The sequence below is a fragment of the Dasypus novemcinctus genome, chromosome X, assembly GCF_030445035.2.
Source record: "Dasypus novemcinctus isolate mDasNov1 chromosome X, mDasNov1.1.hap2, whole genome shotgun sequence".
In the NCBI taxonomy this organism is placed as follows: Eukaryota; Metazoa; Chordata; class Mammalia; order Cingulata; family Dasypodidae; genus Dasypus; species Dasypus novemcinctus.
In genome coordinates, this window is record NC_080704.1 from 167,769,332 (window position 1) to 168,057,689 (window position 288,358).

General features: G+C 37.7%; 1 long non-coding RNA gene and 2 pseudogenes across 2 annotated transcripts; 1 reads left to right on the top strand and 2 right to left on the bottom strand.

The window, feature by feature from the left end:
* Nucleotides 1–6,344: 6,344 nt before the first annotated feature.
* LOC101418417 (high mobility group protein B1 pseudogene) lies at nt 6,345–6,965 on the top strand (annotated as a pseudogene).
* Nucleotides 6,966–88,473: 81,508 nt separating this feature from the next.
* LOC139438085 (uncharacterized) lies at nt 88,474–219,878 on the bottom strand. 2 transcript variants are annotated; one of them, XR_011647972.1, is made up of 3 exons: nt 219,738–219,878; nt 155,728–155,800; nt 88,474–88,709 (listed from the first exon to the last, which is right to left on the bottom strand). It is a non-coding gene; the product is annotated as an uncharacterized lncRNA (long non-coding RNA). The 2 variants fall into 2 exon arrangements; XR_011647973.1 differs by lacking the exon at nt 219,738–219,878 and adding an exon at nt 176,814–176,995.
* Nucleotides 149,661–150,703, bottom strand: LOC101420189 (magnesium transporter NIPA2 pseudogene; annotated as a pseudogene).
* Nucleotides 219,879–288,358: the final 68,480 nt, after the last annotated feature.

Consider the following 288,358-nt stretch of genomic DNA (forward strand, 5'->3'; position numbering starts at 1 on the left):
GTAAATAGACCTGTGGAAGTGTTCAAACTAAGAAGATCTTTGTATCACATGTCAGTGCTCACCTAAAAGCATCCATCATGAGTAAGACACTAAACAATCAAATAGACTGAATGATTTGACTAGTCGACATCAGCTTGTTTCTATCATTGGCCAAACTAGTGCTGGCAGAAAAGACACATGAATGGAGTAGACTGGTTGACAGATATGGACCCTATGCATGGGCCTATCAGCATGAACTCTTTCACCAAGCCTGATCTAGAAATTGTTATTTTCTAATATCCAAAGTATTAGCAAAGGAGAACAAAGTTGACTCTCCAATATGGCAACATCCATTAAGGAGAGCAATCAGTCACATGGTGGCATGATGAGTGATATCAACACATATTCTAGTTATGAATTTGCCTTTCCTGTCTACAGGTATCAGCCAGCAGAATTATCCTAAGAATTATAAAATGCTTTATCTGCAGATATGGGATTCCATACAACATCAACATGGATCAAGGGACCAACTTTATACCAAAAGAGGTACAGCTTTGGGCACATGACTGTAGGATTTATTCTATCTATCATATAATGCAACAACCAGAAGCCATGTAATTTCTTTAGATTCAGTGATTATAAGGGTCCTGTTTCCCAGAGGAGGAAATATTTTCATCAGGGCCACAGTAAGAATACTACTAATTTTAAACCGCATGGCTGCTGCGCTGTATATTTGGGCCCCTTGTGCCAAGGGAGAAATTGGCACAAAAGGACTCGGCATCAGGGCAAGGGTAACTGACCCTGATCATCGAGAGGAAGTAGGACTGCCATTATACAATGGGGGCAGAGAAGAATATGCCTGGAACCCAGGGAATACAATGGTATGTTTTTTGCTACATCTTTATCCAATTTTTGATAGTCAGTGGACAAGCAGACCAGCCAAGAGACTCAGGGATGAGGGTCTGTATCATACCTCCAGGAAAGCCACTTAGTCTAAAAGAGGAACTAGTCTAAAGTGAGGACAATCTAGAATGGGTAGTAGAGGGAAATGAGTAACATCAATTGTAATGCTGAGACCAGCTAGAGCAACAGGGTCTATGTATTTTACCACAACCCTCTCTTCCTAAGTTTCTCCAGGAAGAGACCAGCCTGAATCCTGGAGAAGTTTTTCAATATTTTGGGAACTTACTATATGAAATAAGTGGATCTGTGTGGGGAGAAGGAATGAACTATAGTATATGCAGTGATGTGCCATTCATAAACCCTCCTCAAGACCATAGCACTTATTTTCTTAGCTTCCAGGATTGCTGGCTGCTGAATGCTCAGCCAGATATACACTTTTGGAATAACCATTGGATAAAGGGAGCCTCCTTATACAGTTATGCCTACTTTCTGGGGGCAGAGTGGATGCAATGACTAGTCAATGTGGTAATAAAAAGGTTCAGCTTCCTTGCCTCAATTGCAGACAATTTTGAAGGGTCATACCAGCTCCATGACTCCCTGTGGGATTGGCTCTGTTGTCGCTGCATCACAGTTCACCTTCTTGTTCTGCCTAATTCTGCTTTCCTCAGTCTCCCACTTAGGTTGAACCTGGGAGCTCTCAATAAACCTGTACACAAATATTCATTCCTGAGTTTGGTTCCCTGGGGAATCCTACATAAGACAGATCTTGAGGAAAAAAATTGGATATATGTATTTATGTATGTGTGAAAACAAGTATATAAACAAATACTATTTGAACTTCTTAACTACTTGTGATGGATAAATACCTAGGTCTTAGCCAAGTTATAATACTGTAATATTAAGTCAGTCAATATCAATATTGCCTAAATATAAATATCCAATTATTTAGTACAATATAATTCTCTTTCCTCTCAAATATTGATCTCACCTAATCCAAAGTGACAACAATAATTAATAGTCCTCATAATAGTAACTACTATTATTTAGCACCTACTTCTTCCCAAGCCTTGTGATAGGTTGTTTTTATCAAATCTTAGTTTTATTCTGGAAAGTATCAAACGTGTAAAGAAATATGGAGAATATTATAATGAATCCTCATCACCAATATATTAGTTTTCTCGGGTTGCTGTAACAAAGTATGACAAACCAGGTTACCTAAAACAATAGAAATTTATTCATTCACAGTTCTGGAGGCTAGATATCTAAAATAAAGGTTTTTATTAGTGCCATGGCCCCTATGAAGCCTCTAAGGGCACATCCCTCCTTGCCTCTTCTAGCTTCTGGTGGCCTAGGTGTGCTTTAGCTTGTGGCAGCATTACTCTAACCACTGTCTCCATCTTTACATGGCCATCCTCCTCTGTTGTCTTTCTGTGCCCCAATTTCAGTAAGCTTGGATTTGGCACCTACCCATATCTAGTAAAATCTCATTTTAACTTGATTATGTCTGCAAAGACCCTATTTCCAAATAAGGTCACATTCACAAATACCAGGGCATTAGGACTTGAATACGTCTTTCTGTGGAACAAAATTCAACTCATAAAAACTCACCACCTAATTTCAAGAATTGTCAACTCAATTGTTTTATCTAATCTCCCACACACTTCCCCTATCCCAGATTATTTTAAGCAAATTTAAGGCATTATGTCATTTCCATTGTCATGAACTATTCCATTATGTTTCTCCAGAAGGTAAGGACTCTTTCATTAAAAATTACCATAGTACCATCCTCTCACCTAAAAAAAAAAAAAGCAGTAATACTTCCTCAACATCTTGAAATACCAGTTAGTGTTTGAACTCTCCAATTTTTTTTCTATTTATTTTGCAGTGTATCTGAATCAGGATCCAAATAAGTTACATATGCTGAGAACTATTCATATTTGTCTTAATCTCTTAAACTATGATACCCCCTTCTATCCTTTTCTGCCCTTTTTTTTCAATTATTTTCAAGGGAACTGAGTTGTTTTCTGCCATAGGTTGAAAAACGGTCCCTCAAAAGATGTCCAGGTGCTAATCTCATAAACCTGTGTATGCTATCTTATATGGCAAACAAAAGGGAGGGTTTCAGCAGCTGTGATTTGGGATTTTGAAAAGGGGTGATTATCCTGGTTTATTTGAGTGGTCCCTAGATGCAGTAACAAGTGTCCTTATAATTTGAAGGGAAAAGGAAATTTTATACACACAAAAGTGGAGAAGGCTTTGTAAACACAGGAATGATACAGCCACAAGCCAGCAAAAGCCGGCATCCACCAGAATGTGGAAGAGGTTAGGAAATGAATTCTTCCCTGGAGCCTCCAGGAGTAAGGCCCTGTTGACACCTGGTTTCAGCCCAGTGATACTGATTTTGCACTTTTGGCCTCCAGAATTGCGAGGTAAGAAAATTCTATTGTTTTATGCTACGAAGATTGTGGTAATTTGTTATCAGCAGCCTTAGGAAACTAATGTATTTTCCCTGTCGAATTACCTACAGCCTTGCTTTTGCTAATTGCATCCCTTTGATTTTCTTTAACATGTTCCCAATTCTCCTGTGTTTCCTGTTAATTGATAGCTCTTTTGCAAGACAACTTTATAGGTGGTGGTTGTATGTTTCTATCTGAGGATACATTCTTTTTAGTTGTTTCTCATTTGTACTTTTTTTAGCTGCTATTAATAATCATTGCCTAGAGACATTGACTCATAAGGGATTACAAAACTGTTATAATCTCTTCAATAGGCACTTTACATGTATTATCTTCATTATAACAAAGCACTGAATTTTAGGTCTTATATGATCAGATATCTAAGAAAAAATAGAATCTATTCTTGAAACCAGTCTTGAAACCCAAAGTCTAAGCTATTTCTATGAGGAATCATGAATGAAACAGAGCTGAGAATCAGACATGTTAGATGACAACACCTCCACCTCCTCAGAATCTATTATCCACTGATTTTGATGGAAACTAGAAGTCTCTGGAAGAAATATTTCTTTATAGATATTATAGATAAAATAAATGATTTGCATATCATTTGACTCTTCTAGATTTACATAAGAAAGAAAAAGTTAGGTCATCCTTAACTTGTTTTTCTTTTTTAATCACCCATAATTTTGCACAGAACGTTAAAAGTTTAAAAACATCTCACAGTCATTATTTTATTTAATTTGCTCTCTTCTCCCGAAACTCTGAGGTAGAAGGAGTAAGGATTCTTGTTTCTACTTTATAACTGAAGGAACTTAGACTTAGTTAAAGGACTTGCCCCACTTCAACTAGTTAGTAAGAACAGAACTTAGTGTTACATCAGGTATTGTGATACTTTTTTTTTTAACTTTCTTGGCATTCATTGCTTATCTATTTTTTAATTCTTTTTTATTATTATCTTTTTAAAAAGATACATAGATCATACAAAATGTTACATTAAAAAATATAAGCAGGGAAACGGACTTTGGCCCAGTGGTTAGGGCATCCGTCTACCACATGGGAGGTCCGCGGTTCAAGCCCTGGGCCTCCTTGACCCGTGTGGAGCTGGCCCATGCGCAGTGCTGATGCGCGAAAGGAGTGCCCTGCTACACAGGGGTGTCCCCCGCGTAGGGGACCCCACACGCAAGGAGTGCACCCATAAGGAGAGCCGCCCAGCGCGAAGGAGGGAGCAGCCTGCCGAGGAATGGCGCCGCCCACACTTCCCGTGCCGCTGACGACAACAGAAGCAGACAAAGAAACAAGACGCAGCAAAAAGACACAGAAAACAGACAACTGGGGGAGGGGAGGGGAATTAAATAAATAAAAAATAAAACTTTAAAAATATATATATATAAGCGGTTCCCATATACCCCACTCCCCACATCCCCCTCTCCTCCCACATCAACAACTTCTTTCATTAGTGTGGTACATTCATTATATTTGATGAATACATTTTGGAGCACTGCTACATAGCATGGGTTACAGTTTATGTTGTTGTTTGCACTCTCTCCAAGTCGATTCATTGGGTTATGGCAGGATGTATAGTGTCCTGCATCTGTCCTTGCAATATGATTGAGGACAACTCCAAATCCTGAAAATACCCCCATATCACACCTTTTTTTCCCTCTCCCTAACTTCAGCAACTCCTGTGGTCACTGTCTCCACATCGATTATATAATTTCTTCCATTGCTAGAGTCACAATAATTCTATAGTAGAATACCAGTTACTCTAATCCATATTTTCTTCCTCTGTGCTGAGGACCCTGGGATGTTGATGCCCTCTCCACCTCTATAATCGAGCGGGTGCTTAGATCCCACATGGCTGATGGAATTCTCCTGCTTACAGTTGTAGACTCTCTTGGTTTCCTGATATAGTGGTTGACCATCCTTAACTCATTGTTAGCTACCCGAGTAAGCTAACGAATTGGAGAGGAGGTGTTACTACTCTGCTGAGGCTCCAGGGCCCAGGTGGCACATGGACAGTCCAGAGATTCATGTCTCCTGGGCAGGAATTGTGATTGTAAGTCACTCTTCCTTCAAATTATTTCCAGTAGTCATCTACCCATCCATCCCTACACCATCATCCATCCATCCATCCAATATTTATTGTGTGCATATTATGAACCAGATGAATACTATGCTCTGGAAGATGCAGAGATGAAACAGGCACAATCTATGCCCTCAAAAGATGAAAGGAAACAGAAAAAAATGGCAATACATTGCAGTAAGTTTTATTTGAGAGAAAGCACTCATTTGGGCCTTTTCCTCAGGCTGAAGGGAAGCTTTCCATTACAGTTGAAGAGTGAACAACACATGATAGGTATGTAGAAGTCAGTCACATTGATAACACAGAGAAGGCACTTTGGGTAGAAAGCAACACTCGATTCATTTCCCCAAAACACTTCAAAAGAACTTGTAGGCACTAAGCTTTGAAGATAAAGACCATAGCTCTTTCCTTCAAATGATGTATTTGATTTCTGAAGGAGTTGAGGAGGTAAATATTAAACATATTACAATATAGTATAATTCCAATAAAAAGGGAATGTGTATGGTACAGTGGGGATACAAAACATTGGATGGCATACTCTTTCTGGGAGAAGAGAAAAGAATCACTTATCCCAGCATAAGTGATTCTGGAATGATAGTCTGAAGACTGCATAAGGACCCACTGGCCTGTCCATTAGAGTAAAGGCATGGCAGAGTGAAATAGGACATGGAAAATTAAAAGCAAGCATGCTATACTCAAGAAACCGCCAGCCATCCAAAACACCACCCCATCTGAATGCACACTATTAAAATAGCCAGGATGTATAACAAGTGCATCTAAGGCTTGCATAGTCTTTAATAATGTCTGTGCCTTGTGTCAGTGATCGCTTAGTAAAAACTTCTTTGAATAGAGACAGCATCAGGGCAAGTGCGAGCTGAGCGAGTTCTGGGCGACTCTGAGCCTCAAAGGCAAAAATAAGTGACATGGGCAAAGGAGACCCTAAGAAGCCAAGAGGCAAAATGTTATCATATGCATTCTTCATGCAAACTTGCCAGGAGGAGCACAAGAAGAAGCACCCTGATGCTTCAGTCAACTTTTCAGAGTTTTCCAAGTAGTGCTCAGAGAGATGGAAGACCATGTTTGCTAAAGAGAAAGGAATATTTGAAGACTTGGCTAAGGCAAACAAGGCCCGTTATGAAAGACAAATGAAAACCTACATCCCTCCTAAAGGGGAAACAAAAAAGAATTTCACGGATCCCAATGCATGCAAGAGACCTCCCTCAGTCTTTTTCTTGTTTTGTCCTGAGTACTGCCCCAAAATCAAAGGTGAGCATCCTGGCCTTTTCACTGATAATGTTGCAAAGAAGCTGGGAGTGATGTGGAATCATAACTGCCGCAGATGACAAGCAGCCTTATGAAAAGAAGGTTCTAAGCTGAAGGAAAAATACAGAAAGAATATTGCTGTACACCAGGCTAAAGGAAAGCCTGATGTGGCAAAAAAAAAGGGGGGGGGTGTTGTCAAGGTTGAAAAAAGCAAGAAAAAGAAGGAAGAGGAGGAAGAGGAGGAGGACGAGAAAGATGAAGATGATGATGATGACGAATGAGTTGGTGTGAGTGTATTTTTTCTTGTCGGTAAAGCATTTAACCAGTGAGTACACAATTCACTCCTAAAGAAAAAAATGGGAATGTAAGGCTGTGTAAGATTTGCTTTTAAACTGTACAGTGTCTTTTTTTGTATAGTTAACACACTACCAAATGTGTCTTCATATAACCCTGTTCTGGTGGTCTTTTCCATAGCCACTAACCTTGCCTGGTACAGTATGGGGGTTGTAAGTTGGCATGGAAATTTAAAGCAGTTTCTTGCTGGTGCACAGCCCAAATTAACTATATATGGGGATGGTAGCTTTTTCATCTTCAGTTGTCTCTGTTGCAGCTTATCTGAAATATTTGTTCTGTTAATTGTAGTTGTGAGGGAAAAAAGTTGCAGCTGTTTTGTTGACATTCTGAATGCTTCTAAGTAAATACAATTTTTAAACTAAAATTGTTGCCCTTTTCATACATCTGAAATTATTCTTGAGGAGAAGCTAACCTTTTGCTTTTGCCCATTTTGGATCACATGATTTATGACAGTGTTCATCTTTTCATATAGTTCGCTGATAAAAAGCTTTTCATCGCATACTCGTGATGGGAGTAATAAAATTGAATTGTGACAGTTTTCATCCACAAGTGACTCAAAAATCTACATCAGTGGATATCAAACTTTGCATAGCCAGTTACCACATTTACAAAGTGAAGAGTAATCAACGTCTTCACAGGATGGGATTATTGCAGCTAAACATTCTGTAAGTATGTCATTGAAGGACTAATAGGTATATTCTATTCTTTACATAAGGACCCACCAGTCTTTAACTCCCATTACCATGAAATGGCAGTTATATTTTGCAGTTCCCACATTAAAGAAGACCTGAGAATGTATTTCCAAGAGCATGAGCTTAAAATATAATACAAGACTACCATAATAAATTCTGTTGACATTAGTCCCACTAAGGGCTTTATGAAAGGGCTGGCCATAAATGTCTTTTCCAGTTTATATATGGACTGCTCAGGAACTTGAGATTTTCCATTATGATTAATTGTTTTAATTAATTGGGCCAGCTTTTGAAACAATGGAGCCACATTTAAAGTAGGGTATATTTCCATATTAATACATTGTGGTTTGCGCATTTATGGATGAAATAGACACAAGCAAAGACGACACATTAACTTTTCATCTCAGTACCAGCTATCCAATTTATTCAAATTCAGTTTTTCTTTACAAAACCGAAACCAATTCATTAGGGTCATTTTTACCTGCTTAGCAGTTTAGGGAACAATTTGGCAATTTTGTGGTCTTTGAGATTATTGTTCTCTTTAAAGTGCCAGTGTGCTAAAATAGCATTCTTGTAATTTTACATATTGTATTGTTTGCTTTTGTGTAATGTTTTGTCATATTATTTTGACTTTTAGACTCTTTCCATTTGCATTTGTTTATGTATGATTTCAGGAGGAATACTGAACATCTGAGTCCTGGATAATACTAATAAACAAATAATTGCAGAGATTTTTTTGTCTTTATTTTTTTAATGTTACATTAAAAAAATATGAGATCCCCGTATACCCCCCACCCCCCTCACCCCACTCCTCCCATAACAACAACCTCCTCCATCATCATGGGACATTCATTGCACTTGGTGAATACATCTCTGAGTGCTGCTGCACCACATGGTCAATGGTCCACATTATAGTTTACAGTAATTGCAGAGATTTTAAAAATGAAAATCTAGTTTGATTAGAAACATTGTATATGAGCTACCTGTCACATGGGATTCAACAGCAAGGCTGCTTACACTTTCCTTTTGGCAATGTGCAACACTACTCAGTTGTGCTGCTTAGGGTCATGAACACAAGGAAAGAACTGAGCATGTCATAGCACAACTTTAGAAAAAACAATGCAAAAGGTGTCTTAAACAGAAATAGATTAACAGTTATGGATGACAGGGGAAGGATAGAGGGGTAGGGTTTTTGTTGTTTTTTGTGGGTTTATCTTTTTTCTTTTTGGAGTAATAAAAACGCTCTAACACCGATTGAATTGATGAATAAAAAATTCTGTGCTTATACCAAATGCCAGTGATTGTATACTTTAGATGGGCTATATGGATTATGAATTAAATAAATTTGATTATAATAAAAATAATGCAGTATAACTGTGGAAACCTATATATGGGAATCTATCCTCAACAAATACTTCAAAACACATATAAAAATATATGCTCAAAGGTGTTCATTATGGCATTACTTATAACTTAACAAATTGGAAACAACTTCTAAGTTAATATTTCATTCATATGTTGGAATATTTTGAAGCCATTAAAATTATTTTAAAATAATGATATTACATGTTTATAATATAAAATAAAATGAATAAAATCAGTTTATAAAACCGTTTTCAATAAAGGTGTCTTGAAATCTTGAAATATTCACATTTCTGGATCACTACCCGATTGATTCTAATATTCAGGTAAAAAGTAGACAAACCCTCAGCTGAGTTCATGTCACAATAATATCTTTTCAGTGGTTCTGAGCTTGACTTACTCTTTGTCCCATTGGTGCACCCACCAGTAGGGTATGAATCCTGAAAGAAGTCAGATGGGTCTAAAGAAAGACCTGCCATTCCTCATAAAAGTAATTTGGGCAACTTACATACAATGACCATAACATCTCTACTAAGAAGTATGGAACAATTTTTTTACATTAAGAGCTGGTATCCTCAGCCACCAGAAAAATCCCTCCAGTTATGTAAATCAATGTAGACCTTCAAAAAAGGATAAGTCATAGAGGGAAAAGAAAAGTTGGATAGTGCGCAACACGTGCAGACTATAATGAATAAGTATGACTGAAAGTGGACTTTGATGTTTTTGCCCTCTAACTAGTTCAGCATCCTGATTTTTATAAAGCACACATATACATTCCTCTCACTCATTCTAGAGATTTTCAAAAGTTTCTATTTTCTTCCAAATATTAAAAGAGACTTTATACATCTAAGTTTTAATTTTAAGGTTTTATTTCTGCCGTTCTCCCCACTTGAAATTACCTCTATCATTCATATAGCTATCAAAATCTTAGCCTATTCACAAGGTCTTCCCATACTGAGCTGTCCCTTTGGAAAATTTCTAGAATATACATAATCAGTTCTAAAGAGTTGTGTCTATGATTATTTTACCTCAAATCCTTCAAGATGCAACTCATATTTCTGGTAAGCCTTTCCTTAGCCCCAGGGTTATTATTTAGTTGATCTCTTGTCTTTTCATAATACTCAATCTACAACATTATCCGAATGTTTATCATACTGTAATTATAGATTTGCAAACTTATATCCTGTAATTGGCTCAGAGATGCATTATGGCAGGGAACAGAAAAATTACACAAAAAAATGGAAATGGGAAAGATGACACTGCTTATAATGGATACAGAGGAGATTTTATTAATAATGAAGAAATCCTTGAGGAAACAAATGGTTTGGGGGAATATATAAACTACCAGAACTTTCAGAAGTAGAAAGACTAATAATCATGAAAGTAACAGGAAGCGCTATCAAAGGAAAACTTAAAAAGTCTTCAGGCAATTCATGACAGAGTTCTTTTACACACATGGTTCTTTATACCAGTGTGCGAATGGGAGTGGGAGTGGAAGTAGGAGTGTTTTGGCCCCCAGGGCACTACTGGCAATACACCTGGGGAGGGGGCTGCTACTGGCATCTAGTGCATAGAGGCCAGAAATGCTGCTAAACATCCCATAATGCACAGGATGGCCCTCTGAAACAGAATTTCCTAGCACAAAATGTCCATAGGGTTCAGGTAGAGAAGCATTGCTTTACACTTTTAAAGAACAAATAATCTCCATTCTATAGAAAACATTCCAACACACAAGAGAAGGAAAATACCTCAAATTGGTTTCCAAAGAAAATATCACTCTGATATCCTGATATGAGAAAGATAATACCAAAAGATACAAGCCACTATTCATTGACCTATACATACATATGCAAAAAACTAAAACAATAAAAAACTAGCAGTATACATAGTGTATTTAATAATGGCTTTTAAATAAATGAATACAAGGGTCATATAATAATTGAAATTTTATTAATGTAACTCATTACAGCACTAGGAAAATTTTTTAAAAAGGAGATGACCTTCTCACTAACTACAGAAAATATTTTTGGCAAAATTAAAACATCTATTCCTGACAAAATTTTTATCAAATTACAAATAATGGGTTATCTACTTAATATGATAAATCACAACCAGCATCATATATCTTTGTGAAACTTTATAGTAGAGATATTTTCCATTAAATTCAAGAAGCAAAGGATGCCCACTCCTTCTACTCCTTATATGACAGAGTTCAGTAATGGTGATAAAGTTTGGAAGCTTGAGTTTGTATACAGACTGTCTCTTCCTAGCTGTGTGACTGTGAGTTGATTACTTGATCTTTCTAAACCTTAGTTTCTTCACCTGTAATGAGCCACATGAAGAAAGAGAAAGACAGATTGTCAAGTGACAGAGGCAGAGGTATACTGTCCGCAAGCCATTACCAGAATGCTACAGACTTCAGTGAAGGCATGGATTATTGCTGCCTTGATTTTGGACTTCCAACCTATGAATCTATGAGGCAATAAATTTCTGTTTTTTAAGTAACCAGTATGTGCTATTTTTGAAAGTAACCCAGGCAAACTAAGACAAAAGGCTAAGGGCAGAGTTATAAATTGCATGCTCCAACACATGTGCATGCACACACACACACACACACAGCCTCTATCAAAGACTGGGAGACGTTTTGGTTCAACATATTTAAGGAAATATCTGTCCAATCATTAGTTGCCCACTAAGTTAACTGAGCAGAAAATTCAATGCTCACACCGGACAAAGAGTACACAATTTAGAGGGTTAGTTTAGAAAAGTCACGAAAGAAACTAACAACAGCTACTGTGAAAAGTAGCTACAACAACAAACCCTGGGGAGGGAAGAGAATCTGACTTCTAGATTTAAAACATTATAATATTTTAAATGTCCTGTTTTCAGCAATAAAAAAATTTAATATATGAAAAGAAACAAGAAAATACGGCTCATAAATAGGATGGTAGGATGGAAAGTAATCAATAGAAACTGTCCCTAAGGAGGTTCTTACTAGACAACAACTTTAAAACATTTATTTTAAATATGCTCAAAGAGTTAATGAAAACCATGCCTAAAGAACTACAGGCAACTATGACAATGTCTGTACAAGGAGAGATTATCAATAAAGAGGCAGAAATTATAATAAGTAATCAAATAAAAATTCAGGGTTGGAAACTAAAATAACTGAAATGAAAAGAGATGAAAAATAAAATAACTGAAATGAAAAATTCACTAGAGGGGCTCAGCAGCAGATTTCAGCAGGCAGGCAGAATAAAGAATCAGTGAACTTAAAGACACATCAATTTAGATTATCCAATCTGAGGATAAGAATGAAAAAGGCAAATGAAGAAAAATGAACTGAGCTTCAGAAACCTGTGGGACATCACCAAGCATTCCAACATACATATTGGGAGTCCTAGAAGGAGAAGAGAGGAAGGGGCAAAAAGAATATTTGAAGAAAATATGCCAAGGTTTTTTTAAACATGTATCTACACATTCAAGAAGCTCGATGAACTCCAAGTAGCATAAACTTAAAGAGGTCTACACCTAGTCACATCATAAATTCCTAAAAGACAAAGACAAGAGAGAATTTGAAAGCAGCAAGAGAGAAGCAACTAGATATGCATGGATCATCAATAGGAATAATAACTGGTTTATCATTAGAAACCATGGAGGCTGGAAGGCCTCTGCAGGATGATATATTCAAAGGACTGAAAGAAGAAGAAAAAAAACTACTATCGCCAAGAATTCTATACCTGGTAAAACAAAGGGAGTAATGGATAAATCACAGATAAACAAAAACTGAGAGATTTCTTTGGTACAGACCTGTGCTACAAGAAATACTAAAGGGAGTGCTTAACATGGAAATGAGAGTGGACAGTAATTTGAATCCACATGAAGAAATAAAGAACATCAGTAAAGATAACCACAAAGGTAGATATAAAAGTACGTATTCGTAACGCCATTTTTCTCCTCTCTGAATTACAATACAACAGCATAAAACAATAATTATAAACCTTTGTTAATGGGCACACAATGTATAAAGATATAATTTGTGACAATATTGGGATAAAAGAGGGGGTAGGGAATGGAGCTATAAAGGAGCATAATTATTATATATGTTGGAAATTAAGTTGAAATTAATCATATTAGATTATTATAAATTAAGATGCTAATAAAAATCACCAGGGCAACCACTAAGAAAATAACAAGAAGTAGTAAATAAATGATGAAGTAATCAAAAGAGTATATAAGAAAATAATATGTTTAACACAAAAGAAGACAGTAATGGAGGAATAGAGGAAAAAAATCCATAAGACATTTTGAAAAATGAAGAGCAAATTGGTAGACCTAAATCCTACATTAAATGAAAATGGATTAATGTTTCTAATGAAAAGGCAAAAATTGGAAGAATGGGGAAAAATGACCCACTATATGTTGTCTACAAGAAACTCACTTTAGATTCAAAGATAGAAATAGGTTGAAAATAAAGGATGAAAAAAGATAGATAGTGCAAACAGTAATCAAAAGAGAGCTGGAGTGGCTATCAAGCAAAATAGACATTAAGGAATATATTAATAAAGACAAATAAGCATATTTTATAAGTAATACAGATCAATTCATAAAGAAAACATGACAATTATAAACAAATATACACCTAGCAAGAGAGCCCCAAAATACATGAAACAAAAATCAACAAAATGGAAGGAGAAATAGACAATTCAATAAAAATAATAAAAATAGAGACTTCAATTTTCCAATTTCAATAATAGAAAGAACAATGAGACAGAAGATACATAAGGCAATAGAAGACTTGAACAACATTACATGCAAAATAGATCTAAAAGATATATATAAAACACTTTACCCAACAACAGCAGATTACACATTTCCATATGTACATGGAACTTTCTCCATAAACTATATGACTAACATAGACTATATGTTAGGCCATAAAATGAATCTCACTAAATCTAAAACAATTTAAATTATACAAACTATCTTGTTTAAACATAGTGGAATAAAATTAGAAATCAATAACAGAAGTAATTTTGAAAATTCACAAATAGTTGGAAAACAACGCATGCCTATATGATCAATGGGGTCAAAGAAGAGATCACAAGAGAATTTAGAACAAACTTTGAGACAAATGAAAATGAAAGGAAAATATATCCAAACTTATAGGAGAGGAGTTGCAGGAAGATGACATCAGAATAGGTCAGCTGGGCCCACCTTCCTTAGAAAACAGTGAAAGGAGGGCAGAAGTTGTCTGCAGGAACTGCTCTGGGGATTTGCAGATCAGGAGAATACCACATGCATTGTCCAGGTGAGAGTGCGGACAGAAAGATGAAGAGGTGGAAATGGAAATTGTGAGTCACTCACCCTCACAGCTGGGAAAGGTACCTATCCCTCACCCTGCAGGCAAACAGCCTTGGAAAACCCATGGCCAACAGAGAGAGGAGCAGGTGTTTTCTTCCTTGGGAAGAGGTAGGGTAGTGAGAACCCAGAGAGATTGAATAACAGGGCGCAGCTTTGAATCCCAGCACTAGCCAGCCTGGAAACACCACCCAGAGAAAGTCGGAAGCATCACCTCCAGGGAAAGTTTGGCCAAAGTTCGCCATCTGCTGGTAGGCTGAGAAAGTGAAGGTAAAAAGGCTTCATGGAGTCTTTCTTATGCCTATTCCCAGGTCCCCTTGGATCTTGTTTGGTTACTTTAGTGGGTACCTGGCCCTGCTTTTACAACGTAAATAGGGCATTCCACAAAAAATGAAACCCTAAATTTAATTCATTTTAAAACAATTTACCTTCTTGTTCATTCAAAATTGTTTATTCTCATTCAGTCCACATGTGTTCATTCTTTCTCAGCATCTAAAGGAGTTAACCTTTTTCAGTTAAGGAGAAAGAATTTTTTTCTTTCCTTCAGCAATATTTTTAATATATATTTTTTATTAGAGAAGTTGTGAAGATACAAAACGACCATGCACAATGTGCAGAATTCCCATATATCACCCCTCCACCAACACCTTACATCGTTGTGGAACACTTGTTACAGATTATGAAAAAACATCATTAGACTATTACCACTGAGTATAGTCAATAGCATACATTTGGTGTATTTTTTCCATACATCTCCTATTATTAACACCATGCATTAATAATATACTTTTATTATAATTCATAAGAGAACACTCTCATATTTGTACTGTTAACCACAGTCCAACTTCTACCACATGGTTCACTGTGTTATACAGTCCCATACCTTGTACAATCTATTCCAAATATACACTCAGTGACTCTCGCTTCCTCAGAGTTGTTCAGTCATTGCTCCAGTAAACCATTGAAAGTTTTCCTTAGTCTAAAAGAAAGCATCTCATACCCCCCTATTTTGACCCTTAGTGTTGATATAGTACCTTCTTTGACACTAATGCAAGAATATTACAATATTGTTTTTAACTATAGCCCATAAGTTACACTAATTGTACTTTCCCATGCATCACATATTCTTATTCTTATCACCTTGTAAGAATAGTGTACATTTGTTCTAGTTTATAAAAGAACATTCTTGTATTTGTATTATTAACCAAAAGCTTCATCTACCTCCAGTTTTCACTATTTCCACAAACTCCAGTTTATTCAGTCCCTAGATTATTCTCTAGCTTTCTTTCAATTGACATTTACATCCCTACACTACCCTTTTATCCATAATCAAATTTATAAACTAGTCATGTTATACTCATAATATGCTAACATCAACTCTATCCATTTAAACAATTTTACAGGCAAGCTAATTGAAAAAGCTACATATATTAATCATTACCTCTTCTCAGCATAAACAGGGGAACTTTAAGATTTATAATAAGTTGAACCAACAACCAAAGAAGAGCCATAAAACAAAGCCACTAGGCAAGAGAGAGAAACTGTTCACCAGAATAAACTTACCAACATAATCAGATGCCTGTCAGCAAAAAAATTACAAGCCATACTAAAAAACAAGAAGATATGGCCCACCCTCCAGAGGATTTCAAACAACTAATCAATGAAGTCCACACAAATGTCCTAAATCAATTCAAGGAGTTGAAGAAAAATACGGTTAAAGAGAGAGTGGATAATAAGAAGCCACTGGGTGAGCATAAAAAAAGAACTTGGAAGCTTGCAAAGAAAAATTACAGATCTTATGGGAATGAAAGACACAATGGGTGAGATTAAACACACAATAGAGGCATATAACAGTAGACTTGAAATAACACAAGAACAGATAAGCAAATTAGAGGACAGAGTATCTGAATTTCAAAATATAGAAGAACAGAGAAAAGAATGGAAAAAATTGAACATGGTCTCAGGAATGATAGTATGAAATTCACAAATATAAACATTATGGGTGTCCCAGAAGGGGAAGAGAAGGAAAAGAGGGCAGAAAGGATATCTGAGGAAATAATGGCCAAAAATATCCCAAACTTTAGGAAATATATAAATCAATATGCAAGAAAATCAATGTATGTGTCATGATGATGGGAACGAGTGTTGTTGGGGGGGCGGAGAGGGGGGGTGGGGGGGTGGGGTTGAATGGGACCTCACATATATATTTTTAATGTAATATTATTACAAAGTCAATAAAAACTAAAAAAATTAAAAAAATAAATAAAAATAAAAAATAAATAAAAAAAAAAGAAAATCAATGTATTCCAAACAAAATAAATCCAAATTGTAATACTCTGAGACCATGCTATTCAGAATGTCAAATGCCTTATATAAAGACAGAATTCTGAAAGCAGCAAAAGAAAAACAATTCATCAAATACAAGGGATGCTTAATATGACTAAGTACAGCTACCTCAATAGAAACAAAGAAGGTGAGAATGCTAAGGTATTATACATTTAAGAGACTGAAAGAAAAAAACTGCCTGACAAAAATTCTTTATCCTGCAAAATTGTCCTTCAAAATTAGGGTGAATTTAAAGTTTTCACAGATAAACAGAACTTGAGAGAGTTTATGACCATGAGACCAGCCTTACAGGAAGAGTGTAGAAGTGTGCAGAAATGGAGTGGAGAAGAGGGTAGAAATGAAGATTATTAGTAAGGGTAAATAAAACGGTAAAAAGACAGATGATAGTAAAATATGACAATGGAAAGCCAAAGGATAAAATGGATGAATTAATAATGCCATTACAGTAATAACACTGAATGCTAAAGGATAGAACTCCCCAATCAAAAGGCACAGGGTATTATGTATTAATAAAATGGGCATTTCATCAGGAAGAAATAAGTACAATAAATATTTACACACCTAATTAGCATGCCCCAAAATATGTGAGGAAAACAATAGCAAAACTGAAAGGAGAAATAGATGTCTTTACAATAAAAATTGGAGACTTTAATACAACACTCTCATCATTGGATAGAACACCTGGACAGAGGAGGAAAAAGAAAACAGAGAGCTTGAATATTATGATAAATGAACTAGACCTAACATATATATATAGAACATTGCACCCCCAAACAGCAGGATATACAGTCTTTTCAAATGCTCATGAATCTTTCTCCAGGAAAGACCATATGTTGTGTCTCAAAACAGGTCTCAATAAATTGTAAAAGACTGAAATTATACAAAGCACTTTCACTGATCATGAAGGAATGAAGCTGGTAATCAATATTAGATGGAGGAAAGGAAAATTCCCAAATGTATGGAGGTTAAGCAACACACTATTAAAGAGTATGGGGGTCAAGGAAGAAATTGTAAGAGAAATCACTATCTACCTCAAGATGAATGAAAATGAGAACACAACATAGTAAAATCAATGGGATGTGGTGAAGGAATTGCTGAGAGGGTAATTTATAACCCTAAATGTTTATATTTAAAAAGAAGAAAAAGCTAAAATCAAAGACTTAACTGCACACCTAGTAGAAGGAGAAAAAGAACAGCAAACTAATCCAAAAATAAGCAGAGAGAAAAAAATAATAAAGATGAGAGCAGAAATAAAAGAGAGAACAAAAAAAAACTATAGAGAAAAAATAAATAAATAAAAGTTAGTTCATCAAAAAGATCAACAAGAGGGAAGCAAATTTGGCCCAGTGGATAGGGCGCCCACCTACCACATGGGAGGTCTGTGGTTCAAACCCTGGGCCTGCTTGACCCGTGTGCAGCTAGCCCATGCGCAGTACTGATATGCACAAGGAGTGCCCTGCCATGCAGGGGTGGCCCCCACATAGGGGAGCCCCATGCTCAAGAAGTGCACTCCATAAGGAGAGCTGCCCAGCTCGAAAGAAAGGAGGGTGGAAGGGAGAAATAAATTTTTAATAAAAAGATCAACAAGACTGACAAATCCTTAGACAAGCAGGCAAAGAAATAAAGAGAGAAGATGCAAATAAATAAAATCAGAAATGAAAGGGGAGACACTGCTACTGACCCCATTTAAATAAAAAAAGATCATATGGGGATACTATGAACAACTGTGCAGCTACAAACTAGAAAATGTAGACGAAATGGGTAGATTCCTAGAAACATACAAACAAGCAACAATGAACCCAGAAAATATAGAACACCTCATAAAAAGGGGAATGGCAAAGACAATTGAGTTTATATGGCTAAGAGTCTTCAAAAAAGAGTCGGGTGGTCATCAGAGGGGTGACACTTGTGCACACCTCAGCAGGATCCCAGAGACAGCCAAAGTAAATACAACCCCAGGTATTGGTGTTCCTGAGTGCTATGGAGATACACAGGTTCTACAGTCATGGCAGTTGGCTCTGGAGTTCAGTACCTTGTCAGTGGGCCTCCCTTTGGAATTTGTGTTGCTCAGTGTGATGGAGTTGGACTCCGATGTGACCTTTCTACACATGTCTCTTCTGTCACTTTTACTAAAACTGTGGTTGACACTGGGGTTGGTGTATACTCAGAAGACTTGAATCTGAACTGACCATGTGCCAGCTGGGTCTTGAGCCTCAGCAGAGTTGAAACTCCTACCCTCCAGTTTGTTGGACTTACCCAGGTCATCTAGCAGGGAGGTGAAGATAATCAACCACTGTAACAGGGAACCGAAAGTGCCTACAACTCCTAGCAGGAGAATCGCATCCATCAACCATGTGGGATCTAAGCCCCCTCTTGATATAGAGGTGGAGTGGACATCACCATCCCAGGGTCCACAGGATGGAGGAATAAAATATCTATTAGAGTGGACTTACTGTGTTCTGCTATAGAACTAGTGCGACTAATAATGGAAGAATCTGTAGCACTGATGTGGAGAAAGTGGCCACAGTAGTTGCTGAAGGCAGGCAGAGGGAAGAAGTGATGTCATGTGGGGGCATTTTCGGGACTTGGAGTTGTCCTAAATGATATTGCAGGGACAGATGCTGGACATTATATATCCTGCCATAAAGCACTGAATGTTCTGGCAGAGAGTGTAAACTACAGTGTGAACTATAATCCATGTGTTGCAGCAGTGCTAAGATATATTCACCAAATGCACTGGATGTGCCGCAATGATGGAGGTTGTTGATGTGGGAGGAGTGTGTGGGGGTGTGGGGGGTGTGGGAACCTTTTATATTTTTTAATGTAACATTTTTGTGATTTATATATCTTCAAAAATTACAATAAAAATTAACGCTCAAAAAAATTAAAAAAATAGAACACGTCAAAAAAACAATCACAAGAGATTGAAATATTCATCAAGAACCTCCCCAAAATGAAAAGTCCATTATCAGATGGCTTCACAGGTGAATTCTACCAATCATTCAAAGAAATTTTAATACCAACCTTCTCAAACTTTTCCAAATAATTGAAGAGTCGGAAATGCTCCGAAACCAATTCTATGAAGACAACATTATGCTATTACCAAAGCCAGCTAAAAATACTATGACAAAATAAAATTACAGACCAAACTCTCAAAGGACTATAGATGAATAATCTTCACCAAAACACTTGCTAAATGAATACAACAGTACACTAAAAGAATTAAACATCATGAACAAGTTGCTTTTATTCTAGGTATGCAAGGGTGTTTTAACACAAGAAAATCTGTGTAGAATACCACTTTAATTAAGCAAAGATAAAAAAATCACATGATCATCTCGATTGACACAGAAAAGGCATTTGATAAAATACAGAATCCTTTCCTGATAAAAACACCTAGAATGCTAGGAATAGAAGGAAACTTCCTTAACATAATAAAGGTCATATATGAAAAACCCACAGCTAACATTGTACTCAATGGTGAATGATTAAAAGTTTTTCCATTGAGATTGGGAATAAGATAAGAATGCCCACTGTCATCACTGTTACTCAATTTGTGCTAGAAATACTAGCTAGACCAATTAGGCAAGAAAAAGAAATAAAAGGCACCCAAATAGGAAAAGAAAAGGTAAAACTTTCACTATTTGCTGATGATAGGATTTTATTCTAGAAAATCTAAAAAAATCCACAACAAAACTGCTAGAGCTAAGAAACGATTTCAGCAGAGTGGCAGGATACAAGATTAATATCATTATTGTTTCTATACACTGCTAATGAGCAATCTGAGGAGGAATTCAGGGAAAAAATTCCATTTACAATAGCAACTAAAAGAATAAAATATTTAGGAATATACTTTACCAAGGACACAAAGGACTGTATTCAAAAAACTACAAAACATTGCTAAAAGAATCGACAGAAGACCCAAATAAATGGAAGGGAATTTTGTGCTCATGAACCAGAAGACCAAATATCATTTTAAAATGTAAATTCTACCCAAATGGATCTACATATTCAACACAATCCCAACAAAAATCTCAGCAGCCTTTTTTTTCAGAAATGGAAAAGCCAATTATCAAATTTATTTAGAAGGGTAAAGGGCCCCAAATAGCCAAAAAAAAACTTCAAAAAATAAACAAAGGTGGAGGGCTCCCACTTTCTTACATTACAGCAGACGGCCTAGTTATGGTGGTAAAAAGAGCAATACTAGCATAAAGATAGACATATTGACCAATGGAATGAAATTTAGATCTAAGATATAGGTCAAGTGATTATTTTTTCTGAAAAGAACAACAGAAAAAGAAGGGTGATGTGAGAAGATGAAGAGAAGATTTTGTGTTCTGTCTTCTTACATTACCTTGTTTCTCATGAAGTGACTCTTATGTGGCTTTTCAATAAATATCTTCTCTGCTGTAGCTAGGCCCCCTGTGTCCTTCTCATTCGATTCTTCCAGGCAACTTGTAATTTTTGAATTCAAATTTTTTTATTTGTGAGTTAACAAAACAATCATGCATGCCAAACAGTATTCCCATACATCACCCCACCACCAACACCTTACATTGTTACACATTTGTTACAAATGATGAAAGAACATTGTAATAACATTACTGCTATCTATAGTCCATAGTTTTTATTTGGTGTATTTTTTCCCACAAACCCTTCTATTGCTAACACCATATATTAATATTGCTGATTTGTTATAGTTCATAAGAGAATCATATTTGAATTGTTAAGCACAGCCATCATTCACCACAGGGTTTGCTGTGTTATACAGTGCACTGTCTTGTACAATACATCCAAATTGTATACCCCATGACTCTCATTTTTAGCACACAGTTGTGCTATCATCAGCTCAGTCCATTTCAGAATGTTTTCAATAGTCCCAAAGGAAAAATCCCATAGCTCCTTATACCCCCCATTGTTGACCCTAAACATTGATATAGGACCATCTTCATCAAGTGATTTTTGACAAGCCTGCCAAACCCACCCAGCTGGAGAGAGTCTATTCAACAAATGGTGCTGGGAGAACTGGATATCCATAACCAAAAGAAAGAAAGAGGACCACTATTTCACACCTTATACAAACATTAACCCAACATGGATCAAAGACCTAAATATAAAAGTTAGAAGACAATGCAGGGAAACATCTTCAAGACCTGGTAGTAGGTGGTGGATTCTTAAACCCTACACTGAAGAAAATGTAGGGAAACATCTTCAAGACCTGGTTGTAGGTGGTGGATTCTTAAGCCCTACACGGAAAGTACAAGCAATAAGCAATGAAAGAAAACATGGGATAAATGGGACCTTCTCAAACTTAAACGCTTTGTGATTCAAAGGACTTCATCAAGAAGGTGAAAAGGCAGCCCCCCTCAATGGGAGAAAATATTTGGAAAACACATATCCGATAATGGTTTGATTACCATTCTACAAAGAGTTCATACAACTAAACAATAAAAGAGCAAGCAACCCAATTTAAAATTGACAAAAGTTTTAAATAAACATTTCTCCAAAGAGGAAATGCAAATTGCCAAAAAGAACATGAAAAAAATGTTTCATATCACTAGCTATTTGGGAAATGCAAATCAAAATGACAATGTGATATCATCTCACACTTCATAGAATGGCCTTTATTAAAAAAATGGAAAACAATAAGTACTGGAGAGCACGTGGAAAAATTGGAACACTCCTTCACTGTTGGTGGGAACATAGAATGGAACAGCATCTGCAGAGGACAGTTTTGACATTCCTCAGGAAGTTAAATATAGAATTGCCATATGATCCAGCAATCCTCCTACTAGAAAAACTGAATGGGATGCAAACTGACATTGCACACTGATGTTCATAGCAGCATTATTCACAATTGCTAAAAGATGGAAACAACCCAAGTATCCATCAAACAATGAATAGATAAAATGTGGTATATACATACATTGGAATATCATGCAGCTGTAAGAAGGAATGAGTTGGAATGCATATGACAACATGGATGAAGCTAGAGGATACAATGTTGAGTGAAATAAGTGACACAAAAAGACAAATAATTGTTATGGTCTCACTGATACGAACAATATATGATGAGTAAACTCATGAATTTAGCATCTCGAGTATAGGTTTTTAGGAGATAGAATGAAAATTAAGAGAGGGAAGTTGATGCTTAATATAGGTAGAATTTCTAATAAGGTTAAGTGTAAATGTGTGGAAATGGATAGAGTTGATGGTAATGCATTTTAGTGTGTTATAGTGAATATAACTAACACTGCTAATTTATAAATGTGATTGAGGCTGAAAGGGCTAGTCTATGGATACAAGTCAATAGAAAGAATGATAGAGGATAACCTAGGGACTGTATAAGATAGTTACCTCAGTGGTGGATGTGGGTTGTGGTTAACAGTAAAAATAGAAGAATTTTCTCTCACGAACCATAAAAAATGTAGAATACTAATTCATGATGTTAATAGTAAGATGGTTTATGGGAAAAATACACCAAAGATAAGCTAGGGACTATAGTTAGGAATACTATTTCGATGATGTTTATTCATCCTTTGTAACAAATGTTCCACAACAATGCAAGGTGGTGGTGGGACGATGTATGGGAATCCTGCATGCTATGTGTGATTGTTTTATAAACTCACAGCTCTAATATAAAATAAAATAAAACTGAATGCACTTAGGCAGATAGGTATGCCCCAATTATCTCTCTCTCTCTCTCAAAGCAAACCAAACAAAACATATAGGATGCAGCAAAAGCAGTGCATACAGCGAGATTTATAGCTCTAAATGCCTACATTGGAAAAGAAAAAAGATCTAAAATCAATAACCTAACTTTAAATCTCAAGTAATAGAAAAAGAAGATCAAGTTAAAACCAAAGCTAGCAAACATGAAGGAAATTATATAGATGAAAGCAGAGAATAGAAAATAATACAGAAAATCAATAAACTCAGGGACAATGGCTTTACTGGTAAATTCTACCAAAGATTTAAAGAAGAATCAAAGGAAATTATTCTCAAACTCTTCCAATAAAAAGAAGAGGAAGAAGCACATCTTATCTCATTCAATGATGCCAGTATTACCCTGATATGAAATCCAGTTATAGACATCATGAGAAAGGAAAACTACAGGCTAATATATTTTATAATCTAGATAAATACTAGCTCATCAAAATACTAGCAAACATGATTCAAAGCATATGAGCAGGATTATACATGATGACTAATTCGAATTTATTCCAGGAATCCAAGGGTGTTTCAACATAGGAAATCAACAAGTGTTAAGGCACCACATTAATACAACAAAGACAAAAAAATCCAGAAGATGATCTCATTTGTTGCAGAAAAAGCACTTGACAAAACCCAATGCCTTTCATAATAAAAAGAAAATCTTCAATAAACTAGGTATATAAAGGAATTTCCAAAACCTGACAAAGGATATCTACAAAAAACAGCTAACATCATACTTAACAGAGAAAGGTCGAAATTTCCTCCCCGAGGATCAGAAACAAGACAAAGATGGCTATTCTTATCCATTCTATTCAAGATTGTACTGGAGGCTTTAGCCAAAACAATTAGGCAAGAAATTTGTTTTAGTTTGCTAAAAGGCACGGAAAGCAATATACCAGAAATGGGTTGACTTTCACAGTGGGGGTTTATTAATGTAAAGACTTACAGTTCTGAGGCTGTGAAAATGTCCAAATCAAGGCTTCATCAGGCAATGCTCTTCTCACTTAAGACTGGCTGCTGGCAATCCTTGACTCCTCTCTCATAGGGCAAGGTACATGATGTCATTAACTCATTTCTCCCTTCTCTTCTGGGCTTCCTTGATTTCAGCTTCTGTCTTCCTCTGGCTTTCTTTCTGCTCCCATGGCTTTCTCTTTCTCAGCTTCTGGGGATTTTTCTGTTTCATGTATTCATCTCATTTATAAAGGATTTGAGTAAGAGGATTAAGACCCACCCTAGGCCATGCACTACTGAAGTAACCTCATCTAAAGAAGGTCCAATCTATAACAGGTTTATACCCACAGAAATGGATGAGTCCCAAGGACATGATTTTCTGGGGTTGATAAAAGTCTCAAACAACTACAAAATTGAAGGAAAGAGAGATGTAAATATATTCTTATATATTCACACCAAAACTTGCACATGAATGTTCACAGCAGCATTTTCTAATAGCCAAAAAGAGAAAATAATTGAAATGTCCATAAACCCATGAATGGATAAATAAAATCTGATAGAGCAATATGATGGAATATTATTTGGCAATAAAACGAAATAAAGCATTGATACATGTTATAGCAGGGATGAATCTTGGAAACATCATGCTAAGACAAAGAATACAGAAACAAAAAGACACATATTCCATGGCTCCATTTATATGAAATGTCCCAGAATAGGCAAATCCATGAAAACAGAAAGTAGATTCATAGTTGCCAGAGGCAGGAAGAGGGTAAATGGGGATTAATGCTAATTGGTATGGTGTCTGTTTTGGGGTGATGAAAATGTTCTAGAATTAGATAGTGGTGATGCTTGCACAACCTTGTGAATATAGTGAAACCACTGAAGTGCAAACTTTAAAATGGTACTTGATGGTATGTGAATTCTATCTCCAGTTTACAAAGGAAAGAGTAATTGAATGGGGTGGGGATGAGAAGGGCTATTCTAGAAAGGATTTTAAGGCAAGGACCTTCTATGGAGGTGATGGTTGAGCTGAAACCTGAAAGAAAAGCTAACGCAAGTCATCAAGATGTCTGGGAAAAGAAGCATTCCAAGAACATAGAGGACAGTTAATATAATGGGCACGAGATGCAAATGTACTTGGACTATTAAAAACAAAAACAAAAACAGAAGACCACTGTGGCTGGAGTGCAATGGGAAAGGGGGAAAGGAAGGAAAGGGCCACGTCAGGTAGATCCTTACAGGAGTTTGAAAAGACTTGAGTCCTTATTCTCAGTGTAACAGAAAACCATTGAGGGTTTTGAGAGGGAGTAATATGATCTGATCTACATCCAAAATATTCTGATTTTCCTCATTATTTAATGATGCCACCATCCTACCAATTAGCCATAAAAGGAATACCTATGGCATTTTCAGCAAACCATGCACATTCCATGCACAAATGATCAAAAAAGTTTACTTATTCTACCTTTCCAATAACTCTTTTAACTTACCCTTCCTCTTTAGCACATTGCTACTGCCAAAGTTCATGGTCCCATAATCTCTCATCTGGACCACTGCATTACCTTTTTAATGGGTCTTATGCTACCAATTCAGACATTATTACACTGAGAGTTATCAGCTTAAAAAATAAAACTTTCAATGACTAATGTTTCTGAATATATTCCAAATTCTTTACCCTGGCATCCAAAGCCCTTCTTGACCCTTGCTTAATTTAAAGTTTTTCTTCTTTAATAGTCAGGGTGTCAAATCTGCTACCAAACTAGCAAATTTTGTCAATCACTTCCTACTGTTCCCTGCCTTTGGACATTTCCTTATTTTGTACCTTAACATCTCTGGGCTGAGTTCTCAACTGAGTAACTATTTTAAATGTCTTTCCCTTTTTCTGAATATCAAAGAATATAGCATCTCTCAAAATGTGTACCTAGGAAGATCTGTTTCATAATATGTTACATGATAAACTCCTTCTAGTATTGACTATGTTTCAAAAACACTGTGATAAACAAAGGCAACAGCTTTCTTGCTGTAAACCTTCTCAGAGAATTGACTATGTATTGCTGTAGGGTAAATGAAGGCAGAAGGCCCTTTCCATGAACCTGAGGCCCTGAGAGGAGGATGGGTTTGTCTGGCCAACCACCTGAACCTCATAAATAAACAGGGAGTTGGATGTAAGCATTGAAGGAACACCTGTGATAATCAGGAAGTTTGATAATTATTATGTAATAACCCTTTTGTCCCGCTGCTTTGTAACCTCATTAAAGCCAACCGTGTTTGTTAGATGAGGCAGAGCACAGCGTGGAGCATGAAGCAGCACCTCCTGGCCAGCCACCACCGGTTCCTGTAAGTGGGTGGAGCTTCCCCGCCTGCTACCAAGGAGTTATGTTTGTAAGTAATAAAGGTATGACTGACATAGGGCTTTCCTATGGTTTCTCTGGAATATCAAATAATTTGGTTAACCTTCCTGGGCTTAACCTCCTGTGTTACAATTGTCAAGGTCAAGAAGAAAGCACTGAATAGGTCACGTCCCATTTATTTAAAACCATGGGACACTTTTTTTTTATTGACTTTGTAATAATATTACATTAAAAAAATATATATATGAGGTCCCATTCAACCCCACCACCCCCACCCCACCTCTCCCCCCCCCCCCAGCAACACTCATTCCCATCATCATGACACATCCATTGCATTTGGTAAGTACATCTTTGGGCACCTCTGCACCTCATGGTCAATGGTCCACATCATGGCCCATACTCTCCCCCATTCCATCCAGTGGGCCCTGTGAGGATTTACAATGTCCGGTGATTGCCCCTGAAGCACCATCCAGGGCAGCTCCATGGGACACTTTTTAATGCAATATTGTGTGGAAGCAAGGTTACAAGCAATATATTAGGGGAAATACTGAAGAAATGGTTTCTTTTCCTTTAAAACAAGTCAAATCTAAGCATTTAAATCTATTCTGTGAAATGGTGGACCTCAACAAAGCTATAACCATTTTTAAGTTCTAGTTCACTCACATTTCATTTGTGAGGTTTCCATTGCACAGACCTCAGTGAACTGAACAAAGAAGCAATACCAAGCAGTAGTTATATAATGAATTAATCCAAAATCTTAATAAAAGATACTTATAATAAAACATGCAATGTGTCTATGTTGCTACCAAGAGTGGACTCAGAAGTTTAAAACCACAGTGCCTGGTTTCCAGTCCATTTTACATCTAATATATAGAACAACCGGCTTCAGGATGGCTACCCGCTTTTCAGAGTGGATATCAGTTCCTCTAGACTTTATTCACCCAGGTGGGGTACTCAGAGCTATATAAAGTCTTCAAGCAGAGAGGAACAGAAAAATTATACAAGTCCAAATGCAGAACTGTTTGACACCAACTTATCCCTACATAGGTTAATAAGCGTCTCCAAAGAACAAGAACAACTCTTCTCTCCAAGCTGTGTGTGCTTATAAGTGTGTGTGTGTGTGTGTGTGTGTGAAAATACAAGTTGACAGCTTTCGAACACAACCAGTCTAACTGGTAACCATTAAAATAAAGCCTTCCAGCTGGTTGAACAATTTATTGCATCTCTTTGCATATGAGGACATGATGTTCAGCACTCTGTTCATAATACACTTACACTCTGGCCTCTAGTTAAGTTATGCTAACTCATACAAAACTCATTACCCAATATTGTAATAACTGGCTTCACTTTTTGCCAATGTCACCCTAGTTGTAATTCCTTGGCAAAATAATCCAATTCCTGAGATCAGTCTCTTCCCAGTCAGGTCAGGGAAAACATAAGGTTTACATATTGATCTTTTAAGTTCAACCTCAAGTCAGCCAGGCTGTGCAAGCTCCTCATTGCCCCACTCCCCTCACCAACAGAAGTCATGGGGTGAAAATGTGCAGGTACCAGGGGATGAACAATGACTTAAGACAATCATGGTAGCCCCATACCTTTTTGGTAGTGATTCATTTAGAGGTTGGCATGTGACTAAGTTCTGATCTGTGAAACATAAGGAGAAGTCTGCTGGGGTAGGGAGGATTGTAGTTCCTGAAAATATATTTTTTCCCTGATGAAAATAGAGCAACCTGTACAGTTTCTCCTCCATTCTTCCTTCTTTTGTATGCAGTTTGCGAAGGCATGATGCTTAGAGCTGTGGCAGGCATCTTATGATTGCAAGAGGAAATCAAAGAGAATCATAGAACAGCCAGTCCAGAGTCCTGAGATAAATTAACTGAATTAACCAGAAATTGCCCTATCTCCAGAATTCTAGTTATAGAATTTATTAATATGCCCTGATTCTTTAAGCTACTTTTCATCAGGTTTTCTATTATTTGCATTCAAATCATCTTAACTGATAACACCTGGTTTCACAAACAGGGCTCTTGCCTTGTTCTCATACAAAGGCCCCATCTCATACCCTTGACCAGGAACCACAAAACAATATTACTATGTGTCATACACCATCAACTATCCCAGGTCCTTGAGATGTCAGAGTCTCCTGTCATTCACTTACTCCGTATTTATTGTCTTCTCTGTTATATGCATTTTTCAAAGTCTTTTCATGCAAGAATTTTCAGAGACTGGAATAGGGATCTGAACTCTGTATGTAAACCTGGATCCTCAGAACTTTCTGCAAGTCTATGCTAATTCCAAGTGAAATCCTCATTATATTTCCTGCTCCATCAATCATGCCTGCCCATTTATAGGATAAACTTCAATCACTGCCTGGCAGGTGGAGATCCTATATCACTGGCTTTCAAACTACAGGAATGGTTTTCGACCTTGGATGTATATTAAAATCACTTTGGGAGTTTATAAAAACAAAAACCTAGTGCTCAGGTCACAACCCAGAACAATTAAATTATAAATTCTGGGGATGGGATCCACACATCAGTAGTTTTTAAAACTACTCAGGTGATTCCAATGTGCAACCAACCTTGAGAACCATTGATTTTGGAGGTGTACAAAGCATAAGAACCTGGAAAGCTTTTTAAGAACACATTTCATCTCCCCCCAACCACACTGAAAACCATGGGCTTTAGTGGTCTTGGTCCTGCTAACAATACCCACAAGCAACAGTTTGCTTTGTTACCTACTACTACAAGTCACACTGTTATAACTATCAAAAATTTTTGTCTGCTGCTTTGTCATCCATGTACTTCAGCTAAGCCACTTACCTCAACACTGCCCCTTCAGTAGCAGAAATCCAGCCCTGACACATAACTCCCCCAGAGCCCAAACCCACATCTTCAGCAAACACCCCCCTCACACACCTACACCCAAAACCCACAGCTTATCATTCCCCCCACCCTTGGACCCCCAGTCCCTTTTCCTTTTTGTGCACGTTTGTATTAAACTAGCCAATCTTTGACTTCTGCGGAAAATCTAACCTCCATCTCTGGTCCACAATAAGTCCCTCTTGTTCTGCCTGTGTGTTCCCAACCACTGTTTGAGACACCCAAGTTGATTGAGCTTCCTGTCAACCCTTCATAGCCACCCTCTCTCCCTGGGACCTCTAAGTAACACACTATTTTTTGCATGATGGCCTTGGTTTCCCCTTGTGTTGCACCTAAACTCTACCTAGACCAAAATTTAAAATCCAACTTAATTGGGAACAAGTGGCGCTTTGAGCAGAATGTGTTGGACACCACCATGGGAAATGAGTCATAATGCCATTTGACTCCTCTTGGCTCACTGCCTGGCTCTCTCAGATACCTAATACTACCTGGGAAAGTCCGTGACTTATTGACAGCTGCCCACACTGCTTTGTGCTACTGTGTGTCGTCTCTGCTGGATGTTGCGAATGTCCCATCCCAAATGCAGATCCTATAGATGTGCATCATCCCCAACAAATGGCTTACCCTAGTATGACAAGAGGGGTAACCTCTGTTTTGTAGCGCTACCCTGAATAGGAAAAAACGACATCATGTGACACTGACACCAAATAACACTGACTACATAGCAAAGGTCTTTTGGCAGTTCTCACATTGAAGCCTGCAAGGCAGGAGACAGGAATCCCCCGTTCCAAGCTGTGACTCTCCCATGAAGCAGCTAGGGCTAAACACATGTTGTCTGAGAATGGAGAAGACAGAGACATCTCAGTACCAGGATCATAGCTGGGACACTGCTGGGGGAGGCCCAACCACTCTGTCTGTGGACTGTGTGCCTGAATTTTAAACCCATCCCTAGCTTGAGGGTCACTTCCTCACCAGAAGCATAATTGCATTCTACAAGCAATGGTGCCACTAGGGTCTGTGATCTTTATGGTGCTGTTGTCACCACTGCTGTCATTCTTCATCCTGAACCCCATGGGATGTAAAAAATCTAACCTATAGCACAGGTGGCTAAGGAACTGTTGGGCCAAAAACAAAAATGTGGGGGAACTCAACAAATCAGCCCAAGACACCAAGGAAGTTTCTAAGTTACTTAAGAAATCTGTGTGTACTCCCATGGTCTGGGGACTATGCCTAATGATACCACCACTATCACACTAAGTGAAAAAACCCCAGCCCCCTGAGGTGGATTGGGACACACTAGAGAGAGAGACAGTTACCTATGAGTCCAGTTGGAGGGAACGACAAATTTTCCTTGGCAACAGTAGTAGGGTCAAGAATGGCCCCAAAAGGGAGCCCAAAATGGAAAGCAAATCTCAAAACTTTTCTCCTTAATAGATTAAAACCATAAAGATTATTTCAAGGGAACAAGGAGAAAGGAGCATACTTGCTGTAGAGAGCCTTTAATGTAGGGTCTGAGTTGTCACTCTCATGCCCCCAAAATGAGGCAATTGGCTAGTATCACTAAAGACTCCAAGCCCCTCCCCTACTGACAAAAACAGAAAAAGCAACTCATCCATAAAGGGTGTTATGGCCAAGGCAAGACAGATACCCACTGGCAAACAATAAATGAGGTCCAATTGGTATTTTTTTTCTTATTTTCTTTTACATTCAAAAAACATGAGGTTCCCATATACCCCCTACCCCACCCACCCCACCCCTTCCACATCAACAACCTCTTCCATCATTGCAGCACATCCACTGCACCTAGCGAATACATTCTGGAGCACTGCTGCACCACATGGACAGTGGTCCACATTGTAGTCCACGCTCTGCCGCAGTCCACCCAGTTGGCCATGGCAGGACACACAATGTCCAGCATCTGTCCCTTCAGCACCCCCCAGGACAACTCCAAACCCTGAAAATGCCCCCACACTGTCTCTCTTCTTCCATCTCTCTACCATCAGCAGCCACCGTGGCCACCCTCTCCACATCACTACTACAATTTCTTCCTTTCCTGATCACAATAGTTCCCCAGCAGAAAACCAGTAAGTACACTCTAATTCATACTCAATTGATACTTTTAAACATTGAAATGATGCAATGGGCTCATTTCTTTGAGCATTCACGCAAAAGAGAGCCAGAGTTTGTCTCCAGCCCTGGCCCCCTTTGACACATAATCACAGCAAATTTTCTTCTAGAGGGCCTCTCCCGCGCCAGATATTAGGCAGCATTGTTCAACCTTAGCAACAAAGTTCATATTATCAGCCAGACTATGGAAGGTTTGGGGCTACTGGCAGGATGTGAGGGGGAGCAATTGGAATTGGAAAAATTCTTATTAAACACCACCCCCTAGTGGTGGCAACTTTTGCTCTTATTTTCCCCTCTGTAGGTATGGATGCTTTAACATGTCTCCTGGAGTAAATCAAATCTTTGGCTCCCATGATGGGCCATGCCAATTGGGAACTGCCCCTGCCAAATAAAGGTGATAAATGCTACAAATATCACCTGAAACAAGGTACTGTGAGACTCCAGCCTAGAATCCAATATCTCCTCAAATAGGGAGTCATTATTTCTACCATATCCCCATACAATAGCCCTAATGGGCCAGTTCTTAAAGTCTCCAACAATGAACGTTGATTAGCCATCATTTTTACCAAACATAATATACAAGTCCTGCCCATCAAACCTCTTATTCCTAACATCATCTAATTAGTAAAACAATATACATAGGAGAATGGGCAATTGTGTTTCTGTGACTGACTTAGCCACCATGATTTACTCATTGTCGATATCTTTAAAAAAATAAAATATCCTAATTGCTACTGCTAAGACCATAAACAAATGGTCTTTCTAAAATATCTCACTTAATACTGGCACTATATAGCTGACATCTGGTTAAGGAGTGACTCTAAAGAAGGCCTATGAGAGGACCCAGCCATACTCACCTATCATTTACAGAAACAAAGCCAGGCAATAGCACCCCATAAAACACAAGGTCCATCAAACTTTGTCAAATTCCTGGGCATCATCTGGCACTCTGAGAGCAGTCAAAGTTCCACCACCGTCAAACACAAGTCCACCTCAGACAGTAAGACATGCACAACATTTATTAGGATTATTCATGTTCTGGAGATAGCACATCCCACATTTCTCACTCTCCTTAAGCCCATATACAAAATCATAACTACATGTGCTGCTTTCCACTGGGGAAAACCCCAACGATAAGTCTTAAATTTGGCACAATAGACCATTTAACAAACCATGCCCCTTATCCCACAAGGAAAGGATTTTAAACTAGAGGTCTTGACTACTTCTGAATGTGCTTCTTGGAGTCCTTGCACTAATGGAGATGCTTACAGGGCCACAACTAATCAGCCTGCACATGCAGATTTCCATAATGCCATGGGTGACAGATAATTCCCAGCAGGAGCTTGCATGGCCACTGAAGCCACGCTGATAAAATGGAAACGGTATATACATGAGAGGGCTAAACCTGAAACACAGGGTCTTTCCAAATTGCAGGAGGATGTGGATTCCCCCATGTTCAGCCCCTTGCCCACAGATCTTGAGATATTGTTGATGGCATCCCCAATGCCCCCTCTTCTATCCAAATGGGGAGCTCTTTGGGACCAACTGTCTGACATGGGAAGGAAGTCAGTATATCTCACCAAATGCAACACTATCATTGTCCACAACACAGCTCTCTGGAGGACAACTGCATGTCACCTTGCCTCAAACACCCATTTATCCAAGATGGACGGTTTGAAATATGTACAGTTGTAGAGCTGGAAGCAGTCCAGTTAGCCTTTTAGGATGCTCTGAGCTCACCAGTTGACCAACCTTCTAATCTTCACTGGTTTTGGGGCAGTGGCCAAAAGACTGGCAAGGGGTTTTGGCCAAGGGAAACATAATAATTTTCTCAAAGAAGAAAGGCCCTTGTGGGGAGCTCCACATTTGGAAACAGCTTGCAGCCTCACTCATTTCCACACATGTGTAACTTACCACACCAGAGTACACTGTTGATAAATTGCATGTCATAGTCAACTAGGCTGCTGAAAGCAATGTACCAGAAATGGGTTGGATTTTACAGTGGAGATTTATTTGCTTGCAAGCTTACAGTTCTGGGGCCATGAAAATGTCCAAATCAAGGCATCATCAGGTGATGCTTTCTCCCTGAAGATTGGCTACCCGTAATCCTGAACTCTGCTGTTACATGGCAAGGCATATGGGTGTGTCTGCTGGGCTCTCCCTTCTCCTTCAGGCTTCCTTGCCTTCAGCTTCCTGCTTCTGTGGCTCTTGCTGTTTTCGTTTGAATTTCATTCTCCATAAAGGACTCCATTAAAGTGATTAAGACTCACATTGGGCCATGCCTTACTGAAGTAACCTAATCAATATACCCTCAACTGAAGTAACTTGATAAAAAAGGTCTCACCAACGTTAGTTGTACACCCACAGGAATGGAGTAACACTAAGAACATAATTTTTGAGGGGCTATCCAGCTTCAAACTGTCATACTACCTAAAATTTATTCCTACATAGCATATGTGGTAGGTCCTTTGGAGACTACCCACTCAGGTTCCCCCCCCCCCCCAGCTTATCTACCAACTAGCGATCTGCACCTATAGCACCTCAGGCCTCAGAGGCTCCTCTGCTCTGGTAGAGAGGACACATAAAAAGGGATTGCTTCCAGATCCATCACTGGTCACAGCAGTTACTAAAGGCTGTGATTTGTGCTCCAAAACCAAACAGTGACATTCTATAGATTCCATAGGAATCCTTCTCTTGTTGCCATATTAATTAAATGGGAATACTTCCCATCACTGTCAGAGCCACCAGGAAGTAGAAACTATCACTCTCAAACCAAGCAATGGAATGGTCTGGGTCACCTTCAGAGTTTGAAAGAAAGTTACATCTGTGGATGCCAGTCACATCAAAAAATGACCTCCTTCTACCCTGCCACAAGGACCCATTACCCATACAAGGCACACCACTCTGGCTGGCAAACACAATACAGAACAAGCCCTGATAGAAAAGCATTATGCAATCACTCAACATGGGAGAAACAACGCCAAGTCTAACTGTCACGATACAAGTAGCAGCCCCAGAAGCTGGTCCTCATTGGCACAATGACAATGTTCATCCTGGCCTTGGGTTTTAGTATTTTTGCTAGCTGCGTGAGTCATAGGCTTTACTTATCAATGCTCAAACAATACTCACTTAATTCTAAAATCGTACTCAGGGATGGGGCAGAGGAGATTGCCGGCTGTTGCTCCACAACCACCTGCATCCAGCATCAGACCTAGCATGGATGATGACCCAAAGCTAGCCAACCTATATATCAAATGGGTCCACTGGCACGAATGCATAAAATGGGAAAATCTAAAGATTCTCATACAGCACCAATGGACTCATGAGTATAGTCAAATCGAAACTGCATGGCTAGTTGTCCTCTACCCAAGCCTGCTGGACATATTATTCTAAGACAGGAGCTTAGACTGCAAAGAGAGTCTACAAAAAACTAACATCCAACTGGCATATTAGTGTGGACAAAATATAATCCCCTCTGGAGAGAAGTGCAGGGGGCCACTCAGGAACACATAGCCAAAGCCTTTGCTACATGCATCCTAGATGACCCCCTAATCGTCATGGGGCTCTGTGACAACAACCATTTTACAGAAACATAGAAATAACATAACCAGAGCTGTCCAATGGTTTTCAAAAGCCCATGACAAAATTCCCATAAAATAAGGATTGCTGCTTGGGATACTCACATCGGAGTTGGCTCCTAGCAATCACCAATAAGCCTCAGATGACATCATCCCAGCCCATGAGTTCACTGATAGAGAAGATACCCCCCCAAGAAAATCAGTGAGAGTCACCCACCACTGCCAGTGTCACCTCAATGAACCAGAAAGCCACCCCTAGACTTCAGCCAGCTCTTAAACCCAGGTGCTATCTTGAGAAAAGGCGGGGTGGGGTGGGTAGCAGAGGGGAACAATCAGATTACTACCTGCCTAAAATGACAACCCTTCTAATCCTGGACTCCTCTTACTTATGCCATGAATGTCACTATGAGTCATAGCCCCCCATGATTATACAGCCACCTTACACCCTTCTGGCCTCATAGTGGCATGCCAAATGTTGTGTCTTTAATGTCATACAGCAAAGATAACCTTCCAACATCTAGAGGCCCACAGTTTGACCTCATTTCCTTTGCCTAAATTATCATCCCTCAATATACTAATAAGGGTTAACACAACAACAAACAGATTCTGTAGTCAAGATTGTCCTGGACAACAACCTCTCTAGACTACCTCTTGGCCAGAAGAGGGGGATGTCTGCACCATAAGAAACACTTCCTTCTACATGTATATTAATAATTTTTGGCAGGTCAAAATGAACTTACAAAAGATGACTCAAGATCAAGATGTTTCACAATATATATAACGAAGAATTTTTTCAACCAATAGCTCAGACCCTAAATATGCTTTCACATTTTCTCCTAGCTATACTCTGAAGGGAAAGGGGAAATAGCTACACAAGGGCTTCTAGCTCTTGGTTTTTCTATTAATTGCAATGCTTATAATAGCCAATATCCTCAGGTGCTTTATGCATTGGCCTGATAATGCTATGCACTGGCAATAATATATCAGTTGCCCAAAAGAGAGCTGGGGCATCTATATTAACATTGGACAAATTTGATTTTTTAATAAGTCAAAATATGTTAAAAGCGACAAAAGGGACACTTTATATTAATAAAATGGTCAATCCACTAAGAAGAAATAAATAATCATAAACATTTATGCAGTTAACACCTAACACAGTGCTCTAAATACATTAGACAAACACTGGGAAAATTGATGGGAGAAATAGACACCTCTACAATAATAGGAGCCTTTGATATACCACTTTTATTAATGGATACATCTAGATAGAAGATAAATAAGGAAACAGAGAATTTAGACAATATGATAAACAAACTATACCTAATAGACATCTATACAGCAATCACCTCCAAACTCCCGGATACACATTCTTCTCAACTACATATGGATCATTCCCCAGAATAAATCACACTCGGTCACAAAACAAGTCTCAATAAATTTGAAAAGATGGAATGAAGCTAGAAATCAATAACAGACAAAGAACTGTAAAATCCACAAATATAACACATAGAATTACATGGAAGTTAAACAACAACCCCAGAGAAGTTAGGCCCACGGAGCAGCTCAAAGCAGAAAAATGAGCCCTGTCATGTGCTTGATCTCCCACAGCTGAGCCCAGGGAGAAAGTGGCCTAGAAGAGAAGGTAGAGACCCAGACAGACAGTACCCATTTTGCCTTGTGATGTTCCAGGAGCCCAGAATCCAGTAGCCAACATTTGGTGAGTCAGGTGACCTTTGGTGAAAAAATCTCTCTGATGATGCCTTGAATTAGACATACTCACAGCTTTATAATTTTAAGCTTTTACCCTAATAAATTGCCTTTATAAAAGCTAACCCATTTCTGGTATTTTGCAAACTAAAATATGCGCAAACAACCTTCTCCAATGCTAGAAGAAAGAGAAGATCTCAAAACACTAATTCTAAGTAAGGAGATTGAATCAGTAATGAAAAAGCTCGCAACAAAGAAAAGCCTAGGACCAGACAAGCTTCATATGTAAATTCTATCAAACATTCCAAGAAGAAATAACACCAATCCTACTCAAATTCATCTAATAATTTGAAGAGGAAGGAACATTTCTTAGCTTATTCTATGAGGCCAACATCACCCTTACACCAAAGCCAGATAAAGATACTATAAGAAAACCACAGACCAATATCCCTTATAAATATATAAGCAAAAATCCTCAACAAAATATTAGCAGACAGAATCCAACAGCTCTTTCAAAGCATTATACACCATCATCAAGTGGAATTTATTCCAGGTATGTAAGGGTGATTCAACATAAGAAAATCAATTAATGTAATTAATTAACAGAACATCTCAATTGATGAATAAAAGGCGATTGACAAAATCCAGCACTCCTTTTGATATAAAGCCTTAGACAACTAGGAATAAAAGGAAGCTTTCTCAACATGATAAAGGGCATTTAAAAAATCCACAGGTTATATCATAATTAATCATGAAAGACAGAAAGCTTCACTGCTGGGTATATACACAGAAAAATTGAAAACAAGGACACAAACAGATATTGCCACACCAGTGTTCACAGCAGCATTATTTACTATTGCCAAAAGTTGGAATCAACCCAAATGCCCATCAACAGATGAATGGATAAACAAAATGTGGTATATACATAAAATGGAATACTACTCAGCTGTAAGAAGGAATATAGTACTAACACACTGGGTAACAGGGATGCATCTTGAGGACCTTATTTTGAGTGAAGCAAGCAAGGCATTGAAGGACAAATATTACATGACCACTCTGATATGAATTAAGCAAATCAAGCTGTTTCAGAGAGCTAGAGACTGGAAGATAGGCTTGGAGGAAATAGTGAGGGAGAGGAAGGTTGTGAGCTGATGTTCACATGGGCAAAATCTATGATAAAGCGGAGGTAAGTAGTTGTGCAGTGAAGGGATAAGACAGGGGTATAGGGATATTATTGGGTTGCGCTTCATAGGCTTGAGGGGACTAGGATTGGAAGGACGGGTCAGATGGCCCAAGGAATTGAGGGGAGGGTTGGGAGGGAGCAAGTGAACATGGAAGATTGTCGGGTATGTAGCTGAAACTGCAATGTTGCAAAAATTCTTTAGAAAATATAATAAGGTAGGGTTATTGGTGTAAGGTGTTTGATGGGGGACATCTGGCACAGGGTGCACCTGGGGCAGGCTTCCAGGGAGTGTGTGAGTGCTCATCTTATCATAGCATATTATATCAGTGGATGAAGATACATACAATAAGCAGGAAGTTATTGTTCCCCATCCTGGGGTGTCCTGATGTTCTCAGACAGAGGGGAGGGTGTTTCTCGAAAGCTTGGGTGACTCTCAAAGGGGGAGGATAGACTAGTGTGTCAAGTCTTCAGCATTGTTGCAAATATCTATGAAACTTGTCCTTCAAGTAGTGAACTTTGGTTGTCACTGTGGGTCATGAGGGAAGGGGGAGAGAGGAACAGAATAGATGGAAGAGGGGTTAACTGGGAGGCAATGGAAGTGTTCTGCATGATCCTGCAATGATGGATACAGGCCATAGAAAATATCACCAAAAATTTATTAAGGTGTACAGTCTAAATTGTAAATGATAATGTAACCAAACATTTATAAATGTGTACAGAGTAAAATGTAAATCATAATGGAACCATGGTTATTAACTATGTTTCAATACATGTACATCAGTTGCAGCAAATGTAACATCCACATGTTAAGAGATCATTGCTGGGGAAAGGTGAAAATGGTTTGATGTTGAATATATGGTGGCTCCCCATATTCCATATGTGATTTTACTGTGACCTAAAACATTTTTTGAAGACAAAATATAAAAAATGATGAAGACACTGAGGAAGAAGTGAAAGAGATTGCCTTGCCACTGTACATACAGGGCAACACCTATTACAGTGATGAAAGGCAAAACATCAAAAAAAAATTTTTGTTTTATTTTTTTAATACCCCAATTTATTTTTTACTTTATTTTAGTTTTTCTAAATTATTATATATTCTACTTCTAATCTTTTAACCTATCATTACCATTTCATTTTCCTATTAATTGAATTTGGCAATATATTAAACTTCATTTTTGAAGAAGTTTTGGATCACAGAGGGGTTCATCTATGGCAGGGGAAGAACACTGATGGGGGGTGTCATTCATGGGGGATGCATGGATGGGAGGGATTTATCCAGGACATGCATATAGGGTATATAGATATGTTTAGAACTTCCTTGGGTATTGACATAGGGGGTAGAATTTCACATGACAACAGAGGGAGTGCTGAGTTCCCATTCTGGGTAACTCTGTCACACTCCCCAATGGAGCATCAGCAATCCCACAAGTACAAGGGCAAAGACCAGTGCAGAAGGCCCAATGATGGGCCCTTGATACTGATGACTATGCTTATGAGCCTGTGTGCTTGAAAATTCAACTAGGCCTAGAGCTGCAGGGTGCCTAAGAGTTACCTCCTGAGAGCATTCAAGTAGCTCAAATGTTGTCACTGTCTAAGCCAAACTCAGCATGTAAATGCATTACCTTCCTCCCAGAGTGGGACATGACTCCTGGGGATGAGCCTCCCTGATGCCAAGGGAGTACTACCAAACACCAGCTTGTGATGTAACTAGAAAAAGACCTTGAAAAAAGGGGGGAAATGGTAAAGAAAAATGAGTTTAAATGGCTAAGAGACTTCAAATGAGTCAGGAGGTTATCAGAAGGGTCTCGCTAACACACATCTCAGCAAGATCTCAGAGACAGCCATAGTAGGTACAACCCCAGGTAGTGGTGCTCCTGAGGGCTATGGAGACACCCAGGCCCTACGATCATGACAGATGGCTTTGGAGTTCACTGCCTTGCCAATGGGCCCTACTCTGGAATTTTTACTCCTGAGTGTGATGGAGTGGGACTCAGATGTGACCTCTCTATGCATACTTCTTCTGTCATTTTTACTGAACCTGTGGAAGGGGCTGGGGTTGGTGTATGCTCAGGAGACTTGAATCTCTGGACTGTCTATGTGTCAGCTGGGCCCTGAGCCTCAGCAGAGTTGCAACACCTATACTCTGGTTCATTGGACTTACCCAGGTCAGCCAACAGTGAGGTGAGGATGTTCAACCAACACACCAGAGAACTGAGAGAGTCTACAGCTCCAAGCAGGAGAATTCCATCCATCAGCCATTTGGGATCTAAGCCCACTCTCGATTTAGAGGTGGAGTGGACATTTCCATCCCATGGTATTCAGGAAGGAGGAATAAAATATGGATAAGAATGGACTTACTGGTATTCTACTATAGAAATACTGTGACTCTAGAAATGGATGAAATTATATCATTGATGTACAGAGAGAGGCCACAGGAGATACTGAAGGCAGGTAGAGGGAAAATGAGGTGTGATATGGGGGCAGTTTTTGGGACTTGGAGTTGTCTACAGTGATACTTCGGACAGATGCAGGACACTATATATCCTGCCATAACCCACTGAATGGACTGGGAGAGAGTGTAAACTGCAACGTAAACTATAGTTCATGCTGTGTAGCAATGCTCCAAAATGTACTCATCAAATGCAATAAATGTACCACACTAATGAAAGAAGTTGTTAATGTGGGAGGAGGGGCCGTGTGTGGGGAGTGGGGTATTTGGGAACCTCCTATATTTTTTAATGTAACATTTTCTGTGATACATGTATCTTTTTAAGAAGGGTAATAATAAAATAATTTAAAAATCCACAGGTTAAAAAAAATCCACAGGTTACATCATAATTAATCATGAAAGAAAGAAAGCCTTCTCTAAAATCAGGGAAAAGGCAAGGATGCCCTTTGTCACCACTGTTATTCAACATTATACTGGAAGCTCTAGGCAGAGCAATTAAGCAAGAAAAAGAAATAGAAGGCATCCAAAATTGAAAGGAAGTGGTAAAACATGCCCCTTTTTAGATGATGTCACCACATATATGGCAAGTCCTGAAAAATTTACAACAAAGTCACTAAAGCTAATAAACAAATTTAGCAAATTGGCAGGGTACAAGATCATGCAAAAATCAGTAGTGTTTCTATACACCAGTAATTAACAATCTGAAGTGGAAATTAAGAAAAAAAGTTCCATTCAAAATAGCATGTAAAGTAATCAAATATCTAGGAATAAATTTAATCAAGGGTGTAAAAGACATACATGGACAATGACAAAACTTTGCTAAATCAATGAAAATGTAAATAAATTGAAGGATGTTCCGTGTTCAAGGATTAGAGCACTAAATATTGTCTAGATACCAATTTTATCAGAAGCCATTTATAGATTTACTGTAATCCCAATAAAAATATCACAACCTTCTTTGCAGAAATGAAAAAGGCCATCATCAAATTCATTTCTCAGTTTAAGGGTCTCCAAAAAGCCAAAATCATCTTAAGTAAAGAACGAATTTGGAGGACCCACATTTCCTAGTTTAAAACTTATTACAAAGCATGGTCAAAACAGCATGATTCTCGCCTAGGAACAATTATATAGACTAATGGAATCGACTTGAGAGTTCAGAAACAGATTGTCACATATATGGCCAATTGATTTTTTTTTAAATTTTGCCAGTCACAAGACCATTCTTGTTGAACATTTATTGAGCTCTAACAATGTGATGGGCAACACATACAACTTTAGTATCTGCCCAGTGAACTTACGATTTAATCTAAGTACATGAATTATTTTTTAATGTTGCCATGAGTTTGTTGCTTGTGAAAATGAGGTATTAAATGCACTGGTTGTTGCAAGAAGTGCCTACGGAATCATTGACATTTTATGCAGATTTTTCTATGCAAGGAGGCATGGTTGCTCATATCTATTTATTTATTCTTTGAAAAGATAGTCGATGTTTCCCTAAATTTTGTGATTTTTTAATGTGTACAAGTGCCTATAAAGATGGACTACCAAACCCACATTTCTGAAAACAAGGGTTCAAATATGACCTCGAGTCCAGAATTAAAAGTTTGGTTAAATATTTAGAAAACAGTATGATTCAAAACAGGACCTAGGGAAAAAACAGTGATGGAGACCAAGCTCCTATTTTGTGTTCTCACAAATTCTACCAAAGCAGCAACTCAGGGAAGCCCCTTAAGTGACTTTTCCTCTTATGATCTTTTGTTCTCCCAGACTAGAGATGCAAATGCTTAATAACACTTGCCAGTTCTGTTTGGGCATCTGCCTCAGGAGAGCTGTGTCTGCAGGCAAATCCCTCTCAGTGACTGATGGATCACAACTCAAGAGGGGCAACCAGACAATACATTGGTTCTTGACAATGTATCACATGGCCAATTGATTTTTGACAAGGATGCCAAGTCCAATCAATTGGGAAGAATAATATCTTCAACAAATGGGACTGGAAAAACTGGATATCCTCATGCAATAAAGTGAAGAGGGACCCGTATTTCACACTATATACACAAATTAACTTAAAATAGATCAAATACATAAATAAAAGAACCAGACCTCCCAGAAGGACATGTAGGGAATCATATTCAGGATCTTGTGTTAGGCAACAGGTTCTTAGATTTTACACCAAAGCACAAGCAACAAAAGAACAAATATATCTTATATAAGTTAAAACTTTTGTCATCAAAGAACTTTATCATGAAAGTAAAAAGACAACCTATGCAATGGGAGAAAATATTTAGAAATCATATATCTCAAAAGGGTTTCATATGCAGAAATTTAAAATGAAATCCTTTAACTCAACAACAAAACAACCCAATCAAAAAATGGGCAAGAGATTTGAATAGACGTTTATCCAAAAGATAAACAAATGGACAAATACCACATGAAAAGATGCTCAATACCATTAACCATTAAAGATGTGCGAATCAAAACCACACTGAGATACATTTCACACCCACTAGAATGGCAACTATTAAAAAATGAAAAATAACAAGTATTGGAGAGGATGTGGAGAAACAAGAATATTCATTCATTGTTAGTGGGAATGCAATGGTTCAAGTGCTGTGGAAAACTGTGATGGTTACTCGGAAAGTTAAAGATAGAATTACCATATGACCTGGCAATCCCATGTCTAAGTATATAGTCAAAAGAATTGAAAGTAGGGACTTGAACAGGTATTTGCTCACGAATGTTCATAGAAACATTATTCACAATTGACAAAAGATGGAAGCAACCAAACTGTCCATCAACAAATGAATGGATAAACAAAATGTGGTATATAAATTTAATGGAGTATTATGTAGCTGTGAAAATGAATGATGTTCTGATACATGTGACAACATAGATGAACCTTGAAGATACCATGTTGAATGAAGTAAGCCAGACACAATAGGACAAATATTGTATGATCACACTGATCTAAAATAATCAGAATAAGCAAATTGATAGATTCAGAAGCCAGACTAGAGTTTACCAGGGGCTGGGAAGGGGTAGGAAATGTGGAGTTAAATTTTAATTGCTATAGAAATTCTGTTGACTTTGGTGGAAAACTTTTGGTAATGGATGATAGTGGCACAACATGGAGAAAATAAATAAAATGCTGAATTATATAACTAAATGTGGTTAAAGAGGGAAATTTTACATTGTATATAGTTACTAAAATAAATATTTTAAATATCTTCCAAACCAGAACAAAAAGACATTATTGGGACAACTGAAAAAATAGAAATATGAACTGTATGCTTTATAAAAATGTTAAATTTCTTGAAATCAACAGCTGTAATTAAAATGGTTACATTTAATTGCTCTCAGGAAATCTACCTAATGTTAGAGGAACATGATGTATAGAACCTACTTTCAAACATTCAGACAGATAGAGAGGGAGAGATGAAATGGTATAAATGATGTAAAATGCCAAAAGTTGGTATATCTGTTTGTCTGGGTGAGGGAGTATATTGGAGTTCTATGCATTGTTTGTTTTGTATTACTTTTGCAACTTTCCTCTAAGTTTGAAGTTACTAAAATTTAAAAAAAGAACATGGCAGTGGGAATAGTCCACCAGTGTGTATATAATAAAGGTGCATTATAGAGAACATGCTATTAGCCCCTCATTCCAACATTCTAAACGATGTGATATATTATCACTCCTACCTGAAAACAAATATATTTTGGTGGTCTAAGTTCTAAATAATTGCAATTGCCATGGTTACTGTTGACTTTTAATACCGTGTGTCAATTAGCACTTTTGAAAAGTTAAAAATCCTTTAAGAAACATTGTAATTTATATGGAAGTTAATTTGGAGAACTGCCAAGTATATTGTCGGCCCTGATGCAATCAGACTCAACTATAAAAGTACCTTTTAAGAGTAAGTTTTTAACAGTTCAGAATTATGTAAGCAACTTGGAGTGCACTTCCTGTCTGCAATCCTGTGGTACTTCATATCCCTGTGTTTAAAAAGTGGATTCAAAATAAGCCATGATATGATAGCACAGGGATTGTAAAGACAAAGACACAGAATATTTTTCATTCTATGTGACCACTGGGTGTTTTTACCTGTTCATTGTTTTTTTTCTTTTTCCTCAGAAGTACATGAAAACCAGAATCAATTCCAAAGAAACTAAGACATGGATAATATTACAATTTCTGGAATTTATCACAAAATGGGATTTTATGAATCTCCACCAAACTTATTCTTATTTTTATGATGTTTCTGATTTATAAACCAGTTGCTTCATACATAAGAAACATTTAAAATTTGAAGCTAATAAAAAGTATCCTTTGATCAACTATGGACAAACATGAAGAAGAAATAATCATTTTTGATGAGTTATTGACAAATTCACAAAAATCCCACAATCAGAAGCTGTAATACTATTTTTTAAGGTATTTATTATTGGGGCAGACCAATAGGTAGACGTAATTTCTCCTTTTTTCTCAGAAGCTACTTTAACATAAATAAGTAGGAATTCATTCCTTTTTCTTTTTTGGCAGTAAAATACTTATTTTACTTGATAATTTTTAGTTTGCTTTTTTACTGGCTTGTTGTGAATATCAGCAAGAAAATTTTTAATTACTGCCCTTCTTTTTTAGTCATCATTTTTCATTTCATGCCATGATTATTATTGAAAATAATTTTGTCATACAATGGAGCAAAGTATTATATAATTATCCAGTCCAGGTTCAAATAAACTAGGTAAATCATTGCTGTGAGCAGAAATAAAGCTCTCTTTTGAGCTGAGGAAGTAAAAAGCCCTTGCTTAATTTTAACTCTCCGTGTGATCTTAGAAGACTTCTTTTGAGATGTCAGGACTACAAAATGGAAATAACCTGGATCTCTGAGGCATCCTTGGAAGGGAACTGGTGTGAACGACTGACAGACCAAGAATGACCTATATGGAAATGAGAATCCTTCTAAGTGGTAAACCACTGAGATTTCAGGATTTGTTTATCCCAGCAAAGCCTGGACAATACTGAGTGATAGTGGAAGCACAGTTATCCCTTCCTTATATAGGAAGATATTGTCAGGTATAATGTGCCAAAACAAGGAAAGCAATTCATCCTTTCATTGCTGAATGCTCAGAATTTTGAGCCAGTCTGGGAGAGAAAACACAATGCAAAAAAACATATTTACATTACCTGGGTATGTTTTGAGTTCAGGAACTGAAACCTTTGCTTAATTTTAACCCTCAGTGTTATGTTGGCCTAATACAGTGACGCCTCATTAATTCTCTATTGTTAGAGACGCAAGAGTTCCACAATGGTGGGGGTGGGGAGGTGGTATCTAACTATAGAGCCCATATTGGCAATCAAAAGACTGTCATCCTGAAGTTTTTACCATTCATTGACTTTGAGCAAATCACTTTCAGTCCCTAAGGCTTCACTAAAGCAGCTTTAGCTGTAAACAAAAGAAAGCAAATCATACTGATTTAAATAAACAGTGGTGAATTATTGAAGTATAACGGAATAACTCCCAGAATTAAAGGCAGAGCTAGATAATTAAGCTAGGAACCTGAGTAGCTCAGGTGATCTATAGCAAAAAGAACTTTTTTCTATCCCTCCAGGATACTGCTCTCAGATGACTGAGCTCCAACTCTCGTAGTCACATTGAGTTTCTATATATCTCAGTGCCTATGTCCATCCTTGACAGGCCTAAGTTTCATGCTTGTTGAAAGAAAGTGGTTGAACAATATAAGTGCTGGTATATATTTATATTGGAACTCAAATGAAAACTTTATAAGGAAGCTGCAGTCAGTGCCTTCCAAGGCACCTCTGTAAAAAAAGAGTTTGAACTGGACTAGATGTTGTCTACTATCCTTTTGAAAGACATGTTATTTTAGCCATTTTGATGTAAATCATGAAAAGTGCCTGCAGTTATTTAAAAAAAAAAAACTGTGCCCTAGTGCCTATATCATTACGTATTACCCATGTGACCTTGATTGAACAACTTCCCCTCCTGAACCTCAGTCTTGTGGTGTGGATTAGATCATCTCTGCCTAGCACAGAGTCTGGCACATGGTTGCTTTTCGATGCATGCTACTGACTTGAATCTCAGATCCTTCCAGGTCTATGAGTCCAAAATTTTTTATGCCAAAATGATTATTTTAGCTATTATGACGGCAAAATGTCTAAAACTGACCATTTGGATTGCTAAATTCTTTAATTTTTTACTGATGAAGGTAACACACATTTAATGATCACATAGAATATGCAATGTGTTTTTAAAATGCTATCTCATTTTACAAAGACAAATTACACCTTTCTTCTGGACTTGTACTGTATCTCATTTAAACTCAAGATGATTGGAGGAAAACAGTATTGTTCATATTAAAAGATAAAAAAGAGTGAGGCTCAGGGACCTGAAATGACTTTGATTTACTGACATTTTTCATGGTCAAAGACTAGTTAATTGAGGGAACAGCAATGTACCCCGTTTTTGTTTTACTTTTTTGTAGAAAGTTTGTGGAAATCAAAATAAACAATATATACAGAAGGGATTTCTAAAATAAAAACAAAATACAACTGGAGAGTAACATCATCATTATTATTCTTATTGTATGTGGGCACATAAATTAAGAAAGGAAAAGTTCATGAGGGATGGTCTGAGAAACTATACTACAGAAAAAAAGGCACAGGACTTAACATCCATCGGGGTTTCTCAGACTCCAATTTTGATTCCTTCTTCTATCTCAACCATGTCTTTGTCATCTAAATGGGTTGGCATGAATCTAGGGAAGCTAAGAAAATCCCAAAAGCTCTCTCTGAGTTTACTGGATACCAGGCACAAATATTGGTTAATGCATGCCCTGCAGCATCTAATCATGCAATCCTAATCCAGGAAATACCCCAGCAATAAGAAGAAAATGAAAAATAATGTGCAGTCCTCTGCCAAAAGCTTCTTACAGATACTGTGACACAGTGCTTAACTAATCAACTAATCAAATTAATTGGAACTCAGTTCATTTGATTTTGCAATCAAAGCACATCTGGCAAAAATTAATTTTGCAAAACTACTCCATCTTGAAATTACCTGCAAATGGGCCCTAATCTTAGCCAATTTGATCTACCCTGACTAGATCTTCCTAATGATTGAATCTTGGAGAGCAGGTACTGGAGTAAAAATCTTTCCTTGCCCTGTTGGTCTTAGGCTTTTGCTGCAAATCAATTCATTTCCCTACTAGTGACCTGTTTGGTATACCAATACTGTAGATAACTTTTACTAAATCATTTTACAAAGCCAAATTGCATCTTTCTTCTAGACCTGTACTGTACAATATGATAGCGACAATCACTTGGAATGTGGCTAATCCTAATTAAAATGTGCAGAACAGATTTCAAAGACTAAGTTTGAAAAGAGCAAGCAAACGATCTCACTATTATTAATATATCTTAATATTAATCAAGTATTGGATTGATAATGTTTTAGATATATTTTGTTAAATAGAATATTATCATTAAAATTAATTATGCACAATTGTTTTTAAATTTTTAACATGGCTATTAGAAAGTTTTAACTTGCATATATGGATCCCTATATATTTCTATTGCATATCTCTAAAATAGGTAGTGGGTACCTATTTGCCTTATTTCTATTTACTGCATCTGAAGGATAAAAATAGACTTACTTCTCCTGATAAGAACAAAGATCCATAGTCAAACACTCCACTTTCTAGGTGTGGATGAAACAGCTTTGCAATGGACCAAGCAAGTAAATAGTCTTGTGGTTAAGAAAACTTGTCATAAATGGCATTGTCCATGGAAAACTCAGCTTTAAATTGCCTTTTATTTTAAGATTCTGGAATCACTTTTACTTCATTTTACAAAATGAGCCAAGAACTTTGTTAGTATCAAATGGTTGATCCTCAGAAATCATCTGGTATAAACACATTCCTGTTTTTTTGTTTTTTTTTTAGTTAGGCCGTAGTTTTTTGAAAAATGGGAGAAGAGAACAGGATTATGCACCTGAACCTGCAGATGCTGGCTCCTCTAGGCAGAAAGAGCAAGCCACTCTTTTTTATATGATGATGAGTCTGAGACCTAGACAAGTAAGCAAATAGCTCATAGGTCACCTGTTTAATACAAAAGAGGGCACAATCAAAATTCAGTTCTGTACCCTGGTCCAAATTTCTTCTTATTAACATGCCACACTTAAAAACTATTTCCAAATAGTTCTTTTTGTTGTTGTTACCATAGAAACAAAAGCTTCAATGGGTTTAAAATGAGCATCAGACAATTGAAAATGAGACACTATTACCTCTTATATTTTTTAATGTAACATTTTTGTGATCTATATATCTTCAAAAAATACAATTAAAAATAAAATAAAATAAAATAAAAAAAGAAAATGACACACTATTTAACGTTCTCTTATAAAACTCAGTTCAAAAAAAATAACCTTACTGTCAAATATATGGATAGGATATAAAATGTAAGGAAACATCACACAATTAGACATAGACTTGGAAGTAGCCTAGATAGCACTCTTTCTTACTGATCCATAGCTTGCAATTCTAATGGGAACAGTGCAAATGTAGTAGTCTATTTTGCTAGCCTTTTTAAATTTAAATGTAGCTTTCTCTCCAAACTGCTGAGATTGTCAAGGTGTATGAGCCATTGTCTGCTTGACAGTCAAATAAATTTAAAACTCTTGCTCGCATAAAAGCATGCATTGCTTCAGGTTCCAAATCATTTGAGCATATTTGGGTTGTTTTAATTCATTAAGTTTAATATTTAATGCAATGCACTGTGATGTCTTTGGTGAATGAATTAATAAAGGCCCTATATTCAGAAATCATAACGTTTTCAAAGTTATTTTCTTCTTTTCCTAAATGTACTTTTCTTTTTCTCCTGAATAAATCAACCCTTTTATCTATTATGAACTATTTCAAACGTAAGTAAAAATAAAAATATTACAACTAAGTATCTACCACTTGAATATGATAAGGTAATATTTATTCACATTTGCCTTGTAAGTAAAAATAAAAATATTACAGCAAAGTAGCTATCATCTAAATATGTTATTTAGCCATATTTGTCTCAGATTTTTAAAGAAATGAAATGCTGAAAATCTAGTTGAAGCCCCCAAAATATTCGCCCCTAATCCCAAAATCTCATTCCTTAAACTCCTTCTCCAGAAGTGACCACTATTTTAAAGTTATTATACACCATTCTTTTCCATAAATGTATATTTTACTAAATGTGTTTTTATAACTAAAATAAAGTGTTCTTTTGTTTTTCAGAAGTTACTTTAGTGACTTAGTTTTCCCGGCTGCTATGACAAATACCACAACCTTGTCTTGGCTTAGACAACAGGAATTTATTGGCTCACGGTTTCAGAAGCCAGAAGCCTTGCTTTCTCCCAGGGTCAGTAGTGTTCTCACTGGGCAGTGATTCGTGGGTTCCTTGACTTTCCCATCACAAAAGCAGTGCTGAGGGAAGCAGATGTGGCTCAAGCAACTGGGCTCCTATCTACCATATGGGAGGTCCAGGGTTTGATTCCCAGGGCCTCCTAATGAAGGCAAGTTGGCCTACATGGTGAGCTGGCCCACGCAGAGTGCTGGGCTGCGCAGGAGTGCTGGCCCAAGTGGAGAGCTGGCACAGCAAGATGATGCAACAAAAAGAGACACAGAGGAGAGACAATAAAAGAGGCAGCATATCACGGAGCTGTGATGGCAGAAGAGATTGGGCACCTCTCTCCCACTCTGGAAGGTCCCAGGATCGGTTCCCAGCGCTGCCTAAAAAAAAGACAAGCAGACACAGAAGAATGCACAGAAAATAGACACAGAGAACAATGTGTGTGTGTGTGTAGAAATAAATAAATAAATAAACAAATCTTTTTTAAAAAAGCAGTGTTGAGAGGGAAATTTATAGCCATAAATGCCTATATTTTAAAAGAACACTAAAATCAAAGACCTAACTGCACACCTGGAGCAATTAGAAAAAGAACAACAAACTAATTTCAAAGCAAGCAGAAAGAAGGAAATAACAAAGATTAGAGCAGAGTTAAATGAAATAGAAAATAAGAAAATACTACAGAGGATGATTATCCACCACACAAGGGAACCGAGAGTCTACAACTGCAAGTAGGAAAATTCCATCCATCAGTCATGTGGGATCTAAGCCCCCTCTCAATTTAGAGATGGAGTGGACATCACCATCCCAGGAAGCTCAGGACGGAGGAATAAAATATGGATTACAGTGAGCTTACTGATATTATACTATAGAATTATTTTGACTCTAGCAATGGAAGAAATTGTATCATTGATATGGAGACAGTGGGCATGGGAGTTGCTGAAGGTAGAGAGAGAGAAGGAGAGGTGTGATATTGGAGGCATTTTTGAGACTTCGAGTTGTCCTGAATAATATTGCAGGGACAGATGCAGGGTATTATATATCCTGCTATAACCCACTGACTGGACTGGGAGGGAATGTAAACTACAATGTAAACTATAATCCATGCAGTGTAGCAGTACTCCAAAATGTATTCATCAAATGCAATGAATGTGCCACACTGATAAAAGAAGTTGTTGATGTGGGAGAATTGGGGGAGGGTGGGGATTGGGGTATATGGGAATCTCATATTTTTTAATGTACCATTTTGTGTGATCTATGTATCTTTTTAAAAAGACAATAAACACTAGAAAAAATTAACAAAATCAAAAGCTGGTTTTTGAGAAGCTAGACTGACATGCTTCTCCCCATTTATCCTTTAATCTGATAGTGTGTTGAGTCAGAATGATAGATTTTGGAGGCTGAACCATACATACCAAAGGTCTTGGACAGGTAGGAGGCTTCCTCACAGTATCCTCAGAATATTAGTATTCTAGTCCTATCTTGTCTGATGGGACAGTTCTGGAAGGCATTTTGCTTTATATAAGAATTTTAGTTTCTCATCCTCCTGGATCATATGCCTAGTTCCCGTCTATGTACAAACCTCTCTATTAGAGCATATGTAGGAATGAAAATTTTACGGGCTGAAACTTAATGCCAAAATTATAATTTTCCTCTTAATTTCCAGTACCTGGTGATGCCCTTTTCTGGCTTTTTTACTTACCTATATATTTTAATTTTTATTTTAATATATTTTATTGCACAGGAAGGGAGTTTACCAAATATTTAATCAGAAAGAAAACCAATAGATGTTTTAATAAAAAGAGTCCCTAGATGTAAGAGAAATAGGAATTTATCTAACATTTCTATATTTCAAGGGTTACAAGCTGGTAGCCAGTGAAATATATTTGAGCCCCACATGCTTTATTTAGTTTGCATAGTGTTTTTCTTAAAAACTGAATTCGAAAGCCTTTAGTTGGGGCATTCGTTTCCTGGACTCCCCAGTCCCCACTACTCCCTCCTATATTATACTCAGGCACTTCAAACACTTCCTTCATCTGCCTAGGCACTGAAAGCATGTCAGTTACTGACTCCTTTCGATACATTTAAAACTCAACTTTTCAAATATAACACATTATTTTAGTTTTCTAGGTTGCTCAAACAAATACCAGGAAAAGGGTTGGGTTAAATAATGGGAATTTATTTGCTCACAGCTTTGAGGCCAGGAAAATGTCCAAATCAAGGCATGACCAAAGTGATGCTTTCTCCCTGGAAACCAGCTGCTAGTGATCCTTGGCTGCTCTGACACATGGAAAGACACTTGGCAGTGTCTATTGGTCTCTCCCTTCTCTTCCAGGTCTCCCTGATTTCAGCTTCTTGCTTCCATGGCTTTCTCGTTCTGTGTCTGCATTTCATTCTCTTTAAAAAGACTACAATAAAAAAGACTACAATAATAGGATTAAGATCCACTCTGGGCAATGGCTTAACTGAAGTGACCTTAACAAGAGGCTCTACTTAAAATGGGTTTACACCCACAGGAATGGATTAACTTAATGTTTTTTCTGGGGGTACATATAGTTCCAAACCATTACACCAATCTTTCTAATATATTTTCTAGAAACTGAGTACCTCTTATATATTAATAAGTATATGTCAAATCTTTGTAAGCAGTATATCTTTTAATTTTAATCAAATCCTGTAAAGTAGATCTTGTTTTCCCATTTGATAGATAAGTAAAGTGAGTTTCATAGATGTTGACCCACCTGCACAACTTCACGGCAACAGTACATGATTGAGCTGCACCTAGTAGCTGTCCATAGTAACACATAACAATGTTTTAAAACCAGATCTGTTGGACTCCAGAATTCATATATTTTTTTAATATACAGTCCTGAAATTTGAAATTTTCCTTTTATATTTTTATTTTAAGTTTACACCACCAAAGAGCATGTTACTTTAAGTGGTGTAAGAAGGAAGATGTCATTATTTTTCCAGTATGTCTTTCCCCAAATTTCATGAAGTACTTTCATGATTGGAATTGATTAAATTCAGAAGCTATGCTGCTGTTGGTCTTTAGTGTCTAGAATTGCACCTCTCCTCCCATAAAGTAAGGGAATGGATGGGATACAAATCAGATTTCTGATCATCCATGATGTATAGTCAACAGTCAATGTTTTACTGGAGGATTTGCAGCATAATTCATTGCCTGCCCCAAATCACTATTAGATTCATTTTTGTTTGAGGTCTGCCAGAATAGCTCTCTGCTACTAAAGTATGAAGGCCCTGGGGAGTGGCTTTCAGAGAGGAGTTTTGCCCTTTCATCACTTGTAGCTATATTCTTTCTGAAAAATCAAACAGAAAGCGTGGAGGTAAAGAATACAGAGCAGCAACATGGATGAAAAGTGCCTTTCAGTTAAGGTTTTTTCTTTTGAGAAACTTCAAATGAAATAACTTTCCATGATTTTCAGTAAGACATGACACTTAAGATGTATTTTTAATTAAGGAACAGAATTATATAAAGAATGCCAAAATTATTTTAAGTTTTAGCAAGGGGAATGGAGGAAATTTATCAATTATAAACCAATGCAAAAAATGAAAGAGATGTTGACGTTTATAAGCATTATGGAAAATAAAATAAATTTAATCAATGATATGGCACATTGATTTGACGGCATAGTCAACAGGTTCACAATGACAAGTATAAATCTAAACGTCTCTTTTACATGTTAACCGTGACACTGAACTAACTTTAATAAACTGAACTTATTCAGCTATTGAATAATTTAGTGTAGCAGTTTGATATCATTGATGAATTCCAAAAAGAAATATTGGATCATGTTTGTAAACTGATCTTTTCCTCTGGGCATATTAGATTATATTGGATTCAAAGATTTGCTTAAGAAGAGATGAGATGTGGAGGCATTTTCAGGACTTGGAGTTGTCCTGGGTGGTGCTGCAGGGACAATTACCGGACATTGTAGATCCTCCCATGGCCCACTGGATGGAACGTGGGAGAGTATGGGCTATGATGTGGATCACTGACCATGAGGTGCAGCAATGCCCAGAGATGTACTCACCAAATGCAATGGATGTGTCATGATGATGGGGGAGAGTGAGGCTGTGGGGGGAGTGGTGGGGTGGGGGCGGTGGGGGTGAGTGGGGACCTCATATTTTTTGAATGTAATATTTTTTAAAAATGAATTAAAAAAAAAGATTTGCTTAATCAATCATGGAAACCTCTTGTGCCAGTAGAGCATTTAGTCCCCACCCACTGGGGACTTGCAGATAAAAGGCATGGCAAGGGACAGAGCTAGGGGCTTTTAATGTTGGAGTTTTGATGTTGGAGTTTGAGGCTGAAGCTGGAGCCCCAGGGAGAAAGACAGAGCTGTTCATCTGATAGTATACAGTTGACCTTGTGGAGAGAGGCAAAGTCTAGTGAGCCTCAGAGTCTACAGCTGACCTTGTGAAGAAAACAGAGGAGCTGAGTCCAGAGGAACCCAGGAAGCCTGAATCCTCACAGACGTCGGCAGCCATCTTGCTCCAACACATGGAAATAGACTTTGGTGAGGGAAGTAACTTATGTGTTATGGCCTGGTATCTGTAAGCTCCTAAGCCAAATAGATACTCTATAAAAACCAACTGATTTCTGGTATTTAGCATCAGCACCCCTTTGGCTGACTAATACAGGATCTCTCAAACAATTTCAGTAATATGGATTCTGATGGGGCTCTCATCTTGAAAGCTTTCTCACTCATATGTGTGGTGGTTAATATCGGCTGTTGGCTGGGACCACAGTGGGGACTGTCAGCCCAAATACCTATAGGTGTTTTCTGCATGTGACCTAGGTTTCTTTACAATCTGGCAGCTGGGTTCCACGGGTGAGTGTTCCTAAACAGAAAGAAAGAAAATGAGAGACAGAGAGAGGGAAAGAGACTGCAAGCACTAGGCAGAAGTTGTATCAACTTTTACTTCTTAGTCTCAGAAGTAACAAAGTATCTCTTCTGTAATACTTTATTAGACTTAGCAGTCATAAAGCCCACCCAGTGTCAAGAGGAACGAACATAGATCCCATCTGTTGATGGAGGAGTGACAGGGTTCTTGAAATGAGAGAGGAAATATTGTTATGTCCAGTTTGGAAAATGCTATCGGCCAGTCTCCATATACTGTTTCCTCAGCAGCATACCTAACCTAATTAGGAAAATGCAGTTTTTATTATTGCTCAAGCAAATATGTATACTATCACAACAAAATATATTTAAAAAGTGTTAACTGTCTATGTCTGACCAGTGCTTGGTCTCTTTGCAGTGCCATCTAGGTAACAGCAAGCTTTCAATCCCTCTTGCCACATAAATTTCAATGACTATGCTTCATTTCTCTTCACTGAAAATACTGCTCAAAAGCACTATTTATGCAGATTTCTCAGACAAAACAAAAGAGAACATGTTCATTTGTAACTGTCAAATTAATTGCAAATTATTTTTCATTCAATTGAGAACAAAAGAATCTCATTATGCCAGTGAAAATTTGCTACATAGCAAACTCATGGTAAAAGAAGGAAAGAATTGATTAATTGAGCCAGGTGTCATTTTCTGACACACTTAGAGAGGAAAATGGACAGGCTAGTTGGCTTAATATTCCTTCTTAGGGGAAAAACATTAAAATAAATCATCTAAAAATAAATCAGTAAGTCTGTAAAAAATCTTCTCAGAAATGATTAATGATACTTTATAAAGAACCAATCATTTATATGTCAACCTGACTTCCTTTTCTGTATGACGACTACAAGTCTCTTAAATCAGGAAGACACAACACAGAGAATATTTATCTTAAATTGAGTTCACATTTTCATGTAACAACCATATAACAATATATTGCATCGATAGGGTTCCTTAAGCTGATGTTTTCATGTTTTTAGTAACTATAAACCCATTAACCATATCACCTGATACTCTAGCAGGGCCAATCCTAGAAACAAAGTGTTTAATTGTTTTTCCAATGACTTGGTTGTTGGAAATCATACCAGTCAGGATATATACTAGGTTATATTGCAGTAAAAAAGTAACCCCCAAGTCTCAAATCTCAGTGTCCTAAAACTACAAATATTCATTTTAAGCTCATATGACATACCCAGTATGGGCGAGCTGTGCTCTCTCTGCATTTTAATCACTCAGATATTTAGGATAAAGGAGCAGCCATCATCTCAAACTTTGTCAGGTGATAAGCCAGATGGAAAGGTAAGTTTTGGAGGGTTTTGAATCTATGAAGAAAGATCACTCCTTCTCATGACTCATTGGCCAGATTAAGTCTCATAATCCTATCCAAACCCATGGGAATTGGGAAATGGCTCTATATGTGAAGAATAGGGGAGAACCAGAAATATTTGGTGAATGTAATGACTATCACAGAACTTAATGATTAAATAAGCTCAACGAAATAAAATCAAAGAGCAAGGAAAAGGAGAACACAGACAAATGACTAAAGCAGACAAGTAAAACAGAAGACCTAGGTCAATTCTTCAGATGGGTGCAGCATGAGTAGGGTATGTATTCTTTGCAGCATATGTGGGGTAGGTGAATTTGGAGATCCAGGAATGAAACAAGATAAGCACTGAAGGGCAGCTGACCCCGCTGTGAAACTTTTTTCCCTAGGCTCATATAGATACCCACAGCTGGCAAACAAATAACAAAGTGATACTCTAGTGAAGAAAAGATTCTTTTTAATTTTTATTGTAGAAGTAATTTTCAATGTTTTATATCTTAATATTAAATTAGTTTGTACAAAGTATTAAATGATATTTTTTTTGTTTTAGGTTTTGAAATTAAGTCAAGAGAGTTGAAGTATTCATGTTATTATTATTCTCAACTGGGGTTATTTGCCCTCCCAAGGAATATTTGACATCTGTAGACATTTTTTGTTGTCACAACTTGGGAGTTGTTTTTGTAAAATAGCTGGTAGAGACCGGGGTGCTGATCAACATCCTGCAAAGCGCAGGAAAGTCCCCCAAACTACAAATTATCCAGCCCAATGTGTCTATAGTGCTCCAACCTAAGGCTGAGATGACTGGGTTTAAATCTCAATTCCACTAGTTACTAGCTGTGTGACGTTGATAAGTGGCTCAACTTTCTTCACCTTATACAACTGGATTCATTACTGTTATGTTATGAGGAATACATGAATTAATTCTTATAAAATACTTTATATCTGGCATATTGATGGTGCTCAATGAGTACTAACTTCTGTTGTTATTATTATTAAAATTATTCAAGCATTTTAGAAAACTCTTCAAGGTTCTTGACTAAATATACGTTAATGAGATGCATAACATGTTAAGTACTGTGTGGGAATCATTAAAATTTTCCCTTTATTATCCTTATTTATACACGAATGACATTGGTATTATGCTGTCAGTCTTTCTAAAGACATTAATATTCTTGGTCTGAAATAGCCAGAAACAAACAACATATTAAACAAAATAAGAACAGAAAGAAACAAAGCAGAATTGCACTACGGACCTTTCTAGTAAAAGGATCAAATTTTTCCATTAGCTTTATCTGCAAACAGGATGGTTTTCTCGTTTCACATCCAACTTTTTACCATGCAAAGGAATTCTGGAAAATGAACCTAAAAGCACAATTTATTTTATTTGACCAGAAATATACTGTTGTTTCTTTGCAGAATAATTTTATTCATAATCATCATTTAGCCGCATCTGTTGTGTTGCCTTACATTTTATCACAATACCATAGAACAATATGGCAGACAATACCTACTCAAAAGTATTTATTCTAGAGCTTTTCCCCTAGACTCAAGACCATTCAATCTTCTTTACTTCAATATGTGGCTCTAATTTTATTTTTTAAAGTTGGTGCTATATTTCATTTATAATTTGGATGCTCATATTATTCACAAAGGTGCTTCAGAAGTGCAAATGATCAGGTACTCATTTCTCAAAGAGTACAAATGTCTTAAACTGAAAAAGAGTTTTTCAAGGAATATGAAGAGATCAGAGCCTTTCATTCATACTTATTAATTCTTTCAATTCCTATATAGTGAGGCCTGACAATGAACAAGAGATGCTAAGCCAAAAGTAACAGCCCTAGTTAAAGAAACTCACTAAAAAAGGTGGCAGGGAGAAGCGGACTTGGCCCAGTGGTTAGGACGCCCGTCCACCACATGGGAGGTCTGTGGTTCAAACCCTGGGCCTCCTTGACCCGTGTGGAGCTGGCTCATGTGCAGTGCTGATGCATGCAAGGAGTGCCGTGCCATGCAGGGGTGTCCCCCGCGTATGGGAGTCCCATGTGCAAGGAGTGCACCCAGTAAGGAGAGCTGCCCAGCATGAAAGAAAGTGCAGCCTACCCAAGAATGGTGCTGTCCACACGGAGAGCTGACACAACAAGATGACACAACAGGAAAAGAAACACAAGTTCCCGTGCTGCTGACAACAACAGAAGCGGACAAAGAAGAAGACACAGCAAATAGACACAAAGAACAGACAACCGGCGGGGGGAGGGGAGAGAAATAAATAAATAAATAAATCTTTAAAAAAAAAAAGAAAGGTGGCAGAAAGACAGGTAAACAATTGCAACATAGTGAGTTTAATACAAATACAGTACAACACGAATGGTAAGAATTAGGTGATGGGAAGTCATGGGATATCTAGATTTGAGAACTCAGGTAAAGATTCCTGGGGCACACTGAGCAATCGTCATTTTCAAATGTGTAGCTCCCCTCTCTCACCATGCATTTCTAAAACTGCTGTTACTAAATTTGCCAGTGAACTCTACATTGCTAAGTGCAATGAATAATTTTCTGTCCTCATCTTCCTTAACCCCTTAGTAGCATTTGCCATGGTTGATCACTTTCTGCTCCTTGAGTATTTTCTTCAATTGACTTTGAGAACATCAAACTCTAATGTTGTTTTCTTCCCATTTCATTTCACTGCTCATTTTCAGGATCTTTTGCTGGTTCTTCCTCATCTCCCCAACTCAGTGTTTAGTTAGAATGCTTGAGAATTGAGTCCTTAGACTTCTCTATCTCATACCATCTGTTATCTCATTCAGTATTATGGCTTTAACTACCACCTACATGCTGATGATTCTCAAAATTATTGATCTAATTTGCATCTCTCTCCTGAACTCAAGATTCATTTAACTAGATACTCACCATCTCCACCTGGATGACTAATAGGCATCCCAAATTTATCATGTCCCAAACTGATATGTCCCACTCCCAAAACTGCTCCTCTTAAAGTTTTCTCCATCTCAGTAAATGGCAACTTCATTATTCAATTGCTCATGACAAAAACATAGGAGTCATTCTTGAGTCCTCTTTTTCACTTCATATGATTTGTTAGCAAATTCTTTCTGCTCTATCTTCAAAATAGATTAAACTTCAAAACATATCAGAATATCACCACCTCCACTGACCACTGTGGCCCAGACACCATCACCTTTGGCATGGATAACTGCAGTATCTCTTGACTGGTCAGCCTGATGCCATCCTTGTCTCCCTACAGATGAATCCTCACATTGTGATAGTAAGAATTCTAAGAGAGCCCATAAGATTCTTGCTTTTTGGTTGACATAACTTATATAATCTTCTTCTTTTCAGTGAGTACAACCTAGGAATATACTGGGATATTCATTATTTTGATTACCTTATGTTATGTAAGACTCCATTGGAGCATACTGGAGAGGAAGTTGGAAGTCAGAGAGAAGCACTCCTCCTGGCCTGGAAGAACTGTTGTGAACTCAGTATAGGGACAAGTAATGTAACAAGGAATTGTGGACAGCTTCAAGGAGCTGAGAGTATTTCCTGGCTCATAGCCAGCAAGCAAATGAGACCATAGTTCTAAAACTGTAAGGATCTGAATTATGCCAACCATCTGAATGAGCTTGGAATGAACTTGGAAATCCCAGATAAGAAAAGCAGGATCGGGCTGACACGTTGATGGCATCTTTGTGAGACCTGAACAGAGGAACCCAGTTAAGTTGTGCTGGGAGTCCTGACTCAATGAAACTGAGATAATAAATGGGCATTGTTTCAAGCTCCTTACTCTGAGGTAATTTGAGGTGTAGGAGCAGAAAATAAATACAAACAGTCTCTAAAGTGATCTTGATAGAATATATGTAAGGTCATGTCATTTCTCTGAACAAAACTATCCAATTGCTCCTGTGACACTTAGGGTAAAAGCCAAAGTCCTCACAGTGGCCTGGAAGGTAATAGAATCTGGCCCACATTATTTCTCTGACTTCATTGCCTACTATCACCACCCCCTAGTTCAATTCACCCTAGCTATGCTTGCTTCTTCACAGTTCCATGAACACATCCCCAAACACTTGCTATTCCTTCTGCCTGAAATCCTTTTCCCTCAGATATCTGTAGGCCTCTCTCCCTTCCTTCATGTCTCTATTCAAATGTCATTTTACTTATAGAACAACCTATATGTATAAGTTTCCTGCTGCTGCTGTAACAAATTACCACAAGCACAGTGGCTAAAAAAAAAAAACCAAATATATTATCTTGAGGTCAGAAATTCAAAATCAGCTTCACTGGGCAAAAGTCTAGGCATCAGCAGGGTTGATTTCTTCTGTAGGTTCTGAGGGAGAGAATCTGTTTCTTTGTATGTTTTTTTTCATTTTTCAAGAAGCTTGCATTCCTTGCCTCATTTCCCCTTCCTCCCAACTGACCTTTCACTTCCATCTCACCTCTCCTGCTACTGAGTCTGGGCTGTTTGTCTCCCTCTTTCATTTAAAAGGACTCTAGTGAATACACTGAGCCACTCAGATAATCCAGGATAATCATCCCATTTCAAGATGTTTAACTTAATTATACCTCCAAAGTCCCTTTTAACATGCCAGTAACATATTCACAGATTCTGAGGATTAGGATATGGATGTCTTTGGGGAAGGCATTGTTCAGTCTACCAAAATCTATAGAAATCAGCCACATAAGTTTTCCCAACTACTTTCCCTACTTTATTCTTCTTTTCAGACCACTATCTGATATACTCTTCTACTAATTTATCTTGTTCATAGTCTGCTTCTGCCACTTGAATATAAACACCATGAGGGCAAGAATATTTTCTGTTCTGTATAGACTGAGTCTAGAATAGTATCTGGTACATGGGAGGCATTCATAAATAAAGTATTGAGTAATTTAATGAATGACAACCTCCCCAAAAACTCCTTTCTCCCCCAAACTTTCTAGATCCATTGAGATCAATCATATACATATGTTGGAGGCTATCATTACCTATGAATAAAGATCAAATTCCTTACCATGATACCCACAGCCCATGATAATATGATATTTTCTTCTGCAGCTTCTTTCTGACCACTTCCACGTGAAGCAGTTTCTAGCCCTGACAATGTATTCACCATTCCCTGAATACATGTTTATCATTAACCTTCCCATGACTTTCTTAATATTCTTTCCCCTATGTTTAGTGTCCTTATTCCCTGTCATAATCTTCCTTTTAAAAAGATCCAGCTTAAATCTTACAACTTTTGCCACATATGAACTAATAGCTTTCAGTGGCAATTCAGATTTTCTCTCTTTGACTAATATTCCTAACACAATCACAGCATTTCCTTTACTCTTATTAGATTAGAATCGTCTAAGTAAATATCTCTCTCATTTCACCATGACTTTTTCAAGGAAACATTTTACATTATTCAACTTTTTGCTAAAAGTTCATAGCATATTGCATGGCACAGGGAAATGGCTCAAAATATGAATTGAATTAAAATGAAAGATGAAAAATAACTGATCATATTTTTGAAATATTGGAAATAAAAAGAAAATTTGAAAATAGTAGCTGCCAGCTGATATTTATAAACACAAATGCATATTGCTCAACACAAACCTAAGATAATTCCCTAAATGAGGTTACCTAAATGTGAGGACTACAAATGATGTTACACAACTTATTCACTTTTTATGCCTTTTCTTTCAAGAAGAATAACTTTGTTGTTTATATAAAAAATGGTAAACACATGGTATAATTAATTTGAACAATAGAGAAAATTACAAAGGGAAAAGTAAAATATCACCTCATACAATAAAAGGAAATAAGTATAGTTATTGTTTTTATAATTAAAACCTATATAATTATACATAATATAGAATATATAAATAATTTATAAGTAAGCTATATATGATAAGGTACAAATAAACATAAGGTAAAGGGAACATCAATGCACACATCTCTTTTGAATAAATTTAGAAAAGGGAGTAGAGAGAAATATTTCTACAAGAATGAGTCTTTCAACACATTCATTTTTAAGTGTTAATTCGTTACCATTTCCTGTGTAAGATGGTGAATTGGATGGACTGCTGGATGCCTCCCTCAAATCAACCCTGGAGAAGTTAGAAAAGTTAGAGAGATGCATCATTCAGAGGAAGTAACAACAATGAAAATGAAAACAAGATGTGAAATAGTCTTGGCAAAACCGAAGTCTGACTTGAGCTAGTGTGATTTTGTGTTTAAGAGTCTGTGTGGTAGGGAATAACTGCAGCTCAAGACATAGTGCCATGGAGGGCAGGGGGATATTGAGAGAATTGGCTGGAAGACAATTTTAAAGTTTTCGTCTTGTCTTTTCTCTCTAGCTACCTTTACCTGCCTAATTGTCATAGAGGTCAGGAACAAAAGTCCCGGCTGCAGGTGTCATAGGTGTATGAGGACAGTGCAAAAGAAATGCTGGAATGAGAAATTGATAAAACAGGTGGGGGTTACCAACTGCCTGCTAATATTAACTCTTTCCCCAGTCACAGCATACCATGCCCCTGCATCCATTCTACTCCACACTAAAATCCCAGGAATAGAGGAAAAAGCGTCTTCCCAATACTGTTTTTTTGTTCATTTTTAATATATATTTTTATTAGAGAAGTTGTGAGCTTACAAAATAATCATGTAGAATTCCCATACATCACACATTCACCAACACCTTAAATTGTTGTAGTCTATTTTTTACAAATTATGAAAGAACATCCTCAGACTATCACTAACTATGGCCCATGGTAGGTGTATATTTGGTATATTTTTTCCATACATTCCCTGTTGTTAACATAATGTATTAGTATTGTATTTTATTAAACTCCATGAGAGAACACGCTCACATATGCACCATTAACTACAGTACTTCTTATAGCACATGGTTCACTGTGTTATACAATACCATGCCTTGTACAATCCATCCAAATTGTACTCTCACTGGATCTCACTTTCATCACAGAGATGTGCAGTTATTGCCCTATTAAACCTTTGATTGTTTTCCTAAGTCCAAAAGAAAAATATCCCAAACCTCCTGTTATTGATCCTTAGTCTTGATAGAGTACCTTCTTTGAGGTTGATGCTATAATATAACAATATTGATGTAAGTACAGTCCATAAGTTACATTAATTGTATTTTCCCATGCATCATAATATTCTTACTATCTTGTAATAGTGGTGTACATCTGTTCTAGTTAATAGAAGAACATTCTTGTATTTGTACTATTAACCATAATTCTTATCCACCTCTGGGTTCACCCTGTTATTCAGTCCCTGGATTATCCTCCAACTTCCTTTCAGTTGATAGTTACACCCACAGACAACCCCTTACAGTCATAAACCCATTTATAAATGAGCCAAGTTAGTGCTATTCCCTACAATATGTTACCATCAACTCTATCCATTTCCATACTTTTATAGTGAAGCTAATTAAAAATTCTACATACATTAAACATCACTACCCCTTCTCAGCCCTTACCCTAAGTCCTAGTAACCTATATTCTAGGTTTTAACTCTATATTTATTCTTTGTACTTAGTTCATATTAGTGAGACCATACAGTACTTGTCCTTTTGTGTCTGGATTATTTCACTCAGCATAATGCCCTAAAGGTTCATCCATGTTGTCATATGTCTCCCAATTTCATTTTTCTTACAGCAGCCAATACTGTTCTTGTGGCTAGGTTAAAAGGGAACAGAGAACCTGGGTGGCAGCAAAGGAAAATAGACAACAGCATTTTTGGGTTGTTTTGGGTTTTACTGGGGCATATCACCACCCCTATCTATAAACTCATCATATATGAACTGAGTGGTATATACCAACTAAAACAGAATAATTCTAACAGAATGACCAATAATTTGATATGTATTTATACACACCTACACAAATTAAATATTCTTAAGGAGATAAGGAAAGGTATTAGTGATATAAAACAGGGGGAAAAACACATTTATATATAATTAAAAAGAACTAAATGGAAGTGTAAGGAGTGAAACATACAATATTTGAAATCAGGAGGATAACAGATGGAATAAAATACAGGATAAATACAGCTGAAGAATAAATCAATGATCTGGAAAATCAAATTGAGGAATTCTCCCAGAAAGCAGCAAGAAAATATAAAGAGATTAAAAATATATAAGAAGTAACAAGAAACATGGAAGATATAGGTAGACCTGGCAAATATAGAAAGTAGGTGACCCAACATAAAAGAAGAAAAATAGGACAATTGGAAATTGCATTACGCAAGGGAAATAATGCTATCTGCTCCAGCAAATCACCCCAAACCTCGGTAGCCTAATAGAATAAAGGATTATTTCTCACAAAACAATAGTTCAGAGTGTGTGTGGGGGCTTCTGCTCTCTGAAGTCATTCAGAGACCCATATAGTGGCTCCTTCACTTTCTAGACCCTCAGTTCTCCACAGAATCCTTTGATTCCCTCCCAGATAGTGGGTAAAGAAAGCATGAGAAAACTTACATGATATATTTTAGAGGTCAGGCATGAAGGTATCTATCACTTATGCCCATCTCCCCTTGGCCAGAACTCATCGAAGCACAAGAGTATTGAAATGGTGGTCTAATAGTCTGCATGGGAAAAAGAAGAGCAATTGGCATAGTGTTTGAAATATATAAAGAAATTATGGAGATAAAAGTTCTCAGAAATAAACTTGAAAGACCATGTATGCAAAGTGTTGAATAGTACAAAACACTAGAAATAAGGGGAAATCCTCATATGTATTCATTAAAATAAAACTTAAAATCATGGAAAACAAAAAAGAAAATTCTAAAAATTTCCAAGAAGGAAGAGCAGATCAAATCCAAAAGAAATGAAAATTGGATTGACATTAGACTTCTCACCAGCAACACTGGAATCAATAGACTGGAATATTTTTAAGTAAGAAAGAAAAGAATATTAGATATAGTAATATATATTCTGCCTATTTATCTTATCAGTGTGAGCATGTAATGGTTAAGAGTTTTCCCAGACACACAGGGCCTCAGAAGGTTTACTGCACAATGACCCACTTTGAAAACATTAAAGAAGGTAAAAACAGCTGCTTTCAAGAAGTTTTCATTCTAAAAGGGAAGGAGAATAAATAAAAATGGATTAATCCTTTCAATTAAATTCTCAGACTGAATTTTTAAAAAAGGTTATTCTCCAGAAATATAAAAAATCTATTAAAATTACAATATATAGGTTTTTAAATAATGGTTAAAAATAAGTGCCAGACAAGTATGAATCAAAATAAAGCTAAGATAGTAATCTTAATAGATGTCAAAATAAAATTCAAGCCAAAAGTCTGATAACATTGATAAATGGGAAAATTGAGGAAGAAAATCATTATGAACATACATGGATTTGATAATACTATCTCAAAATATGGTCCTTGCCTTTTTATGAAGAACAACTGACAGGAAGAAAGAAATGAGGGAAAATCTGAACATCATTCTCAGACACTGAGAGATGATGCAGAATAAAAATCAAATGCAGCAACACTGAAGTTATAAAAATTACAATTGTATTTGTTAGGAAAGGCAGCATCAGAGGCAATTTTAGCAGCATTAGGAGTGCAGACTCCTGAATTCCTGCCAGTCAGTTGTGGCATGGTAGTGACAAAGACAACACCTCCTCATTAGTGAGGAATATAGGTTGTAGGTTCCACTCCAAGTACAGTAGCGTCTTGCAGAATTGTGGGAAATTCTCTCATCTCCTTTGCTCTTCCAGTCATGCCAACATTTTTTAAACTAATTCTTTGCTTTTAATCTCTGACTGAAATATCTAGAATGGTTTCTTGACTATATTCCCTGACTAATACAGATCATTTATGTCCACACACCATTGACCAAACTCAGGTCCATCACATCTGATGAGAAGAGTAGAAATTTCAGCATTTCTATGTTTCCAGGAGGGAGAAATGGTAGCATGGGCACATAGAATTGACTATGCAACATACTGCTCTTTTGGTTATGAAACTTTAATTTTTCTTCCTACGTATAGAAAATATTCATTCCTTTCCCAAGGGAGACAATCTACTGTCCAATCTATCAATGAATCTGGCCCAAGATCTAGGAAGTGGTTTCTCTTTTTCCAGGGACCTCATACTAAAAAAGACAAATTATCCCCCTCATGAACCCAATTTCCAGCAGGGGAGGAGAAATAGGATAACTGTGATAAACAATCCCATTCAAAAAGGGGGAAATGAGAGACACACAGAAGTTAATGGCTGTGAGCAGAAATCTCGAATGTCTGCTGAAAAATATGATGAAAGCCTCCTACCTTAGGAGATGAGGAGATTGTTTGCTTAAACCCTGATTCTGTTTTTTGGAAGGATTTCCTTTTCCACTGCTTTTAGTAGTCCCTGGCTCCACCTTCTTGGAGGTTCTTTATTTCCTTTTTTGCCTGGCCACATCTGAAGCAGGTGTTAAGGAACATGTGCAAACTTGGCACTGTACAATCTTCTTAGCAGATTTGTCACTTCTGGAATGTTGGAGTTTGAAGAATTCTCCTGTCTTGAATGAACAAAGACTGTGCAGGATTATGCTGCCTTTGGCAATGAAACATTTTCAGAAACTTACTAAGCTTCCGATCTATTTGCTTTAAGTCCATTCTGTGTGGCAGTAAACCACACCTTATGTTTTATTTCTAGATATATTTCATGAATTTGCTTTATTTCCCTGCTGTCTCATCCCTATACCCACACTACCTTCAATTTAATGGCATCTACACTTCAAGCCATCAGGCCTAAGTAGGAAAGTAGTATACTTACTCTATTTAATTTTTTGCTGCAAAGCAAGTTTACTTTGGGCCTTTGTTGTTCAGAGCACTTAAAGATATCATGCCTCATTAGTTGGGATCTAGAAACTCTTCCAACCTTGCAAGACCCTGAACTTCTAGATTTCATTCCTGCTTTCAAGCCAGTCCTTTTTTGCTGAGCATAACTCTTTTTTAAAATACTTTGCCAAAGTTAGCCAGTACTAACCAAAATATAGAGCAAATATTCTGTTTTCTAAGCATTGTTTGCTGTTTTTTTCTTATGAAAGTATCTCACATTATGGTACTAATTCCTGTTTAGTCAGGCTAGGCTAGGCATTAATGTAGTAAACAATACATTTGATTAGTCAGTAGATTAATACAATAAAGATTTATTTATTATTGTATAAAGCCTACTAGAGGTCAAGCATGGATTCATCTATCTTTTATTATTTTTTTTTTTAATTTTTTTCTTTTTTATTGACTTTGTAATAATATTACATTAAAAATATATATGTGAGGTCCCATTCAACCCCACCCCCCCACCCCCCCTCTCCCCTCCCCCAACAACACTCGTTCCCATCATCATGACACATCCATTGGATTTGGTAAGTACATCTTTGGGCACCTCTGCACCTCATATACATTGGTTCACATCATGGCCCATACTCTCCTCTATTCCATCATGTAGGCCCTGTGAGGATTTACAATGTCTGGTGATTACCTCTGAAGCACCATCCAGGGCAGCTCCATGTCCCGAAGACGCCTCCACCTCTCATCTCTTCCTGCCTTTCCCCATACCCTTTGTCCATTCTGTCCACTTTTCCCACTCCAATGCCACCTCTTCTATGTGGACACTGGATTGGTTGTGTCCATTGCACCTTTATGTCAAGAGGAGGCTCAGATTCCACCTGGATGCTGGATGCAATCCTCCCATTTTCAGTTGTAATCACTCTAGGCTCCATGGTGTGGTGGTTGTCCTTCTTCACCTCCATCTTAGCTGAGTGTGGTAAGTCCAATAAATCAGATTGTAGGTGCTGGAGTCTGTTGAGGCTCAGGATCTGGCTTCATCTATCTTTTAGCTGTATCACATGGACGGGGTTGCCTGATTTAGTAAATAAAAATATGGGACCCTAACAAAATTTGAATTACACATAAACAATAATTATTTTTAACCTAAGTATATCCCATGCAATATATGGGCTGTACTTGTACTAAAAATATATGCTATTTATTTAAAATTCAAATTTTTCTTTCTTTAAGAAATCTATTTATTTTTTAAAAAGATGTATTTATTTATTTATTTCCTCCCCTTCCCCCTCTTCAAGCCCTGCTGTTTTTGCTGTCTGGGTTGTCTTCTCATTTTCTGTCTTCTAGGGTTCACTGGGATTCCATCATGGAGACCTCTGATGGGGAGAGATGTTCCCTGTCAATTGCGGCACCTCAGTTCCTAGTTTCTGCTTTGCTTCACTTTGACTCTCCCCGTCTCTCTTTTGATGCATCATCTTGTTGCGTTACTTGTGTAGGGCACTGGCTCACCACACAGGCACTCGTGCATGTACTGGCTTGCTGCACAGGCACACTTTCTCTTCTCTTTCATGAGGAGGCCCCAGTGATTGAACACGGGTCCTCCTATACAGTAGGCAGAAGCTCTATCACTTGAGCCACATCTGCTTCCCAAAATCTATTTATTTTTAATGCTATATACATGTTTAGCTTTTGAAACAATCTCAAATTTATAGAAAAGTAGAAAGTATAGCACAAAGAAGTTTTTTCCACGAGAGGAACTTGTTGAACCCATCTCATGTGAACATTTAGTGGGCATGTCCAACAAACAAAGACAATCTCCTATGTAGCTAAAATACAACCATCTCCATCAGGGAATTAACACTGGGTTGGAATTATGCATTGCATTAAGTTGTCATGTTTCTTTGGTCTCCTTCAGTCTGGAACAATTTCTCATTTTCCCTTAATTTCATGGTGTTGATACTTTTGAAAATTACAAGGCAGTTATTTTGTAGAATGTCTCTCAACTGCTTTTTCTTTAATGTTTCCTCATGGTTAGATTCAGGTTAAGTATCTTCAGCAGGAAAACCACAGAAGTGATGCTATTTCTTCTCTATGTATGTTTAAAGGTAAGTAAACCAAATGGATGGGAAAAGCGGAAAAGAAAAGTCTCAAAAATGGTCTCTGAGTAGAAAATACTGAACTAAATACTTAAACTATCAAAGATTTTCTGTGCAGGATTGTGCTATCTTGGGCATATTCTCCTTTAAATCTATTCTGCAGCAAAAATGTCTTCAGTCAATAGATATTTATTGAAACCGATCTTGACTAGAACCTTCCCCACCATCAGGTAAGAGGCTGGAAGGGGGTAGGGGCTATTTCAGAACTGGTGGTTTCAGGACTTCCCTTCTTTTCTTTCCCCAAGGGACAGAGGGAGGTGGGCTCCTCCTTTCCTCTAGGTGGCACACAACTATGTGAGGAAAGAAGGCAATCTGGGTGAATTAATATTGAGGGAAGGAGGGACTGGCATTCTGTATTTTATCTGGCAGCCCTACAGATTGAGCACATGACCTCAGCGGTGTTCACTCCAGTGAAGAGAGTGAGCAAGAAATATGGTTTAGGAAGATTCATTGGCAGACTTAAAAAATAGCTTACATCGCTTCTATTTAGAATCCATTGTACAGAAGTTATTCACATGTAGCCAAGCCAACCTCACATAGAGAGGTGATAAAACGTATTCTTATGGCTCCCCAAAGTGGAAATAGTATGGTGGAACAGCATTGTTTCTTATGCAAATATTATTGAGTCTTAGCTATTAGATTGTCAAAACTCTATAGCCAGTAAATTGGAGTTATGCATTATTTTTAAGCACATATGAATCATTAGTAATATATACCTTGCATTAAGCCATAAAGACAGCCTACATTTCAAAGAATTAATATTTCACAGACTATATTTCCCAAGCCTGAGACAATCAAACTTGATATTTAATGACAAAGCAAGTCTTTAAAAGAATCCTGCATATGAAAAGAGGAAAAGTTAAAAACAAAATCATTGAGAGGAAAAGGCAAACTATAATTGGGAGAAGACATTTTCCAACCACATAAACAATAAAATTGTAAAGAGCTTATATATACACTCCTAAAAATCTCTAAGAAAAAAGAAACCCAACTAAAAACATAGGCAAAAGACAATCACTTCAAAAACGTGGACATCCAAAACTAAAAGTGCTGTGCAACATTGATGATTAGGGAAATTCAAATTAAATTCACAACGAGATATCATTTCATGCACACCTGAATGCTTATTTTTAAAAACACCTCAAATATCAAGTGTTTTCAAAGAGTAATTGGAACTCAGACATTCCTGAAGGAAATGTAAATTTTTATGATATTTTAGAAAATAATTTTGTTGGTATCTACTAAAGCTGAACATACACTCATCCTATAAAACAGCACTTCAACTCCTAGGTATAGATATAACAAACTTGCCTGTCTACAGATGCCAAGATTGCTCACTGTAGCAGTATTCATAGAAACCAAAAGCTGGAAACAAACCAAATGTACTTTAACAGTAGAATGATTAAACTGATTGTGGTAAATTTATATAATGAAATACTACAGAAAAATGAACTATTACCACTGCAATGGCATGGATGAGTCACATGAACAATGCTGGGCTAAAGAAGACAAACACAAAAGAGTACATAGTGTATGATTTCATTTATAGAAAGTCCAAAAAAGGTGACAAAGTTTATCTATGGTGCTACAAATCAGGAAGAGGTTTATGTTTAAGAAGATAGGACTGGGAAGGAGGACAAGGTGGGGATGTGCTTCTGGGTGCTAATAATTTTGAATTTCTTGACTTCGACTCTGTTTACATGGTGCATACAATATGAAAGTCCAGTAATACCTATTTTTATTATTTGTGTACTTTCTTGTTTATTTGTTATACTTCAAAGAAATTTTATTTTAAAATGTATACATGATTCTGGCAAATACTACCAGTGAATGTTAAAATTATAGGGTGAAAAACTTTGAAGGACAAAAATGTATTGGTATGATCTCAGAGTATTACCCCACAGAATATAGATTAATTACAGATGGAAAATGTTACCTTTACAAATGAAGAAATATGACAAATGCCACCTAATCCAAGTGATAAAACACTGTCCGAGGTATTGACAAACTGGTGTCAGGTATTTCCTGATGCGATGCGATGCGATGCGATGTGATGCGATGAAATACAGTGGGAAGTACACAATATTACCTATGTAGTGTTCTTGCCAGCAATGTTTAACCTGTAAGTCATCATGAGGAAATAATCAGACAAATCCATTTTATGGACTGTCATCAATGCAACTGTACTGGACTCATGAAAATGTTACTTATATGAAAGACACAAAAGATGGGGTGTGTCTTATAATTTTTAAAAAATGACCAAAGAGATGTGACAACCCTATGCATTATCTTTGTAGTCAGGAGCAACATACAAATAGCTGTAAAGGAAATTTGGGGGACAACTGGGGAAATTTAAACAAGGCCTATGTACTTGTTAATATTACATTAGCATAAAGTTCCTTAGAAGTGATAATGTTTTGTGGTTGTTTAGGAGATACTGATCTCAGGAGATATAAATTGAAATATTTGGTGGAACAATTTCTAATGGTTCAGCAAAGAAAATTTCTCTCTCTCAAATGTTCCAAAATGTATGTTAATAGTTGTTAAAGGTGAATAAAAGTTAAATATGGTGTTCACGGTATTATTTAAAGTTTCACTAGGTTTTAAAACTTTCAAAATATATAGTTGGGAGACAATATTTCCTTGATTGTGGAAAAGGTGTACAGAGTATTCACAAGTCTACCCATCTATTTCTCTATCTCTCTTTTTATCTCACCACCAATCTATCTCTTTATCTACATATATAACATGTATGTGATGGATATATGTAAAATTTTTCACAATATAGCAATGATTACCTCTGTGATGTAAGCTTATGGGTCATTTAAATTTTAATCTTATATTTTATTCCTGTCTATTTTTCTATACTTTCTATATATGTATTATTTTAAACATACTACAAAACAAGGAACTTTTTTTAAAATATGAGATAAGCATTCAATTTAGGTAATTGGAAAAAAGAGCAACAGAGCAAATCCAGATAGGGAAAAATACAGGAAATAATAAAGATAAGGACAGGAATTAATCATAAAGATAAATTTAAAATGATAGAGAGTATTAACAAAAGAGAAAGTAAGTTCTCTGAAAAGATTAATTAAATGAACGGATTTCTAGCAATTCTGACTCCTACAAAAAACATGATAAAATATAGATAAAGAAAAAAGTAAAAGAGAAAACAATTACAAATACAAGCCCTTAAAAATAATGATAAAAATTAAACACCTAGAATAAATGTATAAATTATTATAAAATATAAAATATAAATATGGATTTAAAAAGGAAGAAAAAATTTAATAGGATCAGTATCCACTAATGAATTAAAATGGTAGCCAAAGAACTCCCCTAAAATCTAATCCCCACTAACTGCCATAGTAAACAAAGCCTCATACAGGAGTGCTACAAAGTACTCTAGAGACATGTGGACACTATAGCAAGGCACACAACCCTGTGGAAATCAGCATGCTTTCAGTGGGGCTTACCATGTAATATATGAAAACTTATTTTCCCAATGTAACAGAGTTAGACTCATAATTTCCCCACACATGATTCTTCTACCCATTTTATTTGAAACTATACTTATCACTACACCCATTAAATATATGTCCCAGAGACTTAAATATTCAGTCTGTTCATGTTCTGGTTGAACCCTGAATCTCAGCAGAGTTGGAGTCAACACCTACTCTCCACTTCATTGGACTTGCCCAAGAAAATTAACAAAATGATGATGATAGACAACCCCCATCCCAAAAAGCAAAAAGTAACTTCAACTGCAAGCAAAAGAGTTCCTTTCATCTGCCTCATAAGATATAAGCTCCCTCTCAATCCAATGCAGAGTGGGCATCATCAACCCAAAATTCTCAAGATTAAGGAATGAACAAATATAAGGGGAGGGGAGGAGTTGCAACCGTGGACCAAAGTGGACCTATTATTATTGTAGTAAGGGAAGAACTTATAACACTAATATAAAGATAGTAGATACTAGAGGTTCTGAGGGGAGGGAGAGGGAAGATTAGGCGGAATATAGGGCATTTTTAGGGCATTTGAATTGTACTGAATGATACTGCAGTGACGGATATAGGCCTTTCCACGTTTTGTCAAATCCTGTAAAACTGTACGATGCAAAGTGTAAACCATAATGTAAACTATAGACCATGGTTAGTAGTAATGCTTCAATACGTGTTCATCAACTGTAACAAATGTACCACCCTAATGTAAGATGTTTTTAATATGAGAAAATGTGAGGGGGAGGGTTGGGGCATACAGTAATCCCCTATATTTTCTATGTGATTTTTCTGTAATCTAAAACTTCTTTACAAATAAAGTAAAAAAAAAATTATGTAATGCCCAGGCTAAGAATATGGTCATTTTACAGGTGAGTGATAACAAAGTTTCAAAGAATAGTTATTTCTACTTATATACAAATTTTCCTCAGGAAGTAGAAATAAACTGCCAAATGAATATTAATAGGCAGCTCTAATTTTGATTCTAAAACAATATGATCATAAAATGGTGGAAATTATCAGTCCCTTTCATTTATGAATGCAGATGCAAAGATTTTAAATAAAATATGAGAAACCAAATTCCACAGTGTAAGATGAATACAATTCCTGATGACTGAATAGGATTTACCCAGGAGTAAAATAATGATCTCAAATATAGAAAATAACTAATTAAAAACATTAATAGACTGAAAGGAAAAAAAAAACATGCATTGCTCTCAGTGTAGCAAAGAAATTGATAAAGTTCAAACCCATTCATAAAAAAGCAAAATTCTTAGCAATCTATTAAATCATTGAAACTTCCCTAATTTGGTAGAAATAATGTACCAAAAACCTACAGCAAACATTATATTTAATAAAGAAACATTATATATAACCAATTTAAGAAAAGGACTATAACACATTTTCATTATCAGTGCTACTGTGTAATGTATAACTTGACATATTGGCCAGTTCTGTAAGGAAAGGAAATAAATAATTGTAGAAATTGAAGGGAAGAAATAAAAAACAAAAATCTGAAGATGAAATGATCATCTAATTAGAAATGAAAAGACAACAGATACAAGATATACTACATGAAAGATCATAGTAAAGAAATCAAAATCTCTACAACTCAACAGAATTCACTCTTTCTAATGAAGAAACACAATACATGTAATAATCCCTGTGGTGATAAATCCTAAAATAAAATGAAGCAGAATAAGGGGGTATAGAATAATGAGCAGTGGGTTCTATTTATATAGGGGCTTTAGTATTGTGAGGTTGCAATCACAAACACATCTTGATGGGTTGGTTTAAAGGGAAATTGTTTTGGAGACTTTACGGTATGCTTCTTCCCTGGGTCACTAGCCTTCTCGCTAGCTGGCAATCTGGGTTTTCAGTCACAGGGAGAATACCCAGTATGGTCCCCTCCTTCCTCTTCCTGTTCCTTGACTTCTGGCTTCCAGGTTTTCCTCCTGGCTTTTCTATTGTCTGAATTTCTTCTGTTTTTAAGGCCCTGTCTTATATCATGTTGGGCCACACCTTAACTACAAATAACATCTTCAAGGGGTCCTATTTACAATGGGTTCACATCCACAGGAAATGCTGATTAGAAATATGCATTTCTGGTGGTTCATAATTCAACCTACCACTACAGGGTAGCCAGAGAATGTGCTATTTGAAGAGTCTTGAAGGAATATTGTGTGCAAGAGCATTTCAGGAAGAACAAAGAGCCAATGCAAAGGCCCTAAGATGGAAACTTGCTTGAAGTGTTTCAGAAACAGCAAGCTGGTCAATGTGTCTGGACTAAAATGATTGAAAGTAAATATGATAGGAGATAAAGCTACAGGTTTCAGATATACTTTTAAGTGAGAGTCTATGGATTTAATGATAGATTGGGTGTGGCGTATAAGAAAATTATAAAGGATAATTCCAAGTTTTATGATCCAGGTAAATGGATGAATGTGGGATTCCACTAAGAAAGATGGGGAACTGTGAGGAAAGAGTAGGTTTAGAGACCAAACAGTTCTGTTTTCCTGTTTTGAATGTGTTAAATTTGAGATATGTATTATAGTTCCAAGAAAAAAAGTCAGATAGGCAGATATAGCAGACTAGAGAAAGCCCTGTTTTGGTGGAGTGGTGGACTCAAAAGTCTGACAAGAGTGTGTTCAGGAAGGGATGGGAGAAGAGTTCAACAAATATGAGAAATTGTGGGGTCAAAGGAGGACATTTAATTTAGCTGTTTGTTTTGTTCATGTTATTTTGGAATGTCTTAGATTGGGTATTGCCCAATAGAAGGGGAAAACTGATGATGATTGAGATGATAAACGTTTCCTCTGCTTATTGTGTGACTACATCAACTTTTGTTCTGTGACAGTACTTTATTTTCAGCCATGGTTATTCTGTCCTTTGATGTTTATATAATTATTTTATATCTATTTTCCTCAATTTATTTTTGTCCATAACTCTCTAGCTTCCCTGTTCAACTCATTCTGATGTTTTATCATCTTGCTTTGAGAATTTGCTTTGCTGGATTCATGTTTCTATTTAACTTTAGAGTGAAATTTGCTTGCCAGTAATGTTCTATTGGAGACTAGTGTTTTTCATACTCAGGTGATTTATGTTTGTATAGTTTCCATGAATATACATTCATCTTGCTCACATGTAGTTAGCTTTATCCACACTTTCTATTCTTTCAAATAAATATCTTTATCCCTTTTGATTCAAATATTTAATTGTGCCTATTATCTGACTGGCTCCTGAAGGTATTTGAGTTTGCCAGCACTGGCATAAGATAGTTATTTCTAATAGAGAGAGGGTTATGCCAAAATAATTTGTTGAATAATCCAACGATATAAAATGCCACCTTCATCTAGATGAAACCATCATAAATACTTGGCCCTTTCTCTATTTTTACTCTTTTAAGGTGATTTCTCTGCCTGTTTCTACCCAAGCACCAAACCTTCAGGATGATTTTATTATTGTTATTTTTAAATATCTGTTAACAGAAGTCATCATTTATTTTAAAGTTTTACCGGCTAATTTCAAATGACTGCTTTACTAGCGGACTTTAAAATCATTTTGCCAAGTTCCATAAAATACTATTGGAGTTGTAATTGGAATTATATAAAATTTGTAGTTAATTTTTAGAGATCTGACATCTTATTAATTCGTATTCCTGAAATTGTTTTCACTCTGTTTCTGGATTGGTGTTACTAGAGCTTTTATAGTCAATCATGTCAAAATAAACCCAGCTCTTGAATTCATTTAATCAGGCTACTGAATATTTTTGTTATATGATTAAATTACCCAGCATTTAATATATTTTCCTGCTTGTTGCTATATTTTAGTTTCTTTAGTTAAATGATAAACTAAGTTATTACTGTTTTTTTCTGTCTGATAATAAAGCATCTAAGGGTATAAGATTCCTTTTGACTACACCTTTTTTTTCCCTCAAACCATCACTAGGGGACCTAGAAAACTAATTTTGGAGATCACGAGCACCTATTTTGCTAGCAAAGATGTATTTCTAGGAAAAAAAGGTAACATGAGAGACTTAAAACAAGATATCAAGAAATCTAGCTTATATTCAGTTCAAAATGTTATCTGGATAACGAATCAAGAGGCAGCCTCTCCCAGTCAGCCTGAAGAGTAAGTAACATGGAGGAAGCAGGAGAAAGTAACAATTAACAGCACTATACACTAGACACTAGGACTGACAAACCATTACCAGTATCTATAAGGAATTTCCAACTGAGTTGGATTGCGGATAGGGGAAAAACTAACATGTGCCCTTTCCATGATGTATCTTGGGAAACAGGGTAGAACATCAGCTCACAAAAAAAGGATAATAGGAATTTCATCTCTCCATCATGATATGTATTCTGAATCCCAAACCTAGGATTCATGCCTACCAGAAAACTCAGCAGCTGATCTTGATTTTATAATAAGATAATTTCAAAATAAAATTGAAATATTGTTCCAAAGGCTCAGAAAGTTCTTAAATTGATCACAACGTATACCAGGAAAGTTTATTTTTTATATCAAGTTAGAACTCACCTTGAGCCCCCATCGTGTAAGCCTGCTTGGAAATTAAATATCCTTCTTTACTGAGACCTCTACATTCTAAGGGCTGAACCAGAATATAGGAGTCTTCTGTGATGCCTCCAAAATAGGCATAAGACCTTTATCTCCATTCCATGTCACTGGCTTTGATGATGTCACCATTTTTATGTCCACAGTGATCTCTTCATGTGCATACATGTTCTCATTCCATGCTAAGATAAAAAGCATGCCCCCAGCCTCCCTAGTTGCTCCAAACAACCATTCCTTCTGGGAACTTGGCATATTCTTAGGGCTCTGAAATTAAGTTGCATGTGGCTCCCAGGACTCTCTGGGGGAGTGAACTAGGAGGCCACTCTCCCTCTTTCTTCCCCAATTTGAAGGAATCTTCCCTTTTTAAACACTGCCAATCCCCCTGCTGCCTCCTTTCTTTGTCACTCTGAATGGGCACAGCCTTTTAAGAAAGACAAAAGTAGCTAATAACTATGGAGTGCTTCTGTATTTAGTCCTATACAAAAGACTAACCTTAAGAAATACTAAAGGCACAACTCATCCTGCAGTATGCCTGTGGTCTGTGCCTCAGCATGGGACATGTACTTTTCTCATTTTCTTCTTAATAAACTTTTTACTCCCTTAAAAAAAAAGGAATACTAAGGGTGGGATCCTGGATTCCTGCATGAAGCAGGGGAAAAAGGGAAAATATGAAAAGAATACATGCAAAATAATATCCCATGTGTAACATACACATGAGTAACTATTGCTAATTCACATAATGGAATACCATAGAGCAATGAGAACAGATGAACTGCAACTACATGCCTCAGGATGGGCAAAACTCACAAATGTAATGTTGAGTGAAATAAGCCAGAAACAAAAGAGTAAAAGCCCTCTAATTAACAGTTATATAAAAAAAAAAAAAGACAGGTAAAACTAACCTATGTTGTTAGAAGTCAGTATAGTGGGTGCCCTAAAGACTGAAGGGGAGCACAAGTGGGGCTCGCAGAGTACTGATACTGTCCTGTTTCTTTATCTGGGAGCGTGTTACATAGGTGTGTTCAATTTGCAAAAATTATGTCATCTGTCCATTTTTCTGCACGTATATCATACCTTAATTTAAAAAGTTGAAAAAACAAAATGTTCATTAGAAATTTAGAGAATATAGAATACATAAAGGAGAAATAAAAAAGCCATAATTCTACTCCCTAGAAGTAACTATGGGATATTTTTATGTGATACTTTCCAGTCTCCTTTTTGTGCTCACGCATATACACATGCACAAACTCACATGCACTATATATGCATATATGTATGCATGTGCATGTTTTATGCAGACATAGAAATTCATTCATTCAAAAAATATGTATTGAGTGCCAATCTGGTAGCATTCAAGGCCAAGAGTCAGCAAACTATGACCTGCTTGCCAAATCCAACCTACTGCCTGATTTTGTTAATCAAGTTTTTTGGGGTACACAGCCTTTTCATTTTCACGTTCATTCTTTTATGTATTATCTATGGCTATTTTCATGCTATCATCACAGAGTTAAGTATTTTCAGTAAAGACTGTATGGCTTCAAACCCTGAAGTATTTACTATCTGGCTCTTTACAGAAAAGTTTGCCAAGCCCTGATTTAGACTCTGAGAATACATTAGTGAACGAAGAAAAGTCTTGGTTTCCTAGGACATATAGTTTGTTGAGGAATAAAGAAAATAAGCAAGTAGGTTTATATGTTAATGTCCAATAGCGATACATGCTATGAAGAAAGATAAAGCTGAATAAGAATGCAGAGAACAGTGAAGGTCACAATTATAGACATGGTGGTCAGAGATGGCTTCTCTGTTACAGTAAGAGTGGAACAGATCCCTGAAGGAAGTGAATGAGTGAGTCGGGCAAGTAAAGCAAAAGTAATTGAGGCACAGGGAAAAGCACAAGCATTGGCCCTAAGGTGGATATATACCAGGTGTGGTCAAGGTAGAGCAAGGAGTCACCTTCATCTGGTGTGCAGAAAAGGAAAGAAGCAGGCTGAAGTGAGGACATGGAGAGCCCTGCAGGCTTCCATGCAGAAATTTGGATTTCATTCTATGTATGGTCAGAAGCCAGTGGATGATTTGGGTTAGGGGAGCACTATGATCAGAACTTATAAATATCTGCATACATGTTAAAACCTGTGCAATAGTATTACATAACAGAGAAAAGCATGAGGCCTTGAAATATAATACACCTGATTAAAATTCTGACTCTGCCACATACTGTATGAATAATGAGGGGCATGTTACATAAACACCCTAGGCCTCATTTTCCTCAATTTCACAATGAAGGTAACAATAGCTTCCTCATAGGATGCTTAGCCCAGTGTTTGACATATAATATTAGTTCGTTAAATGGTAGCAATGTATATAACTTGACTGTATCAATGAGATATATATGGAAACAGATACATATACACATACATACACAAATTCACACACACACACAAATCCACAAACATCCATGAAGCAGTGTAGCACAGAAATTAAAAGGGTAAACATTCCACCAGAGTCTGGCTTTGACTCCATCCTTAATTAGTTGTTAGATCTTTTTCAAGTTACCTTTTCTGGGCTTCAGTTTCATCATCTGTAAAACACAGAAAATAATGGTACTTGCCTCAAAGAGTTTGCTATGACAATTGAAAGAAGGAACACATTAGGAAATTACCCAGGATATGGGAGATCCTATATACAAGGCAACCACTAGCAACTAGAGCATCCTGGTACAAAGTAGAAAAAGTGCTCCTTTTTCAAGGCACTTTTCTTTCACCTGTTCGAAAATTATTTTAATATGCTGACTTTGGTAGAACAAGATACTTTATTGGTGATATTATAAAATCATTATTTGAAATAAAGGGGAATACGGTATTTTAATTTGTATTTATTTGACTACTAAGGAAAGTATATTTCCTTACACCTTGGCTGCTTATAATTAATGTGTTGTCTCATCTGTTAATTTATCTTTTCATGCTTTTTGTCCATTTTTCTATGGTTTCTTCTGTGTTCCCTTCTAATTTGTGGAAACTATTTTAAGGTATTAACTCATTGTCATGTTCCTGACAAATATTTTCCCCATATTTCTTGTCAATTAATCTGATAATCTCTCTCTAACCATTACAATATCAATTATTCAAAGCAGAGGAGATAAAAATAAGTAGTTTGGTAGAATGAGAGCAAAGAGTTCTGTAAAGGGGATGAGTGGTAAAATGGGTAGAGAATATTATGCAAAACACTATCATATTGAGCCTTGTATGCTTAGTTGAAGGATTTGGATTTTATACTAGAGAGAAAGGGAGAGCAAGGAAGAATGTTAAACCATGAAGTGACATGCTTAGCTTAGGATGATCCTGGCAGCAGTGTGGAAAATGGATTGATAGGGGGGCTAAAATATTCACAGTTAATCTGTACATTAATCTCTCTCTCTATGAGACAGCTCTTCACAGTGGCAAAAACAACAGAGTATCCCCCAGGCTGCAGTTAATGAGTGGAGCAGGGCAGCAGGAGAGCTCTGCTTCCTGTCAGCCACCGCATTGAGCAGTGCTAGTAATACATACAGCATCAACTGGAGTAGCATCAGTGGCATCTGTCCCAATAGCAGCAACTGCAACAACAACCAGGTAGGCGAGAAGTGGCAAGGGTCAACTCTGTACCTTTGCCAGTGCTTAAGCAGGGCATGTCAAATGAACAAGAAAATTCTCATTAATTTCTTGAAATATGATAGTAGAAACTTTGATGTAAATGGCTTTGGCGAACTCTCCTAATACAGTCTGTGGTATAGCTTTGGCCTCATCCCATAAATTATCATATGTACTGATCTCAACACTATTATTTTTAAAATGTTCTGTATTATAGATTTTGTTTTATTATCTCAAATGATTTTTAGAAATGCATTTAAGTTTTTGCCATTAATTATCGCATTTTATTGTTGACAGAGAGTATAATCTGTACTATTTCTATTTGTAACTTAATATTTTTGTGTGGCTTAATAAATGATCAACTTTTGCCAAGATTGCATGGCTGTTGGAGAATGAAGCATGTTTTCCACTGGTCAGATGAGTCTGTTATACCCTATATCAATACAGTGAATTTGAGTGATTCTTTTATTTTGGGCGACTTTTATCAATTTTGTCCAACTTTTACTTTTATTTTTTAAATTTTTTTATTTTAAAGATTTATTTACTTCTTTCCCCTTCCCTTCCCCCCCCCCCCCCCCGCCCGGTTGTCTGTTCTCTGTGTCTATTTGCTGCGTCTTCTTCTTTGTCTGCTTCTGTTGTTGTTAGTGGCACAGGAATCTGTGTTTCTTTTTGTTGCGTCATCTTGTGTGTCAGCTCTCCATGTGTGTGCGCTGCCATTCCTGAGCAGGCTGCATTTTCTTTCGTGCTGGGCGGCTCTCCTTATGGGGCGCACTCCTTGCGCACGGGGCTCCCATACGCGGGGACACCCCTGTGTGGCAGGGCATACCTTGCACACATCAACACTGCACATGGGCCAGCTACTCATGGGTCAAGGAGGCCTGGGGTTTGAACTGCAGACCTTCCATGTGGTAGACGGATGCCCTAACCACTGGGCCAAGTCCACCACCCCAACTTTTACTTTTAATCTTCATTAGTAACTTTGCTTGGTGTGTGTCAGCATGTAGCTGAATTTCATATTCTGATGCCGTCTGATAAATTGTTATTTTAATTAGTGACTTTATGAATCTCTTTAATATATATTTATTATCAAGTGTTTCCTGTTTTTTAATGCTTCATTATTCATCCCTTTGTTGTTGATTTTCTTGTTTATGGTATGTTTTCTCTTATAGCCCTCCCCACCATTCAATTAACTTACAAGGTAAACAGAATGCTTCTAGTTTAGTTGTTATTTTGGTTTTAAAATATACATACTTAAACCTCCATTTCTCTATTTAAGAACACTACATTTAAAAAAAACCAGTTCTAATGATTTCCCCTAGGTAAGCTGAGGAAATGAGCACAATCATATTTTCACCAACCACCCTACCCACCCAAGATCTCATACCTCCCAGTTTTTGTTGCCGTGATGTGAAAAATTTGTTTGTTTCATATTACTGATATGCAATTTTTCCATTATCTACTTCTCTTTAAAGAACTATAATGTTGTAGACTTTGAGAGAAGTTCAATTATTTGAGTATAGAGAGGCCAGGACTCAGGAATGATTTTGAGAAGGAAAAATGGTTTATTGACAGCCTGCCGGACTCGGGAGCTTTCTGTTTGAATCCCGAGCCCTGAACAAGATTTTCAAACGTCTTTTATACAGAGAGGAAAGGCCAAATGGTCCCTTTGTTTCAGTTCTCAATAGGCTTCAATTAGCATATATATCTTCCACATCTTAGGTAAGCTTTTAGCATGGACTCCAGATATTCTAGATAAGCTTTTAGCATATTTGGTTTTTGCATTTCCCCTAAATACTTAAAGTTTATAGCCCTTGCATTGTTAAACTGTTTCCTGGGACTGGAGCCTGTTGCCATAGTCCCTAAGGGCAGGACTGCAGCCTTACTTACCATTCCACACCCACAAGTCAAACAGCTTAAGTTATCTCTGAAAAGACAAAGAGCCTTCCACCCATAGCCCACATCAATAATATTTGCATTGTTCATATCTGCATATTATTTTGGAGCTAATCCCATATTTTCAACCATTTCTCAGTTGGCTGGATTATTTCTTCAAGTACGTTTTTCAAGAGGCACCGATAAGGCCATCTTAACTTTTTTCCAACTGTAAATAACCTGATTTTCTTCTTAGATGCTCATAGGATTATTTCTTAATCAACAAAATCAGAATTTTCACCAAAAAATATTGTAGGTATGGGTTGTATTTCATTAATTATACCTCATGCATGGTGAGCGCTTTTGATCTGCAGATGCAACTCTTTCTTCAATTCAGTAAAAATGTCTTCAATTATATTCTTAAAATGTAACCCAAATGTCCCTAAATTTTACTCAGTTGTTGTGGGTATAAATAAGGTCACATTGTTATTAATGTTGAACTCTTTTTTTTTTATTTTTATTTTATTTTATTTTATTTTATTTACTTTGTAATAATATTACATTAAAAATATATATATATATGAGGTCCCATTGAACCCTACCTCCCCCACCCCACCTCTCCCCCCCCTCAGCAACACTCCCTCCCATCATCATGACACAGCCATTGCATTTGGCAAGTATATCTTTGGGCACCCCCGCACCCCATGGTCAACGGTTCACACCATGGCCCACACTCTCCCCCATTCCATCCAGTGGGCCCTGTGAGGATTTACAATGTCCGGTGATTGCCCCTGAAGCACCATCCAGGGCAGCTCCATGTCCCAAAGACGCCTCCACCTCTCATCTCTTCCTGTCTTTCTCCATACCCATCAGCCATCATGTCCACTTTTCTCAATCCAATGCCACCTTTTCTATGTGGACATTGGATTGGTTGTGTCCATTGCACCTCTATGTCAAGAGGAGGCTCAGATTCCACATGGATGCTGAATGCAATCCTCCCACTTTCAGTTGTAATCACTCTAGGCTCCATGGTGTGGTGGTTGTCCTTCTTCAACTCCATCTTAGCTGAGTGTGGTGAGCCCAGTAAGTCAGATTGTAGGTGCTGGAGTCTGTTGAGGCTCAGGACCTGGCTATCACATTGTCAGTCCAGAGATTCAAATCCCCTAAATATATGTTAAACCCCGACACTAACTGCACCTCCAGCACATTAGTATGAAAGTCTTATGAAGACAGATCCCATCTGAGTCCAGATTCGTCACTAATGTTGAACTCTTGCTGCCTCCAAGTCCCCACCACCACACAAAGAGGATCATGCTCCTTCCCTGAGTTGTGATCAGTTTGCGGGGAGGGTCCGAGAACAGGGTTCTTTCAACCCTGAAGTGTTAATGTTTACTGAAGCAGAGCTGCCAATTTACACACAGCCCTTTATTCTTTTTTGCAAGGAAAAACATGACCTCAGAGGTACTCACAGGCCACCAGAGTAGGCAGGTATTTGAGCCAGAAGTGTATAATACCCTTTGCTGTTAGTTCAGAGATCAAGTCCTAGTCCTGCTTCTTACTTCTGTGTGAATTCAAGCAAAGAATAGCCATTTGCTTGGGAGGTCAAGAACACACCTAGTAGCCATTTCCCAGCCCTTACCTCCCCCCTCCTTTTCTATTGTATACAGATGTTTCAATATATGTTTCCATTCCACAGTCTACGGGAAATGCTAGGTCTAATGGCCTGGGCTGACTCTGCTTTATCAGGGTAGGAACTCTCAGTGGCAGGGCTCACTTCCCCTGATTTGGATAAATATCTTGCCCTTGGGCAACACAGATTTGTCTTCCCTCTCCAATGTGAAGGGCATGCAGCCACTCACCAACCGTACCCTGAGTAGTTGACCTCCCCAGTAGACCGGCCACGATGGGATCTCTTCCCCTGCTCTTCTAGACTCTTTGTGCTATGCAAGTAATAAATTGGTCATTTATGAAAATTTCTGTTGTGCATGAGCATGTGTTCTCATGATACACCATATAACAACTTGCTTCCCACCAACTCTGAGTCTCAGTGTCTTCAAATATAAGCATTGGATAAAAATGAAACCTTAACTATAGGGTCAAGGTCAATATAAAGGCATAAGGGGTTACTTTATACATAGCACTGTGACTAGTATGTTGTAAGCACTCCATAATAGTGCAGTGTTTCTAGTTACTCCATGCTGCTCTAACTAAACCATTTCTTCCCTTTCTTCAATCTTTTTTTTAAATTGACTTTGTAATAACATTACATTAAAAATATATATATATGAGGTCCCATTCAACCCTACCACCCCCACCCCACCTCTCCCCCCCCAGCAACACTCATTCCCATCATCATGACACATCCATTGCATTTGGTAAGTACATCTCTGGGCACCTCTGCACCTCATGGTCAATGGTCCACATCATGGCCCATACTCTCCCCCATTCCATCCAGTGGGCCGTGTGAGGATTTACAATGTCCGGTGATTGCCCCTGAAGCACCATCCAGGGCAGCTCCATGTCCCAAAGACGCCTCCACTTCTCATCTCTTCCTGCCTTTCCCCATACCCATCAGCCACCATGTCCACTTTTCCCAATCCAATGCCACTTTTTCTATGTGGACATTGGATTGGTTGTGTCCATTGCACCTCTATGTCAAGAGGAGGCTCAGATTCCACATGGATGCTGGATGCAATCCTCCCACTTTCAGTTGTAATCACTCTAGGCTCCATGGTGTGGTGGTTGTCCTTCTTAAACTCCATCTTAGCTGAGTGTGGTGAGTCCAATAAATCAGATTGTAGGTGCTGGAGTCTGTTGAGGCTCAGGACCTGGCTATCACATTATCAGTCCAGAGATTCAAATCACCTAAATATATCTTAAACCCCAACACTAACTGCAACTCCAGCACATTAGCATGAAAGTTTTATGAAGAGAGATCCCATCTGAGTCCAGATTCATCACACATAAACACCAGTTCCAAAGAGGGGCCATCTGACCTGGTAGTTAACCCCATCTGCCATGACCATAACTCCCATGGGTCTCTTTAGCCCACAAAGGAACCAATACCTGGGGGTTGTATCTGTTTTATCTGACTCATAGAATATGTAAGTATGAACACAAAGAAGAGATAAAATGGGGGCAAGGGGTTGCCTTTGGTTGGGGCTTTGCGGGTTTGAGGGTTGCTGGGGATGGGCGGATGGGTAATATTGCCCAAAAGTGGGGGGAGGGAGGGGTAGCATACGAACATAGGAGAGTGTCAGGTGTTGGTGGAGAGTAAAATGTCGAGAAAATCAGATCAAAATATAATTAAGAGGGTTACCTGTTTAGAATGCTCGGAGGGGATGGTCTGATGCGGGACGGGCTCCTGGGGAATGTCTAAATGCTCATTCTGCCAGAGTGGGTGACACCATGGGGTAGAAATCCAAGTAGTGAGAGTGGGGGTGGACCCACATCCTGGGGAGGACTAATGCCATCAAATAGAGGAAACTGTATCCCTGGAGAGAAAGGGTGGCTCCCAGGGCATTGGGGCAGTTGAGCAAGTTAGGCCCTGAACACTACTCCATCTTTCTCTGGACGTGGCTCCTCGGGAAACGGAGGTTGGCTGTCACTGTGGGCACCAAGGTGGAAGGGAAAATGGACGTTAAATGTGTGGAACCAAGGTAAATGGGGGGTAAGAGAGGAGTTTCGTGAGAGTACACAAGGATGGATATAAAACATGTAATATTACACCATAACATATAGGAGATGACAGACTGATAATGTAAACCATAATGTAAAACATAGGATAACTAAGAATTTAGAAAACTGTGTATCCTAAAGTATGCACCACAATGTAAGCACAGATGTCACCTTGTTTGAAAGCTATTGTCTCAGACTCTGTATATCACGTTAAGTAAATATGATGTGAATAGGGTGTAAGAGTATCGCTGTGGAAGGGAAAAGGTTTTGTGGTGGATGTATGGGAGTGCTGTATATTATATATATGCATTGCTGTGGTCTAGGGCTCCTGTGAAGAGAAGTTCAATAATTAGGGGAAAAAAAAAAAAGGAAAAGATAGGATGTAGAATTTTCTCCAAGTCAACACGTATTCTTTATCTAACCTTTAAACCCATCGCTATATGCCATTTCCTAGTAAGGGACCCTGACATTATATTGGGCTTCAAATTTCAGGGACTTCTGGATCACAGAGTAGTTCAACAATGGCAACGGAGGAATACTGGTATGGGATACCATTGACAGGAGATATATGGCTGACAGGGAGCTGTACAGAACATATGTCCAGGGTGCATGGTAATGTTTGGATATACTCATAGTGGCAACAATTAAAAACCACAGCAGGGGGGGTACAGGGTTCCTGGCCAGTGGTGCTCTGTCGTGGTCCCTAGGGGAGCAGCAACAGTCTCCCAGGTGCAGCGGCGGGGACCGGGAGGGAGTGAGGGTTCAACAGTGAGCCCCTGATGCTAATGACTATACTTGTGAGCTGATAAGCCTAAAATAAGAACAAGGCCTAAAGCAGCATTGTGCCTGGGAATTCCCTCCTGTCAGCCTTCATGTTACTCAAATGTGGCCAGTCTCAAAGCCAAACTCAGCATGTAAATGCAATGCCTTCCCCCCAGCGTGGGACATGACACCCGGGGATGAGCCTCCCTGGCACCGAGGGATCACTATCAACTACCAACTGATGATGCAACTGGAAAATGACCTTGTACAGAAGGTTCAATGCGGATCAGCAGAATATCCCTGTCTACATAAAATAACATGACTTTAAAATGCTGTTTGACCTAATGTAAGGGGGAAATGGAAAGGAGAAATGAGTTTATATGGCTACAAGTCTCTAAAAAAGAGTCTGGAGGCTGTCAGAAGGATTGCCCTTATGCACAACTGAGCCGAGCCTTTCTTCAATCTTGTGTTACCAGGCCAAACTTAATCTTCCTTTATGGTAAATTCCTTCAAAGTTGCTTAGCTTCTGTTTAGCTGTCTTCCCCCAAAACCCACCACCTGGAGTCTGAGTCCTTTATGTATGTGAGTATCTAAACCCATCCTTTTCCATGTGCCCAATACTCTAAATACATATCTCTAGCCTAGACCTCTACACTAAACTTCAAGTGTCTATTTCTTTCTAGCTACATGATATCTACATCTGATATCTTTTAATATACATCTATATAGATATTCCTAATCTATAACATAATATCTCAAGCTCTTAACTTCACCAAAACCAAACTCTTGATTTCTACCTACCCAGGAATCTGCTCCTACACCATACTCCCCATCCATGTTCCCCATATTGCTAAACACCACAAACTAAACTTTCACTGGTTTTATTAATTGTATCATCTTCCAAACTGTAGATTTTCTCTTAACTTTGTCTATGGTGCCCTTTTTCCAGATAATTTTGTAGTTTTAAGTTGTATTTTTACTTCTCTTCATTCTAGGTGGTTTGTCAGATCTATCCTCCAGTTCACTAACTCTTGACATCTATTTAGCTTGCTATATATTTTGTTCATTGAGGTTTCTGATTTCATTAGCAATACTTTTTCCCTTAAGACGTGTAGTTTGTTCCGTGATTTCTTAATCAGTAAGGGCTATTTATTCAAGGGAAGTCCCCTTTTCCCTGGGTTGTGAAAGAGCTTCTATAGAGTGGTTTTCGACTTGATTTTGTGAGGACCCCTGGGGGTCATTAATCCTGACCGGTTTTGTCAGTAATGCCTTGGCATATGGCTCCAACACAGCACAGTGACTCCACTTTGGTTCCCATATTTACAGGGCACACATCTGGGAGGGTGCACAGAAACTGATGTACCTAGAAAGAAAAAGAGGTAAGTGAATCTCCTACCATGGTTAGGGGAAAAGAAGCCTTTGCTGCAAAGCATGCCCATCATTTTCAGCATCATGGAATCCTGAAGTTAGAAGAGATTAGTCAATTTTGCAGCAGAAGAAACTTAGGCTAAAAAGAGTGAAGGGACAATTTTCAAGTTAGCATGCATGAGATTGATGTCAAGGAAATAAGAGGGATATCAAATATTCTTTAAGAAATCAGATCTTATGAGTCTGAGTTTAACGATTTTTCCATTACATAACTATCCTAAAAGAATGCTGTTCTCAAGAAAAAACTTTATAACCAGGAAAAAACTTTCTACCTTCTCTGCAAGTATTCCCTATTAAAAGATGCACCTTGTTCTTTGCTAACCATATTGGCTTTTAGAGAAACAGCAAGTTGACCTTCATGCCTGAAAATAACTTGGAGAGAAAGCAATCAAGTAGAAGGCCCAAGAAAGAGATAAATAGAGAGTACAGATGCATAGAGTAGTAGTCTAGATAATGGCTTCAAAATATATGGGGTCCTGGGAAGTAGATTTGGGTCAACTGATAGAGCATCTGCCTACCACATGGGAGGTCCAGGGTTCAAACCCAGGGCCTCCTGACCCGTGGGGTGAGCTGTCCCACATGCAGTGCTGATGTGCACAAGGAGTGCCATGTAATGCGGGGGTGTCCCCTGTGTAGGGGAGCCCCCCACACAAGGAGTGCAACCCGTATAGAGAGCCACCCCGTGCAAAAAAAAGTGCAGCCTGCCCAGGAGTGGCACTGCACACAAGGAGAGCTGACACAGCCAGATGATGCAACAAAAAGAGACACAGATTCCTAGTGCTGCTGACCAGAATGCAAGCGGACACGGAAGAACACACAGCAAATGGACACAGAGAGCAGACAACTGGGGGGGAGGAGAGAGAAATAGATTTTAAAATACATATGTGTGAATGTGTGTGTGTGTGTGTGTGTGTGAGTGTGGTCTTAATCTCTGGAACCTGGACATGTTACTTTATTTGGAAAATAGGTCTTTGCAGATATGAATAAGATACTATTATACACGTGTGCCTTAAATGCACTCATTATGCATCCTTATAACAGGCAGAAGTAGGTCTAACAAATAGAAGATGAAGAGGCAATATGATCACAGGGAGATATTGCAGTGATGCAGCCACAAGTTAAGGAATGCCAGCAGCTATCAGCAGCTGGAAGAAATAATAAATGGATCATCCCCTAGAACCTCTGGTGAGAGTGTAGCCATGCCAGCATCTTTAATTTATGCCCAGTGAAACTGATTTCAGACTTCTGGTCTTGGTAACTGTGAGTCAAAGAAACTTGTTTTAAGCTACCAAATTTGTGGCAATTTGTTATAACAGTCCTAGGAAACACCTACACATACTTGTTAATGTAAAGCAATAAACTCTGTGGCCTGTTTTTATTGCCACACTTCAGGATATACAAGGAAGTGCTTTTTAAAATTCCATCTTGAACATATTTTGTCATGTTTATTGCTGAAACTTGCATCTTTTTTCTAAAGATTCTGTACAAAATATCCCATTCTAGAAGACAACTGGATAAGGTTTGATCACAATTGTACTGCTTTCACTTATTCACCAATGCATGTGGTGCCTGGTCACTGTGGAAATGGAAAAGGCCCACTTTATGGGTATCTTCCAAATTGCCAGCATTAGTCCTCTCAAAATTATTCTTTGCTTTTCTTTCAGTCTGTCAGTTTATCCCAGTGTATCAGTCAGTATGATTTCACTTGCAAGTAAGAAAAAAATTGACTTAATTTGGCTTAAACATTAAAGAAAGTTATCTCTTATAACAAGTCACTTATTTTTTTAAAAAGATTTATTTATTTATTTATTTCTCTCCCCTTCCCGCCCCCACCCCCGTTTTCTGTTCTCTGTGTCTATTTTGCTGTGTCTTCTTTGTCTGCTTCTGTTGTTGTCAGTGGCACGGGACTCTGTGTTTCTTTTTGTTGCGTTATCTTATTGTGTCAGCTCTCCGTGTGTGCGGCACCATTCCTGGGCAGGCTGCACTTTCTTTCACGCTGGGCGGCTCTACTTATGGGGCACAATCCTTGTCCGTGGGTCTCCCCTACGCGGGGACACCCCTGCGTGGCAGGGCACTCCTTGCTTGCATCAGCACTGCGCATGGGCCAGCTCCACACAGGTCAAGGAGGCCGGGGTTTAAACTGAGGACCTCCCATGTGGTAGATGGATGCCCTAACCACTGGGCCAAGTCCACCATCCCAAAAAGTCACTTATATAGGAATACAGTTCTCTTCATTTGTTGGGTTTGCCATACTCAACCTATGGAGATTGTTTTCAGGTTAGCTTCCCATACTGCCATTAGATGGCTGCTGTATCTTCAAGCATCACGTGTAAATTCAATTAACTGCAGGATAATTGCCTTCCCTTCATGTGTTTGTTTTTGGAATGAGAAAGCTTGCCCCAGAAGGCTTCTAGCTGGGTCCCACTCATGTCTCATTATCAATAAATGGGTTAAATGCCCACCAATTAACCAGTAACAGATTTGTTTTTCACTTACCAAGATTTATCCCCAAGAGAGGGATAAGATCCCATTCTTTGAGAGAGGATAAATGAAAGAAAATGGAATTCTGCTAACACAGCAAAAGGTGATATGACTCCTGGGTTAATGATAGACAAAATTTCATATGAAGTCCAGATTTTTAAAAAACACAGCCTTACTTTTCCACCAAATATGATAACTCAACTTAGTCTTAAGCATGAAATTAGCATGATGTTACTTAATGGCAGCCCATGTGAAAAATACATTTTTAGCTGATTTTTTTAAAACCCAAACATTAGGAATTTACACCATGACATAATACCCTCAAGATAAATACACTCTAAGTAGTGATCCCATGGCACTACCAATCTTTAAGCATAAGCTAGTTGTTTATTTTATTTTATTTTTAAATATTTATTTATTATTATTTTTTTAAATTACATTAAAAAAAATATATGAGGTCCCATTCAACCCCACCGCCCCCGCCCCCCACTCCCCCCACAGCAACACTCTCTCCCATCATCGTGATACATCCATTGCACCTGGTAAGTTCATCTCTGAGCATCACTGCACCCCATAGTCAATGGTCCACATCATAGCCCAGACTCTCTCACGTTCCATCCAGTGGGCCCTGGGGGGATCTACAGTGTCCCGTAATTGTCCGTGAAGCACTATCCAGGACAACTCCACGTCCCGAAAACGCCTCCACATCTCATCTCTTCCTCCCGTTCCCCACACCCAGCAGCCCCCATGGCTACCGTTCACACACCCATTCCACATTTTCTCTGTGGACATTGGATTGGTTGTGTCCATTGCACACCTATGTCAAGTGAGGGCTTAGATTGCACATGGGTACTGGATGCACTCTTCCCGCTTCTAGTTGTAGACACTCTAGGCTCCATGTTGTGGTGGTTGACCTTCTTCAACTCCATGTTAGCTGAGTGGAGTAAGTCCAATAAGTCAAAGTGTAGGAGCTGAAATCTGTTGAGGCTCTGGGCCTGGGTGTCATATTATCAGTCCAGAGATTCAAATCCCCTACATATATCGAATGTCTGGGATATCCTGTGTTCCCCAGAGACTTCTAGTCACCATGGATTAGCATATCCCTCATTCCCCTCATACTGTGCAGTAGCTCTTAACAAACTAAATTGTGTAGTGTGCCTGGAATACACTGGACTGTAAAATCTTGAAAGCAGGACATGTGCCTTACACATCTAATCAATCATCATTAATAATTAATCATCAAGTACCTACTATGCCAAGCTCTGTGGTGGATACTGGGGATAAAGAAAGGAAAAGCCACATTTCTTATTCTCTGTCAAGTAGGGGGCAAAGAAAATACTAAGAGGTAAAGCTAGCAAGGCAATGATGAAACGGTGTTTGGTGATAAGGAAGAGCACAAAAGTGACCTTCCATGGAGTCCTGAAATGATGGAGAAGGAGCATTTTAGGTGGAAGGAAGGGTGTGTGTAAGAAAGCAAGGAAGATAAAAGTCAGGAGAGTGTGGTATGTTAGGCAAGTCATAAGTAATTCAGTGTGGCCGAAGGATATTTTGCAGGGGGTGGTGGGGAGGGTGCTATGTGAGTTAGGAGATGTGTTGAGAAAAATAGAAGAGATTATCAAGGGGTCATATCATGCTCTAAGTGTTCCAGTAAATAATGTGAGGAGACTGGATATTCATATGACCCTAGGGTTCCATTGAAGGGTTTCTATATGGGGGGAATTTATTAGCAAAGAACAAATTAGTCTGGTAGTTCGATCAAAGATAGATTTTGAAAGGTTGTATTCAAAGTGCAGGGAGTGGGAAAATGGAGGAGTAGGAAACTCCAGGAATAAGTCCCTCCAACAGAACAACTATTAATCAGGCAGGAATTGTCTGCATAAAGAATTCTGAAACTCCAGAGTCCAGTAGAAAACTGTACAGCATGCTGGGAAGAGCAAGAGGAGGATGTTGGTAAATTACAATAAACATCAGTAAATTGCTCTCTCTGAACAGCAGTTACTGTTACCAATCCCCCACTCTCATGTCAGGCAGCAGTGGGGTCTGGCCCTTGGTGTAGTTTGCTGATGCCTGAAAGGGGCATAAAAATCCAGCTCCCCAAGATCTGGTGGGGGAGTGTTCTGATCGTGGATTGCTGCTTTTGATTAGCTTCTTTGGGTCACTGGGGGCCCAGCTCTAAAGTCAGCCATTGTTCAAACCCTGGACAAAAGTAACAAAGGAGACTTAAAGGTGGTATACTTTATTAATGATACACTGAGTAGATATTATCATTCTTATTTAATATATATTATTAAAGTATGTATATTGCTTTTCTGTGGCTGCCCTAATAGATTACCCCACACTTGGCGGCTTAAAACAACAGATAGTGTTCCCTCACAGTTCTGGAGGCCAGAAACCTAAAATCTGTAACGCTGGGCCAAAATCAAGGCATCAGCAACGCTGCACTCCCTCCTGAGGCTCCAGAGGAGAATTCATTTATCATCTCTTCCAGCTTCTAGTGGCTGCAGCAGTCCTTAGCTTGTGGCCATACCCCTCCAATCTCTGCTTCTGTAGTCACATCTCATTCTCCTCTTTGGTGTGTCATCAAATCTCCGTCTACCTCCCTCTTACATGGATATTATATGGATACATGTGAATGCATTTAGAGTTTGCCTGTATAATACAGGATATACTCTCCATTTCAAGATCCAAACTTTATCAAACTATAAAGACTTTTTCCAAATATGGTAATATTTATAGGTTTCAGGGATTCAGATGTGGCTATCATTTGTAGCTATTTTGCTTGATAATATATTTTTATTGAAGTATATCATTCATATATGAACATACAGGAACAATAGTATAGTGTATATTAAAAGTTGTGAACTGACAAAGCAAACATGTATAACATCATACAGGGGTCCCATATATCACCCCTTCCCCAATACCTTGCATTGTTGTGAAACTTTAGTTACAAACTATGCAAGAGAATCATCAAAATATTAATAATAACTAGAGGCCATATCTTACATCTGGTGCATTTTCCCCAAAACCACCATATATATATATATATGTATGTATTTTTTTTACAGAGGTTGTGAACTTACAAAGCAATTATGCACATGTGCAGATTTCCCATACAACACCCATTCACCAACACAGCACACCATGGTGGAATATTTGTTACAGATTATGAGATAATATCATCAGACTATTACCACCAACCATGGTCTATAGCATACATTTGGCACACTTTTTCCATACTCCCCCATTATCAACACAGTACATTCATAGATGCATGAATATTACAGTTGTGCTCTTAACTGCAATCCATAGGTCACACCAATTGTATTTTTCCTATGCTTCTCCACATTCCTACCACCCTGCAATAGTAACAGACATCCACTCTAGCTCACAAAAGGACACTCTTGCATCTGTACTATCAACCACAAATCTCATCCACCTCTAGGTTCACTGTGTTATTCAGTCTGTAAATTATTGTCTAGCTCTCTTTCAAATGAAATTTACATCCCTAGACTACTTGTTTTAGCCACAATCTATTTATAAACCAGTTGCTACTCAATATAATGTTATCATCAGCTTTATCCATTTTCACACTTTTACAGTTAATTAAAACTTCTACATACACTAAGCATCAGTAACTCTTCTCAACCCTCCTCTTATCTCCTAATAACCTATACTTTAGGTTTTTTTTTTTTTATAATTTTTTTATTTTTTATTGACTTTGTAATAATATTACATTAAAAATATATATGTGAGGTCCCATTCAACCCCACCCCCCCAGCCCCCCTCTCCCCCCCCCCAACAACACTCGTTCCCATCATCATGACACATCCATTGGATTTGGTAAGTACATCTTTGGGCACCTCTGCACCTCATATACATTGGTTCACATCATGGCCCATACTCTCCTCTATTCCATCATGTAGGCCCTGTGAGGATTTACAATGTCCGGTGATTACCTCTGAAGCACCATCCAGGGCAGCTCCATGTCCCGAAGACGCCTCCACCTCTCATCTCTTCCTGCCTTTCCCCATACCCTTTGTCCATTATGTCCACTTTTCCCAATCCAATGCCACCTCTTCTATGTGGACACTGGATTGGTTGTGTCCATTGCACCTTTATGTCAAGAGGAGGCTCAGATTCCACCTGGATGCTGGATGCAATCCTCCCATTTTCAGTTGTAATCACTCTAGGCTCCATGGTGTGGTGGTTGTCCTTCTTCACCTCCATCTTAGCTGAGTTATACTTTAGGTTTTAACTCCATATATTTATTCTTCATATTTACTTCATATTAAAGAGCCATGCACTATATATCCTTTTGTGTCTGGCTTACTTCACTTATCATAATGTCTTCAAGGTTCATCCGTGTTATTATAAGTGAGCTAATTTCACTTAACTGAAGCATAGTATTCCATCATATGAATATACCACATTTTGTTTATCCATTCACTGGGTGATAGACACTTGGGTTGTTTCCATCTTTTGGAAATTGTGAATAATGCCGCTATGAACGTTGTTGTGCAGACGTCTGTTTATGTCAGTTTTCAGTTCCTCTAGATATATTCCTAGTAGACGAATTGCTGGATAATATGGCAGTTCTATAGTTATCTTCCTGAGGATACAGCAAACTATCTTCCACAGAGGCTGCACCATTTTACAATCTCACCAATAGTGAAGGAGTATTCCTATTTCTCATATCCTCTCCAGCACTTACTGTTTACTTTTTTAAAAATAATGGCCACTCTATGAGATGATATCTCATTGTCATTTTGATTTACGTTTCTCTAATAGCTAGTGATATGGAATATTTTTTCATGTGCTTTTTGGCCATTTGCATTTCCTCTTTGGAGAAATGTCTATTTAAATCTTTTACTCATTTTTAATTGAATTGCTTACTCTTTTATTGCTGAGTTGTATGAGCTCTTTATATAGAATGGAAATCAAACTGTTATTGGATATATAGTTTCCAAATATTTTCTCCCATTAAGTGGGCTGCCTTTTCACTTTCTTGATGAAGTCCTTTGGATCACAAAAGTGTTTAAGTTTGAGACGATCCTATTTATCCATGTTTTCTTTCGTTGCTTGTGCCTTCGGTGTAAGGTTTAAGAATACACCACCTACCACCAGGTATTGAAGACGTTTTCCTAAACTTTCTTCTGGGAGCTTTATGGTTCTAGCTTTTATACTTAGGTCTAAGATCCATTTTGAGTTAATTTTTCTATAAGGTGTGAGATAGGGAATCTTCATTTTTGGATATGGATATCCAGTTCTCCCAGCACCATTTGTTGAATAGATCGTTCTGTCCAGGCTGTGTGGATTTGGTTGTCAAAAATCACTTGACCGTGGATGTAAGAGTCTGTTTCTGAACCATCAATCCAGTTCCACTGGTCTATGTGTCTATCTTTACGCCACTACCATGCTGTTTTCACCACTGCAGCTAGGTAATATGATTTAAAGTCTGGAAGTGAGAGTCCTCTAACTGCTTTTCCTTTTTAAGATGTTTCTCCCTATTCGGGGACCCTTCCAAATAAATTTGATTATTGTGTTTTCTATTTGTTTAAAAAATGTTTGTGGAATTTTTATTGGGATTGCATTGAATCTGTTTATCAGTTTGGGTAGAAAAGACATCATAATGATATTGAGTCTTCCAGTCCCTGAGCACAGAATGTTCTTCCAATTATGTCTTTAAAAATTTCTTTTAACAATGCATTGTAATTCTTTGAATACAAGTTCTTTACATCCTTGGTTAAGTTTATTCCTAAATAGCTGATTCTTTTACTTTCTATTGTAAGGGGAATATTTTTCCTGAATTCCTCCTCAGTTTGTGTCTTACAATTGTAAAGAAACACCACTGATTTACATATTGAACTTATATCCTGCCACTATACTGAAATAGTTTTTTAGCTGTAGCAGCTTTGTTGTAGATTTTTCTGCACTTTCTAGATATAGGATCATATCATCTGTGAATAGGGAAAGTTTACTTCTTCCTTTCTGATTTGGGTGACTTTAATTAATTTTTCTTGCCTAATTAATTCAGCTGGATCTTCTAGCACTATATAGAAAAAGAGTGGTGACAGTGGGCATGCATGTCTTTTTCCTGATCTCAGCGGGAAGGCTTTCAGTCTTTCAAAATTGAGTACAATGTTAGCTGCGGGATTTTCATCTATTGCCTTTATTATGTTGAGAAAGTTTCCTTCAATCCTATCTTTTGTAGTATTTTTATCAAGAGGGGGTGCTGTATTTTGACAGATGCTTTTCTGCATCAATCAATAAGATCATGTGATTTTTCTTCTTTGATTTATTAATACAGTGTATTATGCTGGTTAATTTTCTAGTGTTGAACCACCCTTGCATGTCTGTTACAAAAACCATGATCATGATGAATAATTCTTTTAATACATTGTTGGATTTGTTTAGCAAGTATTATATTGAGGATTTCTGCATCCATATTCATTAGTGAAATGGGTCTATAATTTTCTTTTTTCATAACATCTTAATCTGGCTTTGGTATTAGGGTGATATTGACTTCATAGAATAAGTTTGGTAGTATTCCTTCTTGTTCAATTTTTTTGGAAGAGCTTGATAGAATTGGAATTAAATCTTCTTTGAATGCTCACCTGTGAAACCATCTGGTCCTGGACTTTTCATTTGGGCTCTTTGTTTGACGACTGTTTGTCTCTTTATTTGTGATTGACTTTTTGAGATCTTTTAATTTCTTCTAGGTTCAGTGTAGATTGCTTTTACATTCCTGGGAATTTTTCCATTTCTTCTACATTGCCTAGATTTTTTTTGCATACATTTGTTCATAGTATCCTATTATGATCTCTTTTATTTCTGTGGGGTCAGTAGTAATGTCCCTGATTTCATTTCCTATTTCATTTATTTGCACCTTCTCTCTTGTTTTCTTTGTCAGTCTAGCTAAGGCTTTATTGATTTTGTTAACCTTCTCGAAGAATCAACTTTTGGTTTTGTTAGTTCTCGCATATGATTTTCTGTTTTCAATTTCATTTATTTCTGCTCTGATATTTACTATTTCATTCCTTTTACTTGCTTTGGGATTAGTTTGGTGTTCCTTTAAAATTCCTCCACTGTGTAGTTAGGTCATTGATTGTAGCTTTTTCTTCTTTTTTAATGTAAGCATTGAAGGCTATAAATTTTTGTGTCAGCACTGTCTTTGCTGCATATCATAGGTTCTGAAATATTGTGGCTTTTTTTCATTCATCTTGAGATATTTATTCACTTCTCTCCAAATTTCTTTTTTTGACCCATTGATTATTAAGGGTGCGTTGTTTAATCTCCAAATATATGTGAATGTTTCCTTTTTCTGCCTCTTGATTTCCAACTTTATTCCATTTTGATCAGGGAAAGTGCTTTGCATAATTTTGATCTTTTTGAATTTATCGAGATCTGCTTTGTGACCCAACATATGGTCTATCCTACAGAAAAATCCATAAGCACTTGAAAAGAATGTATGTGTCTATTAAGTTTAGTTCCATTTATCATAATATTCAAGCTCTCTGTTTTTTTACTGATCCTCTGCCCAGATGTTCTATCCAATGCTGAGAGTGGTGTTTTCAAGTTTACAACTATTATTGTAGCAAGGTCTAACAACTAATATTGTAGAGATATCTATTTCTCACTTCAGTTTTTCCAGTGTTTGCCTCATGTATCTTAGAGCATCCTGGTTAGGCATATATACATTTATGATTGTTATTTTTTCCTGGTGAATTGCCCCCTTTGTAAAAAATATGTAATGTCTTTCCTTGTCTCTAGTAACAATTTTCCTTTTAAAGTCAATTTCATCTAATATAAATATAGCTACTCCAGCTTTTTTTTCCTTCTACATATGTGGAATTTTTTTTTCCAATCTTTCACTTTCAAGCTATTGGTTTCTTTGGTCTAAGGTGAGTCTCTTTTCAATAGCATATAGATGGTTCATATTTTCTTATCCTTTCCACCAGTCTGTGACTTTTGATTGGGGAGTTTAATTCATTAATATTCACTGTTATTACTATAAAGGCAGTTTTTATTTTATCCACTGTGACATTTGGGCTTTATCTGTCATATTTTATTTTCACCACTCTTTTGACTATTTTAGTTACTGTAATTGATAAAATGTTCATTCCTAGATGCTCTTCCAAGCCTCCCTCTCCTGTCTTTTCTTTCCAGGGTGTAACACTTCTTTTAGTATTTTCTGCAAAGACAGTCTCTTTATTATAAACTCAATTTCTGTTTATCTGTGAATATTCTAAACTTGCCCTCATTTTTGAAAAACAATCTTGCCAAATATAAGATTCTTGGTTGGCAGTTTTTCTCTTGTAGTATCTTAAATATATCATGCCACTGCCTTCTTACCTCCATGGTTTCTAATGAGAAATATGCAATTAATCTTATTGGGTATCCCTTATAAGTTATGCATTGGTTTTTTCTGGCTCTTCACAGAATTCTATTTTGTCTTTGGTATTTGACAATTTGATTAGTATGTGTCTCAGAGTTGTTCTATTTGGATTAATTTGAAGGGAGTACATTGTGCTTCCTGTACACAGGTATCTATGTCTTTCAACAAGGTTGGGAAATTTTCTAACAATATTCCTTCAAATATTCCTTCAGCCATTTTTCCATTCTCTTCTCCTTCTGTGACACCCATGACATGTACTTTTTGCATGTCTCTTGATGTCACTTAATTCCCTGAGGGCCTGTTCAGTTTTTTCCATTTTTCATTTGTTCTTTTGTATGTTCATTTTCAGAGACCATGTCTTCAAGCTCACCAAACCTTTCTTCTGCCTCTTCAAATCTACTGTTATATGCCTCCAGTGTATTTTTAATTTCATTTATTGTGCCTTTCATTCCCACAATATCTGCTATTTTTCTACGTACATTTTCAAATTCTTCTTTGTCCTCACCCAATGTCTTCTTAATATCCTTAATCTCTTTAGCCACTTCATTGAATTTATTAAGATTTGTCTGAACATCTATAATTAGTTGTCTCAACTCCTTTATGTCATCTGGAGGCTTATCTTGTTCCTTTAACTGGGCCATATCTACCTGTTTCTAGGTATGGATTGCAATCATTTGTTGGTGTCTTGGCAACTGGCTTACCAGTAGTTTTTTTTCTGGGTGCAGTTTCTCCCTTTAGTTTAGGGGTTTCTTGTCTTTTCTCCCTTGCTGGTTGTGTAGTAACAGTTGAGGATGTATTTGGTGCTGTAAGCTGTGTAGGCTTGAGCTTCCCACATTGTCCCAGGAATTAAAGAAGCTTCTCCCACCTCTCTCCTCTGCCAGGGGAGCTGCAGCCATGTGTAATAATCCAAATTGTACAGGACAAGACTGTTTTTAGGTACCCAGAGAGACTGATGACCGTTCACACCCCTTCTTCCCCTACCTGGGGTGGGGAGGGAGCTGCATGTGTGGGAAACTTTGCTGGTCTAAAATGACTGCTGTTGCCCAAGTAGATAGATGTAGTACCAGCGCCACACTCCCTGTCAGGGGTAGAGATGGACCCTCTGGGGTGCTCTACCATCTAATCCATGTAGGCAGAACACACCTGCAGTTACTCTGAGAGGTCTAGGGGGTACTGTCCCTTCTGCCCTTCAGGGGGTGGGAAAGGAAATACTGAAACCCAGCAATTCATTCTAAGAAGGCCAAAAGTGCCTGCCATTGCCCAGAGAGGCTGAAAAAACACCAGCCCCTTTCTATCCTATTAAGGGATGGGGATGGATCCACAGGCACCCAACAATTCAGTCACTGTATGCTAAAAGTAGCTGCTGTTGCCCTGAAAGGCTGTGGAGATAACAGACCCCTAATATCCTATTAGAGTATGGGGGTGGATCCACAGGCATCCAACAGTCCAGTCTGTGTACAGCAAAAGTGTCTGCCATTGCTAGGAGAGGCTGAGGAAATACAAGCCTCCTCCTTTCCTATTGGGGGGTAGGGAGGATTCACAGGTATGTACCAGTCCAGGCCATGCAGGCTGAAAATGCCTGCCATTTCCCAGAAAGACTGTGGAAACCCAGCTCCTCCTTGAGGGCAGGGATGGAGCTACAGGTGTCTGACTATTCAGTCTGTGTGGGCCAAAAGCACCTGCAGTAACCCAGAGAGTTTGGGGAAACACAGTCCTTCTCTTGTCTTATTGAAAGTGGGGGTGGAGTCACCTGTTCCAAACAGTCGAGTTTGTGCAGGCCAAAAGTGCATGCAGTTGCCCTAAGAGGCAAAGGAATCACCAGACCCCTCCTATCCTATGGGGTGGGGGATAGAGGTGGAGATGGAATAGAAGGCACTCAACATACCAGTTTGTGTGGGCTGAAAATGCCTTCAGTTGCCCAGAGAGGCCAGGGAAACAAAGCTCCTCTCCTACCCTATTGCGGTGCAGGATTGGAGCCCCAGGTATCTGACTATTCAGTCTGTGTTGGCCAAAAGCACCTGGAGTTACCTCAAGAAACTGGTGCAGGTCCCCCCAGCTTCTTCCCTACTGGATGTGGGGCTGGAACCTTGGCTATGGCTGCAATCTGATCTTGGTGGAAAGAAGTCAGCCCTAACTTCACTGTGATTTTCAGTCTGCCACGGTTCCCCTCATGCAGGGGGCATAGCTAAAATGGCAAACATCGGGCTCATTACGACTTGGACATGTTCAAACTTTAGCTATTCTTAGGATTATACTTTAGCCAGCTGTATTTACTAATAAGCAGCTGAAGTTGGTGGCCAACTGTCTCTTCCTCCTCTGTTTATGGAAAATGGAGCTTCCAACTCTAGCCACGAAATAGCTCCTGAGCTGGCTTGCACCATCAGTGGAAGATGGGCACAGACTTCTGCAGCATGGTCTGCAGTTTCCTAGAGATGCTGGTGCAGGTGCCCCCAGCTTTCTCCCTGCCAGAGTTGGGGCCGGGGGTCAGGCTAGAGGTGCAATCCAATCTGGGTGGAAAGAATCCGGTCCCTACCAGCACTTTGAATTGTAATCAGCCCTTCTTCCCCTCATGTTGGGGACAGAGTTAAAATGTTGACTACTGGCCTCTTTCTCACTTGGACAGGTTTAAACTTTAGCTGTCCTTAGGATTATACTTTAGCCTGCACAGTTTACTGATCAATAGCTGAAGTTGGTGCCCATGTATCTCTTCCTCCCCTGTTTTGGGGAAATGGAGCTTCCAACTCCAGCCAGGGAATAACTCCCCAGGCGGTTTGCACCCTGGGCACTGGACTCCATGGCTGGATCTCTCTACTTGTAAATCTTCACTGCAGATGGGCAGTCCCCTCCTTCCATTCTTTCAAGGATGTTGCAGGATGCTTTCCTGGTCTCCTGGGACCCATAAACAGGTGATTTAGATAACTCTGGGTGATTACTAACTGCCCTGTAGGATGAGCTGACTCTAGGAGTGCCTTACTCTGCCACCATCTTGCCCCTCCTCTGTAGCTATTTATCTTGGGGGATGGAGGTTTTTGGTACTTTTCACCTACCACACTAATGAAAAGAGAAGTCAGTAATTTTAGGAATACAAGTTAGTAGGAAATTTCCTGTGGTCAATAGCACACTAGAGAAGATATGTACTTGGAAACAGATGAGTCCAAAAAAGAGGTGATTTCATTCCCCCACCCCTTATCTCTACCTTCCTAGAATCCTCTTCATACCTACTCCCAGCCTCCATCCTGCTGCAGCCTATGCTCTAGGACCTGGCAACATGTCCTAGTAGTTTATATCTATATGTGTCCTCATCTCTATCACTTTATTGCAGGGATATTTTATTAGTGTAGGTTAAACTTCCATAATAAATAGATCCCAGATTGTATCAAAGTTCAGACACAATAAAAGTACATTTCTCATTAAAGCGATGGTCCAAGGTAGGTATTTCTGGTCTGAGGGTAGTAACTCTTTTCCATGTGGTACTCCAAGGATCTAGAAAACTTCTATCTTGCAACTCTCCCATTATTCAGGCTCATTGTCATCTTCATAAAGCTAATAGGGAAATAAACACAGGGCAAACCCACTTCTTGAAAAACTATGGCCCAAAATATCATACATCATTCTTGCACACATTCCAATGCTGAGAACCCAATCACATGGATTTAACAAACTGTAAGGGAGACTGGGGAATGTAGTTTATCTATGTGCACAGTATGAAGAGGAAACCAATTTTCAGTGAAATGTTAGCAGTCTCTGCTACATATTTCATTGGGCAACTGGTAGATTAAGTTTCAAAAAGGTTCTGTAGCTAGACTTAGATCTTCATTCCCATTGTTTGCCTCTCTTTTATAAAACTAATATCCAAGTTATTTAGAACTGGAAAAATTTGAAAATTCCCCAAAAGAAAATATTCCTCAAGAATTTTGGCTTATCAGTATATTCATTCTTCTGATACATACTTTTTGAACATCTACTATGACACAGGCACTGAAGATACAACAGAGAACAAAGATAAAGTTCTTCATACCATGGATCTTATGTTGCTGTGGTGTGAGAAAAATAATAAACAGGTAAATATGTGATATAACAGCTGGTGATAAGTGTTGTGGGAGAAAGACAAGCAAGTTAAGATAGGGAATGACAGGGGTAGATTGTTATTTTATATGGGTTGCTCATAGATGGCATCTCTGATAAGGTGATATAAAGTTACATGTATGAATATGGACAGAGAGTAAGCCATGCAGGTTTATGGAGAACAACATTCCAGGCTAAAAGAACATTATATACAAACTCATCATGATATGTGAGTTTGCTTAGGATGTTTGAGCAATGGAAAGAAAACTAGTGTGATTCGAGTGGAGTAAGAAAGAAGAGATGTAAGAGATGAAGTCAGAGAGAATACAAGGGCCAGGCCATGAAGGATCATACAAATCTTGACAAGGGCTTTTAAAATTAGTGGAAGATGATCAGAAAGCTAATGATGAGCTTTGAGCTGAGAGGTAGCATGTGCTGACAGATTTTAAAATGATATTTCAAAGTACTGCGAGGAGAAGAAACAGCAGAGGTATGGGAATGTAAGCAGAAATACCAGTTAGGAGGCAATGGCAACAAGCTAATTTGAGAATGGTAGTGCCGGTTCTGGTGTGAAGTGTTGGATTTGAGGTATATTTTCAAAGTATAATGTAATGGACACTATAGTACTCTACCTTGATGCCTTCTTTAGGGCCCAGCCACCCAATTCACAAACTATTGGAAATATTGACTGCTACAATCTCACAGTTGCATCCATTAAAAGAAAATTTCCCTCAGCCTCAGGGAACTGCTTTCCCCAGGGTTGCTCCCCCTCCCAGGAGCTGGCCTCCAACCAATGACTGGGAACAGGGACTCAAGGGCATGGACCTTGTCTTAGCTTCCCAGGTACGATCAGAAGTATAATGCGATGAATTGGCTTAACAATGCAAATTTATTGGTTTTTGGTTTTAAAGCCAAAAGTCCAAAGTACAGGCATCAGCAAGGCAATGATTTCTCCCCAAAATCTATAACATTCTGATGTTGGCTGCCAGTGATCCTTGGGGTTCCTTGGCTTGTATCCCTGCCTGACCACACATGTTGATGTCCTCTTCTTTCTCTTTTGGGTTCCACTGACTTCTGACTTCCAGTTTCTCCCTATGGCTTTCTCTATTTCTGTCTGAATTTCTTCTTCTTATAAAATATTTCAGTATTCCAGATTAAGGCCAAAACTTATTCAGTTGGACTACACCTTAAATAAAATAACATCTTCAAGAGACGTTATATACAATGGGTTTAAACCCACAGGAATACGAATCAAGACCAAGGACATTTCTAAATTGGGGTACATAACTCAATCTACCACATCCCCCTTATAGCTTTGATATTTTTACCACTGTAGTCTTGCCCTGGTGAATATCCAAATGACTTCAGACTTTCCATTACCAAAAACGTACAAGAGTGAACAACCTTGTGTATGTTCTTTGAAGGGCTTGTGTGAGAAATTCTTTTGGATATATATCCAGGAGCTGAATTTCTATATTAGAATAGGCTTACTTTAAATTATGCCAGGTTGCTCCCCATTATGACTTGAATAATGTACCTTCCCAACAGCAATGCCTGAGGGTTCCTATATTTACATATTTCTGCCAATAATTTGTATTATCCTGCTGTCTAATTTTTGCCAAGGTAACATGTTTAAAGCAATATACCATTGCTGTTTTGTTTTATCTGACAATTACAGAGTTTTTCACAAAATCCAAATGGATTTTGATTAGGATTCAAATTTATAGATTGAGGTTTTGTTGGTCAACGTTTGATTCCAAAGTCGTTAATATAGGTGAAAACTGAGAAAAGACAATTGGTTTTAGCAATTATAAGGTTATTGGGAACCTAGATGCAAGTAAGTTTAATGGTGCAGTGAGGAAGTAATTCAGTTTTCAAGATTGAATGGTGACAAGAAAACTGGAGACACCAACCATATCTCAGAAGTTATATAATAAAGGTATAGGAGCCTGAAATAGATAACATAAAGTCACTGAATTTGCAAAGCAGAGAACACTGCTGTATTAGTCAGGGTTCTCCAGGGAAACAGAATCAACAAGAGATATCTGGAAATAGTAAAAGGTTTTATAAAATTCTCTTATGTGATTGTGGGGATGCAAGTCTAGATTCTGCAGGCAGGCTGCAAACCAGGGGCTCCAATGAACGTCCAATGAAAGTCCTTGCTGATTTTCTGGGAGATGTTGGTGGTCCAATGACGAGCTGGGAAATTCTCTCTGAATGCTGACATCACTTCCCCTTTTAAGGCATTCAACTGATTAGATAAAACATCACTCATTGCTGATGGCAAATGTCCTTGTATTACACTTAGCCCACTGTTTACCTGACCAAACAACCAGGCGCAATTACCTAGCTGAGTTGACACATTAGCCTAACCATCATAACCATTATGCAGTAAAAATAAAGAATACAAATCTTAGAAGGATCTAATTTTATCAATAATAAAAGAGGGGAAAATGGACACCTGATTTCATCTATGAAGGATGGGAGAAACAAGAGAATATATGAGAAAAATGGAAATGCTAATTAGTGGGAAAACGTTGCCATTTGGATAGGCTAATGGCTAAGGATTATTTGAAATGGAAGAAAATATTTGGTGTTCATCAAGAAAAATACTGTGAATTAGATACACTGAATTCATTTTCAGCATAGATTCATTGGTTTAGAAAGTGTTAAATTTATATTGCAAAATAATATTCCAATAAAAATAATTCCATTATTGTGTGAAGCAGACCAATATATTGTTCTAAAGTGTCTAATATTCTTGTTAACAGATTCATCAGAGACACTCCAGGATATACTCTGGCCTCTTTTGATTTAGGCTACGTGGAAAGTAAGAATAAACTATTTGCAATCAAATAAGTGTTTGCCATTTCTAAGTCATTTAGATCTACTTTATGATACATTTCCTCTGGAGCTCTGAATATCTTACAGGGTATTTTCAGGAACGTGAACAGCACAGTTCAGTGAAATAAATTTTCCCACTTTTAGATATACTTGGGGCCAGTTATAATTTTATTAAATATTTTTTATTATTTTTATAAAATAGAAGTTAACTTTTACAATTTTTATAACAACCAGTAAGTCACAGTCTTCACTGTTCTAGACCTTATGTTGAAAGAGACTAAAAGCAGTTATGTGATATATGTTACACTGTAGTCTTTTTAGATTTAGTTAATAAATGATATTTTAATTTTAACTATGTAATCTCACCTTCCTAACTCCTAGCAATGTAGCTTTATATTTGTTATTTATTACCCAAAAACTGTCTTTAGTCACAAAGTAAATTCCTGTTTTCCTTTCCCTTCTCTTACCTTGCATGGATTTTGTCAATCCTTAACAAATCCTGATAGCCTGTTCTGTTTAGTCATTTTAATTAGGTGATTTACAACTTTATGTATTAATCTAGCCAAATGTTTAGTTCAGTATTATCCTGTGTGGACTGAACTATTTATAACTTTATATGTTATCTAGCTGGAATTTATCATTTCAGAATGGATGATAATTAAGAAATTTAGGACCCAGTTTGTAACCTCATATGCTTACCCCAGCCAGCCTCTGGTACCTGTATTTATACATTTCCAATTAAACAAATCAATCAATCCCCTGACATCCCAACATCCCTATTCCCAACCTCTTTGTCTGAAAATAACAAAAGTTCTATCCTTCTTTGTTCAGGGAGGCAGATTTGACAATTTTTTTCTCCTGACCTCCACCAGCTTAATAAGCTCTTTCCCTTGTGTGATCCAAAACTTGGCATGGACTCCAATTCTCTGTGCCAGGCAGAAAAACCCAGGGAACTTACGTGGGTCCCCTTGAATAGCTCAGTGTAAACATCATGAGAGTGAAATTGAATGATATACAGAAAATCAGGGGAACTGCCATAGTATTCTTTTTCTAAACTGCTTTTAAACTAATAAAAGGAAATACTGAAAGGCCCATTAAGGTTGTGAAGAAACACATACCCAGTTCCAAATTTCATAATTATTAATGATAGAAAGTCTAAAATTATAAATGGGAGAATGATTATTTCAGGTAGCAGAATAAATTTTTTGGGATATTTTTTATATGATCAAAAGTCTGTGCATACATTTCTTATGATCACAGAATCACAGAACTTTAGAGTGGCTGAATTTGCTCTAACACAATCTAAAATTACAGATGTACTGCATGTCTTCATGTGGCTACTCTAACTTCTCTGGGAAATCAGTAAGGAAGGGGAATTAAGGGGTTATCATTTCAGTCACCTAGATTATGCTAATCCTTCTAAAATTTCTTGGTTTAACTACTGTATTTATATAAATGCTATCCCTTTATTTCAGTGTCTAAGTGCTACAATTTTTATATACAGACTTTCTGATTGGTAGAATGCTTCTTTGTTACTTCCACCAATTCTTGTCTTGCTTCTGCCTGCTTTTATGTCATACTTTCTTACTCTTTTATACAGACCTTTATCTTTCCCTTATCTCTTTGAGATTCCAAACATGCTAAATATAAAGTTATGATTGGATTACTTTTCAGTTTGTTTCAAGTGTTTTCATATCCAAATTGCTAATGTTGTTTTTATATTTCTTCACAAATTTTGGAATTCTGGTTTGGAGGCTCATCTAGACTGACAGTTGTTTTGTTTTGTTCTCCCCCTCAAACTCTCTTCACCCTCTCCCTATATAGCAGCCCCCACTCTGAAATAGAGGCTCAGAGCTCCTGCTGAGAATGATGATGGGGCATCAAGGCTAATGAAGACAGAAGACCGAGTAGTCCCTATCCTGGCTATGAAACTTTGAGTCTCTACCCAATACATGTAATGGTGGCTAACTCTTTCTATACCAAGCTCTAAATAAATAGTTTCTACTTATTCTCATTTGGCTGGTCTTCATTTATTTCCAAAACACACCGAGTCCTGATCTGGTTCCCCACATCAAGCTGAGCCTTTTCAATTTAATACATTTTACCTTGAGGGGAAAAAAATCCTCAAGTCTGCAATCTGTTTCAGGATCCAGATACTTAGCTGCAGCTTCACTTGCAGAGAGATACTTATCTTGTTTCTGAGCACAAATATATTGTTTTAATTTACTCTTTTTCAATTTTATCTACCATTTCTATGTGTCTGGAGGAGTTGACAGCATGAAAATGAGATACAATCAGAAATAAAATTTCCACCCTTTATTCCATAACATTTTTGCATCTGACAGTAATTGCCAATAGGCAGAGTCCACAGTTGCCCCACTTATTTGGGATTATACACATAATGATCATCATAATAATGAAGGTACAACGTGCCAACAAATTGTTAATAACTACTATCACATTGGTGATAATCGGCATGAAATAATGGCTAACAGTGTGTGTTCAATGACCACTTTAATAAGTTGGAAAATGATTTTTTTTGGCCAATTGATCAATCAGAAAAAGGATGAAATGCAGAGCTTTGAAAAATTATCTATGCAAAATAATGTGTGAGAGTCCATTTAAAACTTACACTGAATCAGTTTTTATCATGAAATCAAAGGAAAGTTCACCACAAAGAGATTTGTATAAGGGCCCCAAAGACCTCTTGACTGCAGAAGAAAGGCAAGTTGAAAGGTATTATACTAGGCCTTATATAAATTCTCTGTAAAAAATTAATAAGACTTCTCATAACGTTACAAACACAGCACTCCTGTAGAGTAATATTACCTAATATGCAAGCAGAACGTGTGTGTGTGCATGGATGTGCGTGCGCATGCAAGTGTAAATATGTATGAGGAGGGTGAGCTCTTGCAAATTCCTCACTGAGATCTCCCTCTACAAGAGAGATCAGTTGTTTAATGTGATAATCACTTTTCCCACCAGTTCACTGAAGCCTGAATTTCACAGTAAAAAACGAATTCCTATGACCTAAAGCTTTGCTCACTGTTAAAATGCAAGCCCTGTCTCTCACACAATTTGGTAATTTATGGCAAGATATATAATGACCTATTTCTGTCATTGCAATGTCATTGGGAACAATTCCCAAGTCCTGAAAATGCCCCTATATTACACCTGTTTTTCCCTCTCCCTACCCTCAGAACCTGCAGGGGCCACTACTGCCACATAAGTGATAAAAGTTCTCCCATTGCTAGAATCACAATAAGTCTATAGTAGAATAACAGTAAGTCCACTCTAGTCCATCATTCATTCCCCAATCCTGAGGATTCTGGGATGTTGATGCCCACTCTGCCTCTAATTGAGAGGGGGCTTAGATCTCATGGGACAGATGTAAACTATAATCTATGCTTAGTGGCAACACTCCAAAATGTGTTCATCAATTGTAACAAAAGTACCACACTAATAAAGGATGTTCTTAATGTGGGAAAATGTGGGAGGGTAGGGAGAGGGGCATGTTGGAATCTCCTATATTTTTTATGTAACATTTATGTAATCTAATTATCTTTTAAAAAATAAAAAAGTATATTTAAGAAAATGCAAGCCCTAAGAAACCTTATCTCTGCAAAGCTGTGAAAAGACCATAGGCAAGATATGTAACCCTTCTGAGCCTCAGTATCATAAACTGTAAAATAAAGATGATGCTACCTACCTCACAAGGAGATTGTGAGGAATAAATAAGATAGTGTATATAGAAAATATATGTCAGAATGCAAGCATAGTACGTGCTCAGTAAAAGGTAACTTGAATGGTAGAATTTTGCTCAACTGTTTATTCTTCCCTGGGGCCTCTTCAATTATGTAAATACCTGTAGTGCTTAGCACACAAACTTTCCACTTGCTCCACCCCCTTTCCCACTAGGTTATTAAGTCCAGTGTGAATGAGTTCACCAAATTCTTTTCCAAGAACCTGTTTTGATGAGGGAGGAGACGAGATTAGATTTCTTCAGGGTCAAAGTAGGGTCACCACTGAATGGTAGATGAGCTGTTACTGAAGCAAAGTACATGCACTTAAAAGTTTGCCTTATACTGTAGTAAAAGCTCAGATTTTTAAAGTTTCTTTCTATGTAACTGATATCTAATTATATGGCTTGCTTTATATTTTCAGTGATAAAAATTGGAATGTATCCAAGATAACTGTCATCTACACCTTATAGGTGGTTAGGTAGCATATGATTTACCCTAATCAGGAATCCACAATCCTTAGGAGATTATTAAGTACCTCCAATAGGGATATAAAAATCTATACTCTGAAGATATGTTAATCAGGATAAGGGAAGTTAGAAATCATTTTTTCATTGGTGAAATAAATGGTGTTCAAATTATGTAGGTGGTTATAAACACACTTAGGTCCCACTTCCCCTGCATGAACAAGGTTTAAAAATTTGTTAAGCCCAGCAGCCTAATAACTCTAGTCCTCAAGGTCACTGTCTTGTGTCACTTCATTTCATGGTAACTCTTTTCCGTAGACCATCTACAAAGCTGGCTGATTTCGCCATCAGGTAATGGCCAGGGGAACTAATGGCAGAGAGTGGGACTTTTCTTGAGCTACTAGAAGAGATATCATCATTTTTTAACTGCCCACTTGTGTTTTTTTTGTTGTTTATTTTTAAAGATTTATTTATTTATTTAATTCCCGCCGCGCCCCCCCCCCCGCCCCCGCCCCCGGATGTCTGTTCTCTGTGTCTATTTGCTGCATCTTGTGTTCTTTGTCCGCTTCTGTTGTCGTCAACGGCCGGGAAAGTGTGGGCGGCACCATTCCTGGGCAGGCTGCACTTTCTTTCGCGCTGGGCGGCTCTCCTTACGGGTGCATTCCTTGTGCGTGGGGCTCCCCTACGCTAGCGGGGGACACCCCTACATGGGGCGGCACTCCTTGCGCGCATCAGCACTGCTCATGGGCCAGCTCCACACGGGTCAAGGAGGCCCGGGGTTTGAACCGCGGACCTCCCATGTGGTAGACGGACGCCCTAACTGCTGGGCCAAGTCCATTTCCCTAACTGCCTACTTGTTAACAAGTGTTTCTTTGGCAAAACTGGATCCCAGATTTGCTTTCACATGACCTTACAGAAAGATTGTGGGGAAGCAGACAAATGAACCACCAACTAGCTCTAATTTCAAAAGCTAGTGAAAACAACCAAAAGTACTGACAATTGCTGAATAGCTAAATCAACTTAGGTCAGTTTTTAACATCTGGTGCAACCAAGCGGGTTGTATTTACCTGGTTGAAAAACAAAAAGAGGAAACAGATCACTTTCAATGGAAGTTGATAAAGTAATATGAACTTATTGCCAGAAAGCTTTTATGTTGCAGAAAAAGGAAAGAAAGGCTCCTGGAGGTTATTTTTAAATAAATTCACAGTATTGCACTACAAAATTGTTAAATAAAAGGGTGGGGATCATAACTAGCCAGCCTAACATATGGGGCAATTATCATCACTCGAGGGTTTTGGACTTGGATTTAAGACTGTTGAGGTTGGATGTAAAGGCTTATGTACTGCTCAAGTTACTAACCATAAGAAAGAATTTGCCAAAGAGATAGAAGAAGGGGATCTGGCTTGATTAATATATACTAATGGAATAGACAGTTATGGTAATGAAAATAAAATTGGAACTTTAAGAAGTTATCCAGATATACTGAATATTGAACCGGACAATGGCCAGGCCATATACAGAAATAGAATTCTGACTTACAGTATGAGAAACCAGTTCAAGGAGCCAAAAGACAAATATTGTGGTAATTGTGCCAAAAATGGCCAGGTCTTAAACAATAACTGTCAGCATCCCTAATTTTTGTCCCAGCTTCCAATTTAGGACCAAACTGAGAAAGGCAAATAAGCGTCCCTGCAGCAGTTTGATATTATTGATGAAATCCAAAATGAAATACTGGATTATGTTTGTAAACTGATCTTTTCCTCTGGGAATAATAGATTATATTGGATTCATAGGTTTACTCGATTAATTAATTATGTAAACCTCTTGTGCCAGTAGGGCATTGAGTCCCCACCCTTTGGTGAGTGGGGACGCATAGATAAAAGGCATGGTAAAGAACAGTGTTGAGGGCTTTTTGATGTTGGAGTTATGATGTTAGAGTTTGATGCTGAAGCCTTAAGCTAGAGCCCCAGGAAGAGAGGTACCTAAGTCTGGAGAGAAGCAAGAACCTGGAAGGGAGGAACCCAGGAAGCCTGAACCCTGGCAGATGTCAGCAGTCATCTTGCTCCAACACGTGGAGATAGACTTCGGTGAGGGAAGTAACTTACGCTTTATGGCCCGGTATCTGTAAGCTCCTACCCCAAATAAATACCCTTTACAAAAACCAACCAATTTCTGGTATTTTGTATCAGCACCCCTTTGGCTGACTAATACATTCCCTAACCAATCACATAGTGTATCCTACTACTGGTTAGCCCACCTTCAGCTTCTGCCTGCCAATGACCTACAGTCAGGGCATACCTGAAACCTTTCCTTTATTTCATTATAAAGCATCTACATTACCCTGCCTGTTCTTGAATCTCTACCAAATGCAAGTGATGGTAGCTGACTCCTTTACTATAGCAGACTCTGAATAAATAGACTTTGCTTGTTCTCATGTACTGGCCTTTGTCTATTTCCACACTAGGATGAAAGACTTAGAACATACTTAAAAGAGCCTAGAGTGCCTTCAAGACTGGACAAGTCCTCTCTTATCCCCTATAAAATGAGTATTTATAGCCTGGTGAAAGAGCTGGCTCACAACTAATACAACAGATTTAGTGGCAAATGAGTGAAGTTTTCTCATTGCCAAGGATGAAGTTAGATATGAATGGTTTAATAAGATGCATAAAACTCCTCCTGAAACAGAGTGACGATGCCCAAAGAATTGCTATTAATGAAGGAAATGGAACTCATAGCATCTCTTACCAGGAGGGCTTCTCTAATTAACAGATTCAACAGCACAGAAACCAAAACAGGGAAGTAGATAACCTGCAGTTAGTAGACGGATGCTGAATATGAGAATAGGTTCACTTTAGCCATTCAACAACAACAAAAAATGGGGCAATAAGTTAGCTAGAAGAGAGCAGGGACAATTTTTTCAGAGAAAGATGGGTCACTAAGGATAAAACTGATAAATAGTCAAATGAAGTAATTCAGGCATTACCAACAAAACTAGCTCAAATTCCAGAGAGAATCCATGATGAGGGACTCCCAGGGGAAGTAAAGTTTGGGTATAGAGTCATTCAAGGAAAAATAAACTAAGCTGAGTCTGTCCCTATACATCTCAAGCTGAATAGGTTACAGATGTGATAATGGATCCACCAAGGTAGTCTTAGAGTAGAATGGGTCCTTATAAGTTACTGGGGTTAAACAGGTCCAAAGAGGGAATAAACTTTAATTGGCAATGGTTCCCAAATGATAATTGCTCTGAAAATATAAAGGTTTGGGTAATATAGACATAATGGTAATGAGAATGAAGGATAAAATGGAAAATAGGGAATTTGAACTGATAGTAGCCATAACTCCACAGTGCATAATTGAAATGGATAGTTTAGGGTGGGAAAGACATTCTGAATTTGATGAACAGCAAGTTCAGTATTTTTATGAACATGGTCAGATGGCTAAATGGTAATATGTCAAACTGCCTACCTCAAGGTATATATTTAATAATCTGCAAGAGAGAATTTGGGGTAAAACAAGCAAGCTGAAACCTCTGCAAATATAAATTATTTGAAAAAACTGGGGTTAATTTACAAGACCATATCTCATTTGATTTTTCTAGGATAAATAGTAAACATTTCTTACATTGATCATTAATTGTTAAAGCTGTAGGGTGCACTGACTACATTGTTCAAATTACTAATGAATTAATTAAAGCACCTGAAAAGTATTTAGCTGTAACAGACTTGCCTATTGTGATTTTCAACATATCAACTGAAAAGAATTTGAATTAACTTGCCATTACTTGTCTGGGAATGCAATATTCTTTAGTCTTACTCCAGTAGGGTTATATCAAGTAGCATTTTTTCGGAAGGGAGTAGAGGGTAGAAGCAACATTGGAATCTAGAATAATTTAAAATACCTCTAGAGCAGAGTAGACTATTAGTGATAACCCACCAGACCAACATTTACTTCAGACATGCCAATCATCAGGCATTAGGAACTCTGCATCTTAGTGACTGAAAAAGGGTCCCTGCAGAGTCAAAACGGGCAAGCTGTGTGTTAGTAATGATTTATCGATAACAGAAATATCTCGTTATTATAAGGAAACAGGTCTTCATTTCAGGAAAATAAGTGTTTACAAAATAGAAATACCTTGTTAAGGAAGATGGAGCATTAAGAAGTTGACACAGGAGGCCGTAGGTACATAGTACATAACACCTTAGCCACGATCCAGTGAGTAAGGTACTTCTGCTGAAACTGTGACCTTTGGTCTTGACTTAGTTGTAATTTGAGGATTACAAAGGCATCCAATGAAACTGTTGGCTCCAGAGGCACGCCACATCTACTGGATATGCACCAGCAAAATGGATGCTTCATGGACTGTGGCCTCTCTCCTCATTTAATTAAATACTTAACTAATCCCATTAGAAACAAGGGGCTCTAGAAAATGTAGGTTTTGAATTTATAACATCTGTAAGACAAGAAGGTGGTTAGGACAAATGTTGAATGAAGTCCTCTGTGGTATCATCCAGAAATCTGCAAAATTTAATTCCAGGGCAAAAGAAACTTGTACACCCTTGGAAAAATCAAATACTCTTCACTTCTTGTGTCTATATGAAACTGAAGACTTAACAGGACAGGACTTCAAAACCCTTTTATTACCACACACAGGGCTTCTAGTTATGCCATGGGTCCAAACAAATTCTGGAGGAAGTGTCCAGATCAACCAATTAAAACTACAATTATAGCTTCAGAAAAGGGCAAAACCAGGTCCCCATAGTCCTATATATAGAGGTACCAGTCAACCATTTGCTACCATGCTGCTCCAAGAAGTACTGATGTCACCAAGTACTGAAGGAAAGCCTCCTGCTAAGTGGAGACAGTTTTGAGAGGATTTATTGTAGGAAGATAAAGGCTATGTCTTTGCTAGTGGAAGACAGTTCCAATCTAACAAGGAACATGGTTAAATGAAAAGCTGTTATCCTTCAACTAAAGACGGGAAAAGAGACAAAGGGTCAGACCAATGAAAAGCCATGCTGCCCTTCAGACAGTTTTGATGTCAGTAAAAGATGCAAAGAAATCAAATAACCTGGGGATTCATACGCTCTTGGATTTGTGGGAGGTGACTACTGAAATGACTATATTATCAAGTAGGTTAAAAAATATCTAGGACTACATAATTAATGGAAAACAACTTGAGGAAATTAACATTGGTATTAACTATCAATAACCATGCATTGGCTCATGTTTCAGCATGAAAATAAGGGAGCAGTCTTAAAATATTAGTGAAATAGAGTTCCTCACTGGAGCCTATAAAATTTAACAGAGAGCATTTGAGGCAATGGGAGGTAGTTCTGGCATCAGATCCTTTTATACATGTTAAGGTGGGCTCACAAGGCATCTGGAAATTTGACCATCGCTTTTTCAAGTAAGTGGGGTGCATCAGAGAAAATTAGAGTCACATGATGTGTAGGTAAACTGACTCAGATTAATTAGTTTTATTTTAATTTTATTACCCCCCCCTCGTGACTTCTGCTTGCTGTCTGCTCTCTGTGTCTATTCGCTGCGCATTCTTCTGTGTGTCTGTATTTATTATTCTTTTTTATTTATTTTCCCTCCCCTCTTGCAGCTTGCTTGTTGCTTGTTCTCTGTATCCATTTGCTGTACACTCTTCTGTATGTTTTTTTACTTGTCTCCTTTTTTGTTCCATCACTTTGCTGAGTCAGCTCTTTGTGGCACTTGCAGACTGGTGGCTCTCTGTGGCATGCAGGCAAGGCTGCCTTCACAAGGAGGCCAGGACATGAACCCAGGGTCTCCCATATGATAGATGGGAGCCCACGTGATTGAGCCACAGCCACTTCCCAGATTAATTTTTAACTAATAATTTTAAAATTATTTATTTATTAATCTCAAGGCAGAGCACTCAGAAGACTGGTTTCTGAACCATATTAGCAGATAAATTGTGGAGAATCTCTAAAAATGGAACCAATAAACAGCTTGGTTTTACTACTTCTGACTTGCATTTGGGGATTGAAACTGCATTTGATCCTTTATGATGACTGGTTGAATCAAAGTAAAAGTTATTGAGGAAATGAACAAAAGGTATGGGGCCTGTGAAACTTATTATTCAAGTCAGGGGACAAACATTATGACAATTTTACTTTGAGAAGTTGCAAATAGCACTGAAAATCAGTGGAGTTTTTCACTTCCCATTCTAGTTGACTGCTTTTGAAATAGTGAAAAGGTAAAATAACCTCTTAAAAAAGACAGTTATAAAAGCAAGTATATCCTAGTATTAACAGGTAATGGACAAAATAATTAATGAAACATTTTAGGAAATCAAATAGAGGGGGCTCTACAGTTCTAGAGACATATATAAAGACAGCTGAATGTTGCTGAAAGTGAATGGTTGGAAAAAGATACTCCTTGTAAATAGTAAACAAAAAAGAGCAGGGGCAGCTATCTAATATCAGATAAAACAGACTTTAAATGAAAAAAAAAGCCATGAGAGATACAGAATGCCATTATATATTAATAAAAGGGACAATCAACCAGGAATAAATAACTATGCACCTAACCTGGGGAACCCAAAATATATGGGACAAACTCTGACAGAACTAAAAGAGAGTAATAGACACTGCTACAATAATAGTTGAAGACTTCAACACACCACTTACATCATTAGCTAGAACAAGACAGAAGATCAAGAAGGAAACAGAACTTGAACAATATTTTAAATGAGCTAGACCTAATAGAAATACACAGAATGTTGCACCCAAACTCAGAGGGTTATACATTCATCTCAAGTCCTCATGGATCTTTCTCCAGGACAGAACACATGTTAGGTCATAATGCAGGTCTCAGTAAATATAAAAAAATTGAAATTATACAAAGCACCTTCACAGATTGTAATGGAATGAATCTGGAAATCAATAAAAGATGGGAAAGAGGTAAATTCACAAATGTGTGGAGGCTAAACAACACACTCCTAAATAACATGGGCCAAAGAAGAAATTGTAAGTGAAATTAGTAAATATATTGAGATGACTGAAAATGAAAACACAACTTATCAAAACTTATGGGATAGAGTGAAGACAGTCCTGAGAGGGAAGTTTATAGCCCTAAATGCCTTTATTAACTGGAGAAACTAGAAAAAGACCATTCCCAAACCAAGCAAAAGGAAAGAAATAGTAACAATTAGAGAAGAAATAAATGAGATTGAGAACAAAAAACGATACAAAACCAAGAGCTTGTTCTTTGAGAAGATCAATAAAATTTGCAACCCCCTAACTACACTAACGAAGAAAAGAGAAAAGATGCAAATAAATAATATCAGAAATGAAAGGGGCAAAATTACAACTGACCCCACAAATATAAAAAGGATCAAAATAGGATATTATGACGAACTGTATGCCAAAAAATTAGACAACCTAGATGAAATGGAAAAATTCCTAGAAATGTACAAACTACACTAATACTACAATAACTTAAAAAAACAAATCACATTTAAAGAGATTAATGAGGCATCAAAACTCTCCCAATGAAAAAAAGTCCAGGACCAGATGACTTCACAGGTCAATTCTACCAAGTATTTCAAAAGGAATTAAAACCAATCCTGTTTAAACTCTTCCAAAAAATTGAAGAGGAGGGAAAATTACCCAAACATTTATGAAGCCAATATCACCCTAATACCCTGCATGACTGATATTTTAGTTTCCTTTGTAACTCTAGTACTCATATTCTGAGACTCTGAGTCTGGTTTTCAGAGATCTCACATCTGCTGCTGCACGAAACAAAATCTTCTTTCAGAGCTCACAAAGAAAGTTTCACATATCACTCATGTGGTCCTTAAGTTGCAAATTTGAAGACTTCAGCTCATCCTGTTTTTTTGTAACTGAATCCAGCATATTTAGGAAAAGCCAGCCAACATTACTGACCTTTTAATCCACAAAACTCTGTTAAAGTGTTGAAAACACTTTCATCCATAACCTTGCCTCTTATAAGCATGGAAATAGTCTTATCTAGTTGTAATATTTTTCATATTTCTATTGCCAACTCACATCATGGTTTGCCAGTGGCCTCTTGAGTATTAGAAATGGAGTCATTAGTGCCCTTGAATCTAATCAATGTCGACAGCCAACTGCAAAAATCCCAGTCAATTCAGAAATCCCATTTTTAAGATTCTGTTTCTCAAGAGTCATTCCTGGTAGCAAGCAGAATTAGTCAGAGTTCTCTAGGGAAACAGAACCAAAAGGAGATATCTGTAAATACTTTGAGATCTTATAAAATTGTCCAACATGACTATGGGGTTGCACAAGTCCAAATTCTGTAAGGCAGGCTGAAAGCTGTGGACTTAGATGAATGTCATTGTTGAATTCCCCAGGAGATGCTGGCTATCTGTAGAAGAGATGGGGATTCTCTCTCAGAATGATGAAATCACTTGTCCTTTTAAGGCCTTCAACTGATTGGATGATTCATCACTCATTGCTGATGGCATTCTCCTCAGTTGATTGTAGATATAATCAGGCATATATGCAATCAACTCATAGATGATTAAAGTCCATGAAGTGCTATGATATTACAATTAGCCCACTGCTTGCTTGAGCAAACAAATGAGCATTGTTAACTGGGCAGGATGACATATTAGTCTATCACAAAGACCAACAAGGAAATAGAGAACTTTAATATGATAAATGAGCTAGAACTAACAGACATATACAGAACATTGCACACCAAAACAGCAAGATATACATTCTTCTCAAATGCTCATGGATCTTTCTCCAGGATAGATCACATGCTGGGTCACAAAACAGGTCTCATTGACAGGTGATTATATGGCTGACAGGGAGCTATACAGGACATATGTCCAGGGTGCATGGTAATGTTTGGATATACTCATAGTGGCAACAATTAAAAACCACAGCAGTGGGGGTACTGGGTTCCTGGCCAGTGGTGCTCTGTCGTGGTCCCTAGGGGAGCAGCGACAGTCTCCCAGGTGCAGCGGCGGGGACCGGGAGGGAGTGAGGGTTCAACAGTGAGCCCCTGACGCTAATGACTATACTTGTGAGCTGATAAGCCTAAAATAAGAACAAGGCCTAGAGCAGCATTATGCCTGGGAATTCCCTCCTGTCAGCCTTCATGTTACTCAAATGTGGCCAGTCTCGAAGCCAAACTCAGCATGTAATTGCAATGCCTTCCCCCCAGCGTGGGACATGACACCCGGGGATGAGCCTCCCTGGCACCGAGGGATCACTATCAACTACCAACTGATGATGCAACTGGAAAATGACCTGGAAAGGAAGGTTCAATGCGGATCAGCAGAATATCCCTGTCTACATAAAATAACATGACTTTAAAATGCTGTTTGACCTAATGTAAGGGGGAAATGGAAAGGAGAAATGAGTTTATATGGCTACGAGTCTCTAAAAAAAAAAGAGTCTGGAGGCTGTCAGAAGGATTGACCTTATGCACAACTGAGCAGAGTCTAAGAGACAGATAAAGTAGATACAACCCCCAGGTATTGGTTCCTTTGAGGGCTAAAGAGATCCATGGGTGCTATGGTTATGGCAGATGGGGTTAACTGCCATGTCAGATGGCCCTTCTTTGGAGCTGGTGTTTATGCGTGATGAATCTGGACTCAGATGGGATCTCTCCTCATAAGACTTTCATGCTACTGTGCTGGAGTTGTAGTTGGTGTTGGGGTTTAAGATATATTTAGGGGATCTGAATCTCTGGACTGACAATGTGATAGCCAGGTCCTGAGCCTCAACAGACTCCAGCTCCTACAATCTGATTTATTGGACTCACCTCACTCAGCTAAGATGGAGTTGAAGAAGGACAACCACCACACCATGGAGCCTAGAGTGCCTAGAACTAAAAGCGGGAGGATTGCATCCAGTATCCATGTGGAATCTGAGCCTTCTCTTGACATAGAGGTGCAATGGACACAACCAATCCAATGTCCACAGAGAAAAGGTGGCATTGGAGTGGGAAAAGTGGACATGGTGGCTAATGGGTATGGGGAATGGCAGGAAGAGACGAGATGTGGAGGCGTCTTTGGGACTTGGAGCTGCCCTGGATGGTGCTTCAGGGGCAATCACTGGACATTGTAAATCCTCACAGGGCCCACTGGATGGAATGGGGGAGAGTATGGGCCATGATGTGGACCAGTGACCATGAGGTGCAGAGGTGCCCAGAGATGTACTTACCAAATGCAATGGATGTGTCATGATGATGGGAATGAGTGTTGCTGGGGGGGAGTTGTGGGGTGGGGGTGGTGGGGTTGAATGGGTCCTCATATTTTTTTTAATGTAATATTTTTACAGAATCAATAATAAAAAAAATAAATTAAAAAAAAAAGCTTGTAAATCTGTACACCACAAAGTTTAAATGATAATGTAAACTATAGAGTTTGGTTAGTAGCAATGCTTCAATATTGGCTCATCAATTGTAAAAAATGTTCTACTCTAATGTAAGATGTTAAGAGGGGAACCTATATGTGTGGATATGTGTTAGGGGATATATGGGAATCCGCTACACTTTCAATGTAATGTTTCTGTAAACCTAAGAATGCTTTAAAAATAAAGATTATTATTACAAGAAAAAAAAACAGGTCTCAATAAATTGTAGAAACATTGAAATTATAAAAATCACCTTCTTTCATCATAATAGAATGAAGCTGGAAGTCAATAATAGGTGGGAAATTGGAAAATTTGCAAATATATAGATGCTAAACAACACAATCTCAAGTAATCGATGGGTCAAAGAAGAAATTGCAGGAGACATTATTAAATATTTTGAAATGAATGCAAATGAGAATAAAACTTACCAAAACTTATGGTATGCAGTGAAGGCAGTGCTAAGCATGAAATTTATAACCCTAAATGCTTATATTAAAAAGGAAGAAAGAGCTAAAATCAAAGACCTAACTTAACTCCTGAAGACAGTAGAAAAAGAACAGTGAACCAATGCCAAAGCAAGCAGAAACAAGAAAAAAAACGAATATTACCTGAGAAATAAATGAAATTGAGAACAAAAACTAAATCAGGAATGAAATGGGGACATTACTACTGACATCACTGAAATAAAAAAAATGATCATAAGAGGATATAATGAAAAACTGAATGTCAAATTAGACAACCTAGATGAAATGTATAAATTCCTAGAAAACACATGGTAAACTTACACTGACTAGGAAAAAAAGATAAAGGACTTCAACAAACCAATCACAAGTAAAGATATTGAATCACTCATGAAAAATCTCTCTCTCAAAAAAAAAAAAAATCTCAGGACCAGATGACTTCATAGGTAAATTCTACCAAACATTTCTAGAGGAATGAATAGCAACCCTGCTCAAAATCTTCCAAAAAATTTGTAGAAGCAGGAAAATTACCTAACATTTTATGAAGCCAACCTCTACTTAATACCAAATCCAGATCAAGATACTACAAAAATAGAAAATTAAAGACCAATCTCTCTATGAATACAGAGGCAAACATTCTCAACCAAATATTTGCAAACAGAACCCAACAGCATGTGCAAAGAATGATAGAGCATGATAAAGTGGCTTTTATTCCTGCTATGCAAGGTTGGTTCAACACAAGAAAATAAATTAACATAAAACATCACGTTAGCAAAGTGAAGAACAAAAAGCACACGATCAATTCTATTGATGCAGAAAATGAATCTTCCAAATTCAGCAACCTTTCTTGATGAAACACGTCAAAAGATAAGAAAAGAAGGAAAATGCCTCAGCATGATACAGGGCATATGTGAAAAACCAACAGCCAACATTGTACTTAATGGAGAAAGGATGAAAGCTTTCCCTTTAAGACTGGGAACAAGAGAAGGATGCCCACTGTCACCACTGTTAATTAGTTCTAGATAGAGCAATCAGGCAAGAAAAAGAAATAAACAGCATACAAATTGGAAAAGCAGAAATAGAACTCTCACTATTCACCAATGACATGATCCTGCATTTAAACAATCCCAAAATATCCAAGGAAAAACTACTAGAGCTGATAAATGAGTTCTGCCAATGGGTGAGATACAATATCAACACATAAATATAAGTAGTGTTTCTATAAATTAAGTAATGAACAATCTGAAGAGGAACTCAAGAAAACAACTGAGTTTACAACAGCAAATAAAAAATTCAAATGTCTAAGAATTAATTTAACCAAGGACATAAAGACTTTTACTGAGAAAACTAAAAAACAGTGCTAAAAATAATCAAAGAAGACCTAAATTAATGGAAGGACACTCTGTGTTCAATGGAGTGGAAGACTAAATATCATTAAGATGGTAATTCTTCCCAAATTGAATTACAGTTTCATTGAAACTCAATCAAATCAAAATTCCAACAGCCTACTTTACAGAAATTAGAAAAAGTTAATTACCAAATTTATTTGGAAGGGAAAGGGTCCCCAAACAGAAAAAAATCATCCTAACAAAGAGGAGTGAATTTGGAGGACTCATGCTTCCTACCCTAAAAGCATATTACAAAGCTACAGTGATCAAAACAGCATGGTACTGGCATAAAGTTAGACACATTGATCAACGGAACTGAACTGTGAGATCAGGAATAGACTCTCACCTCTACAGCCAATTAATTTCTGAGAAGTCTGCTAATTCAAATTTACAGGGACAGAATTGTATTTTCAACAAATAGGGCTAGAAGAACTGGATATCTATAACCAAAAAAATGAAAGAGGGCCCCTATCCCACTCCCCATATAAATACCAAGTCAAAATGGTCAAAGACCTAAACATAAAAGCCATGACCAGAGCACTACCAGAAAATAATGCAGGAAAGCATCTTCAAGATTTAGTGGTAGGAGATGTGTTCTTAGACCTCAAACCCAAAGTATGAACAATGAAAAAAATAGATAAATGGGACCTCCTCAAAACTAAACACTTTTTCACTTTAAGGGACATTGTCAAGAGGGGGAAAAGGCAGCTATACAATTGGAGAAAATATTTGGAAAACACATATCAAGTAAGGGTTTAATATCTATGATCTACAAAGAGACCCTACAAGTAAATGATAAAAAAAGACAATTTATTGAATTAAAAAATGGGCAAAAGACTTGAATAGATAATTCTCCAAAGAGGAAATTAAAATGGTGAAAAAATATGAGAAGATGTTCAACAACACTAGCTATTAGGGGAATACAAATAAAAAAAAACAATGAAATATCATTTCAGGTATACTTAAGAGAATGTCCAATATTTTTTAAAAAACTGAAAACTACAAGTTTTTGAGGGGATTTGGAGAAATAAGAACACTTATCCACTGTGGATGGGAATTTAAAATGGTTCAGTCTCTGTGGAAGACTACTGGGCAGTTTAAGTTAAAGTTAAGTATAGATCTGCCATGTAATCTGGTAATATCACTCGTAGGTTTATACCCAGAAGATCTGAGAGCAGGGATACTAACAGACATCTGTACAGTGATGTTTATAGTGACATTATTCACAATTGCCAAATGATGGAAACAACCCAGGTATACATCAACCGACAAATGGATAAACAAATTATGGTATATACATATAATGGAGTATTATTCTGCTATAAGAAGAAACAATGTTGTGAGAGATATGACAACATGGATGTGCCTTGAGGACATTATACTGTGTGAAGCAAGCCAGGCACAAAAGGACAAACACTGTATGATCTTACTAATATGAACTAAATATAATGAGCAAAGTAATAGGTTACCAGAAGATAGAATGAGGATAAAGAATGGAAATCAGAGGCTTAGATTGTTCAGAATTTGTAAAAATATCTTTCGTAAACATTTGGAAATGGATAGAGGTGATAAAAGCACATGTCTGTAATTAGTAGCACTAACATATGGATATAACAGTGGTAGAAAGGGAAATGTAAAGGTCATGTATATCACTAGAGGGAAAGCTAAAAGATGAAACATGGGATGGTATAGCACAGAGAACCTTCTTGTGGATGATGAGTATGGTCACTAGTGCATATATAAGAATGTTTTTGTCTGAAGTGAAACAAATGCATGTTAATGTTTAGATGGATTGTATGGTTTATGAATACATTTCTATGAAATTGATTTAAAAAAACAATCAGTGAACTCGAAGACAAGACAATTGAAATGATTTCAGATGAGTTTCAGAAAGATGAAAGAATGAGAAAACATGAAGAGAGCCTATGAAACCTATGGGACATCATCAAGCATACCAATATATGCATTATGGCAGTCCGTTAAGGATAAGAAAGAGAGAAAGGTACAGAAGAAATATTCAAAAAAGCAATGGCAGAAAACTTACCAAATTTAAGGAAAGATATGAGTATACATGTGTAAGATACCTGGCGATCCTTAGCCAGGATAAAGACAATCTCACCCAGACACATAGTGGTCAAACTATCTAATGCCAAGGAAAGTAAGAGTTTTGAAAGATGCAAGAATAAAGCAATGCGTTATGTACAAGGGAGTCCCAATACTACACTGTGCCAATTTCTCATCAAAAACCATGGAGGAAAGGGAAACGGACTTTGGCCCAGTGGTTAGGGCGTCCGTCTACCATATGGGAGGTCCGCGGTTCAAACCCCGGGCCTCCTTGACCCGTGTGGAGCTGGCCATGCGCAGCGCTGATGCGCGCAAGGAGTGCCGCGCCACGCAAGGGTGTCCCCCGCGTGGGGGAGCCCCACACGCAAGGAGTGCGCCCATGAGGAAAGCCGCCCAGGAATGGCGCCGCCCACACTTCCCGTGCTGCTGACGACAACAGAAGCGGACAAAGAAACAAGACGCAGCAAATAGACACCAAGAACAGACAACCAGGGGAGGGGGGGAAATTAAATAAATAAATAAATCTTTAAAAAAAAAAAAAAACCATGGAGGAAAAAAGGCACTGGGAAGAACTGTTTGAAATGCTAAAAGAAAACAATTGCCAACCAAGAATTTTAACTCTGGTGAGAATGACTTTCAAAAAAGAGGGAAAGATTAAGACATAATAAGATAAACAATCGCTGTGAGAATTCATTATCACTAGACCTGCCCTACAAACAATGTTGAAAAGCATTCTTCAGACTGAAAAGAAACTAGATAGTAGATCAAAGTGGCATAAAAAAATAAAGAACTCCAGTAAAGGTAATCATAAGGATAATTATAAGGGTCAGTACTGTTGTATTTTATTTTTGGCATGTATCTCCACTTTCTAATTATTACAGGTTTTAAAATGCAAATGCAGAAAATGTAATGATAAATCAATGGTATTTGACATGCATTGTCTAAAGATATAATTTGTAACAAACACAGCAAAAAGTGGGAGGAGAGAGGAATACTGGAACAGTGTATATGTATATTTTTGAAATAAGTTGTATCAAACTAATATGGTTGTTACAGATTTCAGATGTTAAATATAAGCCTGACAATAACTACAAAGAAAATATGAAGAATATATATAGAAATAGCAAAAGCTATCTTGAAAATAAGGACAAAGTTGGAGGACTCACACTTTTCAAATTTATAGCTTATTACAATGCTACAATAATCAAAACAGAGGTACTTGCACAAAGACAAACACATAGAACAATGGAATTGAACTGAATGTTCAGAAATAAACCCTCATATACATGTCCCATATATTTCTGACAAGGGTGCAAAAGTCACTCGATGGGGAAAGAACCATCTCTTCAACAAATAGTGCTGGGAAAACTGGATAGCCATATTCAAAAGAATGAAGGAGGCCTCCATCTCACACCACATACAAAAATTAACTTATGAACCAAAGACACAAATATAAGAACCAGGTCTAGAAAACATATAGAAGAAAACCTAGGGAAATCCTAGGGTTAGGCAATGGTTTCTTGCATTTTATACCAAAAGAATGAGCAAAAAAAGAAAAAAAAATAGATAATTGGGACATCATCAAAATTAAAACCACTGTTTAGAATGTGAAGTGTATGAACATTCCAAATCTGCTGAGTTAACATTTTACTGCACAACATGGAAGCTTCTAACCTCCAGTAAAAATATTTTAAAGAGCTAGGGAAAAGGAATCAAGCTATTGATATATATAAAGCATCAAGTATCATTCAATCTCCCTATTAATTGAAGTTGATTCTCAATTTGTTTAAGCCAGTGATTCGTTGTACACAATACAAGTGGCCAAATGTGTGACCTTTCCTACATTTACAAGTAAATCACATAAGAAAAACCTATTTCAGATAAAATAAAATATGTACATAAATATTCCTAGCAGCAATATATATAATACCCCCAAAAGTGGAGAAAACCCTTTTATCTATTAATAGGTCAATGTATAAACAAAATGCAATAATTCCATATCATGGAATATTATTCAGCCATGAAAAGGAATGAAGGAGTGATACATGCTACAACATGAAACCACCATGAAAACATCATACTAAGTGAAATAAGCTGGACACAAAGGCCATATATGACATGGTTCCAATTATATGAGCTGTCCAAAATAAGCAAATTCACAGAGACAGATCTCTCTCTCTATATATATATATACACACACACGTACACACATATATATATATATATACATATATATATCAGACCATACAAATTCGCAGATATTCGTGGGGCAGAAAATTAAGAGTTTTCAATCTGACTATATTTTTTAAAAGATGATGTTAGTACCTGATTCTCCAGACTAATAAAACAGTTTTGCCCTCATTTCCCTTATTCCCATTTTAAGGAATTATAACTACAGGGCACTTATTATAACTTGACCTAGGTCCATATAAGGAAGGATTGAGCAACTCCTTTTGAAATTATGCTAACGATTTTACCTATGTTGGCACAAAAAACAGAAGCCTATCCATTTATTCATAAGTTGGTATGCAAAATTATTTCTGTTTTTAGTACATCAATAGATAAGTTGATAGGTACCAAACACACTAACTTTTTATTATCAGTTTAGTACCCCTTTAGAACGAGAGTCCCACTGATTTATATAATGCCATGTGAATCATTTTGTAGCATCCAACATGAATGTGGAAACTAGTCCCATATGTAATGAGAAGTATCATATCAGAAGCCTATCCATTTATTCACCAGGCAAGGAAACTTACTAGGTTAATTCATGGAATACACCCTGTCTATGATGGATAGATCTGAAGGCTTTTCCTAAGTAGTCAAATTACTAACACTACATATATTGTGGCCATAGTTAAGATACCCATATATACAATTTATCTGTAAACAGGAATCCTCTCAAGGCAATGGCACTTATTTTCACTTTCTTTATACAGCTCCAAATCCTACAATGACTGATTCACTCTGACACTTAATCAATATATTGTGGATGACATTTATCATGACTTTGACAATGAAAAGAGCAGGACAATGATATGGGGGAGACACAGTACAGTCTGCTGTGAAGTATTACATATCTTATCTAGGGCCCCCTTTCATATACTGTCCATCAACCTATACTGACTTCATCAAATAGACCCTGCCTACCAGAATATGGTCTATATCGAGTTGGTATGGCAAATTATTTCTCTTTCCTGGTTAACAGTAAATTTTAAACTGATAGTTACCTATACCAACAAATATAGATATGTCATATTTAGGTCAGTTTTACTCTGACTACCCTAAATTTTCTAGTAATGGTTTCATAAAAGGCATGGTAGGTCCCAGGTTTTAATCCTGAAATGAGTATTTGTCTTCCAAATTATTTCTAAGGTCAACACCAGAGTACACTGTGAACTGTTTGGGTGGACAGAGATAGCCCTAGGGTTAACCCTATGGGCAGCAAAGGAATATCAGGATTAAGATAGGACTAGTTTACAGCCATAAATCTACCTCTCAGTAAATTAAATAACTGAAATATTCAAGATACAATCCCAGGTGTTCAGTATCACAGGAAAATACTGGCAAGAAAAGAATCTTACATGGGGATGTACTAGAGAAAGTGAGGGCAATGATTAGGAATATTCAGATAATAAAGGGAATTTTACTGAAAACAAGATACAAATAAGGGGAGGAATAAGACATAACTATTATTCCCAGATATCAGTGATTTCCCTGGAATAATGGGAAGATTTGTTGGGATTAGCAGACAGTGTAAATGATGAACTTTACCTAAGCCCTGTGTTCCTGGAAAAGAGAAAAGGTTAAGAAATTTTCCACCCTTTTGTGTGCTGGGAAAGAGCTTACTGCAAAGAATCCCCCTTCCCCATATGATTTAGATATCACTCACAAGGATGCCATCCTTGTTTATCTATGACCAGGCTAGAAACAGATTTTCCAAATTTCTACCCTTTGCTCATAAATTATTAACTGGACTTCTTTGTCCCCACTGATCAGCAAAAACAAAATACTTGTTAACCATACCTTGGGTTAAGATTCTCTCCTTCCCCAAGTCCCTGAACTTAGGCCCACCCTCGGCATGAGTGAGCATACAACCTGAACAACCCTTCTGAGACAGGCAATGTTATGGGTTGAATTGTGTCCTCCACAAAGATATGTTGCTTTCCTAAGCTCTGATACCTAGGAATGTGACTTTATGTGGAAATAGTCTTTGCAGTTATAATCAAGGTCATCTGAGGTCACAGTGGATTACGGTGGGCCCTAATCCAATATAGCTGGTGTCCTTATAACAATAAAGCACAGACACAGAGGGAAGATGGCCATATAAAGATGGAGGCAGATATTGGAGTTATGTTGCTACAATCTATGGACAAACAATAATTGCTAGCTACCACTAGAAGCTAGGAAGTGGCAAAGTAGGTTTCTTCCTAGATTATTCAGAGGGAACATGTTCCAGCTGATGTTTTGATTTTGGACTTCTACCCTTCAGAACTGTGAGAGAATAAATTTCTGCTGTTTCGAGCCATCTAGTTTGTGATACTTTGTTATGGAAACCTTAGGAAATGAATAAAAACTGGCTTTAGGGTAAAATATTCTCTCCTCTGTTGTCTAATCATGCCACTTGTGTTCATCCTATTTCTCCACTCCCAGTTCTTTCTAGGCTTGTTTAATCCTACAGAGTAACCAGATGAGAACCCACAACCTTCAACACCCTTATTTTGGCTTTATGAGACACTAAGCAGAGAACTCAGTTTAGCCCAACTGGACTTCTTACATACACAAATGTGAGACAATAAATGGGTGTTTTAAGCCACTAAATTTTTGGGAATTTGTTAAACAGTAACAAATAGAAAACGAATATACCAAATAGCCCCAATTGATGGTGGCAACTTTCACTTTACAGATGACATCCAATTAATATTAGAAAATCACCATATACAATCCCAAATGAGGTTAATCACGAAACGTTTTTCAACTGGTATTAAAACTTTAACATGAATGGCTGTTGGGAGATTCAACATTTTATGGTACCCAGATACCATAATGGGGATTGGTTTCGGGCAAGAAGGAAAGAAACAAGGGAGGAACCAGGCTTTTCTCAGGTAGCCAATGTCAGCATTACCAATAGTACCACAATCAGATGTTATGCCTTCCTGTGTAACACAGTATAAAGTTAAACAGGATCACCTATGTTCTCATATTGGCAAAATATTTCATTTTGGGTTCATTATTAAGGATAGAGAAACAATTTAAACCCAGAGAAAGTGAAAAAATAATAGAGAAGATGGGACTATCTACAGAAACAATGACAAGGACATTTCAGCAATTCAAAATATTCTCACAAAAGTGATTGTTGAAAGTTAGAAAGAAATTTGAGGCAAATATATGCCACTTGGGGTCTTGAGTAAGATTTTTGTTCACACTGACTTGTTGCAAAGAATGTGTTTGTAATAACTGATGCTGGCTGTTATTTTTATCCTTCATTTTCAGATCCCATGTTCTAAGAGCCCAGCAGCTTAATACCTTTGGGGAAGCATCAGATGTCTAGACTGATGTCTAGATGGTCCTGTGCTTCTCCACTTCGTGGCGATCTCTACTGCCTGCCTGACTACAGGGATGGCTGGTCCTGCCATTAGAGTATCACTGTGTCCACCAAGAAGTGACAGTCAGAAGGCAAGGAGCAAGCAGAGTGCCTGAAGGCAGAGAACAGACTTCCTCTGAGCTACATAACACAAGTTATGTGACTCCCTCTGGGTCTGCTTGTTTATAGAAGTTTTTACGCTTATCAAAATTTTGTCTAAGACTTCTTTTCATTGTAACATATCACTTGCTAAGGAGGCTGTGGAGGGAGAGGGCTGCAGTAGGAGGAAATGTGTAACCCCCACTCTCGGTAAATTACCAGAGGCCACATGAATATTTACTAAAATAAAACAAAAATTGCTGTACAGTGGAATCAGCTTGGATCAGTTGACAAAAAACTTGTATTTAAATACTTTTATTTGTGTGATTTATTTCTCTTCAAATATCTTTCATTCAAATTCAATGACTCCCAAGTTGTAATTGACGTAATCTATTATTTCTTTAAACTTCTATCTCTGAAACCACTTTCCAGTTTCTGCATAATCCTGCAACTCTTAGAAGCACCATATTTATTTCTAAGAGTCCTGTAAAAGTCTTAAAAAGACATTATCCATGAGATCTAGCTCTTTCTGGGACTTCCTTACAAGCAAGCAATTACAAAAATGTGTTACTGACACTTGCATAACGGGACTCAAAAATCCTAGTTTTTGTTTATGGCTCTAAATTACAGTGTGACCTTGTGCAAATTACTTAAAAATTCCTCATCTTTAAAAGGAATTATACAATTTAAGTGGTTTTATTTTATCAAATTGAGTTACTATGCATAAACTTCCCTATAATTCTGGGGAGTAAACAGAGCTAGTATGATGTTTTCATTTTACAGACAAGGACACTGAGACACAGGTTAGGTAACTTGCCCTCAAACCACACAACTGTAGTTGACCTGGAATTCAAACTGAGAACTTGTGTATGATAAAACATACTCAGGTTTCTTCCAGCTTTGTAATTCTGTGATTCAATAAATGAGGGTTTATCAAACCAAAAAAAAATTTACTAGATAAAAATTTCCCTCCAAGCTGGGAGCTCTCCTAGAAATGAAACAAGAAGTGTATAAAGATAAATCATGGATAATATAGTACCACAGGTAGAATATTCATATGACATATTACCTCAAATGGAGTAATAGTTTACATTTATACTCACTAAGATAAGAAAAGAAAACAGACAATAATCTCAAAGAAACATAGAAATAATCCTGTTCCCTTTTATACTTTCCCCCTTTTCCCCTTTTTAAAAGGGACTTTAAATCAAATCCTAATATAACAAACAGGATTATAATATCTCTTTATAACAAAACAAATGTCGAAGCTCCCATTGACATGACACTGATTTTAAGAAATTTCAAATAAAAAAAACTACCCTTACACAATTTGAAACTGTTAGTCTCTTGGAGTTACCTGCAACAAATTTGTCCAACATTTTATATATATATATATATTCCCCTGCATGCCAAAAATCAAAACAATAAGGGATGATAATTAAATTTCTGTCACTACTAGGCGCACCTAAGATTAATGGTAAAACGTCTGTTAAATCATGTTGCTATCTGCCATCCAACACAGAGTGTGAATTTCAAATGCACTTGTAGTCAAGTCTAAATAACAGACCAAATTATAACCTTCAAACCCTTCAAATACTGAAAGTTTCAGAAGGAATGCATGAGTGTTAGGGAGTCTGGCTCCAGGTCAAAACACTATGGGTGATTTTTCTGGCCTGACCATATGCAATTGCAAGGCTTTGCCTGGGGCCTCATTAGGGAAAACTGTCCTCCCTACACTAGACTTTGTGTAAAGCCAGTGTAAAGCAATTTTCTGGAAGGAGCTGAAGTCAAGAACTCAGGCGCTCTCCCCTATTCCCCAGACAACTCGCCTTTGCGCCCAGCCCTTGTAGGATTTGCTGCAGTAAAGGGGTATGTGGAAGACCATTAACCTATCCGACTACCTGTGCCTCATGCCATTATCACCTTAAACCATCAGCTACCTGAGGGAGAAAAATAATAACTGCCTTCACTGCTGAGCTTAAGAAAGCCAAAATGGGAGGAGGGGGCAAGATGGCGGCTGAGTGAACATCCCTGTTAGAGTCTTCTGCAGGGAATCGGCTGGGTGGCGTTGGAGACTCTTTGGGACCGGATTGTTTCGGGATTTTTGCTGGTCCGGAGGTGTCTGGACATCGATTTGGAGGGAAGGTAACAGAGAGGATTCGTCTGTGAAATATACACGGAGATCCCAGCTACCTGCAGAGGATTCCCTTCTTGGGTAGGCGGAGACGAGGCATCTAGCCCCGCTCGGTGGGGCTGAGCCAGGCCGGGCCGGGCCGCGGTAGCGTTTGGAGCCGGGCGGGGCCGGTGCAGGCCCCGGCTGCGGGCCGCGGTAGCGCTTGGAGCCGGGCGGGGCCGGTGCAGGCCCCGGCGGCGGGCCGCGGTAGCGCTTGGAGCCGGGCGGGGCCGGTGCAGGGGCCGGTGCAGGCCCCGGCGGCGGGCCGCGGTAGCGCTTGGAGCCGGGCGGGGCCGGTGCAGGCCCCGGCGGCGGGCCGCGGTAGCGCTTGGAGCCGGGCGGGGCCGGTGCAGGCCCCGGCGGCGGGCCGCGGTAGCGCTTGGAGCCGGGCGGGGCCGGTGCAGGCCCCGGCGGCGGGCCGCGGTAGCGCTTGGAGCCGGGCGGGGCCGGTGCAGGCCCCGGCGGCGGCCCGCGGTAGCGCTTGGAGCCGGGCGGGGCCGGTGCAGGCCCCGGCGGCGGGCCGCGGTAGCGCTTGGAGCCGGGCGGGGCCGGTGCAGGCCCCGGCGGCGGGCCGCGGTAGCGCTTGGAGCCGGGCGGGGCCGGTGCAGGCCCCGGCTGCGGGCCGCGGTAGCGCTTGGAGCCGGGCGGGGCCGGTGCAGGCCCGGGCTGCGGGCAGCGGTAGCGCTTGGAGCCGGGCGGGGCCGGTGCAGGCCCCGGCTGCGGGCCGCGGTAGCGCTTGGAGCCGGGCGGGGCCGGTTCAGGCCCCGGCTGCGGGCCGCGGTAGCGTTTGGAGCCGGGCGGGCCTGGGTCAGGCCGCGGCGGGTAAGGAGCCGGGCAGGGCCGGTCCAGGCCGCAGTGGCGGGAGGTGGATGCCGGAGCCGGCTGGGCCGCTGTAGCGAGCGGAGCTGGGCGGAGCCAGGCCAGGCCAAGGAGGCGTGAGGAGCCGGGCAGAGCCGGTCCAAGCCTCCGCGGCGGGCGGAGCCGGGCCTGCGGAGGGGTTTCTGTTTTTTTTTGTTTTTTTTTTTTTTTTTTCTTTGTTTTTTTAATTTTACTTAAATTTTTTTTTTTTTTTTTTTTTTTTTTTTTGAGCATCTGCAGTACTGGGGAGTTCGTGGGCCCTGGGCGGCCTATTGGGGGTTTGTGGGAAGGGAGGTGCTTGCAGACCCATTTGGGCAGACAGACGGGGGGGTTTTAGGGCAAAGCGGGGGGAAGTTGTTGTTTTAGATAGTGTTGCAATTGTGACACGTGTGTACCTGTATCTCTCTTCTCCCTATCCGTTCCCCACCGTTTGCCCATCCTCTTTTTCTTTCTTCATTTCTTCTTGCCTTTCTTTTTTCTCTATTATAATTAGTTTGTTTTTTTTTTTTTGTTTTTTTTCGGTTTTCTCTTTCCCTCTTGTCCCTCATCTTCCACTTATTTTTACTTTAATTCAAGTATACAATAGGTGCTACAGGGAACACCTCACATTTGCTGGGTTTTCCCATCCTCCACTGCCTCATTTCTGTGTGAACTGATTTAGGCTACCTACACTATCCCCCTTCCCCTGCATCTTGATATCCACTATCATCTACTGTCTCTCCTATATTCCACCCCCCACCTCCCGTTCTTTGATCCACAAAGTGTCTAACTCTTAATTTCTAATACCTTTGTTCTGTTTTCTGTCTATTATCCACTCTTGAAACTATTACCTTTCTTTTCTTTTTCCCTCTCTCATGAAAACAATAGCTGTGTAGTTCATACCATATTCCTCCCAAATTCAGTCATCAACTTCATAAAAGGTACTCTACCTACAGCTATAACTCTATACAATCTACATGAATCTAACCTCCATCCTTCCAGATCTCATATTCCTGCTTTATTAACATACATCACCAATACAACTTTACACTTTTCCCTTGCTTACACAATTGCCTTTCCCCAACACTAATACTTTCCTCTAAAGTGAACTTAACCAACAACAAGTAACTAGAATAAGAAGATAAAAGTGACAAAGAGAAGATATAACACCTGTGCAAAAATAACAACTAATTAACCTCCAAGAGCAGACAAAGAAGCTAAGGAACTGATTAAATTCGTCAAAATAAAGAGATGACCAGAAAGCAACAAAAATCTACGAACCAAACCAATAATCAGGAAAACATGGCTGAATCCAATCAACAAACCAATAATCACGAAGGGGAGCAAAACTTGGCACAAGCAATGAAAGATCTCAGAACATTTATCACCGACAAAATTGATGCAGTAATGAAAGAGGTTAACAACATGAAGACATCACTTGGAGGGGAAATTGCAGACATACGCAAAAACATAACAGATATGATGGGAATGAACACCACAGTTCAAGAAATCAAAAATACACTTGCAGCAAATATCAGCAGACTAGAAGAGACAGAGCAGAGAATTAGTGATGTGGAAGACAGTACATCAGAAATCAAACAGATAGTAGAAGGGGTCAATAAGAAGATAGAAAAAATCCAATTAGGATTTAGGGACCTGAATGACAATGCAAAACGCTCAAACATACGTATTATAGGCATTCCAGAAGGTGAAGAGAAGGGAAAGGGGTCAGAAAGAGTGTTGCAGGAAATAATGACTGAAAACTTCCCAAATCTACTGAAAGAGACAGATGTACATATCCAAGAAGCACAGCGCACTCCACAACTCATAAACCCCAACAGGCCCACCCCAAGACATATACTTGTCAAATTATCCAATGCTCAAGACAAAGAGAAGATCCTAAAAGCAGCAAGAGAAAAGAAAACCATCACATACAAGGGAAGCTCAATTAGATTAAGTGCTGATTTTTCTTCTGAAACCATGGAGGCAAGAAGACAGTGGTATGATATAGTCAAGGTACTAAAGGAAAAAAATTTCCAACCAAGAATACTCTATCCAGCTAAACTAGCATTCAAACATGATGGAGAGTTCAAAATATTCGCAGACAAACAGAAACTGAAAGAGTATACCAACAAGAAACCTCCCCTTCAAGAAATTCTAAAGGGAGTTCTGCAGGAAGAAAGGAAAAAACAGGAAAGGCAAAGTTGGAGGAGAGTATAAGACCAAAAACAACAACAAAAAAGACAAAAAAAAATATACAAACAAAATATGACAAACACAAATCCAATCAAAATATGGCTAACACAAATAATTCCTTGATAGTAATAACACTGAATGTCAATGGATTAAACTCACCTATCAAAAGATTCAGACTGGGACACTGGATAAGGAAATATGACCCATCCATATGCTGTCTACAAGAGACACATCTTAGACCCAGAGACGCATGGAGATTGAAAGTGAAAGGCTGGAAAACAATCATACAAGCTAACAATAACCAAAAAAAGGCAGGAGTAGCTATATTAATATCAGACAAAATAGACTTTAAATGTGAAACAATTGTGAGAGACAAAGAAGGATACTACATTTTAGTCAAAGGGAAAATCTGTCAAGAAGATCGAACAATCATAAATATCTATGCCCCTAACAAGGGTGCCTCTAAATACGTCAGGCAAACGCTGGAAAAACTAAGTGAAAGAATAGATACATCTACAATTATAGTGGGGGATTTTAATACACCACTATCAATTCTGGACAGAACATCTCAAAAGAGAATCACCAAAGACACAAAACATCTGAATAGTATATTAGAGGAGCTCGATCTAATAGACATATATAGATCGCTACACCCAAACACAGCAGGATATACATTTTTCTCAAGCGCACATGGATCATTCTCCAAGATAGATCATATGCTAGGCCACAAAGAAAGGCTGAACGAATTCAGAAAGATTGAAATCATACAAAACATTATCTCTGACCACAGTGGAGTCAAGCTGGAGATTTGCAAGGGAAAGAAGCCCAGATTTCACACCACGATTTGGAAATTAAACAACACACTCTTAGAAAAACAGTGGGTCAAAGAGGAAATCTCAAAAGAAATCAATGACTACCTTGAAACAAATGATAATGATAACACAACATACCAAAATTTATGGGATGCAGCAAAAGCAGTACTGAGAGGGAAGTTTATAGCCATAAATTCATATATCAAAAAAGAAGAAAGAGCAAAAATTGAAGAACTAACTGCACATTTGAAGGAATTAGAAAAACAACAACAAAGTAACCCAACAGGAAGAAGAAGGAAGGAAATAACAAAGATAAGAGCAGAACTAAATGAAATAGAAAATAAGAAAGCACTTGAACAGATAAACAAGACCAAGAGCTGGTTTTTTGAGAAGATTAACAAAATTGACAAACCTTTAGCAACACTAACAAAGAAAAAAAGAGAGAAGATGCAAATTCACAAAATAAGAAATGAGAAAGGCGATATCACCACTGACCCCACAGAAATAAAGACTATCATAAGAGGATATTTTGAAAAACTATATTCCAACAAAAATGACAATCTAGAGGAAATGGACAAATTCCTAGAAACACATAAACAGCCCATATTGACAAAAGAAGAAATTGATGATCTTAACAAACCAATCACAAGCAGAGAGATAGAATCAGTTATTAAAAATCTCCCAACTAAGAAGAGCCCAGGGCCAGATGGCTTCACAGGTGAATTCTATAAAACATTCCGGAAAGAACTGACACCAATCCTGCTGAAACTATTCCAAACCATCGAAACAGAAAGAACATTACCCAACTCCTTCTATGATGCCAACATTACCCTAGTACCAAAGCCAAACAAAGACATCACAAGAAAGGAAAATTACAGACCAATTTCTCTAATGAACCTAGACGCAAAAATACTTAACAAAATACTTGCTAATCGTATTCAACAACACATTAAACGAATTATACACCACGACCAAGTGGGATTCATCCCAGGTATGCAAGGATGGTTCAACATAAGAAAATCAATCAACGTAATACACCATATAAACAGATTGAAGGAAAAAAATCACATGATTATATCTATTGATGCAGAAAAAGCATTTGACAAAATACAGCACCCTTTCTTGATAAAAACACTCCAAATGATTGGAATACAAGGAAATTTTTTGAACATGATAAAGAGTATATATGAAAAACCTAAAGCCAATATTGTTTACAATGGAGAAATCCTAGACTCCTTCCCTCTAAACTCAGGAACAAGACAAGGATGCCCACTGTCGCCGCTCCTATTTAACATTGTCTTAGAAGTACTTGCTCGAGCACTGAGGCAAGAACCAAAAATAAAAGGCATTCAAATTGGAAAGGAAGAAGTCAAAATTTCATTATTTGCAGATGACATGATCCTATACATAGAAAACCCTGAGAGATCTACAACGAAGATTCTAGAACTCATAAATGAGTTTAGTAAAGTCGCAGGTTATAAGATCAATGCGCAAAAATCAGTAGCATTTCTGTACACCAATAATGAGCAAGATCAGGAGGAAATCAAGAAACAAATACCATTCACAATAGTAAATAAAAAAATCAAATACTTAAGAATAAATTTAACTAAAGAGGTAAAGAACTTATACACTGAGAACTATACAAGATTGTTCAAGGAAATCAAAGAAGACCTAAATAAATGGAAGACTATTCCTTGTTCATGGATAGGAAGACTGAACATTATTAAGATGTCTATCCTACCAAAATTGATCTACACATTCAATGCAATCCCAATAAAAATCAATGCAGCCTTCTTTAAGGAACTAGAAAAACTAACTATGAAATTTATTTGGAAAGGAAAGAGACCCCGAATAGCCAAAGACATACTGAAAAAGAAAAACGAAATTGGAGGAATCACACTACCTGACTTCAAAACATACTATAAAGCTACGGTGGTGAAAACAGCATGGTATTGGCATAAGGAGAGACATATAGACCAATGGAATCGAATTGAAAGCTCTGATATAGAACCTCACATATACAACCACATAATATTCGATAAAGCCACCAAACCCTCTCAACTGGGAGAGAGTGGCCTATTCAACAAATGGTGTCTGGAGAACTGGATAGCCATATGTAGAAGAATGAAAGAGGATTACCATCTCACACCTTATACAAAGATCAACTCAAGATGGATCAAAGACCTAAATATAAGAGCCAAGACCATAAAAACCTTAGAAAGCAGTGTAGGGAAACATCTACAGGACCTTGTAATAGGTAATGGATTTATGAATATCTCACCAAAAGCATGAGCAGCAAAAGAACTAATAGATAAATGGGACTTCCTCAAAATTAAAGCCTTCTGCACCTCAAAGGAGTTTGTCAAGAAAGTAAAAAGGGAGCCCACACAGTGGGAGAAAATATTTGGCAATCATATATCTGATAAGAAACTTATAACTTGCATATATAAAGAACTCCTACATCTTGAAAATAAAAAGATAAACAATCCATTTAAAAAATGGGAAAAAGACTTAAACAGACACTTCTCCGAAGAAGAAATACGAATGGCAAGAAAGCACATGAAAAAATGCTCCAAATCTCTAGCTATCAGGGAAATGCAAATCAAAACCACAATGAGATACCATCTTACACCCATAAGATTGGCAGCTATGAAAAAAACAGAAGAATACAAGTGTTGGAGAGGATGTGAAGGAAGGGGAACACTCATCCACTGCTGGTGGGAATGCAGAAGGATCCAACCATTCTGGAGAACAGTATGGCGGTTTCTCAAACAACTAGCCATAGATTTGCCATATGACCCAGCAATACCACTGCTGGGAATATACCCAGCAGAACTGAAAACAAGAACACAAACCAATATATGTACACCAATGTTCATAGCAGCATTGTTCACTATTGCCAAAAGTTGGAATCAACCCAAATGCCCATCAACAGACGAGTGGATCAATAAAATGTGGTATATACACACAATGGAATACTACTCGGCTGTAAGAACAAACACACTACAAACACATGTGATAACATGGATGAATCTTGAGAACCTTATGTTGAGTGAAGCAACCCAGACATTGAAGGACAAATACTACATGACCTCAATGATATGAAATAAACAAGCTGCCCTAGATAGCAAGAGACTGAACGATAGGCTTGCAGGAAATCGGAGGGTGGAGGAAGGATATGAGCCGATGTCTGCAGGGGTGGAATTTAAGACGAGATGGTGGTAAGTATGAACACAAAGAAGAGATAAAAGGGGGGCAAGGGGTTGCCTTTGCTTGGGGCTTTGCGGGTTTGAGGGTGGCTGGGGAGGGACGGGTGGGTAACGTTGCCCAAAAGTGGGGGGAGGGAGGGGTAGCATACGAACCAGGAGAGGGTCAGGTGTTGGTGGAGAGTAAAATGCCGAGAAAATCATATCAAAATATAATAAAGAGGGTTACCTGTTTAGAATGCTCGGAGGGGAGGGTCTGATGCAGGACGGGCTCCTGGGGAATGTCTAAATGCTCATTCTGCCAGAGTGGGTGACACCATGGGGTAGAAACCCAAGTAGTGAGAGTGGGGGTGGACCCACATCCTGGGGAGGACTAATGCCATCCAATAGAGGGAACTGTATCCCTCGAGAGAAAGGGTGGCTCCCAGGGCATTGGGGCAGTTGAGCAAGTTAGGCCCTGAACACTATTCCATCTATCTCTGGAAGTGGCTCCTCAGGAAACGGAGGTTGGCTATCACTGAGGGCACTAAGGTGGAAGGGAAAATGGACGTTAAATGTGTGGAACCAAAGTAAATGGGGGGTAAGAGAGGAGTTTCTTGAGAGTACACAAGGATGGATATAAAACATGTAATATTACACCATAACATATAGGAGATGACAGACTGATAATGTAAACCATAATGTAAAACATAGGATAACTAAAAATGTAAAGAACTGTGTATCCTAAAGTATGCACCATAATGTAAATACAGATGTCACCTTGTTAGAAAGCTAATGTCTCAGACTCTGTACATCACTTTAAGTAAATATGATATGAATAGGGCGTAAGAGTATCACTGTGGAAGGGAAAATGTTTTCTGGTGGATGTGTGGGAGTGCTGTATATTATATATATACATTGCTGTGGTCTAGGACTCCTGTGAAGAAAAGCTGAATAATTAGGGGGGGGGGGGGAAATAGGATGTGGAATTTTTTCAAGTCAACATTCTTTATCTAAGTTCTTTATCTAACTTTATCCAAGTTCTTTATCTATCCTTTAAACTCATCGCTATATGCCATTCCCTAGTAAGGGACCATGACATTATATTGGGCTTCAAATTTCGGGGAGTTCTGGATCACAGAGTGTTTCAACAATGGCAATGGAGGGATACTGGTATGGGATACCAATGACAGATGATATATGACTGACAGGGAGCTGTACAGAACATATGTCCAGGGTGCATGGTAATGTTTGGATATACTCATAGTGGCAACAATTAAAAACCACAGTAGGGGGGGTACTGGGTTCCCGGCCAGTGGTGCTCTGTCGTGGTCCCTAGGGGAGCAGCGACAGTCTCCCAGGTACAGTGGTGGGGACCGGGAGGGAGTGAGGGTTCAACAGTGAGCCCCTGATACTAATGACTATGCTTGTGAGCTGATAAACCCAAAATAATAACAAGGCCTAGAGCAACTTTGTGCCTGGGAATTCCCTTCTGTCAGCCTTCATGTTACTCAAATGTGGCCAGTCTCGAAGCCAAACTCAGCATGTAAATGCAATGCCTTCCCCCCAGCGTGGGACATGACACCCGGGGATGAGCCTCCCTGGCAACGAGGGACCACTATCAACTACCAACTGATGATGCAACTGGAAAATGACCTTATATGGAAGGTTCAATGCGGATCAGCAGAATATCCATGTCTACATAAAATACCATGACTTTAAAATGCTGTTTGACCTAAAGTAAGGGGGAAATGGAAAGGAGAAATGAGTTTATATGGCTACGAGTTTCTAAAAAAGAGTCTGGAGGCTGGCAGAAGGTTTGCCCTCATGCACAACTGAGCAGAGTCAGAGAGACAGATAAAGCAGATACAACCCCCAGATATTGGTTCCTTTGAGGGCTAAAGAGACCCATGGGAGTTATGGTCATGGCCGATGGGGTTAACTACCAGGGCAGATGGCCCCTCTTTGGAAATGGTGTTTATGTGTGATGAATCTGGACTCAGATGGGATCTCCCTTCATAAGACTTTCATGCTAATGTGCTGGAGGTGCAGTTAATGTTGGGGTTTAAGATATATTTAGGGGATTTGAATCTCTGGACTGACAATGTGATAGCCAGATCCTGAGCCTCAACAGACTCCAGCACCTACAATCTGATTTATTGGACTTACCACACTCAGCTAAGATGGAGGTGAAGAAGGACAACCACCACACCATGGAGCCTAGAGTGATTACAACTGAAAATGGGAGGATTGCATCCAGCATCCAGGTGGAATCTGAGCCTCCTCTTGACATAAAGGTGCAATGGACACAACCAATCCAGTGTCCACATAGAAGAGGTGGCATTGGATTGGGAAAAGTGGACATAATGGACAAAGGGTATGGGGAAAGGCAGGAAGAGATGAGAGGTGGAGGCGTCTTCGGGACATGGAGCTGCCCTGGATGGTGCTTCAGAGGTAATCACCGGACATTGTAAATCCTCACAGGGCCTACATGATGGAATAGAGGAGAGTATGGGCCATGATGTGAACCAATGTATATGAGGTGCAGAGGTGCCCAAAGATGTACTTACCAAATCCAATGGATGTGTCATGATGATGGGAACGAGTGTTGTTGGGGGGGGGGAGAGGGGGGGTGGGGGGGTGGGGTTGAATGGGACCTCACATATATATTTTTAATGTAATATTATTACAAATTCAATAAAAAATAAAAAAATTAAAAAAAAAAAAAAAAAAAAAAAAAAAAAAAAGAAAGCCAAAATGCTCTGTGAGATCCTTTATTCCATAGCCCCGTATGGCCTGTGTGTAAGGCCTTAAGGTAAATTTCAGATCATTTTGTTTGTTTGTTTCTCCTTTTTGCTATGATGAAGTAGACATATGAGTTAATTTTTTTAAAAATTTTAACAGTGATTTTGCTCTTCTTCTACCTCCCAGCTACAAGGAGAATACCTACTGGGAAGTATCATAAAACTAGTAGTTTGTCCTTTGAGAAAACTCAAGGAAGCAAGTTATAAGGCAGCCAAGTTTGCTGTGGCAAAAGCTTTGAGCAAAGCACTTGAAATACTTTAGGACACTTTTTAGTCTAAAATAACAGAAAACCCCATCAGACAATGTGGAACTCTACTGGAGACCTGGGATCTTAGAAAACAGCCATGGTTAAAGAAATCCCATTATCCTTTGTGTTCTGAGAAACAGCTTGCTGGAAACACCCTTTCTTACATAAGATTCATAGATGCCCCCCTTCTTTACCTATGACCAGGCCAGACAAAGACCCTCTACATTCTTATTATTTGACTCATAAACTATTAGCTAAACTGTTTTACATCCCCACTGATCTACTGGAACAAAATGCTTGAGAACCAACTCTGCTAAGGCTCAGGGCCCAGCTGGCACATGGACAGTCCAGAAATTCAAGTCTCCTGAGTATACACGAACCCCAGCGCCAACCGACAGGTTCAGTAAAAGTGACAGAAGAGGCATGTGTAGAAAGGTCATGTCCGAGTCCAACTCCATCACACTCAGAAGCACAAATTCAAAAGTAAGGCCCACTGGCAAGGCACTGAATTCCAGAGCCATGTGCCATGACCGTAGAACCTGTGTGTCTCCATAACCCTCAGGAGCACCAGTACTTGGTGTTGTATGTACATTGGTTGTCTCTGGGATCCTGCTGAGACGTGTGTAAGCGTGACCCCTCGAACTTTAGTTAAGCTTCTCACCTTTCCCCATTCCCGTGAATTCGGATCCTACCTTAGTCTGAGCCAGCATACAACCCTCCTTAAAGGCCCCTTCCAAGAATGGGCTAGCCTCAGGGTACAAAATTATATGATTTATTGTCCAATCACTCAATCCTTTCATCCCAGTCCTTTCTAGCTTTCCTGACTCTTCCTTATTACAGAAAAGTCCTTTCCTGCCTAAACTTTGAGACACTTGCAGATCTTCTGGTCAAAACATTCTCCCTTTTAAAATAGCCTTCTTCCCCTTTTGAAATAATCCTTTCAAATAGAGTCTCTCCTTACTTAGTGTTTTAATTTGACAGATTTGTTTTATATTTGATAGTTTCTGGTATCACAACTCGGAATGAGATTAAATTTATCTATGGATCTCCATCATCCCCACCCAGGTAGCAGCACCTTCTGAGTTCTTTGAACACCTCTCCTTTCCAGCGATTTTGGAATCATTCCATGAGTTCAACTCTCAAACAACTGCTCCAGATATCTTGTCTGTTGAAGCACCATAAGGAGTATTTTGATTCATTTGGGTAAAGAGAATTTTCTTTGGACCTTCTATGAAACCTCTTCTCCTTGTCCTCAGTTCCCCTGGTAAGGACTATGCAAAGGAAATTCTTTGGCTCCTCAGGTAAGGATTGCATGAGGAAATAACTGAATGGGACTATTTCCTACTTTCTCTAAGGTCCTTTCTTTAGTCTAATTGGCTTATAATCCCTTGGTCATTCTCATTCTACTGGGTACTCTCCTTACTCTTCTGCAGACTATATGCTCTGCCATTACAGCACTACTTTGGTTTGTTAAATTGATCAAAAATGGCACAATTCCTTTAAGGATAATTTGGAACTACAATGGCTTTTCTGGGATGCTTGGGATCATCTTATACTGGTTCATCTCTTGGAGGCCCTTGAATCTTGTAGACCCAAGACTGCCTGTAAAAATGGTCTGTTTCTTTTTCTTGGTATGAGGAAGCTGAAAACTGACTTTGTCAGTCCAAGTTTAACATCTGGTTATTTAGTAATCTCAGTGTAGTGGTTTAGAACTACATGGATCCCAGAAAAACCCATTCTTAAACTTAATCTTTCCTGAGGGTGTGGACCCATTGTAAGTAGGGCCTTTTGATGAGGTTACTTCAGATAAGATGTGGTCCACATCAATTAGGATGGGTCTTAAACTTATTCCTGGAATCCTTTATAAGAGAATGAAGTTCAGAAAATAGAGAGAAAACCACAGAAGGAGAAACCAGAAGCTTAATATCAATGGAATATGGAAGAGACTAGGAGATGCCACCATGTGCCTTTCCATGTAGCAAGCTAAGGACCATGGATCACCAACAGCCAGCCCCAGAACATCACATTCTTCAGGTAGAAAGCATCACCTTGACATTGCCTCGATTTGAACTTCTATATCTTAACCTCAAAACCAGTGAGCTAAAAAAATTCTCATTGTTGAACTGAGTCCAATTCATGGTATATGCTTCAGCAGCCCAGGAAACTAAAACACTCAGTCTACCCTATCTATGGCTATTCCATTTCTCAAGGATCATCTGTTCCCCTCAAATGGTTTTCCTTCATCCACTCCAACTTCAAAGTCACTTATAACCTTCCACCTTTCCCTCTCAATATCCCTCAGCTCCTCCAAAACCATTTCTGTCACCATCACCCCAAATTCTGACTCTTCTTTATTTACCCATCTCTCTCCAATGCTAACCCTACTTTGCCAACCCCCTGGTTTCCCAAAGTTATTTAAGACTTTGGTCCTGCTCTTCCAGTACTCAGGGTCCAAGTACAGGAAACTGCAGTACCTCAATTGCCTCCACCCTTGGCAAGTTATTTTTTAACCTTGTTTAAACCCTGTTTCAAGAAAGAACAGAGCAGAATTCTCTATACAATTTATACAAGTATATGGGTATACTCTCCAGGACTTCTGGATCTTTACCAATTAGATCAACTTCTCTATGGTTTGAGAAGATCAAATGAATGAAACTTAATGAAGCCAGAAAATTAAATCAAAATATACATAGAGCCTATCATAGACCTAAGGATATCAGAGAAAACCTTTTATATTCTATTCTCATGGCTTTCAATTTAAACCTGATTGGTCAAAGATTTGAGAATACAGACAATGATGTGTCAAAGTTTCTAAACTGCATTTATCACTTAGAATATATCTGGCAGCATTATTCAGGTCTAAACATAGATGATCACATGATATCTGCTTTCTTTGCCAGTTTTGTTAACGTGTTGAATTGAGAGTATTCCATTTCACCATAATAACTGGCAAAATGGTCCTCTCTCTGAAATCCATCCTGTGGTACAACACCATGAAGATGCACAGGCTGATAAAACAAAAACTAAAACAGAACCACATGGACCCCCAAATGAAACAACTCAAGGGAAATAGTCCCAAGAACTTCAAGCCTCCTTCTATCTCCCTAGAACTTCCTGTAAACCAGGACATGTGGTATTGAGGCTAACATTTGTCCAAAAAGACAAATAATCCAACAAACTTCAATGTATCAATAACTCCCCTCTGAGGGACCTGGGCATAAACACACTGGGTAAAATAATTCCAGGCAAAGAGTACCCCATCATCTTTGTGCTAGCCACCTTGCTACCTACTCTATCTCAACACCTCACAATTACCCACTATAATCCCTAAGGGTACCCAAAACATCAAGGCAGTGGACTTAGACAACTTTGCACATCATTTTCACCTTCTAAACTCCTTTCTGTATTTTTTTGGACTCTATAGTGCACCACAGCTAGAAGTTCCTACTTACAGATACTGTAACACTCTTTTCTCCCTGTGAAAAAGATTAATGGGAAAGGATATTGATTAGTCCAATATGTGTGAGTCATAAACTAAATAGTAAAGCTTAGATTCCTTTTAGTCCCAACCCTAATACCATCCTTGCTTCTATACTCTGAAACTACTTGCTTCATTGTTGTTGACTTAAGTTTCAGTCTTCCTTATGGCCTACCCCGCTTTCACTTCCAACACCTACTTACTTAACCTGGGGAAATCAATATTATATTTTGAAAACTGTATCAACTTGTCTTTTTTATGACATGAGTTATATTTAAGAAATAACCTTAGTTTTCTGACTGTATTTTGTTTCTTAGTGTTATTAAAAGGTCTAAATGATAATGACTCTTTAAGAAAATATATTGAAAAGTATGAAAGCTGATGTAAAATAATCAAGTTTCTAGCATCACAAGATTGGAGTAACTGAAGAATAAAATTGGCAGACTCCAGAAGAGAGCCTAGTCCCAAAAGAGGCAAGACACAAGTGGTTTAAAAAGAACTGCTGCCTAAGAAGTCCATCAGATGTACATGTGAAATTTTACATGTGTTAACTAAGTCACGACCTGAAAAATATTTCTTCAAGGTGATGTCTTAATATTTTTTGGTTCTTGAATTTTCCCTTGTTTAGTAACTTAAGAATCACTTAAAATAATGGTTCAAAATAAAAAATAATTCATCAGACAGGAGGCATTTTAGGCAAGGTAAACCACAGCACAGCGTAGTCAGATAGTTTTGCTCTTTTTTAAATGGCAAACTTTTAAAATGGCCAGATATTGGCAGAGAAGATAACAAATGTATGTATCAGACTTTTGTCACCAATGAAAAAAACAAAGTGTTTTCATAGACTTAAAATTGTCATTAGTGCATTAGTTTTGGGTAAAAGATGAAAATTTTAAAATACCTCTAAAATAATACAGTGTTAACAGAAATATAAATCAGCCACATACTGAGGTCATTTTAGTGAGCTACCTATGTTTAAAGGTAAGAAAAGTAATTTCTCAGTCCCAATTATTGAAATCTTTAAAAAGATTGCCACTGAGCAGACGTAGCTCAAGTGGCTGAGTGCCTGCTTCCCATGTACGAGGTCCCAAACAAACAAATGAGAAAACCAACTTGGGGAAGCTGGTGTAGCTCAGTGGTTGAGCACAGGCTGCTGGCTTCTCACATATAAGGTCCCAGGTTCAATGCCTGGCACGGGTAACTCCAAAAAAAATAAGAGAATAAAACGCATATATTTAAAAATAAAAAGATTGTTTTCAAAATTGCCCTGCCACTGTACACACAGGGCAACACCTATTACAATGATGAAAGGCAAAATGTCAAAAACAAATTTTATAATATTTATCATTTTTTAATACCCCAATTTATGTTTTACTTTATTTTAGTTTTTCTAAACTAGTGTGTATCCTATTTCTAATCTTTAAATCCATCATCACAATTTCATTTTCCTGCTAATTGAATTTGACAATATATTAGGCTTCATTTTTGAAGAAGTTTTGGACCACCGAGGGGTTAAACTATGGTAGGGGAGGAACACTGGTGTGGGATGCTATTGATGGGGCATGTATGTGTGGGAGGGAGTTCTCTAGGCCATGCATATAGGGTATATAAAAATGTTCAGATATTCGTTGGTTATTGTCATAGTAGCTAGAGTTACAAATTACAACCGATGGAATACTGAGTTTCTAGCAAGGGGAGCTCTGTCACATTCCCCAATGGAACAGCAACAATCCCTCAAGTACAAGGGCAAAGACCAGTTAAGAAGGATGATCCAATGATGAGTCCTTGATACTGATGACTATGTTTATGAGCCTGTGTGCCTGAAATTTCAACTAGGCCTAGAATTGCAGGGTGCCTAAGTGTTACCTCCTGAGAGCATTCAAGTAGCTCAAATGTTGTCACTTTCTAAGCAAAACTCAGCATGTAAATGTATTACCTTCTACCCAGCATGGGTCATGACTCCCAGGAATGTGCCTCCCTGGCACCAAGGGAGCACTACCAATCACCAGTTGGTGATGCAACTAGAAAAAGATCTTGAAAAAAAGGGGGAAATGGTAAAGAGAAATGATTTTATATGGCTAAGAGATTTCAAAATGAGTCGGGAGATTATCAAAAGGGTCGCGTTTATGCACATCTCAGCAGGATCTCAGAGAAACCCAAAGTACATACAATACCATATACTGGTGCTCCTGAGGGCTACGGAGATGCACAGGTTCTATGGTCATGGTGGATGGCTCTGGAGTTCAGTGCCTTGTCAGTGGGCCCTACTTTGGAAATTTGTGCTCCTGAGTGTGACAGAGTTGGACTCAGATATGATATTTTTACACACACTTCTTCTGTCACTTTTACTGAACCTGTGGTTGGCACTGTGGTTGGTGTATACTCAGGAGTCTTCAGTCTCTGGACTGGCCATGTGACAACTGGACTCTGTACCTCAGCACAGTTGCAACTCTTACTCTCTGGTTCTTTGGACTTACCCAGGTTGTCTAACAGGGAGGTGAAGATGGTCAATCACCATACCAGGGAACTGAGAGTGCCTACAACTGCAAGCAGGAGAATCACATCCATCAGCCATGTGGGATCTAAGTCCCCTCTCAATTTAGAGGTGGAGTAGACATCACCATCCCAGGGTCCACAAGATGGAGGAATAAAATATGGATTAGAGTGGACTCACTGGTATTCTACTATAGAACTACAGTGACTCTAGCAATGGAAGAAATTATATCTTTGATGTGGAGACAGTGGCTACAGTAGCTGCTGAGGGAAGGAAGAGGGAAGAAAAGGTATGATGTGGAAGAATTTTCGGGACATGGAGTTGCCCTGAATGGTGTTTCAGGGACAGATGCAGGACATTATATATCATGCTATAATCCATTGAATGGACTGGGAGAGAGTATAAACTACAATGTAAACTATAATCCCTGTGGTGCAGCATTGCTCCAAAATGTATTCACAAAATGCAATGAATGTGCCACAGTGATGAAAGAGGTTGTTGCTGTGGGAGGAGTGGGGTGGAGAAGGGTGTGGGGTATATGAGAACCTCTTATATTTTTTAATGTAACATTATTTGTGATCTATGTATCTTTTAAAAAAAGACAATTAAAATAATAAAAGAAAGATTGTCTTCAGAAAACCTTATTTGAAGATGTTGCCTTTTCAGACACATTCTGATATTCAAATTCAATTTATGAAAGAACTATAGACTAAACTTTTAGAGCAATTTCTTTGGCAGATATTTTTACCAGTATGTTGTTCAATTCCACAAGTTAGACTTTCTCCATTATATTAAGAATTTCATGCATATTAGAGAGATTTCCATTCAGAGCTTCCTCGTCTTTTTGAAAAGACAATGGTGGACTTGCTCATCTAAAACTGATATCTTTAAAAGTTTGCAATAAAAATATCCCCACAATGATGGCAAGGAAGCCACTGAAAGTACTGATGAGATCATCAACAGGCATATCCTGTCATCCTTAAAATGAAGAGCTGAACAAATTAAAACTGATATTGTGAAGAATATTTAATATATTGGTGTCACAATGAAAGTGTTGAATATGTCCAAGGCCCTATTCATATAATTAATCTGCATGCTCACACATACTATCAGGCTCAGCAGCAGAATCCAGGTCAAGGGGTATCACAGCACAGGCTTTGTAGCAAACAGTTTAATAGTGATGCCCAGTCCTTTTATACAGGAGATTGAAAATGCTCCAGTCATAGAGTAGATTGTCATATACACAAGAACATTTGTCTGTCTATGATGAAGTCCCACCACAAATTAATATCAAGGACACAATGACCACAAGTGTTGCAAAGACCATAAAACCTGGATTACCTAGTTTGTGAGACCTTTCTTTAACATCTCTATCTCCTCTTCTTTTGGAGTATGAATGACCACAACTGTAGAGTCTAGAATGTTTAACAAATACCCAATTTTCTCATGAAGATTAAGTCTTTTCATTTAGAAAGTATGAAGAAAGAAGAATGGCACTCACAAAGACACTGAGAGCTTTCAAGGGAGTCACTAATGTGGCTGGAGCAAATGCATATGCAGCGAAGTTGGCCACCACCAGCTCCCACTGCTCTCAGGGAGCCTTTTCCTGGCAAGTTACAGTTATTGTTGTTTTTTTTTCCAAAATGAAACTCCCTCCATTGAAAACACTGACGCTCATAGCAAATCCAACACCAATATAAAAGTCATATCTTCCACGCCCCTGGATCATTTTGTTTTCTACTTAAGAGGTTCCTGTGAATCACACTGATCACAGAACAGAGAAACTGCTGGTACTGGAGGTAGGACAATGCAGTCTTCAAATCCAGGTCAGCAGGCCAGCCACGTGGCTGCAGGCCACCCCAGCCTACACTCGTGCTGCCACTACCCTGGTCACTGTCTAGGAGTAGATGCGAGCTTTCAGGACTGCAGCTGTGCCCCCTCCATGGAGCCCCTCTGAGGGGAACACACCAGGGATGACGTTCACCCCAGCAGCCACTGCCACCACCACTGCCAGAACTCAGTCAACACTACATTTTGACTTATAAGTTTCTGGGGTTTAGAGAAGCCTCCACCTCTTTTCCCTAGACAGTAAATGCAAACTTAAAGAATTTTTTTTAACTCAACTCTCATTCAATATGTAGATGACCTCTTTCTTTGCTCCAGTATATTTGATAACTCACTGACAGATACTCAATATCTATTAGAAGTTCTGACTTTAAAGGGATATACGGTTTCCAAAAACAAAATACAGCTTTGTTATCCTGGGATTCATTATCTAGGTAATGACATCCCCTGAGGGAAAAATTTGGTCCTTAGAGTGCATCAAAATCATCCTTAATTTCCCTTTACCTGAAATGAAGAAACAATTTCAAAATTTTCTGGGATTGATTGGCTATTATAGGGTATGTACTCATAATTTCTCTACTATAACATCCCCTCTATAGTATGACTAAGGAAATGGTATTTGAATCCCTAAACTGGGATGCATCCTTTACAAAAACAATCAAATCCTTAAAAACGTCCCTTTCATCTGCCCCCAGCTTGAAGCTCCCAACTTATTCCTTGCCCTCCTCTCTATTCATTCATGAGAGAGAACATGCTTTAAGCCCCTTACCTCAGAAACATAAGGGGAACTAAATGTCCACTGAATATTTTAACTTCACTCTAGGCACTATAGATCAAGCCCTCCCCCTGCTTATGAGATGCTGCAGAAATAACAAAATTGGTTCAAGGTATGCCTGTTCTTACACTGCTTCATGTCTTGAATACTTACATACTCCATTCTGTCCAAACCCTTCCCCTAACTGAAAGCACCCAATATTTTTCTCTCTCTTGTTTTAGCTCTTACTAAATTATTTTGCTTTCTCTTTCTCAGGTTACTATCCACTGTTGCCAAAATCTTAATTTAGCTATGTTTCTTCCTCCCCCACTGAAGGACAACCAAAAGTCCACTGAAGCCACACAAACTCTAACACTTTCCTATCCTGATCTTGATGAAGGTTCTATTGTAGATGAAGATCTCCCTCTCTTTGCTGATTGTTTCTTCTGCTGAACCTCAGACGGAGGCTCTCAGACAAGATATGCCATGACAGATTTTCAAAACCCCATAGAATATGAGCCTCTACTCCATGAAAATTCAGATCATATAGGAGAATGTATGGCTCTTACAAAAGCCAGCACTTTAACCAAGGATAGGAGAGTTAACATATATACAGATAAAAGATATGTTTTCTACACAATCACATTACAACCAACAGGATAAGATCTCCTCTAGTACTTCCAATTAAACTGCTAAAGTTAAAAGCATGAAATTTAGGTCCCTTTAAATGACAACACCAAAAAAACTAAACTTGAACTCTGTTGGAAGGGTCCCTATACAGTCCTCCATACCACTAACACAAGGCCAAATTTCAGGAGGTCCAACTCTGGATTCACATCTCCTAAGTGAAAAGGTACAAGAACTACCTAAAGTGAAAAAGTGCTCTAGCTGGAGATCTTAAACTAAGACTCTACTAAGATCACCCAGAAACAGACAATGTCATGTAGTAGACATTTTTCCCAGGAATTCCAGATCAAGCAAATGACTTTACGCATGGGTCTGCTTTCACCCAAGACATCAAAACAAGACACTGCAGGATTTCCTTTCTTATTTCCTATCCTCACCATTATTATTGCCATCTTTGCTGCATCCTTCTCCTTCACTATCCCTTCCAATGTCATTTTTGCTATCCACTTGTTTTTCCCCATTACAAATACATCCTTCCATGGTGAGTCTCTTCTTACTCTCCCTCTTACTCAAGCTGTTTCTCCTTTGATAATTCCTCCATCCCTCCAAAGACCCCAAAACTCATGGCATTGTTTAACCCAATTTACAGCTCAAATCCATACTCTCACATCGGATTGTTGGTTGTGCACCTCTTTCCCTTTAGAGCCATCAGCTTTCCACAAGTACCTGTGAACAATATCATTGTACATATAATCTTCCATTGTCACACTTCTCTTGGAATATCCACTGTTCTTGATCACATTGGAATATCCACTGTCCATGATGTACTTGAAAATTTCAAGAGGGTCTGATATTTTAAAAATCCCTGTCTCTTTAGTTCATGGAAACCTTTGTTTCTATCACAATTTCACTAATGGTTCTTTGATAGGCTGTAATTACTGCTAAATCAGCAATCAAGCCCTTGTATCTACTGCCTTTTCTAATTTTACCCACTCATTTGGATTCTGGCACTATTCCTAAGAAAATTTCTTCCCTCTATTCCTATGCTCATTTACAATTAGTTACTCTTTTCCTCAAAATCCACATTCTAGACTTATCTTTGGAAGTAAAGAAATTCCAGCCTTCCTTTCCAGAAGTCGAACATACTGGAGAATTCTACAATCATTTTCACTCTCCTAGAATAGCCTCCTATAATACTTATTTTGCCTATGTAAATCAAGCTTATTTATATCTATCTGATAATTGGACCAGATCTTGCTATCTAGCAAACCTTATTAGCCTTTACCATATCTTTAGCCACATTGCCTTTTTCTCTCATTTTAACTGCTATGTTATAACTAACTTAAGACTTTCCGGTCCCAGGTGGACTAAAATAAAAACCACAATGTGTTATAGTCAAATTCTTAGGCACAAGATTCCAGCTTCTAAAAGCAATGATGACTCTTTCTTTTCAAGTAGTTTGGAAGAGGCCTTGAAATGTGAAGCCAAATGACTGTCAGAAAAACCAGAGGATTTAACTGACACTGATGACTTTATATGTAGACAACTTCCTAGTTTGGAGCTGCCTCCATGTGGACCATTTAGTAAATTTGTCAGAACTCCAACATTTTCCATGCTTTGCTCCAGGAGGTAACCAGGACTATGGACATTTTCAACAAATCCACCAACTTCATCCCCAGAGAAATTCAAGAATTCCAACGAACGGTCTTTTACAACCATCTGACATTGGATATGACTCTGGCTTCTCAAGGTCACTTGCATAGTGTTCATAAGTAGCTGCTGTGCATGTTTCCCAAAACCTATTTTATATCTATGCTATCTCTGAAAATATTCAGTCCACAAACCAAGAAATTTTCTAAATCACCACCACTGTTCTCACTCTAAGAGACAACTTGACAACAATTACCTGGGATCCTTTCAATAGGTTCTATTCAAGCCTTAAGACTTAGTTTTACTTTCTTATTTAGTCTCTAGTCCTTTATTCTCTTCACTACATTCATAGACATTCCTCTTTTCAAGTATCTGATTTCCAAGACCTTCCAACAACCCAATCTGACTACAAACACTACAAATATTTCCAATGATTTTGCAAGAACAATGACAATAAGAGTTCTCAGAAGACTACTGTTTTCACCCTGATTCACTCCACTTAGAATCACTCCACTTAGAATGTTAGAAAATATTAATTGCACCTCTTGGAGGATTATGAGTGTCCCTAGCTTATTAATTTCAGAAGTGGTTCAGCAAATTCCTCTTATAAATGAAATATGAAGGGAAAGGAGATGCATGAGTTCCAAGTAGAAGCTTTAAGAGCCAGCAAATCATCTGCCATATTCTCTTTTCCCTCTGTCAGGAGACGAGCCAAATCCAAGAGAAAGGTGACTTTTTTGCCACCTAAGTTCTGGAGTGAGGACATGGTAGAACAGAATTGCAGCCAACACAAGATGGACATAGTACGAGTAATAAATTTGTTGTAAAATTACTGATATATCTGGGTTGTTCACTAACATTGCATAACCTGACTGATTCAGTTTGTATGCCAGATTCAGCATATGCTATGTCAGATGGTATTGTGAATGATTTAAGGATAATGGTAGTCTATATTAATTTGAGATCTGAGCATCAAGGGTAATGACCAGCAACAGTTAATAGCATTATGGTCCTTACTAGGGACCAGGCAATGTTCTAAGCACATTATATGTATGGTTGCATTGGCTCTTCACAGAAATTGTGTGGTAGGTGTCATGATGATCCCATTTTACAGATAAGGAAACTGAGGTTTAAAGTCAACTCATCAAAATCTGAGGTAAAGATGACTGGAATTAGACTTCATGTTGGTCTGATTCCAGAGCACATGCTTTTTAAAAAAAATTTTTTAATTGCCTTTTTTTTAAAGATACATAGATCACAAAAATGTTACATTAAAAAATATACTCTTCCCATATCAACAACCTCTTTCATCATTGTGGCACATTCATTGCTCTGTTAGCCTTTACCCAGGTCAGTTAACAGAGCACACACTTTTAACCACTAAATTATATCTCAGGTCAGATCAAAGTTGGCATCTAAGGAAATATTGTTCAATGACTGAAACCAGAAGAAGGGGAAAGCACATACAAAGCTGCTAAGATTTAAGTAGTGACTCAGTGCTTCAGATGTGTTTGGAGTATCAGGACATCCATGAGGAATGGGAGGGAACTGGTTATTTTGCTTTGAAGTCAAGAACTTTACTAGTTTAACTGTACTGTTTAAAATAATAATAATAATAATAATTGTATTATTACTATAAATAAATAACATTTTGTCCTTCCAAAGAGTTGTGTTATTAGTGATGTTGGTAAAAATAGCAGAGTAGGGAACTCCAAAGGCCATTCCCTCCATAGAAACAGTGAAATATTAGCATAAACTGTTAGACTCAACATTATCAGAACTCTGGAAAATAGTCAAAGGTTTACAGGAACCAACAGCATGTCTATCAAGAAAAAGGTGTCTGAAGTTGGTATGACAGCTTTGTGTTTTTAACTTACCCTTGCTCCATCCATATTTCCTAGGCTCAGCAACAGTATTGAAGACAACAATCCATGTTCTCAATGTGGGTTTCTGTTACCAGAGAGAGCAGAGCAGACCATGTTATGAAAGAATTCTAGTTGTCTGTTTTTGATTTATCTGAAATCTCCAAAAGGATGCAAAGGGCTTGCATTAGTTTCCCTAACTTGGATTTCTCTCAGGACAGAGAAGTGGCTACATGGGAGGGCGTTTGCTGAAAACACTCAAAGGCAAAAGACCTACCTGGAAAAAGGGTATCAGTTGGGACAAACAATAAAAATGCTAAGAACCCTGGGTGGAAATGCTGGAGTGTGAGATGTCTGGGGAAGCTTCGACATATTCCTGGGATAAGAGCAGGCCAAATATGCTCAGGGTAGGGTACATACTTAGAAAAAATATGAAAAGGCCCTAAGTACTCCCCTCCAGCAGACCTTTAAATTCTACACAAGCAGGACGTGAAGGCAAAGGCAGAGTTGTAAAATGCCAGACTGAATGTGAAAGGAGTGCCCAATATACACACAGAGCCCAGCTGCAAAGATTGGTATTTTGTGTCTGTGTGTGTATGGGAGGGGTGCTCTAGGCATTTAAGGAAATGCCTATATTTGACATAATCTCAGGCTCACCACTTACAAATGGAACAGAGACCTTAGCAACCACATGGAGAAAAAAAAATCTTAAGTTTCTTTCCGTTTAGAAAAGTCATTAAAATACAAATAAAACCTATATAACAACATATTAGGGAAGGGGATTTGGCTCACTTGATAGAGCATCTGCCTACCACATGAGAGTTCCAGGGTTCAAACCCAGAGCCACCTGACCCGTGTGGTGAGCTGGCCCATGTGCAGTGCTGATGCACGCAAGGAGTGTCATGCCACGCAGGAGTGTCCCTGCATAGGGGAGCCCCATGCACAAGGAATGCACCCACATAAGGAGCCGCTCTGCACAAAAAAAAGTGCAGCCAGGCAGCCAGGAGTAGTGCAGCACACACAAAGAGCTGACTCAACAAGATGACACAAACAAAAGGGACACAGATTCCCGGTGCCACTGACAAGAATATAAGCGGGACACAGAAGAACACACAACGAATGGACACAGAGAGGAGACAACTGAGGCGGGGGAAGGGGAGAGAAAGAAATAAAAAATACATCTTTAGGAGAAAAAGATAACAACATATTATTAGTCATGCAAAGAAACAAGAAAATGCATGGCCCATTCACTAGGGAAAAAGTAACATAAATTTTCCCTGCAGAAGCCCAGATGTTGTACTTAATAGACAAAGACTGTCTTAAACAGGCCTGTGGCAATTTAATATTATTTATGAATTCCAAAAAGAGAGATTTTGTTTGATTATGCTTGTAAACTGGTCTGTTCCTTTGGGTGTGATAGCCCTTTGACTATATTAGATTCAGCTGAGACATCTGATTAATTTATGTCAAGATTAGGGCTTTGATCCAACTACATCATTAGAGTCCCTGTCCCCTCAGTGGGCTGATAAAACAGACTCTCACATGGAAGTAGTCACACAGAAAAGACAAACAGAGGAAGAGAGAAAGCTCATTAGACACAGCAGAGTCCCTGAGAAGAGAAATGAGCCTGATAGTCTACAGCTGACCTTGTGAAGAGACAAGAGTAGCTGAGTTGGAAAAAAATGAGCCCCCGGGAGAGAGAAGAGCCTTAAGCCAGCCTACAACTAAGATCAGAAGCTGGGACTATGGAGCCTTAAGAGGAAGAAGGAAGGTTGAACCCTTGCAGACATTGCCCGCCATCTTCCTTCAGCTCATGGCAAATGACTCTGGATAAGAAAGTACTTCTTAAGGTACCTTGTGTTGGACTCTTAGGGCCTTGTGACCATAAGCTTCTACCTGAAATAAATACCCTTTATAAAAGCCAACAGAGTTCTGGCACTTTGCATCAACAATCCTTTGGCTGACTAACACAATGTCCAAAGAGCTAAAAAGCTAAAGGAAACAAGAAGAACACTGTCTTAGAAAATAGAGAATATCAGTAAAGAGAGAGGAAATTTAAAAAAACAACAACAAAGATAATTACTCAAGAAATAAAGAACTTTAAATGAAATTACATAGATAAATATAATTATTTATAATAAATTACAACTGTTTTACTTTTGGCTTGCAACTATATTGTTCCTTAACTGTGATTTAGAAGATAATCCCAAAAATGGATTACTCTTGATTATAAAATCAAGTTTGCAGCAAAACAATAAAGTACTATATAGGCTTTTTAAGTTTGCTTTATTGGAATTTTTTTATAAGGAATCTCAGATTGGACTTTTAAAAGCCTCTCTAGGCTAGGAAGCCAAGGCAAAACCTCAGCAGCATATTTTTCCTGTTGTACCTATAGATTCAGGCGAATTCCCCTCTCCTTGATGTCCCCCCAAAATCATATGGCTCCTGGGTTTGCAGGAAGTGACATTTATTTGCCGAAACCTGGGAACCCTGTGATCCAGGTACCAGGCCAGTTTTTCCAAGAGGATTTATAAGCATTGGTTCCATTTAGTCAATCTTAGTTCCTTAAAAGTATCTTAGTTCTTTAAAAGTCTTGGTTATATAGCCAATATTCCACTTATGTCCTATTAGAAAGAGGACATATTCCTATTGAAACTATGCAAATAATGATATTGCCAGGAAAATGGTAATACTCAAGAGTTTCTGAATTTTGGAGGGATTGAGTGGGGAAAAAAGAGAAATGTTCCATTTTTGTTTATAAAATAATAGTCTGTTTAAATTGTTATGAGTTATAGGCAGTGTAATGTAAGACAAAAAGGGGTTCCTTAGGGACAACCAGCAAGATGGGGGTGGATTAATGAGCTCCTAGAGTCAGCTCCTGCTACAGTGAAGTTAGTAAACAAGCCTGAACTATCTGGAAATAGCTGAAGCACCTGTTTCAGGGCTCCAGGAGACCAGAAGAGTATCTTGCAATATTCTTGCAGGAATGGAAGGAGGAGACTGCTTATGTGCAGAGATGATGAATAAGTAGTGTGCTCCACACCATGGAGGCCAGTGCTCACCTTTCACTGGAGGCACAAGCCACCTTGGGAGCTGTTCCATGACTGGAACTGAAAGCTCCACTTCCCAAAAACAGGATAGGAAGAGACAGTTGGGCATGAACTTCAGCTACTGATGAGTAAATAAGATGGACTAAAGAATAACCCTAAGAACAGCTAAAGTTTGAACCTATCCAATTCAAAAGAGGCCAGTAGCTGCCATCTTAACTCTACGCCTGGCATGAGGGGAAGGAGGGTGGACTGAAAATCACAGTGCTGGTAGGGACAGGCTTCTTTCCATCCAGAACAGATTTCAGCTCTATCATAAGCTCCAACCCCACCTGTGGCAGGGAGGAAGCTGGGGGTACCTGTGCCAGCCTCTTCAGGAAATTACCAGCCAAGCCACAGAGGCTGGTGATTATCCTACTTTGGCAGCTCAAGCTGCCCCAGGAGCTGTTCTGTGGTTGGAAATGGAAGCTCCATTTCCCAAAAAGAAGGGAGGAGGAGATGACTGGTCACTAATTTCAGCTACTGATTAGTAGATTTGGCTGGATAAAGTATAATCCTAGGAATAGCTAGGGTGTGAATTTGTCCATGATGAAAAGAGGCCAGTGGTCACCATTTTCATTCTGCCCCAGCATGAGGGGAAGCTGGGCTACCAAAAATCACGGTGATGGTAGGAACTGGTATCTTTCACCAAGATCAGTCTGAAGCCCTAGGTTAGGTTTCAGGCCCACCTCTGGCAGAAAGGAGGCTGGTGGGCTCTGCACTAGCTGATCCAGGTAACCGCAGGTACCTTTGGCTGGCACGGACTGAATATTTAGAAATCTACCAGGGCAACTGTGGTCATCTGGGACCTACATTGCATAGATTGCTGCCCACACCTGCAGTCCCATCCCCAACCCAGATAGGGGAGAAAGGGATGTGAAGCTTCATCAGTCTCTCTGGGCAACTACACTCTAGACCTGCATGACTTGGATTATTCCACACAGCTGTGACACTGTCCCCACCTCTGGCAAAGGAGAAAGTTGGGAGAAGCTTATCAGTCTGTGGGGCAATGAGGGCAGCTTGAACCTCCAGAGATTATAGCACCAACTATATCTTTGGCTCCTACTGCACAACCAGCAAGGGAGAAAGGAAGCCCTAAACTAAAGAGAAAAACTGCACCCAGAATAAATACTCTGGGAATCCAGATTCCAAGACTCCAACCAAAAATTACAATCCACACCAAGAAACAGGAAGATATGGCCCAGTTAAAGGAACAAGATAAGCCTCCAGATGACATAAGTGAGTTGACACAACTATCATAGATGTTCAAACAAATCTCCTTAATAAATTCAATTAGATGGCTAAAGAGATTAAGGATATTAAGAAGACACTAGATGAGCACAAAGAAGAATTTGAAAGCATACATAGAAAAATAGCAGATCTTATGGGAATGCAAGGCACAATAAGCGAATATTAAAAAAAACATTGGAATCGCATAACAGCAGATTTGAGGAGGCAGAAGATTGGTGAACTTAAAAGAAATGGCCTCTGAAAGTGAACAAAAGAACAGATGAAGAAAAGAATGGAAAAAAATTGAATGAGGCCTCAGGGAACTAAATGACAGCAAAAGGCATGCAAACATACGTGCCATGGGTGTCCCAGTAAGAAGAGAAAGGAAAAGGGGCAGAAGGAATATTTGAAGAAATAATGGTGGAAAATTTCCCAACCCTATTGAAGGACATAGATATCCATGTCCAAGAAGCACAACATACTCCGATCTGAAAAAATCTGAATTGACCAATTCCAAGACACATACTCATCAGAATGTCAAATGCCAAAAACAAAGAGAAAATTATGAGAACAGCAAGAGAAAAGCAATGATTAATATATAAGGGATACCCAATAAGATTAAATGCTGACTTCTCATCAGAAATCATGGGGGCAAGAAAACAGTGGTCATGAGAAGAGGACTTGGCTCAATGGATAGGGCATCTGCAAACCACATGGGAGGTCCGCAGTTCAAACCCCAGGCCTCCTTGACCTGTGTGGAGCTTGCCCATGTACAGTGCTGATGCATGCAAGGAGTGCCCTGCCACGCAGGGGTGTCCCCTGCATAGGGGAACCCCACACGCAAGGAGTACACTTCATAAGGAGAGCCACCCAGAGTGAAAGAAAGTGCAGGCTGCCCAAGAATGGCGTTGCAAACATGGAGAGCTGATACAACAAGATGACACAACAAAAAGAAACACAGATTCCCGGTGCCACTGATAAGGATAGAAGCGGTCACAGAAGAACACACACCCAATGGACCCAGAGAGCAGACAACTGGGGGGGGAGGGGAGAGAAATAAATAATAAATAAATCTTAAAAAAAAAGAAGACTGTGGTCTGATATATATTTAAGATACTACTAGAGGAAAACTTTTGGCCCAAGAATCTTATAACTGGCAAGGCTTATAAGAAACAGAAACTGAGAGAATTTTTAAGCAAGAGATAAGATTTTCAGGAAATACAGAGCCTGAAAAGAAAAGAGAGAGAGGCCTGGAAGAGAGTATAGAAATGAATATTATATACCAATGAATGTAACTAAAAGTGTCAAAAGGAGATAAGAGGAGGAGTGAGATGGACTCCTCAGGTTTAATGTATGTACAAGTTTTAACTAGCTTTACTCTAAAAGTGTGGGAATGTATAGAGTGGATGGTAAAAGATAGCGAGTAACAGCTAGTTTATAAATGGGTATGTGGCTGAAAATGCTAGTCTAGGTATGAAAATGCCAACTGACAGAATTCTAAAGAATAATCTAGGAACTGAGTAGCACAGTAAACCAAGAGGTGCATGAGAATTGTGGTTGATGGTACAAAGGCAGGGTGTCCTTTGTGAGCTAGAACAAATGTACATCACTATTGCAGGATGTGGGAATGTGGAAAAGCATGGGGAAAATACAATGGGAGTGACCTATGGACTGTGGTTAGCATTAATAATATGAATATTCTTGCATCTATGCCAAAGATGTATGGTGTTGATAATGGGGGAAAATGGCAAATGTGTGCAAAATGTACACTATGGACTTGGTAACAATCAGATGATATTACCTTATCCATTTCAAATGTTCCACCACAGGGTGGTGTGCTGATAGAGAGGTGTTGTTTGGTAATTTTGTACATGTGCATGACTGTTTTATATGTTTAAAACTTCTGTCATAAAAAATATATTTAAAAAAATAAAAGAGTGGGTTGGGAAAATGTACACCAAATGTAAGATAAGGACTATAATTAGTAGTAAGATTCTGACAATATTCTTTCATAAGTTATAACAAATGTCTCACAGCAATGCAAGTTGTTGGTGGAAGGTTGATGTATGGAACTCCTGTATGATGTTATGCGTGTTTGCTTTGTAAGTTCACAACTTTTACTATATACTTACTGTTTATGTATGTTCACATAAAAATGATACAACAACAATAATAATAGGGTGGGTTGCAGGGAAAATACTTTGAATAGTTATAAAATTTTGACTATGCTCTTTAATCATTAGTTAAAAATGTTTAACAACAATGCAAGTTATGAGTGGTAGGGTGAGTTATGAGAGTCCTTTATGATGTTTTATATGTTTGTTTCATAAGTTCAAAACTATTACTATACACTTATTGTTTATGTATGAGTGATATACTTAAATAATTTTCTTTAAAAATTAAAAAGGGGTTCCTTATATCCAGAAAATGAAAAAAATAATTTACTAGCAATATTTCAAATAAAAACCATAATCATCCTTTATCAGGTGGTTCAGTCCTATTAAATGATTCTTGTTCTGTTTGATTTTGTGTTAAAAATCTTATAGTTCAATCAGTTTCTCCACAGGAATTCTGGATATTTTGACTTAGTTCATCGGTACAGACTCAAAGTTATTTAAACAATGTCACTGGAAACCAGTATCCCAGTATACACAGGTATTCAGAAAGAGCTGGAGTACTATAGCTTGTAATTGATTGCAAGCACCTTTAGGGAAGTATCAGAGTAAAAGAAAGAAACAAACAGAAACTGTATATGGGTTCTGACAATGTTCTTTCATCACTTGTAACAAATGTGTCACAACATGTAAATGTGTTGGTAGTAGGGTGATATCCAAGATTGGTCTTTAAACAATTGAAATTTAAAATCAAAACAAAACAAAAAAACAAAAATTATTTATGGATCACAAAATGTATTTTGTTTTATAAATCCTACAATATTTTTATCCTCAATATGATTTAGAAGAAAAATTCATTAAATAATATGTAACAATTATTTCACAACAATGCAAGGTATTGGTGGGTGAGTTAATATATGGGAGCCCTCTATGATAATATGCATGTTTATTTTCTAGGTTCACAACTTTTCTATATACTTATTGTTCATGAATGCTCATGTATGAATAATAAACTACTTTTAAAAGTGAAAAACAGCATAATTATAAATCTATATAAATAAGCACAAAATACATAAAGATAGAATTTGGGGTAATAAGGATATAAAAGGGGAGGAAAAGAGACATAGAGGACAAGAGGTTTTGCATACTATTGAAACTAAGTTGGTATTAATTATAAATCCCTGGGGTAAAAACTAAAACTATAACTTAAAATATATAGAAAAAGATATAATGGAATCTCAAATAGTACATTAGAAGAAATAAACAATAAGGCAGTAATGAAGGAATTGAATTGAAGAACACTAAAGATATAAGACATGCAAAAACAAGTAGTGAAATGGCAGGAATCTATCCTTCCTAAACAGTAATTACTTTCAATGTAAATGGATTAAACTCTCTAATTAAAAGGCATAGATTTCCAGAATGGATTAAAAACCGGTATACAACAATATGCTGTCTAAAAGAGACTCATTTTTTATCCAAAGACAAAAATTTTGAACATGAAAGAATGGAAAACTTAGTTCATTCACATGGTAACCAAGAAAGAACTAGAATGTCTGTAGTAACACCAGATTTAAAAAAAATAAAACTTAAGTCGAAAAATTTTACAAGAGTCAAAGAAAGGTATTATATATGGATAAACAGGCCAATCCATCAAGAAAATATAACCATTATAAATACACACACACATATATATATATATGCACACACACATATACATATGTGTGTGTGTGTGTATATACACACACCTAACAACAGCACCCAAAAATAAAATATATGAAGCAAAAAGCAACAAAAATAAAGGAAGAAAAAGTTCCACAACAATAGTTGGAGATTTCATAAACTGCTTGTAGGAATATAAAATGGTGCAGCCGATGTTGAAAACAGTTTCAGCGGATTCTCAATAAGTTAAATAACAAATTAGCATATGACCTAGCAATTCCACTACTAGGTATATAATTAGAAGAATTGAAAATGGGGGTTCAAACGAAACTTTGAACACAAATATTCAGAGAAGCACTATTCACAAGACCCAAAATATGGAAACATCTAAATGCCCTCAACTAATGAATGGATAAACAAAATCTGGTACACACATACAATTGAATATTATGTAACCAGAAAAGTTATGAGTACTGAACAACATGGATGAACCTAGAAAACTTTATGCTGAGTGAAAGAAGACAGACACAAAAGGAGACACTATTTTATGATACCGTTTGCATGAAATAGCCAGAAGAGGACAATCATCTAGAGAGAGAAAGCAGTTTAGTGGAATGCTTAGAACGTTCGCTATGATCTAGATAGTGGTGATGTTGCAAAACGTTCTGAATGTTGTGAATGCCAGTGAATTGTATATTTAACATGGGTGGAATGGCAAATTTTATGTTATGGGTATTTTCGTACAATTTACAAACCCTTGTGCTGTTTTCAGTGCTTTCTTAAAGGCATGTCCTGATGCACTTTGTTTTTTATTCAACAATATCTCTTAATTTTTAGTAGACAATAGGTTACTTTCAAAGAGTATATGTGGCAAGACAATATGGCCAGTCTACACAACTCATCAGAAAAGTTTGCTTTGCCTCAATTTCCCAACAGATTTAATCATAAGTTTTCCTCATCTGAACCATCTAAATTAAACTCAATTCATCAAATAATTTCAAAATGCCCACTTGGCACTACATGGTAAGGCTAATATTGCATAGTTTTGCCATGTAGTGCCATACACAAAAGGTAGGGTGTATGACACATACACACACTTAAATGGCAAGGAAATAATGGAAACTCTGAATCACTCAGGCTCTTTTTTTACACGTACCCATGATAGGATGATATACTTGGCAGTCTGACAAAGAAACCAAGTAAAAACATACAGGCAAATTGGTAATATTTAAACATTATACATAAGAACATTTGACACTGGGCATTTGGGAAATTCTGGCAAAACAAACACCAGTGAAAATACATGTAGGAATCAGATACTCACAAGGCAATAACAATCAATGTAGCTATGGTACTTTTGAATAGCACAATGAAATCTTGTTATTAAAATAGACTTTTGATCTTTCATTTTGGTTTCTGTGGAGAAGAATATATCAATTACTCTTCAAGATATCTTGTCTGCAATTCTATGTTTCGGTGATGAAGAAAGAAATCTTTAGTTAATTCACAGAAACATACACTACAACAATGAGTCAGAAGAAAAGGGCATCAATTAATTTCCCCCATTATATATAAAGATTCAGAAAACTTTAAAATGAAGTCCAGAGTTAGAAGATATATAGCAGACAAAGACAGAAAAGAAAACTGGGAACTGCAAATAAGCCAATCCTTTGGTTCCCAACCTTCTAACCACCTTTTATAATGTTTGCTTCCTCCCTAGACCCTGGATTGAAACTATTTTTCCTACTAAACTGCATTTCATAAATCATAATTTATTGCCTTCTGTACTACACATTTACTAAAGTGCATTTAGTAAATCATAATTCATGCCATCTGTATTATTACTATTTTCCAGGTTCACTGTTGATTCAGATTATAACCAACAATCCATAATTATGAAGGTTTTATAATAATATTATGAAATCACATAAATCACTGTCATGTTTGTGATAAGCTATAAAGTCACGCAAGCCTGCAGAAACTTACGTACTACTCACTGATACCCATCATTTAAATGTGATCATCAATCTGTGCTTGGTCCAAGATTAGTCACAAACTGGGAGTGTTTAATTTAAGTACTGTGATTACCTCACATGGGACTCTGTTTTCCAAGATTGGTTCACCAATTGCACGTCTGCCCAGAAACTGCTGTGAGGTCATCAAGAGACAATCAGGTATTCATTTCTTGATACTGATTTAATGTAAATTAGCCAAAAAGCTAAGATATTTAGTATTCTGGTGAGGTGTTCAGCTTTATCATCAGAAAGTTTACAATATTCACTGGAATTTTGTAATACTGGAAAGAGCTGCTTACTACTTTATTTCTACACACATTAAAAATTAGAATGTTGAACAAGTAAGTGTTTTAGTGGCATTCTTGTTTAAAAACAGAACATAAACAAATGTATTACTGTTAAATAAAATATATTCAAACTAATCACTCAATTCACCATGTTCTTACAGCACTTAGTATGTATCATTATTATAGGAATGTCATATTCCAATGATTTTCTAACTTTTGTGATCTCAATACACATTGCAGTAACTGGCAGGCAGTAGGCAGATGATGTATATTTGTTGAACAGTGGGCTTTACTTTGTTCAGCCTGAAGAGTTTCAGTCTTCAAAACTTGATTTTGTTTCACAAAAACAAGACAAGGCAGAATGTTGTTTCCTAAGACAAACAATTCAAACATGAAGGACATGTGAACATCAAGGGAGCAAAAGTAAACCACAGTTCTACATCTAAATGCTTCAAAAATCAATTAAACAATGAGGTTCTTCTTGGGCCCACTTCTTGCTCAATAATGACACACAGTCCTGCAGTTTAGGCTAGTGATTGGAAAGTTTGAAATCAGGCAGACCCTGGTTGATAGCCTGGCAGTGCTATTTAGCCTATGTTTTGGAGCAAATTACTTATTGTCAACAAATTTGATTATTCTTATCTATGAAATGGTGACAGTGACAACTATCTCAAAGGGCACCTGAAGGCCAGACCTACCTCAGAAACTCTGAGGTCTTAATGAAGGTGTTTATGACCAAATAAAATACGGGACACTTTAAAAAATTTTAATATATTTTATTTAACTCACTATATCCAAAATATTATTTAAAATGTAATCAATATAATATTGTTAATAATATATTTTACATTTTTGTCACACTAGTTCTTTCTGTGAGTTAATTTTTTATTTTTAAAGAAGCTTTAGATTACATGAATATTACATAAAAAATGGAGGATTCCCATATTCCCCAACCCCCTCCCACACTTTTCCCCATAAACATCTTTCCATGGTGTGTTACATTTGTTACAATTGATGAACACATATTTAAGCATTGCTACTAACCAAGGCAGGGGCCACTGGAGTTTCTGAGGGGAGGGAGAGAGAAGAATAGGTGTAACATGGGATACTATGGGGATATTGGAATTGTCCTGCATGACACTGCAATGATGGATACAGGCCACTATACATTTTGTCAAAACTTAAAATTTTGTGCAGTGCAAAGTGTAAACTGTAGTCCATGGTTAGTAGCAAAGCAATATGCTTTGGCTCTCATCTCTTTCTCACACCTGTAGGTCTCCTAAAATCATTTGAGCCTCCAGTCAATGTAACAATGCATAAGCCTTTCAAACAAATAACTATCTTTATTTGCCATACCTCATGGAGAGCTCTTTATTGTTGCTTTCATACTGGGGTTGGGTTTTTTGTTGTTAATTAATTTATTTCCTCCTGTCTACTTATTGTTTGCAATTGCTGTGTCTGCTTATCATCTTTTTTTCTTTAGCAGGGACTGGGAACTGAACCCAGGATCTCTGGTATGGGAGGGAGGCACCCAATTGCCTGAGCCATCTCCAGTCCCTGCTTTGCTATGTCTGTTGTGCTTTTCCTCCTGTGTCTCTTGTTACACCATCTTGTTACATCAGCTTGATGTGCCTACCACCTGTTGCATCAGCTTGCTGTCTTGCTCATCTTTAGGTGGCACCGGGAACCTGTGCTCCCTACTTTGTTGTGTCTCTCATTATTTTTTCTTCTTGCATCTCTTGTTGCATCATCTTCTTGTGTCAGCTTGCTGCACCTGCCTGTCGTGCCAGCTTGCTGTCTTCTTTAGGAGGTACTGGAAACCAAACCATGGACCTCCCTTGTGATAGGTGGGAGCTCAATCGCTTGAGCCACATCCGCTTCCCTCTCATACTGTTTTTACTTTCAAGGGGAGAAAATTTTCCTTCACAAAGAAACAGATAACAAAGAGTCTGATGGTATAACTGAAGCATTTCAATTTAACAGCTCTCTAAGTCAGTCAGTAATGAAGACACTTGGACAGCACTTAGCAGTTTACAAAACTTTTTTCCCGATCATCACTTCATTTCTCATGTAATTTCTTCTCTCCCTCCTTCCCTCTCTCATCCCTTCCCTCTTAAAATGAGCAGAGTAGATATCATAGCTTTTATCTTTTGAATGACAAGTGAGAAGGCAAAATATTGTAGAAGAAAAAGCATGGACTTCAGAGTATTGGGTTTAAATCCTGGCTCTTTGTGACTTTGATCAAGTTACCTGGTCTGTTTGAGCCTCAGTTTCCTAATCTTTAGAATGGGTATAATAATGCCTATCCTCAAAAAGCTGTTTGGAATACAAAATGAAAGGATAGAAGGCTTTGACACACATTCTGCTTGTCATTTTGAAGTCCCAGCAAAGTAAAGGGACTTGACTCAGTTTACCTTCTTAATTACAGAATCTAGACTAGAATCAAGGCTGCCTGACTACACCTTTAGCAAATTATCTGGAAATAGCTATTGCTGACCTTTTATGTTTCTACTGGTTTCCTATAGCAAATAAATATTCTATATGAAGTTTTTCATTTGTTCAAATCTTTAGAAATATACAATGTTAACACAATAGCAAACCAATAAGTGCAGCAGTGACATATTCAGTCACTCAATATATGGCTTTGTCCTTATGGCATCAATTTGAATTTTTTGTCATGGAGATGCTATTACAGTTAACAAACATGATGCCAACAAAACAGTCCTGATCACATGAAACATCTGCCCACACATAAATTCTACATCATCAAATGAAAACATGCTAACCGTGTATCAGGCAGCACAATATCACAATCTAAGAGCTGAAATGACAATTTGGATATATTTATAATTGTGGAGATATTCTCTGCAAAAGAGAAATAAAATATCAGAAAATCTAAGGACACTGCTTCACCACTACTGGAAGATTACATCAGTATGTGGCATGTTAGAAAACAGTAGGCAGATATAGGACATACAGCAAGCAATCAGTTTTTAAAAGTGAAATTTGCCTAATAGATCTAGTGAGCAATTCTGCAAATTCAAAGATCCATCATTAAAATAATGTTACTTACCCACAAAGGTGTCACAGCTATTGCAACTGAGCTTAGATTCTTACTTTTGAGATGTCAGAATTTTACAGATATTTTAAAATGTTATACATGTCATTCAGTGATTCAAAAATTTAATTAAATGAACTATAAACATTTCTCAATAATCTTGCAAAATCAACAGTGGCAATCACCCCCCCCCCACCACCACCAAATTCCTGGATTTACCCATGTAGCTATCTGCTCAAAGTAAAAATTCTTTAAAAGGCAACTGAAAATCTGCTTAGTTACTACAGAGGAATTTCATGAAATTCTATTCAGAACCTCGTGATGGTTAACCCATCTACTTTACTTATGCTGATTTAGGATCAGCCAGAATAATTGTTTTCTCAATAAAGCCTCAAATGGAAAAAATTCCAGAATCTTCCACAAAAAAATTATCATACCACTCACTCTGACTTTTCAAACATCCTGTTGGCAGTTCCTCAAAAAACTAACTATAGATCTGCCATATGACCCAGGAATTCCACTGCTGGGTATAAGCCCAGAAGAACTGAAAGCAAAGACACGAACAGATATATGCACACCAATGTTCATCGTGGCACTACTCACTATTGCCAAAAGTTGGAATCAACCCAAATGCCCATTAACAGATGAATGGAAAAATAAAATGTGGTCTGCACATACAATGGAGTATTACTCAGCTGTAAGAAGGATACAGTAATAACACATGGGATAACATGGATGAATCTTGAGGACCTTATGTTGAGTGAAGGAAGCCAGACATTGAAAGACAAATACTACATGACCTCTCTGCTATGAATTAAGCAAATTGAACCAACTCAAAGAGCTAGAGTTTGGAAGATAGGTTTACAGGAAATAGAAAGGGAGAAGAAGGTTGTGAGCCAATGCCCATATGGGCAAAATCTGTAAGGTGGAAGTGAGTAGTTGTACAGTGAAGGGATATGACAGGGGTGTAGGGATATTAATGGATTGGGTGGTACAAGCTTGATGGGGGAGTAGGGTGGGGAGGATGTGTTGGATGGTCCTTGGAGCTGGGGAGAGGGCTGAGGGAGGGAGCAGGTGAACACTGGAGATCAGCAGATATGTGGTTGAAACTACAATGTTGAGAAAACTCTCTTGGCAATATGACAAGGAAGGGTTACTGGTTTAGAGTGTTGGATGGGGGTGCATTTGGGACAGGGCACACCTGGGGCAGTCTTCTAGAGAATGCGTGAGTGATTATTTTGTCATAGTGTGTTGTATCACTCTAATGAGCAAGCAGGAGTTGGACTCCCATCCTGGGGAGGCCTGATATGTTCTCAAACAGAGGGAAGGGTGTCTCTTGAGAGCATGAGCAGTTCCTGATAGGCGAGGACAGACTAGTGTGTCAAGCCCTCAGCATTTTTGCAAGAATCAATAATCTTGTCCTTCACGGAGTGAAGTCTAGTGGTCAATTACATGTCATTTTGATCCCATGCTGAAATTCAATTTCCCAGACTGAGATCCTTTGGGGATGTCATATGGGGCAGGCAGGAGAATGGCTTGATTTTTCATTTGATAAACACTCTACTAGGTGCTGAGGAAACATTGACCAAGCAGATGCTTCATGTTCACAAGTGCCTTAGAATCTAAATGGAGGGAATGCTACCTAACATGGTGCTCTATACTGTGGGGTCCAGAAAGGAAAGAGAGAGATATTCCACAAGGATGGAGTAAACATTTATCATAGGCTGGGTTCCCTGGCCTACAGAATAAGATAAAGACTACTGTACAGTAAATACGTTAGAGAGTACTCTCAAAATCAACACCTATGGGAGGAGGGAATGAAGCAGGATTAGGAAGAGGGAGAAGTTGGACTATGTTATACTCACAACAAAAGCCTCAGTTTGTCTCACAGTGAGCACTGTAGATGGAATAGCTCTTCAGAGTTATCATGAATTGAGTGAGGCTTTGGTATGCCTGCATTAGTCAGTCAATGGATACAGGGTTTCCCTCCCCTAACATGCACACACCTTGAGAAGAGGGCATGACCTTGGGAAAGAAGTCTCTTCAGTCAAGAGCAACCTCTGAAAAGAAAATCATCTGAGAACTGCCAGCCACCAATAAGTTCAAGAGCAGTGGTAATGAGTGTTTCTACTTTGTAGAGGTAGAATTTAGGCAGTACACCACAGCATCTGATAGAGTACACCCCTATTCCATTCAGATATGCTTGCTTCATATAAGTTCTGGCTGCAGATTCTTTAGGATTTGGGTGGGATTTTCTAGAGGGAAACTATAAAAAGAGGAAAGTTACCAGGATGAACCACAGCTCCCAGTCCCAAAGCAGGTTTCCAGACAGGCCCCATCTGATGCTCATTATTGCCCTCTATGCTATCTATCCATTCTAGAAGAACCTCACCCTCAGCTATCATCTCTTCTGGTCTTGGTTGTTCATCTGGTGGGGTGACACAGACCATCCTTCCTGAACAGTCTGAGACTTAGTTATCAGGCCCTTCTCAGGCCATGGCTGCCACACCAATCCATTTACTGACAAACGTAACAAGAGACATGCAACTGGAATTAAGACGGGCTAGAAAGATAATTATCTTAAAGAGATTTGCTGTGAAGCTGGGCAGGCAGAGGAATATGATGGTGGTAACTAAGAGATAAATGAGGTCAAAAAGTCAAGAGAGCTGTTTTGTGCTTTGGGTATTTTTGTTTGTTTAGGGGTGTATGTGTACGAGTATTTTGGGATGGGGGAGAAAACAGCAGGTTTGTCTTCTGAATGGATAATCAGTAGGAAAAGTCATGATGCAGGAAAGAGTGGGAAGGACTGCTGACGCAATAGTCTCATGGTAGTAGGTGAGAGGGTTTGGGATTTACTGTAAAAGTGGTTGGCTAAGCTTTTAGATAGAAGCACAGCTCATGCATATTCACAACATGAAAAATAGCGCATATGGGCTCAGATATAGGTAGGTTCAGGGTGGAAGTCTGTGCAAGTCTCTTCTAACTGCTTCTATTTTCTCAGTGAAAGAGGAAGCATAATTATTTATTTCTTTATGTGCTTTTTTTCTGAACCTCCAAATGTGCTTCCTTAATCCATTCACCCTGCCAGCCTTTAATTGCATTTTTTTCCTCTATCAGAAAATTCCATGGTGCTCAGAGGTCTCTGCAGTCAAAAACATCTATGGAGATAAAAGACAAGAAGGGGCCAAATATTTCAATTGGTACTGTGGAACTGAGCACAATCTGTAACGCACAGCCAATAATTTTCAGGGGGAAATGATCCTTCCCAAGAAAAAGCTTCATGTGGCATATAATATTTGATCCAGGTCTCTGATATTTCTCCTTCTGACCTGCTCTGCTGGCTTCACTATAACATTCAAGGCTTTGCTTTTGGGCTGCAAGTCTGTCCATTTCTCAGGATCCACATTAAAGGTGATCCCACTGCCTGCTTTCATCTTCAAAGTAAGAGAAGTAGTCTCTGAACCTTAAAGGCAGTAGATAAAATACCCTATGAGCAGTGTTTCTCAAACTTGGCTGATCATTGGACTCATCTGGATAAAAATGATACACTTCAGGACCTACCTCTTAAAAATATATACTCCAGGACCTACTTCATAAAAATGGATTAAGCAGTCCCAGAGTAGGGTCCACATAAGATACTACCTAAACTTATGGAACGTTAGTGAACTCATCACAAACAGTAGAGATAAAAATGTCTTTTTATTTCTATTGAAGTGCCTGGAACACTGTAGAAATGCAAAGAATGTTTAAAAAATGGTATCTCATTCCTTTTACTATCCCTCTCCTATAGCATATCTATTCTTCTGATTTTTTCAAATATATCTTATTTGGAATACTTTCACATTCACAGAAGAGTTGCAAAGATAGTGTAGAGTTCACATATACTTTTCACCTAGTTTCTCCTATGGTTAACAGCTTATAATACTATGGCACATTTGTCACAACCAAGAAACCAATATTGGCACGTTATTAGCTAAAATCCAATTTTATTCAGATTTCACCAATTTCCCATTTTCCTTTTTCTGTTCCTTGATCTAATATAGGATACATACACCCATCTTCCTATTATTCATAACTTTTTAGTTAGGGCTTTCTAAAATATGTACACTTTTAACACTTAAGACCATGTTTTATTCTGCTATTAAAATAGATTATTTTCTTTTCTTTGCCTAGTTTCTAGATAACAAGACAAAATATTCTTCCTTGTGGACAAGTATTGGATTGCCCAGATGCCACAGCAGCTGTGCTGCCAGCTGTTGATACATCTGTAAAGGCAACTTCCATACCACGATTTAAACTTAGAGAGCAAGGAATGGTACCTGCGAAGCTACATGACATAAAAGACACTAAGCAATAAGCAAGGTTCTTCTACTACATAGCATGAAAAAGTCAAGTTCAGGCTCACATACTGATCATTTACTCATTTTTAAGAGGTAGGTCCTGAAGTGTATCATTTTTATCCAGATGAGTCCAATGATCAGCCAAGTTTGAGAAACTCTGCTCATAGGCTATTTTATCTACTGCCTTTAAGGTTCAGAGACTACTTCTCTTAATTTGAAGATGAAAGCAGGCAATGGGATCACCTAAGGTGGATCCTGAGAAATGGACAGACTTGCAGCCAAAAAGCAAAGCCTTGAATGCCAGCAGAGCAAGGCAGAAGGAGAAATATCAGAGACCTGGATCAAATATTATATGCCACATGAAGCTTTTTCTTGGGAAGGATCATTTCCCCCTGAAAATTATTGGCTGTGCGTTACAGATTGTGCTCAGTTCCACAGTACCAATTGAAATATTTGGCCCCTTCTTGTCTTTTATCTCCATAGATGTTTTTGACTGCAGAGACCTCTGAGCACCATGGAATTTTCTGATAGAGGAAAAAATGCAATTGGAGGCTGGCAGAGTGAATGGATTAGGGAAACACATTTGGAGTTTCAGAAAACAAGCACACAAAGAAATAAACAATTATGCTTCCTATTTCACTGAGAAAATAGGAGCAGTTAGAAGAGACTTGCACAGAATTCCACCCTGACCCTACCTATATCTGAGTCCATATACACCATTTTTAAGTTGCAAAGCTGAAACTTAAACCAAAATCTGTTCAACAAGGAAACCCATGCTTTACATCCACCTTGACAAGCACCCATCATTCTCCATAGAGCAACTCTCCTTCCCAAATACCTACAGCTCTGTCAGGCAAGAAATTTGTAGTAATCTTTGACATCTTCTGAAACATGATTCTCTTTCATCCAATTTTCTCCCATTCCTGCCATTTTCCTTGCCTCTCCTTTTCAAGTGTGACCAGTAATCTTAGCCCTTTTAATGTACACGTGGGTTAGTGAAGCGGCCACCTGGTGGGCCCACTTACAGAAGACTCTGTAGTCTTACATGTGACTTTTAATCAAGCCATTTCAAATACTGGTATAATCACACCACTCAAGAGGCATCTGTGGCTTTACTTCTTCAAGAACAAATAAAAGATAGACATATACTACATCAAACCCAAATTCTATGTATGCCCATTTTTCAAGTTTCCTATAATGTATTCCTTTTACAAACACATTTCCCTTTACTCTCCCAAATACTTCTCAGTTCCAGTAAAGTAAGGCATCTCCCTGTCCTCTGTATCAGATATACTTAGTCCTCCTTCATGACTTTACCTGTATTATCCCTGCTACTTGTAATGACCTCCTCTCCTGTCAGTTCACATATTTAAAGTCACAGGACATTTGGAGATCAGCTATTTTACTTCTCTACAAAGCAATCCTGTCAAACTAATCTGAGTCATTAAAATCTCTGTCTTGAGAGTCCCAATGCAGTATTAACACTTGTTCCCCATATTTGGTCTTTTATTTCCCTTTTTGAGGTTTACTGCAAACATTTTATTTAGCTCAGACCTAGTTATATCACATCTGGATTATTACAAGACCATACAAATTTGGCTTCTTTGGCTCTAGTTTCTCTTGCATACTCTTCCCAGATTAGACTTTCTAAAAAAAAAAGTTACCCACTCTAGTCTGAATTTCAAAACCCTTCACTGAGCATTCTTGCATAATTATTACTCAACTGTTTCTTTCAATACTCCTCTACATAAAGGAAGCATCCTAACCCACCAGTATGCTAATGGCTATACAGATATGTAATGCAGTAGTTTGCCTCTAAATATTTTGTCACCTGTTTCCCTCAACCTGTGATGGCTGTCTTTTCTGTTTGACAGACTCTTTATAACTCAATTTTCTAGCCCCTCTTGAGGAAGACCTTCCCCATCGCAGCCCTACTTTTGTTCACTGTATATCAGTTAGGAACTTAGTTGCAATGGATATAAATTGGAGTGGTTATGAAAAATATGAATTTCTTAAAATGGCTTTAGGTAGAGTCATGGATTGAATTATATCCTCCAAAAATGTTGACATTCTAATCTCTAGTACCACAGAATGTTAATTTACTTGGAAATAGGGTTGCTATCGATAGAACTAGGCAAGTTAAAATGAGGTTGTATGGGAGTAGGGTACTCCTTTAACCAACATGACCGGTGCCCTTATAAGAAGAAGACATTTGGACACAGACAGAGTGGGAGAATACCATGTGATGACAGAGGCAGAGAATGAATGCACTGCTGGCAAGCCAATACCAGCAGTTGAGAGAAAGGCACAGATTTTTCCATACAGACATTGAAATAAGCATGCCCGGCTTACACCTTGACTTTTAGTCTCTAGATCTGTGAGACAATAAATTTCTGTTGTTTTAGGCCAACCAGTTTGTGGTACTTTGTTACAGCAGTCCTAGAACACTAAGACAGATGGCTCACAGAATAGTCTGAAGAACTAGGCTAGAGGTCAAGCTTCTAGGAACAAGCCTAAATTCATGCTGTAAAGCTATATTGTTGAAAGAACCATGGCCACTGCTGATGCCCCAATGAACACTAAAGGAAGCATCACCATTGTTTCTGCTCTCTCCATCCAAATCCACTATTGTACCAGGAACTAAACTTTGCAGTCACCAGTGTCCCCCAATTCAGATGCCTCTGCCTCGACCCTTGCTAACGAAATGGATTTCACATGGAGCTACCATCCTCAAGGACCTAACTTCAAAACTAGAGCCTCACACAGTGTGTCTAGCTCATATGACTGAGACCTAACTGTAAGGGATGCTGAAAATTTGTTTCTGGAGTTCCACCGTGGGGAGGGAGGAAAGTCATCAAATGGAGTAAGGATATTAAAAAATGTTTAGCAGTCAGAAAACAAGGTAAAGGTCCTGGTTGGGTAACCCAACATTTTCTCCCAACCCTCTGTTTTCATCACAGAGGTTAAAAATGCAAATACCTCCCTTACAGCTGAGAGTGGTCATGTGACACATTCCTGGAAGAGAGATGAAGTAGAAGTCTGCTGGGGGACTCTTTAGAAGTGGCAGACACTACCACTAGTCACCTTAGTTTGGTGTTGAATGCATATACAAGCCTGGAGCTATCTTGCAACAATGAAGGGAAGGTCAACAGACATTGAGAGATACCTCCTAGCATACTGACACCTATATACTAAGAAATCAATGCCAAAAGTTGCTTACCTCCAAGCTTCTTACTTGTGAGAATACCTGCTATTTGTTTAAGCTACTGTAAATAGGATTTACTAAATATAATTTTAAAAATTCCTTACTTATATAGGTGCACATCCTCCACCATTGGTGTATGCTCCAGTCCCTCACTGAGATTGTCTTCGAGACCCCTAGAATACTATCTGGTCCTCAGTTCTATTCCCAGCAAAGCCGATGTTGCCAGATAAAGATGCAGTAGGCACACAGAGAGAACACAACCAGTGCTACAGACAGCATAGAGTCCTTAACAACCTGTGAAAAGAAAGATGAGAGGAAAAAAAGATATGCAAAATAACCAACTGCCATCATTTCTATTACTGCCTTGTGGGTATATTCTTCGACTTGCTAAGAGTTCTGTCTCTGAAACAACACTTCCTGTGAAAGCCAGAATCAGAGGCATATGCTTCATAATCAGGGCTTCAGTTGCTCTATTTGGTCAGTTGGTCACAGGCTATATTCAACCAATCAGTCAGAATGTGGCTATTGCCTAATGGAGTAAGGTGTTAGTGCATGAGGGGTGTGAACAGCGAGGTGTCTAATCCTCTGTTTTATTTGGTGGGGTACTTGGTCAGCAGGAACACTTTAAACATATTCATTTAACAATTCAGTTCTATTAGTTCTGAAGCACAAAAGGAAAAAGAGTTAAGCTAGATCAACTAATATCACATTAATAAAGTGCTGTTTTCATTATCTGAACTGCTATATTTTGCCAAAATGTTTAGAAGTGGAATAACAAGCATGCCTTGTGTTTTTAACGTTCAATTTAAAGGAAAAAAATAATCAAGGTAATAGCCAGTGTCACCATTCCAGAGAAAATAGTCTGAATAAATTTTGAATTATTGAGTATATTTTCTTCATTCCACTAATTATGTTCTTCAGTGAAATTCTGGGCTTTTGGAAAAGAAGTGTGCTTAGCAATACCAAAGAGGCAAACAAAATCTTTTTAAGGGATTATCAGTGTAGGTGTTTAGACCACAAAAACAAATGAGCTTTAGAGAATACTTGTTCCAAATCATGGTATTGTTGTGGAATTTAAGAGAGATTCAATTATTCGAGTATAGAGAGGCCAGGACTCAGGAATGATTTCGAGAAGGAAAAATGGTTTATTGACGGCCGGCTGGACTCGGGAGCTTTCTGTTTGAATCCCGAGCCCTGAACCAGATTTTCAAACGTCTTTTATACAGAGAGGAAAGGCCAAATGGTCCCTTTGTTTCAGTTCTCAATAGGCTTCAATTAGCATATATCTCTTTCACATCTTAGGTAAGCTTTTAGCAAGGACTCCAGACATTTTAGATAAGCCTTGGTTTTTGCATTTCCCCTAAATACTTAAAGTTTATAGCCCTTGCTTTGTTAAACATTTCCTGGGACTGGAGCCTGCTGTCACCGTCCCTAAGGGCAGGACTGCAGTCTCTTACCGTTCCACACCCACAAGTCAAACAACTTAGTTATCTCTGAAGAGACAAAGAGCCTTCCACCCATAGCCCACATCAGTATGACTAATAAACAATTTTTGAAGTTGTAAAAAATGAATTTCATTAACTTCATTAACATAAACCAATGCAACAACTACTCTTGCTAACATGGTAATAACAGTCCAATCTCTGAGCCTTACTTTTTCTAGCTGTTAAGTGGATAGAAGAATTCTTGCTATATCATGTGTTAGGAGAGGAGGATTACTGAGAATCTTCTCTTAAAGAGTTTAGAGCTTCTGGAAACAATGATTCTCTCTCTATATATTGCTCTTTTATTTTTAGGAAGGCAGCATGGTACAGTGAAAAACTAAATGTCTTGAAAGAAGAGATACTTTGGTTCAAATCTTAATTCTCCTTGGACAAACTATTAAATGCCTTTGATTCTTGTTTTTTTCACTTCTAAAATGGAGATAAATACTCATGATAAGTTGGTTTGAACCAAAAAAATGACACAACAATATTTTAAGATTGTTTAAATATTAGGCATCGTGTCACAAAATGAGAGTGCACAGAATTTGGTGATTTATGTTTTAAAAAGAGGCAAAGCTTGAGAATTCTTGAATTGAATATCAAAGAGTAGCTGGGTATGATTTTCAGGGACTTGCAGGGCCAGGATCAGCTTAGGATCATAGCACTTCCAAGAATAGACACAGAGTACGTACCTCCTTCTTTCTCTCTGTCAATAGGTACTATGAACCCAATACTATTTACAGTCTAGAAACAGGAGAGATGAAGCTGAAGAGGTCCAAATATGGACTTAAAAATTATGCACCCCACATTGAACATCATTGTTCTGCCTTTAGCAACTTTGTTTCTGGTTCATTTAAATGAATATTAAACAATCTCAAATTGGCTGGAAGTAACTGATTTTTACATTACTGTAATTTCAAAAAGAAAAAGAAAAAACACAATACACACACACAATTCAAATTCTATTGATTTAAAAAATCCCCTATATTGTATATGTTTAATTAAAGTCAGTTTTCCTTGGCTTTTCTCATTATTCCACTCAATGTGACTCAAGAGCTTAAGAGTAAGCATTTTAATTGGTAATAGTAATTTGAAAAGAAGTTATCAGATGTTTCCTGCAGAACTAAAAACTGAAAAGATTGGAAAGCTGATCTCTGGATTTTTGATAACTCATCAAGAGAGAGGATGCCATAGGACTGTCTCAAATGAAAATTATTCCCTAAGTGTTCCTAATAATAGAGTTTGAGATTCTCTAAAAAATATCTTGAGAAGAATTAGGCTTTAAATTATGAGAAATTAGGGTTTTATCCTATATACATCATTAAATCTACCTTTCTACCTTTAAGAAATTAAACCTGATTAATGAAAGAAACTTTTAATTATATGTCAACTAATTTCCACATTAGAGCATAATATTGTTAAAATATTTAATTTTATATTCTTGTGTAATCTTGAAGTGCATCATGCAGTATATCTTGAATGCTGAAGTCCAATGCAATAAAAATAAAATAGAACTAAATTCATCTTGAATCACATAATCTTTTAAATATGCAAATTTCTAATTTATAATGACTAGAAATATGTTCCAAGCATTCTTTTCTTATCCTTAATTTCACTCTACTTTCTTATCCTCAAAGATTTGGTCATTACCATAGCTCTTGGTATATCATACAAAATTACTCAAAGGATATTTGATGATGAGGTCTTCCTCTTTCTCTTTCTACAATAAAGACCCTTTGTGTTAAACAAAAAATAATCTAAATTTTATTTAATTCAGAAAATTACATGCACATAAACTCTGTTAAGAACGTGCAGAATAGTCAGCCCAAAATAATAAGAATACAATTATATATTGGACTGATCACTCAGATTTTAGACCCTGCTTATAGGTCAATTATTTTTCTACTGATAGTAACCCTATGTATATAGTGATACTTTATGAATATAGGACTCCTGAGTATATGTGTGTACAAATTAGTCATAGCACAAACAGAGTATTTTCATGTTGCGCTTGGATGACCTTTCAAAAGTTTTTATGGTAGAGCTCTTCATAAAATCATGGTTCTCCTGAGTACAGACTGACTGCACTTCTTTACCCATTTGAAGTTAAGTGTGGATAAGTAACTTGCTTTGACCTGTGAAATGTGAGCAAAGATGCTAAACTTCGGGCTTCTGGGCAGACTGGAAACGTTGAGAGCCATTATCTTCTCTTTTCCCTTTGCCACACACTTAGTAATATTCTAGATGGTGGTTGTTCCAACCGCCTGGGTTTTAGAGGGAGGACAGAACTCTTGAGCCAATCCTTGAAAGGTTTTTATTGTGAGTAAGATTAAGATTTTTGTTGTTTCAAGTCACTAAGATTTTGAGGTCACTTGTTCCTTCAGCATACTTCAGGTAGATCTGACTAATACAGGCTGTTTCTGGAGATTCTATGATTCCATATTATTTGGAATTTTGCATTCAGAGTCTGAAATACTGACCACAAAAGTGTCAGTATTCACTTACTGGTGAAACTTTGTCAATCAGTGCCTATTAAGTGTGCAATCTCTCAATTCTATCTTCTGAGTCCTTGAAAACATCTAACTCAGTTATCAAAATATTCATGTATGTTTCATAACTTGACAGCATTCAGCAAAAGAGAGAAAATACTTGTAGTATGAGATTTTCTTTTAAATTCTGTCTTTTTACCAAGATGATAGAAAACATGTATGTTTTCTTTCAAAAGTATCCAAGCTCTGAATTCAAAGAATTATAGTGTCTCTGGATTAAACTGTCAGCTAGTACATGCTTGACCTAAGGAAAGGAAAAGTGTTGTTCAGTGTCTTGAAAAAGCATTGTCCATTTAATACAGTCATGGTGACAACTGCAGGAGGGTAATGTGGCGGAAGGCAAAGACAAACTTAAAATCTCAAAAATCTACTAGCAAAAAGAATGCACAAGTACTATTCGACAAGGAGTCATCAAGGTGGCAATATTCAGAATTCACCAAACCATATTATATGCATAAGAAGAATAGGAAATGCCTACAGAATAGTTTCCAAACAACTGGGTGTGCTAAAAACGATAATTAATATTATAAGGTACTTAGTTATCTATTTATTTTTTAAAGATCTTTTAAAAATTTATTTCTCTTCCCTTCCCTCTCCCCAGCCCCCAGTTGTCTGCTCTCTGTGTCCATTCACTGCGTGTTCTTCTGTGACCACTTCTATCCTTATCAGCAGTACCGGGAATCTGTGTTTCTTTTTGTTGCGTCATCTTGTTGTGTCAGCTCTCAGTGTGTGTGGCGCCATTCTTAGACAGGCTGAGCTTTCTTTCACGCTGGGTGGCTTTCCTTACGCCCCCCCACCCCTTATGCGGGGGACACCCCTGTGTGGCATGGCACTTCTTGAGCGCATCAGCACTGTGCATGGGCCAGTTCCACACGGGTCAAGGAGGCCCGGGTTCTGAACCATGGACCTCCCATGTGGTAGACAGATGCCCTAACCACTGAGCCAAGTCCGCTTCCCTAGTTATCTATTTAATAAAGAGAGAGAACAAGAGTGTCATGGTAATATATCTACCAGAGGGCTATATTGATATATTCACTTCAAAAATGACTAGAGAGTATTTACCAGATAGGCGTGCAAAATCTGTTTTAAAAGGTGATAACAGGGGTGGTGTACTTGGCCCGGTGGTTAGGGCGTCCGTCTACCACATGGGAGGTCCGTGTTCAAACCCCGGGCCTCCTTGACCCGTGTGCAGCTGGCCCATGCACAGTACTGATGTGCGCAAGAAGTGCTCTGCCATGCAGGGGTGTCCCCTGCTTAGGGGAGCCCCACGTGCAAGGAGTATGCCCCATAGGGAGAGGCACCCAGCGCGAAAGAAAGTGCAGCCTGCCCAGGAATGACGCTGCATACACGGAGAGCTGACACAAGATGATGCAACCAAAAGAAACACAGATTCCCGTGCCGCTGACAACAACAGAAGCGGACAAAGACGACGCAGCAAATAGACACAGAAAACAGACAACCGGGTTGGGGGGGGGAAGGGGAGAAAAATAAATAATCTTTAAAAAAATAAAATAAAAAATAAAAGGTGATAATAGGAGTGCCACAAAAATGTATTCTATATAATATACCCTTCTCTTAGAGATTTAATATAGTAAAGGTTCTGAGAAGACCTGCAGTAATGAAACCTATTTAAATCAAGTGGTAGGTTGAATTATGCACCCCAGAATAAAACATGTAAAATCCCACTCCTGTGGTCGGCCTATTTGTAAATAGGACCTTTGAAGATGTTATTATTAGTTAAGGTGTGGCCAAACTGAGTGACAGTGTCCCTTAATCCAATACAGTTTAAGTCCTTATAAGCAAAGAAATTCAGGTATGGGAAAGAAGGCTACACGGGGGAAGCTAGAAGTCAGAGGAAACATGAAAGAGAAAGAAGAGGACACTACCATGTGACAGGAAAGCCATGGTAACCAAGGGCTGTCAGACTGCCAGAATGCTACCAACCCTGGGAGGAAGCAAGCCTTCTAGTCTCCGAAAATGTGAGCCAATAAATTCCCTTTGTTTAATGCAATCCATTGTGTGGTATTTTGTCATAGCAACTAGGAAACTAAATTCTCATATAATCCCTAATACCTTTGTTTAACACTATTGTATTATTGATATCTTGACTACAGAAAGATTCGTGGGTTATGATCATGTCTACATTTCACATATTTGGGGCCCAGGGCAAGAATAAAGATGGATATCCATAATACCATATGTCTAAATATTTAAAAGTTATAAACCAAGCTAATAAACCATTAAATATGTTTTCTTCTCTTACCTTGACAAACATGTCTTCACAATGTTCTGAAAGGTCAGGTTTTAACGAAAATTCTTTGATTCCAGTTTTCTATCAGAAAGTGGTGGCACAGGAAGGGTCAGCAGCTGACTCCTGGCCACTAGCTTCAGGTGGGCATGGCCCCTTGAGTCAGTGGACTCCTTGTGTGTGACGGGCATAGTCAGAGAAAAGTCATAGTGACTCCTCCTAAACACTGATGTTTCAGTAATTTTCTTCACAACATACATAGAGAGCAGGGTTTGTTTTACCCATTACCTGTTTTAATACAATTGGATAATTTTTTATTTGTATATACCTCGCTACATTTTTCTTTTTCTACACAACACAATAAGAAGGATAATTGTGGTACTTTTTGATCAGTAGTCAATAGATGCTCTTTAAGAATTTTCCAGCTCCAGTGTTACAGAGAAGAAATCCAATTCTAATCTGAATATTTCTTCCTTTCTAGGAAATTCATTCTTTCTACATTGCTGTTTCTAAGATTGTTCTTTATCCTTACAAAGTCAACCAAAAACAGTCCACATGGTCTGGTTTTGCACAGCCCACAAGATATGAATGGCTTTTAAAATCAAAATGTTGTCACAATGTGATATGGGGGCATTTTCAGAACTTGGAGTTGTACTGAATGATATTGCAGGGATAGATACGGATATCTTATATACTGCCATAACCCACTGAATGGACTAGGAGAGAGTGTAAACTGCAATGTAAACTATAATCCATGCAGAGCAGCAGTGCTCCAAAATGTATTCATCAAATGCAATGAATGTGCCACAATGATGAAAGAACTTGGTGATGTGGGAGGAGTTTGGGGGTATGGGGAGTGGGGGTATATGGGATCCTCATTTATTTTAAGGCAACATTTTGTATGATCTATTTATCTTAAGTCAATATAAAAATATATTTTAAAAAAAGAAAAGTATGTGATACAATCATTACGGGACCCACAAACCCTAAAATATTGACTGTCTGACCCATTACAGAAAAGTCTGATCCTTGAATTATAGGAAAATTACCAGAAAATGTTCTTCCAAGGTGTGTGTCTTTCTCTTCAATCCAGCCTTAAACTCAGTCAGTAATTGTAATCAGCAGATTCAGCTCTTTTCTCAGCTCAGCTTTTATTGTATTATTTGTTTAATTCTTCCAAGCCCAACTTTTCAATACCATGATGGCATCTATATGTAAATGTTCATAGAAGAGATTTATAATTAAGAGAACCACTGGGCTTCAGTGGGTGTTTGAGTAACTTCGGTGGTTTTACCTCTTTGCAATTTTCTAGAGCGTCTTCATTATTGTTGCCATTTATTGTCACACATGTTGTCCACTGCACAACTCCAGTAGGTGCCAAGCACATGGATGAAGTTGTGAATGTTGTTCTCTGGAGTTGTGCAATGTAGTGACCCTGGTGCTCATCACTGAGACTCTCTGTGCTACAAAAACCACAATATTACAAATGCGTTTATCTAATCTAGTGTGTGTCACAACCTTGTGCATTAGAAACATCTGAGAAGCTCTAAAAAATATCAGATATTCTGATTTTATTCTTTTAGGGGTGGGGACCTGATATGGGTATTTTAAAAGTTTCCCAGAAAATTTTAATGTGCAGCCATATGTGAGAACCACTGATCTAATGCTTTCACTCTCTTAGTGATTATTTCTATGAATTGTGACTGAAATAAAAGCCTGTGAGGAGGCAAAATTTAAAACCATTTTCCTCCAAAACATTTTAGTTGACTCTATTCCTCACAGAATTTATTCTGAATGTAAACTTAGTCCTGACCTATACATATGGAATAGGTTAGAAAATCTGGAACATGTACTTTAATGACAATTTAATGTACCTAAATCTATACCTGCATCTAGGTCTGCTGAATTCCAGAACCCAAATTCTTATCCATCATGCCATGGCATCCATACAAGTGAATGATACTTCATTTGTTTTTCAGTTATATGGCTTTAATTAACAATACTTCTATCATTATTTCTCCAGGTTCTTGAGACCCTAGATGTATTGCAACGAGGGAGACTTCCCTTTATCAAACCTCTCCCCACAAATTGATATGAATTCTTTCTTTACCCCAGATAGTACTTTTACAGTGTATTAGTGAGTAAAGCCCAAAGCTGGATATGAATCATTTCAAAGCAATCAGCTAAGACTTGGCAGCAGACACCTTACCTCTCTCCTGGTGAGTACACGCAGTATGGGAGGCAGAGTAATTGGCTTTTTGGGTTGTATAGTATTTCCAGTGAGACCTTACTTCCTCTTCTCCCTATGGAAGAGTAGATGCAATACTTTCTACAGTTAACACAGGGCCAAATGAGGCCATGGGCCAGCTTCAAGAGAACTGTTTAAAGAAACCAGGGGAGGCTGCAAGAATTGATATTCTACACACTGCCAATAAGCGCATGAAAAGACGTTCATCATTAGCTATTAGGGAAATGAAAAGCAAACTCACAATGAGATACCACTTCACAACCACTAAAAGGGCTACTATGAAAAAAATGGAAAATAACAAGTGTAGAAAAGGATGTAGATTAATAGGAGTCCTCATATATTGTTGATGGGACTGTAAAATAGTGCAGAGATTGTAAAATGTTGCAGCCACCACGGAAAGTAGTTTAGCATTTCCTCAGAAAGCTAAGTATAGAATTGCTGTATGACCTAGCAATAGAATTGGGTATATACCCGAAAGAATTCAAAGTATAGACTTGAACAGATATTTGCATGAAGATGTTCATCACAGAATTATTCACAATTGTCAAAAGGTGGAAGCAACCCAAATGTTTGTTTATTTATTTATTTCTCTCCCCTTCCCTCCCCAACCCGGTTGTCTGTTCTCTGTGTCTATTTGCTGCGTCTTCTTTGTCTGCTTCTGTTGTCATCAGCGGCACGGGAATCTGTGTTTCTTTTTGTTGCGTCATCTTGTTGTGTCAGCTCTCCGAGTGTGCAGTGCCATTCCTGGGCAGGTCGCACTTTGTTTTGTGCTGGGTGGCTCTCCTTATGGGACACACTCCTCACGCGTGGGGTTCCCCTACGCAGGGGACACCCCTGCGTGGCACAGCACTCCTCGCACGCATCAGCACTGCGCGTGGGCCAGCTCCACACGGGTCAAGGAGGCCTGGGGTTTGAACCGTGGACCTCCCATGTGGTAGATGTGGTATATACAAAGAAGGGAATATAATTCAGCTGTAAAAATGAAGTTCTGATGCATGGTACAACTTGGATACACCTTGAAGACCTCATGTTAAGTGAAATAAGCTAGACACAAAAGGACTAATACTGTAAGATCTTCTTGATATTAAGTAATTAGAATAAGCAGATTTATAGAGTCAGAAACTAGAATATAGGCTACCACGGACCAGGGTTAAGGTAGTGAGTGGGGAGTTAATGCTAAATTCATTCAAATGTTCTATTTGGGGTGATGAAAAATTTTTGGTAATGGATGGAGGTAACTGTAGCACAACCGTGTGAATGTAATGAACAGCACAAAATTATATATGTGCATGTGGTTAAAAGGGGTATATATGCTACCAGAATATAAATTCTTTTTCAAAAACCATAGAACTGTATAACACCAACAATGAGCCCTATAGACTATGGAATATAGTTAATAGTAAAATTATATTGTTTCATCAATTGTAACAAAGATACTACACTAACACAGAGTGTTAATAATAGGGAAAACTATGTTGGTGGAATATGGAATACTGTATATTAGGCATAATTTCTCTATAAACTTACAATTGCACTAACAAAATGTTATTTTTTAAAAAGGGGCCAAGGATGAAGCCTTGGGGTACCTGAAAATTTAAAAATCGTAAAAAGGGTTAAGAGTCTATAAAGGAGACTGAGAAACAGTGGCCAATGTGGTAGAAGTAAATCCTGGGTCGGGTGTTACCAGAACTGCAGAGAGGAATTTTCCAGAGGGCTTGACCAATTCTGTTGAATATCATTTACTGGTTGAGTGAGTTGAGATTGAGCATTATTTATTGTATGTTACCATGAAGGTTGTTGGTGACGTTGACAAGAGTAGTTTCAGTGAAGTGGTGTGGATACAAGCCAAAATGGGTATCAGTTAAAGATATAATGGTTAATATGGAGAAAGGCCATGTAAATCTTGCTATGAAGATAAGAACTTAGGAGCAAGAGATGAAGAAAATGTTAAATTTAAAATGGGAGTTATAAGAGCATTTGCTGCTGAGAACAATCCAACAGACAATGAGAAACTGATGATACCAGGGAAAGGGATTCAATGAGGTCTATAAATCTTATATAAATCTTATACGGAATGGGATACAAGGTTGTGGCTGTTTGGTATTATTGATGAACTCCAAAAAGAAACACTGATTACATTTGTAAATTGGTCTGTTCCTCTGGGCTAGTGATACCCTTTGACTGTATTAAATTCAGAGATTTCATTTTTACTTGATTAAATTAATATTAGGGCTTTGATTTGCCCACAACAATAGTTGCGTCAATGCCCCCTTGGTGCACGGACACTCACACATAAAATGGCATAGAGGAGAACACAGAGGAAGAGAGACAGCTCATCAGACAGGATCCTGTGGACCCAGGAAGAGATGAGCCTGATAGTCAACAGCTGACCTTGTGAAGAGAACAAAACAGCTGAACCCAGAAAGAAATCAGCCACGAGGAGAGACATAAGACTTATACTAGCCTACAGCTGAGAACAGAAGGAGCTGGGGCCACAGAGCTTTAGGAGGAAGAGGAAGCCTGAACCCTCAGGAACCGGCAGTCATCGTGCTCCACCAGGTGGTAAGAGACTTTGGTAAGGGAAGTAACTTATGCTTTATGGCTTTGTGATAGTAAGCTTCTACCCCCAAAAAATACTCTTTATAGGGACAACCAGCAAGATGGTGGTGGAGTAAGGAGCTCCTACATTCAGCTCCTGATACAGGGCAATTAGTAAACACCCAGAGCTTTCTGGATCTGAGTGAAGCACCTTTGTTGTGGCTCCAGGAGGCCAGAAGAGCATCCTGCAACACCACTGAAGGAATGGAAGGAGACTGCCCACCTGCAGAGAAGATTCCTAAGTACAGCTCTCCCGGAACTGGAGGCCGGTGCCCATCCTCCACTGGAGGCACAAGCTGCCTCGGGAGCTGTTCCGAGGCTATAATTGAGAGCTCCACCTCCCAAAAATTGTGAAAGAAGAGATGGTTGGGCACTAACTAAACCTACTGAGGAGTAAATTCAGAGGCTAAAGTATAATCCTGAGAACAGCTAAAATTTAAGCCTGTCCAAGTCAAAAAGAGGCCAGGAGCTGCCATCTTAACTCTGAGCCTGGCACGAGGGGAAGTGGGGCAAACTGAAAATCATAGTGCTGGTGGGGACTGGCTTCTTTCCATCCAGATCAGATTGCAGCTCTAGCCTAGGCCCCAGTGCCACCTCCAGCAGGGAGGAAGCTGCAGGAACCTGCACAAGCCTTTCTGGGAAATTACCGGCCAAGCCATGGAGGCCAGTGATTATCCTACTCTGGAGGCATGAGCCACCCAGGAGCTATTCTGGGGCTGGAATTGGAAGCTTCATTTCCCAAAAACATGGGATAAAGAGACGGTTGGCTGCTGATTTAGGCTACTGATTAGTAGACTCAACTGGCAGAGAAAGAACCCTGGGAACAACTGGGGTGTGAATCTGCCCAAGTCAGAAAGAAGACAGTGGCCGCCATTTTGACTCCACCCCGAGCCTGAGGGGAAGCCAGGACCAGAAATCACAGTGACAGTAGGAACTGGTTTCTTTCACCCATATCAGCCTGCAGCCCTAGACTAGGCTCCAGCCTCGCCTCTGGCAGGGAGGAGACTGGTGGGTCCTGCACCAGCTGATCCAGGTAACTGCAGGTACCTTTGGCTGTCATAGACTGAAAATCGGAAGTTTACCAGGGCAACTGCAGTCATCTTGGATCCAAACTGCACAGACTGCTGCCCATAGCTGCAGCTCCATCCCTGACCCAGGCAGGGGAGAAAGGGGCATGAAGGTTCATCAGTCTCTCTGGGGCAACTACATTCTAGGCCTGTATGATTTGGATTATTCCACACAGCTGTGACTCTGTCCCTACCCCCCCTGGCAAAGGAGAAAGTTGGGAGAAGTTTCATTGGTCCCTAGCCCAATGAAGGCAGCTTGAGCCTCCACAGCTGATAGCATCAATTACAACCGTGACTCCTCCTGCACAAACAAAAAGGGAGAAAGAGCAGGAAGCCCTAAACTAAAGAGAAAAACTGCACCCAGAATAAATACTTTAGGAATCCAGATGCCAAGACACCAACCAAAAATTTTCATCCATACCAAGAAACAGGAAGATATGGCCCAGTTAAAGGAACAAGATAAGCCTCCAGAAGACATAAAGGAGTTAAGACAACTAATCATAGACGTTCGAACAAATCTCCTAAATAAATTCAATGAGATGGCTAAAGAGATTAAGTATATTAAGAAGACACTAGATGAGCACAAAGAAGAATTTGAACGCAAACAAAGAAAAATATCAGATCTTATAGAAATGAAAGGTGCAAAAAATGAAATGAAAAAAATATTGAAATCACATAATAGCAGATTTGAGGAGACAGAAGAAAGGATTGGTGAGATTGAGAAAGTGACCTCTGAAAGTGAACATACAAAAGAACAGATGAAGAAAAGAATGGAAAAAATTGAACAAGGCCTCAGGGAACTAAATGACAGCATAAAGCATGCAAATACATGTGTCTTGGGTATCCCAGAAGGAGAAGAGAAGGGGAAAAGGGCACAAGGAATACTTGAAGAAATAATGGTGGACAATTTTCCAACCCTATTGAAGGGCATAGATATCCATGACCAAAAAGCACAACATACTCCCATCCGAAAAAATCCAAATAGACAAACTCCGAGACACATACTCATCAGAATGTCAAATGCCAAAGGCAAAGAGAGAATTCTGAGAACAGTGAAAGAAAAGCAATGCATAACATATAAGGGATACCCAGTAACATTAAGTGCTGATTTCTCACCAGAAACCATGGGGGCAAGAAGACAGTGGTCTGATATATTTAAGATACCACAAGAGAAAAACTTCCAGCCAAGACTCTTATATCCAGCAAGACTGTCTTTCAAAAATGAGAGTGAGATTAGAACATTCACAGATAAACAGAAACTGAAAGAATTTCTAAGCAAGAGACCAGATTTTCAGGAAATAATAAAGGGTGTGATAGGGCCTGAAAAGAAAAGACAGGAGAAAGAGACCTGGAATAGAGTCTAGAAATGAATATTATATCAATAAAAGAATCTAAAAGTGTCAAAAGAGTGGTGAAAATAAAATATGACAGGTAAAACTCAAATAGGAAAAACTTAACCAACGATGTAACGCACTTGTATTCAGAAACTGTAACTTAATATTAAAAGAAATTTAAAAAGGCCTAAATAGCTGGAAGATCATTCCATGCTCATGGATTGGAAGACTAAATATCATTAAGATGTCAGTTCTACTCACATTCACATGTAGATTCAATGCAATCCTGATAAAAATTCCACCAGCATTAAAAAAAGAATTGAAAACATGATCATCAAATTTATTTGGAAGGGTAAGGGATCCTGAATAACCACAAACATCATAAAAAGGACCTCATATCAAGACTTTCAAACATTTTACCTAGCTATAATGGCAAAAACAGCATGGTACTGGCATAAAGACAGACACATAGAACAATGGAACCAAATATTTGGTTCAGAAACAGACCTTCACATGTATGGTCAAATGATTTTTTACTAGCCTGTCAAACCCACACAGCTCGGGCAGAACAGTCCATTCAACAAATGGTGCTGAAAGAATTGGATACCCATAGTCGAAAGAAGGAAAGAGGAACTCTATCTCACACCTTATCCAAAAATTAACTCAAAATGGATAAAAAAACTAAAAATAAAATAAAAAAACATACAACTTCTAGAAGAAATTGTATAAGAATATCTTCAAGACCTGGTGGTAGGTGGTGGATTCTTAAAGGATGTAAAAGGAGGACTGAGATGGACTACTGATGTTTAATGTATGTAGTAGTTTTAATTAGCTTTACTGTAAAGTGTGGATATTTGTAGAGTGGATGGTAACACATAGTGAGTAATAGCTAGTTTATAAATGGGTATGCGGATGAAAATGGTAGTCTATGTATATAAATGCCAATTGACAGAATGCCAGATAATAAACTGGGAACTGAATAGCACAGTAAACCAAGAGGTGCATGAGAATTGTGGTTGATGGTACAGATATATGAGTGTCCTTTGTGAGCTAGAGCAACTGTTTATCACTATTGCAGGGTGTTGGGAATGTGGAGAAGCATGGGAAAAATACAGCTGGACTGACCTATGGACTGTGGTTAGCAGTAATATTATATTCTTGCATCTATGAGAAAGATGTACTGTGTTGATAATGAGGCAGTATGGAAAATGTGAGGCAAATATGCACTGTGGACATGGTAACAATCAGATTATATTATCTTAGCTGCAGCAAATGTTCCACCACAATGTGGTGTGTTGATAGAAGGGTATTGTTTGGGAATTCTGCACATGTACATGATTGTCTTATAGGTTTACCACTTTTGTCATAAATAATATAACAATAGGGTGGATGGGAGAAAAGCACACTTGGTGTAAGATAAGGACCATGATTAGTAGTAAGATTTTGACAATATTCTTTCATAATTTGTAACAAACGTCTAACAACAATGCAAGGTGCGGTGAAGAATTGATATATGGGACCCCTGTGTGATGGTATGCATGTTTACTTTGTAAGTTCACAAATTTTACTACATACATAATTGTTTATGTATGTTCATATATAAATGATATAAAGATAATAATAATAGGGTTGGTTGGGGGAAAATACTTTCGTTAGTAGTAATATTTTGATGATGCTCTTTAATCATAAATTAAAAAGATTTAACAACAATGAAAGTTATTGGTGGTAGGGTGAGTTATGAAAGTCCTGTATAATGTTATATATATTTGTTTTGTAAGTTCACAACTATTTTGATACACTTATTGCTTATGTTTGTCTATGTATGAGTGATACACTTCAATAAATTAATTTAAAGATTTTTAAAAATACCCTTTATAAATGCCCACAGATTTCTTCTACTTTGCATCAGCACCCCTTGGGTTGACTAATACAAGGGTTTAAGTAGAGAAAGCGGCCTTTAATAGAAACAATGGTGCGTCTTCTATTATACTTGGACAGAAGGAAGAGAATATGAGTGTACAAACAAGTGGTCTGGGTGATTATGTAGTGAAAATACAAAGGAGTTCCCATCTGAATTCTTTAATTTAATCAGCTTATGCTAAAAATAAACTTCATAGTTATTAAGAATGGTCCAAATCCTATGTTTATTAGATGAACTGGAAATGGTTATAATAGTAAATTTCAGGTTACTACAGTCAGAAGAAACAAAATTGTATTTAATAGAAAGTCCTAGATGTCTCTTTCCAGTAGGGGATCCTTTAGTAGATTAGATATCATTCTAGATGTTATTCTTCCCACCAAAATGAAAGGAATATAGCCTTCCCACTATTCTCCTAACAACCGCCTCAGCAGGGAGAATTCACTACTGTTAGAAGGAGCACCCAGAGGCAAAGAAATGTGCAGATACATGCAAATAGAGAGATAAGGGATTTCCTGGGTAATGAGAAGGCATCTTACAGATCCAATTTAAAGGAAAACGGTCTTCTTAGAATCAATTGATAGAGTTGTTATTTAAAAATTTGAACTTTAAACAATTCCAGATACAAGAGACCAAGAATCCCCTGCACTTAATAAGTAAGGCTCTATTACAAGAAAGAGATGGTTCTAGGCTAGCCAATAAGACCCCAAGGGAGGGGATCAAAAAAGAATGATAAGCAATACCTGAATAAAGAATCTGATAAATCCAAAGGAGCAAAGAAGAGTGCCATATCTTCAGGGTTTCAGCACTTCTCATTCACAGAAAAATCATAAACTAATTCCTGAAAAATTCCTTATAGTCAATTAATCGTTCCTTATAAAATCTAAGTTAGTGTCCCTTCAAAAATTCTTGCTACATATATATTTGGGCCACTAGGATCTTAACTGATCACTACAATCCACATTTGGGGGCTGGATTGACCAGCTCATGAAAGCAGGGCCTCTTAGGGAATGATGCCATGATAATGTTTACTCTTATCTGTGTGCTAATATTGCACTCTTATTGGCAATTTTAATGCCTTTTCCAGGTCAATTTCCAGATCTGTAAAAGCAGAGTTGGAGTAAGTGAACTTTATGGTCCATACCAGGTCTAACAATTTTTTTTTTATTAATTTTTTTAAAAATTGACTTTGTAATAATATTACATTAAAAATATATATGTGAGGTCCCATTCAACCCCACCCCCCAGCAACACTCGTTCCCATCATCATGACACATCCATTGGATTTGGTAAGTACATCGTTGGGCACCTCTGCACCTCATAGTCAATGGTCCACATCATGGCCCATACTCTCCCCCATTCCATCCAGTGGGCCCTGTGAGGATATACAATAATTCTAAGCACAGATATGTATTTTGCAGTATGTATCATTACCAGTCAATTTATAGTTTAACTCACATGTTCTTCAGATTTGCAATCATCATTTAGCAATCTTAATTCCTAATTTAATCTATTCTGCTCCCATTATCATTTTTTTCTAGAGTATGTATGTAGTCTATGGGTAATGTGGAAGTAAAAATGAAGGGATTCTTTTTTTCTTTTTAATAAAAATAACTCCAAGTGCTCATCCTTTCAGATGTCTATAGGACTCCTCTGTGAAACAGATAAAGCGGGATCTGTAATGAGCTGATCATAGACTAATGATAGCCAAATATTAATTCTTTGGTTCTTCAGCCAAAAAACACTTTTTCCGTCTCGTTCTAATATGATGACTCAACTAATTCAAGCCTGTGCAATCAGAACTTATATATTGAACCCAAGAGCCTGTGGTATGGTGCCAGAACTGCTTTAGGAGTTGGGCAAGGTAGCCTCTTAAAATCCATTAGTCTGGAGATGGGGTTTCTAGCAAGTACATATCAAATACTGAAGTGGCAAAAATATTCTGCTCAAACAAAAACAGAGTCTTTAAAAAAACTTGTGCAGAAAAAGAGATACACAGATGGGATTTTCAAATCTCTTGCTAACCTGTACTTAATTGTTTTTGCACAAAATATTTGTCATATAGGGTATAAATATACAGGTTAACAATAATGAAAAGAACATACATTTTTTAATCCACCAAATTAGCCAGGTGCTAACTGGCAGTTATTGGGAAAATTACTAACAGTCAATTTCCTTTTCTGTAAAAACGGGATTGTATCATAAAGTTAAAAGAGAATTAATATGTAAACGTACCTAGCATAGTGCCTATCATTAAGTAAATCCTCAATAAGTAGTAGCTTCTGTTAACACTGTTTTAGTATATCACCTCCTTAAGTATATCATCATGATGGTGTGCCATCAATGTCTTGTCCTTCTGTCTGCATACGTATATGTGTGATCCTGCATGTCCATAAGTACATGGGCACACATAAGGAATGATCCATTTGAAAAATGGGTAACTGTTAACAAGCACTTTACAGGAACCACATTATCTGTGTTAAAATCACAGGATTACACATGAGAACAATAGAACAGGGTAGGAAAGCAGAAACATCACAGGATTACAGATGAGAACAATAGAACAGGGTAGGAAAGCAGCTACGAATCTATAGATTCAGTTCCGAATGGACACCCTGTCTCTCACGTTTAAAGAGACATCTCGGAAGCATATAATCCACACAATGAAATTCTGGTTGGCTTCATAAAATCCATCATTTCCCTCTGGCTTTGATAATTACGTTAAATATAAACTGAGAGTAGGTAAGGCGTTATCATTTCTTATTTTATCCTGCCCCCTAGAGTAAAAAAATGAGTACAACATCAAATTGGCCTTCTGAAATCTGAGATTATTCAAGCATGGAAAAGAATTGCACAAAGATACTCTACATTTTACCCCTTTACTCAGATATACACAAATCACATGCATACCTTATATGTGTTGACTACAATAAATAGAAAGATGAAAAGACCAGCCTCAAATGAAATGACAAAATAGGGGGATATCTTAAACCCTAGAAAGGTGCCATTTAAAAATTTTTGTGAAATGGGTTCTTAAATTTTGCACAAGCTCTTCAACCTTAGGGGGATATCTTAAACCCTAGAAAGGTGCCATTTAAAAATTTTTGTGAAATGGGTTCTTAAATTTTGCACAAGCTCTTCAACCTATGATCACAATATGTAAAATAAAAGTGTCACTTTTAATTGAAAAGTTAATAACTGATAAAGAGAATGAGAAGTGTGATATTTTTACCAAAATAGAAATTTTGATGTGAAAAATCACTTATAGGTAAGGTCCACTGCACAATGCTAGAGTTAAACAAAGAAAGAATACATATTATAAGCAATTACAGCTATGAACCAAATATATAACGAACTGCATACAAGCAAGCCTTTGATAATTTGTTAGGTCAGAAAATAAAAATTAACTACAATATAATAGGACATTCATTAGAAAAGCATTTCTTTGAAATAAACTCCCCCCCCAATAGTCTCTCAATTATGTCCCCAGTGTTAGTCACTTAATTTGAAACTCTTCTGAGACTTCTAACTTTTCAGTCACTTTAATGTTTTTCATGTGTAAAAAGTATTGTCAAATAAACAGATTCCAATTATCTTTAGATGAGACGTATGTATAATTATTAATTATAATCATTGTTATTATACTAAAACAGTCTTATCTCTATTAACTTTTTAAAAATGAGTCTGTCAATATTCCTTATAGTAAGAACTCATTCCAATTTAACTCATTAATTAAATAGTAAGAAAGCAAGCATCACATAAATATCTTTTAAGGTTCTTCAGAGTTAGCAATATATATTACTGGAAAATGAGAAATATTTTAAATCGAGTATTTTGATTCAATTTTATTGTTTCCTTTAAATCTACCTCCCTCTAAAACGCATAATGAAAATGTGCTAAGGGGTCCTGCAAATATTTTGCTAGTCACTAGGCATACAGAAATAAGATACAGACGCTTTTCCCAAAGAATTAAAAACATACTAGGAGACATGTTCAATGCTCTCCCTTGCTCCTCCTCCGACAAAAATATAGAGGAAAATGTATTCAATGGCAGAATTATATATAGCATAATGGAACAGTATAGGGAAAAGGTGTATTACCTAATTCATCAAAGTGAAATTTTAGGAAAAAACTTCACAAAATATCTGACTCTGGCCTGGAGGCCTCAGTGAGTGGGTAGAGGCAATAGCTGAAATGGGAGAAGGAAGAAAAGTAGAAATGATTAGGAGAAACCAAAATCCAAAATACACAAAGACATTTATTGCTAAGGATGATCAACAAAATCAAACATCCAAATAGGAATTTTATTAATAGATTAGTTACTCCAGTTGCTCTTGTGCTAAATACAGCCTCATATGGGTTTTTGTAACTAAAGTTTTATTGGAACATATCTCTGCCCATTCATGTACTTATTGCCCACTTCTGCTCTTTTGTGTTACTAAGGCAGAGTTGAATAGTAGTAATAGAGACCACCTGGCCCACAAAGTCTAAAATATTGACTATCTGGCTTTTTACAGAAAAGTTATGCTGACTCTAAATTTAAAAAGACTTTAAATGAAGTATGTTTGGGTATTCAAAGAGAGAAACAAAGCAATTACACTGAATAAAAATAATTTATAGGGAAGCAGATGTGGCTCAAGCAACAAGGCTCTCATCTACCACATGGGAGGTCCTGGGTTTGGTTTCTAGTGCCTCCTAAAGATGATGAGCAAGACAGCAAGCTGACACAACAAGATGATGCAGTGAAATGATGCAACCAAGAGACACAGGGAGGAAACACAATGAGAGAGACACAACAAATAGGAAGGAGAGGTGGCTGAAGTGATTAGGGACCCCCCTCCCTCATGGGAGGCCCAGGGTTTGGTTCCTGGTACCTCCTAAAAAGAAGTTGAGCAGACAGCCAGTGCAAACAATGAGGGGGGGGAATAAATGAATAAATCTTTTAAAAATTATGATCAATGAGAGACATGAAACAACAGTAAATTTACATGAAAATAAGAACATTAGAAATCTTGTAAAATAAATAGAGAACTTGGCAAAGGATAGTAACCAGCAATATGCACACAATGAAACCCAAATTGTCAATAAACATGAAAAGATGTTAAACCTCATTCGTGATCATGACAATGCAAATTAAAATGAGACATCATTTCATACCTGTCAGAGAGACAAACAAGGGAAGCAGATGTGGCTCAAGTGATTGGGTTCCAACCTACCACATGGGAAGTCTGTGGTTCAGTTCCTGGTGCCTCATAAAGAAGACAGCAACCTGGCATGATGGGCAGATGTGGCAAGCTGATACAACAAGATGACACAACAAGGGACACAAGAAAAATACAATGAGAGACACAATAAACCATTGAGCAGAGGTTCCTTGTGCCTCCTAAAGAGGACAAGTGGGATGGTGAGCTGCCATGACAGGCAGGCACGGCAAGCTCACACAACAAGATACCGTAACAAGAGACATAAGAGGAAACACATAACAAGAGATACAACAAAGCAGGGGACAGAGGTGGCTTAAGCAATTAGGTGCATCCCTCCCACATTGGACGTCCCAGGTTGGGTTCACAGTGCCTCCTAAAGAAACAAAGCTGATGAATAGACACAGCAAGTACAAACAATGAGGGGGTGGGAAGAGATAAAGAAATAAAATAAACCTTTAAAAAAAGACAAGTAAAATTCTGAAAATACTGAATATTGATGAACAGTGGAGAAACATTCCAAAATAACTACTTTGCCGAGAAAACTAGCTATGTTCCTAGTAAAGTTGAAAATGTGCATACTCTTTATGATTCAGCAATTCCCCTTATGGAAACAAACATAAGTTTTGATGCAATCAGCTATACCTCAAATAAAACAACCATCCCAATATCCAGTGACTTAAGAATATTTTTATTCTTGGTCATGTGTCTGTGGATTGCCTGGGGAGGCTATCATAATCACAGCTGGGCTAAACTGGTCTTGGCTTCAGGTCACAAATTTGGTTCAGATTTGCTCTATGTGCTGCTTATTATCCTTAAACACACGGACTAGCTGGGGCTTTTTTTACCCATGGCAATGGCAGAAGTGCAAGAGGGTAGGCCCAAGCAGAAACACATTTCCAGCCCTCTCTATTGTCATGTGCAGGCTAATACTCCATTAGCTAAAGCAAGTCATATGGCCAAACCTAACATTAACTGGGTGGGGAAATATACTCTGTCTCTAATGGAAGAAATTAAGAAGTCACAGGGGAGGTGAAGAAGTGGGAAAAACAATGTAACTACCTTAATGTCCATAAACATGAGAATATACTCTAAAGTAATGAAAATTAACAAACTCAGCTCTATTTATCAACAAGGCTATATCTCACAAACATTTTAAGAGTAAAATGTATTAAAATATGTAAAAATACTTCTGTGTAGTGTTCATACAAAAATACATGTGTAGGAATATTGTAGAAAAGTGCAAAGAATAGATAAACACCAAATTCAGGGCTGTGGTTACCTTTGGGAAAGATGGGAGGAGAAAGATTGGGAAGGAGTAGATGGTGAAGGGACTACAATTGTATTCTGTAATTTTTTTAAGATCTGAAATGATTATGTCAAAATATTAAATTTTGTTAAAAATGACACCTGGAAACCAGTATGATGTAAGTGGTTAAGAGAAAGACTGCCTGGGCTTTATATTCTACTTCTATCACATACTAGCTGTGGATGCTGGATTAATTACTTAACCTTTCTAAGGCCCAAGTCTTCATCTACAAAATAGGAATAATAGCAACCTACCTCATAGTATTATTGAATGAATTAAATGAGTTTTGTGTATAAAAAGCATAACACAAAGTTAAACAAAATGAGTGTTAGCTATTAATATTTCCCTCCATATGTTTCTCCATCTTTACTATATTTAGTAACTAGAAAGAAAGAAAAAGTACATCTGGTAGGGGAAAGGGAGGGGGTAGATTAGCCCAAGAGTTTAGGAGTTTGGGGAAGCAGATTTGGCTCAATTGATAGAGCATCCGCCTACCATATGGGAGGCACAGGGTTCAAACCCAGGGCTTCTTGACCCATGTGGTGAGCTGGCCCATGTGCAGTGATGATGCACACAAGGAGTGCTGTGCCATGCAGGGGTGTCCCCTGTGTGGGGAAGCCCCATGCAAAAGGAGTGCGCTCCTGCAAGGAGAGCCGCCCCCCATGAAAAAAGTGCAGACTGCCCAGGAGTGGTGCCGCACACATGGAGAGCTAAAGCAGCAAGATGACGCAACAAAAAGAGACACAGATTCCCAATGCCGCTGACAAGAATGAAAGTGGACACAGAAGAACTCACAGCAAATGGATATAGAGAGCAGAAATGGGGGGGCGGGGAAGGGAGAGAAATTTAAAAAAATTTAAGAGTTTAGGAGTTTAGGTCACAGGTCAAACCTTACTTTGGAGGGAGGGTTTTCTACCCTATTTGATCTCATTCTAAACTGGTAGTATCTTTCAAACTTAGTAGATTTGAGGCTTTTTATTCTTACTAGACATATTTGTTCAATCGTAAGATTCTTGCAAGAGCCTAGGGTTGTCAGGAAAGGAGATAAAGGTGAATAAGTTCTACTTCCTAAGATCTAACAGGACCACTTAGGCACACCACAATTATTCAACCAATGTTTGCTTTTGTTTTGTTTTGTTTTGTCTTAAACAAGAATTTATTGACTCACTTTTAGAGTCTAGAAGCCCAAAGTCAAGATGTTGGCAAGCCCATGCTCTCTCTCTCTCTCTCTCTCTCTCTCTCTCTCTCTCTCTCTCTGTATATCATTGTGGCACATTCATTGCATTTGGTGAATACGTTTGGGAGCACTGCTGCACCGCATGGATTATAATTTGCATTGCAAATCCCCCAGTACATTCAGTGGGTTATGGTAGGATATATAATGTCCAGCATCTGTCCCTGCAATATCATTTAGGATAACTCCAAGTCCCAAAAATGACCCCACATCTCTTCTTCCCTCTCGGTACCCTCAGCAACTACTGTGGCCACTGTCTCCACAGCAATGATATGGTTTCTTTAATTGCTAGAGTCACGATAGTTCTATAATAGAATACCAGTAAATCAACTCTAATCCATATTTTATTCCTCCATCTCGTGGACCCTGGGATGGTGATGTACACTCCACCTCTAAATCAAGAGGGGGCTTAGATCCCACATGACAATCAATGTTCTTTGAACTGAAGGACTCCAGTTCCCGAGCCTGGCAGAACTAGGTTTTGGCACTATTTCCCTCGGAAATGCATCAACACACAATAGCTCTCAATAGTTGTTCACATCCATGGCTTAGAACCATAGTGAATTCTTGTGAGGAAAACCATTCTATATAGCCATAAGCACATAATAATAATAATAGGACATATTTCAAGCATTGATTAATTAATCTTTCCTCATAGTTCCTAAGTCTTCACCTAGATAGGACTTTTCTCTCTGTAGCAAAATGGTGGAAAGTGGGCAGAAGAATCACTCTAAACTTTCTTCTCCTTTTCCACTTCACTGTCACCACTATTGAAGGCCTGAGCCCTGGCATGCTAGCACCAATGAAGCAAATGGGATGATGGCCATCCCCGTGTTTCAAAATGCTGGGCTGAGCACCTCACACTGGACCACAGAGGCCAGGATCCCAAGGCTTCAAATTCTAATTTATAGCAGAGTTATAATGCCCCTAGACTCCGTATTTCTTTTATCCTCGATCTTCTCCTCATAGAAACCAATCCTTATAACAATAATAACATATGACTTTTTAGCATTTACTATGTGTTAAATAGCAAACATGCATTAATTCATTACTCTTTGCAATAAACCCATGAACTGCTTGTATTATAATCCCTTTGACAGTTTTAAGGTAGATAGATCCCAGAAGATAATGCTCTTAGAGCTAATCCATTCCTGGGCATGTAAACCTCTTATAGATGGGACCTCTTGATTAGATTCAGTTAAGGAAGTTTCCTTTAGATTAGGTCACTTTAAAAGGGCATGACTCAGGGTGGGTCTTAATCCTCTCATAGGAGTCATTTATAAGTGGAGGAATAAAAAGCCACAGTTAGGAAAAAAAGTTGCATAGACAGGAGAAGCCTCCAGAGGTTGAAATCCAGAAACATGGGAGAGAGAAAGTCAGATGGAACAGCCTGAAGCTAGAGGTAATGATGCTGAGAGGAAAAGGCAGAGACGGAGACTTTAAATTCCTTGAGATGCTATAATAGCATTAACCTTTTAAGTTAAAGACTGAGATTGTAACAAATCTCTCCTCAATGAAATGCCTCAACTAGACACATCCACATGGTTTATCACAATTACATCCATTACAATTACTATCACTATTTATTCATTATACAATTAAAATTTATCAAACATAGCTCTTTTACACTACTACACCCAACAACAATAGAAAAACTAAAGCAGATGCTGCCATTGTGCCCTGCCACATGAGAGGAATCCAGGATTACCAGCAACTGGGCCTAGAGGAGAAAAGCATTGTATAATGAAACCTTGATATGGACCTTTTCACAGCCATAGAATTGTAAGCTTTCAACCTAATAAATTCTGATTATAAAAGCCAATCCATTCTGGTATATTTTTCCCTGAAAACTAAAATAACACCATTTTACAAATAAGGAAATCAACTTAGGTTAATAACAATTATAGCACTTTTAACTGGTGGAGTCAGTATTTAGGTCAAGTCAAGGTCATAGCAGAGTACACAAATTCCTATTACTCTTTTCTTCATGCTACTCTGTATCTCTGTCAATGATACAAGACACCCTGTCCCCAAAACAAACCAAACAACTTTCCAATGGGTCCTCCATGAACCTCATTCATTGTTAAAGTCCTACATCCCCTACATATTCAAAATCTTCATGAAAGTTCATAGAAATGTGGTTTTCCTAAGAGGATGCCATTTCCTCTGTAGCTATCTTAACTGGAGCCTATTCATGATTCCACATATTTTTATACTCATGTAAAATAAGAAAAAGCTTTGCAACTTTGAAACTCATGCCATCCTGCTAAACCGCACTCTAACCCTGGAGTTCTTCACCTTTTTTGCTCCATGGACCCATTTGCAAGTGAAAAGCATGAACCCCTTACTAAGTCCACTCCATACTATATATTAGTTAATAAATATATCACACCTGCACCAACACGTTCCCACAAAAATAATGTTTTTTGAATTTCAATTCAAGCTCACAGATTCCTTGTAAAGAACCCCTGCTCTAACCCCTTCACATTACTGTTATTTATAGACCTCCTCTGGAGGCCCTCATTAATATTCACTGGACATTTTGATATAAGGTTTGTAAGATTTCTATTCCAAGTATATCCATGCCCCTAGTGGAATTCACTGGAGGAATTACCATGCAGTCACCAAGCCTCTCAGCTTCTTCAATTTTAAAACTTCATCAGCTTTTCATGCAACATATATACAGCCATGCATCTAGGGCCTGACTCAGAAACACACTGGAACCCATTCATCTACAGAAAAGAATGCAAATAAGACAATTTTGTTCTCAGTTCTTACATACCTGACTCTGACCACTCTCTTCTTCAGCGTCACTGAGTCCAAGGTTGTCTTCCCTTGATCTTGCTATTTTCTTCCACTCATTTTTCACCCTGCTGGCATCTCCTATTTCTATATCTTATGTCCAGTTCTCATGGTTTATCACCTGCACTCTTCTCTTGCATGCACCTTTTATTATTACTCACTGCCACACTCACCTTTTAAAACCTCTACACTGGATTAGTTCTATGTTATACCTCTGCCACTCATGAACATAGGTAGTGTACACAAGTGGAGACGATCAAAGAACCATGAAAACTGATCTTAAGTCTTAACAAGGTCCTCAAGACTGCTTGTCAGAACGTCTCATCATTTGTCAGCGAATTTCAAATATTCTTCACTCTCAGATTCCTACTCAAACTCAACGGTAATGATTTCAAGCTGTCAAATTTGCTTCCTAGTTCATTACCAAGGGACATGCAGACCATCTGGTGTGCGATCTCCCTTAACTTCTCATCCACTAGCTACTAAATTATCAGCACACATCTCCACTTCTATTTTGTTCTTTCAGTCTCAAATGATGAAATATCCTTGTTCTTTCTCAAGGCCAGTGCCTCCCTTGTGCCTTCAATCCCATGCCCTGCAATAAGATCAGAATTAGGGTAAGGTAAGTGAGGCATCCAGGGCAGCACAAATTTAAGGAGGCACCTGCTCTTTGGTGCTGACGCTGTACTTGCAGACTTCTGAGAGTGAGTTCCCCCATGAACTTCGTGCCCTGGATGCCTCACTTGCCCCACCCTAGTCCAGTCCCTGTCCTTCAGCCTCCTGTAGAAACTTCCTTCATCATTCATCCCCAATTCCTTCTTCAATCCCCCCATCCAACATAGTCTTTTCAACTAACTCTTCACCAGGGGTTCTTAATCTTCATTCAGGGGGCCCATGAGCTTGAATTGAAAAACAACAACAACATTATTTTCTCTGACCTCTAACTAAAACATAGCATTTCCTTCACTTATGAATGTATGTAATAAATAAATTACAATAGTATTCATTTCACCTGCCTGGCAAACGAGTCCATGGAACAAAAATGCTTAAGAACATTTGCTCTACACAATGTTCAAATAATGCTCTGTTTTTTGATGTTGTAAATTTCACAAAAGGCCTCTCTCTCTCTTCAGAGAGTGGTCGAGGACTTTTGTAGCTAGGCAATTAAATATGACTAATCCGGGCATTCAATATTAGGAAGTGAATTTGGCTCTAACACCTGAGGCACATTCTCCAATAACAACTTTGTCATTAATAAAGATGATAACATTTCTTTTTTATGCCCTGCTTGTTGGTTTTCTCACCCCCAAACGTATTCAGAACTTAAGCAGTAAAAAGGGTGGTTATTTATTGGGTGCTCCTCAAAGACCCCAATAGCTAGTTTCCCTTCTATGCATGCTATTCCTTATGCCTACAATCAGACCATAAACCAGCTTAAACTAATCAACTCCCAGTCATCCTTCAGATCTCAGTTACCTTCCGAGGGCAACGTGCTCTTGACATACATGAAACTAAATCAAATATGCCTATTATGAGGTCTCTTAGTACCAGGTACATCTCTTTTGCATCAATCACCATGGTTATAATTTTGTATTTATTTGAGTAATTCTTCACCATCTAACACAATCCCTTTCCAAGAGAGGTGATCAATAAATTTTCTTCCAATATATGAAATTATGTAGGCTTTGCTCCATAACAAAATTATTAGTTGTTAAAAGCTGAGTAGCAATGAGAATTGGTGAAAACAGGTTAATTCCTGATGTTCAGAATTGATGACATAGTGAAGATAGATATATATGATAAGAAATCATTTACTATCATTAAATTATAAATTTTGGTGCCTTTTTCCATCAAAGTAGTCATGCAACTTCAGCATGTTTTTCAAGTGTCTAAGTCAACATCAGATACCCAGAAAATGAAACTACTGTTACAAATATTGGAAATAAAATTTAATTATAAAAAGAAAATCAGAATTAAGTTTTAAAAACTAGAACATATCAATGTGAAATCATCCCTCTTGAAAAGTATAAAGATTCTAAAATGCACTCATTAGGAGCATGAGGGCAAGCACTCCTTTTCCAAATTTGAAAGCTTAAAACCATGCCCAGAAAAGGTGAAATATTAATATCAGAACAATGAAAACTAATAGATGTATAGCACTTTACAGAATTGCTTCTTATACAGCCTATAACTTAAGACCTACAAAATCCTTAGAGATGAATCATAAGTGTTCTCATTTTATAACCAACAAAACTAAGACACACAATGTTGAGGTGATTTAAAATAGCATGGTAGCTAAGTTTTAAAGACTTCTACTGCCTTCCTATTGGGTAGAGTAACTCAATTTATCTTTACCTCTGTCTTGAAATTTTTAAGCTACCATATAAACCCTAACTTAATCTATATTAATATGGTTCAATATTATGGATAAAATGGCTAAAAATGGCCCTTACATGCTTGATAGCTCTCTGGAAAAGTCTGCACTATGATTTACAGTGGATATTTTTTTAAGGCATTTTAGGGCCAAATAATTTCTTTCAGTCTTGAATGTTCATATCCTTGTCATTTTTATTACTTTTCAAAGAAAAAAAGTAATAGCACTTTCTCTTTTCAACTCCAAATCTCAATTTTGCTTATTTTTTAAAAATTAAAAATTACCTAATATCTGATCTCCATCTTTTTAATTTTTCAGAATCAACAAATTATCCTTAGCAAACAAGCCCTCAAAATATCTACTGAGATAGTCTTTCGTAGCTAAAATGATATCATTTTAGCCTTTACACCAAATGAAAAGGTGCTAGCCCCTATTTTCTTCACAAGAATGTTGTTAGTGGTTTAAAAGGTTAAATGGCTTACTTCAAAACGTGAAAATGCTAAATCGAGCCTAGCCGCTTATGAAATAAGGTAGATGATAGGAAAAGGAAAGAGGAACCTTTGCTCCAATTAGGAAATTAAACAGGCAGCTGCTGTGCCATAGTTTATTTTCAAAGGTAAAACATGCCTGCCCTAAATATTTCCCCATTAATTTATATTATTTCTGTAGTTTTACACATCTGTATAAATGCAGATTGTAAAACTATATCTAGCACATCAAATCTGTGATTTCACAGATTTTTTTTTCCTAGAACAAAATAAAAGTAAATGGAGATGTTAGTCATGAGTTGTTTTAAGGAAAAATTTTAAGTAAATGATGGTACAGGTTGTTCAACAGGGATGGACAAAACCATGAAGATGGTAAACAAATGACTGACATTTGGGGAAAACCTGATTATGAAACTATTTCTTGTGTAGTCCCTTTTTTAGAACAAGGAAGTTTTAAATGGATAAGGGTGCAGAATAGTACAAAGCTTTTAATATCCTCTCATTCTTACCTGTCATTTCTGTCTAACCAAAGCCCTGGAGGTCCATGGTATGAGATGGAAATTTCTGGACTAGTGGAAAGGGGAAGAGAGAGAAGGGAAAGGAGGGCCTAAAGCACAGGGCTCTGATCAGAAATTGTTCTGAGGGTTCAGTGTACCTGGGAGAAAGGAATTAACCATGAAAGGTGATAGAGGCTCTAAAAGAAAGAGTTCTCCAGCCTTGGCAGGCCTCTGCATGAAGAGGTGTTACTGAGTACAGTGTATTTTCTATCATCCAGATTGTTCAATGACACAAGGTCACTGAAACAACTTGTGTACGAGAAAACTATCCTGTTTGGGGAGTAGCTCTTTCCAAAAAGACACCATGGTCTCTCATGAAAATTGGACCTCCACAGGTCCTGCCTTACAGGATCTCCAAATGTGATCAGAGATGTCTTAATCTTGGACTACATATAGCATCCACTTCCAAAAGAGTTCCACAGAGAGAGGCACAAACAAAACAACTTAATATAGCAAAAAACATGCAAGCATAGCTATTCTAAGAGGTGAAGTTAATGAATGCCAAGAACTTAAAGGAGCTTTAGGAGAAATAAAAACCAGAGTGTACTGCCTTTTTGGTTTTCTTAAGAGTATATGTTCCGAATAGTTATAGAGAACAATAGACTAAAGGTGAAAATATGGTATGACATAAAAGAAGTCTGTGTAGATGGAGCTTATAAAATGTGCATATACATTTGCAGTGGTATTTTACTGAAAAGTGATTTTACCTGAAATTGTGATTGGAAAAAAAAACACTGTTATATCCTAAACCCATTTCCAATATATATTCTACATGATGCTTTGAAAAACCTTTAGAATATTCCCAATATTGTATAGAACAGTTGATGAGTATTCCATTATTATATACCTCTTACCTGCAAACTTATTTGCGTCCCAATACATCTTTTCCATTTTCCTTCCAATCACAATGCTTAATACTCCTGCTATGCTGTGAATTCCATTCCACAGTGACCTCCTCACATACTTCTCTTCATTAATTACTAATCCCACTGTATTACATCTCCATTTTTAATGGTCTTATTATCAACAAACATGTTAAATTTAAAAATAAATAAGCAAATATTATTTGATACTATGTTGTTCTATAACTACAATTTCTCCCCTTTACAGAAAAAGCTCAAGAATTATCTATACTGCATTCTCCATTTCAAAGAGCTTTCTATGTTCCTAGCATGAACAGACAACATGGTTTACCCAGGCAATCTCATTTATGACTGCTGCCCCCTTTCACGCTTAAAAGTGAGCTAGTAGTTTACACTCTCTCCCAGTATATTCAGTGTGTTATGTAAACTATTATCCATGCAGAGCAGCAGTGCTCCAAAATGTATTCACCAAATGCAATGAATGTGCCACAACGATGAAAGAGGTTATTGATGTGAGAGGAGTGGGGTGGGATGGGTTGTGGGGTATATGGAAACCTCTTATATTTTTAAATGTAACATTTTTTGTGACCTATATATCTTCATAAAAATACAATTTAATTTTTTTAAATAAATAAAATAAACGGGAAAAAAGTGAACTAGTTTGGGGAGCAGAAGTAGCTCACACAGTTGAGTGCTGACCTCAAACATGGGAGGTCCTGGGTTCATTTCCTGGTGCCTCCCAAAGGAAAAACAAAAAAAAAAAAAGACGGGCAAAAAACAACAATGAGCGGACAAGTGCAAACAATGAGCTAAAAAACCGAGCAAAGAGATGAGGGACCCATGGGGGGGGGTGCGGAATGAAATAGGTTTGGATGATAAAATCACACGGTCGCCCTATACATGCAATAATATGTTAAAAATAATACGTAAAAAAAGAAAAGATTCAATTCCTATAGCAGCAAATGGATGTATAAATGCAGTATCTAAGACGAAAAAATTTTAAGCATTTTTAAGTGGAGTTTCCAAAATTCTACCAAGAGGCATGAAGATGACCAAAGCTACACCATGACTCAAGATTAGAAGACTACATAAAAGAATAAGTCAATGAAATTACAATTATAGTCAAAATGAGATTCTTCAGGAAAACTTATAGAATGATACATATGTTTATAGAGGAGTGAATGCCAAATATATGTTTGATGAAAGAATAATACAGGGGAAAGAAGAGATAAAAAAGACTTTACATCATGTTATAGTTAGAATAATAGGAATCACCTAATAGCCAGGATGTGACATGGAAAAAAATTCACCAGTGGTGGGGTGAATATATTAGAAAGTATAATTCCACTTGATCTCAAGGTATAAATTAATATTAATGTAAGTACACGGATGTAATAATAATAAATACACATATATAGATGATACATGTACAAATAATTTTGTACTGATAGGCATGTCAAATAAAAAGTATGGATATCACTCACACTAAGAGATAATTTAGAAAAATATTTTATCATATATAAAATGTAATGTATGATAAAGAATACCATAAAGTAACAGAGAAGCAGTAAAGTATGCTAATACTAAGTTTTAGCTGTTGGGGAAAATGAATTGATTTACTCCTCTTATCTCATGTAGCAAATAAATTCCACCTGGATTACAGAAATAAAGGTAAAATCAAATAATCAATAAAAACCTAGAAGAAACCAGAGATGAATATTTATTAAGCATGGGGTAGCAGTGATAGACTTTCACAGTTTCAAAGCAGAAAGAAATCAATGTTATAGTGATTACTTTGACTGGATTAAATCTTAAAATTTCTGATGTTAAAAACGCAACTACGAATGTTAAAAGGGAAGCAATAAATTGGGGAAATATAATGAATATAGTAACATTTTAAAAGCTCATATGAATGTTTTAAGAAAGTTATTAAAATCCCTTATAGAAAATTGAGCAAATAGCATGCACAGAAAATTCACAAGTGAAGAAACACAACTCTCTAATAGGCTTATAAAAATAAATATATACAACATTATTAGATATCAAAGAAATGTAAATTTAAACAAGTTTAATATTTTCCCATCAAAGTAACAACATATGGCTCTATTTTCTAATTATAAAATTATATTTTAAAATGATAATACCCAATGACATTGACATTCCTTTCATCCAGTGTTTATATGAATCTCATCTAAGAAAATGATCCAAAGAGTGGGAAAATCTTCAGATAAAAATTTTTTAAGCACCATAATTTATACAGTGAAAAATCAGATGTACCCTAAACTTTAAAAACAGAGAAATGGTATCTTCTATTATCACTGAGATGTAAGAAAAGAATTTAAAAGAGGATAAAATTGATGGAAACACATTACAGTGAATATAATTAACACAGCCAATTTATAATGTGAATGTGGCTGGAAACGGTAGCCTAAGGAGATTAATGTCAACTGAAAGAAAACTAAAGGATAGTCTAGGGATTGTAAAAAATAATGATTTTTTTGGTAGACAGTGATTGTGGTACAAATACAAGAACGTTCCTCTATTAGAAGGTGTTAAGAATATGGAGATACATGGGAAAAACACGTCCAAGATAACATATAGACTACAGTTAACAGTAAAAAAAAATGATTCACAATGATTTTATAATCAGATGGGGAAATACTAATGTAGTGTTAAAGTAAAAACAATCAAGAGTATAAAAAAATAACATTATGTACTTTCTATGACCTCAACTACATAAATAATTTGCCATGTTGGCAAACTCCTAAAATAAGAAACTAAGAAAGATTTTAGATTCTGAATGTCATGCTGTATCAAAGAAGCTTGTATTGCTATCTTCTCCATATAAAGTTTGGCTGATGACTTCATCATAATTTACAGGTATATTTGGTATCATGAACATCAAACCTGAATCTGCAGTTTTATCCTAAATTAGCAAAGCAGAGAATAGAATGTGGTATATAGATAATTGTGGAAAATTATCACATATTGAATTGATTTTGTTGATAGCTTAAAAAATATACCTTTGATATTTGCCTCAAGTTTCTATCTAAATATTCCAATTGGACAGCAGATATTAGATTGCTTGCTCGAAGATGTTCAAAATATTATCTGTTAAATCAGAGCAATTAAAATACTAGGCCTATAAGTTATAAAACCAAGTAAATTACTCGGATACTACAGGGGAAAATGTTATGCTTTGGAAACTACTTTTAAATTATTCACAACGTTTTTGAAAATGAGAACATTTTTTTATAAAAGCAAAAACAAGACAAACAGTAGTCAAATTTATGGGCCATTAAAGGAGAAATGTTAAGTGATAGGGAAAGAACCCTCCTGAAATGTGCCTTATTATTTATGTACTGCGGTGGACAGGAAATTGAAGGCAAAGAGAAGCAAAAGACATACAAAAATCATTAGTTTCTACGTTAATGTGGCAATGGTCATATGCCCAAACGCCATTAGCATTTGGCACAATAGACAGACAAGTAAGTGAAAAGTCATCTGGCAGAGACTAAAAGGACACAGATTTCTTAATGGAAAAAGATTTCCTTGTTTACTATGTATTTTAGCTGGGACATAAAACAAGTAGGCAGGAAGAAGGGTGACGACTTGACTGTGGGAAAAATTGTATCAGCAGCATTTATGAGGGTAAGATATAAGAGACAAGGACTTGATATTCAGCAATTAGATAACAGAGCATCATACTGGTAAACACAGTCCTGCAAAGAGCAGTGAGTGTGGCCTAGACTTCACCCTCATTCTTTTAAAATTTATTTCAATTTACCTTTATTGTTGTTTTTGTTGTTTTACTTGATCACAACCCAATGAAGGTTAAGAATAGGAAAAGGACACATTACAGATTATATAAATTCCATCCTCAATTGTTAGTGTGTGTTGTTATCAAAATAAATCTTCTATTCAATAATAAACCTAGCCTCCAAAATGACAGTCAACTAGAGAAAGTGGTGTATTTTTCTTTCATGTTTACCCACAGAGTTTAGTGAAAGCATATGGAATAGAATGCCCACAGAGACGCTGTAAAGAGTTGGTCAGCTGTGTAACCTTGGACAAGTTATTCAAAAATTTTAACCTCGGTTGTCACATTTGTCAAATGTAAGACAAGAGCTTTCAGATTTGTTGGCGTGGAGCAAGAGAAAGTATGGGTGAACACACTTTGGTAATGGGGAAGTACTGTATAAAACAATTTCTTGTATTACATGTAGGCCTTTTGTGATTAACAGCAGGTAATACACTCTCAGTGGAAAAACCTATTTTCAGACATTATAATGATTACAAAATACTGTCATTTTCATATATTTGAAGGACCAAGCATGTGTATCAACACATATATAAAATAAAAGGGCTCTCCATTTATCAAAGGTTTTCTTTTGCTTTAGAATATTTCCAGATTTACCATTTTATACATAAATACGAGAATAGTCTATTTATCTTATTCATGGGTTTGCAAACTTTTTTTCCACAAAAGCCAAATATTTTAGACTTTGAGAGTCAAATGATGTTGCAACCACACAACTCATAGCCAATTTTGAGTATATGGATGCTGTAGCTGTATTCAAAAAACTCTTTAGATAAACAAGCACCGGGCCAAACATGGGTGGTTGTTTGCTGAGCCTTTATCTAATAAACTGATAACAAGTCTGGAAGAAGACATGAATGTTACTGTATTAGTTAGCCAAAGGGGTGCTGATCCAAAATACCAGAAATTGGTTGGTTTATTATAAAGGGTATTTATTTGGGGTAGGAGTTTACAGATACCAGGCCATAAAGCATAAGTTACTTCCCTCACCAAAGTCTATTTGGGGCAAGATGACTGCCGACATCTGTGAGGATTCAGGCTTCCTGGGTTCCTACGTTCCTGGGCTTGTTTTACTCTGGCTTCAAGGTTCCTTCCTTCCTGGGGCTGGCTTCTCTTTCCACTGCATGCTGACTTCCCAGGTCTCCAGTTTAAGTCTTCAGCATCAAACTTCAAAATCAAAACTCCAACATTAACAGCCCACCATTCTGTCCTTCGCCATGCCTATTATCTGTGAGTCCCCACCCACCAAGGGGTGGGGACTGGGTGGGGCTCAATGCCCTAATCATAACTCAATCATCCCCAGGTACAGATCATATTACAAGCATAATCCAGTGTTTCTTTTCTGAATTCATCAATTATATCAAACTGCTATAGTTACCATTGCCCAGAAGATGTTGAGAATCTGGGTCCATCTGGAAATGTTTCAATGGACATGAACAATTTGTCTCATTATGCCAGCACCCTCAGAGAAGATAAAGTTACTTGTAAATATGATGCTAAACATATTTCTACTAGGGTAAGGGTCTCCCTGGCAGAATACATTCATGTATCACACTGTTTGGTCAGAGTTCTGAAAAGGTGTCACAAAAGGACTTCAGCAGAGGCTCATTTTTCATACTTCCCTCAGAGTTCTAAGAGGATGTCAACACACATTCACTTTTCATACTTGTTCAAATATATTGTCTCAGGGTTTCGTCAGATAGCTTCAGCTCCATATCATTTCCATGTTCTATACAGGAAAAAAGTTAGTTTCATGTGTTCTTTTTATCAAAGAATCAATAACTTACCAAAAAAATCCCAAAATCCCCAAGCTGACTTCTATTTCTGCCTCTCCAGCCAAAATGATGCCACTCAGTTTCTACCAGCTTCCAAGGATGCTAGGAAAGTTAAGTATTTAAGCTCTTCCAGCTTCCATAGTGGACGATGACAAGGAAAAATGGAATTAGGAATGGATATCAAGGTAGCCAGCCAAAAATAAATTCCATACCAGTTGAGACTTTTCCATAATCCAAGTGTTAAAGGATGAGGTCTTATTATTGAAGGTTGCAGTTTAAGGTCAATGATTTCAACTCTTTCCACATGATGACACACATATAAAATGATAATAAACATTCACAGTAGTGTCAGGACCTGGAGTATCAACTTTCCCTCCTTCCCACCTGGCCTCTTGAAGATGTCAATATCTTGGCACACTTGTAATCTATGGAAGACACATCAGTGCTCTTGGGAGATTCCAATTAGACTAAAGTAGTAGCCGAAAGAAAACTGTTGTGAGTCTAGGTTACATACTTGTTTTGAATAGGTTATAAAAGTTTGACTTAGTGGAGAGCCAAAGTTAGTTATTTAGGAACATTTTGGAGCAATGATTTGATATCATGTTCATTACAAAAATGAAGCGTCAGAGAAAAAACAATAAATATCTCAGAATTTAAAATGGAGTACATAGGCAAGCCATTGTGAATAATAAACCTCCAATGAAGTATATACATTACTAAAGCGTATTTATGCTCAATATTCAGCAATTAACAAAGTAACGGTTGAATTATGATACACACATACATACAATGGATGATTATGCATCCAATAAAATGTTTTCTTACCTTTAAAACTAACATTAGAGAATGCTCAAAAGATACTTATTTAAAAATGTTGAGCATGAAATTGTGGAGGCAGTGTGATGCAATATTTTGTACAGATTTAGTGAGCACGTACATTCGTAGGTAAAAGACTAGAAGACAATATACAGTGTTATTCTGGATGGTGAAATGATTTGGGATGCTTTTGTTCTCTATATAATTTTCAGCAGTTTATAAAGTTTTTACAGTGAATATATAATATTTATTTTCAAGTAAAAAAATCAGTTGGGTAAATTTAATACTCCCCTCAACTGTCTCTAATACCCCAAGGTCAAACTGAAAAGTGAAATTTTACAAAATCACCTATGGCTTCCTGATACTTTGTGCTCCCTGATTTTGTTCCTTAGTTTCTCCCTCACTCACTGCTTTGTTTATCTTCTAATTTGTTACTAATGTATTTTTATTCTAAGACTACATTTTATATTTTTATATCTGAAACCAGAATATGACTTACAGTAACATATTCAATTTAGTGAGATTTTTTTCCCAAAGAACTCATTAAATCATCGCTATGTTTTATAATTTTTGCTGTTATAGAATCAACAAAATATGGCAAATAAACAATTGGCTCCCTGAAACCCTAGGATCTCTATTTAGTGAATTTCCTATGTGTTTTTTCTCTGATAGACAGTAAATCTATTAAGTTAATGAGCTGATTAAAAGTTACAGAGCTGCTGCTGTGTTTGGAGTTGAAATAGCTCTTGTGGAGCTGGAACCAGCTGCCTTATTTACTGAAATGTAAGCAATTTTTCCCAATTCCTTTAGGCTTGTGCTTATTATCTCATATCCAAAAAAGAAAGAAGGAATCTCTTTTATCTTCCTCCTTTAGTGGGAATTCAATCTAAATGCAGGATTCTTTAATGTATGGTTGGTGAGTGTGCCCCATTTCTCCCATAAGGGAGAATTTTACTCTGTTAGGCTGCTATGACAAATAGCACAAAGGCTTGGTTTAAACAAGAAGAGGTGTCAGCAAGTAGATTCTTTCTCCCCAAGGTTTGTAATGTTCTGCTGCTGGCTGCCAGCAATCCTTAGGATTCCATGGCTTGTGCCCCTATCTAATATCACATGGCAATGTCCTCTCCTTTCTCTTCTTGGTTACACTGACTTCTCACTTTTGATTTCTTGATTCTTTCTCTCTATAAGGCCTCCAGAAATCCAGATTATGATTGGACCTCACTCAGTTTGGCCATACCTTAACTTAAAATAACATCTTAACTTCAAAGTAAGAAAAGAATAGCATCAAGAGGTCTAATTTACAATGCATTCATATCGATGAGAATGTAGATTAAGAACATGTCCAAATTGGGATACATAATTCAATTTATCACAGGGAGACTTCACTTTTATGATTTTATTTTTACAGGTATACAGGACTTTTCATTCCCAGGGCTTCTCTTCTCACTACTGCCTTTTTTTTCCTGAACAATAATGCAGAAGGCAAATCTTTAGAGTCCCAGAGCCAGGGCTACTTTCAGTAGCTACTAGTTATAAAGCAAATTTCCCACTCAGATTCAAGAACCTAGATTTCCATAGGCCAATGTTGTTGAGAACAAAAAGAGGGTCAAAATTCAATATTTTAAAAAGTGTACTTGAATTTCATTTCTGGGATAAAGAATGCTAACTGTTCACTCAATTGTCATAGTAGGAACAGAGCAAACATTATTTTTAAAAATGAAGGGAAACGGACTTTGGCCCAGTGGTTAGGGCGTCCGTCTACCACATGGGAAGCCCGCGGTTCAAGCCCCGGGCCTCCTTGACCCGTGTGGAGCTGGCCCATGCGCAGTGCTGATGCGCGCAAGGAGTGCCGCGCCATGCAGGGTGTCCCCCGCGTAGGGGAGCCCCACGCGCAAGGAGTGCACCTATAAGGAGAGCCGCCCAGCGCGAAGGAGGGAGCAGCCTGCCCAGGAATGGCGCCGCCCACACTTCCCGTGCCGCTGACGACAACAGAAGTGGACAAAGAAACAAGAAACAAGACGCAGCAAAAAGACACAGAAAACAGACAACCGGGGGAGGGGAGGGGAATTAAATAAATAAAAATAAATCTTTAAAAAAAAAAATGTAATTGATCCAATATATTGATTGCTTACAAGGGCTAAGTTAACTTAGCCAATCTTTTGAAAAATAGGATAATCTGATGATTTGATATAATTTTAATTATTTCATTCATTCAACACTTAGGGAAAACTCTGTGCCAAGGCACAATTGTAGGTCCTGTCTCAAATAAGGGGAACCAAACTGGCACCGTACCTACCCGCACGTGGTACTGAGACAGAAGGCTATACAGAAATTAAGTAAATATGGGTCTATGCTTTAAAAATGCAGTTAAGACGTCTAGAGAAGATTGCCGTGCAAGCAGAGGTCCTCTTCGCCAACTTACATCTGTCAAACCAGGCAAGAGCAGATACAAGACGGAAGAAAAAACAAAAATTGGCATCAGCCATGGAAATTAGGATTGGATGTTATTTCCAGGCGTATAACTTGAGGGGATTTTTGTTATTTATATGTACATGTATACATATAAACATATGTACATACAATTACATACTTCAGACAGAACTAAACTGAAAGAAAGCATGGGGAGCTGAAATAAAATCTCTTCTACCCAACAAGGGAGAGCAGTGGGTCATAGAAGCAAATGAAAAGAAACCCTGCCATCAACTAGGCCTATGAAGAAATAAAATGCTTTTGGTATAGGGGTAGCCATCTCTCTTTTTATGTTGATTCCTTTAGGGCAAAATAAAATAAATATTTTTATACTATATCTTATTTACCTTGTGAGCATAATTATAAAATTTAGCTTGTTTAGCTATTGAAAAGGCAATTAGCTCTAAGACACCAAAATTCATGCAACAACCTCCTTACGATTGGAAATATTTATTGTCATATCTGGTGAGCCTATGAAAGAATATTACTCAAGTTCCAAATATAAAATCAAATAGTGAACTATTTTACATTGAACAAAACCCAAAATTTAAAGGAAAAGTGGGAATTTTACTAACCATAAAATAATGAAAAACGGCTTTCAGCTTCTATCAAACCACTTCGTAATAATCTATGTTAAGATTATTTTACACATTATAAAAGCTTCTAGTTATTGAAATGTACCAGTAGATCTGAGCTGAAGAGGAAAGAGTGATTAGAAAATCAGCAGACAGTGGAAAAGCAGGAGACAATGTACCACACTGATATTCACTGATTAAAGAACTAAAAAAATTATAAGGTACAGCTGCAGAAAATATATAAAAGCACAAATCAACCCTTTGGTTAATGTATTTAACATAAAGAAGGAAGTATTTACAATACAAACAATGGGGTGCTCATTAACTATTTTTATTTCATTTTATGTTATTTTTAAAAATTTTTATCCCCCACCAACATGACTCCCTCATCTGTCTGTTGTCTGCTTGTCTTCTTCTAGGAGACATTGGGAACTGAATTAGGGACCTCCCATGTGGGAGACAAATGCCGAAGCACTTGAGTCACTTCTGCTCCCCGCTGATTGCATTGTCCGCTGGTTGTGGCATCTGCTGGTTGCAGCATCTGCTTGTTGTGGTATCTGCTCATTGCAATAGTTGTGGCATCTTGCTGGTTGCAGCATCTGCTTGTTGTGACATATTGCTGATTGCAGCATCTGCTTGTTGTGACATATTGCTGATTGCAGCATCTGCTCACAGCAGCATCTTTCTGGTTGAGGTACCTGCTTGTTGTAGTATCTTCTCATTGTGGTTTCTGCTCATATTCTTTAGGAGGCAGTGAGAACCTAACCCAGGTCCTCCTACATGGGAGGCAGGCACCCAACTTTTTGAGCCACATCTGTTCCCACAATTATTTTTTGCTAACCAAATATTCAGTTCAAAAGGGATACACTTTCAGGATTTCAAAAAAAAGTCCCTTTATGAGCAGAGTGAAAATGATATGATTTATGCCCATTTTCACGGAACTTTGTATTTGTCTATTGAAGCACAATCTTAAACAGATTTCATGTTTTTGTATGCATTGTAGTTAAGCTAAATTAGTTTTGTGTTGCTACAAAAGACTAACCATCTAGCAGTTATGTGACTTGGAGGATTTATTTTTTAATAAAATTCATGAGATAAGATATAAAAGAAAATTCCATGTTTTAGAGTAATTCCATTTTAAATGAATATATTTTATATACCCATATGAGGGAATGTTGCACATTCATTCTTTCTTTCTTTCATTTAACACGTATTTATGGAGTATTTGTTATGTGCCACATACTGTTTTAGGCACTAGGATTTGAGAAATGAACAAAACAGGCAACAAAACAAAAACAAACAAAAAACACCATTGCCATTGTGGAGATTACATTTTATGGAAGAGACTTGGATATTAACTTAAATTAAATATATTGGATGTTAGTTGATGAGAAATACTACTGAGAAAAATAAAACAGAGAAAGGGTATAATGAATGTGAGCATATGTGTGTTTAGGGGTGATAGTTCTGGGGGAGGAAATAACCTTAAATTAAAACCAGAAGGAAGTGAAAGAAGATACTACACATGCAAAGGCCTTGAAGAGGGAACATGCTTGAAATGTTCCAAAAGCCTGCTGTGAAAAATCCAGAAGCAACAAGGAGAACATAATCACTGTGATGTTACTCATTTTAAATATAATAGGGTCACTACTGTTATTTTTAGATGAATTTTTTTAAAACTCTGAGTTTAAATTTTGAATACGGTAAATATCCAGAGATTTAACAAATATAAAGAAAAGCACTTTAGGGTCTCCCAAAACTTTAAGAGTAGAAATCAGGATTTGAAGAGACGAAAATTATTAAAGATAAGAGAAATACAGCAACATAGAACCTAACATCTTTCACAAAGAGGTGAGCAGTGAAGGTAAGAAAGAAAAAGGACAATAAAATGAGCAAAGAAGAGAGATAATAGTACGAAATTCAACTTACTTCACATGGGGTAAAGGAGAAGGGTAGGATAGAGAGGGGCAAAGATAAAAACAAAAATACCCCAAACTAGGCAAGGAATAGGGAAAGCAAAACCAAATTCAGTTTCTTTCAAAAGTGGGCAAGGAAGAGTAGGGAGGGCATGAGAATAAGAAACAAAAGTAATTTAACATGGGGAAATAATAGAGACAACAGGACCTAATCCAACTGCCATCACAAAGGGTTAGAAAGGGAGGATAAGAAAGAAAACGACATAAAAGTGAGAAAGGAACAGATAAAACTTCTTTGAGGCAAGGGAAGGGGAAATTTGGGATAATAAGAAGGAATAGAGAAAGCAAAACCAAATTCTCCGTCCAAGGGGGGCAAAAGAGGGTAGGGTACTGGCAGGAGGCAATTAGGAAGGAAAAAATGGCCCAAAGTGGAGGGGGCATAGAGAAAACAGGCTCTCATCTGCGTTTCTCCTTGAGGGGGAAGTGGGCATAGGGCAGGAGAAGAGTAAGGAAAAAAATTTCAAAACCGGGGAAGTTGTGGCAATTCCAGCTTCTTTCGCAATGGGACAAAGGGGATTGATAAAGAAAATGAAAAAAAAAAAGGCACAAAACTGGGAAAAGAATGAATAGGACCAAATTCATTTTTTTTTTAAATGGTGAGGGGGAAGCAAGAGTTCAGAAGGAAGGGATATCAAAAGATACATGATCTTAAACTGGGGAAAAAATAGAGAAAATGGGACTAAATTCAGTTTCTTTAACCGGGGGCAAGGAAGTAGGGATGGGGAGGTAAGAGAGAAAAAAAAATCCAAAAATTGAGAAAAGAACAGACAGAAACCAACTTCTTTCACAAGGGGGAAAGAAAGGGAGAAAATAGGAAAGAAAAATAGCCCCAAACTGGACCAGAAATAAAAAAATAAAATAAAATAAAGAGGGGCTAACCTATGTTCTTTCGCAAAGGGGAAGTGGGAGTAGGATGGTGCGTAGGTGTGTGTGGGGAGGGTGGACGGGAAATTGACCAAAACTGGAAAAGGAGTACCGAAAAGATGTGCAAATCCAATTTCCTTCACAAATGGCCACAGAGAATAAGGGGAAGGGCAGGAGGGGGAAGATAAGAAATAAAAATAACCCCCAATAGGAAAGGAGCTGTCCAACTGACTTCACAAGGATCAAGGAGGGCTAGTTGGTAGTATGCCGCAAGGAGCAAAAGTGACCCCCAAACTGGGAATGGAATAGGGAAAATGGGAGAAATCCTACAAGGAGGGAAAGGAGGAGTAAAGGAATAGGGTAAGATGGGGAGGGCCGATTGGACAAAAACATCTTGTTTAGCTTCTGACTTTCATGATCAAATACTTTTCAGAATGTCAAAGTGTGGGGAAGTCATACCTTTGGGGCCACGTTGTGAACTGAGGGTCCTAGGGTCTCACTGTGTGTTCCAAGAGCGCTAGCAGGAGCGCTGGAGAGGAGGCGCATAGACCAGAACGGAGCCCAAGGCAAAAACCACTTCCGCCTGTTGCCTTCAAGGCAGCAACCCAGAGAGCTCCCAGTGGCCCTGCACCCATGGGGTCTCCTGAAGCCTTATTTCAGGGACCGGAAGTGCAAGGGCTTACTTCCGGGGGCTAGCGTTCTCCATTGTCACTTCACAGGAAGTGTGGTAACGAGAAGGGTTCGCCAACGTCTTAGGTATCGAAATGTGGTAAGTCTGCGCCATCAACCTAGAATAACAAAAATGGAAATTGTAGGGTATCAAACCCTGAGGGTAAAGTAACGATTCACAGAACTTTGTGGCTTATCATTTTGTTTACTTATACTTTGAATCAGTGTATTGTTTATTAACTGACCCTCGAGCAACAAATAAGCGCTACCTGGAGTAGCGTGTTTGTGATGAGTGTGGAGAACCCTTTGCAATATTTCTGAGTGCCTTTTCCTTTCTGGGAAATAGAAAACGAAGGAAGGGTAAAAGGACTCGTCAGGTTGCCTTCTTGAGCACATCTTTCAAAGGATATGTAATGTGATACTATAACAGGCCGGAATCATCCTAGCTTTGAGAAACTCTAATTTTTATTTATTTTTTATTATATACTTTGCTCTATTGATTAAAAAAAAAACCTTAACCCTACCACTTAAAGTACCATCTTTTCTCCATAGAGCTAAGGGAATTCAACATACCCAAAGACATACTTTCACATCTTTTTTAAAAAATTGCATTTAAATGTTTGTAGCTTCATTATCTAAACAATAAAAAGAAAGCCTCAGTGTTGTATAGATAAGAATGGATAGATTTTCCTTTGGCTAAGCTAACCAAGTTCTGCATGCATAACGGTTAAGTAGTCATCTGTCCCCGTTACAACTGAATTTGTCCCTAATTAGGCTGATCCTCCTAATCAAGTCATTTGCATTTTATGATCCCTCACTTCCTGCAGACTAATAAGTAATAGGAATTGTTCCCTTGCTCTGCCCATTTTCTTCACTAGGATGTGATGGTTAATAGATGAGGTCATGCTGTTTCCTAGAGAAAATCAGAGGATTAGAACACAACTTAATTAATATCTACTACAAAATGCTTTGAGACCTTTGTTTCTCAAAAAATTAACGTTGGTTTTCCATGACCTAGTTGCTGAGAAAATAAAGGTCCTTTCAAATAGGTTGGGTATAATCTTGTGCACTCTTCTTTTCCAATCTTTAAGATTCACAATGCATAGTGATATTATTATAAAAATTTTATACAAAAGAGGTAACGTATTACATGACCTCTCACTCTCCATTGCTATTTCTCAAAACCAGGTATATTAATCCTAACCAGTGTGGTTTGGTTCCTTCCAGAATTATGAAAAAAAAAAAAAAAAACAATTTTTGAACTCTTTTAGACCTTATCAATTTTCCTGATACTACATTTGAAAAATACTCAAGGTTGATGACTTTAGCCAGTTTATATATTTAAAATAAATTTCTATACAATTGGAATCTCTTCCTTCCAATTAATTTGATTTTACCAAATATTGCTTTTACTTGGACTTTATGAAAAAATAAGAAAATTTCTGGCAATACATCTAATGGTATGGGCTTTTATAGATTTTAAAAATTCTACAATTTTGAGTTCTATAAATTTGCCTTAAAATTATTGTTTTTTTTAACCTTTCCTCTATTACTATTTATTTAGCAGTGAAAAAAAGAACCTACAGGGTTGAAAGAGGGTGAGAGAAATAAAACAAAACAACAAAAAGGAATCAGAATAAAAAAGCAACAGTTAGAAAACATTGACATTGGCAAGACTTAAATAGACGCAAGACTATAATGTAAATGGATGAAACTCACCTTATTGAAAGGTGAAGAATAGAATGAGTTAACATAAAGGAATCTATATAAGGTAAAATAAACAAAAGTTTCAAAACTAAGAGAATAAATACTAGATAGCCATTCAGAAAAGAAAAGCAAGGGTAACAATAATATTTTAATATCCTGCCATAACCCACTGAATGTACTCGGGGAGAGTGTAAACTACAATGTAAACTATTATCCATGTGATGCAGCAGTGCTCCTAAATGTATTCACAAAATGCAGTGAATGTGCCACAATGCTGAAAGAGGTTGTTCATGTGGGAGGAGTGGGGTGGGGGTGTGGGGGTGTGAGGGGTATATGGGAACCTCTTATATTTTTTAATGTAACATTTTTTATGATCTGTATATCTTCAAAAAAATACAGTTAAAAATGATGGGAGTGGGGAGTGGGGTATATGGGAATCTCTTATGTTTTTAATGTAATATTTTGTGTGATCTATTAACTTTAAAAAAAGATAATTAAATTAAATTAAATTTAAATTTAAAAAAACATATAGTTTAATGTAAACAAACCAAAAAAACCTTTCAATTAGAAGTTAGAGGCTTTTGATACTAATAAAGGCAAAAAGCCAGGATAATTCATCATTTGTTAACAATACAAGGAGAAATGAAAATAAACCAAGTGGATGTTTTCAGGGTATCATTGTGAGCAATTAGAGTAATAGGTGCTTATTATAATGCTGGTGCTTATTTTATTTAAAATAACTATGTAACTGTTTGAAAGCCTGCTGTTTGCCTCCAACCAAGATCCTCTGCTCTAGTTAGGCTGTTGCTCTTCCTTGATGTATTTTTTTTTTAATTTTCCTGACATGTTTATTCATAAGTCGATGAATTTGCTCACATTTTTCTTCTTGATAGAAACAATCTTCTCCTTTCTGTCTGTTCAAGTTCTACTTTCAAAACCTTGCTGAATTTCAATCTTTTTTAATGAAAACTTTTTTCTACATTCTTTCACCTATAGCAGATTTATTCTGGCTCATAGATGGCTGCAATGTGGTAAGGGTGTGGTAAACATCACAGGCCTAGGTTTGAATTCTGACCCTGGCATTTATCAATTATGTAAACTTGGACAAAGGATAAAAACTGAGCCTCCATTTTCCCATCTATTAAATAGATAATAATGGTATCTATTTCACACAATTGATTTATGAGTATTAGATGTGGTGACACAATTTTAGCATAGAACTTGGTTTATACCTCAGTATTATTGAGTTATGCTTTTATTCTTTGCTTCATATATACACATATATTTAATTTTTATTCTGGGAAATTTCCTTCTTTTAACCGCATTCATATATACAGTTCAGTGCTGTTAGTTATAGTCACAGTGTTGTGCTAGCATTAGTATTTGTTGTTGCTTTTTAACAAGGTTCTGAGCTCCTTGAGAGTGGGAGCAAATTGTATTCTTTTCTTTTATCTCTCTCAAGGCACTTTCTCCTTGTTGATTAACTTATTCATTGGAATCTGCCTTTTATTTTAATGATAAAAAAAGTCACTGTGAAGAAACCCTCTGAAATACTGGGCCTCGCACTATACAAATGGGCAAGCTATTGAGTTTCCTGCATTTTGAAGAATCTAGAATAGCATTTGTGGAGTTATCAACCAAGTTAATAGGTCATTTTGGGAATTTCTCAAATAATTTCTTTATGAACAATATTTTACTAGCAATATAATATCTATAATCTCATTACTTTAAGAGTTGGGGATGAAGAAAGAATCTTAAAGATGTCTTGAGACTCAATTGTTGTTTCTTAGTCACCAAAATTGAATGGATGCAGGTTCCAAGTTCCTATTTTGGTTTCTTATTTCATGCCAGGCTTGGAAGAGTCCTGATAATACCAGCTATGTGAAATAAATATTAATTCAACTATTAAACTTTTGAACAATTAGACCAAGCTACTTGATGTTTTCTAAGACAAATATGTATTTTCAATATCCCAATTTTCAAAATATGACTGTATGAAGTCTAGTTTTCCCTGAAACATGCTAAATTTAAATGAACGCTCTCTATCTAAAGAATGCTCTATATCAGGGGTTCTTAACCATTGGTCCACAGACCCACCAAGGGCTCCATGGAAAGATTTCAGGGGGTCCATGAGATTGAATTGAAAAAAAAAATTAACTTATCTTTATTTTCTCTGACCTCTAACTGAAATCTACCATTTCTTTCACTTATGAATGTCTGCAATAAATTACAGTAGTGTTCATTTCATATCACATTATAGTTGTTGCATATCTTGAAAAATCGCCTACACTCATCCATACTTTGAAATTACAGTGTAGCTGTTAGACCTGATGCTAGTTGAGTGTCATAAAACTCTGCGCCACTACTTTCTGAGAAGTGGTCGGTGGTTTTCACCTGACTGGCAGAGGGTTCTGTGGAACAAAAACAGTTAAGAAACCCTGCTTTATATGAAGTTTCTAGTATAGGTCATACTATAAAAGAATGGTTGTTAATAGTTAAACCATAAAAATGCAAATGTTTACCAAATTGCTGATGGTGATATTTTTAAAGCTTAAAAGCAGTGGAAGAATTTACAAATGAAAATACAGACATTTGCTTACATAAAAAATTAAAACTCATGCAGACCAAAATCATAAAACTAAAATGCAAATCACAAAGTCCCCAAACCTTCCTCCCTCCCTGCTCTACACACACACACACACACACACATACACACACATGCATGGTAGATAAGTAGATTGATAAAAAAATAATAATAAGACCTCAATAGAAAAGTAGAAGTTGCCAGAAGATATAAAACATAATAGTCATAAAAGCTCAAATACAAGTAGGTAACCCATGAGAAAAAGTTTCTCTTTATTGTAATAGTAATTTTTCCTATTGTCTGATTTCTTTTCCTTAGCTGTTATTGTTGTCTGTTACCATATATTTTACTTGTTTATGAGTGTGTGTGTGTGTGTGTTGCCCTTGATAGGAATGTTAACTCTATGAGATTAGGCATTCTTTATTTTTTTTGTCTCACAAATGCATCTTTAGTGCTTAAAACAAAGCCTTGGCACAATATAGAGGCTAAATGAATACTATTGAATGGACTAATGAAGGGATGGAAATTTAAGGTAGATACATTTCCACCCTTCAATTTAGTAAAAACATGAACAATAGCATTCAATTTTAGTGAGGGTTCAGTAAGATAGGTAATTTTAAAACTTGATAGTAGAGATATAAAATGCTACAAACCTGGAAAGTACTTTATGAAGATTTTTCATGTGTCATGAAAATGTAATGGTTAATGCTTAACTAGGTATTAATTTGAATGAATATTTTAAGAGGTTATGTTTACAAAACAGATTTAATCAAAAGAGGAGATGCTTATAATATTAATATAAATATACACTATTCGGCAGATTATAAATCACCTACAATGTGCAACAATGGTAGGTATGTTTAGAAAAATAGTCTGGAATAAAATAATTTAATAGTGGTTATTGGAAATACCTATTATTTTCTTTCTTCTACTTTTCTGTAGTTAAATTTTTTTCTCTAGTCAACATGTATTTAAGAATAAGAAAATTCTGGTTTTTTCAAAAACATGATAGTGAATTGCTTTGGGATTACTGATTTTTATATTATACACAATCTAAATAAACCTTGGCAGGGGTGGGAACTATAAACATTTTAGGTTTTATAGTAGTCAGTTCTTCATACTGGCTCTCATTTAGAACATTTTTTTAATCCCTGAAGAATCCTCAGACAAAATAGTTTCATTAAAATGGAGTTATAAAAAATTATAATATTCTGCAAACATGCAGAATGGACTATGGGCTCTTAAAGTGAAAATCTCAACTTATTCAAGACAACCAGCCTATTTTCCAAGAGATGCAAAAAATTGCTGTGGTACACTAATAGTTCCACAAGAGGGCAGAAGGACTATATAATTTTTAAAAAGCCCATCCTTGAACTCTTGCTATGAAGCTTAATATTACCAATTACAGAATTATCAATATCAATACTCTTAAGCCCTGACATCACAATGTATCCATCCAAAACTTTCAGATTTCATTCTAAAATGTTTATCCCGTACTATTGCCGAATGGGTAGAGTGAAAAAAATCAGCTGTACATGTATATTATGATTTTTCTCAGACTTTTGAAAGCCATAACCTCAATACACTTGTAATTTAATTTATGTTTTGCTTTATTTATTTAGTTTTGGTTGGCTCAAAGGTGGGGCAGTAGATGTTCTTCACCTCTTAACTCACAAAGTTGCCATGGCATTAGGTGGAATCTTCTGGAATCATAGATGCTTAGTTATGTCAGAGCTGTTAGGAGGCTTTAGAGTTCACTTGGTCCAAACCTCTCATGTTTATGTTGGAGAAATTGAGGGCCTGAGAGGGAAAAAATTTCACACCTAAAGGCACATGGTATTTTCAAATCAGAGCCAGGACTAGCAGGTATAATTTCCAACAAGCAGAAAATCCTTAGTTTGATTATCATCTATAAGGATAAATTATAAAACTGACTCTTCTCCAGGCCAGATTTCAGAGAACCAACCCTGGTTGCAGTGTCAATGTCAGGTGTGGTCTAGCACAGATAATGTCACTGGTCTGACACATAATGTGTTTTTGTCACTTCACAGCTCAGACTCTCCATGTAGCCTACAGAAATCAGTTGTAATCCTTCTTGATCCCATCTCAGAAGCAGCATCTCTTCTAAGCTAGAACTGGGGTAAGAATGACAATTTCCTACTAAGTTGTTTCCTACTACTACTACTAAGACAATTTCCTACTAAAGATCTATTGAAGTCTTAACCCCCCGTAGTTTGTGACTTTATTTGGGAATAGAGTAATTTCAGATGGAATTAGTTAAATTAAAATGAGGTCATGCTAAAGTAAGGTGGGCATCTAATCTAATGTGATTGGTGTCCTTATAAGAAAGGAAAAAAAGATACAGACGAAAGTCATGTGATGACTGAGGCAGAGATTGAAATACTGCAGGCCAAGCAAAGCCTAAAATTGCCAGCCACCTGCAGAAGGCAGGGGAGAGGAAGATTCTTCCCTACAGACTTCAGGGGGAGCATGACCCTGCCTACACCCTGAGTTCAGACTGCTAACCTCCAGGGCTTTGAGAGGCAATAAATTTCTGTTGTTTTCAGCCACCCAGTCGTTGACACTTTGTTCCACAGCCCTTGAAAACAAAAATAGGTGTCCTGTTAACTAGAGAGTCATGGGGGCTCTGGGTAATAAGTGAATTTAGGAATATTCTAGATAAAGATTTTGCCATCCCCTGCTATAAAATAACAGGCAGTTACTCAGTTTCTTCTGAGGACAGTATTTTAATTTGGAGCAGCATGTTTAGTGGGAGTGCTAGGAGTAAGTAACAAATCCATTTACCTAACAATTCTTTTATTCCTCAGATAAAATTTTAGTAAAATTTTGCTGAAAAAGTTAGTTGTAAGCACATACCACGATTTACAGAGCTTTTTCAATTGTAAAAGTATTTTTAAGTAAAACAGTGCAATAGTCATTTAATATTCAACCTTTGACACCTGTTGGGCCCCCTTCCTGCCCCAATATACCATTAGCTAGCATGTAAATAGGACTCAGTTCCTTGACTTTTGTTTGAGGGACAGATTTTTTGAACAATAGAAAAAGATATTGGATCTTAGGCCTTGCTCAGCATTAGTTTAGAGAGCTCCGTTCTCCTCATATTACCCTCTCCCTTGCCAGCCAGTTGTCTATACATCTAACCCCTGATGATTTCAGATACACAGCTCACCAATTTCCCTTCTCTCTGAGGATCCTAAGAGAACTATATCTGATTCTGATATCCTCTGGTGATGATTCTGATGCACATCTTTGGCTGTTACATGCTCTGTTCCTGATATTTTAGTGGTTACACTTTAATTTTCATTCTTTTTCACCCCTTGCCAGATACTTGTCTATACATCCAACCCCTGATTATTTCAAATATACACTTCACCAATTTCCCTTCTCTCTGAGGAGACTCAGAGAAAAACATCTGATTCTGGCATCCTCTGGTGATGATTTCGATATACATCTTTGGGTGTTACATGTTCTATTTCTGTTACTTTAGTGGTTACATTTACATTTTCATTCTTTCTTGTACTAAATAAGGAGTAGATACAAAGAAATATTTATCAACTATAGGATATGTAAAAGAATAATCAAATAAATACCCAACAAGTTTAAGAAATAGAACATCACCAGAACTTTGTAGCACCTTGTCTGGTTTCTCCTACCTTCATCTCCTTTCCACTTCTCCAGCTTTACTAATAAAAGAACTTTTGCATTCATCAGCCTTTTACTTTTCTTCATATTTTTATTATATAAGTTTATATCTCCAAATATTATATTGTTTAGCTTTTATAAATGGAATGTACTGTAAATGTTCAGTTGCTTTGCTTTACTCATAGTTATCTTCCTGGTATTCAACCATATAGTTTTTTGTGGCTATAATTTGTCCTTTCAATTTCTGTTAAACATTTCATATTGTGGCTATACCACAATATATTTCTGCATTCGTCTATTGATGGATACTGGTTTTTTTCCCAGGTTTTGCAATTAGAAATAGTGAAACTGTGAAAATTCTTGTATAATTATCTGTCTTTGTACACAAATTCAAGCATTTGGAATAGAATTTGAAAGTGTAATTGCTGGGTCATAGGGAATTAGCACCTTCAATTTTACAAGATTATGAAAAATTATTTTCCAGAGTGTTTGAACCAATTTACCTTGCAACCTGCAGTGCAGCCATAACAAGTTTGGGTTACTCCATTTATTAATACTTAGTATTATTAGAGTATAATTGTTTACAAGCTGTGGGTGTGAAGCAATGTCCTATTGTGTGTTGTTCTTTTTTAACAGCCAGTGGGGTACAGTGTAATCATGTATTTGTGCATTAATCTCTTCAGTCTCTCTTAGAGCACTTTCATTATTCCAATAATAATATTAATAATAACAACAACAACAAACAAAACTCATCACCTTTCAGTCTCTCTGTGCTTCCCCTGCCATACATAGCTGTTATTCTTTTTTCTTCTCTCTAGTATATTTGTATTTATATTTTGTAAAAACAGTCTTATATATGCAATATCACCCATTTTCGTGTTTTACATGAAGTTTTACTGTCATATACAATCCCATATTACAGTTTTTAGCTTTCCTTCTACTAATATACATGCTTAGACTTTCTCTTTCAACCACTGTCATACCCATACAATAGCACTGCTAGTTACAAACACCATGATATGCTTTCACCATTTCTCTTCATTTCCAAAGATTTACAAACAACCTTTTAACCAGTTCTGCACAGATTAAAGCTCAGCTTTCTGTTCTCTAACCTCCATCTATTTTCTGGTGACCTATATTCTAATTATTAACTCCATGAGTTTACACAACATACCTGGTTCATGAATATGCAATCATATAGTATTTGTCCTTTTGTGTCTGGTTTGCTTCACTCAACATAATGTCCTCCAGGTTCATCCATGTTGTCATGCTTCATGAATTCATTTCTTCTTACCGCTGCATAATATTCCCTCATGTATATACACCTCAATTTGTTTATCCATTCATCAGTTGATGGACACCTGGGTTGTTTCCTGCTTTTGGCAATCATGAATAATTCTGCTATGAACATCAGGGTGCAGATCGCTGTTTGTGTCCCGGCTCTCAGTTCTTCTGGATATATACCCAGGAATGGTATTGCGGGGTCATATGGCAAGTCTATATTCACCTTCCCTAGGAACTTCCAAACAGTCCTCCACAGTGGCTATACCATTCTGAATTCTGGCCAACAGTGAATAAACATTCCTATCTCTCCACATCCTCTCCAGTGTTTACAGTTTTCTGATTTTTTTAATAGCAGCCAGTCTAATAGGTGTGAAATGATATCGCATTATAGTTTGATTTGCGTTTCCCTAATCGCTATTGATGTTGAACATTTTTTTAATGACTTTTTCCCCATTTGCATTTCTTCTTTGGACAATTGTCTTTTGGCCATTATTTAATAGGATTTTTTGTCTTTTTATGGTTGAGTTGTATGATCTCTGTATATCATGGATATTAAGCAATTATTGAATATGTAATTGCCAAATATTTTCTTCCATTGAGTCGACTGCCTTTTCACCCTTTTGGCAAAGTTCTTTGTGGTGCGAAAGTGTTTAATTTTGAGGAGGTCTCATTTATCCATTTTTTCTTTTGTTGCTTGTACTTTGGGTATAAGGTTTAAGAACCTACTGCCTACCACAAGATCTTAAAGATGTTTTCTTCATTTTCTTCTAGTAGTTTTATGGTTGTCACTTTTATATTTACATACTTGATCCATTTTTTATATGATATGCAATAGGGGTCTTCTTTCTTTTGTATATGGTTATCCAGTTCTCCCAACACCATATTTTGAAAAGACTGTTCTAGCCCAGACTGCCTTGTCAAAAATCATTTGACTATAGATGGTGAGGGTCTGTTTTTGAGTTCTTTATTTGGTTCCATTGGTCAGGGTGACTGTCCTTATACCAATAACATGCTGTTTTTACCACTGTAGCTAAGTAATGTATTTTAAAGTCCAGAAGTGAGGGTCCTCCCAGTGAGTTCTTTTTTAAGGTCTTTTTGGCTCTTCATGGCCCTTTACCCTTGCAAATGAATTTGATAATTGGTTTTCCCACTTCTGCAAAAAAGGCTGTTGGGATATTTATTGGGATTGTGTGAAATCTGTAAATCATTTTGGGTAGATGTCCTATTGTGGTTTTTGTTTGTTTGTTTTTTAAAATTTTATTCCCCACCACCCCAGTGGCTTTTTGCTTTTTTTGCTTGCTCTCTGCTTTCTCTGTCCATCCGCTGTGCGTTCTTCTGTTTCTCTATTTATTTTTATTTATTCACATCCCCCCTTGCTGCTTGTTTGCTGTCTGTTCTCTGTGTCCATTCACTGTGTGTTCTGCGTTTTTGCTTATTTCCCTTTTTGTTGCATCATCTTGCTGAGACGGCTCCCCGCAGTGATTGTGGGCTGAGGCACTCCGCGGCACTTGTGGGCAAGCCTGCCTTTACAAGGAGGACCTGGGTCACAAACCCAGGGCCTCCCATATGGTAGACAGGAGCCTAACTGATTGAGCCACAGCCGCTTCCCATAGATGTCCTATTGTTTTAATGTGCATATTCCTGAATACTAATGAGGCTGCACATGTTTTCATATATTTATCTGCCTTTTGTGCTTCTTCTTTGAAATGTCTGCAAATTACCTGTCCTTTTTTTCTGTTGGATTGTTTCTTTTTATTGGTTTTTTTTTTGGGGGGGGGGAGTTAAACTGTTAAAAAGACCGTTAGTGTAAAATTGTAAAATAAATAGAAAAAGAGATTGAAAGAAATTACAAATTTTAAAACGAAGTGCAAGGCCAGGTTACTTTTAATATAATCATTTATAACAAATAGTATAGCAACAAACATTTGTAAATGTAAGTAATTCTAAAATTCTAATATAATAGAAGTTAACTATAATTCTAAAGAATGATATCATATGCAAGTAGTGGATATGATACTTGCACTTGACATACTTGCATTTGACATTCTTACATTTGGCATATTCAAATGATGAACAGCATCCCTAGGAGTCATGTCTCACACCAGGGAAAGGTAGGGAGTTTATATGTTGAGTTTTGCTTAGAGAGAGGCCACATTGGAGCACCAAGGAAGCTTTCAGAAGGTAACTCTTAGCCAATATATAATAATAAGCTACATTTCAATTTTACAAGTGCAAGGTTCATAATTACAGCCATCAATGTTAAGGACCTCGCTTATTGGTCTGTCCTTTGCTAGGCATTGTTTATGTACTCTAGGGATTCTTGCCACTCTATTAGAGAATGTAGGAGGACTTCCCAGGATGGGAATTCAATATTCTTTCAGTTATTGTGTGGATCTCCACTCAACAAGACAGTAGCTCATGACTGCTTGAATGTATTCATATTCCATAGAGGCATGCCCCAGATGCACCCCTCCCCACACACCCCCCCATCACTAACACTCTTTACCAGTGATATTCCTCTGTCACAGTTGAGAACCTTTTGCAAATCAAAACCTCCCAAAAAAGAAAGCCAAAAAAGAATAATAATAAACACATAAATTTCAAAAATAAAAACTTTTTTTTTTCATTCTGACTTCATCACTGTAAGGTATGTTATCTTTTGTGTACAGTGACAATTTCTTCTCTATCTTCCTCTGGTATCTTATTTTTCCATTTATTTTCAAAGGGGCTTTAGGTTATAGAAAAGTCAGAAAGAAAATAGAGGGAATTCCCATATACCCAAACCCCTCAGTTCACAATTTCCCCTATTAATAACATCTTACATGAATGTGTACTTTTGTTACAAATGATGAAAAAATATTGAACATTGCCACTAATCATGGTCCATGGTTTACTAATAGATAACATTTCGTACTGAACACTTTTGTAGGTTTTGACAAAATGTTTAATGGCCTAAATCCGTCTTTGCAAAATCAGGCAGAATTATTCCAATGTCCTAAAAATACCCTATGTTCCATCTATTCTATTCTGCACCCCCCTCCTCAAAACCTGTGGTCACCATTAAGGTTCAGTTTTTGAATAATAAAATTCATATTTACATGCATTGATATTGAGGGCTTGACATATTGTTATGTTTTCTTTTATTAGGCACTGCCAATGTTCTTGAGAGATTCTTGACTGTCTAACTGAGAACATAGTAGGCCTTCCCAGGATGGGAATTTACTCTTTTCTTGTTTATTGTGTTGGTCTCCACCCACTAAAATAACATACTATGACAAGAATATTTTCATATTCCATAGAAGCATGTCCCAGGAGCACCCTATCCCACATATTCCCCCACCTATGACGTTCTGCACCAGTCATCCTCCCCTGCCATAATTTGTCAAGAGAACATTCACACCTTTGTAATTTTAACCACAGACCTCTAAATCCCAGAGTTCACCTGTTCTTTACTCCATCCCTCCTCCCAGTTCCCTAGATAGTCCAACCCAACCCCCCCACACTATTCTTTCTCATATTCCAGCATCTTCGACTGCCCTCACATCCCTGCACCATCACCACCGTCCTTGACCCAACCACCCCCTCCCACCTTATCATATGTTTTGCCCATACTGAACATGGGCATACCAACTCTACTCTGTTTCTGTCTCTTGATAACATATCTTCCAGACTCTGGCTCTGTGAGTCTGCTCAATTTGCCTAAGTCATATCAATGAGGTGATGTAATATTTGCACTTCAGTGGCTGGCTTACTTCACTGAGCATAAGGTCTTCAAGATTCATCCATGTTGTCCCATAAGTTAATACTGTATTTCTTCTTACACTTGGGTAATATTCCATTGTTTGTATATATCACAATTTGCTGGTCCTTTCGTCTTGTTGATGAACACTTGTGTTGCTTCCAACTTTTGGCAATAACGAATAATGCTGCTCTGAACATTTGTGAACATCTATCTGTTTGTATTCCTGCTTTCAATTTTTCTGGGTATATACCTAGAAGTGGGATTGCTGGATCATATGGTACTTCCACAGTTAGCTTCCTGAGGAACTGCAAAAGTGTCCTCCAGAATGGCTGTACCATTCTACATTACGACCAGTAGAGATGAGTGTTCCCTTTCCTCACATCCTCTCCAATGCTTGTAGTTGTTTTTTTTTTTTAAAGCACCAGTCCACTAGCTATGCAGTGATATCTCTTTGTAGTTTTGATTTGCATTTCCCTAATAACTAGTGATGTTGAGCATCTTTTCTTGTACTTTTTAGCCATTTGTATTTCTTCTTTGAAAAAGTGTCTATTCCGGTCTCTTGCACATTTTTAAAATGGGTTGTTTGTCTTTTTATTTTCAAGATGTAGGATTTCTTTATGCTGGATATTAGGCCATTATTAGATAAATGGTTACCAAATATTTTCTCCCATTGAGTAGGCTGCCTTTTCACTTCCCTGACAAATTTCTTCGAAGTGCAGAAGTTTTAATTTTGAGGTGGGCCAATTTAATCTATTTTTCTTTCATTTCTCATACTTTGGGTGTAAACTTTATGAAACTATTTCATACTATGAGATTTCATAGATATTCCCCTACATTATGTTCCAGGAGCTTTATGGTCTTGTTGCTTATGTTTAGATCTTTGATCCCTCTTGAGTTAATTTTTATATAGGGTGTGAGATGATGATCCTCTCTCATTGTTTTGAATATAGATAACCAGTTCTCCAAGCACCATTTGTTGAAGAGACCATTCTGTCCCAGGTGAGTGGGCTTGGTGGCTTGTTGGTTATCAGTTAATTGTAAATATGAGGATTTATATCAGAGCTCTCAATTTTGTTTCATTGGCCAGTGTGTCTATAGCCTTGTGCCAATACCATGCAGTTTTGACCACTGTAGCTCTATAGCATGCTTTAAAACCAGGTAGCATGATTTGTACAATTTCATTTTTTCTTTTTCAATATGTTTTGGCTATTTGGGTCACCTTTCCCATTCAAATAAATTTCATAAATTTTATTGGTGCTAAGCATCTGTTTGTCTTGATGGGCTTACTCAGATGGTTGGTTAGCTTATCTTTCTACTCTAGGGTTTTATTTTGTTTGGTTTTGTATTACGTTTCCTCTTTGAAACTTGCTTCTACTTATTCTATATCCTTGTAGTTGTGTTTCCCTGCACAAATTTTAAGACCATGGAAAATGAAAGAAATAATAGTAATAATGAGAAGAAGATACAAAAAAAAACAAAACAAAGGAATCAGGAAAAAAATAATAGGAATATAAAATGATAAAAAATACAAAGGTATAAGAATATAGAAGGTGGAATAAGAAAATGAACCAAAAATTTGAAACTAGAAAAAAGGAATAATATAGAAGACCAGAAAGATGAAAAGAGAAAGAGAAGACCAAACAATAGAAGGTGGAATGATCAAAAAACAACAACAACAACAACAAGCAATGTAATAGGGAAAAAATGAAAGAAAGAAATGGAGTAAAGAAACTAAGGAAAAAAAGATGTAAAAGAAAACGAAACTGAGTAAACACGAAAAACAAAATACAACCTAGGAAAAAAAAGGCTTCCCTCTTGGGCCACTAGGAACTGTTATGGGGTACCATTGTTCATCTGTTAATCACCCTGCAGCCCACCTACCACAAGTAAGGTACCTGGTTTTTGAGAATAAACTACAGAATAAAAAAATGAAATAAAATAAGTAATGAAAAATAATATTAAAAAACCTGAAAATAAATCTTGGTCTATAGGTTTCCCATCACAAGATGCTGGCTGGATGTCTGACAACCCCCTGGATCATTCTCTGCTTCCCTTCTCAAAAGCAGTACCTGGGAATGAATCAGGGTCCTACGAGAAGGTATGAGGCAGGAGTTCATCCACTGAGGTCCACTGACTCACAGTTTAGTTAGGCTTCTGAAAGTTTATCTGGCTTTGCCCTCCCTCTGTTCCCTCAGGTGAGTTGAGCTTATAATAGCTTGCCAGCTATCTCTCCTGGATTGCCTCTCTCCAGGGTTGTTAGGCTCCTGTTAATGTGCCCTTCACTGATATAGTTCCTCTCTTTCAAAGCATAAGTGGGTGTGACAGCCTGCCTGATTTGATCCCGCCCTTTTCTGCTTTCCTCTCCCTGGGGCCTTTTCAGTGCTGGCTGGAGCTTTTATTTTGTTTTATTTTATTTTATTTTATTTTAATTTCATTTTATTTCCCCCTGTTTTGCCCAACCTGTCTTCCCTCTCCTTTACATTTCTCACTCTCTGAGTTTGTCGGGTGCTTATCCCACACTTATTTGCCCTTCATCTTCCCCATGAATTGGTCACTTGCGTCCTCCACTTGTGGGACTGGCTACAGCTGAGATTCATAACGGGTTCAGCTGGCCAAACTCATTGAAGAGAAACCAGTCTCTGCCCTCCTCCAGACCCCTCTTCCTCCCAGGAAGGAGGATCGTTTATCCCCTCTCAGATGGCTGCACTGAGCCAGAGATTTAACTGAGGTTGTTCTCCATGAGGGTGGAGGATATGTGCCCTTCCCAGCCACAGGGGCGAGTAACTCATGGTTTCATTTGTTCTCTTTGTCCTTGTCCTTCTCCCTCCTGGAAGATTTGCAGTACTCTCCTGGTCTGCAGATCCCCAACACAGCTATTGCCGATAGCTTTTTATACTTCATTCGCTGTTTTTGTGAGAGAGTTGAGCCTTGTCTAGCTACAATGATGCCGTCTTCCCAGAAGCTCCTCCTGTTTATTTTCTAATTCTTTTGGGACAAAGTTATATCTTCCCAGCAGTCTTCTAATTCAGTCAGCTTTCTTTTATGTATATTAAGTGTGGTATAGTTTTGGGGAATCACAATTTGAAACAGTAAAGAGAATAATGTAAGGTAGACACATTACTACAATTAGGGTTTTAAAATCTACAAATATTACCTACAACAAAAAGTATACCAAAAACTTCTGACATACTTTGTGTTGTTTTTAAGAAATCGGGATAGAGTACGTATCATTTTATTAAAATGTTCCTTAATTCCTTCTTGTTGATACCTACCTGAGATTCAGAAAGCAATTTCCCTTTGCCTCAAGCCATACATAGTATTTTTCAGATACCTAGGGAACATGTCTGATATGCAAATTTAATATTATAAGAATCAATTTTAGGGAAACAATCCCTTAAGTATGGTGGTTAGAGGTGGATAGCAGCTGCATTTTTATTTCCCACTGACCATATACTTGAAAGTTAAAATGATATTTCACAAATAATGCCCGCTTGCAAGTTGTATTTATTTTATTTTGCAGGGGCGCAAAAATTAATTTTCCATAATTAACATTGAACCAATTAATATTGACCTTGTGCAATTAATAATTCCCACTGAGAAAAGTGGATATGTATAAAGGGAAAAGGAAGAAAGTTAAATGAGAGGCCCCATGGAAGTAAAGAGAAGATTTATGAATTGTGTATGAGGTCAGTAATTGTATTTGGTGATTTCACATGTTTTATCCTTTGGTTTCCATAGCCATCTTGTGAATCAAAATTATTTTCATTTTACATATGGTGAAAACAAGGCTATAATAATATGTGACTTACCCTAAGCAGCATGTTCTTTGTGTCTCTGATTCAGAAAACTGTATTCTTTCCAGGACACCATAGTTTTCCCTCACTCTATGAAACTTTTAACTGAATGTAGACATACTGTACTGTGCTTTGTACCAAGCATTTGTAGTTCATCCACCAACCATGTTCAGAGGAGAGAGATTGCAGATGAGTAGTGAAACTTAGAGCAGTGAAACTTATAGCAGTCTCCACATTTGAAGCCAGAGCTCAGACCTGGTCCTCAGGTAATTCAGCAAAATCCTTTAAGTTAATATCCCAAGATATTTTATAGCTACTAAGTAATGCATATGTTCTGAAAAAAAAATAAGCCTAACAATAAGAATATTTTAATATTAATCATAATAAATTCAAAAGCCTGCTATTTCTCATTATTATTACTACCTTTAATATGTCACCTTTCATTTGTGTGTGTATGTATATGTTGTTTTTTATTTTACAGTACACAGCATGTTACAGGTATATCTTGGGGATATTGTAGGGTCAGTTCCAGACCACTCCAATAAAGCGAATATCGTAATAAAGTGAGTCACAAGAATTTTTTGGTTTCCCAGTACATATAAATGTTATGTTTACACTGTACTGTAGTTAATTAAGCGTTCAGTAGACTTATGTTTAAAATATATATATACCTTAATTAAATTACTTTTATTACTAAAAATGCTAAACATCATCTGAGCCTTCAGTGAGTCGTATTCTTGTTAGTGGACGGTCTTGCCTCCATGTTAATGGCTGCTGATCAGTGAGGGTAGGAGTTGCTTAAGGTTGGACTGGCTGTAGCAATTTCTTAAAATAAGACAGCAGTGCAGTTTGCTGCATAGATTGGCTGTTCCTTTCACGAAAGATTTCTCTGCAGTTTGTGAAGCTGTTTAATAGCATTTTACCCAGAGTAGAACTTCTTTAAAATTGGAGTCATTCCTCTCAAACCTTGCCATTACTTTATCAACTAAGTTGTTGTAATATTTTAAACCCTTTGTTGCCATTTCAACTGTGTTCATAACATCTTCATCAGGAGTAGATTCCATCTCAAAGAACCACTTTCTTTGCTCATCCATAGAAAGCAACTCCCTATCCATTCAATTTTTATCATGAGATTGCAGCAATTCAGTCACATCTTCAGCCTTCACTTCTAGTTCTCTTGCTATTTCTACCACACGTGTTACTTCCGCCAGTGAAGTCTTAAATCCCTCAAAGTCATCCATGAGGGTTGGAATCAACTTACTCCAATCTCCTTTTATTTTGACTTTTCCCCTCTTTCCATGAATCATGAATGTACTTACCGGTATCTGGAATGGTGAACACTTCCCAAAGGATTTTCAATTTCCTTTGCCATCAGAGGAATCACTATATATGGTAGCTATAGCCTTAAAAATTTATTTCTTCAATAATAAGACTTGGAAGTTGAAATTACTTGATCCTTTGACTGCGGAAGGGTTGTTGTGTTAGAAAGCATGTAAAGACCTCTCTATCAGATCTTATTGGTTAACAGGTGCGTTGTCAATGAGCAATCATATCTTGAAAATAATCTTTTTTCCTGAGCAATAGTTATCAACAATGGGCTTAAAATCAATTCAGTAAACCTTGTTGTAAACAGATAGACTGTCATCCAGGCTTTGTAGCTTCATCTATAAAGAACAGGCAGAGAAGATGTAGCATAATTCTTAAGGGCCCTAGTATTTTCCAAATGGTAAATGAGCGTTGGCTTCACCTTCAAGTCCCAGCTGCATCAGCCCTTAATAAGAGAGTCAGCCTGTTCTTTGAAGCTTTGAAGCCAGATATCCTCTAGCTATGAAAGTCCTAGATGGCATCTTCCTCCAATAGAAGGAAGACTATTTCATCTGCATTGAAAATCTGTTTAGTGTAGCCACCTTCATCAGTTATCTTATCTAGATTTGGACAACTTGCTGCAGCTTTTACATCAGTAATTGCTACTTCAGCTTCTACTTTTTTTGTTATAGAGACGATTTATTTCCTTAAATCTCAATAACCAACCTCTGCTAGTTTCAGAGCCTTGCCCTGGATTATGCTTTGGCTTAAGAGAATGCTGTGGCTGGTTTGTTTGTCTATCCAGATCACTAAAACTTTCTCCATATCAACAATAAGGCTGTTTTGCCTTCTTATCATTTGCGTGTTCACTAGAGTAGCACTTTTTTTTTTTTAATTTTTTTATTTTTTATTGAATTTGTAATAATATTACATTAAAAATATATATGTGAGGTCCCATTCAACCCCACCCCCCCACCCCCCCCCTCTCCCCCCCCCCCCAACAACACTCGTTCCCATCATCATGACACATCCATTGGATTTGGTAAGTACATCTTTGGGTTTAATTTCCTTCAAGAACTTTTCCTTTGCATTCAGAACATGGCTGTTTGGTACAAGAAGTCTAGTTTTTTTTTTACCTATTTCAGCTTTTGACATGTCTTCTTCACTAAGCTTAATCATTTCTAGCTTTTGATTTAAAGCCAGAGACTTGCTACTCTTCCTTTCACTTGAACACTTAGAAGTCATTTTAGGCTTATTGATTGTGCTAATTTCAATATCGCTGCTTTTTGGAATAAGGTCTGAGGAGAAAGAGGGAGTTGGAGGAATTGCCAGTTGGTGGAGTAATCAGAACACATACACCTTTACCACGTTAGCCATCTTAATATGGGTGCAGATCAAGGTGCCCCAAATTGATTACAATACTAACATTAAAGACCACTGATCAGAGATCAGCATTACAGATATAATAATAATGGGAAAGTTTGAAATTTTTGGAGAATTACCAAAATATGACATAGAGACATGAAGTGAGCACATGCTGTTGAATAAATGACACCAAAAGTCTTCTTCAGTGCAATCAATACAGACTTTCAATTTGTAAAAAAGTTATTATCTGTGAAGTACAATAAAGTGCAATGAAACAAGCTATACTTGTATATATATTACCTCCTTGAATTCTCATAGCAATCCTGTCAATATGTAAGGGATATATTTATTAACCATTTTGTGTAGATGAAGATCCAGAAATGTATGGAAGTAAAGAGATGTGCTAAAATTTAAATATGTGGTTAATAAGGAAAGAAACTTTAATTCAATTAGAACAGAAGAATAGCAGAGTTGTAACGAGTAGAAATATATTCCAGAAGCATATGAGTGGGTTGTGAGAGTTCAGGGTAAAAGTCACCTTAGAAGATTAAGCAAGAGAGGTTCAGAAGTATCATAGGGGCTATATGCATCAAGGCAGAGAACAATTTGATGACTACCCTTCTCTGGATTTACTCTTCAAGTAGCTGGACATTTGTATAGACACTAGCAAAGAAATTTTCTTTTTCTCTCAAACTCTCGTAGTACTAATCATTTTGCATTAGAATATATAGTCTAGAGTTATTTTTTCTGTCTTATCTCCCCTCTTAATATTATAAGCAGGTTGAGAGGATGGGCATAGTCTTATTTATATTTCCACAATATTTAACTACTTTTCATTTATTCATTCAGCATATATTTACTGGACTTAGCTATTAATAAACACTCAGTGTGAATGCTTGTTCATTAATTCTATAAGCATTTGTAAACTTCATCTGTGAATATTGTAGGTAGAGTAAAATATGTATTAGCCTTAATTAATGTATTTATATTTTGGTGTGGAGGAATGGGATTTCATAACTTGGCCCTTTCTTTGCAAGTTTTCTTCTCAGTTGGTGGTCATTAAAATGGTTTCCTATAGGAACTGCCTCCAGAAATGAGAAATGATTCTATAGATGATAGATGGAAGCTACAATGTGGAACTAAAATTATAATATGGATATGCAAACTAAAACATCCCTTAGCGTACAGTACATTTTGACTGCTTATTTATGAAACCCTGAAAAGTAGGGTCTGTAATGAAATTACCGACGGACTTTCGCCATAACATTCATCACAAAGGGTGATGGTAGGAGACTAAATGATAAATTAACATCAAGTTGCAATCAATATGCAAACACTCAATATAGAAATGTGCGACTTATGCACACCAATAGTATTAGATAAAAGATATTATGGATTGAATCTTTTTCTCCCAGTGGAGATCATCTTTAAGATAAATGGTGTGAATAAATTTATAATAAGGTCACATTGAATTTATTTAGCCTCAAAGGTAGCACAAATTACTATTTTTAAAGGGAAAAACTTTTTTTTTTGTTTCAGCTATTATATATGCCTCAGTTTAGCATGTAGGGAAGTCTGACAACTCAGAAATATCCATATCCACAATTACAGTATAAATTCTGCTGTTTTCACATACTTTTCATCATGCTTCGCTTGTGAATTCTTCCCATTCCAACTGTATCTCTTTAGACTGCTAACAGTTTTTTTACAATAACCTTCTACATTGCCTTCTCTAAATTTAGTTTCTTTTGATCCATGCAGTACCCCGAATGTACACATTGTATGTATCATCCCTTCAGGCACAATGTGAAAATTGTCCTATCTGAAAATGATGTGTCTTCCCAGGTAATATTTAGGCATTTAAACCAGTGTCTTCTACAGATAATGCATCTCCCTTTGGTTCATAATCAGCTAGAAATTGTAGGAATTTTGACAAGGTAGAAGTGATGCATACTGTTGGAAATCTATTGAAAGGGAATATAGGGAAAGCAGGATTTTAGACTTGTAAGCATTGGCTTAGTTTACGTAGCAGCTTGGTATTGTTTATGAATTCCAAAAATAGATACTGGATTGTGTTTGTAAACTGGTCAGTTCCTCTGGCCATGATACACTTTGATTATATTAGATTCAGATGAGGTCTAATTAAATTGTGTTACAATTAAAGTTCTGATCCAACAAAGTCATTCGAATTCGAGTGTTGAGTCCCAGCCCCCTTGGGGATAAAATAGTTGCTCACATGGAAGTAAACACACAGAGAAGAACATAGGGGAAGAGAGACAGTTCATTAGATATGGCAGAGACCCTGGAAAGAGAGATGACCCTGATAGTCTACAGCTGAACTTACAAAGAGACCAGAGCAGCTGAGCCGTAAAAGAATTGAGCTCTGGGGAGAGAGACGAGCTTTATACCAGCCTACAGCTGAGAACGGAAGAAGCTGGTAAACCGAGCCTTAAGAGGAAGAAGGATGGCTGAACTCTTGCAGACATCACTGCCATTTTGCTCTAACACGTGACCAATGATAGTGGGTAAAAAAGTACCTCTTATGGTACCTTGAGTTGGACTCTTTAGGGCCTGGTAACTGTAAGCTTCTACCCCAAATAAATCAAGATCAGTGCTTTAATTCTACCACCTCATTAGGGAATGCAGAGTTGAGTTCACACCACCTTAGCAGTCTATATAAATGGACACTCAACCAAGAACACAGAAGAAATACACAGAGGAATAGCGAGAGTTCCATGGACTCAGAAGAGGAGGGAACTTTTCAGGTTTGATACTGCAGCCCCAGGAAGAGAGATGAGCCCTTTGCCTGATGGTTTATAGCTGAACCTTGTGAAGAGGACAGAGCAATTCAGCCCAGAAAGAAAAGAGCTATCCAGCCTACAGCTGAGATCATAAGAAGCTGGGCCCACAGAGCCTTAAGAGAAAGAGGAAGTCTGAACCCTCACAGATTTTGGCAGCCATCTTGCTTCAACACATGGCAAGAGACATTTGGTGAAAAAGGATCTCTTATGGTACCTTAAGTTGGACTTTTTAGGGCCTGGTAACTGTGAGCTTCTACCCCAAATAAATACCCTTTATCAAAGCCAACAGATTTCTTGCACTTTCCATAGCACCCCCTCAGGCTGACTAATACATAGGTTCATATAACACATGTAGCAGAGGACATTGCCCATAGTAAAGGCTCAGTTAATGTTAAATATAGAACTATGATTATTCCTACAATACACTGTAGCCTGTTTTACCCCACATTAACATGGGGCAGTAATACCAGGAGCACTCTTTACCAGTAGGCCCCTTAGAACTCACCTCTTTTAACAGCTTCCTTTGGGGGAGTTAATGTGCTTCTGATAAGTTGTTCACTAAGTGAAATGACTTGTTTTTAGAAGTTATTTCCTGGTAAGTTAGCTTTAAGGACATTGAGGGAATGTTACGTTCACTCTTTAATTTGTTACAGATTAAACTAGGTTTTTGAGTCTCCAGAACTGTGTGGTTTTCACTAAATCCATGGGTCCTTAGTGACTTGATCATTAATATATAACATATACTCAGTGCTTGTTTCTTTTGCTTTTCTGGGATTTGTTCCTATTTTTAACAACTCCTTAGACTAAAATATATATAGCTTTTAAAATGAGCATCTGGTCACCCATCTTTACACAACAGAGAAATTTAGAGAGAAAGAATGTTCTTTTCTGTTATATATTTAAAACACCAAACCTACATAAAGAGCTTTGAAGTCCTTCTCAACTCCTGAATTTTCAGAATAATGCATTTGTTACATGCCATGGAAAAACTGCTTTCCTCTCAGTTTGTTGATTTCAAGGGCCTGTTATGTTATCACTCCTGCTTTAAAGAAGCATTTTTGAAACTTTTGTTTTCAGAAACCCAACATTGTAATTCCCGTTGCTATGCATCAGGGTCTGCCCCATTTACTTTCCGAGTGAAGTTTGTGAAGCTTGCTGTGGAGTGGCCACCTTGCTTCTCCCTTCCCCATCAACAAAATGTAAACAAATGTAACTACAAGCTGAAAAAAAATTTTTGATAAAGAGAAACCATTTAACCAAAAAAAAAAATTATTCAATGTATTCCAAATTCAAAAATAATTTCTGGATAAACTGCTCCTAAGTTTATCGAAAACACCACTTTTCACTTTATCCATTAATCAATCATCTATCTACCTGTCATCTGTCTTTTGGTCTATTACATTTTACTTAAATAGTCTAAACAAAACATAAGCAGAGAAGAGCACAAGATTATTTAGCCTGAGCTCATCAAAATCAGTTAATAAAATGCCATTTTCCTTTAGCAACTTTTGACTTTAGATTATCTTTTATAGGAGGGAGGAGTGGATAGAAGGAAGGGTAAAAAGGAAGTGAGGCACTGGATGGAATGTGGGAAAGTGTGGGCTATGGTGTGGAGCACGGGACATGGGGTGCAGCGATGCCCAGAGATGTGCTCACCAGATGCAATGGATGAGACATGATGATGGGGGAGAGTGTTATTGGAGGGGGAGTGGTGGGGTGGGCGCGGTGGGGGCGAATGGGGACCTCATATTTTTTTAATGTAACATCTTTTTAAAAAATGAATAAATTGAGTAGAATTTGGAAAAAAATAAAAAATGAAAGTAACAAATATGGGGAGTGAATGTAGCTCAAGTGTTTGAGCATCTGTTTCCCATATATGAGGTCCTGTGTTCAATTTCCAGAAACACCTTTAAAAAAAGTAAATTCAGCTTGAAGTTAGTGGGGGTTCCTAGGAGTCCATTTAGAGGATTGTGCTTATAAGATTAATAACAGCTGACAGTTTTATGTAAGGCAACCCAACAACCTATACTCATAAGAATGTTAGTGAATGGAATTTATATCATAACAGTTTTAAATTTTAAAATTTGCATTGTTTTCTTTTCTACCTTTATTTGTGTTTCTCATTTACTCCTATAATGCCACTGAGAAATAGGAAACAGACAGTTAATATTTTAACAATTGTATCCTGCCCCGGGGTACAATGCAAATCATTGAATATTGATAGTTGTCTGTGGGTTTTCTGATTGTTTTTTCTCTTTCCTTATTTTGGGCTATTTCATTCTGTTATTTTACTGACTTTTTAATCCATAATGAGGATTTAGAAATCTTGGTCTGTAATTATCAAGATTATTTGCAAAGTATACAGTATTTACTGAAAGAATGAACTTGAAAAAAAATGCAAATCAATTAAACAAATAACATTTGTTGAGTGCTGAGACTGTGAAGGGCAGTCTCAAAATCCATTAGAGTTAAGGGAAGAGCCCAGTATGAAACAGAGCATAGTAACAGCACTGGTGGTGCTGGACATGGGTCCTAAATCATGAGTAGAATTTTGACACATGGATAAGAGTGAAAAATAAACAAGGATTCTCTGCTAGGAAATGTACTTTGCAGAATCCTGCACATACCAACCATCCTCTGGGCTCGTTGTTGTTTTTCAGTTAAGTGCGTAAAATAATTACATATCAGGTACACTCTAGGGCTCACAGTTCACTTAAGCTAGGGTTCTCATCCCAATTCTAACATTTGCTGCCATTCTGTGACTTTGGATATGACATATATTTTTTAATTTCTCAGAGCCTTAGTTTCCTTATCTGTTAAATGAAAATGATGGCAGTACCTCCTTAATAGGGTTGTTTGGTGACTATAGGAAATAATGCAGGTAAAATACTTGGTTCATAGTCTGCACTTAATATCTATCTCAATAAATGTCTAATTTAATAAATGTCAGTATAATTTCACTGGAGCATGTTCCAGGAACAGAGATGAAAGGGGAGATCAAATGATACCTAAAATAAGGTCCAATAAGACTTAGTAAAGATTAGATTTTGGGGGTAAGAATGTAGAAAGAAGTAAAACTATAAGGCAATGAACTGAAAAGAAACAGAGACCCATGAAGACACTGTAATCTCTAGATTTACGAACCTAGTCCCTTTGTGGATTTATCCTCACCTTCCGCCTCTTTCTCCATAACATTTATTTATTTATTTATTTATTTTATGTTAATCTTTTTGGTTAAAGAAATCTTAAACTTTTATCCCAGATCACTATTCAGTAAGCATGTAGTTAACATTTGACATCCATTGTTAATTTGAAGGTGAGAAAGACATTTCCTGATTCTTGTGATCTAAGGATACAGATAACAAACAAATGTCCATGTAAATAAAGGTTCCATAATATAGATAAGAAAATGCAAATTGTGGACAAAACAGGTGAACATACCAGGATACAGGGGTAGAAAGAGCCAGTTTGGAAGACTTAATAGATGGTAAAATTTTTGCTAAATTTGTAAAGGTTCATAAATATAAGTAAGACAGTTGTGGCATGGGAAAAAAAAAAAACAACCTGTGTAAAAGTTTGAAACATGAAAGAGAAAAATATCACTAGAGAACTGCCAGTAGTTTATTATAACACGCAAGTGAGAGAGCTGAAGACGACTGAGAAGTTTAGGTTTTAACTTGTATGTTACGAGGAAGATGCAATAAAATGCTTGAAGAAGAGGAATAACATATGCTCATTGGTTTAGAAAGTTCACTAAGAAGACGGTTTGGAGAAGAGATTTGGAGGGAAAATTTTGGAGGCCAGTCATCATTAGGCTTATCTTTTTTCTCCCTTAAAGCAGCATTTCCTGATCTATTTTAGCTTGTGATCACTTCGATGATAATATAGAATCTCACGAACTCCTTTAGAAAAAAAACATTTATGTATTTTCCATGTTTTTGTGGAGCATATAATTGAAAAATGATTTTAATTCAATATATTAGTTTTAAAAAACATAATATTCAAATTATATATCTTTCACTTAAATGAAATGGAAATGTATGTTATTAATAATCTATAAACAAATTTAGACTTTATTTTAAATTGAACATGTATACTTTGTTTACAGATACATTAAAATTACATATATAATATTTGATTTGAGTACCAAATGCATACTAAAATGACTAGAATGGAAGCACTGTTGCTTTGTCTAACCCTAAAGTATAGTATGTATCTCTTCTCATTGCCTGTGTCATAATAGATTCAACAACATCAGATTAACATCAGTTTAAGTTTTACCAAGTACTCTGTTTGCATTTATTGAGATTATCCTTTCGTCCATTAACATGATAAATTCTGTTTAAAGATTTCCTGTTGTTACAATTTCTTTGAATTCGTGGTGCTGTGAATCCAAAGTGAGTCAATCAGTAAACATTGGGATTTTGAGAAGCGAAAGTGTATTTAGCAAAGGCAAGCCTCAGTAGAGAACAGAGCGGGGGTCACTTTCCTCAGATTAGTTTTTCAAGCAGGAGAGGGGACAGACATTAATTGGGTTAGAATAAAGCGAGGTGGGGATCAGGATATTAGGGCTGTTTGTACGTTAGGGGTTGGTTAGTAAGCATTCAAACTAGTGATTATTATGAGGAGTGGGCTTGTAGCTGAACATCAGACCTCCTTCTTTCTCTCAGGTCTGATATTTTTCTTTCCTGGTGTTCCTGTTAAATATGACTGTAACTAACCAAAAGCAGATTGGAATTGAAAATTTGAATGTCCAGTACAATTTATTTGCTTGTTTAATTATAAACTGTAATACAACCAATGCACAATATCCAGGTCAAGGGCATGCAGTACATGAATAATACCAGAGTTTTTAAAGACCATCAGCTAGGACTGCAAGTGGATACGTTTAGCGTTCAGGGAGCTTCCAAAGCCAATGGCAGGAGGCACTGGCTACAATGCAGCAGTGAGAGGAGCAGCAGCAAGCTTCTTTGCAGCACAGGCATTGCAGCTGGGAATCCAAAGTGACCTGTTGGCAATCTGTCTCAACCTGACACTTGCCTAAGCAGCATCTGTGCTGGGTTTTTATAAGAAGTGACCATCTGGCTGGCATCAAGCAATCCATATCATTCCTTTACACAAATGTCTGGTTATCACATTACATTACAAAAACAGGTTTTTCTCAATTTGTTTACATTCTATTTGTGATCAACATTTTTACAATATTTTGGGGTTTTCCTTAGTTTGTTAACAATGGTTTTTGGGGATTCAAGTTCGTTAGTATCATTGCAATATGCAACAAAGCTATATGTTCAAAACAAAATAATGAGGGAAATGGTATTTTACATTTTAGAAAATCTTTTTAATATCTAGTTTAATAGAGGACAGCTAGATTTTCATATGTGCTTCTGCATTCTGTCTCTTGCAATATGTGCTGAAATCCTGATCATGTTTTGAGGCCTTTTCCTCACCGTTGAGTAACTTGGATTATTGAACTCTTCTTTAGGATCTGGACCTTCAGGTAAACAGTTTGATATAACAATGCTGCCAACTAGTCCACACTTTCCCTGGCAGTCACATAGAAGCCATTCTTCTAACTGGTTTTAACCCCTGTGATTGCATTGCCAAAATGAACTTTGATGTCAAACCCTGCTAGTTAGCAGATCTACTCACGGTACTCTTCCTGATGTTCTGGAGTTGCCACATAAAAAGTCAAGATCATCAGTGAATGTGTTTTGTGAGACGTGGCGTTAAACTTAACCATTCTTAACTTTATGTGCTCACTTGCCATTTTCTCATTTGATCTTTGCTCTAACTCACTGACCTAGAAGTAATCTGTTTTGAAATCATTAAGCTGGATTTTAAATATGGTTCCAGATGGAGGTGCAACAATGGAATCCGCTGCCATCATTCATGAGAAAAGATCATTTGTTACTTGCAGGTCGCAGAGAAAGAGGAGGGCCAGCAAGGGTCAACAGGAGGCACAATCAGCCGGGGTGTCTCAGCCATCGGGTGGGAAGCACACGGACACAGTGAGAGAGACCTGTGGGCTTGTGCCTTTATTGTGGTCCAGGGGTAGAGATAGTTTTCCCACAAGAGTCAAGGATTGGTTAATTTGAAGCAAATGCACATGAAAAAGGAAAGGATATTGGGGGTCTGAGGGTGGTGGAGATGGTGAGATTATCATTTGGGACCAGCTGTGGGCTTCTGGTAAGATATGTTGGTGGTGCGGGTGGTGGCCACAAATATGGGTTTGTGCTGAGGGGAGTTTATGCTCCAGGGCTGGAAAGCTGTTTATTATCTAGGCCAAACGCAGTGCTCAATTGAGGCAAGTGGCTTAGTCAAAGTAAGATGGATGCCAAGGCAACACACAAAAAAGCCTTGATAGTTATTACATAATCATCACATTTATATCAGAGCCATGCAGATTAAATGAGGAAGTCCACGTGCGATCAGTTACCTGGAAAATCTCTTTTTAATGGTAGTGTGCCATTCTCCAGAAAACATAGCTCTCTAGACCCACACATTTCCATCTTTTAGCAGTTTGGTTGTGGCTCTTATCAAAAACACTATTGTACTTTGCAAGCTCACTGGAAACATATTTACCTCACTTCAAAGTACTTCCTGGTAACCCCTATTAATGTTTCAGTGGTTTTATAGTAAGGTGTGTGATGTGACATTTTGTCATGATATTTTTCCAGCATTTTGTTCACTATTATGGTTCTATTGACCTGTCAGTGTGTGAGACCATTCCACATTTTTCAATTATTCTAACTTTAAAGTGCCAATTTTCATCAGTCTTGCTACTTGAGGTTTTTATCTTTACATGCACCGATTTACATTATTGGGTGAACTCAACTCCACTTTGTCAAGTTAGAAAAAAAATCTCAGTGAGATTTTTGATGTAATTATCAAAAATGTACATTGAATTTAGAAAAAAATTGTATTTCAGGTGTCATTTGTTCCCTTCTAGTAAAATGAGTATATATCTTTTCATTCAAGTGTCCTTTCTTATGCTTTAATAACTGGAGTTTCTCCTTATAAAGTCTAGAGCAATACGTTGATAGATTTATTTTTTATTTTATTTTATTTTTAAGATTTACGTATTTATTTAATTCCCCCCCCCCCCGGTTGTCTGTTCTCTGTGTCTATTCACTGCGTCTTGTTTCTTTGTCCACTTCTGTTGTCTTCAGCGGCACAGGAAGTGGGTAGCACCATTCCTGGGCAGGCCGCACTTTCTTTCATGCTGGGCGGCTCTCCTTACGGGTGCACTCCTTGCACGTGGGGCTACCCTACGCGGGGGACACCCTGAGTGGCACGGCACTCCTTGCGCTCATCAGCACTGCGCATGGGCCAGCTCCACACGGGTCAAGGAGGCCCAGGGTTTGAACCGCGGACCTCCCATGTGGTAGATGGGCGCCCTAACCACTGGGCCAAGTCCGTTTCCCAGATTTATTTTTGTGTACTTATTTTTTCCTTTCATGAATGACATTTTTCCATCAGATTCTGAGATGACTGCTTGACTAGAGGAGATTATATATATTTTGTGTGTGTGTATATATGTGTGTGTGTGTGTGTATTTGGTTCTACCCACCTGATTCAACTATTTTAGTAGGTTTCACAAATTTTAAATTATCTTGAGTTTCCTAAGCAGATAATATCCTCTGTGCATTTGCATTGCATAATTAAATCAAGTAAATCCTCTATATTTAATAATAAGGAAAATAATTTTAAAAATATACCCTCATCTTCATACATACTTCCCTTGGCCATTTAGGATGAGTCAGCAGCATTCTTGCCTTGGGTACTCCTTCCCCAAATGAAATTTTGGTTATAGCGAACGCCCATACTGCTTACAATAGTGTTCAAACCACAGCTATTAAAGAAGGATAGTTCCCTGCACCAGTAGGTATGTGGATTTTACGTAAGAATATAACATATTATTAGTGTATGTTGGTTGTAGGTGTCGAAAGACAAATCAGAGTTGAGTTTGCCAACTATTCAACTTTATTTGGGGCATTAAAGTTTTGCTGCAGCAAACGAAGTCAGATTACTCGCAAGAATGAAAGTAGCTTCAGGCTTCTAGGGAAGGCAGACAATTTTTATAAACGTAAAAATGAATTTAGCTTAGCTCCTATTGATTGGATGAGGATTTATCAGTATTAAAGAGGTGGGTTTATGGCAGATGGGCTTTATTTTATATTGGGTCAAACATAATGTAGGTCAGCTGCCTTGGTGGGGATTTAAATTTCAAAAGATATCAAAAGGAAACTCAAGAGGGAATTCAAAGAGGAAGTGTAGGGCTTGGATTTTGGCTCTGAGAGGTACCCAGATATCAATTTCCCCCCCTTGGTCCTGCCCTTATTTAGGCGGGCATCATCATCAAAGATGCTGTTAGTCTCTCATTCACCACTATTTCTATCCTGTTTCACTGCCAGTTTCACAGGTTAGCTGAAGTTTGAGATTTTTTTCTTCCCGTTTATGCTGAGTTTGTACCCTCAGTTGTATCATTTGTAGAATTAGTGGCTGCATAGTAGTGTTTAAGAGTAGAGAGATCAGACAACAAACTAGGATTATTATTAATATGATTAAGGGGATAATAAGATCCCATTTTAGGACATCTCTGAGCCTAGGTCTCCATGATCCTACAAACCAACCACAAAGAGACTGAGACCAGTCATATTTAGGAATTCTGTCAGCTGATTTGACTGCTCCTTTAGCATGAGCTTCTGCTGTCACTACCTCTTGAAAAACTTCCTCTTGACTGTTACTAACAAATATACAGCACTGGGTAGCTATATATAGTCTAATACGGATCAATTTTGTAGAGTCATTTTGCAGATTTCCAATAAGTTGTCAGCTAGTGAACTGATAGCCTGCCTTAGGTTGGAGATTGAATTCTCTATCACTAAAGTTACCTTTTCTAATACTATCTATAATCATAGAGTGTGTCTTCCATCACAGGATGTAGCTGCCCCAATAAGGGAAACAGTATAATACCAAGTGTAGAATGCCTTATAAGTTTAGCCTAGGTTAATGGTATTTGGGGAACAGCATAAGCTATGTAACAGGAACTAACCCAGTTTATGGTTGTACTTTATATGTCTTGTGTCCATTTCCAAAGTAATATCCTTGAAGTCCTTAATAAGGGTATCCATTGTCTTAAGGAATCAGATATTGGCATATAGAGCTAATAGGGTGTAAACTCCAAAAGGAGAATCATAACCATCATCATCTTCATTGTTGTCTGATGTCTTAGTCCCATTTAACCAATAATTTCCTTTGCCTGACCTTTCAAACCACCAGAAATTTGTGCCATGAGTAGAATATGTTCTTTATTAAAACCTTGAGGTGCTTGAAGAAAAATGATGTCCCTAAATAGTTGGTTTACTTACTTAGCCAAAGTGACAATATAAGATTTTAAAAGTAAATATAAGCAGTAACATGATTGTAAAAAAAAAAAAAAAAAGAAAACAAGAACTTGGTTCTACTAAAAGTGAGAAGACTTGTTCTCTTAACCAATTAAGGATGATTAGGTCAATACAATTATCAATGAGGGTATTATTTTGATATGACATAGAATCTTTGCTTTCTAGGCATATTACTCAGATAGTTAAGAAGAAATTTTTATAACCTCCCATTAAGAGCAGACCAATAATCCAAGAAAATTTCATAATTTTAACAGAAAGAAAACCAAATTCTAGTTTTGCATGAATATGCTATTTGGTACGAAAGCACTTCAAAAAATCTTGTAAATAAGTCTATCAAATCTTAGAAATGCCCATGACAAATCAAATTCATTTTCACAAACCTTCAACAACTTTCTGTATTCATTCAAGTTTTGTCCTACACTTTTCTCTTTCTTATTCTGCAGCAGCCAGTCAGTTTACTTTAGCAAAAAACTGTTCTCTTTTTCCTTCACAAAAACACACCTGTATACCTAACACACTTAAATTTCTGAAAAAATCTCCAAGAACTTGAAAAAAATGTTTCATCAAAATAATAACCTAGTTTGATTAAACAAAATTTTACATTTTCATTATTTCAAGTATCTTGTAGATATAATACTGGCTTCTTTGATCAGTAAACCTGTATAAATTTAGGAAGAGCATATCCAAATAGAATAAAATAATATTTCTATTGTACTTTAGCATTGGTAGCTCAGAAGATATAGCTTTTTATATTTAGCTAACAATATTAAACTAGTTTTATTTCCCAAAGGTTTGTCTTAATTATGTGCACTTGAATTTTTCACACACTTGGATACAAATATTCTTTTTACATTAGAAATATTAGAAATTCTGTTTCCTTAATCTCTGGGACTTCAGAAACATTAATTTATATAGAAGCAATTATTTATCTTTAAGCAATTTGAATAAAGCTCTTTTAAGAATTTTTTATATGTTGATTTTGTGTTATAATCCAGAGGAAGGAAAATATACACCAAACATATCGACAGACACAAATTGAGCACTTATAGCTTCAATTAAAAATTTTTCAGACATTAAAACACCTGAAACTTAGAAATTCAGAACTCACTAGTTTATATGAAAGAGCTGACTTTCTCTCATCACACCACTCTTATACAGGCATACCTTGGGCCTGATAAACATCCAGGTAGACATAGTACAGTAAGGGATTTTCCTGCAGTGAGAAGTACAAGTTGGAGGGCAGTAGAATGGGCATTGTGTAGAATTTATGGATAAATCCTGGGAGCATACATCATGCCAGGGTTGAGGAGTGATGACATGATCATATAGGGTGTGAGAAGGTCATTGGGAAGGGCTACCACCTTCAGTCTTGCTGTGTTGCAGCACACTAGTCAGAAAGGTAATGGTAACACATACACTCTTTTTTTTCACATACACTCTTATGTTCTCTCTGGGTGGAATAATGTTCAGCAAGCATGCTGTCTGTGGTGGATCAGAGAGCAGGGAAGAGGGTAGAGGCACAGCCATGATTGAAGTGTCTGCTTTGGACCCAGGAGGGCCTTGGAAGGTACCTGGATATCATTAAGGTGTTAAGACAATACCTATGGCCAGTGGGCCACTGGAAATTAATCCAAGTTAACAGGAAGGGAATGACAGTATATCTTGTTCATCTCCTGATATTAGTACCAAAGCAGCCTTCCAATCCAGTTTTGGGTTCTCTAGGAATGATATGCAACATTTTTCACAGATATCTGGAAAGCATGTTATAAGTTTATGTCTAGCAAGGAAAAACAGGACCTTTGCTTTTATATTGTCACTTTGCAATTCTCAACTGATCTTTTCAAGGATTCATTGCAGTTGGAGAATTAACCTCTAAAAACTATGATTTTGAATGCACTGAACACTCTTCTAATACAACCTTGCCATGGATTCTTTTCTTAAATCCCTTATATTCAGATAAATTTTGGTATGGAAAAAAGAACAAGGGTTGTATGAAAAAATTACTGGAAAAAAAAGTACTGTGGGAGAAAATATTTCAATCTCTTGTATGTGAAGAGAGCGTTGTATGTGTATTATATGAAAAATTCCCACAACTAAATAATGAGAAGACAATTTAAGTAAATATAATGTGGAGAAGAGGATTTGAAGGCATTTCATCGAGATTTCCTCACATACAATACTAATATGAAAAGATGATGAACATCATTTGCCACCAAAGCAATATAAATTAAATGCTCAAGGTGATTCTACTTGAAATCCTACTGAAGAATATAATCAAAAGAAAAACTGTAACAAGTACAGGTGAGAATATGTAGAAACTAGAACCATTATACATTGCTGATGGAATTCTGAAATGTTTCTACTACTCTAAGGTTGGGTTTTTTTTTCAGTGCTTTTCTGTGTATTTCAACCAAAGGGATTCATTAGTTACAAATGTGTGTGTAGGGTGTTTGTTTAATTTTTTGGAAAATGAAACATTTTTATATTCTGTTTCTATCACTTTGAACATCTACAGGTTAGAGAAGATTAAGATGTTTCTTAAAAAGAAAACAGAAACAAGGCTGTACTCTCTTGGTATGAAAATGGTACAGGTAAACACAGAGCTGGTGAAGAGTTCCCCATTCAGGGAGGGATGCAAGTATGAAGGCAGCACAATGTGCATTATCTAGGACCTAGGATAAAGCCTGGGAAAAGTCATAATGCTTTGGTGGGGAACACTACATGAAGTGTAGGAGAGAGATTGTGCAGTGCTACTATCTTCAGCCATACTCTGTGCAGTGCCCTGCTCAGGAAGTTGTCAATCATATAGACTATGCTGTGATTGGCATTTCTCTGGGAAGAGTAATGCACACCAAGTGCAATGTTCAAGGCAGTCCTAGCAACTGGGATGAGAAATCCCAGTTATGCTTTAACTGCCTCCCTTGAACACAGGAAGACCTTAGAAGTCATCTGCTACTCAGGCAAACTCAAGAAGGTTAAACTATAACTATGACCATTTGCCAGTGGGGGTTATTCCGAATTAATAAGATGTAGATCTAGCTCATCTGTGGGTATAAGTAGGAAAGAAGGCATCTAGTCCAGTCTTTGGGTTCTCCAAGAATAATATGCAACCTTTTCCATAAATGTCATGAAAGCATGTCATTAGTACATGTCTAGAAATTGTGATTTAAATGAAAATGCTAAAAAGATCAACGGGAAGGTTTTCCTTTAGATTGTGCATCTCTTGGCAATCCTCAACTCCTCTTTTCAGTGGTTCATTATATCCAGAGAAATAAGATTTATAATTATGATTTGGGAAAGATTGTGCATACATTTAATCCAACCTTGCCACGGGGTCTTCTCATAGCCCTAACACTAATTTGGGTAATGAGAAAAGGACAATTTCACGTTGCATCAAGAACTCCTGAATAAACTTACCTAGGGAGAAAACATTTGCGAATACGATATCTCATAAGAGGGCTGTATTCATGTTATCTTAAGATTTTGTACAAATCGATAAAGAGAAATCAAATTAACAAATTAAAAAGTGTGGAAAATGCGGAAGACAATTTGGTGGTTCCTCAGAAGGCTATGTTTAGAACTAGCATATGATCCAGAAATCTCACTACTAGGTATTTACCCCAAATAATTGAAAAGCAGGTACTGGAACAGATATTTGCACATTGGTGTTCATAACAACATATTCACAATACAAAAAGGTAGAAGCAGTCCAAGTGTCCATCAACTAATGAGTGGATAAATATATAAAATTTGGTGTACACATACAACAGTATATTATGCAGCTGTAAAAATGCCTGAAGTCCTCATACATGTGAAAACATGGATAAACCTTGAAGACATGTTGAGTGAAATTAGTCAGCCACAAAAGGACTGATGTATGATCTCACTGATTTGAAATAATTAGAATATACAAATTCATAAAGTTTCTAGAATGTAGGTTACTAGAGGATGGGGTGGGAATAGGGAATGGGAAGTTAAGACTTGAAATGTATAGGGTTCCTATTTGGAAAAATAGAAATGTTTTGGTAATGTATTGTGGTGATGGTAGCATAAAATTGTAAATGTATTATAATGGACAGCACTGAAATTTATATCTGAATGTGATTAAAAGGGGGAACTGTTAGATCATATATATGGTAACAGAAGAAAAATTTAAAAAGATCCATGGAACTATATTACCCAAACAGTGAACCCTAAGTTAAAATGTGGACTATCTTTAATAATATAATTTTTAAAATGTGCTATCATCAATTGAAACAAATGTTCCACACCAATGCAAGGTGTTAATAATAAAGTGGTATATGGAAATCTTATATTTAATGCATGATTGTTCTGTGAACCCACAATTTCTCTAATAAAGAAGAAGAAAGTATGGGAAAGCAGATGAATAGACATTTCACCAGAATGATATACAGCTGCCCAATAAGCAATTTAAAAGATGGTCAATATCATTAGACATCAGAAAAATATAAATTAAAACTACAAAGTGATTTCTCTTCTCAGCCACATGAAGAATATAATAAAAAAGACAGATAGTAACAAATTTGGTGAGGATATGTTAAAAAAGAATAATCATATATGGCTGTGGGACTCTGAAATATTTGTCTTACCAGAGTTAGATTTCTCACAGTGCTTTTCTGCATATTGCAACTGAAAGGATTTATGGAGTGAAGATGGGTCTAGTCGTGTGTAAGAGAGTTTGTTTTTTACCTTTAGGAGAAAGCAAACAATTTTAAGTTTCCCATTCCTGACATCTTGTATATCTATTTTTGGAGAAAGTTGAACTTATTCCTATAAAAAGCACAGGAAATATGAGCAACCTTGTTTTCTCCCTTGGTCCTGAGAAACAACCAAATAAACACAGAGCAAGTAAGGGGACCTTCCCTCAATGAGACGTGAAAGTTGGAGGGTAATGGAATGGACCTTATATGTAGAATTTATGAATAATCCTAGGAACAGTCATTATGCCATGGTTGGATAGTGATAACAGCTTCATGGGGTTTGAGAGGGACATTGAGCAGGGCCGCCACCACCTTGAGTATGCGGTGCGCAGTACCCTGCTCAGAAAAAAAAGGAAAGCTGATGGTTAATCCGTGCAGAAGTGGTTAAAAGGTTATTTGTAAATCTTTGGAAATGAATGGAAAAGGTGAGAGGATATCACGGTGTTTGTGACTTGAAAATATGGGTGGTATTGCATATATAAGACTTTCTGTTTTTACAAAATAAAAATGCAAGTAAACTACAGAAAAAGAAACAGTAACAACTTTTTATAGCAGGGGAAACAGATTGAGAGGTGATGAGTTTTATTTGTTCATTTTGTTTTTATTTTTTAATATTATTACTAGAGTAATGACAATGCTCTAAAAATGATTGAGATGATGAATGCACTACTATGTAATTATACCAAATACCATTGATTGTACACTTTGGATGCATTTATGCTTTATTAATGTATATCAATAAAATTGATAAAAAGGCATTGGTAATACACAATGCACTGTTATTATGGTCTTTATGGACAGAGTAATGATCATTAAGTACACCATTTCTTGTGGAATCCTATTTCTGTCTCTGAATTTACGTATTTTGGCTAATTCTTATAAGTGGAATCATAAAATATCTGTGCCTCTTTATCTTATTTCATTCAACATGATGTCTTCAAATCATCTTGCTGAATGCATCAAAAATACATTCCTTTTTAAGGCTGAGTAACATTTCAATGGATGTGCCACATTTTGTTTATCTGCTAATTTGCTGATGAATATTTGGGTTGCTTCCACCTTTGGGCTTCTGTAAATAATGCTGTTGTGAACGATGTTGTAAAAATATCTTCTCAGAGAGAGTATATACCTAGAAGTGGGATTGTTGGTTGGGTAATATGGCAGTTCTATGTTTAACATTTTAAGGAAACGCCAAAGTGTTTTCCACTGTAGTTGCATAGTATTATCTTCCCACCAGCAATGCAATATGAGGTTCCTATTTCTCTGCATGCGGCGGCTTGCTCGGTCGGTAGAGGTGGGGTCCCGCTTGGGACGAGGGGTCGGTCCCGCTTGGGACAAGGGGTCGGTCCCGCTTGGGACGAGGGGTCGGTCCCGCTTGGGACGAGGGGTCGGTCCGGCAGCAGACGAGGGATCGGTCTTACAAGGGGTTGCGCAGTTCGGCTGACGGGGTTGCCCGGCGAAGCCGGCGACGCCGCCGGGAGAAGCAGGCGACGAACTGGGGACAAGGGAGGCCAGGCCCTTGTCGGGGGCTCTCAGGACTGGAGGGCGCACGGCAGAAGAACTACAGTGGAGACAAGGTAAACACGCAAGTCCACTTTATTGAGGGAGAGGCAACAGTTTTATAGGGGCTGGGGAAGGCTGATTGGTCGAAGCCACGCCCTGTTCTGATTGGTTGCCGGCGAAAGGTCAGTGGGCGGTACTGGACGGGGGAGGGGTGGTGGTTAGGGATTGGCTGTCGCTGTTGCTGGGGGAAGGGGCAGGGTTTAGGGATTGGTGGCTGCTATGGCTGGGGTGGAGGGCAGACTTGAGTTTCCCGCCCACGCCTGGCTGTTGCTGCTGTCGGGGGGAGGGAAAAGGGCAGACTGGATTTTTCCGCCCACGCCTGGCTGTTGCTGCTGTCGGGGGAGGGGAAAAGGGCAGACTGGAATTTTCCGCCCTGCGCCTGCGCAGGGAGAAAGAAGAAGAAGGGTGTCGCCCCACAGGCATCGTGTGGCGCCATCCGGGAGGAGGGGCGTCCGCGGAAGCATGGCTGCCGAGAAGGGGAGACCCGAGGGCACTCTGCGCCCATGCCGAGCTCCCTTCAGGGGTGTCAGTGAGTCCGACCAGCCACCCTATTATGGGGGCAGCGGCTTGGCCTGCCGCGGCTGCTCCCCCACCAGGCCAGCAAACCACACTTCAGCCGAGGGGTGACCGCATCTGCATCCTCATTAGCAGTTATTTTCTGTTTTTTTTTGTTGTTGTTGTTGTTTCTCTCTTTTTTTATTGTTAATAATAGCAATTACTAATTGGTTTGAGGTGCTGTCTCGCTGTGGTTTTGATTTGCCTTTCCCTAGTACCTAATTATGTTGAGCATCTTTTCACATGCTTATTTTCCATTTATATTATATCTTTGGAGAAGTGTATGTTTAAGTCCTTTGCCAATTTCCTAATTGGGTTATTTGTCTTTTTGTTGTTGATCCACATGGATATTAGAATCAGTTCTTCAATTGCTAGAAAATGTCCCGCTGATATTTAATTTGGTTTACATTGAATCTAGAGATTGTTTTGGAAAAAATTGATCTCTTAACAATATTGAATCTTCCCACTCATCAGCAAGATAATAGATAAAGTTTTGCAGAACTCCATATGTATTTAGAGTTTGATTTTAGCAACACTGTCATTTTTCTAAAATATTCTATTAGACTTCTTCTTGGAATGACAATGAATAAAGGTGAGAAAAGTCAACAACTCAATAACATGTGGCTTCTTTTATCATCTGAAAGGAGTACATGACTACTACTCAAATATGCCTTTTTGTTCCCTAAATAGAAGTGCTATTTTATACCTAGGTGTCTGGACTGTATATAATACATATATTTCTAGTAATTTCTCTTAGTTTTTAAAATTTGTTTTACATGTTTATTATGATGGTTTTTACTGCATGAACAATCTCAGTCGACAAGGAATGCCAGGATTAAAAGAAATGATTTCCAAATATATATTAAGCACCATAGTGATGGGTGAATAAACATGAGTAAATGTCAGTAGTGACCTTTTTATTATTGTTTTCATTAATAAACTTGAGTAAATAAAATATTCAATTTGGAAAGAGAATTTTAATGATAGAAAGTTTCAAGGAATCCCTGAAAATAAGTGGTATAAATTATCTTTTTTTCTGTTAAAATGAATTTTCATCTCAGTGTCCTGTTACCTTAACATACTATGGAACCTAGACAAATATATGGAAAAAAATGCTTGCTCCATACCTATTTTTTCATTCAGTTTTTAAAGAAGCTTTGGATTACATGGATATTACATTAAAAATGTTCCCATATGCTGCATCCCCTCTCCCTCCCACACTTTCCCATGTCAACATCTTTGATTAGTGCAGTGCATCTGTCACAATTGAGGAACACAAGCACCGCCACTAGCTGTGAACTATAGTTTACATTATAGCTTACACTCTGTCCTGCACAGTTTTGTAGGTTATGGCAAAATATATAATGGCCTATATCCACAATTGCGATGTCATGTAGGACTATTACAATGTCCTGAATATGCTCCCATATTACACCTATTATTTCTTCTTCCTTCTCTCAGAACCTCTGGTGGCCACTGCCTTTATATCAATAATAAAAGTTCTTCCATTGCTAGAATGATAAATCTATAATAGAATAATAATTAATCTACTTTAGGCCATTGTTCATTCCCCAATCTTGACGATTTGGGGATGGTGATGTCCACCATCATCATTGAGAGGGGACTTAGATTCTATGGGACAGATGGATGGAGCTATCTTCCTTGCAGTTGCTGACACTCTCTTCCTTGGATGGGCATCATCAACTCTTTATTAGTTGTCCTGGGTGAGTTCAGTGAACTGGAGAGTAAGTTATGCAACTCTGCTGTGATTCAAGACTCAACTGGCGCATGAATGAAGTAAAGATTTAAGTCTCTGAGATGTACTTAACAATTGTAGTGCTAATTATAGGTTCAAATAAACAGGGCAGAAGAGCCATAGTAGGCAAACTATAAGTGAATCTAACTCCATTACACTCGGGAGTATAAATTCCAAAGTAAGGCCTACTGACAGGGTGCTGAATTCCTGAGCTTGTCTGCCCTGCTTATAGGGTTTGGATGTCTCTAGAACGCTCAGGAACCCCACTATTTCAGGCACTGTTTACTGTGGCATTCGAAGAGATCCTGCTGAGATGTGCATAAGTATAACCTCTCAAGTGACTGCCTGACACACTTTGAAATTTCTTAGCCATAAAAACTCATTTGAATTTAATATTTTCCCCTTTTGGGCAAGATCTTTTTCCAAATGCAATGCTAGTTGGCACTTGGTAATAATCCCTCAGTGCCCCATGCCGTGGGGGAATTAGTGTGTTTTTATGCTGAGTTTGGCTTAGAGAAAGGCCATATTTGAGCAACAAGGAGGCTTTCAGCATGTAACTCTTTTTTTTTTTAAGATTTATTTTTTATTATTTCTCTCCCCTTCCCCCCACCCCCAGTTGTCTGCTCTCTGTGTTCATTTGCTGTGTGTTCTCCTGTGTCCACTTGTATTCTTGATGGCAGCACCGGGAATCTGTGTCTCTTTTTGTTGTGTCATCTTGCTGCATCATCTCTCCATGTGTGTGGCCCCACTACTGGGTGGGCTGTACTTTTTTCGCTGCTCTTCTTATTGGGTACACTCCTTTCGTGTGGGGATCCCGTACACGAGGGACACCCCTGTGTGGCATAGCACTCGTTGCGCGCATCAGCACTGCACATGAGCCAGCTTCACCACATGGGTCAGGAGACCCTGGGTTTGAACTTTGGACCTCCCATGTGGTAGGCGGGTGCTCTATCCATTGAGCCAAATCCGCTTCCCATCAGGTAACTCTTAAGCAATATATAATACTAGGTAAGATTCAATTTCACAAGAAAAGTTTCATAAGTACAATCATTAATACACCATTGCCTAGCGTTAATGGTGTATCTTCCTTTACTATGCACTGCCCTTGTATTCAGAGGATTCTTGTCATTCTATTAGAGAATGTAGCCAGGCTCCTTAGGATGGGAATTCAGTATTCTTTCATTGTTTGTGTGGGTCTCCATCCATTGACGCAATGCCTTATGAACACTTGGACAGATTCATATGCCTTAGAGCCATGCCTCAGGTGCACCTCTCCCCACACATCCCTCCATCACCAACACCCTGCACCAGTGATCCTTTCCTGCCACAGTTGTGATCCTTCTGTGATCCAAAACCTTTCCAAAAATGAAGCCAACAAAATAACCAAATAAATTTAATAAGAAAATGAAATAATCATAGTTTTAAAAATAACAAAATACAAAAAAATTTAAAAAATGAAATAAATATTTTTTAGACATTGTCAAGCCCTCAATATTATTACAAGTAACTATGAATCTTATTCTACAAAAATGGAGACTTAGTGGTTGCCATAGGTTCTGAGGGGAGGGTGAGGGAATTTTTAGGGCATTAGAATTGTTCTGCTTGATCTTACAATAATAGATACAGGACATTTTAAATTTCATCAAAATCTATAGAAGTGTAAGGTCCTAAAAGTAAACCATAATGTAAACCTTTGACCATGGTTAGTAGTAATGCTTCAATATTTGTACATCAGTTGTAACAAATATACCATCCGAATGTAAGATGTTATTTATAGGGGAGACTGGAAAAAGGGGAGGTCGTTGTTTATATGGGAATTCCACATATTTCATATGTGACTTTTCTGTAACTTAAAGCTTCTTTGAAGATAAAATGAAAAAATTCACAAGGGGAATAAATGGAAGAAATTGACACTGTACATACAAGGCAACATATCTTACAGTGTTTAAAGACCCATACCTATATGTTAACCCCTGTTAACATCCTGGTTCCTTGAAACTTAAATGTATTTTCAGTGGTCAAATAACCCTATATTTTGGCTAATACAAAAGCTACATCATCTTATGTTCGTGTTTCTGAGTATATTTGCCTTAGTAATTTTCTGATTATAGTTTTGAATATATTCTTATTTTATTAATTTTGCTGTATCATTACTACTGGAAAATAGAGAAAATTCAAAATTTTGTATCTTTTTTTTGCTTGAGTTTCTATCCTGACAAGCAATTCTCTTAAGTTCTCTTAATTTCGTGGATGATTTTCAGCAGAGAAAAATCTCTCTCACATCATGAGGACTGGTAGGTTATAGGGCTCAGGTATATGCTTTGAACTGCTCCATTATGCCATGTGTTTACAAGAGCTGCCCACAGTTCTCTTCCTCTCTTCCGCTCTGTGGTCTTCATTAATGTAATCTACTAGGAAGTAAACATTGGAAAAACTTTATCAAAATTCCTTTAAAATAATGTTGACAGTGTTAATCAAAAAGAAATAAACGATTAATAGAAATCAACAGGGCTACAATTTATGGCTTGTTCATCCCCAGTTAAATCTCTAGTTATAAAATCTTTTCAATTATGTGTGTATATGTTTTTCAGAAACATTATGCTTTTTTATTGTATGAATGTCTGCAAAATGCATGTATATTTTTAGGAAATTTTAACTTTCCTTTCTGTTTTACTTGTGTTCTTTTTTCCATAGTCTTTAGTTCAATGATTATTGTGGGTATTCTGGAAAAGTACTAGCTTATTTTTTACCTGACCACTTTTTTTCTCCTGACTTTACCTACTTGTTGTCTTTATATTTCACATATTTCTAGGTGGAAAATGATAGATTTTTGTTGTGTTTGTTGCTGCTTTAGATAAAGCTTCTTTTCATATCATCATAATCGATGAGTGACCAGGAATGACTTGTATTCTGACAACTCTGCCCTCCTATAATATGTTGAGAAAGATCTTGCTCTCAACCTATCCCCTGTTGACCAACTGTAATAATCCTACACCTGAAACATCAATAACTGGAATTTTTTGGGTGTATGGAAAAACAATTTAATAATGAGAGTTAATATTTACTTAATTGAAAGAATTACTAAAAGGCCAAGGCCTCATCTCCTGATAGTTATGCAAATGAACATAGTAAATGAACTCGTCATAAGTAATTATTAACATTTTATGCATGGAACCTAATGTGATCATATAACTCCTCTGCTTCCATGTTGCTTTCCAGGAACCAAAAGCATATCTTCATATGTTTCCTCATGAATTCATAAGATAAATATTTGCTTTCGATTAATAAGATTCATGTGGTACAGGTATATCATGAGAGTAAAATGAGAAAATCCATCTAAAAGCTTCAAGTAAATGTCTTTCAAGTAAGTCAGCATTTATGAGCTGTAACTAATACTCTTACTCCTCTTCCTATTATTACACCAACCTGTTATTCTATAGCAGGGTTTCCTAACCATTTTTGTTCCACAGATCCCTTTGCCAATCAGGTGAAAACCATGGATCCCTTACTAAGTCTATACTATACTGTGTATTATTTAATAAATATATCATGCCTACACCAACACATACTCACAAGAATAATTTTTTTAATTTAAATTCAAGCTCATGGGCCCCTTGTTAAGAACCCATGTTCTACAGGTACTCCTTTTCATTCTCTCAATGACACTCCCTATCTCTTTCCTGGGCACGCCAGCCTGACTCCATCCCTTTCTTACTGTTACTCTTCTCCACCTTACCTTTTTTTCATGGAAAAATTAAATAATCTTTCCATGCAAGTAAGCATTAGTGATTGTTCTATTTATTTACAGTATTTAAGGACCAACAGAATGCTGTATCGTAGAGAATTAATGATTGCACATAGGTAATGTTCTTGAGATTTTCGATCAGTGTTATATTTTACACAGCAGACTTTACCCATATGTTTGCCATCACTATGTTTGTATAACAGCATGGTGCCTTAATGCTTGCATTACAGCTAACTTGTTTATTATGGTGCAAAGCTGTGCTCTTATTTATCTTTGTGATGAGCGTCTCTGGTTATCACTTCACAAAAGTCTAGCATCAAAGTTTTAAAGGTTGAAAACCTTGATTTGGCTGCAACCCAAGCAATTATTTTGCCACAATCCTCAAGGAAAACCTGTGTCATGAGTTAATAGTACTTTCACTGGTGCCACATGTTTTGTGTGACTGCCAAATAGTCTAACTTCATGAAAGTCCATAGGTCATTGCATGCATGGTAAGGAAATATTTAGGAAATGTTTATCGTTTTTATTTTTGTCATTGTCATGGTTACTACCATTACTGATAATATCACTTATTACTACCCTTATTGCTTGCACTAATAGGAGATTCTGTGATCACTTGTTAATAAGTTGGGATTTCTCATGCTTTAGGTGCTAAGTGACAGGTATAGCTGCTCACAACAAGTCAACTAAAATATCCATAGTGTACTATTTACTTGAGCTCAGTAATTTTTCAGCATAACTAAAGAAATGAAACATTTCATGATCTCCTAAAAGGACCTTCAGCTCTACATCCTAATTTTTATCTTGTGCTGCTCTTTCAACAGCATTTATCACCCTGTAAGCAAATAATACCTGTTTTCAATTTTCTCACCTGGGCCAAGGTGGGTTGAATCATTCTTCATATAAAAAGGAAACGTATGCCCTGAGTTAGATGACATCTATAATCCTCAAAATATTCCATGGATATTCATACTTAGATAAATATTCATGTATTTATATATATCTCTGCATCTGAATCTATAGTGGATACATTAAAGAGTGGGTTTTTAGATGTGACTTAATATATTTACAGATAGTTCCTACTATATTTCAAATTTACACAGTATAAATTTCTTTAATCTGTTCTAGTGAATTCTGCTTTACTGATTAATTTCAGTCTCCAGTATTATTTTCACAGGTTGACTCATTCAATCCTGAAACAATTCTTGGTATACAAATGTGATATGTTTCATTCTCATACATGTGATGGGTAAGTTGAATAAAAAAGCTTTTGAAACCAGTAAGCACAGTGCCTGCCCAGTAAGTAATTGTTGATTAAGTATTTGTTGAATTAATAATGTTTGTGCCTTAATAATAAAATTAAATAGTGTTATTGTTATATTCTTTTATTACCTGATGGGAAAACTTGGACTTGAGGACATTAAATATTTTTTTTGGTGTCTCAAGTGATTTTGCAGTTGATTAGGTCAATATAAAAAAATAGGTAATTTGCCATCATCACAAGTGAATACAGGCAGTTATTTAATGATAAATTTAATAAAATCCTACAATTTTTCAGTTCCAAATCCCATTTTTAATCACTAGTATCTACCTGAGTGTTACAATTAAACAATATTTTTCATGAAGAAATAAAAACATATTTAAACCTCTGTTCTATTTTTCTGCATATTTTTATGTTTTATACATTACCTGATACATATTATGTGCTTAATGATGAAAAACATCTATTCACTAATAATATATATTCATTCTATGACTTTCTATCTTTGTTTATACATATATCTATATTTTACCTTTACCTGTGATTATAAATCTATTCATGAAACTATAAGGAATATGAAGGAAGGTTAATGTATGTCAAATTAATTTTCTATCTAAAATATAATCTGTCAGTCCTCAGCCTTTTGGCTAAGATCAGGTAAAAAACATAATTGATATCATGGAGTCATATCTATTTCATTTAACTCTGGAGAACTATGGCAATCATCATAAATTTACAAAATTATCAAGTAGAAACACCTGGAAAAAATTTGTTAGCACTTGGTAAAGATTGGTTAGTTAGAGGCCATTAGGTGCTAAATGAGGGCAATAAAATAGTAAAATATAATCCTTACTAATAGGGTGAAACTTTTAAAGACTAACATATTTTGGGTTGGTACAAAATTTCTAGATAGGAGTTTATAATGTCACTAATGAACTTGCCTTCAGAGTTTTTTTGCCAGTTACTGATATATTCCTTCTCAGCTTTAAAATCTCCCATTTTGCCTGCTCTGTGCAAATAGATCTGGGCCCTGTAAATACTTTTCCTTTCTCAGTTAGCAAGATGTTAAGTTTGGTCAATAGAGATAATGGGATATATGGTAGGAGGAAGAGGTTTTGTTTCCTGGTTCCTGAAGGCTTGCTTGCTAATTCAGTAGTGCCTGCAGCACAAGCATCTTCCCCGTCACCCAGCTCTTGCTCTGTGCGAAACTGTCTCAGCCCAGCTTGTACAGAACAAGCAGCTTCCGCTCTGCCTGACCCCGGCAGCACACAGTAATCAGCAGGATCTAGCAGACAGCAGCTTATCCAGGCTCTCCTGTGGGCTTATTAATTCATGTCACCAGTGATACACATCCTTGTGAGCAATATTCCCTTGGTCTCTAGAGGAGAAGATTCCAGCACGTTCTGGAGGTTGGATTTCCAGCATGTTCTGCCAGCTCTGCACTGTAGCATCTTAGCCATTCAATGGGCCACAATTTTACCCTCCCCAATGAGGTCTGAGGATGGGGGAAGCAGGACCCTCCTACTTCCATGTATACGCTACTTAGTCATAGCTTTATGCCTGTCATACAGAGGTTTATATCTGCTGTTCAATGTTATATTTGGCATTTCTGTATCCTATTAGCAAATCCCAAGTTATTCCATACCCTCTTCACTTGATAATTCTTTTATATTATGCATTTCCTGTTCAAATTATTGTGTGGCTACTCCTTCCTGATTGGATGCAGGCTGTTAGGAGGTAGGGAGAGCTTGTGTTTTGATCTTGTCTGAGAGATGAAGTCTGGTCACTACCTAATACATGCAGGCCATATCCATGACTATTTTTAAAAAGGAACTGGGAAAGAGGAGATTAAATGGCACATGGTCTGATGGTTGACACATAGGGAAGTTTGCTTAATTGCTGAGTATTTGGTTTTTCATTGGCATGATTGAAGCTACAGTCCAAGGAAATGTTTCATGTTATGAGAGAAGTATATAGAAAGAAATTGGTAGATGTGAAAAATGCTCTCGAGTATAACTTAGTACATTTTCTCAATTTAAGAAATTTCAATAAAGCATTTGAGGTATTTTGAATAATTTTCTTGCATGGACAATATTTCTTTGACCATGATCCAGTCCAGAACTGAGTGCTGTTTCATAGGACTGGGAGGTTTTTGGAATGAGAGGGAGAAAGAATCTTCTTTGCTTTCTTGAATGAAGTAAGTGCATGGTCACTGTGACTGTTGGTTCTGCTGCTGCAACCTCCAATTATGACCAGAGGATGCCCAAGCCAAGGTTCACATTGTAGTATAAGGAAGATTCAAATAAAGAAGAAGAGAATCCTATCACGTTTCCTACCGAGCTTAATTGAGCTTGCAATATTTAGGTGCAAATGGCCCAATTTCTTATTGTATTTTATTGCATTCTATTATGATTCCTTAGGAAAGGACTGGCACATTTAAGAAAGCTGACAGAAAATAAGCAGTGGTGAAGTTGCTACTATACCTTAGGAGTTTGGGTTGTCAACAGGAGTTTGTGGCTAAAGGTGACCATAAGACTTACTGCCAAGGGTGCCTACAACTGAAAGCAGGAGAATTGCATTCAGCATCCATGTGGAATCTAAGCCCCCTCTCTACATAGACATGGAGTGGACACAACCATTCTAAGGTCCACAGGATGGAGGAATAGAGTATGGATTAGAATGGACTTACTGATATTCTATACATGAACTATTGTGATTAATAATAGAAGAAAATGTGGCATTGGTGTGGAGAAAGTGGCCATGGTGGCTGCCGAGGGCATGAAGTGGGAGAAAGAGATGTGATGTGGGGGCATTTTCGGGGGTTGTAGTTGTCCTGGGTGGTGCTGCAGGGACAGTTACCGGACATTGTATGTCCTCCCATGGCCCACTGGGTGGACTGTGGGAGACTGTGGGCTGTGATGAAGACCATTGACCATGAGGTGCAGTGGTGCTCAGAGATGTATTCACCAAGTGCAATGAATGTCTCATGATGATGGAGGAGGTTCTTGTTATTGGGGGAGGAGTGGGATGAGGGGGTTGGGGGGTATATGTGGGCCTCATGTTTTTTTTTAATGTAACATTAAAAAAATAAAGACAAAAAAAAAGACTTACTGGAATTCTTAAGATATATTTGATAAAGTGTGGGGATCCAGGCATTCACGGGAAATGAGGACTTCAATTTTGTTTTTGCCTCTTGAAGACAGAGATTCTTTTTTTTTTAAAGATTTATTTTATTTATTTATTTCTCTCCCCTTCCCCACCCCCACCCTGGTTGTCTGCTCTCTGTGTCTATTTGCTGCAGAAGACAGAGATTCTCGAAGGTTAGGGGTCTGTGGGATACCCAGAAGGAATTTCTCTCCACTAAGTCTTACATTATACCTCCATAGCAACAGTCATAAGCATTATGGCTTCATAAATAAACAACCTCATATTACATTCTCCACAAGTATTCCCAAAATCTAGTCTCCAAATACATAGAACATGCTTGTTGTAGTACTGGGGTTTTCCCATAAGCCTATTTAGAGACTCAGTTTGCCTACGGATATGCAGGCAGTTAGAAATGCTATTGTATTAGTCAGCCAAAGGGGTGCTGATGCAGAATACCAGAAATTGTTTGGTTTTTATAAAGGGTATTTATTTGGGATAAGAGCTTACAGATACCAGGCCATAAGGCATTTATTACTTCCCTCACCAAAGTCTGTTTTCACATGTTGGAACAAGATGGCTGCCAGTGTCTGCAAGGGTTCAGGCTTCCTGGGTTCCTCCGTTCTAGGGTCTTGCTTCTTTCTGGGTTCAGGTTACTCTCTTCCTGGGGCTTGCTTCTTTTTCTTCTGTGTTCTTACTTCCCAGGCTCAAGCTTAAGATTTCAGCATCAAACTCCAACATTAAGAACCCTCAACTCTGTCCTTTGCCATGCCTTTTATCTGTGAGTCCCCACCCCTTGGTGGGGTGGGGACTCAATGCCATGATGAAGTGGCCCAATCAAAGCCCTAATCATAGCTCAGTCATGCCCAGGTACAGACCAGATTACAAACATAATCCAATATCTGTTTTTAGAATTCATAACCATAACAGACTGCTACGGCTTCTAAGAATGAAAATATGGGAAAACATGCACAGCATGGTATCTCCAAGGAAAGGCTCAGAAAACCCATTATCTGAGAGAAAAAGGTCGTCTCTTGGAATTATGGTTTGTGCCTGTCTTGTGACTCACTTGGAATTTATTATGGTTTCTTTTCACTCCAAGGTCAAAGTATTAAATGATCATCTGCCTTATCATCCCAGCCCTCTCTTACCCTTCTGCTTTGTGTTTTCACTGCTTATTTTCTGGTTCTGGAGTTTAGGTACATAATAATTCCCAAAGATGGCTAGGATGAGTGGTGGTCAGAAAGCTGTAGTGGAGATGAATTGCATGGCACCTTCTATTTAGCAGCTGATTTTGAGGGAATGTAACTCATATTTTTATCACATGCCTGCTATATTAAGATGTTACTCAGAGAGATGATGCAAGTAAGAATTCTAAGAGGAGAAGTGAAAAGGAGGCATGGCTTATTTTCTATCAAACCTGACATTTATCTCATTAATCACACAGCAGATGAGGAGATATGCACTCTTGAAGTGGTGGAAGAGAAAGGGCAGTGGGTTGGTTGTTTTCCAGGTCATGAAGATATGCATCTGGCCCCTGGTGTGAGAGCATTGGGATATCATTGAAATGTTGTGCCTTAGGGGTGTGGTTCAGGTCTGGCTGCCTCCTTCAGCATTGTTGTGTGCAGTGTACACTCCAGAAGGGGCCATTCATGGATAGAAAAATATACATGGCCCTTTTTGGAGTAAAGTAATTCACATCACATATACATCTGTGGTGGTCCTGGGAAGTGAGTGGTGGCATCTGCATAGGGGTGTCTTTGGAGCTTTTCTTGGAATTGTACAGCAACTTGCTCAGTGTTAGTCCAACTCAGGGGAGTCATAAACATAGCTTTCTATGGGTTAGCCCTGTGGAATTAAAGTCCCTGAAAAAATCTCATTTGTACTTCTTCAAGGAATTTTTCTTTCCTTTTTTGCCTTTATTAGAGAATTTGGGTTTACAGAACATTCATGCACAAAATACAGAATTCCCATATACCACCCCCACAACCAACACCTTGCATTGATGTGGAACATTTGTTACAATTGATGATAGCACATTTTTATAATTTTACTATTAATTAAAGTCCATGGTATAACTTAGGGTTCACCGTTTGTGTAGTGTAGTTCCATGGATTTTGAAAAAATTATTCTGTTACCATATACATAATAAATATTTTCCCTTTTAATCATACTCAGATATTCATTTCATTGCTGTTAATTTTTTCACCATGTTGTACTAACAACACCACCATCCATTACCAAAACTTTTCCATCATTCCAAATAGGAACCCTGTACATTTTAAGCCTCAGCTTCCCATTCACTATCTCCACCCCATCCCTTCATAACCTGAATGAGTTTGCTTATTCTAATTGTTTCAAGTTAGTGAGGTTCATGCAATATTAGTCCTTTTGTGTCTGGCTTACTTCATTCAGCTGCACCATTTTATATTGCCATTGCTATCAGCAAGGACTGTTTCTATTCCTCTGCATCCTCTGAAACACTTTTTCTGTTTGTTTTTTTAAGCATCAGTCATTCTGTTGAGTGTAGGATTGTACATCATTGTGGTTTTGATTTGCATTTCCCTGATGGCTAATGATGTTGACCATATGATGAGAAATACAGTGTTCTCATATTTCTACGGTGAGCCACAATCCATAACTCACAACACCATAGGGTTTGCTGTATTTTATGGTTCCCTACTTTCTACAGTCCATCCAAAGTGTACACTCAGTGGCCCTCAGTTTTATCAGAGAATTGTGTTATCATCAGCTTAGTCCATTTCAGAATGCTTTCATTACTCCAAAAAGAAAAATCCCATACCGCCTTATACCCCTCTTTATTGATCTTTAGCATTGATGTAATACCTTCTTCCATTGCTGTTAACATAGTAAAATATTACTGTTAACTACAGTCTGCATGTTACATTAGTTACATATTTCCTTTCTTGTGTTTTACCGTATTGAGTGCCATCTCATTTGTATATGTATATTTTTTCATGTTTTTGTTATAACCATCGGATTAAAATTTGACATTCTAAACATGTAACAATTATATTTGTTTTGAAACCAATTTATAATAATTTCAATAGCATGTACATATACTTTTGCCATACCATTTTTTATAGTTGTTGCTCCATATTTCTTTATATATTGTATGTCTATATGTCTAAAAACCTGGATTTATCATTGCTTTTCATGCATTCCATTTTAGCAGGAAGTAAGAAGTGGAGGTAAATACCAAAAAATGTGACACAATAATAATGCCATTTATAATTACTCAAATGGTTTCCTTTACTGCAGTTTTTTATGATACATTGAAACACTGTCTAGTGTCCTTTACTTTCAGTCTGAAGAAATACCTTTAGCATTGTTTGTAGAACAGTTCTAGTAGTGATAAACTCCCCCTGCTTTTGTTTATCTGATAATGCCTTAATCTGTCCCCCATTTTTGAAAAAGAGTCAACCAAATTCTTGGCTGTCATTTGTTTTCCTTCAGCACTTGAAGTATTTCAACACACTGCCTTCTGTCTTCCAAGGTTTCTCAGGCGCGATCGGCACTCAATCTTACTGGGACTCCATTGTACGCATTATGTTGCTTTTATCTTGAAGCTTTCAGAACTTTCTTCTTGATCTTTGCACTTAATAGTGTAATCAGTATATGATAGAGTATTTTTTTCTTCATGTTTATCCTGTTTGGTGTTCTCTGAGCTTCTTGGTTATACATATTCATGACTTTTGATAATTTTTGGAAGTTTTCTATCTTTTTTTTTTACTATTCCTTCTGTCCCTTTCTCTCTTCTCCTTCTGGACTTACGTAACACATATATTGGGGCACTTGATGGTATCCCATAGTTGTCTTAGGCTATTTTAGCTTTTAATATTTTCTTTTTCCTTTCTGCTCCTCAGCCTGACTCATTTCAAGTGTATTGTCTTCAAGTTCACTGATTGTTTCTTTTGCGAGCTCCGATCTGTTTTTGAAACTCTCCTGGGCATTTTTTTCAATTCATTTATTGTGGTCTTCAACTCTAATAGTTCTGTTTGGTTCTTTTTAAAATTTCTATCTCTTTACTTACACAGTTATATTATTCATTCATAGTTTTCTTGGTATCCTTTAGTTATTTCTCTGTACTTTCCTTCATCTCCTTGAGCATTTTTAATATCATATTTTTTAAGGGTTTTTTTTGGTATGTCCACATTCCTGCCTCCTTCATTGCTGTCTTCTGTATTTTTATACTCTTGTGTTGGATGGGCCAATCATTTTCTGTTCCTTTGTTTGCCTTGTACTCTTTTGATGCACACTGTACATTTTAATATTTTAAAATGTTAACTCTGGAATTTCTTCCCTGGGATTTCTGTTTCTTGGTTTTATAACCAGCTGCTGATAAGACATTTTCTTGAGCTTCAGCCCTCCTGTCAGGAAGGTCTCTCCAAGATGAGTACAGTGTTCAGGGTTTACCCTGTCTTTCTGGACCTCTGTCTTGTCCTGGGATTTTCCATGTTAGTTGTTTGGGAGTTCCCTTGTTCACAGGAGATTGGTTGTTTCCTCTCTTTCCTGGGAAACAAACCTCCCTCTTCTGGCTATTTGAAGCTGGTTTGTCCCAGACTGCCTGCTTCTGTAGTTTTGTGCACTCCTTTCCTTTTATGACACTGCTTTTGCCTGGAGAGCAATTTCTGGCAGGAAGGTCCCAGAGAGGACTTTCCCAATTCATTATTTCCCATCTGTATTAGTCTGCCAAAGGGTTCCTGATGCAAAATACCAGAAATCTGTTGGCTTTTGTAATGGGCATTTATTTTGGGAAAAAGCTTATAGTTGCAAGGCTGTAAAGAGTCCAGCTCAAGGTAAGGTTGCTTTTTCACAAAAATCAGTTGGCACGTGTTGAAGCAAGATGGTTGCTTATCTCTGCCTGGTCTCTCATTTCCCTCTGGGCATCAAGTCCTCTCTTTCCTGGTTAGGGTTCATCTCTCAGAGCTTCTTATATCCAACTTCTTCCCATTCTTAGCTATAAAATATCACACAAATGTCTCATCACTCCCCAGGACTGCCAGAATCAAACATGACAGAGCTCTCTCTTCCTTTGTGCTTCTTGAGTGTCCATTTATATCAGCCCACCAAGGGGGTGGGGACTCAATATAAGTCATGCCTTACTGACATGATTGAATCAAAGCCCTAATTTTAACAGATAATTTAATGAAAGACATCTCAGCTGAATCTTATACAATCAAAAGGTATCATACCCAGAGGAATCGATTAGTTTACAACATTATATTTCTCTAATTGGGATTCACAGATAATTTCAAACTGTCACACTCCACCCTCTGAATAACCAAAAATATATTACAATATTCCAGAAATCCTTAAACCAACTCAGTAGGAATGCTAAGTACAAAATCATATCACAATCAGTTATATGAATACAGTTTATCTTGAGTCAAAGTACCCTCTGGTTTTAGACCTGTGAAACATACAAAACAAATTCTCTGCTTCCAGAATTCAGAGGGACAGACATAGGATAAACATTTGCATTACCACAAGAGAATTTTGGAGGGAAACATGTCACAGGTCTCCAGCAGTTCTGAATACCTACAGGGCATACTCCTTTAGATTTTAAGGTCTGAGAGTCATTCTTAAAATGATGGTTTCTTCTCCCTGGGCCTCACGGGGGTCCATCCTTCCCACAGGCTTGCCTAACGACCATTTTCTTGGTTCCACCCTCATCAAGCATCTGAGTGGCGACCGAGCTCCAGGTCTTACCGTTCAAGAACATTGAGGTGATGGCCATACTTTCCCCAAATTCTGGGGGTACATTCTCAATTCCCGTGGTACAATGTGGTGGTAGCAACATTCATCCTAATCTCTGGCGTATAGGTGCAGGCTCCTCTGAACAGTGAGGTCACAACCTGGCCTTCCCTAACGTGTGGGGAACAGGCCCACCCCTCTCAGAGTAGTGGGGTAGTGACCTCACACTCCGCAACCACCAGGGAATGTGTTCCACTCTCTCTGTGGCCTGGGGTGGCCAAAACTTCCCTGAACAACAGACTAACATTCACCCTCTTCAAATGCCAGCGCAAACTCAACCTCTCCATGCATATGGGTGGAATCCCTCTCTTGGCCCAAGGAGATGTCTTAATTCCAGACCTCATTTTCCATGGTTTTCCTCTTAAAGCCATTTTCCCTACTCTATGTCCCTTTTAATACAGACTAACAGTGGTTTTGTTCATACACATCTCATAAAAAGCTTGTTGGTTTAGCATGCAGGAAGCAGGGGTCCAAGCCATCAGACAGTGAGACTTTTCATAAGTCTTTCCTGTATGACTGCATTTGCAATCCTGATTTACAAGTTCCAAGTTTAGTTAATTCCTCAAATGGAATCCTATCACTGGGGGCTTGATTTCCAGAAGCAGTCTAGTCTCTGGTTTCATTATAACCTACAGTTCAGTTCTTACCTCTTTTGTCTCATATTTTGCTGTAAGCTGCAAGAAGAAGCCAGGCCACATTCTCCAAGTTTACTTTGGAGCTCTTCAGCTAAATGTCCAGGTTCACCATTTTCAAATTCTGCCTACCATATAACATCAGGAGTCAATCTTACTAAAATCTCTGCGGCTTTAAAACATGGATCACCTTTCCTCCAGTTTCCAAAAATAGTTTAATCATTTCCTTATAAGGTCTAATCAGAAATAAATTTAGGCTCCATATTCCTACCAAGTTTCTTAAAAAATATCTAGGTCTTTTCTATGAAGCATCTCACAATTCCTCCAAAAAATTCCCTTTACCTATTTTTACAACCATTCTAGCATTTTTGTATTTGCATCAGACTGTACCCCCTTCCTGGTACCAAATTCTGTATCAATCTGCCCAAGGGGTGCTGATACAAAGTACCAGAAATCTGTCTTCTTTTATAAATGTATTTATTTGGGGTAAAAAGTTAACAGTTACAAGAACCTAGAATCCCTCTCAAGGTTGCTTTATCAACAAAGTCATTTGCCACATGATGAAGCAAAATGGTCACTGATCTCTGCCTAGTCTTTCCTTTCTGGGCTTCCTCTTCCTCTTAAGGCTCTATGGTCCCAGCTCCTTCCCGATCTTAGCTGTGCGTTGTCATAGGGCTTGTCTTTCAGAGACTCCTCTATCAGTCTCTGGCATAAAGTGTCTTTCTGGGCCTGCTCAGCTGCTCAGCTGCTCAGCTGCTCTGTTCTCTTCAGCAGCAAACTATCAGGAAAATGGCTCATCTCTTCCTGGGGCCCCAGGATCAAACATGACAGAGCTCTCCCTCTTCCTGTCTGTCTTCTTAAGTGACACCAAGTCAGCGGGGACTTAACCTGAGCCATGCCTTAATGACATGGTTGAATCAAAGCCCTAATCTTAGCAGGTAATTTAATAAAAAAACATCATCTCAGCTGAATCTAATACAATCAAAGGATATCACAATCAGAGGAATAGATTAGTTTTTAACAATCTTTATCTTTTTGGGATTCACAAATAATCTCTGTCACACCATCCAAAACAGGGCCAGGGATGTACAAAAGGGGTGCAGATCAGCACCAAATTGCCCTATGGAGTGGAGTCAGGAAGGGTATCAAAATCTCTGAGGCCTTACCCAAAGCTGAGTTTTACTGGCCTGCCCATCAAATGTAATCCTTCATCTAACTTTTCCCACAGCCCTGAGGGAGCCCTGCACCTTTAAATCTCCACAACCTTCACCCCTATGTTGAAAGAGTTGAAACAGTGGCTACTTCAGCCTTTGTCTGGAGCATGTTAAAGCAATATAGCTGCCCTCAGAGAGCATTCAAATTTTCTAACCAGAAACCTTGATCAGCAGCACCAAGCCCTTTTCTTGGGGAAGAGGATTTATATGTCCCTTTTTGTCTCCAGCAACTGGCCTGGGACTGGACTCCATGGTGGCCTGCTGTGAGAGTGGAGGATGGGTGCTGGCAGTCAACACACTGAGAGTGATTTACAGTTCTTTACTGTAATTTTTGAGCCTCTTCTTTCTACTCTTCCTTGGATGCTATAGAGTGTTCTTCTGGCCTATAGAGTTTGAAAAATATTTGTTTCAGATAGTTCCTCCATGTTTAATAGTTGTTTTGGTGTAAAGACTGAGTCCTGGAATTTCCTACTCTCCCATCTTTCTCAGAATTCACCTTTCCAGTCTCTTCAGGGATTTTTTCACTCTCTTTAAAAGGTACCTGAGCATACATATAATACCAGGAGTTAAAAATGCTTTTTGACCTGAATCAAGGGGGAAATGGAAAGGACAAATGAGTTTATATCGCTATGAGTCTCCAAAAAGAGCCGGGAGGTTATCAGAGGGATTGCCCTTACGCACACCTCAGCAGAGTCCCAGAGACAGATAAAGTAGATACAACCCTGGGTATTGGTTCTTCTGAGGTCTACAGAGACCCACAGGTTCTATGGTCATGGAAGATGGAGTTCAGTGCCATGTCAGTTGGCCCTACTTTGGAGTTGGTGTTTCTGTGGGATGGAGATGGACTCAGATGTGATCTTTGTTCACAAGCCTCTCCTGTTACTTTTACCGGAACTGTAGTTGGTGCTGGGGTTTAATATATACCCAGGGGACCTGAATCTCTGGACTGACATGTGATAGCCAGGCCCTGAGCCTCAACAGACTTCAGCTTCTACACTCTGGTTTATTGGACTTACCCCACTCAGGTAACATGGAGTTGAAGAAGGTCAACCACCACACCATGGAGCCTAGAGTGCCTACAATTGAAAGCAGGAGGAGTGCATCCAGCATCCATGTGGAATCTAAACCCCCTCTTGTTACAGATGTGGAGTGGACACAAACATTCCAAGGTCCACAGGATGGAGGAATAAAGTATGGATTAGAGTGGACTTACTGACAATTCATGAATTATTGTGATTAGTAATCAAAGAAAATGTGGCATTGATGTGGAGAACATGGCCATGGTGGCTGCTGGGGGTAGGGAATGGGGGGAAGAGATGAGATGTGGAGGTGTTTTCGAGACTTGGATTTGTTCTGGGTGATGCTGTAGGGACAGTTAACAGACATTGTATGTCCTCCCATGGCCCACTGGGTGGACTGTGGGAGACTGTGGCTTATGATGTGGACCATTGACCATGAGGTGCAGTGGTGCTCAGAGATGTATTCACCAAATACAATGAAGGTCTCATGATGATGGAGGAGGCTGTTGTTATGGGAGGAGGAGTGGGGGAGGGAGTTGGAGGGTATATGGGGACCTCATATTTTTTTAATGTAATATGAAAAAAATAAAGACAAAAAAAAAAAAAAAGGTACCTGAGCAAATGTGTAAACATATGCAGAGTATCCATTTTAATGTTTTCTGTCTTCTGTTTGTTTGTCCTCTATAGAACCCAGTTCTTCTTTTTTGAATTTATTTTAATCCTATATGAAGTCACAGATTTATTAGGGGTTAAGAGAGTTCAGCTCTAGTTTGTATTGTTTTCAATCCATATTTTTTGATATATTATTTGTATATTTTTCTTCGTTTATTTTCAGTTATATGTAAAGGATGGAGGAACCACCATGCAGACTTCTTTATAATGGGCTGAGAGGGCTGGGATTGCCCAGGTTTATGGATATATCCTTGGTATAGATACCCTGCCTTGGTGGGGGGATGTGATGAAGACTGCATTGGTGGTGGTGGAAATTATTACCATCTTTAGCCACTCTGTGTGCAGTGCCCTACTCAGGAAGGTTCAGTTAAGTATTTAGACTATAATATTAACCGCACCCTTCTGAGTAGAGTAATGCTCAACTATGACGCCATTTGGGGGGTTGCCTTGGGGCATGGGATGGATTCATGCACAGAGCTCCCCTCCGTTCAACCCAGGGGACTCACGTTTTAGTGCAGAAATTTCAAAGAATTTTCCAAATAACCTCCTTAGCAACTGTGTCTCTAAATACTTCTTAAATTTGAATTTTGGAATTTCTTAATATGTAGGATTTTTCTTTCTTATCCCTGGCAGTGGTGGAGTGTTTTTCTTCCTCCTCTGGTATTTTTGTTGGGTTGTTTATGCTTTTGTATTTTGTTTGATGTAATTTTTATTTATGAAAAATCCTTAATTTTGGCCTTGGTTTGTGTAACGTGGGATTTCTTTGGATTTTGTTTTGCCTGACTCTGTGACTATTGGTATGTGTTATTTCTTTGGGTCTGGTATTTTTTTACTTTTGTATGTTAGGTTAATTTATTATTTTCTCACCACTAGTTATTATATTTTGTTGCACTTGTGTTTCATTTATTTTGGGTTTGATTTCATTTTTATTTATTATGCCAATTGTTTCATAAATTGATGCATTAATTTTAATCAATGTATGTATTTATTTTAATCTTTTTTTCTTCTTCTTTTGCATCTTTTCTGTTTGATTGCTTGAATACTATAATGGAAATGGTATATGTAGGGTTCTGATTGTTCTCATTAATTTTTCTGATATTCCTATGTTTTTGCAAGTTTGGGATTACACATTAAATGTGACCACATCTTTCTGTATTTTATTTAGGCACATGGGTGTTTTTTTGGAGATTTTTTGACAGTTTTATATTTTTTCCATATATCATAATGTTAGTATATGGAAATATAATTGAATTTGTTAACACATTAACCATGGACCCAGTGAAGTTGCTTACTTCACCTATGAGTTCTCATAATTTTACATTCCTTTTGAATTATTTATGTTCACAAACTTACGTTCTGTGACTAATGATAGATTTAATCTTTTTAACTTTATATTTTTGGGATTTTACATTCTTGCCTTCTCTCACTTGCATTGTAGAGCAAGAGCAGCAGTAGCATCACTACAGAAAATTATCCACCCTCAAATTAGCCATTGTGGACAGATAAGTGCTGTGAGATCATATTTGCTTATTTTTCTATGTAATTATGTATTTTCTGAGAATATTTTACACATATTTCATCATTCAAATGTTGCAGATATTCTAGGGATAATAATAATTGCATGTGGTGACTTTCATGAGGATTAATGACGTAGCTTACCTATGTGTATTAATCTCTATGATGAGGAAGTAAGCATTAAATTATATTTGCAAATGGTTTTTATTTTGTTTCACTTTTTTAAGTAACATTGAACATTTAAATATTTTATGTATATGTGACTTGTGTTTTTTGTGTCACAGTATTTATTTCTTGAAAAAGTTTTTCTCGTAATACTTAATGATAAAGGTGTTATTTAACCTAACTAGTGAACCAAGGCAAATATATGGATAAACCATGGAAGCTGTGCTTCTTCCTTACCAGTTTTCACTTCCTGCTGAGTTATTATTCAAGAAAAATGTTTATGTTCAGACATATATTAACCAATCTTAAGAGAAGTAATACTGTTGTGTGTATGTATGCATTTTTAAAGATTTATTTTATATATTTATTTATCCCCCCCTTGCTGCTTGTGCTCGCCATCTGTTCTGTGTCCATTTACTGTGCATTTTTTTGTGTCTGCTTGTTTCCCTTTTTTTGTTGCATCGTCTTGCTGTGCCAGCTGTACACAGGAGTGGGCCATCAGCTATCCACAGGTGTGGGCCAGCTTGCCTTCACCAGGAGGCTCCAGGAATCAAACCCAGGGCCTCCCGTATGGCAGATGGGAGTCCGATCACTTGAGCCATATCAGCTTCCCTGTGTGTGTGTGTTTTTAAACATCAGACCTGCTATGGTGTATCTATAATTTTGTTTAATTCCAAAATATAAACCATATAGGTATAGACTTAATTAAATTCAAAGTTTGATATATGGAGAATTCATTTAGTTTCATGACACAGGAGATGATTTAAATTGTTTATTTTAGGAGGTGATTTTTTCCACATGAAATTAAGACTTAATTATATATCATATCATCTGTCATTTTTGGCTTCTCTGTTACCCTAGGAGCCAAATATCATTTCATTTAAATGACAGTAAGTTTTGATAATACGATTTAGGATCTGTTTATGCAAATGAGTCACCTTACTTTTCAAATCTGTGCATTTGAAAAAATAATCACAGTCATTTATATTTAGAGGTAAGCAAAAGCATCATTTTCCTATATTTTCTTGAATATAATATGAACACTGTTAATGATGGACTGGCAATGAATGAATTCAAGTAAAGTTTAAAATGATACATTGTAGATCTTGCTCACATCCTGCTGTGTGCCTTCTGAACGTTTTCCTGCTTGTTTAAAATTAACAGAGAAATATACGTTTATAGTTTATTGCAAGGAATTTTGCATTTTTCTTCTGAATTCTTATACCTATTGAATTTTCTGAATGAATATTCCTGGCATTTGGAGAAGGTACTAATTGTTTATCTTTTTTTTTTTTTTTTGATGTACCAGGCTATGGATTGAACCTTGGACCTCACATGTGGGAAGCCAGTACTCAACCTTTGAGCCATCTCAGCTCCCCTGAGTTGGTTCCTCGCCTTTTGCTTGTTTTTTGCTTTTCTGTTCTCAGGAGGCACCAGGCATCAAACCTGGAACCTCCCATGTGGGAAACAGGCCCTCAACCTCTTGAGCCACATCCACTCCTCTATATTATCTTTTTTCTAAAAGCCTCAACCTATCAGCTTGCTGGAACTGTTTTTCAGAAAGGGTGGATAAAGAATGATAGCTCTCATTTTGTGAGTTGCTAGAGTAAATTCATTCCCATTCTATGACATGATACTTCTGTAAGTTCAAGAGATGACTTTATATTATGAGAGCTCTGCCCTTGATTCATGAATTTGGAAGGAAGTACCAGCTATCTGTTGGTTATCCTACTATCCAACTAATCCTCAGCATATGGAGGCATTTTGGTCCAAAGAATTGCAGTTTAACAGAGATAAGGAATTATATGTAATAGGGAGAATTACTGAAATATTTTACATTATATTGGTTTGTTATCATGTCCTGAATGATTATTTTTCTTTAATGTATGGATTCTTGTACTGTGATGTCTGTTCTCTGTTTTCTGTTTCTTTTCAGATTCCAAAAGCGTTTCCACGTATTCCTTCGTTATTCTTCTATACATATGTGTCATTGGGTTAATAAAAGTTTCCTAGACATAGATTTGGAGTGAGGGTCAGATGAGAAAAATCTGTGTAAAATCCACAAGGAAATTGCCAGATGGACTTGTAAGCATTAGCCAACTGTCTTTTCATGTCTCTCCTCCTCCTCCTCCCTCCCCATCCTCATCTTCCTTCTCTACCTGCTCATCCTTTTTCCCTTCCTCCTCTCCTCTTCTTTCTCTTCCTCTTCACCTTTCCCATATTCCTCCCCTTCCACCTCTCCCTACTGCTCATCATACTCTGCTCTCCTTCAAACTATTACTAGTACTCATTTGTAGTTAAACTAAAGACATGTTGATCATAGAGTAAGAGGACATATAGAGTCTTAATGATGTTCTTTTTTCCGCCTCCATTTTACTGCTTAAACATCTTGAGTCTCAAAAGCATCTTGGAATCAAAACATCACCTCTCAGTAACGGGATGGAATTGCACAAATTTGATACATCTGGGCCTGATAGCCACTTGTACAGAGGAAATCCTTAGGAATATTAAGCTATTAAACATGGCAATGAAAGTGTGGGTGTTAATCTGTGCTAATAACAAGGAGCTAGCAAAGTGAACCCTTTGTCGATATTTTAAAAGATATATTTATTTATTTCTCTCCCTTCCCCCCCACCCTTGTTGTCTGTTCTCTTTGTCTATTTGCTGTGTCATCTTCTTTGTCCACTTCTGTTGTTGTCAGTGGCACAGGAATCTGTGTTTCTTTTTGTTGCATCATCTTGTTGTGTCAGCTCTCCATGTGTGCGGCACCATTCCTGGGCAGGCTGCACTTTCTTTTGCGCTGTGCAGCTCTCCTTGCAGGGTGCACTCCTTGCACGTGGGGCTCCCCTACCCAGGGGACAACCCTGCCTGGCAGGGCACTCCTTGCGCACATCAGCACTGCGCATGGGCCAGCTCCACACGGGTCAAGGAGGCCCGGGGTTTGAACCGCTGACCTCCCATGTGGTAGACGGAAGCCCTAAACACTGGGTCAAGTCCACTTCCCTTGTGCCAAATCTTGATGTTAGCATGCTGATATTTTTATTCCCAAACATGTTCTCTGGTAGTAATTAGAAGAGCTTCTGAAAACCACTAAGAACAGGGTCTACCTGTGAATAATTTTTACTTCTTACTAGTATAAATACTGTTAAATAGAAAAAATTGGAGCTTGTAGAAATTAAATGATTTCAAGACATCTAAAAAGGAGTGATTTAATATAGATCCTGCCAATACAGAAAATGATCATTTCGTAGTACAACATCTGAACAGAAACAATGATTTGTAATGAGTATGTAATAGTATTCCAGTACAAATTTTCTATTCTAAGTCCCTTTTATTTCTTTTTAGATAAATTTTAGATTTACAGAAAAATTACACAGAATGTTAAGAGAGCTCCCATGTATTGCTCACAAACACATAGTTACTCCTATTATTTTTTCCAGTTTTTTTATTGTCTTTTTTTTCAAGATACATGGCTCACAAAAAATATTACATGTAAAAATATAAGAGGTTCCCATATACCCGACATCTCCCCCACTCCTCCCACATCAACAACCTCTTTCATCATTGTGGCACATTCATTGCATTTGGTGAATACATTTTGGAGCACTGCTGCACTGCATGGATTATAGTTTACAGTGTATTTTACACACTTCCCCGGTCCATTCAGTGGGTTATGACAGGATATATAATGTCCAGTATCTGTCCCTGCAATATCGATTAGTACAACTCCAAATCCCGAAAACACCCCCACATCACGTCTCTCTTTCCCTCTCCCTACCCTCAGTAAATACCATGACCTCTGTCTCCACATCAATGCTACAATTTCTTCCATTGCTAGATTAACAATAATTCTATAATAGAATACCAGTAAGCCCACTATAATTCATATTTTATTCCTCCATCCTGTGGACCATGGGATGGTGATGTCCACTACACCTCTACATCAAAAGGGGGCTTAGATCCCACATGACTGATGGATGCGATTCTCTTGCTTGCAGTTGTAGGCGCTCTTGGTTCCCTGGTATGGTGGTTGACCATCTTCACCTCCCTGTTAGCTGACCTGTGTAGGTCCAATGAACTAGAGTGTAGGTGTTGCAACTCTTTTGAGCTGAGAGCCCAGCTGGCACATTGCCAGTCCAGAGATTCAGGTCTCCTGAGTATACACAACCCCAGCACCAACAACAAGTTCAGTAAAAGTGACAGAAGCGGCATGTGTAGAAAGGTCACATCTGAGTCCAACTCCATCACACTCTGGAGCACAAATTCCAAAGTAGGGCCCACTGACAAGGCACTGAACTCTGGAGCCATCTGCCGTAGAACCTGAGAACCTGTGTGCCTCTGTAGCCCTCAGGAGCACCAGTACCTGGGATTGTATCTGCTTTGACTATCTCTGGAATCCTACAGAGACGTTCATAAGCGCGGCCCCTCTGATGACTTTCCGATTCATTTTGAAGTCTCTTATCCACATAAACTAATTTATCTTTACCACTTCCCCCTTTTATTTGAGATCTTTTTCTAGTTGCATCACCAGCTGGTGATTGGTAGTAATCCCTCGGCACCAGGGATTCTTATCCCCAGGATTCATGTCCCTTGCTGGGGGGAAGGTAATGCATTTACATGCTGAGTTGGACATAGAGAGTGGCCACACTGGGCAACATGGAGGTGCTCAGGAGGAGTTACTCCTATTATTAACATCTTATATTACTATCGTACATTTCTTAAATTGAAACAATATTGAGACATTACTACTAATCAAAGCTTATAGTTTACATTATGGCTTATACTTCATGCTGTAAAGTGTTTTTTAAACAAATGAATTTTATTGATACATATTAATAAAACATAATTCTATCCAAAGTATGAAATCAGTGCTACTTGGTGTAATCACATATTTGTTCATTCACCACTCAGTCATTCTTAGAGCACTTTCATTATTCCAATAATAATAATAATAAATTAAAACTGATCACCTCTCAATCTCTCTATACGTTCACTGCCATATATACTTACTATTATTTTTCCTTCTCTCTAGTATACTAGTATAAATATTTTGCAATAGACAGTCTTTAATATATGCAGTATCACCTATATTTGTGTTTTATGTGAAGTTTTACTACCTAATACAGTCCTATATTACAGTTTTTAGCTTTCCTTCTAGTAATATACATAATCTTAGACATTTCCTTTCAACCACTGTCATATCCTATAATAGTCCTGCTAGTTACAAACACCATGATATGCTTTCACAAATTCTGTTCCATTCCAAAGACATACAAATAACCTTTTAACCAAGTCTACACAGATTAACCCTCAACCTTCCATTCTCTATCATCCTCCTATTATCTGGTGACCTGTATTCAAATTATTAACTCCTTGAGTTTACACAGTATATTTAGGTCATAATAGTGCAATCATACAGTATTTGTCCTTTTGTGTCTGGCTTGCTTCACTCAACATAATGTCCTCCCGGTAGGTACATGTTGTAGCTTCAAGACTTCATTTCTTCTTACCACTACAAGCTATTCCATTGTGTGTATACACATCCTTTCATCAGTTGATGGACACCTGGATTGTTTCCACCATTCGCTTATCATGAATAATGCCACTGTGAACATCAGTGTGTAGATGTCTGTTCGTGTGTCTGCTTTCAGTTCTTCAGGGTTTATACCTAGTAATGGTATTGCTGGGTCCTATGGGAAGTCTATATTAACCTTCCTTAGGAACTGTCAAATCATCCTCAACAGTGGCTGTACTATTCTATATTCCCACCAACAGTGTATAAGGAAATGAGCATTCCTATCCATATCTTCTTCAACATTTCCAGTTTTCCAATGTTTTAATAGTGACCAGTTCTAATAGGTATGAAATGATATCTTGTACTTTTGATTTACATTTCCCTAATTGCTAGTGATGTTGAACAATTTTTTCGTGTATTTCTTCCCCATTTGTATTTCTTCTTTGGACAGTTGTCTTTTCAAGTCTTTTGCCCATTTCTAGATTGGATAGTGTGAGGATTAGGCTATTGTGCCAACTCGGCCAAGTAATTGTGCCTGGTTGTTTGGTCAGGCAAGCGCTGATCTAACTGTAAATGAAGGGCATTTATGGACTTTGGTCACCATTGACTTTACTGCAGTGGCAAATCATAGATAGCTGGTTATAATTACATCAATCAGGGAGATTGCCATCAGCAATGAGTGACACTTAACCCAATCAGTTGAATCCCTTAAAAGGTGAAGTGATTCCAGCATTGAGAGAGAATTTCCTGGCTTGTCTTTGGACAGACAGCATCTCCCAGAACTCATCAAGAATCTTCACTGGACTTTCATCAGAGTTCCTGATTGCAGCCTGCCTGCAGAACCTGGACTTGTGCATCCCCACAGCTGCATGAGAGACTTTGATAAATCTTTTACTATCGACAGATATCCCTTGTTTATTGTTTCCCTAGAGAAACCTTTGTCTTTTTATTGTTGAGTGTATGATCTCTTTGTATATTGTGGATATTAAGCCCTAATTGGATATGTGATTGCCACGTATTTTCTCCCACTGAGTTGGCTTCCTTTTCATCCTTTTGACAGAGTCCTTTGAGATGAAAACTGTTTAATTTTGAGGAGGTCCCATTTGTGTATTTTTCTTCCCTTGCTCGTACTTTGGATATATGGTTTAAGAAAACACCGCCTACCACAAGATACTGAAGATGTTTTCCTACATTTTCTTCTAGGAGTTTTATGATTGTTGTTTTTATATTTATGTCCTTGATTTATTTAGAGTTCATTTTTGTATAAGGTGTGAGATAGGAGTCCTCTTTCTCTTTTTTTTTTTAAGATTTATTTTTTATTTCTCTCCCCTTCCCTGCCTCCCCCCCCAGTTGTCTGCTCTTTGTTTTCATTCACTGTGTGTTCTTCTGTGTCCACTTGTATTCTTGTCAGCGGCTCCCAGAATCTGTGTCTCGTTTTGCTGCATCATCTTGCTGCATCAGCTCTCCATGTGTGCAGCTCTATTCCTGGGCAAGCTGCACTTTTTCGTGCTGGGCAGCTCTCCTTATGGGGCACACTTCTTGTACGTGGTGCTCCCCTAAACAGGGGACAACCCTGTGTGGCAAGGCACTCCTTGCATGCATCAGCACTGCACATGGGCCAGTGCATCACAAGGGTCAGGAGGCCCTGTGTATGAACCTTGGACCTCCCATGTGGTAGGCAGATGCCCTATCTGTTGGACCAAACCTACTTCCCTTCTTTATTTCTTTGGGATATTGCTATAAGGTTTTACTAGTAACATTACGAATTGTTAAAAAGACTGTTCTGGCCCAGCTGGGTGGGCTTAACAACCTTGTCAAAAATCAATTGACTGTACATGTTAGGGTCAATTTCTTAGTTTTCTGATTTTGTTTTATTGGTCAATCTGTCTGTCCTTAAGTGAGTACCATGCTATTTTTACCACTGTAGCTAAGTAATATATGTCAGGAAGTGAGAGTCCTCCAACTTTGTTCTTCTTTTTTAAAACATTTTTGGCTATTTAGTGTCCCTTACTTTCAAAATAAATTTGATTATTGGCTTTTCAATTTCTGCAAAACAGGCTGTTGGGATTTTTTAAATTGGGATTGTGTTGTTCACTTTTGGTAGAATTAACATCTTAATGAATATTTAGTCTTCCAATCCATGAACATGGAATGTCCTTCCATTTATTTAAATCTTCTTTGGTTTTTTTCAGCAATGTTTTATAGCCTTCTGAATATAGGTCCTTTATGTCCTTGGTTAAGTTCATTCCAAAATATTTGATTGTTTTAGATGCTCTCAAGAGTGAAATATTTTTCTGATTTCCTCCTTAGATTGCACATTGGTAGTGTATAGAAATGTTACTGATTTTTATGTATTTGACCTTGTATCTCACCACTTTGCTGAAATCGAATATTAATTCTACCAGCTTGTTTTGGCTTTATCAGAAATTCTCAATATAGGATCATGTCATCAGTGAATAATGAATGTTTTCCTTCTTCTTTTCCTATTGGGGTGCCTTTTATTTCTTTTTCTAGCCTAATTGTTCTAGCTAGAACTTCTAGCACAATGTTCAATAATAATGGTGACAGTGGGCATCCTTATCTTGTTCATGATCTCAGTGAGAAAGTTTTCATTCTTTCATCATTGAGTACAATGTTAGCTTTAGGTTTTTCATATATGTATTGAGAATGCTTCCTTCTGTACCTATCTTTTGGAGTTTTTTTTTTAATCAAGAAAGGGTACGGTATTTTCTCAAATGCCTTTTCTGCATAAATTGAGAGGATCATGTGATTTTTCTTCTTCAATTTCTCAATGTGATTTTTTACACTAATTACTAATTGATTTTCTTGTGTTGAACCACCCTTGCATATCTGGGATAAAACACACTTAATCACTGTGTATATAAATCTTTTTTATGCTTTTGGGTTTTTTTGCCAAGTATTTTGTTCAGGAATTTTGCATCTATATTCATTAGAGATATTGGTCTGTAAATTTCTTTTTTTGTAATATCTTTATCTCCTTTTGGTGTTGGGGTGATGGTGACTTCAAAGAATGAGTTTGGTAGCATTCTTTCCTGTTCAATTTTTTGGAAGATTTGAGCAAAATCGATACTACTTCGTCTTTGAATGATTGGTAGAATTCACCTGGGAAAGCATCTGGTCCCAGGGTTTTCATCTTTGAGAGCTTTTTGATGACCGTTTCAATCTCTTCACTTGTGTTTGGTTTATTGAGGTTGTCTGTTTCTTCTAAAGTCAGTATAAATGTTTCATGTGTTTCTAGAAATTTGTCCATTTGATCTAAAACTTCTAGTTTTTTGGCATACAGTTGTTCATAGTATCCTCATATGATCTCTCTTATTTCTGTGGGGTCAGTGATAAAGTCTGCCCTCTCATTTCTGATTTTATTTATTTGTGTTTTCTCTCTTTTTTTCTTTGTCAGTCTAGCTGAGGTTTTGTTGGTTTTGTTGATCTTCTCGAAGAACCAATTTGGGGTTTGTTGATCCTCTCTATTGTTTTTTGTTC